Here is a 288,358-nt window from a genome sequence, read left to right as displayed (position 1 = left end):
CTTTCTTATTCCATCCAAGCAGCCCCAGTCCATCCCACATCTTTCCACCTGATCAGCCCCTTATCAAACAGTCTTTTCAATCAATGAAATTCCTTCTTACCTGGTAGGGTAGCCCTGGACAAGCCAAGTAAATCCTTCCTTCCAGGTCAATTCCATTTATCCCACTCTCATTCCATCAGGACTGTCCCACCCAAACATATTGTACCATACTTCATCAAGCCAATTATTATCTACCATTTGGCCATTTAAGGACAGAATGTGGATTAACCAACCGTGGCTGCATTCAGGGAGTGGAAGCATACCATATCAGAGGCAGTTCCTGGAGTTGTTCTTCCTGGGGAAACAGAAACAGGTAGGAGTTTCTCCAAGAGTACCGGAGGACTGATGATTCCTACACCTTTATAAAGAATCAGTGTACTATCCGCCTCTGCATCCCCCTCCCCAATCCCATTGCAGTCACCAAAACCAGTCCCAGTTCTGGATCTTTAGCCAAATACCAATAGAGTCGTGGTCACACTATACGCTACCCCTTCAGAGTTTCCACTGCTACTGGAAAGTACTATGTTCAATTCTTTCCTTGTGCCAAGCTTTACAACCTTTAATGGATGTGCATAGCTATTCTGCTGACTCACCCGGCAGTCAGACCAGGTAAGTCCTTTTATATCCAACTCAGGGATGTAAGTCTGAGTGGCTCTCTAAGGTGGAAGGAGCTAAGAAGGAAGTCCCAACAACTTGCCAATCAGCCATTGTAGGGGTTTGTTACTTCATTTATAAATAAAGGCAAACTCCAGGAAAGGGATTAGTGTTTGGATAACACCTGTGGCAAGTATGGAGGAGACAGCATGAAAATGCCACCTGCTTACAAGACCTAAGTTGCAGGTAGGTTGGTCAAGCCTTCCCATTCCCCCCTTCTCTCCTGCGCCAACAGCTCCTTCCCTCACATGAGCCCCCAGAATATGGTCCTTAACATACAACCTATATTTTTTCATGTAGTTTAATGACATTTGTGCTGAGAGCAACAAAATATTTCAATAAAGCACAGTAAAATTATATAACTTCAGATGAAGCCCCCTTTATTTATGGTAATATCTGCACCAATTTAACACACACAGTGCTAAGGCAAAATAAATGGCTTGACTATTCATTGCTTTAGGAAAGCAGTTTTGGCCTCTGAGTAACCACATTATGGTGAGGAGGGAATAGAAGGCCCTGTGTCAAAGACATTGAAGGTATTCCTAAGTACCTCATAAATATTCCATTCTGAATAAATGTTGCCAGTCTGGCATAAGATATCTGACTACTCCAATTTCAATATATCATTCTTATTTACTAAGAACTCACAGCTCATAACTGGAAATTCCAATCTTTGTAGCCTCTCTCCATTTCTCTCTAAATAATCACTGCATATCCATTTGTATGCAACTATTCCATCTATATAATTGTCATACATGGTTCATAATCTGCAATGGTTCTTTTGAATGCTGTTCATTTTCTACAGTCCCTAGCATATAATCATAGCAGCAAAACAGCTTGATTAAGAAATCGTTAATTAGAGCTGGCTGAGAAATTTTTGTTGAAATAGTTATCCTTTGAGAAACATTATTTCATAAAAGCAGAATTTTTACAAAATCATATCAATTGACAAAATTTCTCCCCAAATCAAATAATTTTCTAAATGAGAAAATTTTCATTTTGGAACAAGTCAGTCAAGTAAAATTTTAAAATTTCATTTCTAAATGAGAGTTATGTTATTTTACTTTTTTTTTTTTCATTTTGTTATCACTGGTGTAACATTTACATTGTTTCATGAAGTGTAAATATTAGTGTGCATAATATGACATCATATGCCAAGTTATATCATATTCATGACGATTATTCACATCATGAAACAATGTAAACATAACAAAAGTAATCTCAAAATGAAAGAGCCATAAAATAAATTTCAAAACAAAAAATTAGTTTTGAAATGAAATTCCAAATTTCTGAAACAAAGTTCTCTGAATGAAATTTTTTCAGAATTTCCAATTTGAAGAAAATGTGAAAAAATAATTGCAAAAACAGCTGTAGGCTCTCTCACCAATGAGTTTGTCACCGGGGGCATTTTAGGTACCATTGGCTTTAGTATACAATATCAGAAGGCTGGTTTGTCCAGTCCAGTATTATGCATACCATGGCTCATATTACATGCTTCAGAGAGAGATGAGTCTCCCATATGATCTATTTGAAGTGATTAGGATTTTCACAGCCCTGACAACACCTAGCTAATATTCTGCAATGCTGAAAATAGGGGTGTTCAGGAAATTCCTTCATGACCGTTTCAGTAATTGTCTCATACCCTGAAACATGAGACTAGTTTTCCCCTTAACATATGTCAAAACCAATTTATATTCATGACTGTATAAAATTCACACCACCACACTTACACATTACAGCATTCATAACAGTGAACAAACTCGACGGTGATGATGACGATGAGTTGAATTACATAGCATTACATTCTTTACGCTGCTCTGTCAACGCATGGAATGACCTATTCTAGAGATACAAGAAAAGTTCAGTCTGTAAGGTCCATTTACCTTGACCACTCTCTGGCACTACAAACTAGAGAGTCAGGTACAGTGGAGCTCCTTATGATGCAGACAGCTGTCTTCGTCAAACTAGAAGCTGCTTGATAACATTCAACCACAAACCCTGCTTAGAGTCTAACTGGCAACCTAGAGATGAAATGCCCCCTTCACTTATTACTAACCATTTAAATCATCCAACCCCTTGAAAAGATTTTTTTTTGCGGGGCATTTTAAGGACATTTCAGACAATTGCTAGATTTGCTGACTGGAGGAACAGGACCTTTTGCTATTGCCAATGACTGAGTTGCGTTCGTTGGTAGATCTTATATTCCCTGAATTGTAAGTTCTGTAAAGAGAAGAATTAATTATAGCTCATGTAATAATGATCTTGAAGAAAGCCTGTTTAGGGGATGACTGCTAACCTTAGATCATGGAAATGTAATGAGGACTCGGACTCAAAGACTAAATTGTTTGGCAAGAGAAATATTATTATGAAATGAAATTTCTTCGCCCTCAAATCCAAGTTGTAATTAAATAATAACAAAGCCAAAGCAACGTACAGGAAGTTGCAGAAAACTGGTACAGTAGTTTCAGCGCAATTAAGTGGAACATTTAACTCTTACTAAAGACAGATAATGCTTAGGCCAGATCTAAAATTAGAGGGCGTGTGAACAAAAGAAACTTTAATTATATTAAAAGTGCATCGTTGATGTGATGTTAAACCTCAGAATTTAGGTTTTTTTGCAGGAATTAATGGTTTTAATGTGAAAATAAATTGCTCTGTCCCTGTTCTTTTTGTGTATCTATCTAATGCTTGCAGTAGTAATTGAGCTAGCTAATTGCATCCCTTTGTTAGATGAAAATGTGGCCAGACTGTTAGCTCCCCCATTATCCAACAGCTTGACAGAGTAAAACTCACTTAACTTTCCTTTGTAGTATTTTTTTTTTTAAGTTTGAAGAATTTACTGGGGATTGTTCTCTATCTAGCTTGTTGTGGTGACTCCTTTTCAAAGAAATATCCTTTCAATCGATGAGACTTGTTTTAAAAATGGAATCTCTAGATATTTCTTGAAATGTGATAATCAAAGGTCTTGTACAGAGAACATTTAATGTGTCAGTGGAATTGATCAATTGTGCTGGGCCTCTGTCCCACCATGTGGCTGACTTGGTAATGATCACCATAAGAAAAAGACAGTAGAGTAATGTGTTCCTCTTCACTAATTTCTTATACAGTAAAGGACTCTAGATGTCATGAAACATTTCTTACTGTTAAGGCACTCTGAAGATGAAAACAGGTATATATGGTAAATGCTACAGGTTAGTCAGCCATCTTTATGTGGCAACATTGGTCAATAAACCCTTTTCTACTGGTTGATGAGGTTGTAAGTGGAATAGGAATAGGTTGGCCCTGAGCACATAGGACAATGCAGACATCCAAAGGAAGTCTGTCAGAACTACCAGATGTCCAGGAGTATCCTCAGGAAGGTAGCAGCACTGAGCAGACTGGTGTGGCTGCTTTCATTAGGAGCATATATACCTGCCCGGGGAACAATTGGTTAGACCCTTACTTGTGGATTTGCTGGACCCTTAGGACTCAAAGGGAATTACCTCAGATGACTCATCAGGCTCAGAACCCTCATCATGCTGGCCGTGTATTGCAAAGACTATCCCTGAAGCCCATATGAGCCACTAAATGCGCCATTCTTTTCTGCCACCTTAAAAAAAAAAGACTGCAGCAATTCTTATTTTCCTGCCAATGCTAACCCTTTAGCAGACCAACAGATGACAAAGGCAAATATATAAACAATCTTTGCCATCTCCACACACACACAAAATGCGTTGTATAAGAACCAATATATACACAGGAGATGTCATCCCTGAGTTAGATGACGTGCAGCTGTCTTTAGTAGCTACAAGTCACGGTAAGTGACATTATTCAGCCAGCACTGAGAGATTCACGCTCTGTGTTCTTATGGGAGTCTGAAGACAAAAGGAACATTTCTAAACACCTCATTCTTTCCCTAATATACCATAATCCTTCAATTTGGGGGAGAGTCAAACACCATCACAAATAATTTTCCTTTTAAACTCCTAGGAAAGAGGGTGGGGGAAGACAGCAGAAAGTTATGTTAATGACCATTGACTTCCTTTAGAAACACAGGAATAAAGCCAACCTAAGAACAATATACAGAGATTTAAAGCTGAATGAACACACACTTTGCTATTGATTTTAATTTGCATATTAAATAAAGCTGGTTCCCTCTGGAAAGATAGCAAAAAACACATTCCCATTTCTAAATGTAATTTTCATTAGTTACCTGAATGTGACACTAAATATTTTTACCAATATACTAAATAATTTGACCCATGGTGCATCTATTTGAATTATCTCTACCCAGAGCATGACTGATAGTCACATCCTGATTCCTACAGTAGCATGTTGTCATGAAGGTAGTGAAATGCACTCGTGCTTTTAAGTGTTTAGCCTTAATATTAGATGTCATCTAGCTAGGTCACCCGGCTGTGAAAAAATATTAGGACACAAAGTTAAACCCAGCAAAGTTACCTTCATATTAGGTTAGCAAAATGGCAAAAGTTTTATAATTCTTTGACATTATTATAGATATACATTCATAGGAAGGGAAGAATGAATTTAGGAACATAGGAATTACCATATTAGATCAAACCAGTGACCACTCTAACCCAGGCTCCTTCATTCAGTAATGGACAGAATAAGATGGTTCTGAAGAAGCAATAAAACCTCCAAATGGATTCCATAACTACTTAGGGGACGGTTCTTCCTAACCTCAGGCAGTTAATGATTGTCTCATACCATAAAAACTCCCAATTTAACTAATCACTTAAATATGTGCTTGACTTTAAGCAAGAATGAAGTCCTATTCAGGTCAATGGGACTACTCAAATCCTTAATGTTAGGCATATGCTTAAGTGCTTGGCTGAATCAGAGCCTAAAGCCTGAGGATGTGTATTCCTTATAATTTTTTATCCTATTTTGTGTAACTGAGAATGTTCTTATCCATTTAAGCCTTCAGCACTCTTTTTAATCCTACTAAACTCTGGGCCATAACAACATCTGGCACCAATGAGTTCCCAGAGTTAAGTGTTGTGTAACTAAAGTATTTCCTTTAATGGGTTTTGCCTTTGAATTTCATTGACTGTCCCCTTGTTCTTGTATTTTGAAAAAGGACAAATAGAAACACCTATTTTGCCCTCTCTAGACCATTCATGAGTTTATACACATCTATCATTATCCTTATTTATTCATCTGCTTTCCAAAGCAATCCTAACCTTTCTAATCTCTCCACATGCAAAGTCTCTGCATGACTTGAAGCATTAATTGAAACTGCAGGAAATGAAATAATTATTCAAATTGGAATTTGGCTAAGACACTGGAGATAACACCCGGTCGCCTGTGAAAAATGCATGGGATCTTGAACGAACAAAACAATATAAAATGAGGTCTTGTCTAATCATAAAGACAGCAGTTCCAGAAGCACCTAACATGCCAGGCTACGGAATCAGTAATGACTCAGAGAAGTGTAGACTTGCCAACATCATCCAGAGTGAAAAAAAAACCTGATTTAACCCAAAGAAATTCTGTCTCTGAACAGGGAAACTGAATTTTTTACAGGGAAACACCAGTGGGTAACTTCAGCTTGCTGTGTCACCTGGTTTTAATTAAAGATAGGCAAACTTCACAGGGTTCATTTCTAAAAGGGGTTCACTGGTGATGGAAGTGAACCAGTCCCTGCATGTTCAATGAATATCAATGAACCTATAATATGGGGTTAAAAAAATGCCCCCTGACCACCTTCAATGAAGCCTCCCTCCCACCCTTCCACCAGAAAAAGACCACTGACCATACCCTTCTCTAGAGAAAGATACTGCTGTCACTGGGGAAAAGCAGTCCGATCCCTTCCCTCTTCCACCGTGCCAGCACACATGGACCTCTTGGACTTGAGTAGGTGCAGGGTCGAGACCATGGAGAGCAATGCTAATGCAGTAGGTCTATGGTGGGTATGAATGTATTTGTCCTCACATTAGCCACGCACTACAGCGATGAAAGTTACAATGGCTTGAATGTTCACATGTGGCTAGTAGGCACCCAACTCTTAGTGACTTGCAGTTCACCTGCCCATGACCCCCATTGCTATGGTCTCCAAGTGCCTCCGAGGATTTACCGTATTTATCTCCACCACACCCCCATGAGGCAGGGCAGTGCGATTATTTCCATGTCACATCTGGGGAAGTGAGGCTCAGAGGGTATGTCTACACGGCTGCTGGAAGCGAGTCTCACACCCCGACTGGACATTCCGGCTCAGGCTCTCCCTAGGCTTCAGAGCCCAAGCTGGAACATCAAAGCAACCTCTACACAGCTATTTTTAGAGCACTAGCCTGAGCACAGCAAACCCATTGGACCCGGCTCCAACTCTCTCCCAGCAGCTGGGTAGACTTACACAGAGAGAAGTAAGGACTTGTCCATGGGCCCAGAGAAATCTGTGGGGAAGCAGCGATTTGAACCTGTCTCCCCGAATTCTAGGCTAGTGCCCTAACCACTACACTGTCCTTTCTTTGCCTAATATCTTGAGGCACTTACATAAATCCTCTCCAACTACCCCCCTCCCCAAGTTTGCTCTTTCACCTAATACATAGCTGTCTGTTCAGTTCAGCCCATGTCAGTGTTTCATCCTTAACGCTTGGTAGATCTTGAGAACAGAAATTAAAAAAGATAAGGGGTTAGAGTGGAACCGTGGTGTCGCCTGTCCAGAAAACTAATCCTGCAAGATGCTGAATGCTTCCTGTGAGCTACTCAGCCTCTATAGGGATTGAGCCTCGTGCACATTGGCTTTCCTTCATACATTGTTTTTTTAGGTGCCTTGCTGTCTGTTTGCTGCTGCAGCAGGATGATGCCCCTCGCCCCAAAACCAAATGTCTCTCCCACACTGCCAGGAAAAGAAACATGGTTTTAATCCCTAACTTACCTCTCAGCTGTTTTGTTTTGGGGGTTTTTTGCTGGAATTTAGCTCACTGCTAATAATGTTTCCAATGTCTTTGTAACTTAAAAAATAATAATAATAATGCAGAGAAAAGATACTTGTGCCTACCTCTAATCACTGTACATTTCTTATACACTATTGACAATAAATTTAACTGACTAGTTTTCAGTTGCATCGAAACACTAAATTACAAATCTAATGACTTTTCCATTGATTTTCAAGGCAATTTTTTCCCCCGAGGAAAGATATCTTGCTTTCAATAAACCATAATAAACAGTGCACTGCAGTATTGTATCTACATATCTTCTATCTTTCTCTTGCTAATCTGTAACTAGTAGATCTATGGTTGAGCTGTAACCATTTGGATGGATGATTATGTAATAAATACTATAAAAAACACAATATTTTATATGCAGGTAGCACTTATCCTGAATGATCTCAAGGTGCTTGACTAACTATGGGTGAAATCCTCTAGTTCCTTATTTGGTTGTACAAGGCCCAATGATGCAGTAGATCCACCATGGAAACAGGTGCTGTGAAGGGGAAGACCATAGGTGAGATAGTACAGAAGGGGGTTGTCAGCAGACAGGCAGAGCTGTGATGGTTTGAGTATTGCTTGAGCTTCAACCGTGCTTATTCACAACCCACTTAACCCCCACTCAGTGTGAGGGTCACATAAGACCAGCTGTGTAGATACTATCAGCACTGCCTCTGGCTTGGGCTGAAGGGAGCACTATAGATAGACAGAATACACACAAACCCTGCACAATCTCTTATCCATTTATATATCTGGTAAAAGGACAGTATTTTAACACCTAATATGTTTCATGTTAGTGGGAGCTCCTTAAATCAAAGCACTGAGGTGCCATAGAGAGGTACATGGCTATTACTTTTGTTGATCATGGGCCAATGTAGTTAGGAACCTAAAGACGCACATAAGTGAATAGTGGGATTTACAAAACCACCTAAACACATTAAGTGCCTAATTCCCAATGAAAATCAATGAGAATTCAGCACCTAATTCACTGAGGTGCGTTTGTAAATCACATTATTTGCCTATCTGCTTCTGTAGGTGCCTATGTACCTGTGAAATCTGGCCCCCTGAACCAGGGCCGCCCAGAGGGGGGGACAAGTGGGGCAATTTGCCCCAGGCCCTGGGCCCCGCAGGGGTCCCGTGAGCCCTGGCCCGGCAGCAGTCTGGGTCTTCGGCAGCATTTCGGCGGCAGGTGGCCCTTCAATCGCTCCAGGTCTTCAGCAGCGGGTCCTTCAGTGCTGCCAAAGACGTGGAGCGACTAAAGGGCCCCCTGCTGCCGAAATGCCGCCGAAGACCCGGACCGCCGCTGCGTGAGTACAAGCGCCGCAGCTCCCCCGCTTTGCCCCAGGCCCCCTGAATCCTCTGGGCGGCCCTGCCCTGAACATTCACACAACACTAACTAGATAGCCCAATGCATACTAAGAAATGATTTTGGGTTAATGCAAAATCTGGGAAGGCTTCTCGGGAGAAAGCTACCTCTTTGATTTTTTTCCAAAGTCCTAATGTAGAAACTGAAGGGGATTTCTCCAGATCTTTTTCAAATAAATGCATTAAAATTACTCCTTTAAATTAAGTCACTAAATTAAGCTGATGTTTGTACTACAAGTTCTTCCCAATGTATTTTTTGCTTTTTCCCATGCCATCACATTAAAATCAGTAACGTACATACAATTTATTTTTTTTAAAAACAGAAAAAACTGAAGTGCAATACAGAAATGCAATTGGCACTCTGCATAACTTTTGACAAAGTCAGGTTTCTACTAAGTTCAATGAAGAGTTATGGAAATCCAGGATTTCAGAAATTAATAAATCCTCCCAAAATAGATTTTAGCAGATAAAGCCAGACAATGTCTCCCCAAAGCCCAGTCATTTTCAGTGATGTCAGTCTCAGAGAGGATTTGGAACTATAATCAGCTGCCTCACTTGATAGACAGAATGAATGTTAAATATCTAAAACCAAAATGTGTAAGGGGAAAATATTTTCTCAAGGATTTAGCTCACGGCTGGTTAAATGCCATGACACGCTAAAGAGCTGCCATGTTGGTCTAGCTATTCACACAAAACTACAATTCAGTGGTTAGTATCACTAATCCGGTCTCTATGTAGAATTGTCTGCTATGGATTTAACCATTCAAGACCCAAAGCAAAACTATTGATCGCCATTTAGGTTACTCACAGTGACAGTTTAAACAATTTTCATTGGGCCTGCATGTGAAGCAGATGAATGAAAAGCTAAATGTTCTTGAAATATGAGGCGCTGAAGGAAATGAGTTCAGGCTCCAATTGTGGGGAAGAAGAAAATTGGAGGAACTGGCATAATGGTCAAAGCTGATACCCTGGAGTAGCTCCATCACCAAGATGTCTGCAATACAAAAGTCTTTTGCCAGCAAATGAATCTCCTTCCCAGCTAGTAGCTGCAACATATTATATGGTATGGCATGGACCAGAGAGTTGAGAAACCTACGGTGCAATGGATCCTAATAGGGGATGGGGGCAAAGTAGTTCCCCTGAGTACTGTCACTTCTCCCATTGTTTCACAATGCAAGTTTGGACAAATTGAGCTGGTTGGAAAATGGGTTTCTTTTCCTGCGGAAAATTTTGGGTTTCTGGTGAAAAATCAAAAACTGAAATATTTTATTGTAAAATGCTGCTGCAATGCCTCATGGGAGTTGTAGTTCAAGTGCCTTGTGTTCCCAATCTCTTTGATAGCCTGGGCTCCCTGGTTGGACTATATCTCTCATAATGCAGCAAGGTATTCCCTCTCTAGTGAGGGAAGGTGGTGTCTCATAGCAGTTACGTGGCCATGGTGCATTATGGGAGAGGAAGTCTAGGCTGCATTGTGGTTTTCAGGAATTCCACTTTTTGACAAACAAATTGATGATTTCCAGAGAAAGCAGAGCATTTCACAAAAAAATCTGTTTTGTTGAAAATCCAATTTTAACTGCAATTTTTGACAGAATGTTTTTGACCAGCCCTCCTTATGGAGCCAACCAGTGTCGCTTAAAAAATCAATTTTAATGTTTTTAATCAGACTTATTTATTTAAATTAAATATATTTTCTTTTTAAAAACAAACTTAAGTAAAATTAAATTTGAAATTATGATAACCTAAGTTAAGGACTAAACTTACTATAATCTATTACAATAATTTAAATAAAATATTATATTCAAGTATTAAGTGTTTGCTGGTAAAGTTTTAAAGAAAGTCAAATGACTGATTTGGTAGAAGTCACCAGCTAAGCACCTGGAACTAGAGTTTGCTGATTATGCTAAATCAAAATTTGACAGCAGTAGCTTCCACTGCAGGCACAGAGAGAATATTTGCTTAATTTCAGTTTATTTAATAGTTCATTCAAAGTTGAGAAACTGTTGGGAGTTGAACAGACAGGAAAGCTTGTTTTCCTCTGCCAAACTATAAATAAAAAATGACATGAGAGGATGAGATTTACTAGTTTTAAAATCTTGAATGACATGGTGACCAGAAACAATCAATTCAATTGATGAATTACAGCTGATACTTCCTTTCTTTAATAAATCAGTAAGTTTTAAATATAAAACCTGTTTTGATAAACTTATTTTCCCTTATGTATATAGCACATTTAATGTAGTTTTATTTAAATAGTAAATAAATTTAAAATGTTGCTTTTGTGCAATTTTAATTGCAGTCCTTCTTCCATCCAAATGCTGCTTAACACAAATCTTTAGTAAAACGATCATCATCTACTAAATAAGAAACCTTCACTATTTTCTAACAGAATAAAAATATAAAAATTAAGGATCTGATAGAATGTATGTTAAGCTATATAACTTCTCAAATAAATGTGTGTAAATGTAGTGTATCCTCCTAGTTAGCAAAAAGTAGTACCAAATTATACCAGCCAATGAGAATAAATTTTAAAATTTAAATTTAAATCAACCCACAATGCAACCAATACTGCTGCATAATTCCTTTGCCAAAAATAAGCATTTCACCTTTCTAATTAAATCTGGTTTACTGATTAACCATACGATACATAAAAAGAAGCAGGGCCACACTATGAGGGCCAAATTCAGGTCTTAGTTACACTGGTGTAAATCTGAAGAACTCCTGAATTCAGGGATTAGTATTAGGCCATGTATCATTTATAAATTAGAAAATATGGGCAAAACTCAGACCTTGTATAAAAAGGTGCATCTCCACTGACATCAGTAGATTTGCACCCTCTTGCATTAGGTCTGAATTTATCCCCATATAGATGGTTAACACAAGCTGAATCTTGTATTTTATCTTTCCTTTTAAAACTACCTTGCAGGTCTTCCACAGCATTTTAAGGAAGACTACCATAACAAAAGCTGGAATGATTTGGTTAATTGCATTTCAAGGCTCACACACTAACTGCAGCAACCCTTCAAGGTTTCTTCTCTTTCTAATTTGCATAAGTAATTAATAGTTTCCCAACAGCAGGTTTGGGCAAATTGATTCAGCTTAATTAATAACCAACCCAAACTGTCATCCAGAACCCAAACTTCAGCCCAAATATTCAAAGAAATTCATAATAATTAGGAACCAGGGTAGAAAAGTGTTCTTTGTTACTACAATGCAAATAAATATTAACAGCAGCAATTAGTGATTCTTTACTAATCCCATTATTTTTCCATTTTCATGTACTTCTTGCACGTTCTGGCTCTGGAAGTGGAAATGCCAAAAATACTGTGAGAGATTTCAAGGCCAATTTTGTAGACCCCATCAAATTCAGATAAGGACGTAGACTTTATGGTTATTATCTGAACTGAGCCATCAGCCTTCCTGAAGTTCACTCCTCACTGTTATTATTAAGTAATATTAATGTATTCCTCCCAACTTCACATGGCACTTGGCAGAGACTGATAAAAACACAATGCCATGTCCTTCCAAACCTGGCCACTAAGTAAGATGGGTACACAAAAAGAGAGTCAAGAGAAATCAAATGGCAATTATGTGAGTCCTAGTACAGAGCATGTAAACCAGTGGTTCTCAAACTTTTGTAGTGGTGCCCTTTTCACACAGCAAGCCTCTGAGTGCGACCCCCCTTATAAATTAAAAACACTTTTTAAATATTTAAAAATTTAAAAACTGTTATAAATGCTGGTGGTGAAGCGGGCTTTGGGGTGGAGGCTGACAGCTTGCAACCCCCCAGGTCATAACCTCGCAACCCCCTGAGGGGTCCCAACCCCCAGTTTGAGAACCCCGAAGCCCTGATATTTTGAAGGAGAGGCTGAGGTAGGGTAAATGGGCCAGGAGATAGCATGAGAGGAGGCATTTGAAGGACAATGAGGATGGTCCTGATCAAAAAAAGGAATGTCATTCCAGGTATGCGGAGTAGCATGAGACAGAGCATTGAGGTGGGGTGGAAGGAGCAGAAAGGCATCAGGCAAAGGTGGGAAGTGATGGGAGATGAAAGATGGGACAGAGCTGAGCCGAGAGACTTAGAAGTGAAATGGATGAGTCCAGGGGTGAAAGTAACTTAAAGGACTTACCGGCATGCCAGAGTGCTAAGTGGGGGCATGGCCTCAACTGGAAGAGGTGTGGCCTCAGGGGCACCGACTGTGGCTGGGAGCCCCAGGGCCTTTAAATCACTCCGGAGCTGCCAGCGGCAGAGGCAGCTGGGAGCCCCGGGGCTCAGGGGCGAATTAAAGGGCCTGGGGCTCCGGCCACTGCGGAGCTCCGGGTCCTTTAAATCCCGCCCCAGCCCGGCTGCCAGAGCTGCAGCGGCGCTTTAAAGGGCCCGGGGCTCCTTGCAGCGGCTGGAGCCCTGGGCCCTTTAAATCACCACCGCAGAAGTCGGTTCATTCCGGCATGGCGTATTGGCTCTTGCCGGTACGCCGGACCGGACCGGACTGGCTTACTTTCACATCTGGATGAGTCTGAACTTTATGTGGAAAGAGGGCACCCGTGAAAGATCTTGAGGTGCAATGATAAGGTCAGAGTAGCTGAATGTCAGAGGCTATGGGCGCTCAGGTGAGATAATGCCATTTGATGAAGCAGGTTCTGATTATGGACAATCACGTGCCAAAACTCATGCATAACACACGAGGCACATATCAAGTAGGGGCTTGATCCTGAGGTTTGAAGGTGGTGGGAGGACTATATTTCTTCTCCGGATCAGACCCCGATTAAAAACAAACCAACAAAAAAGGTTCCAAACTCCACCCCTCAATAAGTAATAAAACAAAACCCAAACAAACCCATTACTGTTCACTCGCATGGGGCCCAGATCAAACCCCCAACTTCAGCCACCTTTGAACTTCGTAGCACTGTGGCTTGGGCTCAACTCTACTGTACACAGGTGTATAAAATCAGCCTGAATGTGATTAGATGGCTATGGGGAGTGACCTAGAATTCTAATGCAGGTTATGCATTTCAAGAGTTCTGGGATGCGAAATAGCTTCTTCCAGAAAGCTGAGCTCTGAGACCTCAGAAGCATTACAGCCCTCTGTCCAACTGATATGATCCATCTTTACTTGCCTTCCTGCTCTGGACACAGGTTTTCTTACTGCACATCAGATTGCTGACATAAAGTGAGAACTTGACATGCTTTCTGGCTCTGTACTCTCTTGGCATACCGAAACAAGCAGTCAAAGGGGTAGGCAATCCAGACCAGTGAGAGGTTATGTCACCACTTGCCCTGCAATCCTGGGTACCTCACAAAGCTTTGCTGCTGTAGCGCCCTACCTAGGAGGCGCACAACCAGCCTAACAGCCTGCACTGAGTGTCTGTGTGCTAGACAGCCTCGCTCAGCAGCTCTGACCCCAGCAGCCTGCCCACAGCCCCTCAGCCTCACTCTGGCTTCCACCAGCCTTGGTTACAACCAGCAAGGTGACCCCAACACACTCCCAATCCCAAATTTTCCCCAAACGATGTGCTCTGCACTGTCCTGCCCTCTCCGGGACAGTTCAAAGAAACAATATCGTTCATTTGTCCCTCTAAAGCAGGGGTGGGCAAACTTTGTGGCCCGACGGCCACGTTGGGGTTGCAAAACTGTATGGAGGGCTGGGTAGGGAAGGTTGTGCCCCGCAAACAGCCTGGCCCCGTCCCCTATCCGCCCCCTTCCACTTCCTGCCCCCTGACTGCCCCCCTCAGACCCACTGACTCATCCAATCCCCCCTTCTCCTTGTCCCCTAACCTCTCCCTCCTGGGACACCCCCCCCCGAAAAATCCCCCGGGACCCCACCCTCTATTCAACCCCCATGCTGGCAGTCCCCTGACTGCCCTGACCCCTATTCACACCACCCCCTGACAGGCCCCCCCAGGACTCCCACGCTTATCTACACTCCCCCCCCCCCGTTCCCCATCCCCTGACTGCCCCCCACCCCGGAACCTCTGCCCCATCCAACCGCCCCCTGCTCCCTGACTGCCCCCTCGGGACCTCCTTCCCCTTATCCAATGCCCCGGCCCCCTTACCATGCCGCTCAGAGCAGCATGTCTGACAGCCGTGCCGCCGGGCTGGAGCTACACACGCTGCTGCTCTGCTCAGCAGGAGCCTGCAGCTCTGCCGCCCAGAGTGCGGCCCACGCTGCTGCATGACTGCAGGGGAGGGGGGACAGCAGGGGAGGGATCGGGGGCTAGCCTCCCTGGCCGGGAGCTCAAGGGCCGGGCAGGACGGTCCCGCGGGCTGGATGTGGCCCGCAGGCCGTAGTTTGCCCACCTCTGCTCTAAAGACACAAAAACACATCACAATTTGTTAGCTGGGGTCCATTTAAACAGCACTGAGTTGGTTTATAAAAATAAAACAAACTTATTCACAACAGGACATAGGTTAAGTGATACCAAATAAAAGGAATAAAGGTAGAAATGGTTACAAGTAAAACAAAAATGAAACCAGGCATCTAAAAGTCTAAAGCTTAATTTGGCAAAGTACGATCTTTTCCTAAGCAGGTTTCTTACCTATATTCAGTTCACAGAAACTCCAATCCCCCCTTGGTTGAAGGAATCATCTTTCTCAGCTTGCAAGAGCTCTGTTCCCTTGTGTCTGACTAGTGACGGATGTAAAAGATGGCTTCTGTCTTTGCTTATATCTTCCAAAGTTCAATGACTTTCTTTCAAGGAGCAAAATGACCTCATGCTGTTCTTCCCCTCCTGTGGGCTTCCCACGCACCTGTATATAAATGGAGTTTCCATTGTTTTGAATCCACCATGGTTAATTTACATAGGAGACAGGTCAATTTTATGGTCATAGGATTTTAAAAATCATAAATTTCATGATTTCAGCTATTTAAATCTGAAATTTCACAGTGTTTTAATTATAGGGGTCCTGATCCAAAAAGGAGTTATGGGGGGGGGTCACAAGGTTAGCCCCACAACCCGAGTGCCATGAACCTACATCGCAAGGTTATTGTAGGGGGGATTGCGGTACAGCTACCCTTACTTCTGTGCTTCCTCTGGCAGATTTTCATCTGTCACTTTATGGCTCGCAAAGAAAAATCTTGGCAGAATTAGCTCAGTCCCCTTTAGCACCCAAATGATTTATAGCCTTCTGAACACAAGACCTTACAGCTGAAAAGGTATGTGTATTCCCCGAGATCCCAGACAACAGGAGAACAGCTAAGGGTCTGTGTTCGGAATATATATTTGATCCACTGTCATATGATATTAGGAAATGTGTGTGTCAGTTGCAGCTTTGTTTTCTAAATAGACCATGTCAACCACATCCAACAGCATATGGATGGGTGAATATATCCTTGTGCATTGGATCAAGATGGCCAGTCCTACACAAGGCACAAGCTTGACTGAAAAACGTTCCAAAACTTTGGGGGTGGGGAGGCTTGCTATGTTAGCACCCTTACCTAGGACCCCCAACACCTGCTGGCTCACCAGGACCCTTCCCAATCCACCTTGAATATATATAAACCTGGCTACTAATCCACCATAGCTACCTGATCCAGTTCTTTCTCCAGCTGCCAAACTCTGCCTGTTGCACACGTGTAGATTTCACACAGGGCCAGCCTCTGCACAGGCCACCCTGAGGATGAAGTACCTAAAGATTCCAGAAGACTGGAAAAGGGCAAATATAGTCCCCATCTATAAAAAGGGAAATAAAAATAACCCAGGAAACTACAGACCAGTTAGTTTAACTTCTGTGCCAGGGAAGATAATGGAGCAAGTAATTAAGGAAATCATCTGCAAACACTTGGAAGGTGGTAAGGTGTTAGGGAACAGCCAGCATGGATTTGTGAAGAACAAATCATGTCAAACCATTCTGATAGCTTTCTTCGATAGGATAACGAGTCTTGTGGATAAGGGAGAAGCGGTGGATGTGGTATACCTAGATTTTAGTAAGGCATTTGATACGGTCTCGCATGATATTCTTATCGATAAACTAGGCAAATACAATTTAGATGGGGCTACTATAAGGTGGGTGCATAACTGGCTGGATAACTGTACTCAGAAAGTTGTTATTAATGGTTCCCAATCCTGCTGGAAAGGCATAACGAGTGGGGTTCCGCAGGGGTCTGTTTTGGGACTGGCTCTGTTCAATATCTTCATTAACGACTTAGATATTGGCATAGAAAGTACACTTATTAAGTTTGCAGATGATACCAAACTGGGAGGGATTGCAACTGCTTTGGAGGACAGGGTCATAATTCAAAATGATCTGGACAAATTGGAGAAATGGTCTGAGTTAAACAGGATGACGTTTAACAAAGACAAATGCAAAGTGCTCCACTTAGGAAGAAAAAAATCAGTTTCACACATACAGAATGGGAAGAGACTGTCTAGGAAGGAGTACGGCAGAAAGGGATCTAGGGGTTTTAGTGGACCACAAGCTAAATATGAGTCAACAGTGTGATGCTGTCGCAAAAAAAGCAAACATGATTCTGGGATGTATTAACAGGTGTGTTGTGAGCAAGACACGAGAAGTCATTCTTCCGCTCTACTCTGCTCTGGTTAGGCCTCAGCTGGAGTATTGTGTCCAGTTCTGGGCACCGCATTTCAAGAAAGATGTGAAGAAATTGGAAAGGGTCCAGAGAAGAGCAACAAGAATGATTAAAGATCTTGAGAACATGACCTATGAAGGAAGGCTGAAAAAATTGGATTTGTTTAGTTTGGAAAAGAGAAGACTGAGAGGGGACATGATAGCAGTTTTCAGGTATCTAAAAGGGTGTCATAAGGAGGAGGGAGAAAACTTGTTCACCTTAGCCTCTAAGGATAGAACAAGAAGCAATGGGCTTAAACTGCAGCAAGAGAGGTCTAGGTTGGACACGGAAAAAGTTCCTAACTGTCAGGGTGGTTAAACACTGGAATAAATTGCCTAGGGAGGTTGTGGAATCTCCATCTCTGGAGATATTTAAGAGTAGGTTAGATAAATGTCTATCAGGGATGGTCTAGACAGTATTTGGTCCTGCCATGCGGGCAGGGGACTGGACTCGATGACCTCTCGAGGTCCCTTCCAGTCCTAGAATCCTAGAAACCTAAAGCACATGGCCAGCTGTGAGGATAGTTTCCTGGTCTCCTGCAATTCAGAGCAAACAGTGCAAGGAACAAATTGTTCCTTGATTTTTGGCATGGAAGGGGATTAAGGCCATGAAATATTTTAGAGTTCAGTTTGCAAAGCTGAGCCCTGTCTCATTCTTTACTTGCACTTCCCCATTTGTCTGTTTCCATCTGTTGTTTCTTAACTCATACTTCGATTTTAATTTCCTTGAGGTACGGACTGTTTTTTTGTTCTGTGTACAGTGCCTATTACAGGGAAGTCCTGGTCTATAATTAGGACTCCTAGGTGCTGCGGTAATACAATTATTTAATTAATAATTATTTATATTCCAGGGTTCCAGGGCAACAACAGGGCAACCACTGGGAAAGGGGTAAGTGGTATTCATTATGTGTCGTGTGAACACCATCAGACCACATTACCTGAACTTTCATGAACATGTACTTATGTTTAGTGACTAGATAGCACTTCAAACCCAAGACTTAGCTTAAGGGAGTTTGAGACTTGATCTATGTGACTAATTCACATAATTGTATCCCTGTTGAATTGCCTGGAAAAGAGTAAAATTTGTGAGCACTTTGGGGAAGAGTCTCTGGAATGACCCTCAACTGACTGCAATTGGAAGTACAAGATAGGAGTAAATCACTTCCAATGGGCCATGGTGTGTCACTCACCACGGAGGGATTTGAAACATGGTAACCCTTAGAGATCTAGAACTCATATTGCTCAAGCTGTGAGGCTTCTAGCCGAGATCATTTCTAATCACAGAGCAGAAGCTGTCACACTGTCTGGAGTGGCTCACGACCAGGAGAGCCAACCTCAGGGCAGACTGTCAAGAAGCAGGGCAAAAACCACAAACTGGTTGTATGTTCTATAGTTAGATGTCACCAACCCAGAAACAAGTGTGAACTCCTAAAGCACTATAACATCTTACCATGGAGCCTCAGACAGTACCCTTGGGTATTCCCGTCTATCTTGCCACCCAGGCAAACTGGACTATGTGATAGATGGTGACTTACACCAAAAATCACAATATTCAGGTTACTCCCAGTCCCAAAGGACCAGTCACTTACCCCAGGTCAATTGTATCTCAAATCTCAAACCAAAGACAACATCTTTGTAGCCAGTCCTGTAATAATCTAACTAAAGATTTATTAACTAAGGGCTTGGCTACACCTGCGAGTTACAGCGCAATAAAAGAGCCCCGGGTGCACTAGCTCACTACCCATCCACACTGGCAAGGCACGTAGAGTGCTCTGACTCCGCGGCTACAGCGCTGCTGGTACTCCACCTCGGCGAGAGGAATAATGTTTGCTTCACCTTGGCTACAACGCCCGGGCGTCAGTGTGAATGGGGTGTTGCATTACTGTGCTCTGATTGGCTTCCGGAAACGTCCCATAATACCCGTAAGTCAAGTGGCCACTCTTGTCATTGTTTTGAACTCCTGTAGGAATGCGGAAATGTCCTTTCAAAGCTCCGTTTCTGACAGCCGGCATGCTTATCTGCTCCGAGACAAAGCAAACCATTAGTGTGGAATGTTGTGTGTGTGAGAGAGAGGCATGGGGGAGGGGGAGGTCTGCTGCTGTCTGAACTTACAAGACAGCATGCTGACATGCTCTCAGCCCCCCAAAATCCCACTCTCTCTCCCCCCACATACACACAACACACTCCCTGTCACACTCTACCCCACTCCTCCCATTTTAAAAGCACGTTGCAGTCACTTGCATGTTGGGATAGCTGCCCATAATGTACCACTCCCAATACCGCTGCAAGTGCCGCAAATGTGGCCACACCAGTGCGCTTGCAGCTGTTAGTTTGGACAGATTGCAGCGCTTTCCCTACCGCGCTCTACAAAGGCTGGTTTAACTCAAAGCGCTCTACATCTGCAAGTGTAGCCATGCCTTAAGAAAAAGAAATAAGAGAGTTACTTACAAGGTTAAATGAGTTTCAGTCTTGAGTTTCAAAAGATAATAGAAACTTCTATCACAAGCAGACTCAATATGTCCTTTGGGGCTAGCACAGGCAAAACAGCTGGGAGTCTTTTGCTTATGCTTAGAGATTCTTAACCCTTTAGAGTCCAAGCAGCAGAAACAACCAAGTTTCTCCTTGTCAGGGATTTTTATCCCTTGCACTCCAGAGTCCAAGCTGATGGGATGAGCTCATGTGCAGGTCTCCCCTTTCTGGAGGTGGTGAAGAATGCAATCAACAAAGTTGATGCTTCACAATGGCTCATTTGTTTTCAGTGGGCCTTCTTTTGTGCAGGGTAAGCACATTTCTTTAATTAGTGCTTTTTTCCTATTTGGTGAGTTACACAATTATAGAGGTTTACAATGCAACATTGGCTATTGCTCTATAACATGGGGCTAGTGAGACTAATACATGCAGCATCCTACAAGCCACGCATAAGGTCTAAACAATAAACATGTTCTTATCAACTTAACGTCCGTTTTCACAATACTAACATACAGGTGACCGAGACTGGTTTCTAGCTATACAATTGCCAGTGTTCTGGGAGGCCTGAGGCCTTCACATGACTGGCACGAGTCTGCCAGAGTCACAGAAGTATCACCCACACACTGGTTCGCAGCTGTATAGCTTTTTGCCTTGTGAATCCTGCGAATGCAGTCTCAGGTCTGGAGAAGCGTTGCCATGACATTGCCTGCTGGTGCCTCAGAGCTATCTCCTCCTCACCCTGGGAGACAGAAATGTCATTGTGGAGAGAAGCTTGCCATCGTGCGGATGCTGTCGCTTCTTTTGGGTCCCCATTTGGGGCCTTATCCTAAAAGGTCCTGAGCACCTGAGATACCCTGGCTGTGTGGCTGAGTGATTTCTATGTGCATAGTAGTGATGGGTCGTTTTGTTCATACCAAATAAGTTGCTTCCCCTAATTCCACTTTACCAGTTTGAAGGAGAATGGCATTTGGATGCCGAGGGATGGGAATTTGTTATGGGGCCTCATTTATTCTGGCTCTTTCCTTTTATTCCGGCAGTTTCCTTCCCTTCTCCCAACCTCCTTCGGGTTTTAGGTGTTAGTTTTTGGCTAGTTCATTGCCTTTTCACTTTTAGAACCCAGTTTCTAGATCAGGGGTGGGCAAACTATGGTCCAGGGGAAACATCTAGCCCTTCAGATGTTTTAATCCCACCCTCGAGCTCCCTCTAGGGAGCAGGGTCGGGGGCTTGCCCCGCTCCACGCGGCTCCTGGAAGCAGCGGCATGTCCCCACTCTGCACACTGCCCCCGCCCCAAGTGCCGCCCCCGCAGCCCCGGAACTGTGGCCAATGGGAGCTGCAGGGGTGGCGCCTGTGGACAAGGCCGGCTCCAGGGTTTTGGCTGCCCCAAGCAGCCACACAAAACAAAAAAAAAGCCGTGATTGCGATCTGCGGCGGCAATTCGGAGGAAGGTCCTTCGCTTCTAGCGGGAGTGAGGGACCGTCCGCCGAATTGCCACCGAATAGCTGGACCTGCCGCCCCTATCCGGAGTGGCTGCCCCAAGCACCAGCTTGCCAAGCTGGTGCCTGGAGCCGGCCCTGCCTGTGGATGGGGCAGTGCGCAGAGCCATCTGGCCACGCCTTTGCATAGGAGACGGGGGCGGGGGGACATGCCGCTGCTTCCAGAAGCTGCTTGAGGTAAGCACCCCTGACCTTCTCCTGTGCCCCAACTCCTTGCCCTAGCCCTGATCCCCCTTCTGCCCTCTGAGCCCCTCGGTCCCAGCCCAGAGCACCCTCCTGCACCCCCAACCCCTCATCCCCATCTCCACCCCAGAGCCCACACCCCCAGCTGGAGCCCTCACCACCCCAACCCCCTGCCCCACTCCGGAGCCCACTCCCACACCCTGAACTCCTCTTTTCTAGCCCCACCCCAGAGTCCTCATCCCCTCCCGCACCCCAACCCCGAATTTCATGAGCATTTATGGCTCGCCATACAATTTCCATATCCAGATGTGGCCCTTGGGCCAAAAAGTTTGCCCACCCTTGTTCTATATGTTTAATTGTGGCAACATAATTTTGAGCTCAGAGCAGTTGTTGCATTAATCTTTGCCAGCTATAAAGTTTATCAGGGAACAACAATACAAGTATTGTTGGGAGCCAGTGTAACCTAGTGAACAGAGCACTGGCCTGGGACTAAGAAGACTTGAGTTCTGTTCCAAGCTCTGCTACCAGCCTGCTTGGTGACTATGGAAAGTCATGTCACCTTTGTGCCTCAGTTTCCACTGCTGTAAAATGGAGGTAATGACATCTACTCATGAGAAGTGCTAGGTATTATTATTGCCACCTAAGTTCTGGAAGTTTAGTATTATTCGTACGTACAAGCAGCATTGAATAGCATGGAGCTTATCTCCATGAACAGGGAGCAAATGGCACTTTAGTACTCATTTTAGGGGAATGTTGCCATTTTCTGGTCCTATTCAGTGTTTATTTTGTAAAGAGAGATTATTAAAAATTGAGGATCGCTGCAGCTTTCAGTTTAAATTGAAAGCCATCTCTATTTATGATAAAATTATTATATTGCTTTGTGCATAGAGCTTCATGTACCTTTTGTGCTGCGTTAAACTATCCCCAACTGTGCGTTTTAGATAAAAATTGGCTTAATTTCCTGCCTCACAATCTATTGTCCTAGGCATCTTCATTAAAGATTGAATTTAGCTTTTCTGCAAAAAATACAATGAATTTGTTTTCTGTGTCTGCTCTTTACTCTTTAATTAGTGTCTCCTTCTCGGATGTTTTTTGTACCTCTGCCCACAGCCTTGCTTCTGGAGTAACATCCTTACATCTGAGCCCTATCAACTCCAGCTTTGGAACCAGCCACTGCTCTGTGCTGCCACAGTGGTTCAGAGTCTGATTTCAATTCTTTTTTTTTTTTTTTTTTTTTTTTTTTTTTTGTGTGCTAGAGACTTACCAATAGCAACAGCTGCTGTTCAGAACTTGGGCCCAGAATGCCCAAGACAGATTCGCAATAGCGATTCATTGGACTTGGCTTGACTCTGCTTTCCAGCACCTGCATTGCTGCTGCTCCAGATTTAAGAGGAACTTTAAGACTTATTCACCCCTTGCAAAACTCTACTGACTTCGGGGTCACTTGTGATGATGTGTATGGATGCCATGCACCCTCAAGGAAAGGAAGGGGTACACAGAGAGGGAGAGGTGGGCTAGATAGACTCCATTACATTATAATTAGACCGGGATTTCAGAGCACATGAGGGAAAAAGAGAGGAAGCTCTTCCCAAGAGCCCTGAGCAAAGGAGAAAAACACAAACCAGTGGAGCCTGAAAGTGGCTGGACCAGAGATAAGAGCTACTTGGAGTGGGTAAAACCTAGCTACAGACAGAGCTGGCTGGAGCAAGCCACCCCCTTATCCTTTCCTTTTGGAGAGGACTACAGAAAGCTCTGAAGGACCTTTTGTGCACCTGAGACTTGTGGGATCGAAGAGAACGTTAACTGGAGTGAGCCACTAAAGAATTGCAAGGAAAGACGAATCTTCTCCTATGAACCTCAAATCAAAGGCTCAGTGGTATGTCTTAAAGAGAGAGAACTGTCAAGGGAGGTGCCTGCCGAAGGGAATCTTCTGCAGCTGAATGGGTCTTTTGACCCTAGCTCTCCCTAACCTTGAAGCCATATCCCTGTGCTAGGTGCATGACTTTAAATATAAGCACCCACTCTCTGAGAGATGAGCTTTCTGTTTTCAGACTACTGAGATTGGAGTTGAATGATAAGCCCCGCTGTAACCCATCTAGTCTACCACAGCTTTGGGCAAACGTCTCAAGATTAAACCATGTCCATTTGGGTACCTGGTGCCCTGTGGGCGGGATGAGGTTTGCCTCCCTTCCCTCCTGAGACAGGGAGGGGATTTCTCATCACACCAGACAATGAGACAGGGGAGTGCTGCTTGCCCAAGTGGGGAGAAGGATAGTGGGGAACCTCTCTTCTTTGGGCTGAAAAGAGCGAGATGCATTTCTCCCTCTGCCCCCGGCTTAAATAGGTAGGAGAGGGGTGGCTCTGGACTGAGGGTTGGGAGCACAGTCCTGGGGCTGGATTTGGGAAAGGCTGGAAGACAAGAACACAGGCTTCATTGAACTGAACCACATTGGAGACTGGCTTCAAACATGAGCTGTGTCCACACGGGATCACAGTGTGTTCCGCACAGAGTCAAGTATCAGGGGGTAGCCGTGTTAGTCTGTATCTACAAAAACAACAAGGAGTTATAATGTTATAATGCCTGCATCTGTAACTTTCACTCTATGCATCCGAAGAAGTGAGGTTTTTACTCACGAAAGCTTATGCCCAAATAAATCTGTTAGTCTTTAAGGTGCCACCAGACTCCTTGTTGTTTTTGTTCCGCACAGATTGATTCACTCTTCCCTTCCCAAATTCACATTAGGACAACTCTGGAGAAGCAGCCCCTTTTGCTAGCTTTGCGATTTGCTTTGCAGTAGCCCCTCATGGCCTCAGCCCCATTGCACTGGATACCCACAAACATATGAACACCCGTAGATGGCCCCTGCCCCAAAGAGCTTACAGTTCAAGTAACCTGCTCTCTCACACCAGACTCTCACTGTTATCTCTTTATCCTAAGAATCTCTCTCGGTTTGTCTCTCTGGGAACATTGATCTCACCAGACTTGCTTCCTCCTGCCCCTTTTGTTTCCTCCAGTGCTGTTTTTATACTCTTCTGTTACTTGACACAAAAGTTACACTGTTTGAGGAATCCTTGGCTGCTCTTAAACCACTGTCACAAGCTTTTCTTATTTAACCCTCTGTTAAGGCTTTTCTTTTAACTTTTGAAAAAAACTTCCCCCCCTTTGTGGACACAGCATGAAAAATAATCACTATCTCGGCCTGTAACTCCTGATGCTCCAACTTCACCTTGTTCCCTAAGCCCTCTTTTAAAGTGAAACAATTTTTCCCTAAGATTCACACATCCACGTGCATCCTAGAACCCAGATGCATCCTCATCAATTAGACCAAGGCACAGAGGAGTGAAGACCTCTTTGAATAGTTAATGGAGCAACAAACCAAACCCCTTTTTAAAAAAAATTCTCTTCTGCTTTAAAACAACATTCTTTATAGACTCCTTACAAGGGAGAGGCAATCATCTAGTAACAGAGGGCCTGCTTTGTCTAAAGTCCTTCATTAATTAATCCTTAGCACCCCTGCAATATAGGTAAGTCTAGTTGTACCCATTTTACAGATGAGTAAACTGACCCACGGAGAATTTAAGGACAGGATTTTCAAATAGCCTGAGACACTTAAATGCCAGTAAAAAATCAGTGGGAGTTAGACATGTAACTTCTTTCAACTGCTTGGAAACACTAGGCAGAACTAGGGCAAGAACCCAAGAGTCCTGACTTTCAATTCACCCCCTTCAAAGGGCAATGGGTGAAACAGGCTGGGGAAGGTCACATAAGTTCATATTATTCAAGATGTCCTTAGCTGAATTAGTTTCCCTCAGCTGGTTTGTTTAGTGTTCCTGGATGACACAAAATACATTTGGTATAAACCTTATCTGGGGCGGTTGTAATACATAATATACAAGTCTCTCCTCACTTGGGACACATGCTGCATGATCAAACACATCCCTAATGCAACAGAAAACAATCAGGCAAAAATATCTACTCTGGAAGCAGATAGCAGAGGTAATGTGGGCAGCACAGCTCATGAAAAAGTATATTATGGTTAATTTAATATGAAACAGTTTCCTCATAAATTAAAATTAGAGCTAATCTCTTAGCAAAATTGAGCAACTTTTATCTAATTAATTAAAGGACAAAACAGGAAATCAGAGGTGGTCTAATTCCATTCATTAGTTGGGGGTGGGGTGTTAAATATATTTTAACAATCTTTCCCCTCTACTAGAATGAGAAATTCTATTAAAAGACTATTGGCACCCATTTAAATAGCTAATTATATCTAACACCAGTCAAAATATCTAATAACTGGTTTATTCACTCTGAGTGGTATATAACAGGACAAGAAATTATTCAGAAGAAATTAGATCAAGGGATAACATAAAAGTATTTTATAATATCATAGACAGAAGATGAACTGAGGAAAAAAAGAAGAGTGAGACAGGACAGCTACATTTCTAGAAGCATTTAGCATCTGTTCCCTTTAGCCCTCAGCCTCTTTTATCTCTATATATTCATGTGTGTTATATTTCTTGGAGAACCATGGCAGACTAATACAGTCAAAGTATTTAATAGGCTTTCATAATGCACCAAAAGATGGATGCTATTATTCTTATTGCTTCTAGAAGAGCAAAATATAAAACCCCAAGCAAAAGGCAGCAGAAGAATCATAGGGAGCTTCATTAAAACCAAACCAATGCCATTGTTTTCACAGGGCTGTATATTATTCCTGTAATAAAAATCTACTACATAAATGTGTGTGCAACAGAAGGGTAATAAGTGTTTATCTCATTATCTTGCAGCAAAATGTTGTTGTATTTAAATTCATGCCTATAAAAGTAAAAATGAAACAACTAGCATTGCTATAAACTTCTACTGATTCTTAATTTGTCTTGGAACTAATGTAAGGCCAAGCTTGGAATGGTGCTTAGAATTTAGACTGATGATGTCTCGAGGCATCTATTCTAAGTTGAATGGGACCCACAGATGAAAGGAGGAGGATGCAAACAGGATACAGAAAGCTATACCATCTATCTTTTTTTTTTTTTTTTTCATTTTCTTATTTGCAATCAGTGAGCACTAGCAAGATCAAGGCAAGTTTCTCTTTTTACCTGTATTGGTGGTATACAAAAGCATCCTGGCAGCTACAAAGTTAGCTGTTCCATAGTTATTACTTTCCTGCCCTGTGTCTCATCTACTTTAGGCCTCAAGTAGAGCGGGTCAAAACGTTTTCAACGGAAGTTTCCCATTAGAAAATACAATTTCATCAACATTGAAACATTTAGCAGGAACCAGTCCATTTTGACATTTTTGACCGAAAAATGTCAAAAAGAATTGTTTCGACAGGGTAAAGCCATTTTGCTTTGACTTTATCATTTTGGTTAATGAAATTAATTATATTTCATGTTATAATGTTTAGACGTTATTGAAACAATGAGCATTGAACATAAAGATTGAAAAGTTCATTCAGAACCATTGTTTCAGAATTTCTGTTCCAGGAAAGATTTCAACTTTTTATTCTGGTTCAGAATGAAAAGAAATTTAGAAATATCAGAATTTCCCATGGGGTAGAAATCCCATTTTCCTACCAGCTCTAGCAGCAAGATCTCTGAGTCAGGATGCATGTCATGCTCCATTCATAGAACCCCATATCCATTCATAGTGCCACCTTAAACCACAAGAGCCATACAGCTGCAGTAATAAAAGTCATAACTGCTACATATCTTAACACCAGGGTTTCTCAAAATTGTTCACAGTGGTCACGAGCAGGCAGCTTTCCCAAACACAGTCCATAAACGATGTGAAGTCCAAACTCACTCCTTTGACAGGGGTTGACTATAAAACACAGATGAGTTAAATTCTCTCCCCAAGCCTGCCAGCTCTTCTTAGGCTTCCTCCCTCAGGACTGCTCAGCCCACATCCTAGATCTTCTCTCCTTAGAAAGCCGCTCCCACCTCCATGAAGCCAGGTGGATTAAAGAGTCACCTGCCTCAGTGCATCAGCATAATCCACTTATCCCTTTCCTAGCAGTATCAACACCTGCTAACCGAGTGGGAGTGTTTCAGACAAACACTACAAGATTGTTATTGTGGAACACATCATCGAGAGATATTGTTTCATGGATCACCTCCCATCTAATAAGGCATCAACTAACATCCCCAGGGCAATACCTCATATGGAAAATATTAGGAAAGGAATGTATATTTGCCCTTGATTTAACAAGGGGGAGACGTTTCACTGTGCATTCAGCCAGACCTCCATAGACCACAGTTCAGGAACATCCTGCTTAACCCATCACTGTCACAGTGTGTGCAACATTCCCTTCCATCCCCTCTGTGTCTTCTTTCAGATGAATCAGTGTAAACATTTTGTTTCAGTGACTGGTAGGAAAGAAACAACCACATGCCCTTCATGCACCAGAGTTTCAAATTAATTAGAGGCAGATCATTCCCCTTAGAATATAAAGCTAATTAAGAGCAATATTTTTCCTATGGACTCTGTAATTATTCTGACATATGCTAACCAAGCATTCTATGCCTGGCCAGTAGCACGTTCCATTTCAGAGTTAAAGTCAATGGAGCTCCATGAATACTGACACTAGCCTGAACTGTGAATCTCATAGTTGAAACTTCCTGTTTATTGTTGACTCTCTCCAGTCTCCTCCTACCTCTCGCCAGTGTTCTCCCGTGAGACAAGGAGCCTGTCTGGAACACAATCACCCTATGGTAAGATGATGGGAAAGGCCACTTAATGAATGACTAAGACTTCAGTTGCCCACTGGAAGATGGAAGAGAGAAATGATGCTGCTTGCTCTGTGGTTATTTATCTGGGTACTTAGGTGATCCTCCTCATCACAGTATCTGAGTGCCTTACAATATCTATCCCCTGTGAGATAGGAAAAATTATCTCTGTTTTATAGATGGGGAGCTAAAGCACAGTAGATAAAGAAGTTTGTTCAAGACTTTGTCCAAGCCAGGAATTTAACTGAGGTCTTATGCAGCCCACTACAGTTCCCTACCCACTAGGCCCTCCTTCCTATTGTCACTAGCCTAATGCAAGGGTCTTGAAATGAAGCTAATATCAGCTTGACAAACAATGTGGCCTTTTTTTAGCACTCTTCTTTCCAAGCTACAGTATATCTCAACATCTGTTTTCTCCTGCAAGGATGGTACATTTTTAGGAGAGCACAGAGGAAGGGAGAGGAGGAGGAGGAAATAGACAGGTGAGGAGAAGGCGATGTATGTTTTTCAGTCCACCCTATTCTTGCCAGAGATAACAGAGAATCCAATTAGAAACCTCAACAAAATGTTCCCTAGGCTTTTTGCTGCTCCTCCCCCTATTTGTCACTTTTGCATGAATGAGGATTTATACCGCCCTCCTTTAAATCATTCTCATCCTGTGATGCTCCCTGGTCTACATGCCACTCCACTGACTTTGAGTAACAATCTTCATTCTGCTTATTCTGTCTGAGCATAATGTGGTCAGCAGGAAAACACACACACACACACACACACACACACACACACACGTTGTTGTCATAACCCTGCAGAACATTCTCATTTCAGTCAAAACCTTTCACATTCCGAGGGCCCCTTTTCCTAGATGTAGCCTCAACCCTCTTAGGCAAGGTAGGGCTACTTCCTTATTCTCTTGTATCTAAAATGTAAAGCTGCACACGCAACGAATGACTGCTGCTGACCTAAATATATGCCACTGTGCCAGACACCACTCTTCTGCCATGTCATCACGTGTGGCATTATCACCAAACCCGCACTGTACATATACAGATGTGTCTGAGCCATGTGTGGGAAAGCCTACAACTGGAGACACCAAAAGATGCCCAAGTTTTAGCCTTACTGACTTTTAATTCCTGCTCTATACATATGTTTCTTATAGATGCGCAGAGAGATGCCACGCCATCTCCCTGGTAACAAAACAAAGCTGTTTTGATTAGTTTAAGAAGACAGTGGGACATTTTATAAATGCATTGTTACCTGGTGTGTCAGCAGGAGCCTATGGAAATTAGGTGTCTATCATCCATTGAATTCCAATGGAAGTTGGGAATTTAACTACCTTTGAAAGTCTCAGCCTTCATTCTTAATTAAATCACTTAATTGTAGCAAGGCACATTTTCCCATCACTTACACCCAAGCGCCTGGTGGCCGGTATCAAGTGCTGCTTTGAAAGGATGCAAGGAAGACAAGAATCTGCCTTATAGTGTTTTGGACAGATTGTCTGTGCATCAGTTGGGACCTGTTTGTCTTTGTTAAAGGAATCATTTTAAATACAGAATTGTTTTAAAACCTTGGAGTCGCTTTGAGCCCTTTTTCTCCATCAGATATTATGCAGAGTACAAGCAATCCCTGTTCTTTGTCTACATAATCTATTTCAAGGGGATGAGTCCTTGCCCTCGGAAAGCACAATAGCAGCAACAGATCTGAGTAATGCCTTTGTCATCCCACACATTAATTAGTGGCCTTCCATTTCTTGGTCTCCCTAAACTAAAAACTCTTCAGAGGACACTATTAACCCAAAATGTGATGGCATGCAGAACAGTTAAAGAAAAAAATCCCTTAAGAAAAGGATAGATTATAAGACAGAAAATATTATATTGCCTCTAGATAAATCCATGGTATACCCACATCTTCAATCCTGCGTGCAGATGTGGTCTTCCCATCTCAAAAAAGATATACGGGAATTGGAAAAGGTTCAGAAAAGGGCAAAAAAATGATTAGGGGTATGGAACGGCTTCTATATGAGGAGAGATTAATAAGACTGGCACTTTTCAGCTTGGAAAAGAGACAACTAAGGGGGGGGGGGGTCTAGCAGGGCGGTTACCCCACTCCTGGGATAGAAGGAGTGAGAGCCGCTGAGGGAGGCTGGCTGGGGAGCTGGCCACAGGTCTGGCCAGCTCAATCACGGCACAGCTGGCCCTGATTAGAGGGCTGTGAGTAAGGAGCCATGAGAGTCTCACATCAGCCCTGGAGTGAGAAGGACCTAGCCGCCTGGGAGAGACAGGGTACCTTCGACAGAGCAGTGCTGGGGAAGGGGCAGGCTGAGCTGGGGATCTCAGGCCAGGCTACCTCCCAGGCTGAGGCCTGGCAGGAAAGCCTAAGGAGGTACTGGGGTTGCAGGGAGACAGCTGGGGGCTAGAAAGGCAGCAGGTCCAACTCCTTTGCCAATGACGAGTGGCCATTACAGACTGCAGTTTGCCCCAGAGAAAGGGGGCTAGATGATGACTGGCAGTAGCCACTGAGGCAAGATGGGCATAGGGGGAGGAGATTCCCCGGGGAGGGGAGACCCAGAGTGTGGGGGAACAGCTGTGAGGTAGCACCCCAAAGTAAGGGGCACCGAGGTCTGGGAGGGACACGGGGCCAGAAGTGGTGGAGACGAGGAAGCAGGTACCAGTACAGAGAAACTGGCCAGCAGGAGGCGCTCCGAGGCTGGAAAGAGCTAATTCCCAGACTGATCAGCAGGAGGTGCTGCGCTGGTGAGTCGGCGGTCTGCTACAGGGGGATCTGATTGAGGTCTATAAAATCATGACTGGTGTGGAGAAAGTAAATAAGGAAGTGTTATTTACTCCTCCTCATAATACAAGAACTAGGGGTCACCAAATGAAATTAATGGGCAGCAGGTTTAAAACAAACAAAAGGAAGCATTTCTTCACACAATGCCCAGTCAACCTGTGGAACTCCTTGCCAGAAGATGTTGTGAAGCCCAAGATTATAACAGGGTTCAAAAAAGAACTAGATACATTCATGGCAGATAGGTCCATCAATGGCTATTAGCCAGGATGGGCAGGGATGGTGTCCCTAGCCTCTGTTTGCCAGAAGCTGGGAATGGGTGACAGGGGATGGATCACTTGATAATTACCTGTTCTGTTCATTCCCTCTGAAGCATCTGGCATTGGCCACTGTCAGAAGACAGGATATGGGGCAAGATGGACCTTTGGTCTGACCCAGTATGGCTGTTCTTACATAAAAATCGACATCGCTCTCATTTGGATTCAGCTCCATCGATTATTCACAGTTTCAATGGAGAGAGTGCATCTGATTCTCCATTGCCTTGCACTCTGTGTAGAAATTTACACCTGGGAAAGTAGATGCCAATCACTGGAAGCATGTTTTATGTCCACTTCGTATTCATTGTACACATCAACAGATGATGTAAGGCAACAGACAACTTGGTACACACATAGCTGTGAGATCATTTAGACTATAAGTTCTTCAGAGCAGCAGCTGTCTCTTATTACATATTTGTGCAGTGCCTAGCACAATGGGTCCCCAATCTTGATTGGAGTCTCTAGGCATTACAAATACAAATAATACAAATAATAATTCATTGTGATCATTAATAATGTGGGATAAAACTCTTGGGATGTCTTCCTGATACTGATTCACTGGGTGACTTTAGACAAGTCACTTAACCTCTCCCTTCTGTTCCTTATGTCAGGGATATATTCATAAAATCACAGCAGTCATAAAAATGTAGGGCTGGATGGGACCTTGAGACGTCATCAAGTCCAGCCCCATGAGCTGTGCCAATGTAGAACTGATGAATGAAATTGTTTTTAATTGTTCACTTTATTAATGTAACTTCATAAGTAAAGTTTTATGAATGAAACAATATTCATTCATAAAACCGGTTGCCCCAATAACTGGCTAATTAACAGTTAAAATGCTTGTTAAGAGCCATAGCTGTTCAGTCAGCTGCCTTTGTAAGTTTCACTATCAATCCAATTCCTGCTTAAATCACTGAGACTTGCACTGTTTCAGTATTGTAACTTCTGTTCACCATTTATTACACTTGCCTACAGTGTAACTTCTGTTCACTGTTTGCCATCCATTATACTTGTCTATATTGTAACTTCTGTTCACTGTTTGCCATATTGTAATTCAAACCCCATTTTAAAACGCTGACTCCATTTTGTAAGGGCTTGCTGCAACCTTTATTTTTGCAAACCCTGCTGTAATCTTATTAGTTTAGTTTAGACGTGTAAATGAGGTATGTATGAATGATGGAATCAACCTCCTGCCCCAGCCTGTCCTGATTAAATAAAGTTCAAACACCAACGGCTGAAGAAGCAAACAAGAGCCCTAACAAAGTAAGAAGAATCCACCCTAAAAAGAAAAGGTACAATAAAAGGAAGATCAAAGCCCGGTCTGTGTCTGAAAGTCATGTCTGCAACTGACGGGTGATCAATCACCAAACCTGAAGGCAGCATAACACAGCAAGACCTGTAGACTCTGGATTCAAACAAAAGCCTACAAAAAGGATGGGTAAAATGGAAAACTTTGGAGGAGGGTAACATTCTGCTGCCAACATGGAAGGGCATCGGTGCATGCCCAACCGAGACCCAGCTCGTCCTTGTGCCCGGCTTTCCTGGCCAGTTAGCCGCCACAAGCTACGCACCCAAGCTGCAAACTCAAGCAGGACTGGTAACTATATGCAGCAGCTGCAGAACATCTGATGTGTGTGTGTGTGTGTGTGTGTGTGTGTGTGTGTGTGTAGGTATTAGGTATAATGTGTGTGTATAAGGATTAAGATATTAGTTATTGGTCATAAATCAAATTGTTATCATAATAAATGTGGCATCTTTATCTTGTCCCCTTTAATAAGATCCTGCTAGTTTTTATTGGTATAACACCATGACCAAGTAAACCTACACTATCCCTGACAGGTGTTTGTCCATCTTGTTTTTAAATGCTTCCAATGATGGGTACTTCATGACCTCCCTTGGAAGCTTATTCCAGAGCTTAACTACCCTTGTAATTAGAAAGTTTTTTCCTAATATCTAACTGAAATCTCTCCTGCTGCAGATTCAGCCCTTTACTTCTTGTCCTACCTTCAGTGGACATGGAGAACAATTGATCACCATTCTCTTTATAACAGCCCTTAACATATTGGAAGACTGTTATCAGGTCGCCCCTCAGTCGTCTTTTCAAAAGACTAATATTCATGGTACTTCATAGGAACATTGCAAGAATTAACTTTTGCAAAGCATATTAAAAGCTTCAGATGTAGTGCTAAGCATCAGACCACTGTGAATTCTCTGCCTGACAGCATTTCTTCCTAGATTACTACTTTTTTAAAGTCTGTTCTTATTACAAACACATTGTTATTCACCTCAATTATTACCTTCTATCGCTTATTCTGCTGACTGCTTCTCATTACTCAGCTTCTGTTGGGGAACATGATTGCCTGTCATAGCTCCTTGCTAGTGGAATCAGTCACCCTCCCCTTTAATTCATTCTCTGGAGACAGTCAGTTCTGAAGTCTTCTCTTAAATGGCACCTTCTTCTCTGACATGCTGTCCTTGTTGCTTCATGGCAACGTGTAATACATTACTCTATAAAGCATGCTTTCATTTGCAAATGAAGGGACAGCAATCATCATCCCCATTATGTTACAGTGCAGCTAACTAATTCACACCCACTTTTAAGAGCCTGAATGCTGGGCAGATGTCTAGCCTAATTTCATCACAGTGTTCAGCACCAAACCACAACTAGACAGCACACAGTGTTAAAAGACATGAAAACAACACATGCTCCACATCGTACCCATGTGTACAAACAGCGCGGTCCTTCTGCCCCCATGTTCTCACATAAGACAATTGTCTAATCTTAATTAATTGATATTATATAGCTCTGGAAAGCGTCATCTCCACGGTACCAGAAAGATAAATGCATCAGTCAAAACATGTCACCAGGGTGTCTGCATCTATCAAAGATAATATGCATTCTAGCAGGTTTCTGCAATATAACTCTTTTTTCCCCAAAGCACTACTTCTGAGCAGCAAAGGAGGAAGAGCATCAGACATATGGCTACACTCAGAAGAGTTAGCGCATAAGTGAAAACATAACTATTTTACCCACACCCAAACATGCTGAGAAACCAACAATTTTCTAATCCTATTTGGGCCCTCTGCTAATTGAAGCACAAGTCGTCAAGTGCTTGAGTGACTTGTGGAACAACAGAAATCTGTTCATGATTACTTTAATTTGTAAAAGACGGGCAACGTGGTTAATGGCCTAACCTTTGTTCACAGAGATCAGATAGACATAGGCTCTCCATTTGAGTATTGATGGTGCATTTTTAACTAGCTGCTGTTTCTTATCAGGTCTCTGCACCTTTTCCTCAAACAAATAGTTTGAAAACAAAGAAGCTGCTCCTCCAGTAATGCTAGCAGGAGGCACAACTCCCAGAGTGGCTGCAGACACCAAGACTTAATGAATCCTTGGCTTAACAACATTGCCTCATCTGTGTTTCAAGCACAGGATGGAAGTCATATTTTCAAGGGGTGCAGGTGTTGATCAACATCAGAACGGTTTTACAAGCTAACAGTCGTTTCAACCCTTGTAGTACCCCTCTTCTTTTTATCTTCCCCTGCTATGTCTTTTCTCCCCTCTCTCTATTTAGAAGTTGAACCTTTCTAACAAAAAGACAGAAGGGCATACGTGATTTTCGGTGCCGAACTTGAGAAACCTTACAAGTGCCTGTAACAGGATGGCTTGCCCTGTAAGGACTGGAGGGCCTAGGGCTAACCAACTCTGATAACTAAATGAGGCGTACCTGAAAGTAAGGTTACCATATCTAACAAATAAAAAAAGAGGACCCTCCACGGGCCCTGGCCCCGCCCATTTCCCCCCACACCCAGCCCCGCCCCAACTCCGCCCCTTCCCCGCCCTAGCTCCGCCCCCTCCTCCCTCCCACTCCCAGCCACGGGGAAAGGGCTGCCCGAGCGCTACCGGCTTCACGGTTTGCGGGCAGCCCCCAGAACCTGCGCCCCTGGCCGGCGCTTCCCCAGCGCAGCTGGAGCCCGGGAGGGGAAGTGCCCGGCCGGCGGCGCAGGGTCCAGAGGCATGGGGGCTGCCCAAAGCCCATAGCGCTCGGCTCTTAAACAGAGCCGAAGAGTCGGGGAGGAGCAGAGCCACCGCGGCCAGAGGCTCTGCTCCTCCCCTGACTCTTTGGCTCTGTTTAAGAGCCGAGCTGCCCCAGCGCTACCGGCTTCGGGCAGCCCCCTATGCTTCCGGACCCTGCGCCGCCGGAGCCCGGGAGGGGAAGTGCCTGGCCGGCGGCTGGGGTCCGGAGGCAAGGGGGCTGCCTGAAGCCCATAGCGCTCGTGCAGCTCAGCTCTTAAACAGAACCAAAGAGTCAGGGGAGGAGCAGAGCCGCCGCGGGAGAGGAAGTGCCCGGCCGGCATTTTCCCGGACATGTTCGGCTTTTTGGCAATTCCCCCCGGACGGGGGTTTGAGTGCCGAATAGCCGGACATGTCCGGGAAAAAGAGGACATATGGTAACCCTACCTGAAAGGGGTCAGGTGATTCCCCTATAAAGGCCAGCTAAACCCTGCAGTGAGGGAGGATCCTCAGGGAGAGCAAAGATTGCTAGGAGTGAGCAGGCTCCCGCAGAGTCCTGGGCTTTGGGAAGACTCCAGCTAGGAAGGGCTGGGAGTAGCCTACTAACGCAGACGAGACCCTGAGTAAGCAGGCTGACGAGCTGCCAAACTCTCCAGTCAGCAAAGCCTGGAAGTAGGATGAGGAAACGTTTGCTTGTTGGACTTTAATTTGGGACTCTGCGTGGGTTTTTGAGTTTATTTTCTGTCAATAAACCCAGACCCCAAGGAGGGGTATTTTGACCCCAGGAAAAGTGTGTGGAGTCTGCATCAGGGGCCCTGAAGAGAGGGAAACAGAAGCAAGGCAACACAGTGTGACAGCTGGCCACAAGAGGGTGCTCAGAAAGCCGCCAACCCTGTTACAGGGCCCAATTTTAAGATGGCAGATGCTTAGCACTTTCTAAAAATCCATCCCCTTTCAGGTGTCTCAAGCTGGGTCCCTAGAAACCGGTCACCACCCATCACTAGCCAGTGTTGAAAATCTTGTTTGAAGAGCCTGATTTTCCTCTGTCCTGTGATTGTCACCATTTACTCCTCCATAGAGTGACTTTTCTCAGGCTTTTGCAGGATATGATGCTAAAATATCCATGGTCCTGAAGATTCATGTAAAAGCAGCATCTCAGGACCATGGATCTCCCAACTCAGAATGAAGAAAACTGGGAGTAAAATTATGAAGGGTGTGGGGAAGGGAGAAAAGGAAGGCCTGACTTTAGCACAGCTGTAATAAAGATCAGCCTAGTGAAAGGACCTCTGTATGTTAACAAATTTATTGGTCAAGCCATTTGAAAGGAGAGAAGACAGCAGTTGTGCCTATCTTTTTTCTTTTTTTGTGGGAGGGGAGTCTGCCAGAGCTTTCTACCACCTAGTACTATTCCCTCCCAAGTGTAAGTGGCAGTGGGGTTAAATGATGAGCCTTGCTCAGTTCGGGAAATAAAGATGGAAAACCATCACAGGTTCTAGCCGCTTTCCATTTTGTTATGACTAGTTATTCAGAGGTGAAGCAGAATGAGGAAATGTGGTAAATACTAAAAGGGCAGAATATCAAAATCTGTGTTTTTATTCTATAACAGCAACAATTGATGCTTAGGGAAATGATTGTGAGGTCATTTTCTGAGCACACACAATTAAGGATTAAAAGGATTGTGTCTCATTGGCCATTAAACTGCTATTCCTCAGTGTTCAAAACAGGTGGTCACTGACCTAGAAAATCAAAATAGCAGCACCATAATTGACAAACTCAGAATATATTTTGCACGGTTGCTTGTGTATTGTGTAAGTGCAGTTATTTTCAAAATATGAGAGCAGCCATGCGATGTACAGCAACTATACAACTTGACATACAATGTGAGGACTGAAAGTGAAGAACACTACAAAAGTAGTGAGTATTGTTTTTATGCTGCAAAGGGAGGGACGGGGGGAATCACTTCAGGTGGGGAAGATCTTGCCCAAGAGCATGTTCTGAGTAAGGTGTGTTGCCACACAGCAGAATCCACAAAATTCAGATAAAAAAAAAACTGATGAGGCTTATTCAGCCTCAGGGGACCTAAACTCAGGTGGGACAGTAGACATGTAGACACTCCAGATACACTGAGGAATCCTAGTGAATGCGTTTGCATAGTAACATGCATTTGTCAGCGTTATTTAGGAGAATGTCACCAGAACAACAAGTTGAGCTATTCATCCCTGAAATCCTTGATCTGTGTCGTTTCAGAAAATCTGTTCAGTGCATCTTGCTGTTCTTCAGTTATTTTTGTTTTGTCATATCAATGCGGTGCAGGACCAATTCCAGCTATGAAATGCAAATGAGCTGCACAATGCTTCTATCACCAGCATGCAGGTTAGAAAGAAATGTATAAGAACGGCAATGTTCCTGACCCTTTCACGAAAGGTCTTTGCATGATTATTCCGGCAATATGTTGATCTCAGTGCTGCTGCAGAGATTGGTATGTATTTCAGAGGTGGCCTAAATGAATTTCTTTTTTCCCACCCATTAAACATTTGGATTTACAGTGTTCCACCTGATGCAGGCAAGGTGATATGAGGAGTTTCTAGCCAGAGCACTCTCCCTGCTGCTAATATGATCCAAAAGTGTCTATTTAATCTGGCAATGGAAGGAGCCACACCCTGGAAGAAGACTGAAAAATGCAGTCACAGAGCTGAGATTAGCTTCAGGGACAAGGAGAAGTCATAAAATTGAATTCAGAAGAAGAGATGGAAAGTACTAACAGACATCATATAACTATCACAGCGGTTCTCAACCAGGGGTCTGTGGCCACCTGGGGGCAGAAGCCACGAGCTCATGGGTGGAGTTGGAGGTGGCACGGCGGGGGGGAGGGGGGGTTGTCACCTCGCCAATTGCAGTGTCTTAACCAAAGTGGGGCAGTCCTGGGGGCAGCTACACACAGACCACCTCCTCCCCACACACACACACACCCTCTTCTTCCTCCCCCTGCCTCCTGGCCAGCTTGGAGGCAAGAAGCCCTTGGGGAGCAGCGACCGCATGGTACCCCTCCCAGCACACAGACCCCAGCTACCCCCTTGCCTGTACCGAGCTACCCCCTGCCTGCACAGAGCCCCTAGCTATCTCTTCCCTGTACCCTGAGCTACCCTCTGCCCATACACAGCCCCTAGCTACTCTCCTCCCTGCACCCTGAGCTACACCCCTTCTCACATACAGTCCCTAGCTACCCCCTCCCTGCAGTCAGCCCCTAGCTACACCCCCTTTTTGCCCTGAGCTACCCCCTGCCTGCATACAGCTCCTAGCTACCCCCTGCCTGCACCCTGAGTGGTTTTCAAACTTTGTGAGCTGAGTCCCATCCCCTTTGAGTTATAATTTTTGGTTGCGCCCCCAACCCAACTCAGGCAGCCTGGGTGGCCTGCTGAGGTGAACTGGGGTGGAGGTGGCGTTCCTTCTCTTGACTTCACCATGTGGAGCTGGCCCAAGCCCCGCCGGGCCCTGCCCCCACAAAATAGAAGTCAAACTACACCTATGGGGCCTGGCGGCCAGAGCCCTGGCACCCCGCAGGACTAAATCCTGAGGGCCCCCCGAGCCAGCAGTTGAAGCCCAGAGCCCTGACGCCTCCTCCCCACTGGGCCCTGGAGTTTTTATAGCATTTTGGGGGGAGGGGGAGGGGGAGGGACCTCAGAAAGAAAAGGTTGAGAACCCCTGAACTATCATGTCTGTCCCTCTCCACTCCTCCCACAATGTGCATGTATACTTTAGGTATAGAGAGGAACCTCACAGAAGGACAAACAGGAATTGTGCAAGAAGTCACACAAATCCTAGACCAAGAAAGGAATATATTAAACATATTAGAAGACAGTTATGAAAGTTGCAAAGTCAAGCACTCCAAGAGTTAGGAAATGCAGGAATTCAGGTTGCCAGGGTACTATTAATTTGGCCCCCTTGGGCATATGCATTATGAGACAGTCTAATTACATGATTTTATACCATTTTTTCTACAGGACCCCCACCTCATTCAGTGCACAAGGATAGACAATGCCCACTTAATAAGAAACTATTAAGTGTTTTGTTTTATCCTCATTGGTCAGTTTACTACCTTATTTACTAAACTCTATTTAAATCCTTGAAGACAGAATTATTAGGTTCCTCTTGGGCTTCTCTGTGGCGCTCATCACTATCTCTGAGTGCTTCACGAACATTAACAAACCCCTACTCAGAACACCCCTGTGAGGTGACAGGGTGGTCTTATCCACATTTTACAGATGGTGAGCCGAAGTACAGAGAAATTAAGGTAAAAAGCATCCACTAATCTTGCGCTTAATTTGAGACACCTAGGACCTGATTTTTCAGAGTATTTAGCATTATACAGGACTTTATATATTCAAGCACCACTCCCACTGACTTCAACTGCAGCTGGGAGTGCTCACCATGCCTGAAGATCAGACCCCGGGGTCTCTAGTTGACAGCCAGATAATGAGGCACATACCTGTAAAGAGTTTGGTTTAAGCAGCTTGGCCCGCATCACCTCAGGAGCTCTGTGGCAGAGGCAGGGATAGAATCCAGTTCTCCAAGACAGCATTCAGCTTCCTTAACCATGAGACCCACCTTTTCTTTCCTTCCTGTAATCCCCTGCCTCATTCACTACACACCTTCCAACTTCCACAACAAATGAGGCAGGGCTCCTATACAGGGCCGTCCTTAGGATTTATGAGGCCCTACGCAAGTTACCTGAGGGGGGAAATTGAGGGATGGGGGAGAGGGAGGGGAAGGCAGGGTGCTCCACTGAAGGCGGTCCCCAGCCGGCTCTGCTGACCCCCGTGTGTCGAGGGGGCACAGCCACCATCCCCACCCCCAGAACCCTGCCCCACCTGGTGCCACCCTTCCCTCCGTCGCCTTGGGGCTTCCCTCTGCTGCCCCCGCCCCCCACGCGTCTTCTTCCGGGGCACCCAGGCGAGCTTGGGGCTTCTTCCACCCCGCAGCTCGGGCTGTCTGCTTGGGTGCCCATTTTTCTGGGAGTTCCATATTGGCCGGGGGGGGGGGGTGTGGAGGCTCTGGGCACGTGCCCTGTTGGCCTGTGTGTTAATCTGCATGGGGTAATGATGGAAGCTCTGGCCAGGGGCCCCCCAAGCACCCAGTTTTGAGAGGAGATTCCGCTCTCCAGAACGCACGGCTCCCTCCTGGCACCCACAGCCCCACACCAGCTTCTACCTTGTTGGTCTCCCATGGGGTGGAGAGATGCCCTCTGGCCAGCGGGCAGGCTGAAGGGAGTGAGCAGTGGGCGACGGGCCAGGGGCCTTCTTCCACTTCCCCCCTTTTTTTTAAATTTCCCACCCGCGCTGCATTGGTTGTCCTGATTCACTCTGCACTCTTCACTCAGCAGCGAGGAAGTCGCCGGGGGCAAACTGCACACAGCCCTGGCCAGCCTGCCTATGGGTAGGGACAGCGGAGTTAGAGCGCAGCACAAGCGGAATGGGCCAGGGGCCCGCAGCCTGGTGGTGCCCCAAATTTTCAGGTTCCCTACACACCCACATATACTGCGTATGCCTAAGGAAGGCCCCACTCCTATAGACAACAGACTCCTTTACTACACAGCCCTGATTTGTCCCCAGAGCAAGTCCATTCTGTACATCATAGGAGGCAGTCCGAGTCTCCACTCTCAGGCTTCTTAGCCCAGTCTCCTTCCCCACCCATTCCTAGACTTCAACCCTGTGTTCACCATCTGAGCCCCCTCCACTCCCTCCCCAAACCCAATCCCAGTCTCTTTACCCATCTAGTCCCAATCTCCCCCTCTCAGCTCCTCATCTGATCTGTCTCTTCCCAGCCCCAGTCTCCTACCCCAGGATCCTCATCTAATCTCAGTCCTGGCTCCCAGGCCCAGTGTCCTTGTCCAACTATATGAGCTGAGAGAGGCTAGAACATACTCAGTGAGGACAGAATCTTCAGAGACTTTGCTTGTTAAGCTCTAGCAAGTCTCTACTAAACATATGTGAACTATGATTTTTCAAAGGCTATTCTGACACAAAAAAAAGCCACTCCTGCCAAATTTCAGCTAGCTAGCACAGTGACAGTGTGGGCTTTAGTGCAGGCTACAACATGACTACATACCCACGGGAGCTGGACAGGCTCGTGCAGCCCACACCACTGCACCTTCACTGCTATGTTTAGTGGTGCTAGTGTGGGTAAGCCTACCTGAGCTGCAAGCACACCTCCAATTGCAGCGTAGACAGCCAGAGAATCCCAAAGCGTTTTCCTGCGGGCAGTCTTTCTATCCCCAGACTACAAGCGAGACAGCTGAGACATAGGCCTTGTCTACACTGGCAGTGGCTCGTACAGTACGCGTAGCTACACACTGCAGTGAAAGGCAGGCGGTTGTCACTACACATGGCAGTGAAAGGCTCTGGCAGGGGGAAGGCAGTGGGGAAAGGCTCCAGCAGTGGGGAGGCAGAGGGACATTATACTGCTAAACATAGTGTAGACATGGGAGTCACTGCTTGCTGAGAGCCATGTAGGGTTATATACCCTAAAGTTCTGGCATGTCTTTACTCACCTATGCAGCACCTTACCATCTAAACTGCTATTTATACCTGTGCTAGGAAGGCATGTTGTGTACGTACTCTACACACTGCCCTAAGCCACAGAGATGTTATGCCACTTGTCCAAGAATACAGCGAACCATATGCAGAAGTGGAAACAGATGCCCGGCCTCCTGATTTCCTGTCCCCTGCTTAAGCCATTGGACCATACTTCCTCTCAAAGGGTACCAAGGAAACAGTTGGGGGGGAAAGGATGCAGGGAAAAAAGTTAAGCATAGCAAAGTTTCCAAATAAACAGGACACAGCTCCATCTCTCATCAGCTGGAAGCTTGTAATGTTCCAGTCTACCTATAATTGCTACAGAGTACAAAAGAAATCATTGCTAACAACATGGTTTATACTTCACAGCGGGTTTAGGATAAAGGTCTAAGGTATGAAAAGGGTACTTTACACCTGTCAAACAATTATAATAGGAGGAAATGGGGACAAAAGAAAAGAGAATAGGATAAAAAACATCTCTTAAAGACTGTAATAAAGTTATGGTTCTCTCCACTGCTCATTTGAGCTAATTCCTTAGCAATTTTGCTCTTTGCAGGTAATCTACCGAGCTCCAGCATACACTGCAGCGGGATTTTTTATGTGAATTTTCAGAGTGATATTCACCAGTTAATATGAGTTATGTGCTGTATACTCACCTTGCAAACTGCTCAATTAAAAGACACAACAGGACTCTTGTAGACTACACACGTATAAACCAAACAAACTCAAGAAGTATCATTTTCATCAGCCTAGAAATGTTTCTGAGGCATGCTGGGTGCACATTCAAAAAGAAGATAGCTGTGAGCACAGCGAATCTGGCTGCTTTATCACAGAAGGGCCTTCTTGGATATGGGCACCACAAGGGCTTTGAGAAGTGACAATTAAGGAAAAATAGCATCCAAAAAGGATGAATAGCTGAGACATGCCAACAACAGACTGGCCCTCCGTCACCTCTATAGGCAGCTCCACGACTTCCGCAGCAACCATACAGCCTGCAGAGAGGCCAAGGAGAAGGCAGCCAGAAAATCAATCACATGCAGATTGCCACTACCAGAAAACTGCACTCATTTCAATTCACAGCAACCCTGCCTGAACTGTAAATGAAAAAGAACCAGGACTAGTCTGGCTCATAGCCACAGTAGTTCTGGGGGAATGAAGCCCAGAGGGCCTGAACCCACCCTCGTCAAAGCCAATGTGCTATTGATTTAACTGGGGCTCAAAGAAAAAGGGATTGGCCACATGAGTAGGTAAGAAAAAGTTCAACAAATCTTCGTTTACAACAAAAGCGAAACTATTTTTCAAGGGTGCTGTTTGCTTTCTAACAATTTCTGGTGTGCAGTTCGGCCAAATGCTTACCAGCCTGTGAATTCACCCAGGTGGTCTAGCAAGGGAAGGGTCTGTGTCAGATAAATCTACTGTGAAACATGGCCCTTTCCTCCGCAGAATAGAAAGCATTCAGAACAGGAGACAGAACGTTCTTTGAACAGAAGAGTGGATTTTCCAGCCAGGCTGTTTATCTGTCAGGACAGTTCTCCAAATACAGAAACACCAATAGTCCAGAGGTCACAGCTGCGTGCTCTAGCAGAATCTGGTTGACTCCCCTGTGGTCCAGCATTTGGAAGCCAAACAAAATAAAATACTCCATAATAAAGAACAGGACTACAAAGAACAGAAGCCTACCCTATACTCCACTTCTTGCTAGCTGGGTTTTCCAATTGCCAAGTTGCTCTTGCTGAATGCCACAGTAGCTGGCTTTATTTCCAAAGCAAACTAGGAAAGAAGCTAACTGGGATTCAGCTCCACACAGCAGTCTAAAGGAAGGCACAAGCGTGCATTGCAATAGTCAGCATACTGTGTAATAAATGTATCTTGCAACTGGGTAGATATATGGAACAACAGTGCACACAGCAAGATGAAACAAAGGGAAGCAGTCAAGTGTGGATTTGATTCTGAATACTGCCAATACTCAGGGGTGATCAGATTCTGTATTCCAATTTGACCCTTGTAGACACAGGCATGACACATGCAGTTTCGATCCGGGTCTGGGGTCCAGGTTTCAGGCCAAGTGTATGATGCGTAGCTATTACTAACTTCACCCTATGTCATCACAATCCCATTTTAAAGTCTGGATCTTCTCTAAAAGGTTACTCTGTTATAACAGCAGCATGGAATTCTGAGCAAATTTTTTTGTACAAGTGGTTATTTGCTGAAAAATGCTGTTTCGTTTGACACAAATTTGCCAAATAGTTGCAGCCTTTTTTTCTTTCAGGAAAGTGACATTCAAAAAACAGCCAGAGGGGGCAGTGGTTGTCCTTCCTCCCTTTAGCCCATTGGTTAGGGCACTCGCCTGGGAAGTGGGAGGCCAATGTTCAATTCTCCCCTCTGCGTCACTTGATGCTTCCACATTACAGCATACTGCCTTAACCACTGGGCACTATTGGGGGAAAGGGCTCTCTTAGTCTCTCCTGTTGAAGTTGTTCTACTTTGTATAAGTGATCGTCAGAGCAAGGACTTGAACCAGAGTTGCTCACATCCCACGTGAGTGCCCAAACCACAGGGCTAGAGAGTCAGGGCTTGTCTATGTTATCCATTGGATTGATGGGCAGCGATCGATCCAGCGGGGGTCAATTTATCGCTTCTAGTCTAGATGCGATAAATTGACTGCCGAGCGCTCTCCTGTCTAGGGTTACCATACGTCCAGATTTTCCCGGACATGTCCAGCTTTTTGGGCCTCAAATCCCCGTCCGGGAGGAAATCCCCAAAAGCCGGACATATCCGGGAAAATAGGGAGGGAGGGCCCGGCGGTGCTCGACCAGGGGCCAGCGCTGCTGGGGCCAGCGGTGCTCAGCCAGGGCCACTGGGGCCAGGGCCGGCGGTGTGGGGCCAGCGGTGCTCGGCCGGGGGCTGGGGCCGGCAGTGCGGGGCCAGCGGTGCTCGGCCGGGGGTTGGGCGGGGGGCCAGCGGTGCTCGGCCGGGAGCCGGGGGCTGGGCCGGGGCCGGCGGTGCTTGGCTGGAGGCCGGCCAGGCCAGGGCCGGCGGTGCTCAGTCGGGGGCCAGGGGCTGGCCCGGGGCTGGCGGTGCTCTGCTGGGGGCCAGGGGCTGGCCCGGGGCCGGCGGTGCTCGGCCGGGGGCTGGGGGCCGGCGCCCCAGGGCCCAAGCCGAGCCGGGCGGGAGACGCCGAGGCCAGAGCCTCTTGGCCTGGGCCGGCCAGCCGGCCGGCTGCCAGAGGGAGCCGCTCGGCTGGACTGGGCCGCGCCACACCCCGCCCCAGCCCCAGGGCAGGGGGCAGAGTTGGGGCGGGGACTTTGGGGAAGGGGCGGGGCAGGGAAGGGGCGGAGTTGGGGCGGGGCCGGCGCCCCGTGGAGTGTCCTCCTTTTTTAAAATTAAAATATGGTAACCCTACTCCTGTTGTCTCAGGTACTCCAGGGCGAGAGGCACGGGCGGAGTCGATGGGAGAGCGTCAGCTGTTGACTTACCGCAGTGAAGACACCACGGTAAATAGACTTAAGTTCGTTGACTTCAGCTATGTTATTCACATAGCTGAAGTTGCATAACTTAGATCGATCCCCACCCCAGGACTCATTCTCACTTGCTTTCCCTAGCCTAATGATGCTCATTGTCACTCTGAATGAAAGTGAACAATTTTCAACCTGAAACAGATTTTTTTCAATTTGCCAAAATTTTGCAATTTTCAGATTTGGTTCAGCTCGAACTGAATTTTTCCCCAATTTTTCAGAACTATCAATGAATAACGCCCTCCGTGCCCTCACCCCCCCACACACAAACACACACAAAAATAATCAGTTATTCACCCAGATTTAGTTCCACATTTATCAGGGTTTGCCAATTTTATTTCAAATGTATCTAGAAAAACACCTTGCAACTTGCAAACCAACTGCCAGCCCTGAAAAGTGAAACTAGGATCTGAGATTCAAGCTGAGATCTTTCCTTACTACTGATGGTGATGCATTAGGGAAAGATCTAGCAGGTGAAAACATGTCCTCACTTGACACCTGTTCAAGACTATTAGCTGTCAATGGGGATGTACAGGTGGGACTAAGGGAAGAATTTGGCCTGCAGAATCTTTATTTCTATGGTCAGAATGCATAAGTAGCCAGACACAACTTTAGAACCCCTTGCAGCCTTGATTCAGGAAAGCACTAAAGCATGTGCTTAAGTCCCACTGAAGTCAGTAGGAGTAGAGAATATGTTTAAGTGCAGTCCCAAAAACAGATGCTTTAATAAATCAAGGCCTACATCATTTTTACAGGGTCACTTTTCAGAATGGACCCATACATTATAACCCTAGATTTACCACTGTTTTTGTATTCAAACCCAAAGTTGCACTGAGAAGATAGATGGATGGAATGTACTTGTTGCAAGTAGAGGGCTAGTAAAGAAACCAGTTTTTCTAGCAAAAACCTTATCTATAGTAAGTACCTATTCTAATCCATCTCCTAACAATTCTGATCTGACATAGTAGCATTTCAAAGCGTATAACTCTAGAGCATAGTCTAATGTTCTATTGTATTACTTCTCAACCCACCAGCTGAGATAAACATCTGAAAGAGAGAGTGTGTGTGTTTAATTATTTTGGATTAAACTAGCTATCAATTTGCATTATAAAAGTATTAAACAAAAACAGATGCCCTGGACGTGCTTGATTCATGCATCAAATACACCCTAATAAAAATTGAATTTAACTGGTCATCCAATTATGTGAAGAGTTGATCTTTTCAATTGGATTTTGCTATGTTTTTCAAATAGCTAACAACTTTCCCTTTCGCTCTGCTTCCCCTCCACATCACCCATCTCATTAGGAGATTGAGATTTCAGCTGACCCCTTGAGGAATTCAGTGCACTAAACCAAATGAGGCTACAGCATAATCATCTTAGAAAAACCACACACACGTTTATGTATATGAACCACGGAACCGTGGAAGCTGCTGGAGGGTGAAGATTTACTCGTTTGCATTGTGTGGTAGGCAAGGTGGGGCTTCGCCACGGGTCTCAAAGAGAGCTGCTGGTTGCTGAGCACTTTTGAAAAATATAGCCCCAAATGTGGGTGTTGAGCACTTCGAAAATCCAGCCCACAATCTTGCTCTGGCTCCATTTCTCTCCTCTTTACAATGGGGACGGTGATGCTTAGCTGCCTTGTAAAGTGCTTTGTGAGCTGTGGTTGAAAAGTGCTGTATTGCATAAGTGCACATTGTTAATAAACTAAACAAATAAGCTTTGCTGCGTGAATGAGGTGGTGTGCCCACCCTTGTATCGCACATTCAACATCCCTCCGCTGCTCGCTCTCTGTAGCTATGTTCTTTCTGAAGTGTCTATCGTTGGTATCTATGTGCTGTGGATATTCACTGCATTAACATTGGACTAATCCTTATTTGATCACTCTCCATAATTCTGGGATTTGTAATTCCTCTCTCCTCCTATTTTTCCTTCTCTCTGGATCACTCTCACGCTCCTGTGCAGGCAATAGGAAGACTTCAGTGAATGCATGAGTCTTGTAGTTTTTAATATTTATTTGTGTTGCGGTGGAACCCAGAGGCCTCAACTAAGATCAGACACTATTGTGCTGGGGGCGGTAGACGAAGTCCCTGCCCCCAAAGTGCTTACAATCGAAATATACAAGGAAAGGGTAGGACAGGAAACAGAAAAGTGAATATGACCAAGGTGTTCGAGCAGGTGTAAAGATGTAATTTCCAGCTCAAGTAGATTTACCCATGCTAGCTTCGATTGAGTTAATATATTAAAAATGTCAATGTAGCTGCATGGGTAGAGGCTAGCTGTGCTGTGTACAATACCATCTGAAACTCTAGACATATGTACTTGGGTGGCTAGCTTGTGCCACCCCCTGCAGATACATGCTATTTTTAGCACACTAGATTGATCAGCGCTAACATGGGTACATCTACCTGATCTGGAAGTTACCCAATGGCAGAGCTGGAATGGAAGCCACATCTTTTGACTACTAGTCTAGTGCTCTATTCTCATAACCACATTGCTGCCTCAATCTACATGTCTAGTCTCCTTTGCTAAAAAGTTTTGCAGCTGGGGATCCACTTTGAGAACATCTACCCCAGTGCCTGAGAATCTATACCTGGGTGTCTTTAACTGCATAATTCCTATGCAGAACAACTGTCTTGATTTTGTCAGTCTTAAGCTTTATAGGACTGTCAATTCAGTGTCATGCCATAATTCATTGTTAGTTTCTCAGGTCAAATATGCAAACTTGAAAGAACCCAGAGATCTCCAGGTGGCTTGGGCTCACTGGTCACTATTTTCTATACATTTCTCTCATTGCTATTCTACACCAGTGCTCGTTACAGTAGGAACATGGCTCTGGCTAATTAAAATGGACTTTAGCAATTAAATTAAACAATGCCTTAAATGGCTCTGCTTCGTGTAATCTTCAATAATGGTTCTACCTGGAGGGGACATTTTATCATGTGTGTATGTTTTTCTAAGATAATTATGCCATAGTTTCATTTGTTTTAGTGCACTGAATTCCTCAAGGGGTCAGCTGAAACTTCAGTCTCCTAATGAGATGGATGATGTGGAGGGGAAGCAGAGTGAAAGGGAAAGGTATTAGTTACTTGAAAGATATAGCATTATCCAATTGAAAAGATCACCTCTTCAGATAATTGGATGACCAGTTAAATTCAATTTTTATTAGGACGCATTTGATGCATGAATCGAGCACATCCAGAGCATCTGTTTTTTAGTTTAATACTTTTATAATGCAAATTGATAGCTAGTGTAATCTAAAGTAATTAAACAGACACGCTATCTCTCTGAGATGTTTATCTCAGCTGGTGAGTTCAGAAGTAATACAATAGAACATTAGACAATGCTGCAGGGTTTTACATTTCAAAATGTTCCAGTAGCTACTATTCTGGTTCAGAATTCTTCCGTCAACCTAGCCCCCGCCTCTCAGGGAGGTGGATTAACTACAGCAACAGGAGAACCCCTCCCATCGCTGTAGAGACAGTGTCTACACTGAAGAGGTGCTGCAGCTGTCCTGCTGTAGCATTTCAAGTGTAGACAAGCCCGAAGCCCTAACACTGTGAAACCATAACTATCTATGCTCTGTGCCTTACCCTAATTGCAAAGAGTTTATATGTGGAGCACATGCAAGCATCTACTTATCCATAATAAAAAAAAAAGTATCTTCAGAGCAGAGTAAAGCCAGGCATTAAATCACTAGTGAAAGAGAAGGAGGAAGCCGGAGGGAGGATTATGTCAAAATAACCTTTGACATGATGGCTTGTTAACTGCCAGCTAATGGATTCAATGGGAGGCGGGAGGAAGAGGAACAATCACATCTACATTGGTTCAACTACCAGGGCCTCCTTCAGTGATTCATCTTGTTTTCTTCAATAGCATGTGCTCTGCATCAGTTGGCTTTATTACTGTGCCTGACTGGGGTGGGAGGTGGAGGGAGGATTAACTTGATTGGGTTTTTTACTTCAATTTTTGCATAAAATCCTGTTCTTTATTGACATAGAAGCACATAATGGATGGATGCCCTGCACCTACCTCATGTAAAAAGTTGCTCTGAAGCAGGACTTGCAGCAAAGGTGGGGTAGGGTCAGGAAAAGGGTAACATTCTGCTTCGTAGCTCTTGACATGTGTCTTTTAACATAAGCGTAGCACTAAAATAAATTCAATGAGATGTTCTTGGCATAACCAGCTATATAGGTGTTTCCAAAGCATATAATAATAATATCTACTCAGCCCCTTTGATAACATGAAGCACCAGGTAAATTATCATCATTGTATTTGAGTTTTAACACAAACAAGGAAATGGCTTTAAGAACAAAGGATGGATGATGATAATTTAAAAGATACTTGCATTGAAATCTCAGTTTCATTGCATGGTGACTCAAATCCTGAAGTCCTTAATCAGGCAAACCATCCACTGAAGTTGGAAAATGTTTTCTCTGAGAGAGGACACAGTAGAAGTCACATTAGTGACCTAGCTCTAAAACAGAAACACTAGACCAGGACACAAAGAAAACTCCCAGTGCTTCACTAGAGCTGTTGCAAACTTGGTTCTAGGTCGATTGTACCAGGTCAGAAGAGGGCACAGAGCCAATGTCAATGCTTCAGTCGATAAATGAATCATTAAAGAAATGTAACCAAATATTTGTTCAGACCACCACTAACTGTGTGATGATGTACAATCTGTGGAGACACTGTGGAGCATAACTGAGATTTATTGGTATACAGTTTCCTAGGAGAGGGCTTGGTACATGTAACTCAGGGTGTGAAAAAGGGAATCACCACAATAATCTGATTTCACTCCAAACTCATACCAACCTCTTCCTTTCCCCGTTTCCATCATGTTCATCCTCACCCAAACTCCTGAGCGGGACAGGATGCAATACTGGCTAGGTACTATGAGACAGCTGAACTGTACAGTTTTCTAAGCATCAAGAGGTTCAGGTAGTTTAAAAATACATTGATATACTGGGAGCCAGATCCCCTAGATCCAGTTGAACTGTTCTCCCCTGATCTTTGGCCCCAGAGTAACTTAGCTAGACTGAATGCAACAGCTCCCTAGGGACCACTTTGCCAGCTAGGACTGTCTGAAGTATATTGCACTTCAGCTCTGCCCCCATCCTGCCCAGGAATGCCCCCCACCCTATGCTGTGCAAGTGTGCCTGCAAGAAGCAGGTGGCATAGAGGCAGCTACAGTGGCTTTTACACAATGCGGTAATTCTCCTGGAGTCAAGGGCTTCCCCTGGCAGGGCAGCTGTATTTCTCCTTTGTGTGTCAGGAGCATCTGTGGAGCTCTCCCTCACACACAATAACTGAAGGAAAACTTTCGAGTTACCTGCATCAGTATACACAAAAAATATCAACATTCTTTCATGGAACAAGCCAATGTTGTTTGCGCCCTTCCTCCAGAACTGGTGACTCTCCTTGGAAAAGTTGACATTTCTCCGATGGAGAAAGCCGCACTTGCTAATCAGGAGAGACATCTGCTTCTGATATCACATAAATATCAGTTCTTGTCTCTCTTCCAGCTGACAGCTTTCTGCACATCAAGACAAAAACAAACCCCCTCTCTGCTATGCGTTAATAGTAACAGGGAAAGTCAGGTCTGTGCAATCTGTTCCAGCCCCATGTGTCCAGAATCCAACGGTTCTAAGCAGTTACAACGCAGATGCTGGTTCATGTCAGTTTTCTGTTGGAGTGGTGATGCTAAAGATGCTTCACACTTTACTCTGTATATATTAGGCAGAGTCAAAGAAAACAAAATCTGTCTGAATATTTCAGAGGCAAAACTTTGCTTTGAAGGTGGGTAAGAAACATTGCCCGAGGCAACTAATGGGCCTGCTTCACCTACAGTGCATCATGTTCTTTCCCATGAGACATGAAACTGAGGACTGGATCTGCTGTGCTCAATACAGCCTCAGCATGCACTTTTTAAATCAAAGCAGGGATGTGAGCCCAAGTGCCCTAGCCAACCTTCAGTGGGGTTAATTACGTTTTGCCTATTTAAATCCATGCTATGGTTTCAATTAGAGATGTTTTCCTCACCTAAACTCTGTTTCACGTGTCTGGTGTAGAGTGGCTGCTGCGCTCCACTCCAGAAGGGGATGTTTTTAGTAGTGCTCTGGGGGTACAGGGCTTGTACTGGGGAATGGGGTGAAGCTTAGGCAGGGCTGTTGAGCTGCCCTCCCTCTCTCCCTTAGAGATGGCGATACAGACCAGGCTGAAATCTCCCATTCAGATCAACAGCCCAAAATCTAAGCGCTGCTAAATACCTGCAGTTCCCCCACTGAAGTCCCCTTAGCGTCTCGCCCCAAAGGAGTCTGCACCAGTAAAGATTTGGCCCTATACCCTGTACTGAAATGACATTAATCAAATCAATGTAAAGTAAAGGGAACTTGCTCTTTAGGTAATATAAAACTAGCATTGCCACCATCCCATTTACCTATAGTGCACTAAATAACACAACTGAATGAAAGCTGCAACACTCAGCAGGGAGACTTTGCTGAAATAATTAGTACCAGCAGCCTATGATATTGATTTATATATTCAGCATTCCAGGCAGCATTGCACATTGTAGGTTATTAAGCTCAGAAGTCAATGTATTCAACTCCTATGCAAAAACAAAGGAAAAAAGGTCAAAGGAACTAATTTGTAACATTTACAGTAGAGAAAGGGAGAGATACGGAAGAAGAGAGTGTGGGGGGGGGGGGGAGCATGAGGGAAAAAATATTGAAAAAATTAATTGGAACAGAAAGAACAGCAGACGTGAAGGACTGCACAGCTTGCAACAGAAAATGTAAACTATATTCACCGTTTTAATATATTATGATCTGGAAAGTACTCTCTTATTTTCCTTTTCTGATATTATTCTAAATGCAAAGGTAGAATTTCAAATATATATATTATAAAACGCTAGTATACGAGGAATTAGCATTGGGCCTCAGAGGAACTAAAAGTACCAAGACTTCCATGTGCCTGTAAGGTTATTTTATTGTAGTAACAATATTGTTGGTTAAGGATAAAATAACAATTTGCATTATTATGCACTGTAATGCAAATCGTTGTTTTTAACTAGCAAATATATGGCTTGCTTTTGCCTCGGTGTCAGGATGAATGTTAAATCAGAGCTGATGAATAATTCATATGGTCTGATTTAATGCAACTGCTCATTCTGGGATTCATGTTTGAAGAAAAGCTTCTCTTGGGCAGATGCTGTTTAGATTCTGGGCCAGTGAATACTCCTGAATGACCTGTGTGCAGCGAGATAATCATCTGCTGGTGAACCAGTTGGGTTATGATTAAAATTTTACTGAATTTTCATAACAAACATATCAAATATATGGGCAGCAATTCCAACCACTAGGTAAAGTGATCTCATCTTAACATCTGTACAAAGCGCACACTCTCTAGGGGCCAGATTATGCCTGCATGCTATGTAGCAGCATTGCCTAGTGGATAGATCAGTGGATTGGGTGTCAGAATCCTGCATTTATTCCCAGAGCTGTTGCTGATCTGAAGCAAGTAAGTTCCCCTCTGTGTGCCACCGTTTCCCTTCCCACCCTTTGGCTTGTTTATTTAGATTATATACTCTCTGGGACAGGGACTGTATCCCAGTATGTGTTTGTGTGGTGATTTTGGTTGTAATATCCTGTCGTCATAAAGTCCAGTTTGTCTGAGTGGTAAAAGGGGCTGGAGATGTTATGGGAGATTGTCTGTGTCTCCATGGTCAGGCAAATATAGTAATCCAGGAGTACATTTTTGTTACTGGCTTGGGTAAATCTAATTATATATTATACCACCAGTTTGGATGAGTCTACCATGAGATTGGCACTTTCAGCGGTGACCCATTCTGGGCACCATGACACATCCCTTGAATGAAAAAAAATGTCATAACACAATCACCCTGTGGAACTCATTGCTACAATATATTGAGGCCCAGAGCTTAACAGAATTCTAAAATGATCAGACATTTATATAAGTCACCAGGACATCCAGAGCTACAACAAGAAGGATTTAGAAATAAACAACTAAAACAAAACAACACAAGAGTTTTGGAAGGGACATGAATACACATGCTTCAGACAATGAGCATAACTAGTATGGGTTAAGAAGTAAACTTTTTTTCTGTGGGCAGGTTATTCCATTATTGCCTATTGCAAGGTTTCTTGCACCATCCTCTGTAGCAATTGATGCTGGCCATTGTTGAAGAGAAGATACTGAATGTGCAACAGGTCTGATCCAGTCTAGCAACTCCTAAGTTCTTCTATTACAACACAGAAAAATGAGGAAACCATCCCAGAGGAAATCATCCCAGATCCCAGCTACTCTCCACAAAACTGCAGGGAAAGTTTGGGAAGCTGGGTTACCCTTAATCAAGTCACGTTCTAACGCTGAGCGTGAGATTTTTTTCACCTGCATAATAACCCATTTCCAAACTCAGTAACCTGCTGCGTAGTTTTAAGAGTGTAACATTCAAATAACTGGATTCAACAAGCATTTTTCAGCAAGAAAAATTATTCTTAACATAAAAGGATATAATCTCTCTCGCCTTGCCATTGACCACCAGAAAGCAACTCCTGGGAGTTCCTAAAATTCTTATAGGAGAGAATTAAAAAAATACATGTATACAGCAGGGAACTAATTTATGCACACCTCATGCCTTGGGTAGCTGATTTATGACAGTCACTGAGCTTAATAAATTCAGTCTCTGTGGGCTTGTTTGAGTCTCAGCTCTCTAAAGAACCCTATAAAAGTCAATATGTCACAAGCGAGATTAACTCCTTGCTGCAGTGTCAGTCAAACATCTAATGTAAAATAAAGAGGGGCAGGATCATTTTGCCCAATTTAGAATCCACCCCAAAAATCACTGATTTTAGATGTAGTACAGAACTCACCACTTCTGAAGTCCAAATTCATTCTGGCTCTTACAAACAATGAGTTTTTCAGCTAATCCAAATTGTCTTCATTTGATTTCCATGGCCATCACCCTAGGAGCAGACCAGGAATTACTTTCAAAAGTAATGTTAAATGGAAACATGCAAAATCGAACAATAAACTGGAAGAACGTGTCTTTTAAATGATAGTTTTCCCTTGCAGAACAGTGGGTTACATTAAAAAGACCGTATATTTTGTGACAGTTATGAAATCCCAAACTTTTCTGGAAAAAGTGCTCTAGTGGTTTTGGTGAAATCCAAGAGATCCATCCATTTTTACCAACAACAACATGTGAAACTAAACTGACATTCCTGGCTAGTGGCATAAAAGGAAAGGGGAGCTAGCAGTCCACAATGTTCCCACTATATTAAAACAAGCAACAGCTCCACCTGAATGGGCAGAGAAAGGTTAGCACTTGTCAGCACAGATTCACCCTGATAATAGCCATTACCCCTGACATTGGTGTAGCTGTCCCATTGAAAACTCGAGTGTAGACAGGTTTAATGACTATAAACCCGATTGGCACCAATGCAGCTTTCTCCAGGCTCAAGCAGGGATTAGTGGTGCTGGTGCAAGTGGCAACTTTGGGCTACACTGGGGGCGGGGTCGATGTAAGATATGCAACTTCAGCTACGGGAATAGCGTAGCTGAAGTGGATGTATCTTATTTCGACTTACCTCGGGTCCACACGGCGCGGGATCGACGGCCGCGGCTCCCCCATCGACTCTGCTACCGCCGCTCGCCCTGGAGTTCCGGAGTCGATGGGAGTGCGTTCGGGGATCGATATATCACGTCTAGACAAGACGCAATATATCGATCCCCGATAGTTCAATTACTACCCGCCGATTCGTCTGTCTACGCTAGGAGGTTTTACTGGTGCTGGTTACTTACAGCTGTAAGTGAGGCAAATTCTCAATACAGACAAGGCCTTAGATACTTTGGGCTTGATGATCGGTAAATAGGGACAGTATGTAGCTGCACCATCCCAGGAGCCAGCCAGAGAACGAAATGTGACTCAGTCACAATTCCTCTCCAATGCCTTCTTTGCTCTGTGGAGAGAGTAAGTTACTTCATTTTTCATGGAGCAGCTTACCCCCCACCTCCATGAGTCCAGCCAGCTGCTTTTAAATGGTGGAGAGGGGCAGAGCAAAGATTTCTCCCACTCCTAGCCCACATTCTGATGGGAGAACAGAATGTCACTTCATTAGCCTTTGTTCTCTTCACCTCAAAAGCAGAGCACTTGGAGCAGGGTTGAGCAGAAGATTACAGTCAGGGTTGTCTCAGCCCTTAACAGGGACATGGTATGTCTAGTTTGGCTCTTCAATGAAATGCCATTTGATGGGAGCGCCTTAGCTATTCAGCGAGCACCTTCAAGCATCCTCGCTTCTTACGTGATTATGATTCGCTCATGGCATCTTTACTATCAGTACAAGCTGCCACTTAGGAATAAAGAGGGCGGGAGGGTAAATCAACTACCCAGACTTACAAAAACACCAAAAATGCATAACTAATGCTGTGTCACTGCAGGTCTCCCAATTACACAATCAGCTGTGACATACACTGTAGAGTAGTTTGTATTAACAGGCTGGGGGAGGGGGTGTTTTATATGGTTGGTGGTACGTCATCTCAAGATTTGAGTAGGAGCTAGATGTCACGTAATATGCCCTCCACCTGTGGTAAAGCAGCTAGTCTGCTGTTGTGGCTCTGACGACAGGGGAGGGAAGGGAAGATTACAGATGGATACATTTACAAGATGAAGAGCGTATTGTTTGGGTTCAGCTGTAGTGAAGTACAGACGGCTTTTGTCATTTTTCTCCAACCATCTTTTCAATTCAGACCAATGCGCTGACAAAATGATAATTGCTTTTGTCACAGATGTGCCCATTAAAAAAAAAAGTGCTATATATAACTCCTAGTCACAAAAGGCCAAGGAGGGGGGGAAATCCCCTATCAAAGCAAAGTACACCTCTACCCCGATATAACGCTGTCCTCAGGAGCCAAAAAATCTTACTGCATTATAGGTGAAACCGCGTTATATCGAACTTGCTTTGATCCACCAGAGCGCGCAGCCCCGCCACCCGGAGCGCTTCTTTACCGTGTTATATCCGAATTTGTGTTATATCAGGCCACGTTATATCGGGGTAGAGGTGTATCTAATTTGTCTAAACCATGCAGTCTACCATTCTGTGCTATGAATCTTTCATTCCGCCCAAGTTAAGTAGTGTTTTTGTAGACCCCTGCCTATCTTGCCCCTGGGTCCTGATCTGACAGACATGCTCAGAGGACATTAATTCCTCACAAAAGAGCCTAGGAGGATGGCATAGGCAGGAGGTGGCAGCATCCCTTGTAACTTTTATCCCAGGGGTTAGTGCACACACCCAGGATGGGGGAGACCCCAGTACAAGTCCCCTCTCTGCCTGTTGAAAAGGGATTTGAACTTGGGTTTCCCCATCTCGTAGGTAAGTGCCCTAACCACTAGGCTCTGGGCTAGTCCAAGATGGGTTGATCTCTCCTGTTGATGCCATTCCACTTTGTATAACTAATTAAATAGACACTCTCCCTCTTGGGCTCAATGTATTTAGTTAAACTAGTGCAAGCTGCATGTAGATAAGGCCTTAGATAACGCTTACTAAGTATTCTGAAGACGTAACTGATAAGTATCATTACTCCTGTTTTAGTGGTGCAGAAATCCTGCCTTTCATCGTGGCATTAAAATAAGGAAGCGTATATACTACTTTCTGTAGAAAATCCATGTTTTTAAATGCACATTAAAACCTTTCAGAAGCCCTTTAACCCTAACACAGAGCACAAGGGCTGGATCGAACCACTGCATCTTCAGTCAGTGTAGATATATCATGCCATTAGCAAGGAGCTACTCCAAAACAAAATTCATTAATCATTCCTGCAAATAAAGAACCCATTTACTAATGCTTTTGTTCAAACTCAAACAAAGCATTTGTAAAATGGGTCCCTTGTTTGCACACCATATTAAAAGGTCATATTAAAATTCTTTGCTGTAGTTTGCCAGGCTACAGATATTTGATGTGCACCTGTGGGGACCACTGGAGTCCCAATTCAACTAGTTTTACTATGAGGCAGTTGTCTTGTATGCTGGATTATGCATGTGACAGTCACTTCATTGATTTTCTTATTTGCTCCTCCTTTTTTTAACGGTAGCTTCTATGGTTACTGTTTGCATCTTCCTCTGAAAGTAACCAAACATTGCTGAGTTATGGCAAAGCATCACAAAGCATCCCAAAAGCAAGTTTGCCAACCTGTATCTCAAACAGTAGATTAACATCAGTGGTTCATTGGAATACTACTACACTCAACAAATACTGACAGTGAGATGGGAGACAGAGGCACTACCTGAGCATCAGTATCAGCTCAATTCACTCCTCCACACGTGTGCATAGAAGAACCATCAAACTGGCTTTTTGGAGATGTCTGGGCTCCGCACCTAGGGCATATAATTTGGTTCTCTTTCTTAATAAAAATATTATCCTTAGAAGAAAAGATCTTGCTGACTGCATCTGCACTTTTTCTGACGAGTCATTCAAATGTTATTTCATGGGATGTTGTTCATTTAAGTCCCAAATTTCCCTACGCTGCACACAAATCTGATGCCCCCACATTATCTACATAAAGAACCATGAAACTGAAGTTTAGAGAGACAGAAAGATTTACACTGAATGACGAAATCTCACATCACTTAAAAGTTTCCTGTGTACGTTTTTTCCATGCCTCTCAATTTGGATCTTCATTATGCCGGGCATCCCACAGTTGGGCCTCGACAGGGGAAGAGATCTGTTAACTCATCTTGCAGCTGCAAGCTGGAAAAAGCTGCTCTTGGGCAAAAGGTATTCATCCTGCCAGTGACCATCCCGTGCCTGAAGCTGGCGCAGCTACTTAATGACATTGGCTGTTTTAAAGATGAATTTGCCCACTCTTGTAAAGGTGAAATTCTGGACTTCTTCACATTCACATGATTAGTCTGTAAAACTCTTTGTGCCAATTCAATAATTCTCCTCCCAGCAGCTACTAATCTGGTTGGTGAGAATCCGTTCTGGCTAAATCAAGTCAGTATAAAACTGGGAAATTAATAGCTTTAAAATTCAATTTCTTTCTGTCCATATTTTAAGATTGTGCTGCCAAGTTTTAACACACTTGTTTCCTGAATGCTGACAAGCAGAACAACTTGTACTGATTTGTGGTATTCATCCACTATACAAAATCTCTGACAGCTTCATTACATGGGATGCTAATTTTTTTTCCATGTGGCCACCCATAATGAGATTAAATACGTTGTATTTTCAAGTATCTTACTTGGGAGGAATTGTGAATACATTTGTGTCATCATATGGAGTTTATTTAACATTATATGGGGCAAAAATGGAAAGAAATTACATATATTCAAGTTGTATCTGAACCTATAAAACAATGTTTTATTTGCAATTTTGCAGATATTAGAATGATCTCTGGGCTATTCTGCATATTTCTAGAAGAAACACTTAGGCCAAATCATCATCCCATTGGAAACAAAATCCTGGTCCCACTGAAGTCAATAGAAAATTTGCCATGGACTTAAAGGACATCAGGATTTGGCCCTTACTGTATATAGTTGTGATCATTCATGCCGGTGAATTACAAGGATACCACTGTTGGAGGTGACTAATGCAATCAATGTACTGGAGGTGCAAAAGGAAGCTATCTAAAGAGGGATTAAAAACTGTTCAGAGAGCTGATAGGACTCCCTGCACCATATAAGCACTATATCATCCACATTATGATCTTAATCCATGTGAGTGGCCTAGTTAATCCGTCTTCGCTAACTAAAGTACTTTGGTGGTGCCTTTTGATATGTGACCTGTGGGCACAGAATAACATTTTGGAGGAGATAAATGTGCTGCTGCAATTAGTGCATCACCAGGCAATTCATGTACCAGACCCATAAAAAAACCCTGTTATTGTATGTATAGCAGCACAGTGATACAATAAAGACATAAGAGAGTTACATTATCCTGAAGGGTTTTCTCTATGACAACATAAAATTCTTTTGTTCAGCTGATGCTTTAATTGCAACCCAAAGTTCCCAGTTCTGCTGAACAAAACCAAACCACCACCACCACAACAAAACAAACAAAAAAACCCCAACTGTGTTCATTTCCCCATATGTGGTTTTTGTGTGCGTGTTTGAGGGTTTTTTTGCGACACCCACAACTAGGGAGTTGAACTTTGGGAACTGTACATGGTAGTAATATGAAGGGGTGGGGTGGGGTGAAGGGAGCACAAATAATAGATTGCACTAAATATAAGGGGGGGGGAACATGGTTAATAAGTGATACAATTTTCTTCAGTAGCTAGTTAGTCTCAAAGGACTCCATGTTGGCCTGCAGATATGAACTCAGGCTGTTGCTGGGGGGAAGGGTTGATGCAGGATGGAATGAATTTTCTTGGTTAATTTTGTTCCAAACTCAGACCTTCTGATCATTAGTAATATGCTCCCAAGTCTCCCACAACCTACTCTCCAATAACAATGCTACACTATGATGGGCATGGAAAAGATTAAACTTAAGTACTAACCAAATAACAAGCATTTTTCATATGCACCTCACAAACATAACAGAGACACAATCGATTTTGTTGACCTGACCAAAAAAGCAGACCTCTCCAGTCAGGAATGCTATTTCCCCGAGAAATTCTCAAAGATACTGGTTTCTACAATGATCTTTCCTTGAGTTTTACTTCACTCTGCTTGTATGTCGGCATTCGCTTTCCAGGAGAATGGTACTCTCAACCGGCATGAAGTCAGCAGAGCTGCCTCCTCTGCCAACCTCTCCATTCAAACTGGCAGAGGGGACATGTTGGGGAGGTAAAGGCATGTGCCTGCATTAGGGATCACAGCCAGCGGTGGTAGGGAGCTCTAACTTACTAGGAATCAGGGACCCATAATCAGCTCCCTCAGGGCCTCTTCTGTCTCTGGGGGGCCAAGCAGATCTTGGCACAGGTAAGAAATTGACTCACTAGCTCTGTCTAGTACAAGCAGCACTAAAAACAGACACACTGTGGATTTCTTGACTGGTAACTTCTTGTTTTAAACTAGCTGAACATTTTTTGATGGGTAACCACCCAGTTATCCCAGAATGCCATTCCAGACAGATGTGCAGTGGCTTACAAGTCAGTCACATACTCCATACAGGAGAGATGGTATAAACAAACTTGTAGGACTGATCAGATACTGACCAAGCCTTTAGCTTCTCTGAGAGATATAATTCTGAATAGACTACAAGGATTGCAACACATGTACTTCAGGCAACAGGCTTCTATAGAAGTTGTGATGGCCAGTGATCCTCAGTTTGCTGTGAATGGAGACAACTGCTTCTTTCCTTTCACAATCATTGAAATGTACAGAGAATATACTAATGACTTTTCACCTTCTCTCCAAATACCCAACCCCCTTCTAATTCTCTTTGTCAGCTATCTGAATGATTTAGAGCCTCCCCCTGCCAAAAACAACCAAGTGGCATTTCTTTCAGACTTCCACTTCAATTACAAAACCTAGTTGTGGTGACAGTCCCAAAAGGTAGAGGGGGAAACAAAAAGTAACAGACAGTGACAAGAAAAAGGTTTAGCACAGTCTATCAGAAACATAGCAATTTTCATGCATGCATCATAAATGTATCTGTGTAAAGTAAAATGAATAAGTAACATACTGCTGTCACTGGAACAGAGGCATTCTTAAAACTTTTCCTTGATGTAGTTTGCACAGGTAACTGCATCAATAATTTTACCTAACCTAACCTAACGTAATCCAACCTAACCTAACCAACTAACTAACGTTGTCTGATTATTTCCCTGTGCTCCAGTCAGTCGATTTGTGTCCAACTGTTGACTTACCTTATACTTAAATTGTAAACTCTGGGGCAGAGATCACCTTTTTGTTCTGTGTTTACACAATACTTGGCACAATGATGGCCCCTTATTGCTACCAGAATACAAATAAAGCAATTGATAATGTAAACCATTTCAATAAAAGTAAAAAAAAAGTTTCACTGCAAATTTAGACATTTAAAATTCAATATAAACTCGAGACATTTCAAAATGAAAAGTCATTTTGAAATGAACAAATTAAGACATTCCATTCCCAAAGTGGCAAGGCAGACAGTTTCGACTTTATTGAGAGACAGGTTTCTGAAATTTTTCAAGTTTGTCAAAGCTGATGCATTTCTGTGGGAAGTTTCAGTTTCCACAAAACAGCATTTTCTGATGGAAAAAATGTTCTGCCAGAAAACTTCTGACCCACTCTTCTGAACTTGCTTTCAAACCTTCCATGTCAGGGTTGGTTTTTTTCTCTCTTTTTTGTTACTGAGTGAATCCACTCCAAGGCAGGAAATTCAAGATCAAGGCTAATGAGATGCCAACCTTCATTTTCTGTGGGAGTTAAGGGGTTTGAATTTACATAAGTACAACCCATAATGCCAAGTTCTTACTAAGCCACACATGCTAAAAAATCCAAGGCAGATAGCAGATGAATGATGTCCCCATTCTGGCACACTGGACAAGTTCACAGAGACTGCCCTGTGACAAGAGTCTCAGTGGTGTTACAGGACCTGGCCTAGAAATCAGGTGTGCATGCTCCCAAAGTTTAGGCACTATACTCTGACCTGCAATGACTGCCAGGCATTGCTCCTGTGTAGACGGCACCAGAAATTACATGCAATAGGTAGCTATGTATGGGATCCAGTGATTGCTGCATCTGCAGAATATACGGTCAGTGGCTTGGGAATGAATCAAAGGCTGCTTCCATGCACCAGCCAAAATTTTTACCCACAGTGCTGCATATAGTTTCTTGTAGCTAATTATCTGATTTGAAATTGTTTGTTTTATGCTGCTATGCTCTTTTGTTCAAGCGAAGCACTGCACCGATATCCATTTCGCTTCTTAACATCCCTAGGAAATGGGTTAAGTATTATCTGCACTTTAGAGATAATCTATGTGTGTGTAGTTGGAACACGGAGAGGTGACGTGATGTGCCCAAGGTCACGTACGCCAAGTCAGTGACAGAGCCAGGAGAAGCCAGTTCTCTCAACCCTGTGATTTAATCACTAGATTATGTAAGTATCTGTATAGCATTTTAGAAGTGACAAGTATTACGTCTACGAAAAAAAGGCATCAGGTAGGATTTATTCTGCAACCTGAGCATGCTAGCCCCAGTCCAGCAGAACATTTAATTCAGTATGTGCTTAATCTTAAAATAATTAGTAGTCGCATTGAAGTCAAGTAGTCACAATGAAGTCAAGCAACACACTTTGCTTAAGCATAAGGATCAGGACTTATTTTTGTAAAGTGTGCAATACATCACTGTTCTTACTAGGGGTACGACTCTGCTGCTGGGAGGAGAAGAGCAAAAATGGGATCAGCTTGTTGATTTATCATGCTGGGGGCAACCCAAAGCAGCATAATTTAAAGAGGAAGCACGTTCTCACTAGGTTTGCAAGCTTGACACCCTATGTTATTAGAAGGAGAGTTAGCTAGCTCAGCAGAGAGGTCCTCCCCAAGATCAAGCACATCTCCTTTTCCCATTTGTTTTTGGCAGCCCCCGTCTTCCACTGCCGCATTAAAAACATAAAACTCGGAAATAAAAGCTTTTCATTTCTCTCCCTAATTACTAAGCACAGCAGCTGCTCGGAGGAAGAATAATGAGACTCCTTGATGAACATTTGAGATGATGAAAATCCTATACTTCTTTGCAGAGCCGTCCCTTGGGTACAGCGAATCGGGGCAACCGCCCAGGGCCCCACACTTTGGGGGCCCCCTGCACTTAAATAAAATCATCAGGGGGTGCGTGAGGAGGTGAGGGGGGGAGGGCAAGTGGGTGAGGAGGTGAATGGGGAGGCAAGTGGCAGGCGGGCGGAGGGGGGCCGAGGAGGAGCCCCCCTACCAGAACCTCCCCTCCCACCAGTGCCTCCGGCCCACTAGCGGGCCCCATTGATCAGCGCCTCCCCCTCCCTCTCAGCGCCTACCGCCTGCTGTGGATCAGATGTTTCATGGCGTCAGGAGGGTGCTGGGGTGGGGAGGGGAGAGGAGCAAGGGCGCAGTGCACTGGGGGAGAAGGCAGAACTGGGCAGGGAAGAACTGGGGAGGGAAGAGATGGGGTGGAGCGGGAAGAGGTGGGATGGGGGCAGAGCGGGGGTGGGAAGAAGCAGGGCAGGGGTGAAGCCTTGGGGGAAGGGGTGGAGTGGGGCCCGAGTGGAGCCATGGGGAGCCCCTCCAGGCAGATTAGAAACTTGGCGCCTATGTCCTGTGCCCCGCACTCCCCTACTTTAGTGATTTTTAAAGGTGTTATTACATAACATTGAGAGCTGTTTTTCCTGTTATTGCTTTTGCTAAAGTTATTAAGAAGATATGTTAGACGCTGCCGCAAAGAGCTTAGTGTCTTTTTGTTCGCTGTTTGTAAAGCACCTAGCTCGATGCGGTCCTGGTCCCTGACTGGGGCGCCTAGGGGCTACTGCCATACAAATCAATTAGTACTTCCTAGACAGACAGGTTTGCATACCTCTATCTGTAACATTTTTAAAGAAATCTATCCATGGAAGGCTCCTTCCACTCTTCCAGGACACCTCACATCACTGTTTGCACAACACTCTGTGAGGCAGAGAAGCATTAACCCCCATTTTACAGCAAGGAAACTGAGGCACTGAGAGATTAAGTGATTTGCCCAAGGCTACCCACAGAGTCTGCCCAGAGCTGGGAACTGAACCCAGGCTTTCTGAAGCCTGCACCCGTGCTTTAACGCCAAGACTGCCCTTCTTCACATGAAGTGTAGCTGGAAAGCAAAACTCCTGTCTTGCCTTTATCCATCTAAGGGATCAGGCCTAAACAGCCTCAAACTTTTGGGGATGTTCAGCTCTTGATCCAAACTTTGCTGCTTAGCCCCATCTCTGAGTTACATTAATATTTCCTGTGAGCTTCAGAGGACTGCTTACCGACAGCTTCTTCTTGAAACTTTTGCCAGCTGTCTATCAGAAATATTTCTCTCTCAGCTCAACAGGGAAGGAAATGTGATGTGTTGTGACCTGCTGATCCCAATTCAGAGCGACCGGCACATATTACTGGGTTAAAATTTCAAAAGAAAGATGTTATCAAGCAGTTTCCACCCTCTGTGGGTAACATATCAATCCAGAGCCCTCACTGGGGGATGCCCAAATTAAATCCAAATTTGCTAGAACAAATTCACCGCTGGGACTAAGCAGGAGCAGCTCCATTGGCTTCAAGGAAGTTGCAATCCGTAACTTGTGCCAAGAATTAATCTGCCCCTTATTTAAAATCTCTTTAAAACTTTTGAAGTCTTTGCAGTATAGTCAGCAGATTCATCAGTAGGAAGTTAACACCCCGCACCCTGAGCAATATTCAGGAAGGATGGTCTTGTGGATAAAGCACTGAACTGGGACTTGGCAAGTCTGGCTTTGATGCCCAGCTCTACCACAGGCATCCGGCAAGTCATAATCTTTCTATGCCTCAGTTTCCTCAGTATAATGGGGTTAAAGTTTCCTCTCCTCTAGTTCAGCTTTGTCCTGTATCGTTAGATAGCAAACTTTTTTCAGTCAGGACTGTCTCATGCTATGGGTATATCTACACTGCAATCCAAGTGTAGACATTGGGTAGACATGCCCACGCTAGCACCGCTAAAAACAACAGCCTCAATGTAGCAACACAGGCGTCAGCAACACAAGTCAGTACCCAGGGTATGGGATGAGCATGTACACTGTATTGCTGAAGCCAGTGCCAGCTTATCTACACTGCTTTAGCAGCGGTGCTAGCATAGGCAAGTCTAGCCAGGTTGCAATCACACTTTGAATTGCAATGTGCATGGACAGCACCTAGAAGAATGGGGCACCAGTCTCGTTTGGCGCCTGTAGGTCAGTGGTTCTCAAACTTTTGTTCTGGTGACCCCTTTCACCTCTGAGCGCAACACTTTTTAATATATTTAACACCATTATAAATGCTAGAGGGAAGGCGGGGTTTGGGGTGGAGGTTGACAGCTCGTGACCCCCCCTTGTAATAACCTTGCGACCCCCTGAGGGGTCCTGACCCCCAGTTTGAGAACCCCTGCTGTAATACAATTGAACAGGAAGCAATTATCATTCGATAAGAAAGCATGTTTGTGTATTTAAAATGCATATCACGCCTCTCTGTAGAAATACCAGTAAATTTCTCACTGGGGCTTAATCTCCATTGCAGGGGCATAATTAATTTCTTCTGTTAAATCATGCAGAGTCCTAGTTTGCCTACACACACACACACACACACACACACACACACGTGACACTGACCCAGGAGCAATAAACACTATTCCTCAACTATTGAGAAACGATCCTTGTATAGTGGCGTGTAGCCTCTACCTAGCACTAGTTCATACCCTATATTTCAATCTTCTTATATAAAGGGACAAAACAACATACAAGCTAAGCCAAATTTGGCTGACAGGAGTAAGACTGATACTATTTATCATTTAAATAGATGGGGAAAGTTGCCGGTTAGTTCAGACAGCTACAGCTCTGAGAAACAATATTTCTCTTAACAAAGAGCTATCTACCCACTGCTGATACAGTAAATGTGCTATTCTTTCCTGGTGCTCTCAGAACTGAAGGCAATAATAAATAGCCTGAAGCATAAGGACAATTTTTGTCAAAACTCTGGGAGTTGGCACCTCATCTCATCTGCCAAAGAAATAGATTCACACACTGAGAATTAGGGTACATTTTTGACGTGCTACATTGGAAAAATACCCAGAGATCTTTGATTGCATTTTGTGCCGTGGTCATGGAGGTGGTTTTCTGTGCACCACTTGGAGAATTAAGACCAATAATTATCTTTATTTGTTAATTTACACTGTTTGAAGACAAACCTGAACCCTGAATTAATAAGATTATGCCTTACACTAAGGATATATCTATAAATACTTTTGAGGGTTAACAGATGACTAATAGATATAATAATAAGTCAAAGACATGAGTAATATGTGTTATAGATGTTATAAGCACATCTATAGAAGCTGCTATAGATTGTTATAAACCAACAGGTCAAAACTCTGTAAGAGTTGGCTACTGACTTTTAAAACATCTTATTACTCATTTATTAACCCTTTAAGCTATTTCTAAGTGGACAACTTAATATAAAATGTGACCAAAAACATTGTTAAATAGTAAGCTATGGTTCTTTCTTGATGTTAGCAATGAGAAAGCAGCATCCTATTATGGGGGCAGGGTCAGTTTGGATAATACAGCCAAAAATAAAGATGCAGGGGGTTCCCACTCCGGCCTCCCAAGGAGAGCTTGAAATACTAGCCTGAGGTTTATACTCCTGGGTCAGTGTCAATGGTGTGGAGCAGAAGCTGCTTAGAACTGAGGAATGTCTTTGAGGAAAATGGGGAAGCAAGACATCCCTCTCTTTATCACAGTCCCACCTGGGCACATTACAAGTTCTCATTCCACTTCCTTGCCCTCTTTGGTCTCATTTTTGCCCTTGTCTGCTGCACAAACATACAATTTTGGGACAAACTGTCCCTTATCCCCTCAAATGACATGGGGGACTGGTCACAGGAAGGTGAGGCAGTCACTTAGCATAGCTTGAGGCAGTCACATTTAATCTTAGGCCTCATTAAAATATACGCCCCCTTTTAGGAGACTTGGCTTCTAGTTGCATAATTGCTTTTGTATGACACAGGTGTTGCTCATATCATGACAGAGAACCTTTGGGGCATTTGGTGCTATTCTCAGTGGTATCTGCATATCGAACACTGCAATTCTGGACTCAACCGAGGCACCCCTCACTCAAGTAAATAGTCCCTTGGATGCAGGACTAGGTCCCTATTCGTACTATAGCTTCATGTTACTATCAATTCACCCGCCTTGCAGTAGAAAAACACTGAAATAAAGAGGTTTTTCCCGGAAGGGCTCCAAGATTGGGCAAACAAAAGCTGTAACCGGCCAACATTTTCACAGACTCAAAGTTTAAGGCCAGAAGGGACCATTAGATCATCTAGTCTGTCTTCCTCTGTATCACAGGCCATTAAATGTCACCCAGTTAGCCCAGAATTAAGCCCAATAATTTGCACGTGGCTCAGGTATGTCTTCCAGAAAGGCATCCATGCTTGATCTGAAGGCACCAAGAGATAGAGAATCCACCACTTCCCTTGGTAGTTTGGTTCAGTGGGTAATCCTCCTCATGCTTAAAAATTTGTGCGTAAATTCTAATTTGAATTTGTCTGATTTCAGCTTCCAGCCACTGGTTCTTATTCTCTCTGTTAGATTAGAGAGTCCTTTAGTTGTCCATATTTTCCCCCCCCGGGAAGGTATTTATACACTATAATTAAGTCACCTCTGAATCTTTTTTTTTTTATAAGCTGAGCAAACTGAACTCTAACAGCTCCAGTTACATTTGGAACCATAGCTATATAATTCCAAAATTGGGAAAGGGGGGGGGGGAATATACTAGAGTTTGGGGAATTTAAAAAAAAAAGTGATTTCATCCAACTAGTAAGTGTGCAGGGCAACCCTCCAACACAGCTTCTTTCATTATTGGAAATGAAAAGGTACCAACTGGGGAGAGAGTGATGGAAAAGATCCTGCCTAAAGCTGGTAGTTTTCTTTCACAGACCGTGAATCTGAGACTTTAATTAACCATCCTTCCAAGAAAGCAACACTGGGATGGTGCCATTTACCAGCAATCAGCTGCACATGCAACCAGTAGCAGCAATTTCAGTGAGACCCTTAGTTCTGTAGGCAGGTGAACAGCCATCCAGACACATAGAGTGGGTCTCCAAATAGTGCACCGTTTCGCATTGTTAAATCCCAGTGTTTGGATAAGTACCATTACGCACAAAGTAACTTTGAAGGGAACTACATTGTGCACTGAAGGCAATGGCGGATTGGACACCTTCTCCATGTTAAATAATCACAGGGATTAGATATAGGAACGGTATGAGCTCAGCTATTGTATTATTAATGGTGGGGAGAGATTCCCCCATGTTCAGGGGGCCAGCACAAGGCCACTTATCTCTCTCAAACTCTATTTCTAGGGCTTGTGCCAGGTCTCTGCAAAAGCATGAATCACACATTTGGATGAATGAACTGAGATATGACCTTCTGTTGGCACACTTACTAGCTGATTGAAAGCACAATGTTTTTATTTTTTTTTAGTTCCCCAAGCACTTTTCTATATTTTTCCCTCCAAAAGTTTGGAATTCTATAGCTATGGTTACAAATGTAGCTGGAGCTGTTAAAGGGTTTAATTTGTTTAGTTTATCAACAAGATGAGAGGTGACTTAATTACAGCAGGTAAAGTTGGCCACCATTTGCCTAGCTTGTTGATACTCGACACTTTAGTCCATGTTTCAAAATCTATCTTTCACATACGTTGCATGCAAAAGGCAAGTTTTCCTTAGCAATGAGTCTCTTTCACTTTGAGTTATCAAAAAGAGAAGCTCTCAGCAACGCAAGAGCCTTAAGGGGAAAAAATGTAAGTGTGAAATAGATTTAATTTTTAAAATTAGTTGCACTAACGAATCTAGGCCAAAAGGCCTATTAACTTCATTTGGGAATGGGACCAGGCCCTAAAATTAGCTAAACTCCCTTTTTTATTTTTTTTATTTTTTTTTTGTTCTTTGGACAGAAGGTAGGAATTTTAAATAATTAATTCAAGAGTAAACTTTTGGCTTAAAATAAGTTTGAAAGCCATCACTGAGTGTAACAGAAAATGAGCTACAGGATTTGCATAGTAAATATTTTATGGTGGTGGTTTAATACACAATCATAAGCTGGTTGAACTTTTATATTCACTCCAGTCCTTAAATTTGTGCTACTTTGAAAGCAATGGATCACAAAGTGTGACATTATTAATTGCAGAATAAATATGGAGGTGGCAAGTTGGGAGGTCAAGCAATAACAAAAGACAGAATATAAATCCAAAACTTTGTAAAAAATTAAGGAAATGATTTTTCCTGATGAAAGCATAAACTATACTTTTCACAAAAGAAAAAAAAGTGTTAAGTTTTGTTTATAACAATCAGTGAAATTTCATCTATTGGTTTAAAAAGCACACACTGCAATACAGACAAAACTTCAGCAACGTTTTAAATATTCTAAATAGACGCTATTTTTTTAATCTCTGAACTGCCCCCGTTTTTTTAGACTAACTCAAATTTCATGAGCTTCAGAGTCCCCAAAATAGAGGATCCCTGCATTTTTACAGAGGCACAAAACTCTGTAAATAGTCCTTTGTTTATGTGATTAAGTTGTTGATACGATGAGTTGACAGCCATAGTTCCCTGTATATACATGAATACTAACATATTGGTTAGAAGTAGATGAACATGCACCTTAAAGCCTCAAAACTTTGCATTACATCAGAATCAATCAATGTACAGAGAAAAAAATTCCTCAACTACTAAAAGTTGTTCTTTCCTGCACTTAGCTCTTGAGTTTTTGTTTTAAATTGCATCATTCTGCTTATGAACTTTGTTATGCCTTTAAAAATATTTTGAAGAGTCCATTATAATACAAAGCAGATTACCTGGAATATGCATGCTATTTAAACACCAGGAGAACAGGGAAGTTGGTTAGATTTAAAGCATTTCACATCCCCATCAATGTTAATGGTGTGGTAGACAAGCAAGCAAGGAAATCTAATTCACCCACATAATTTAGTCAGTTTCTGAGTGAGGAAAGCTGCGGTCCTGAAATAGGGAGCAGACAGACTGTTTTTCAAAGCAATTTTAATTTTAAATGTTGAATGTGGGGGAAAACAAATAGACTGCACGACCAGAAATAAAAAACCGTGGAGAGCTGTTAAATGCATAACCTTGTGACACAGAAAAAGCATTTCTTGAATGGTTTTATTCCTTTTGCGGTTTTGATTGCATTCTGGCTCTAGTAAGGGGAAAAGCTTTATTCTTTTAAAAAGTTAAACAACCTTGATCCCTTAATGCAGAGAAAACATATTGGACTAATAGTATTTTCTCCACAGTGCAGACTACAATGACATGTCATCCTTTGGTGCACAGAAACTGGATTTTTAAAAATCTGTAGTTTAAAGATAATATGTTTCACATAAAGAAGAAAAAGAAAAGGGTAATCCATTGTTTTATCTCGATCTTCTGCCTTTCTCCCGCCTTCAATAAAGCCACAATCTTTGATAGCTTCTTTCAACTACCTGAAAGGGGGTTCTAGACTGTTCTCAGTGGTACCAGATGACGGAACAAGGAATAATGGTCTCAAGTTGCAGTGGGGGAGGTTTAGGTTGGATATTAGGAAAAACTTTTTCACTAGGAAGGTGGTGAAGCACTGGAATGGGTTACCTAAGGAGGTGGTGGAATCTCCTTCCTTAGAGGTTTTTAAGGTCAGGCTTGACAAAGCCCTGACTGGGATGATTTAGTTGGGGACTGGTCCTGCTTTGAGCAGGTGGTTGGACTAAATGACCTCCTGAGGTCCCTTCCAACCCTGATATTCTATTATTCAGATATTTTCTAAGGTGCTGGATTTTTGTAGATGGTGTAACAATGCTGATCCATACAGTCATTAAAATAAACCTCCCTGCCTCCGTATAGGAGGCTGGTAAATACTTCCTTGCCCTACCCTTGTAATGAAGGTGTTCTGTGACTGGGGCTTGGGAAGGATGTTATCAAAAAAGGACAAGGGGTTGAATGTTTATGTTAAATGTTAGTTTTTAACTAAAATGTTTTTTCCAGTGGGAAGCTCACAGCAAACAGTGTCTTTTGAACCTCTTCTGATTCAGGCTAAGATGAGGAAATCCAGTCTTTTTTTGTACCTTCTAGAAAGTGCCATTAAATTGCATCAGTGTTTCTCATAGCAATGCTCTTGCAAACCCTGATGTTACTAGTTATTAACTATTTTATTTGGCATCACATTTTTCTGGAAATCCAGCCAAGTTTTTTATGTAACCAATTAAAATATTTTACTATAAAGGATTTGTTATTGAATATGTATGTGAATAACTGGGAAAAAGAAATGGTCTAGGTAATTCTAGACTAAACAAAGCTCTGTCCTATAAAAAGTGAGCATCTTGTTTCCAATGATATACAGACTATGCATAATGAATGTGGGGCTCAGTTTGCTAAATTGGATCTTTTGCTAATAGTGCAAACAATAAAGTTTCCCAATGAACTTCAGAAGGAACAAAACATGAGTTTTGAACTTTAGGATGTTACTCCAAGTCTAATTTGCGAATCCGAAGGGCAGCAAAATGGCACTTGCTGGTCTACCAGAGTAGAAAAAAAAAACTGTGTTGCAAAGTCTTCATTCATTTTGTGCTTTATCTAGCAAACTAATTACCAAACAATATTAACTGCTGTGCCATTGTACACCACAGTAGCAGCACACACGTAGCCTCATGAATGTACATTTATTGCTTATCTGTTCACTGGAAGACACATAACATCCTGGGTTTTTAGTATCCAAAAAGAAGCATCATAGAAGGAACTAAACCAGCATGGAGATTTCTGAGTTCTTGAGTACTTGGGCAATATCGCCCTGCAGAAGTGAGCCTTCTGCTACTGATGAAACTGAGCTTCATTAGTCTTTAGTAGATTTATACCTTTGCAAAGAACATTAAGGTATCAGAAGTACAGATCTTTTTATCACCCTGCTTTTCTAGCACCTGAATTGCATCCGTCTTCAAAGGACTGATCTACACAGCCTACAGCAGGAAGTCTCAGAGGCTGGGTCGACAGACTTAGGGCTTGCAGGACTCACACTAAGGCATTAAAAAACCAGCTGTGTAGATGTTGCAGCTAGGGGGAGAGGTGGGCTTCAGAGCTCAAGCCCAAATGTTTATGCAACTATTTTTAGCACTGGAGCACAAGCCCAAGTCTGTCGACCTGGACTGTACGCTTCACTGCAGCAGGCTGACTCTCGCTGTGTAGACATACCCGAAGGGCCCTGTAACAGATTTGCATGTGCATCATATTCCATTTATTTGATTTCATTGAGCTGTTCCATCCCTGTATTGACATCACTAAGCCCAATTGCCCTTTTCCTGATATCAGTTGAAAGGAATTTAAAAGTTTTTTCCCCCGCTGGCAAGGAACTCTGTGGGGTTGGAGCATGCTCAGTGCAGACGGAATATTCAGATTGTTTTGCTGACAGCTTTCAGTGAACCTCTGAGTATGTGCAAACAGCACTTTTCAGAGTCTTTAATGATGCCCAATTTCATGGGCACAACAAAAGGCACCTCCCTGACTCCAGCCTGACGCCCTTGCCAAATTTCAAGTCCTAATTCCAAAGCATAGAGGCATTGTAGCGTCTCAGTGAAACAGTTGTGTTTTTTAAACATTGACAGAACATTTTTCTCTCTGCCCCTTCTCGAAAGTGTCTGAAGAATTTTTGCTGAAGCTTAAAAAAAAAAAAAAATCAGCCTCAATAGTTAGTTTGGCAAAGTTATAAGCAACTGACAACATTTTTAATATGGAAAGTGTTAGGCGATAGGCATTACAGACCCATCTGCCTATGATGAAGAGAAGTTTTAGGAATTTGGGCCATATTTAGAAGTCCCTACTCAAATTTTATTCAGCCTTCTCTGAAGCAAAACTCACTGAAATCAAAGAGTAAAGGAGTACGTAAAACCTGAGTAAGAACTTCAGGATTTAAGCCCATAAGAGGATAGGATTTTTTCCCCCCATAGAACAATTTCACTCTAACAAAAATCACAACTGAAATTGATTGATCTGATTTGGGACTTTCATGCTAGTTCACTATCAATGGATTTTAATTATACTGCATCTGAGTTTACTCTAAGTGGACTCCACTGCATTTGACTAATGGAGTAATTTGGTGAATACTCACTGGTATAAGACACTGTATTCCACAGCATATAAAAGCACATTTTTCTGTTGTGTAAGTGATTTGGTCTCTGCATACATAGCATATGCAAGAAAAATATGGCAACTAATGAGGAAAAATGGGGAAAAAATCTGCAATGCATTAAGGACAAGAAACAAAAGGATCTTCTTATACAAGACTATTGAAAATGCAAATTGGAGTTGATGGCTGAGGGGATGAAATGCTACTGATTTTCTGTGTCTAACAGAACACCAGGAAAGAATAAACTGATCAGACCTCAAACAGTAATGGGAATTACCATATGAGTGGAAAGTACAGTGTGGAGTCATTAGATTTTTGGAGCCTGAATTTTAAGACTCATAACTGAGAGGATCTTCCTTTTTGGAGAACAACATACATTTCCCAAAGTTTTATGCTCACTGAAAGACACTGATGGAATTGGCAGTAAAAATAATGAAGAGAAGGGATCTTGGGGGAAAGCTGCACGAAGAACAAGAGACTTTGTAGGTGGAGGTTAGCAGAGCAATTCTTCACATGTGAGCCAAGACAGCAAGAAATCTTTCATGAGGATGACAACTTTAATGTAGCTACTCACATAAGGAATGTATGTATTTGAGAAATGGTTTTCAGGGACAGGTCCTAGCTAATGGGAACTCAAAATTCCTTGCTTTTCCAGATAAAACTATTTGTCAATACAGCTGTCTATATAAAGAGAACCTGACAACCTATGCTTGTTGCATTAGAGAAAAAACATATTATGCTTACCTTTCTATAAACCGAATTGTTCTGAAGTGTAATAACTATATAGCAGCCCAGAAGACTATTGAACATGGAGCTGAGAAATAAAGAGCTCAGGACTCTACAATAGTCTTTTGATGTGGCCTCAGAGTTTTGGACTGCTTAGGAACAAATACAATTAAGAAGGCGCTATTAGGCTTCTCCTAGCCAGAGCTCAGTTATCATAATTATCCAGACATTAACTCCCAAGCTGTAGCGCTTCAGTGTAGACACAACCTACACTGATGGGAGGGGTTCTCCTGTTGGCATAGGTAATCTATGGCCATGTCTATATGTAAAGCACTGTAGCTGCACCAATACAGCTGCACTGGTGCACTGCGTCTGGGGAAGACATTCTATGCCGACAGGTGAGAGCTCTCCCATGGGCATAATAAAACCACCTCCGAGATCAGCAGAAGCTATATCGATGGGAGACGCTCCCCCGCGGACATAGTGCTGTGCACATGAGCTGATGCCAGTGTAATTTATGTTGCTCGGGGTGTGTTTTTTCACACCCCCTGAGTGATATAAGTTGTGCCACATAGTCTATATCTACACTAAAGCCTACCTCGCTGAGAGGCGGTAGCTAAGGCAACAGAAGAATTCTTCCATTGACCTAGCATTATCTACATTGTGGATTAGGTCGGCTAAATTACATCACTCAAAGCTATTGATTTTTCACTCCTGAGCAATGTAGTTAAGCCAACCTCATTTTCTAGTTTAGACCAGGCCTAAGGGTACATTGGTACTCAGGATTAGTTTTCCAGGACTTGGAACATCTTGTCTAATTCAGCAGCCTACAGATTGGACATTTAGTCAAATATGTAAAGTAACAGATATTTATGAATCCTGCTACAGGGGAGATTTTTGAACAAGAGAGGCACAAAAAGCATTTTGGATACTAAACTTTGATCTTTGCTAATAAGATGTTGCTAACTAATTTGAACTTAAAGGTGGGGAAATAAATGAATTTGTGAAAGTGTTGGATTGAGAGACCTAAAGAGCAAAGTTCTCTCTTTATCCAGAAAACGGGTAGAACCGCTGTCAATGGAAGTGCAAGCTTCTCCAAACTAATGTGCCCCAACGCTGATCTTGAGTGACCAGGCCCCCAAACCTTTGCCTCTTTGCTCAGACTACCAGCAAACAGTCTAGTCCAGAGGGAACTAGACTGAGCCCATCGAACTTATTTCACACAGACGCCCTAGAGCCATCAGATTGGTAACCTTTTTCGTTACTGACCTAGGTTGGATTTGAATATGTAACCTAGATATTAAAGATTTAATGTCCCATTACCAATCCCTTAAGCCATCCAGTAAAACATTGTGAATTTTATCAGTTTGGGGCCATGAGAGATTTGCCATCCTGACATCAAAGTTTCAGCATCCTCACAAACAGTGTAACACTTTCAGGTCCAGCTGGAGCTAAAAAGTGAAACTATGCAAATCCCACACCATGTGAGCCTAGGGGCTGAGAAATTTCAGAGTCCCTTATGTGGTAACTTTGGAAAACATTCTGAGGAGTCCCTAGACATCTCAGGCCCTTCTTAATTATCCAGAGATAGGAACAGGAACCTTTTGCTGCAGCAACTTAAAGAATCAATTTTCTGCATCCAAAAACTTTACTGGAGAGAAGGCAAACCAGATGTTCTCTGAAGGGGGAAGGTGGAAAGATCTCTGGGAAAGTATCTGAGGGAATGAGAGTGCTGCAGAGCTAGTCAACCCTCAACTTGTTGTCTTCTTATGGTAAGTGTGGCAGGGAGGCTGGAGATCCTGAACAGGGCAGCTACAAAGAGCACTGGGAAAATTTGAGCACTTTTCAGTGAACATTAGCCAAGTTCTGGCTTTATGTCAAAGCCAGGCAAGTTTCACCTGCTTTCGTGGGTCACTGAACATTTCATACAGCCCTACCTACCCAGATCCCTTTAAATGCCACTTGTAATGAGAGGGCAGAAATAGCCTGTACTTCAACAACTCCAGCACACCATATTCCACAAAGAACAAGAATAACCCGAGGACATGTCCTCCAGTAGAATTATAGCTTCATATGCATAGCAGTTAACTAGCTTTCATAAAAGGAGGGCAACTAGTGTTTTGAGACATAAGCATCAGATCTGTGAAAGAGGGGCTGAAATCATTATACTATAGAAACCAACCAAAGCAGCCTTCTAATGAGCTCTGGCTGGAAGTCAATGCAACTGTTGTGAAAACCAAGTAATGTGACCTGGAGGTAACTTCCAACAGAGAACTTGAGCAACAGAATCCAAATTGCTTGGAAATCTGCAATAAGTTAGTTTGGAAGACAACAGGAACCATAATAATCCAGCAGTAAATCAGATGCATAAATCAATGTTAAAAGTCCCAGAAATAACTAACTTTTCTTGAGATTGTGAAATCTTCACTTTATGGGTAAGTGAAATAATACACCTCTACCCCAATATAACGCATCCCAATATAACATGAATTCAGATATAACGCGGTAAAGCAGTGCTCTGGGGGGAGGGAGGGGGCAAGGCTGCGCACTCTGGCGGATCAAAGCAAGTTCGATATAACGCGGTTTCACCTATAACGCGGTAAGATATTTGGCTCCCAAGGGCAGCGTTCTATCGGGGTAGAGGTGTAATTTGGATTGTATATCGCAGCTTTCATCTCAGGATCTCAAAACATGTGGCAAAGATGGCTCATTGTTTCCATTTTATAGATGAGGGACTGAGGCATAGAGAGGCTAAGGGCTTATTATTCTAGACTGTCCACATGAAAGGTTTTCAGCAGTGGTGAACATCCATAATTGCGATTGAGACTACTGGAGCCAGGCATTTGTACTCAGTTTCTCTGAAAGTCAATCACTAGGGGTCTCAAACTGGGGACCCAGAAACTAAAGAAACACAAAATTAAATAGGCAATCTTGATAGATTTAGCTCTTCACCTCTCTCTGCCTCCACCTATAAAATGGGAATAATAATTGGAGTAAACAAATATCAGGTACTTTTCCAATTAAAGTCAACACCCAGTCCCCCTTTATCATAGGCTTTGAGATCCTCTGACGGCATTAGAGGAAACTTTTGAACATTTAGGCCTTTGACACCTCCCCGAGGTCACACTGAATCAGTGGCCGAGTCAGAAAGAGAACACTGCTCAAACTTGTGGATCATACTCCATGGTTTTAAAGAGCAAGACAAAAATCTGATAAAAGAGTGAAACACTCTACAAGTAGGGATGATAAAAAATAGTCAGCCAGATTATTAAAAGTAGGGGAAATACTTAAGAGATACCAAGTGCCAGACAAAACTGTTGTTTTTTGTTCTTTACTCAAACACATGTAATAAGAAACACGTGGGTACAGTGGGGTCCAAATCACTTGTGTTTATTAACTATGGAGAACATGCTATGCCTAGCTACACATATTCACTGCTGCACTGGCAGGGTTCTGGTGACTTCTGAAATACAGAAGACAATGAAGGCCACTAGAGTGCTCCCAAACAATTTAAAGGAATAAATCCAATTCCTGTGCATTACTAAAGGTAATTGGGTCTTCCTGATATGCAAAAATTAATGACCACATGAAAGTAAAGATATACTCAGAAGATTGCTGGCCTCAATCTTAAAATAAACCTGAATATAATGATGGGCACAAAAATGGAGAGAGATCCAGACCACCAAATGACAGAACAAAGCAGAGGTATCTATAAACAAAGGTAGACTGGCATCAAAACAGAAGCCCTTGCTGATATATTAAACAACTGTAAGAACCAAACAGGAACCAACATAGCTAACAAGCTAATAACAAACCAATATAATGAGATACTCCTAATTCCAACACAGAGGGAATTGATCCAGTTCCTATTGAAGTCACTGGCAAGACTCCTATTGACTACAGGAGGAGGACTGAGCTCAGGATGTAAGCCAGAGCAACATAATCCCATGATCCTGAGAATTAACAGATGCTAAAATGAACAAGGCAGATGCAGCTTTAACAGTGTACACAGGCAGATTGTTAACACTGCAGCTTGACACGACTTTATTGCTGCAGTCCTTTCCAAACCCACATTGGCAATTTTCAGATAAAGTTCTTAGACAATTAAACCATTAATTGATTCAGAATGGCATACTCCAAAACCTGGGCTCGTAAAGACGACAAATTGCCTGGAGTTAGCTGTCGGACAAGTCAGAGCGCAGCAAAAGTTCCACCACAACCCAGCACTAAAATCCATTCACTTCCTGCCCAGCAGCAACTTCTAACTGTAATGGAACAAGGACCATAACTTTAAACATAAAATGAGACCCCAATTACTAAAATTCTCCAAAGTGAGGGGCCTCTTCCGCAGTCAGTGGAGTTCAGGGTGCTCAGTATGTCACCAGATTGGCTCTATATTCTAAAGCAAAATATTTGGTGGGATAAAACACATGACTGGAATACTGGTATAGAAGGGTAAAGCTTCCTCAGGAAGGACAGGCAGGGAAAAATGGGAGGAGGTGTTGCCTTATATATATATCAAAAATGTATACACTTGGACTGAGGTTGAGATGGAAATAGGAGACAGACTTGTTGAATGTCTCTGGGTAAAGATAAAAGGGGTAAAAAACAAAGGTGATGTCATGGTCGGGGTCTACTACAGATCACCTAACCAGGAAGAGGAGGTAGATGAGGCTTTATATAAACTAAACTGCTAACAGATTATCCAAGTTCTTGGAATGTATTAGAGAAAATTTTTTATTTCAGAAGATGGAGAAAGCTACTAGGGGAGAGCCTGTTCTAGATTTGATTTTAACAAATAGGGAGGAACTGGTTGAGAATTTGAAAGTGGAAGGCAGCATGGGTGAAAAAGATCATGAAATGATGAGTTCATGAATCTAAGGAATGGTAGGAGGGAAAACAGCACAATAAAGAAAATGGATTTCAAGAAGGCAGTTTTTTGCAAACTCAGGGAGTTGGTAGGTAAAATCCCTTGGGAAGCAAGTCTAAGGCCTGGTCTACACTACGAGTTTAGGTCGAATTTAGCAGCATTAAATCGAATTAAGCCTGGACACGTCCACACGACGAAGCCCTTTTTTTCGACTTAAAGGGCCCTTTAAACTGGTTTCTTTACTCCACCTCCGACGAGGGGATTAGCGCTAAAATCGGCCTTTGCGGGTCAGATTTGGGGTAGTGTGGATGGAATTCGACGGTATTGGCCTCCGGGAGCTATCCCACAGTGCTTCATTGTGACCGCTCTGGACAGCACTCTCAACTCAGATGCACTGACCAGGTAGACAGGAAAAGCCCCGCGAACTTTTGAATTTCCTGTTTGCCCAGCGTGGAGAGCACAGGTGACCACGCAGAGCTCATCAGCACAGGTAACCATGATGGAGTCCCAGGATCGCAAAAAAGCTCCAGCATGGACAGAACGGGAGGTACGGGATCTGCTCGCCATATGGGGAGGTGAATCAGTGCTAGCTGAACTCCGTAGCAGTAAACGAAATGGCAAAATATTAAAAAAAGTCTCAAAGGCTATGAAGGACAGAAGCCATAACAGGGACGCTCAGCAGTGCCGCGTGAAAATTAAGGAGCTAAGGCAAGCCTACCACAAAGCCAGAGAGGCAAACGGAAGGTCCGGGGCAGAGCCGCAAACATGCCGCTTCTACGCGGAGCTGCATGCCATGCTAGGGGGTGCAGCCACCACTACCCCAACCGTGTGCTTTGACTCCATCAATGGAGAATCACGCAACAGGGAAGCGGGTTCGGGGTACGAGGAAGATGATGATGAAGACAATGAAGATAGCTCACAGCAAGGTAGCGGAGAAACCGGTTTCCCCAACAGCCAGGATATGTTTATCACCCTGGACCTGGAACCAGAAACCCCCGAACTCACCCAAGGCGTGCTCCCAGACCCTGAGGGCACACAAGGGACCTCTGGTGAGTGTACCTTTGTAAATATTACACATGGTTTAAAAGCAAGTGTGTTTAATGATTAATGATTAATTTGCCCTGGCAATCGGGGCCAGTACAGCTACTGGAAAAGTCTGTTAACATGTATGGGGATGGAGCAGAAATCGTCCAGGGACACTTTACCATGCCAGGCCAGTAGCACGTAGTCTGGAATCATTGCATAACAAAGCCATGTGTTCATAGTGCTCATAATTGCCGCGGTGATCTGAGCTGGCTCCATGATCCCAGTGCATCTGGGCTGCAAAAAGGCACAAAACTATTGTCTGACAGAGGGAGGGAGGGGTGAGTGACGACAAGGCTTACAGGTACAGGGAATTAAAATCAACAAAGGTGGCTGTGCATCAGGGAGAAACACAAACAACTGTCACACAGAATGGCCCCCCCAAACATTGAACTCAAAACCCTGGATTTAGCAGGCCGTTTATTTCATGGAGGGAGGGGGAAGCAAATGAATACAGAACAAATCTGGTCCATCTATTTTTTACATCTTAAGCTGGCAGCAGACGGTGCAGCATGACTGATAGTCATCGGCATCTTCTGGGTGCTTGGCAGAAGACGCTGTACTATGACTGCTAGCCATCATCGTCAAGACGGTTCAATAGGACTGCCGGCAGGACTGAGTCTCCAGGAGACAAAACATGTCTGCCCAGGTGCTTCTGATAGAACTCACTGAGGAATACGACGATGACGGATACCAGTCGTAATACACCATCTACTGCCAAAAGGCAAAGAGCTGCTGCTGTATAGTAATGCAGCCCCACGTCTGCCAGCACCCAGATCGCCGATGACAGCTGCCAGTCATACTGCACCATCTACTGCCAAAAGGCAATTAGCTGCTGCTGTGTAGCAATGCAGTACCACGTCTGCCGGCACCCAGATGACATATGGTGACGGTGAGCTGAGCGGGCTCCATGCTTGCCGTGGTATGTTGTCTGCCCAGGTAACCCAGGTAAAAAGGCGCAAATCGATTGTCTGCCGTTGCTCTGACGGAGGGGGAGGGGCCTGACGACATGTACCCAGAACCCCCCACAACACTGTTTTTGCATCATCAGGCATTGGGATCTCAACCCAGAATTCCAATGGGCGGCGGAGACTGCGGGAACTGTGGGATAGCTACCCACAGTGCAACGCTCCGCAAGTCGAAGCTAGCCTCGTTACTGTGGACGCGGTCCGCCGACTTAATGCACTTACAGCATTTTATGTGGGGACACACACAATCGAATGCGTAAAACCGATTTCTATAAAATCGGCTTCTATAAATTCGACCTAATTTCGTAATGTAGACATACCCTCTGGGGAAAACAGTTCAAGAGAGCTGGCAGTTTTTCAAAGAGACATTATTAAGGGCACAAGAGCAAACTATCCACTGCATAGGAAAGATAGGAAATATGGAAAGAGACCAGCCTGGCTTAGCCAAGAGATCTTCAATGATCTAAAAATCAAAAAAGAGCCCTAAAAAAACTAGAAACTAGGTCAAATTGCAAAGGATGAATATAAACAAATAACATAAGTATGTAAAGACAAAATTAGAAAGACCAAGGCACAAAATGAGATTAAACTAGTTAGAGACAAAGGGTAACAAGAAAACATTTTACAAATACATTAGAAGCAAGAGAAAGACTTAGGACAAGACAGGCCCGTTACTCAATGAGGGGGAAAAAACAATAACCGAAAATGTGAAAATGACAGAAGTGCTAAATGATCTTTTTGTTTTAGTTTTCACCAAAAACGTTAGTAGTAATTGGACATCTAACTTAATGAATGCCTGTGAAAATGAGGTAGGATCAGAGTCTAAAATAGAGAAAAAAACAAGTTAAAAATTATGTAGACAAATTAGATGTCTTCAAGTCACCAGGGCCTGATGAAATACATCCTAGAATACTCAAGGAGCTGACTGAGGAGGTATCTGAGACATTAGCGATTATCTTCAAAAAGTCATGGAAGATGGGAGAGATTCCAGAGGACTGGAAAAGAGCAAATACAGTGCCCATCTATAAAACGGGAAATCAGGACCACCCAGGGAATTACAACCCAGTCAGCTTAACTTCAATACCTGGAAAGATAAAGGAGCAAATAATTAATCAATCAATTTGCAAACACCTAGAGGATAATAAGGTGATAAGTAACAGTCAGCTTGGAGTTGTCAAAAACAAATCATGACAAACCAACCTAACAGCTTTCTTTGACAGGGTAACAAGCCTTATGGATGAGGAGGGAGGGGAGGAGCAGCAGAAGTGGTATATCTTGTCTTTAGTAAGGCTTTTGAAACTGTCTCACATGACCTTCTCATAAACAAGCTAGGGAAATACAATCTAGATCGAGCTACTATAAGGTGGGTGCATAACTGTTTGGAAACCGTTCCCAGAGAGTAGTTATCAGTGGTTCACAGTCAAGCTGGAAGAACATATCGAGTGGAGTCCCACAGGAATCAGTTCTGGGTCCGGTTCTGTTCAATATCTTCATCAATGATTTAGATAATGGCATACTTATAAAGTTATAAAGTTTGCGGAGAATACCAAGTTGGGAGGAGTTGGAAGTGCTTTGGAGGATAGGATTAATATTCAAAATGATTCTGGTTAAACTGAAGAAATGGTCTAAAGAAAATAGGATGAAATTTGATAAGGACAAAAGCAAAGTATTCCACTTAGGAAGGAATAATCTGCTGCACACATACAAAATGGAAAATGACTGCCTAGGAGGGACTACTGCAGAAAGGGATCTGGGGGTCATAGTAGATTACAAGCTAAGTAGGAGTCAACAGTGTAACACTGTTGCAAAAAAGCGAACATCATTCTGGGATGTACTAGCAGGAGTGCTGTAAGCAAGACACAGGAAGCAATTCTTCTGCTCTACTCTGTTCTGATTAGGCCTCAACTGGAGTATTGTGTCCAGTTTTGGGTACCATATTTCAGGAAAGATGTGGACAAATTGGAGAAAGTCCAGAAAAGAGCAACAAAAATGATTAAAGGTCTAGAAAATATGACCTATGAGGAAAGATTTAATAAATTAGGTTTTTTAGTCTGGAGAAGAGAAGACTGAAAGGGGACATAATAACAAGTACATAAAAGCTTGTTACAAAGAGGACGGAGAAAAATTGTTCTCTTTAACCTCTGAGGATAGGACAAGAAGCAATGGGCTTAAATGGCAGCAATGGTAGTTTAGGTTGGATATTAGGAAAAACTTCCTAGCTGTCAGGGTAGTTAAGCACTGGAATAAATTGCCTAGAGAGGCTGCAGAATCTCTGGCATTGGAGATTTTTAAGAACAGGTTAGACAAACACCTGTGAGGTATGGTCTAGATAATACTTAGGCTACGTCTTCACTACAGGGGGGGTGTCGATGTAAGATATGCTATTTGCGTAGCTGAATTCGACGTATCCGAGCCGACTTACCCCGCTGTGAGGACGGTGGCAAATCGACCTCCACGGCTCCCCCCTCGACGGCGCTTACTCCTACCTGTGCTGGTGGAGTACAAGCGTCGATTCGGGAATCGATTGTCGCGTCCCCACGAGACGCGATAATTCGATCCCCGAGAGATCGATTTCTACCCGCCGATTTAGGCGGGTAGTGAAGACGTAGCCTTAGTCCTGCCATGAGTGCAGGGGACTGGACTAGACCTCTCGAGGTCCCTTCCAGACCTACCATTCTATGATTTCTGACCAGTTGATTATTTAGAGAAACACAAAGTTCAGATTTAAAAGGACAAACTACTCTCAGTATGGAGTTGTCAGACCCAAATACAGTCAATCACCAAGACTGCCTCTGATGCTCACTTGACTTCAAAGCTCAAACGTTACTTGCTTTACCCATTTCCCCAGTCCATATTCTCAGTTTGAAGCTCACTGAATGACTCCAAGCCCTCCAACATAGACTGTAATACAACACAGCCCAGTGCCACTCAGAGAGACGGTATCATCTCTATACATTTCCCTCGAACGCTCCATGTTGAGACCATTCAAGACATCTCTTTCATCACAAGTGCATTTCAGAACAAAAACAGGGCCAGAAATTCCAAGGAATTGCTCTTTATTCTCTGCCTGTTAGGAACACACACAGTTTGAAATTAAAAGCTTCCCAACAATCCAAAACCCACACAGTTGTAGTTAACACAGCTCCATATTGCCTAACTTGCTAAATTAACACTCTTCTTCAAGGACTAGCCTCTCATTCTTGTCTGCTGGCAGTTGCAGATCTCCCAGCAACTGCATCAGAGGAAGAGCAACAAATTATATTTAGAAGCGATAGAAATGGGACCCTCCAGCACTGGCAGTGTCTTACCTCAATCCATGTTTGAGGCATAAGAGGCGCTGGCAAAAACAAACAACAACAACAAAGGAGTAGAATTAGTAAGAGTTGTCAGTGTTCTAATGGAATAGCTACTGGAGGAAATTCAAGACACATTGGTTTCACCACTAGACATCTTGAGCCTGTATCATCACTTATCTCATTTTGCATAGCCCTTAATGACATTGCTGAATGACCAACACTTCTACACCCCCAGCTCAAAGTTATTGAACAATAGTTCAACCATTTGTGAAGTGTGGAATTCCCTCCAAGACACAAGTGCATTTCCTGGACTGGAGATGCCATCTCTCAATTTTGAAGTAATATAATGACAGCACATTTCTTCTTCTCTGTCACCTATTAGTAAGAGTCAGCTTTATAGGCTGACATTCTTTGCTGCTGTGGTGTTTTGTTTGTATATGAACTTACTTAGAGTAACAGTCAACTGATCTGCCCAGATAAGAGGTTCTGTCCCTTGCCCTCTTTGGAACAATTTAAAGCCCATTTTCATTTATGTCAATTTTAGTTTTTCTAGCCATCTCTCCTAAACTTCACCAGCAATTCATCACCAATATAGGCCATTACACACACATGTATTACAATGAAAATACTTGGAGATCTGGTCCAGGTTGCCAAGTGTTACTGTTTATCCCATAAATCAAGCATCATCTCACAGAAACTAATGAAACTCCCCCAAATGTACAAAACACCAGTAGTGTATGATGGGAGTGTTTCATTTTCCTCTGGAGCACGGACCAGCTGTCAGATCCAATATGCCAAACTCTATGTTCTTAACCAAATGACGCTAAGGTATTAAATGTAGATTACTTCTGCTAGAAGGAACTTAAGGAGTGAATGACTGTCTGCCGAAGAGCATTCATTTTGTTTTTGTGTTAATAGCATTTGGATGTTCTCTGCTTCAGTATGACAACTATTTACCCCCCAGTAAAATTCACAGTACTTCCATATGAACAAGATTGTACAGAACAGAACAAAGGCAACATATGAAGTTTATATTGAGGGCATGTCTACACGGCCTTGGAGTTTGGGCTACAGGGGATGTGAATAGTAGTACACATGAAAGTCCCATGCTGTAACTCCCCCCTTGCGGATACTGCAGGTGCGAACTAAAAGGTTTCTAGTTAATGCAGAACCTTGGTGCGCACAGCTGTTCACACCCCTGTAGTCTGAACTGCGGGGCAATGTAGACATGCTCCAAGTCACTGTGCCTGTCTAAGGTTATGTCTACACTGCACGCTAAGCGTAGTCTGTGGGACCTGGGCTTGTGGACTCTGTTTCCAAGCCTGTGCTTGAGTGTTTACACTATATTGTAAAGCTAGATTTACAATTGCTGGACCCAGGTCTCAAAGCTGTGCTAATGAATCCACACTGCACTATGCAGGCCTTCCAATTCGGGTCTGCAGCTTGAACTATGTCCACACTGTGACAGGGCTTGGACCAGAGCTTCAGTAGGAATCAGGCTCTGACTTGCCACCCAGCAAAGTCCTAGGACCCGGTCCTGAGTGCTACCTGACCCGAGTCAGACTGATCTGTGTGTGGACAGAAGCAGGGCTTGGACTCAAGCCTGCGTTAGAGCCTGGGCTTCCTGGGCAATGTAGGTATACCCTGAGTGAACAACTTCCTTCATCAGCCTTCCATTGTAAGCCTCTTGAAAGAGGAAGTGTCTGTCTTAAACATATGGAATGTCCCGAGCACATATTTGTTCATGTTATTGCCCACTAATAGCCATCATCAGAGAATCACATACAAATTACATGTACCTTACATGAATGAACATACCTTATTTAGCTTGGTATTTCCCTGGGCAGCCACAGCTTTCTTTTTTTAAATGAAGTTATACCTCAAGCTTTGTGCACAATGGATAAGCCAAAAATAAAGCTAATTCACTTACATTTCCTCTTATCACCCCAATGCAGATTTTCTCATTAGGTCAGCATTTAAAAGTGTTTCCTTCCCCGCCACCGCATTCTAGAGTATGGTGCTAATTGGAATACTTTTAGGAACAGACACTTCCAAATTGGTAAAGAACAAAAATATTGCATCAAACAAAGATTGTCTTTGTGAACCCTCAAGATACCCTACAGCACTTTGCTTCTGTCAATACCTGGCAGCTGAAAATTTTATTTTCGTGACCAGAACAATGATACTCTGGGCCTCCCCTATAGACTTCTATGTCATATTAGGAAAAGGGGGTGTCCAGGGTGGGGCGCGAAGACTTTGGAGGAATAAGATCATGCCCCAAAAATGAAAGCTCAACTAGATGTGACTACTCAAACTAGCAGTCTCAACACAGATGCCCTTGAGACATTTTAGTATCTCTGTGAATCACATGCCATTCCAGGAAATCTTACCCCTTCCCTGCACTATTGACATGATTTCAGAGTTACGAGCCCTGAAGCAGCAACCAAAATGAAACAGAGCGTTGTCAAATACTGTTTTGCACTCTATCAGTTGTTGAGCATGTCCACCAGCGACTGCTTTCAAAAACTCATGAAGTGATTACTTAGCTATTGAAGTTAATGGGTCAATTGATGTCTGGTGCTGCCCAGCTTGTAGAATTTGTGCTGTGTGTTTGATAGAGGTGCTTTTTATAAAGTGGTACTATGACTCAAAATAGCAGAATGTTTTTTCAAGACGAACAGCTGGGAATGTGATGAACTTTTTTGTTGTTGAAAAATGCCAACTCATTGAAACAAACTTTTTGTGGTAAAGGCACCATTTTGACATATTTCCTGACTCAAAAATTGTAGTACCGAACCAACCAATCAAACCCTTGAGTGATTTCCTTCTTTGTTGATTTGTGTTTTTTTGTTATTGAATGTCTTTAAAAACATCTTTCTGTTCAATTGTCACATCAGACTACTCACCTGTTACTTCCTATCATCCAACAGTAAGTTGTACAGCTGAACAACAAAGAAAAAATGAAAAGGGAGTTAAGTCCAGACTTATTCATTAACCAGCATCTCAACTTTTTCTCTCTCTCACCCCTCCTCCCCCAAATTCAGAGAGAGTCAGTGAACCAAGAAGCAGCAAAAGGATTTCACAAAGAGACTTCTCCCCAACACAAACCAAAAAAGGCTAGCTAAAGCTTATTCCCCCCCACCCCACACCCCTACCTGAGCCAGGTTCTGTGCTGCATCTTTCAGGCTTTGAGCCACCTTTGTCCCTGTCTTCTTCAGCTTACTCCAGCAGCCAGCCTCCAGCACTAAGGAGAGTAGTCCTACGTGCTGCACTAATTCATAACAGCCTTGGGCTGCCCCACAACTCAGACTAGCCAGAGAGTTCTGTACTTTGGCCACTCCCACCCCTCAGTCTCCCTCTGATTCCAGCAGGAGTTATGATTTGGGTAGTGTAACGCTGTTGTGCAAACGCTACCCTGCTCCTGCCCTGGAGGGAATTCCCCAAGGGTGCCATAGCAGGGGCCATAGCCTGACCCAATAACTTCAATGAGAGCTGCACCTAGAACTCCGAGGAGATAGTTTGGCCTTTTGAGCTGGGACAGGAAGCGGCCTTGACTGGATAATTCAAATAAACTTAACACTCCACATAACTGCAGCTGACTCTGAACAACAATTAAAGCAAATCTATTCCATGCTACAAACCGACAGTACCCTGAATGAACACAGTTAGACAAATATATAGATGCTTAAGCTACAGAATTGGTCTGATATATCTCAGTATTATAAATCCACTTAATTCTGGAACTGGCAATAATAACTTCATTTGCCACTATAGTATCTATCGAGACCCTTGGGAAAAAGAGCACATTTTTATTGCGACCTAATTTAATTAGCACAGCCCGAACCAAAACTCAGCAGTGAATGGCAAGCCATTTGCCAAACGATCACTTTCTTTGATGCTGTTAAGGATTTCCTGAAGGCAGTTAGAGAAACATTTCATACACATGAAACTTTGATACTGATATCCATGAGAAAAGCAATTATACTTCAGTCAATGCTCAGGGACACACACATCTCACTGCTTGGTAATGAAGCACCCATTGTAAAACTTTACCCCCACAATATGGTATAGCGGGTTTGGGGTTTTATTGGGAAGAGTAGACATTTTAAAGGGCAAAAGCCTGCCCTTCTTTGTCCTTGTTCAACCTGGGGATTTGTCTCAAGTATAGCTATAAAGTAGCCAGCCACCAGTATGGCTGCACTCATGCAAGTCCTTAGAGTAGGCAGGCAGCTGAACCAATGCAGCTGATCCCTGCTGGAAACAGGTAAGCCCCACCAGTGCAAATAATTGTTTTTCCTGTTTGCTCCCTCCGTGGCGCTATGCTAACGGCCTCACCCTCTGTGTAGACAGGGCCCTACACAGGATATAAGAAAATACCTGTTTTTAAGATCCCATGAACATGGCATTTATAAATTTAAAATTTTAAAACATGCATATAACTGAGTTCTTCTACAAGCGCTAGATAAAATTTAGGTGATTAACAGCTGCCTTACCTTTACTAAAATAAATGTCATTTGATATTTGTTATGCAAACTAAAGATTATTTGCTATTCTGTAGTCTGGAAAACTAAGGTGATAAAGAGGCAGGTTATGTATTTGATCAGTAGCTAAATAGCCTTTAATTAATTAGCCAAATAGCTGCTCATCACCCAGCTCTATAGAGATCCATACTGGCTCGATACTGACAGAATTATGTATATAGACTACACACTATCTGTCTTTCATGAGTGACTAATTAGAATTAGTTCAAATTGTCAGAGGCTGGTATTTTTTATTTAACTGGGAAATGCAACCAAGATATGTAGTTTAAATATGAGAAGGCTGCCATTTACTAGAAATACAAGATAGGATGAAATTAATGCTGTACTTTGCTGACTATTCTCAGACAAAATTAGGAGATTTGAGGTCTGCAAAGCCCAGTGTTCACACTGGTTCTTGAAAAAGGGAAGAAGAGAGCTTCAGCTGCCTGGACACAGTTATTCAACTGCACAATATTTGGAAATCACGGGCTGTGTACTGCCATCTATCTGTGGCGGAACTCCCACTGATCAAGGGCATCTGTGTAATAAAAGGCAATCTATAATCTTTAATATATCAGTCTAACTGTATGCACTTATTTAGTATATAAATGTAGGCACAAAAAAGGCATTGCAATTAATTTCATCATGGATTTCTATATCAGAGAAAGAACCATTTTATATAAATACCGATAAGGGTTGTTTACAACATAGAGTAAGATGCTTTAGTGCACTTATTTTAAAAAAGATTTATTCCCCCACAGGTTTTGACTTACATATTTTTAAACTATTCATTAAACGCCTAGGTAACCATCCAACCAAACAGAGCAAACAATAGTGATGTTCTAGGCCCCAATCTGCGTGGGCAGAACTTTGGCCTACTAGCAGCAAGGATTGCTTTCTATTTGCAGAAAGCCGAACACCCTTGCCCCGCCCCTTCTCCGAGGCTACGTCCCCGCTCACTCCATCCCCCCTCCCTCCATCGCTCGCTCTCCCCCACCCTCGCTCACTCACTCATTTTCACCGGACTGGGACCGTGGGTTGGGGTGCGAGAAGGAGTGAGGGTTCCGGCTGTGGGCTCTGGGGTGGGGCCAGAGATGAGGAGTTTGGGGTACAGTAGGGGGTTCAGGACTGAGGCAGGGGCATGGGAGGGGGTGCAGGCTCTGGGCGGCACTTACCTCAGGTGGCCCCTGGGAAGCAGTGACAGCTCCCTTTGGCTCCTAGACGGAGGCGCGACCATGGGGCTCTGCATGCTGCCTGTGCCTGCAGGCACCACCCCCTCAGCTCCCATTGGCCGTGGTTCCTGGCCAATTAGAGCTGTTGAGCTGGCTCTGGGGGCGGGAGCAGCACGCAGAACCCCTGTGGCTATCCCTCCGCGTAGGACCCAGAGGGAGATGCCAGCAGCTTCCCAGGAGTCACGCGGAGCCAGGGAGGGAGCCTGCCTGTGCCGTCAACTGGACTTTTAACGGCCCGGTCAGCGGTGCTGCCTGGAGCCACAAGGGTCCCTTCCTGACCGGGCGTTCCAGTTGAAAACTGGACACCTGGCAACCCTATTGACACCCCACTGTAGTAAACTGCTCCATGCAAGTTGATGGGTTCTCCTGCACAAAATAGTTCTACACAACTGGGGCCCAAACACGGGACAAATTGCTAATTGTGAATATTCACAGCTAAATGTTTGCAAGCCATGTGCAGATCTGGAGAAGTTATGAATTTGAATATATTGGACAGTATTGTTTATTGTGATCTGTTCGCTGACCATGCGCAAACACAATGAAAAGGCAAAAAAAGGTTTTTTTATTTGTAGTGATTTATTTGCTCAGTTACAAATAAATTATTTGTCCACCTGTCCTTTACAGAGTAGTCTTTTCAATCTTCTGAGTACTGAATCTCCAGCAAGGATTGTCTATCTTCCTTGGACAGTTTGAGAATTCTTTGTGGGCAAGCTTGATTTTCTTATGGGTTGGGCTGAGCTGCCATCCACATGTGTGTCCCGTACATCTGTCCATTCCCTTAGACCTGCTAGATCTTAGAGGTATCTTCTAAATTTGCCATATTGAGGACCTGATATCAATTTGAAACTTCTAGTGACATGGAATTCCTCCTGGTCTTCTTTTGGATGGCTACAACCTGCCCATCTGCATCTGTCTCCACCCATCTAGAACACTGCCGTCACCTCCTGCCTCTGGTGATTACAGACCACCAGGCCTCCTCTGACTTCCTTTCTCTCAGATTCCTGGTGGCCTGCTCCATTCTTCCTTGAACCTGGGGTATTGGTGTTTCCTGAACATGGTTGCCTAGGAATTCCTGAGCTTTTCAGTAGCATCTTAACCTGCCCCTGCAATCCAACAATCTTTTCCTCCAGCACAGCCACCAACTTGCACTTCATGCACATGAAATCCCGTCGGTTTTCAGGCAAACCACTATTCCATCACTGGCCATCTTTATATCTCATGTAGTGCTACACCTGGAAGGGAAGCCTCTCCCATACTCCCTCCAAAACTCCTATTTTCACTGGCTCTTGAGTTTGCCTACCAGGTGGCTTTTTATACCAGTCTTCCCCGCTTAGCTCAGCTCCGCCCCTCACCACCAGGGAGCAATTACAGAAAGCGCGTGTGAAATATGTCCTTATGCTCAGCCTCCCCTTCTGTAACGTGTTTCAAGATGTAATCAGTAAGTTCACTGTTGTTATCGTGCATTACTACAGCTGCTAAACAGAACTGCAGCACTCAGTATTATAGTTGGTTAAGGAGTGGCTTGGCGGGGGCTTGTTTAGAGAGCCAATAGGATTTGTCATTGTTGAAAAACCTGGCCCTTAAAGGCAGGCCACTCTGTTACAGTTGTAAAGCGCTACATAAATGCCAAGTATCTGTGTGTATGAAGAGTGACTTTCTTGACAATAGATCTCATCCTACTTCGTTAGTTCAGTAATGTCATATCACTAGCTCAATGATACTCACTAATAGTCACCAACTAGCATGTACAGCAGGCAAGCCTTGCTTAAGGTAAAAAGTTTGTTTTCTGAATGTACAAAACCTGCTGAGCTATGACCTTCTCTTGCAAACCTTCTCTTAATGTTTATGAAGACACAAATACTATTAGCCAGATTGTAACACAAGGCTGGCTGTTCTGTTGCACATAGAATTTAATGTAAAATTTCCTTGAGGCAAGACAGCTGGGTTACCAACTTTGAAAGTGTGCCCTTAAACATATTGCTGTGTTATCTACCAAGAGGCAGTTAATTCTGATTACCGACTGTGTATGTGCAAGACAAAACATTACTTAAAAAAGTCAGAATGTAAGCAGCAATCCATTGATAACACACTTTAAAAAAAAAAACAAAAAAACATTCATTATGGAGATTTTGCCAAAATGTAAATGCCATGCGTTTCTATAGTAACAACATAAAATCAGATCCAGAAGATGAAGGCTGAATATAAAGTATTTGTTTAATTATAAACTGAATACATTATAAAACTCTTTATTTCCAGTGCTATGTGCAATGTAACAGAAAATTCTCTAATCATAGTATATATTGTCCAGTAAAGAAGCATGTTTGGAAAAAACAACTAAACAAGTAAACTGGTGTTATAAGCAACTCAGAAACAAATCCAAACGTCAACTCCCAGGGGTATGTGTAAACTAGATCCACTGTTTTCAAACATGCATCCATAGAATGATGTCCTACATTTCAGCAGTGAAGATATTAATTGTAGTTAAAAACAAAAACCATACACTGGTTTTCAACAGCTTGTGGCCACTGCTCTCGTCCAGTCACAGACTTATGATGAGGCTTTGTAGCTCCTGTCTATTCCAGAGTTTGGAAAGAACAGCCCAGGCATTCAGATTCAGAGTAGGGGTCTGGACATTAGAAAGGTTCTCAGCTGTGGCCTTGAAATGGGAAACAGCAGCAGGGTGGGAGAGGACGGGCTGGAAGAGCAGGCCTGGAGACATGATTTTGGAATGAAGGCAGAAAAGGAAGGGTGGGTGGGTAGATGGGAAAAGGGAACAATATCATTTATCCTGATTGGGGGTCTCTGGGTGCTACTCTAATACAAATATTTTATAATGCTAATAGCACCATGTCATGGGGTGCACACACCACTGGGGCACCTCCTTCTGGCCACATTTGGGGATTAGCTCCACTCTGGTCCAAAACCCCTTTCTGCTGCTTGCTGCAGGCCCTGTCGCTGCGCTCTCTCTCACTGAGACTCAGGGTGCTGTGTCTTTATGCTTGGCCCTCTGGCTCGGTCACTGTGTTTTCTCCCTTCCGAGTGTATCAAAGTCTCTTCCTCCAACATGGCTGTCTTTCCTTCACTTCCCCAATGGTGCCACTTCTCCAGTGACTGGTAGGGGAAGCCAAGCCCACCCTCTACTTCAGGTTCCATCTTACAGATCCTCTAATCAGTAGCCACAGTCTGCACTCCCTTAAGCCTTCCTGCCTTTTCTCTGAGCCTTTCTCTCCACCCCCTCCACCTAGTTTCCCTTCTTTCCCTCTCTATGATCTAGAGAGCGGCTACAGGCTCCCACACTGGAGCCCCATTCTACTGCCAACTTCCTTGCTTTATCTTAACCCTGCCTGTTCCTTTCCAACTGGACTTCATCTTCAGTCAGGCTTTCAATCCCTGGCTCTTCCCCAGGTACAGCCCATCAGGTTAATTATCCTAATTTAACCTGCTCTGCCGCCTTGTGTGGAGGTAGACACCACATCACACACCATCCCAAGTTCTCTCTGAAAAATCCCCCTACCCCAGGGGTTCTCAAACTTCACTGCACCGCAACTCCCTTCGGACAACAAAAATTAATACAGGACCTCAGGAGGGGGGACCGAAGCCTGAGCTCGCCCAAGCCCTGCCACCCTGTGGTGGGGGCAGGGGGGAGGTAGCCAAAGCCGCACTGCCAAAGCCGAAGCCCAAGGGCTTCAGCCCCAGGCAGGGGGCCTGTAACCTTAGTCCCACTGCCCAGGGCTGAAGCTCTCAGGCTTGGGCTTTGGCCCTGGGCCCCAGCAAGTCTAAGCCAGCCCTGGTGACCCATTAAAATTGGGTTGCGACCCACTTTGGGGCCCTGACCAGAGTTTGAGAACCGCTGTCCTACCCAATGAGAAGGCAACATAAGAAAGTTGATAAGGTGTAGCAAAAATGTACAGATATTTTTATATCTGTGGCAAAGTAACACGAGATGTATCTATTTCACACAATTATATTTGTATCCAGAGTTTTTGGAACTCATTATTCCCTTTAGACACATCAATAAATGAAATCTTGACCTCATCCATGGGGACTCATGATGCACATAAAAGGGAAACAACTCATGGAAACAAAGAGGTAGAGCAGCTAAACTAATGAATCAGTGCACATTCATAACAGTGACTTGGAAAAGATCCTAAACACTGAGAAGCACGCATTGCTGTAGGTAAAATATCCATAATTTATCTACCCATGGTGCTCCTGTTACTACCACGCACTTTATGCAGTGATACTGCATTGAAAAAGTGATCTCATTCCGATATGTTTTTGGATGTGCTATGTTGTGGATCCTACTGCACTGGCAAAAGTGGCTATAATGTCTATTTAGAAAGTCAGACTTATTTAGAGAACTTTTCTTTTTTGATAATAGAATTATGAGAGGTTTAGCAGCCTTGTAAACGAGGGATTTTAATTAGGCAGCCTCTGGGCAAGTTTCCTTAACAAATCTACAACTCCCTTGCTATTCTTGCCCAGGGCTATTTTTTAACACTGCCTGTTAATGATGCTTACTTGTGCCAAATTGTGAAGTGAACAAATGGGAACCAAGAATGGAGACAAATGCTTTTCCTCATGTATCCTGAACCAGGTTTAAACAAAGGTCTTCAAAGGAGAAAGGCAAGTGCATGAGCCCATTACACCAGCAAGCACCTCCTCCCCCAACTTGCTGTTAGTTGTGTTGACGCTAGAAGGAGATAAAGAGAAAGGAAATCTTTCTCTTCAGCTAAACCGACCCCCTTAGAAAACAAAGAAGAGTATGGGCTAGTGTAGATTATACATTCCTGGTGTTGTCTATAACACATATCAACACTTTCTCTAGGAAGTGATTGTTTATTCCGATTTCTCTTGCTTTCAAAAAAACAATATAAACATTTTCAAATAGCTGATCATTATCAAAGTTATTCTAAGCTGGAATGTCTTTTGTAGTGTAAATATCTATAGTATTTTTAAATTAATTCTATAATATTACTGTAGAGTATTACACCATCTCAACATTCTCATCCAAAAAACATTGTCCATGCTTTGGTCATCTCCCATTTTGACCAAGGCAGCCTCCTCTCTTGTACGGTCTTCCCATATATCAGGGGTGGCCAAACTTACTGGCCCTCCGAGCCACATATGACAGTCTTCAGAAGTTCGAGAGCCAGGGCACACCTGCCAGGAGCACGAGTTGGGGCTTCAGCCCTGCTCTTGCTGAATCCCCAAGCTCTGGCTGAAGCCCCAAGACCCCCCTTCCCGCTGGGCAGAAGCCCCTACCGCACCAACCCGCTGCAAGGCAGAAGTCCTGAGCTTCACCCCACCCCCACCCCAGTCTGGTAGGTGGAGAATCGGAGGGCGTGTGGGGCTCTGTGTGGGGCTCTCTTTTAATGATAAAAGAGCCAGATGTGGCTCACGAGCCACAGTTTGGCCACCTCTGCCATATAGCACAGATTCCTCCAACCTTCTGCACTAAGATGAAACTTCATGTGCTCACTTGCACAACTTTTCCTTTCCCTAGTAGTCAGGTATTTCCTCCTATTCCTGTCTAACAGTTTACATTCCCCCCATCACTCCGTCACTCTCCTAAATGTTCTTTTCGTAGTTTTCCCCGGTTTTCACATTTGCACCTTTTCTCATGACACTGCCTATGCTGGAACCCCCCCTATTTGTGTGCACCAAACAACTGCCCTCTCTTCATTCAAATCTTCCCACATAACACATCTTTTCTACCAAACCTTTCCATGATAACCTACCAGAGAAATGTTTAAAAGAGAAATCTTCATCAATCTGAAATGGACCCTCCTATAATCATCCACTGTATTGTGTGTTTGAATTGCATTATCAGTCTAATTTGGGGGACACGACTTTGGAACAGAATGTCTTCCTCTGCTTTGTACACCACTGTATGGTGCTTGGATTATTAATAAACAGCCAGCATTAAAGTACTATTTACACAAAGCAAAACACACAAATAACCGTTTTTTACTTGTCTGGCGGGAAAATAGTTCTGCATAACAAGAAATGCAGTTTCTCCTTAGTTTTCCTTTTTGGGGGATCCCTGATACGAGAGCCTATGAAGGTACAGGATGAGAACGTCACTCCTTCCCTGTTCCTAAAGCCTGGCATTATCTTTTATTTAATTACTTCTCTACACCAGGATGGAATTCCTTCTTATGGAGTGTGTGAGTGCATATGATATGGATAGGGTACAAACAATAGTTAATTATCAACACAGCATGCTTTCTTTTGAAACCTCCTTGCAAGCACACCTTTGTTCCTCTGAGTTAAGGGCAAACTGAACAGGGCCATGTCCACCTCTGCTAAACTAGGGAGAAGAGACAGGTGTCAGCCTCAGAAAGGGAAACTTTATTAACTTTTTATTGCTTCTCCCCTGCCAAGTAAATGAAAGTAGGATATCTTACCTAAGACAAGCTGGAGAAAATAATAAATATTCTTATCCCAACTTCATCCAGCAAGAGAGAAACTAATTCTGTCAGCTACTGCCTGATAATTGGCTTCTTTGAGGTCCAACAAGGCCAGTTGGGGCTAATTTAAGGTATAACTCTGCTGTGATAATCATCAGGAACTGAGGCAGCATGGGCATTTTACCATAGAAACACTTTGTGGCAGATGCCTCAGAGTATCTTCTCCCATTGGTATTGCGTTACAGTCTGCTGAAGTTAAACAGTTTGGCTGCGTTCTGGATTTCATAGACACTGTATCTTGTGGTTTGTTTAGCTCTTCTCCTTAATAAATGTGGTTCATTGGTCTACTCTGATATCTGTTCTGCATCACTGTTTTCCAAGACTGCAGTAATTTGGCCAGTGACATCAATTCTATTCCCTGGAGTGTTTTTAACATCAGTGCTGATGCTGGTGCACACAAAGAAGAAAATAAAAGTAGACAAATAACTTTAAACTTCATTACAAACGCTGAAGGAAAAATAATGATTGTTGCCCAATGGAAACGTGTCAAGAGCACTGGTTCATTAAGAGCCCTGAAAGTCTGCCTAACGGTTACAGTGCTAGCACAGGAATTGGGAGACCCAGGATCCATTCCCAGCTTCACGATATTCTTCCTATGTGACCTTAGGCAAGACGCTTGCTCAAGCTGTGCCTATGTTTCTTTCAGTGTAGTTTTCTCCAGGAACCTAAATTTTCTGCCAAGGGGAATGTGCAAAGCCACCTCAGTCCTGATACCACCAAGCCGACTGGCACTTAATTCATGCTTATGCCCCAATGGGATGCTAAAACTATAGGCATTTCCCTGCCTATCTCACTGGCTGGGATCTGTTCAGTGGGCATGCCTGGAGCATGCCTAACACACACCAGACAGCAGGGGGCAACCTGGTTGGGAATTTTTGTGACTTGCTGTGTGCATTGCAGAATATCACATAGCTTGGTGTTAGAGCACGTCTTTCATCTCCCAGCTGCATGCCCTACCACCAGGCTACAGGGTATTCCAAAGTGGGATGCTCTCTAGCTCTCCCGATGAAGCTGTTTCACTTTGTATAAATTAAATATTCATTAGAGAAGGCACTTGGCCTGACTCTCCCATAGCCTAGGGGAGGACCCTGCCCATCAGGCTATAGAGACACTCTCTCTCTTTCTCACCCAATGAATATTTAATTAGTATACAGAGTGGAACAACTGGAGCAGGAGAGACTGAAGAAGACCCACCCCAGAATACCTGGTAGTCTGGTGGTTTAGGCACTCACCTGGGAGAAGTGGATTCAAGTCTCTGCTCCAAAGCAGGCAGAGTGGGGATTGGAAAACAGGTCTTCCACCTCCCCTGGGAGTGCTCTAACCATTGGACTATTGGCTAAAATGGGGTGGGTATGTCTCTCTCTTGTTTTGCATGAGGAAGGGCTGACCTGGCTTATCTGCCTCACTCCAGGAGAGGGTTCCTGGCTGTGAATTCTGAGCAGAGATAGCAGGTTCCCAAGTACTTTCCCTGATCAGGGACCTAAGCCCTGCCCCTTTCCTCTGCACAATAGTTCTGGCTAGCTTAGCTGGCTTCCAACTCAGATTTCTGTGACCCTTTCTCAGGTCCCTGATGATCTCTGTGAATTGTATGGGGAGCCCGGGTGCCTAACTCAGGACTGTGAATTCCACTGGATGGCAGGTCACCTAGGAGCTAGGCATTGACACATGTAAGTCCCCTTTCCGAACCAAGCCCTTAGTCTCTCTGTGCCTCGATCCCCCATTTGTAAAATGGGGGTAACAGTACTTTCCTAACTCATAACAGTGTTGTAAGGAGAAATATCTTAACGATTGTGAGGTTCTCAGACACTAAGTTAACACCCTCTTCCGGATCAGAATGAAATGGGATGGCGTTACAGAGGCCACTGATCCCTCTTTCTGCAGAGCAAGGGTCAGATGGATGGATCCCACATATTGGCCCTCAGAAAATTGCCTTAGTTGTTCATTATTTCCTGGTTCTGCCATACACTTACTATGAGGCTAAAATGTTTAACCAATGCTTTAAGTTTGCAGGGTAAACTAGTCATGAATGGTGTAGATGTCAACAAATAGCTTCTGCTAGCTATGTTCCATCATAGCACATGGCAACCACCATGGGGAGCTGCCAGAGCCTTTCCTCTCTGTCTTCCCATGCCAGAGACTTCTCCCACTGCTGGAGTCTTTCCCTGCAATGGGGAAAGGCTTCAGTAGCAGGACACACAACACTTCTAAAAATAGCAGTGTAGCTAGGAGATGCACTGCTTGGGCATGTAGAGAAGCATGTAGGGTACATACCCACAGGGTTCAGGCATGACTTCATTCTACTCATCTAAACTTACCATCTGCACTGCTATATAAACCCATGCTAGGTAGAGCAGTGGGCGCAAAGAGTGGACAGTGTAGATGTACCCTAGAAGATGCCTTTCCAGTGCCCTACTATCTGGCCAGAGGAGCACCCCAGGGATCTGGATAACCACTAGTGTGAATCATGTAAAGAAAATGATTTTGAGAAAAGCATCCAAAATCCTCACGTGTCTGAGAACTTCTCTAAGAGGCTGGCAGAGGTGGGAATCAACCTGACTGGTGTCCAGTGCAGAGAGCACATCGAACACCTAAAGACCCTCGACTGCAAGGCTAAGGATGGCGACAGCAATTCTAGTAAATCCTTGTCTACCTGCTCCTGTTAGGAGGAATTTGACTGACTGCTCACTTGACCATGTGACTGCTTTTCAGTGGTGGGTGAAATTATATGTGTATATAAAATTATATGTGCGTCTTACTTAACTAAATTGAGGATTGTGAAGCTTAATTAGGTTTTGTAGTGCACTTTGAAAGGCACTATAGAAACACAATATATTATTATTCAATTTCACGGCTACAGAAGCAGATGAAGTGCCCAAGGGATTTTCTAGATTTCTCCTTAAGTAAATTCACATTTTGGCAGGCTTTCTTCATGCTCAGAGATGCAGCCCTACTCCACTCTGTGTCAATATTTGTGCACCACATAATCTTTAAACAATGTATTAAATCCTTTAGCTACAGTAAGTACAAGGAAGCCAATGAGTTGTCCTTATGGCAGAACTGGTAGCACTGTCTATAATTAAGTTTGCCTGACACTTCCCATTATAGGACATAACTTTACCAAAATTTAATCATTGGGAGTGAAATTTTCCATTTTGAGTATCTACTTCAGGTGATTTTTTTGAAAGTTTCAACAAAAATAGTTCAATTGTTTCCACAAATGAGATTAAGGAAAAACACATTGTTTTCTCCATGCTAAAATAATTCTTATAACTGTTTCATTGAGAAGCTCTAGTGCCTACATGCTTTGGTGCAAGGACTTGAAATTTGGCAGGCTGGATTGCTCTGGTGTCAGGGTTAGGGCTGCCAACTTTCTAATTGCAGAAAACTGAACACCCTTGCCCTGCCCCCCCCCCCCGCCCAGAGGCCCTGCCCCCACTCACTTCATCCCCTCCCCTTCCGTTGGTCTTCCCCACCCTTGCTTACTCGCTCCTTTTCACCGGGCTGGGGTAGGGGGTTAGGAGGCGTGAGGGTTCTGGGGTAGGGACAGGGATGAAGGATTTGTGGTGCAGGAGAAGGCTCCGGGCTGGGGCAGGGGTTGGGGTGTGGGAGAGGGGGAGGGCTCCAGATGATGGTGCAGGCCAGGGATGAGGGGTTTGGGGTGTAGGAGAGGGTTCCGGGCTGGGGCCGAGGGGTTTGGTGTGCAGGAGGGGGGCTCAGGGCTGGGGCCAGGGGTTGAGGTGTAGGAGGGGGTGTGGGCTCTGGGCTGGGGCCAAAAATGAGGGGTTCAAGGTGTGGAAGCGGGCTCAGGGGATTGGGGGACAGGAAGTGGTGAGAAGTGCAGGCTCTGGGCGGCGCTGACTTCAGGCGGCTGCCGGGAAGTGGTGACATGCCCCTCTGGCTTCTAGGCGGAGGAGCAGCCAAGGGCTCTGCCCGCAGGCCAAGGTTCCCAGCCAATGGGAACTGCGGAGCTGGCCCTCAGGGCAGTGCCTGCAGGCAGGGGCAGCACATGAAGCCTCCCTGTCCGCCCTGCCAGCTAGGAGCCTGATATGCTGTCCGCATTCCCGGGGCCGTGCACGGAGCCTGCCTACCTGCCCTGCTGTGCCACCAACTGGCCTTTTAACAGCCCGGTCAGCAATGCTGACTGGAACCACCAGAGTCCCTTTTTGACCAGGTGATCCGGTCGCAAATCAGACACCTGGCAACCCTAGTCAGGATGCCTTGTGGTGTATCCAAGAAAATGCACCCAAATTTGGGCAAGTTACAAACCTTTGAAAAATATCTCAGTTAAAACATGCTCAATAGAAACGTATTAGAATTTGGCATCTACATTTTCTGAAGTCTCCATCTACACTAACCATGACCCTGCTCAGGGATACAAGACTGAGCAATACTTTTGCTGAAGTTGGTATTCCCTGCTATGCACAGTAATTGAGACCACAGAAACTCTCTGTCCTGGGATTTCAATGTGTTCCCATGGACTCAGCCCAGGCAGCATGGAGGAGGAAGATTGGGACAAGGAGCCTGAGATCAGACAGAGAATGGGACAATGATGAGGACATGGGTGGGAAGAGACAGGACTGTGCTGTGACAGGGACAAACTGGTGTAAGGGGGGCAGACGGAAGAGACAGGTATCAGGGCTGGGGCAGGAACAAGGACAAACAGGCTTCACAGGCAACCCCTGGCATTTCCTAACTATTGAGTGCTGGACTTTGCAATTTCCCCAGCAGCTTGATCATGGAGTCTCTAGGCATCATACATGCTCCAGAAACAGTGGAACCCGGGCCCTGCTCTGCGACAGGGAAATAGCTTCCTCCCAACCGCCACTGCACCCTCGCCTGTCTGTGTCCAGGGATCCAGCACTCAATGTGCCCCATCCCCTCTATCACGATGGCCCCGGCTGCCCCCACACTGTCACTGGTCCTCCCACTGCTCCCTCTGATGCCCCCACAGAGCCCTCACTTGTCTCTCTCATTGCCACTGCCTCCCTCAGCTCTCTCTGAAGCCCCCCATAGCCACCAATGCCACTGTCCCCACCCCCCACAGCTACCTCTGATGCCCCGCCACGGCCCCTACCTGCCCCCCCACTGCCAGAGCCCCTCACCACTCCCTCTGATGCTCTCCCCAGAGTCCTCACCTGTCTCCCTCATTGCCACTGCCCTCCCCAGCTCCCTCTGATGGTGCTCTCCATAACCCTTTTGCCCCTGACCCCTCCCACCATTCCCTCTGGTGCCCCTCCCCATAGCTCCCACCTGCCCCCCACCCCCTTTCTGATGCCCCTCCCCATAGCCTCCACCTGCCCCCCACTGCTCCCTCTGATGCCTCTTCCTCCATGGCCCTGTCTGCCCCCACCCATCGCTCCCTCTAATGTCCCTGCATAGCCCCGTCTGCTCCCCTCCCCACCGACCCCTCTCTCCAACTCCCCTCCCTTCGCTCTACTCTCCCGCGGCCCAGCCCCGCAGTTCCCGTGGACAGTTTCGCCACTCTCATGTCATAGCTACCCTGCCTTGCTCCATTTGTTCCCGGGCCAGCTGCCTGGCAGCATCTCCCCACACTCGGCCCCAGGGCACGCAGCAAGATTAATCCATCGCTTGTTGAGTTATGACGAATCTGCTGTTTACCGGAAGCCAGACGTTTGTTTACCCCGCCTGTGACCGGAAGCGGAACGGCCACCATTTTGTCTCGGGCGATGGCGACCGCAGCGTTATGGAGGTGGGGGGTTTAGTGGCCGGGGTGACTCGCTTCGTTCGCTGTTAGCGCGCTCCCTGCCTTCCCCTCGCACCCTCCCGTGATGTACGGAGGCGCTGGCGGGCCTCGCCGGACTGTGGAGGAGGCAGGGCCGCCGCCGCTGATGTTGTTGTCCGGCGGGGGCGCGGCCCAGGGGCCCCCCGGAGGAGGCGGTGGGGGCAGCCGCGTGGAGCTGCTGGTGTTCGGCTATGCCTGCAAGCTGTTCCGGGACGACGAGAAGGCCCAATACCAGGAGCAGGGCCGGCATCTCATTCCCTGGATGGGAGACCCCAAGATCATGATCGATAGGTCGGTGCAACCCAACCCCCTGCCTCTGCTGCGAGATCTCCTGTGATAGCCTCTTTCTGCCCTTCCCCCAGTGCTGCGGGGGGCGTGGGGGCCTCCCTCTGGCAGGAGGAGTGGGGGAGTGCTTCGTCTCTGGCAGCGTTAAGGGGAGGCCCTTCTCCCTGGCAGTGGGTTGGGTGTCCCCGTGGCGATGCTGGGGAACCCATTCCTCTGGCGGGGAGTATGGGAGTCCCCTTCTCTGGCAGGATTAGGAGTCTCTCCCCTTCCTCTGGCAGATGGTATTTATTGGGGCCCCCTCCCCCTGGCAGGGTGGGTGTATGTGGGGAGGGGTGGGGATAATCTGCTCCTTTTCAAATCAAACCCCAAGCAGCTTTTCACCTCAAAACAAGGGGGACTCTTGCTATAAGGGAATGCTAAATTAGAAACTTAAATAGTGGGGTTCATAAGCAAGAAGTGGGAGAGGTTATTTGCACAGAGAGGGAAATTAGGCTGAGTTGAATTTTTCCATTTAATTTAGACCCTAAAGTGCTGATGGGATTCCCTGGCCTGATTGCTCCCTTGTCATGCCATGAGTTGTGGCAGTTAGGCCAATTAGCTTTCCTTCCCAGGAATTTCAGATTTCTAATCTCAACTAAAAAAAGTTGCGTTTTTGGTTGTTTATGTGATTGTTAGCAGCTCATAGTCTGAGGGATTAACAGGATCTGGTTATTTGATTCTCCCCCACCCCCCTTCCAGATTCAGCAACTCAGTATCAGATGGAGGAATGAATTAGTTCAAAACCTGCTTTTCAGTGGTTCTTGAGAGGGGGGATGCAGAATCAGGTCAGGAGTATTTTGTGGGGGCTTGAAAAGCACAGTGCTTTAAGCAGTTGTGGTTGTACCTGAAGACTCAAGTGGGAAAACCTGAAGGGCTTTGGTTTGAAAAGGATCACATCACATACTGTAGGCATTTGCTCCCTCAATCCCACTTCATTAGGCCTCTTTCAGTGGTTACATGTGATTTCCAGGTCCTAGGTTCACAACCACATTTACTTGATTGGAATAAATATTCACTGAAGGGAAGTGGTTGGAACCCCATTATGTGAGACTGGACTGGGCAGAAAAGATTCATGATGCCTTGTTTGGAGTAGTTAACCTAACAGGTCTTTCCCATTTATGATTTCACTGATTGAAGTCAAACATCTAAATTGGAAAACAGAACAGAAATTAATCAGTGTGTATTCTTATAGTTGTATGTTATTGTTAATATGGAAGTTTAAGCTTAGTGATGGGGCCTCTCATCTAATGGTACAGTAGTTTATTTTTGTGATGAGAAATTTCATTAGCCAGTTCCATGGTGTGAATTAAGGCTGTTGTGGTTTCATATAGCAATGGCCTGAGATAGAACAGCTGCAGAAATTGTTGGGAGCAAACTCTAAGTATGTGCATGTGTATATATACATAACATTTAAAACCAATAACAATCTACATTTGTAAGTTAAGGAGGTTTGCATTTATGAACAAAAGATGAAACATTATGCACTAACCTTATCAGCTCCTTTGGAAATTCAGATTTTTATCCCCAACAGCATGAAATCTTTTCCCCCAGTTGAAGAAAGCCTATTACTGTGGGAAGACTGGGGCAGAAATTTGCCTGTGGATAAACACCTTGGTTAACAAGACCAACATATCTCAATAACGTTTTCTATTAGTTATATGTACTTCCTTTGTTTTTGATTTAGCAAGATGGCTCAGTCAAGAATTGTGTGTGTGAAGACTAACCAGCGGAGTGAAGTTTACGATCTCTTTATTATCTATTGGTTTCTAATATTGCTACGTAAAGGAGAAATATGTCAAACGTTATCTTAATGCGGCACTTTTTCTGCACACATTTCTGCTTAGGAGATGAAATCACATTGTTGGTTATTGGTGCCATTTTTATGGTGAACCTCCTTAAATTGCATGTATATGTTACTGTTCCTATGTATGTTTGTCTCTCTATCACATAACCCAGAACTTATTTCCTCAGCCAAATGGCTAGGGGCCGAGCCTAGCCATGATTTTACCTCCAATGGACGCAAGTTTCTTTGGTGAAGATCTCTCCTGAGAGTTCGGGACTAGCAGAAAGAAGCGAGAAAATTTCGACCGTTTGGTTCTTACGGATAGGTATTTATGTATTCGGGTTTGTGTGAATGTAAGCTATTTGACTTTCCAGAAAAAGTATTTTGCAAGTGACATTGAATGGTTGGTTGAACCATAAACGGTAAGAACTATTAAGGAAATGAATCCCATTTAAACTATTAAAGGATACTTTTGCCTTTAATTGTACTCTTTTTATTATTCTGTTAAAGAGGAATTTAGACTATTAAAATATTTCATTTTGATAGTTGGTGTGAAATGAGTAGCAAAATTAAATGTAACTTCTAAAATGAGTCACGTTTTAACATTAGTATTTTTTCATTTTAATGGGTAAGTATTTTTAAGTAGTCACACAAACCCAAACCCTAAGTTTTCTGCATTGACCAGCTTTTTCATCTTGCAGGTATGATGGACGTGGTCACCTCCATGACCTCTCTGAATATGACGCTGAATATTCCACATGGAACAGAGATTATCAATTGTCTGAAGAGGAGGCTAGAATAGATGCCCTCTGTGATGAAGAGAGGTATTTAGCCTTGCATACGGACTTGCTTGAGGAGGAGGCGAGGCAAGGTATTGCTCAAGGAAACTTTCCTGAGTTAGAACACATTTAATTAAATTTAAATAATTAAAACATTAAATTTACTCCCACTCATTTTATACTCATTCTTTCTGATATTATCTTGACAGTACCCAGTGGATTCGAAAAACAGGAGTCTTTGCCTGTCTGAGAGGACCTCAGGATAGTTTATATATAGATCCACACAGAAATTGCCCAGATTTTGAGGGCAGGCTGGGATTTGAAAAAACAAAACACCCCCCACCATCCTTTTAACTGTTCTTCTTTAACAGTATTGTATAACTGAACGTTCTTGCATTTTCCTTAATTATCTTAGACTGTATAACCACAAAAATCTTTATCTCAGCAGGAGGAAATGATCAACAAAAGGCACATGCATTCTGCTATCTTTGGTTTTCACAAACTTGCTGGCAAAAATTACTATGCCTAAAGTGTGAAGAACACAATTTTTATCTAAAAGTTAGGTTGAAAACATTGGTATAGTGGTTTTTTTTTGTTTTTTTTTAGAAATAGTGTAGATTAATTATATTTCATAGTCGTAATTAGAATTTTCATTTTTCTTCAAGAGGAAGAATATAAGAGACTGAGTGAAGCTTTAGCGGAAGATGGTACCTATAATGCCGTGGGATTCAGTTATGGCAGTGATTATTATGATCCTTCACAACCCACGGAGGAGGAGGAGCAGCAGGCCTCCAGAGAAAGAGGTGAGGAATCAAAATAAACATTGGGGATTGGTAGGGAAAGGTAAAAGCACCTTCACCTACCCTTACTACACATCTACTCTGATATAACGTGACCCGATATAATACGAATTCGGATATAACACCGTAAAGTAGCGCTCCGGCGGATCAAAGCAAGTTCAATATAATGCGGTTTCACCTATAACGGGGACAGCATTATATCGGGGTAGAGGTGTACTTTTACAGTTGCAAGTTGTGAATCTGTACTTCACTAAAATGTACATGTCATAATTTGAGGGCTTTTTAAAAAAGTTGGTAACATCTCAGCAAAGCTCTTATAGGAGATGCTTCAGTGAGTTCTTAATTTAAAAAGATTAGATTATATTTTCAAAATATTACTTTTCCCAAGTTACTGCAAAATATTATAATTAAAGCCATAATTGTCAAGATAAGGAAACAATAAACTTGGTGATGCGTTATCTTTGTTTTTTTAATTGTTCTTATTCACAAAATTCAGTAATACACAATGGGTCTCCCAATTCATTCTGTGCAAATTACTGTAATAATATGGTCTATAGTTGTCATCGTTTGGCATTAATTTTCTCATGACGGTAGTTTAGGGAAGATGGTTGTGTCTTATGTTGGCAATGTCATCAAGCCCTCATTGACCCCCTTAGCTGGCAAAGGTTTTATATGAAAGCTGGAAGAATATATGTTTCACTGTTTTAAAAACACACCAACTGAAATAAATGCAAAATAGTTACGTAAAGTAAACTTAAAATTGGTTTGAAGGGTTACATTCAGTTTGAAAATCATATTTATCTGAATAGTTACATCTAAGAGCTAAAATTATTGTTACAGCTAAGAACTAAAATTCAAGAAATTAGAAAAAAAAATCTTATTTTAGTTTTGTATGCCTTTTGTTTATAATCAGTAGGAGGAAACTGACTAACTGAAAAGACCCGTAGAAACATAAATAGGGCAGCTGAAAAATCCTCCTACAGTTGTATTAGAAGAATATTGAAAAATTAGGATGTATAATTTGTAGTCTATTAATACATTGTTTTTAAAATTCATCATCCTAAATTTTTTGAAGTTGTTTTTCTTTAAAGTGCCATTACAGGAGTCTGTAACCGGCAGATACAACTCTGAATTTCATGGTATTCCTTTATTTCATTTTCAATAAACATACTTTGCATTTATAACAAAATTCACTGTGTGCTTTAAAAATATTGCTGTATTGAGTGTCTCAACACTCCTGATTTTTACCATCATCAGTTGGGGCATCTATGAATGTAACTACATTACTTAGCAATTTGAAAATTGCTTACTGCAGTGTGTGAGAGAGCCTGGTGTTCTGAGACCCAGGCAATAAAAAGGGATGATAGAATTAATCAGGGCTGAAGAAAGAGCTCTTGATCTGTAAATTTCCTGGCATTTGTCTGTTTATACTTTGGTCTGTAATGTTTTTAAAAGTTTCCCCTATTAAATCCTTTTTGCAGATCCCTGTAGAAGCTTGTGTACATTCTTACACTTTACTGGGACTGAACTCTCAATCCATGGCAGTGTCACTGAAGGGGGCCTGCCTGCCCCTTATTTTCTAATATAAGTTTTTCTTCTGTTTTTCAAGGCAGAGGCTGCAAGAACTTTCTCTCACTCTTCTGCCTATTTAGCACTAGTTTTTAATAACTATGAGACAAGTGGCTATCAGCCATCCGAGGAAATAGCATCAAATTTGTATATATGTAAAAACTAGCTTCAAGTAAGGCTCTTTTCCAAAGGAAGTTTTACTTTTTCTCAGTGTGAGCATTTTGTAGTGATGCTGTGACTTAATGAAAACATGTATGCCTAAATCTCTTGAAAAATCCAAGGAGGTCAAGAGCAAGTTTGAGGTTCATCTGCATTTTCTACCTCACATGGGGGAATTGTGCACAACCTAGTGAAGTGAACAGCAACTACTTAAGGTCATTATCTGAGAATCTATGGCAGGGGTCGGCAACCTTTGGCACGCGGCTCACCAAGTAGGCCCTGTGGCGGGCCGGGCCGGTTTGTTTACCTGCCGCGTCTGCAGGTTCGGCCAATTGCGGCTTCCACTGGCTAATGGGGGTGGCGGGAAGTGGCGGCCAGCACATCCTTTGGCCCGCACCGCTTCCTGCCGCCCCCATTGGCCTGGAGCGGCACACCATGGCCAGTGGGAGCCACGATCGGTCGAACCTGCAGACACGGCAGGTAAACAAACTGGCCTGGCCCGCCGGGGTGCTTACCCTGGCGGGACGCGTGCCAAAGGTTGCTGACCCCCGATCTATGGAGACCTCTTACACATGCTCAAATAAAGGGTGGGATTCTAAGGGTAAAAGAGGTATCTGTGGAAATGATCCTGTTGCAACCCGAAAAATAAGATTATGCTAAGCAAACGCTGCTTTGAGCTACTTCAATTAATGATCCCAAAAAGAAACTCTAAATAAAAGGCAAAGCATATATTACCCAACCAATCTGAGACAAGAATATTTGATTTGCTGTCATTTCTATATTGGAAAACTTATTAGGGCTGCAGGGAGGGTAGTGAACCCATCAGCAGGCAGAGCAGGAAGTGTTTATAGTCCCTAAAGGCAAACTTTCCAGCTACCTAAACTGGATACAGCTATTGCTTCTCTGTCTGAAGGTATTGTAAGCCTCTCAAACTTGTATTTCTTTTTGAAAGAACAGGCTGAAGGAAGTCTCAGTACTTAGAAACATCATCTGCAGATGCCAGTGATGTTAAGTTGCCATACACTTGAAGTAGACTTCATGTCCTGATGTGATAGAGCAACTCAGACACAAAGATAAGACTAAGTAAAGTCACATAAGATGTAGACTAAGTAAAATTTTTCTGCAAAGGCTTATGACATCAGTCACAGGATGCACACATGGAATGCAAATATCCTCAAAATTGCTCATGGTGTCAGCTAAGTTTAAGGTGAGAGCCATTACCAAGCATATGGAGAAACAGATGTTCAGAAAATGCAGAATCTTAGCACGTCACCAAGATAGACAACTGTGGAGGCGCAGAAGAAAGTCATATTTTGTAAGTTTTCTCAATCCAGTCAACAACCAGGCAGCCACAAGTTGGGTGAAACAGAGCCAGAAAGATGCACAGCTTGGTCGATTGTGCACTGAGGCTAGGATTTAGGCCTTAAATCAGAGATTTTTATAGATTCAGAATGTTTCAGTGCTGCAATTTACAACTTATTCATGTTTGAAAGTTTTTGTTCACAACTATTAGGATCCTTTCCATTTGCTAGGGAAGGTTTCTTACCCATGGTGATACAATCCTACTTACTCTATTATATTATTTGTATCAATATGGGTAAGTAAATCAGTCTCACCTAGCTGGGAGATTCATGGAGTGGAAGAGCCTTTCTTTCATTAGAGAATACAAAGACTGAAGAAAGCTATTACCAATGCCGGTCCTCCAGTTTTTCAATCAGGGTTCAATCAAAGGAAAGCGGTGATAATGATTCTGCATGCCAGGATTCACTTGTTCTAAAGGACTAATCCCACGTCTGAATTTCAGGAAGGATGCTGTGTTACCAGAGCAGGTCGCCCATTGAATAGCGGGGTGGTTATGATATTTACTTTACACAGAATCAAGTAAAGATCATGTTCATAATCAACGCGTCTCCAGTCAGATGAGCATGCTACTGATGCAGAGTGATTCATCTTGGAATGAAGATGCTATCCATCCTCAAATCTTCAGCTGATAAATCCATTAGCCTATTCACAGAGCAATACAGGTCTCTGTGAACAGATTGCCCCATAGCACTATTATCTGAACTGATACTACATTAAACATAAAAGTCCATGTCAGTATCTCTGGCCTCATATTAAAAGGCCTCCAAGGGATTGGCCCAGGCTGCTTGGGAAATTGGCCCTCCCTCCATGATGATGATGACTTCCTGTGATAGTTATGTTCCACTAAAACAATGAAACTGTCAGTGAAAACTCATAAATGTGGGGAGAAAGAACTTTCACAGGAACTGGACCTAAACTTCTGAGTTCACTTATACTAGAGTTAAGAATGACTATGGACTTTCAGAATTATTGTAAAACACATCTGAGGGAAGTCTAACATGCCAACTGAGCAGGTTCACCAAGATGCAAGGGAAATGGAGCGTCAATTATATTTAGCCAGACAGTGGTTCTGTGGGAAAACCCCCTGGTAGAATTGTATCAGAAGAGAGTTCAGAAATGAAGAAGTTCGTTGGAAGGAAAAGACATGAAAACCAAAATTAGCCAAATGGAAATTCCAGCTTTGTGTACCTACTCATTCTGTGTACCCTGGAGAGAAACCATGATGAAGCAACTGAGGTGATACCACTGGTACCTCACTGGCCAAGAAAACTCAAGACTTTTCTATATATTCAAACTCTTAGTGGCAAAGATTGTTCAGTGCAAGATCCAATACTTTATTAGAACTCAGTCTTTCTCAAGTAGGCTGCGTAGTTTGAGAGAGTTGAACAAAGTATAAGGTCATTTCAGTCACTGAAAAAGATGTTTTCTTGACTATGTAATGGAAGCATCAACAAGGATTTGGAATATTTTTTTATATATATATATATATATATATATATATATATATATATAGGCAGAAATATAGATGCCAACAAAGCCACATTACCAGTTATTTTGAAGTTCTTACACACAGATTCACCGTTGTACTCGGTGTAAGTTCTGTCAATCACTGCAGGTTATCTGTTGCAGGTTTCTTTTACTCGGCAGGACCACAAAGTTAAGCAAGTGTCCCCTTGTGAATCAAGTAGAACCTTTTGAGGTAAAAATAAGGTATGCTTCTTTGAAGCATAACTTGCTTTTCAGTACTCTGATATCACATCAGTTTGAGACCATCATTTCCATTCATTTTCCATGTTGTTGCCTTTCTAATCAATGTAACTTGGCACAGAGAATAGCTGAGCTATTGTAGCTGTATTGAATGTAAGTGCTGCACAGAGACAATTTTGAAGGTGTGTGCAGAGCAGAGTTTCACAGAAGGTGGATAAGGAATTAATTTCCTCTCAGGAAATGCTATTCCTTTTTTCCAGTGTTCAGAAAAATGAAAATTCCTGGCTTAGCCTGCGCATTCCTTCCTGATGTTCAGTATATTTGAAATCCTCAGTTGTCTTCCCTCTCCCCCCCCTCCCGCCCCCTTCTGTGTAGATGCATGGGGAAACACTTCCTATTCTGTTAAGTAGATCTGAGTGCCTCTAGGAAAACAAGGCAAAAGATTTATAACCTCCTTGGGAATTAGGATATATTCTTCAAGATTAGTGGTCATTTTATCGTCTGAAAGGCCTCAGCAATTTGATGAAATGTGTAAAGCAGCCACATGATTATCAGTTCACTTCAGAAGACATAGCCAGAGCATTATGAGATCGGTCTCTGGCTATGTCTTCACTGCAGAGTTAACTCAGCTCAAGTGAGAACAGCTACATTACAAAATAACCTAGGCTGCACAGAGTGGTTGTTAGCAGCTGTCAAGTTTTACTAACTTGACTTGTAGCCTGCACCCTATGACAAACCAGCCAACTTGTCATAAAACCACTACCAGTGCAAATTAATTTGGCTGCTTTCTGCAGGACATTGTTAGTCTTCAATTACATGTTCACATACTGTCTTTTCCCCTGTTTCATTCAGTGCATAGTGTGGACCTGCTCTGGGGATGTATCTACATAGGTCATCAGCAGGTCTAGAACCTAATTTCAAGTCCCTTATCAAAAGTGTGGGAGGGTGCCAGAACATTCAAAAGAAAAGGTTGCCAGAAGATTTTAACAGGAGTAAAACAATATGTTTTTCCCTAGCCTTATTCCCAGAAATGGCTGAACCATTTTGGCTGAAATTAAAAAAAAAAAACAAAAACGAACAGTCTGAGGCTGCATAGAAAATTTCAGCCCGAATGGTGTGCAAAGTTATAAATAACTGAAAACAAGGTCTTATAATGGGAAATGTCAGGCAATCTCAATAGGTCTGGTGCCAGCTCAGCCTGTAATATTAAATTCAGAATATTTATCAGTTCACTAGCCAGTTTCTTTCTATGCCTCTCTGTTGCTAGCTGCATTGCTAGCTACAATATTTTCATTTAGTTGTTATTGGCAAATGGGCTTAAGCCCAAGAAAGTAAAAGTTCTTACCTGTTACTACTTTTTCCTCACATAAGGACTATTTGCTGCTCTCACCCATTCTATGATATTTTTTGAGGTGAAATAGATCTGCATTAACATTCACGTTCCTGCAAATTCAATTTTAACACATTTATGTTGGAATTAGACTTCACTCTGGAATGTTCTTTTATTAAGTAATCATTGGAGTTTTGGAATTAGCCATCTGTTGGGAAGATGAAGGGGGTGTGTCTGCTGACATTGCCCTGATTGATAGCTCTGCTTCAGTTGCCTCTGTAGCATGAAGAATACTAATGAATTCTAGGGTTGCAAGTGCCTCAAAATAGAGGTTTTGAATGGAAATGCTATCTCAATCATAGCTGTAGCATTGCTTTTGTTGGACTAGAATGAAAACTGTTGGTTTTTACTCAAGGGGTGCAATATCCATAGGAATTGCCATACTGGTTCAGATATGAGGTCCAGTATTCCGTCTCTGACGTTGGCCAGTGTCATATGCTTTAAAGCAGCAGTTCTCAAACTTTATTGTTTCACATATCATCTTAAAAAAGTGAATGGATGGAACTTGAAGTTCATGTACCATAGTACATGTACTGCAGTTAGGGAGTCCTTGCTTGAGGGAGGTGCAAGAACCCTGCAGTCGGCAGGTGGGACATAATCACACCACATTAGATCTCATCCTGATATATAATAGAGATTTGCCGAAGCCCCATAGTGGTTTAATATACTTTCCCATATTATCTTAAACTGTTATGGATAACAAGAATGTCTAGAGTCATAAAATATCCAGTGCTTTTTTAAATCTTACTAAGTTCTTGCGGTGACAATCAATTCCACAGTCCCATTGTTTGGAGAAAGTGTTTCCTTTTAGCAGTTTTGAATTTGCTACCTTTTTAATTTTATTGAATGTCCCCTTGTTTTGTATTATGAGACAGGCTGAACACAGAAGCGCCTCATCTGCTTTCTCTATTCAGTTCATTATTGTGTATATGTCTATCCTGCCTCCTTTTTTTTTTCCTATGGGATTTATTTACCTATCTTTTCATTGATTCAGTGATCATATGACGTAACATTCTTGTAGCCCTTCTTCCGAACCCCAACCCTTTACTTTTAAAGCCGCACATCCAAATACAACCTCAGTGCACCTTGTGAATAACTCTAGCATTTTAATATCATGCCACTTTTAATTTTATTTTACTTTCAGTTACTATAGATAGTTTTCAAGCATCTCAAGGGAGCCCAGCTTTAACCAAGGAACTGTGGTTTAGCATTGTTACAGCAGAATTAGCATTGATCATGTTGAATCAGTGTCATTGGAGAATGTTTTACTTCACTATTTTAAAAAAAACACTCAAGCTCCACTCCAGCTTTCCTAAATGTTATTTCTAGCATGCTTGATTTTCCTTTCCTCTCCATAATATCAGTAAATTGATGTTTAATATAGATAACGAAAGACTTAAAATGCACTTTTTCCTCATGGTGCACACTTTTGTCTTTGTAGTTGAGTGTAAACAAATTACTCTAATTTCATTTATTATATTGTTGAGCTAGTTCAGAACTGAACTCTTTTTCAGAATACTTTCAGTTCATCACGACAACAGTTTATTAGGAAGTTTTAGTGTAAGGAACAAACAAATCTCAATCTTGCTTGGTAGAAAAGCCGTGCCTGGTTAAAGCTGTTGATCTGACTTACTCTTAGTGGTATTTCTTCTAATGGAAAAAACATCAGAGAGCTCTTACATTCTCTTACTCAGCGTTCAAGTTTTTTTTTTTTTTTTAAAACATCTTTAAAAAAGCCCTCCTTGAATACTGGTATGATTTCTGTCAAAAAGAAAACGTAACACCTCCCTCTCTCCCCCTCACCGAATTCTTCTTTGATTAAGTTGAAATATCTTTAAAATTTTATAATGCTAGAGTACATTGCATCAGATCTTGCACTGCACTTTCAGAGTCAGTACCACTGAAGGGAAACCAGTGTTCTTAAGGCAGTTCATTAAAATGGAATCCTGACAGTGAACTCACTTGTTTAAATGTACCTTGAGCAAAATGCTTTTGTAGAAACAAACGGAGGTAGCAAAGTAGATTTTCTTGGAAAAGGGCAGACAGTTGTTATAGCAGATGAAAAGATCTATCTTCTGTAATTTGCTGTATTTTTACTATGCTATGAATTTTCAACAGAATGGTGCAATTAAGATTTCCCTTAATGTTGACTTGTGAAATTGTAAACATGCCATATTTACAAGTCAGCATGGAGAAGAAATTAGTTATTGGAATTGGACTATATACAGCAGTGTAACCTGTTAATGTGAACTTGAGCAATCACTTTAAAGAAAGCGATTTTAATCTAGTTCTGTTTTGGAAAAGTACATAACAAGCTTATTACTTTAAAAAGCCAGTTAATCACAATTACAAATTTACAACTCTTTGCTAGTGTCAAGATGTAGCCTAAACTTCCTTAGAATAACTTTGCTTCCACTTTCAGGATCTTGTTTTTCTTATCTGGAACGTTTGACCTAAAATCCCCTATACTTTTCCACTAATTAAAAAAAAAAAAAAGTCTATAATTTATTTTGGAGTTTTTTGTAATTGCCCGTTCTGAACTATGGATGCCAAATAAAGCAAATAATTTGTAGGTCACGAACCTGTAACAGACTTAGACCCCGATCCTGCTGACTTTCCACACAAATAATAAAGTAGTCAGCAAAGCCATCATATCTGCATCCCATCAAACATGTCTTCCCTAGAGGCCTGAACAAAGTAGACTTTCAGTGCCTCCCCTGAAGGGTCCTTATTTTCACAGAAGTTTTATACTTTCCTATTCTGCCCCTTCTTTCTTTGTTATTTCTACCATAAAGTAATCTATTTTTATTTGGATTAAAGTTTGTATCAGAGAGTTATTGTGTTCAGAATGAAATACTTCAATTAACCGTTTATTTTTCTGGATTTTTTGGATGTACATCTAGTACAGTAAATGACAGATTGCCGTTTGCTGCAGGATATTATGGAGGAACAACACTCGCTTCAATTCTAAAGATTACTAAATAGAATAGCATTTTAATGTTGCAGTCATGCTCTTCTTTGTACTTTATTTTTTAATACTTTCATATCTTAAAGTAAGTTAATTTTCAAAAATGGTATTATACATACATTCAAATGGACAAAACATATTTTTTCTAAGATTTATTAAATATACAGTACAAATAAATGTCCTGTTTTGTTTCCTTTTTTATATTTGTGCAAAATAAAGTTTGTATAATGTAAATCTATTAAATATCTACAGTTTTATTCCAAAACTCAATATGAAATGAAAGGAGCGGAGGGGAAGGAGACAATTACAATTCAGAGAGGGATGAGAATTGTAAGAGATTAAATATCTTTTCTTGAATCTTCCACTTAAAGTATATTCAGCTAGAGGGAAATGTTACCAGTGTGGCCTACAACTGTTTGAAATCAGACCAGCATGTCTCCATGCATCTTTCTCTAATGTGTGAAACTGTGTAGCATTAACATATCCTAGTAGAGGAGAACTGTTGCTTTTTTATATATATATCTGCTTTGTTTATCTCTTCATATTAGCTGTATTGCACATTATTTTTCATAGGTCACTGAAGCTAAACACCAATAATAAAATATTGAACCTCACTCTGTTGGTTGAACTGCTTGGAAGTACAAAAATAAAATGTTGTGTATGTTGTCCCTTTTCTCATTCAGTCTTTCTCACTGTTTGCATTCTCTAGTTTGTCAAGGTGAGAGTGGATTCAGTCATGTCTTGAAGATATTTAAGTCTAAACTAGTAAAGTGTGGAGCCTACTAAAACAACTACTAGTTAAAATACACATTTTCTGTGCAAATAGTAACTACATTTTAGTAAAGTAGATATTTAGTGGAGGGCAAACGTTTTTAGTCACACATACTTTTATTATTGCAGATAATGGAAAGCAATAGAAACTCACCTTTGTGTTTTTAAAAAAACAAAACAAAAAATCCTTCCCCCCCCCCCCCCCCCCCCCACATTCATGCTTGTCCTGATCCTGCAATGCATTGCATATGGGTGGACATCTGTGCCCACACAGAGCCTTATTGAAGTTAATGAGATTACTCATGTGAGTAATTTGCATATGGGCATAAATGTTAGTGGCATTGGGAACATAGGAGCTCTACAACTTGCCTAGTTGCAGAAAGGAAACATCTCTGTTCACTGCGTTGAAAAATTGTCCCTTAATTTTGGAAGAGAAAAACTTATTTAAAAAAATAGACATAGCAAAGTGTTTCAAGATCTAATGAAAGTTGCCTGCAATATCAGACTTGTTTATGTTCAGTACTTGATCAGGAGTTGATGATTTGTCAGATATTGGACCTTTAATATGCCATTGGTACAATATCCTATAAATCAAGCCCTGGTCCAGTGCTTAATATAAGCAAGTTCCATGTTGCAGAAAAAAGTACGATAGTAATTAGCATAACTTGATTCAGTGCCTTTGGAATCACTTCCTGGTGAGTAGTGCAAATACTTTCAGCACTTGTCCTGGCCCAGCAGTTAGAGAATTCTGATTCTTTGAACCACAGATCCTATCAGTATTCCTTATTTATAATTTTAATACATATTTTGTATGTCTAATTTTTGACTAGTTTTGTACTGTAGCATTTCACTTTGTCATTTACTGTAGAAGCAGCTCAGGCAGAAAATGTCGAAGAAAATGAAGAACCTTTCATTGCTCCCTTGGGACTGAGTGTACCTTCTGATGTAGAACTGGTATGTGTGTATATTTAATACTGCCTTTATAGCAATAAAGTTTTATGGCCGTTCATAAGGTTTTAACTGCATTTTTCCATTGACTTTGAGTTAAAATCTACCCAGCTATTTTAAAATTAGTGGGTTAATTTAAACTGACCACGGTCATACGGAATTAGAACTGTCATATTTTACTTGCTCCATTGAAAAGAGTGTAATTTTTGTTGTAATGTGCTTTTACCATCACTTACAATATTGATTAAGTACTCTGGAAGAAAACGTAATTGTTTTTGTAGTATTTATTTTTAAAATTGCAAAATGCATCAGCCAACAAACAAGGTTATCTGCTTATAAAATGGCAAACTTTTGCAAATTCTTTGAAATAAAAGCATAAAGAACCACATTAATATAATTTTTATCTATCTTTTCATTTGGAACAAAGATAAAACCTTGAGCAAAAGTATATTTAAGTTCAATTTATTTTACAAAAAAAGAGTAAAAAATTAAAAATAGGGCTTGCACTAAGTAAGCGAAGATCAACTATAGCCATTTTAAAGAGCACTTCTATGAAGGAGTGATGAAAAATTAATACATTCTAAGAAATATATCCCTTTATTTTGGGAACATCAGAACCACAGAAGTTTTTTTTTTCATTCAGTGTTGTCACCACAATCCATGCAATGTAATTTTTGAACTTGATACAATTTACTTATTTTCTATAAAACGTAGGCTGAATCAACTCTTCCTTCTTTACGGAAGTTTGATTTCACTGAAGTGAGGTACCATTGATGCTTGACTACATTTGTAAATGTTTGGAATTCAATATGTTTCATGTGTTATATATCAGAGATTTTTATGATAAAAACAATCCCTGTGTATTATAGAACATTTTGAAAATGTTTCTGTGGAGTTGCCTCAGCTCAGAGGCAACAGATTACTTAGCAATTTGCTGATGAGCTCTTAATTGGCAAAAATTACTAGAATTCTGAGTAAACACTGTATTACTAGTACAATAAATACTGGAACACACAGTATACCATAGCTTTGTCTTCATTAGGTATTCATTGAAGGATTTCATCCTGTTTAATGTTGGTATCATGTGGTACATATCAGAGCTATTCATTTAACAGATCTTATATCCTTGTTTTACAATTTGAATTTTTTGTTTGATTTCCAAAGGTTTCTTTGAAATGTTTATGTAATGAAACTACGGTAGCCGTATAATAATGTGCCATAAGTATATTCCTTCAATGCAGTTGTCTTTGCAGTAGGGTTTCTTTTGTTATAAATGTTGGAGGTTGAGTTGCTGTCAGTGGTGGAACCCTATTAAATTGAATTTTCCTATTGGTACATTAAGAATAAATCCAGATGAACTACTCTGATCACAGTGGAATCTCTTCATTCTGGGCTCTCCATTTCTCTCCCCTTCAATATCTTTTTTCTCACCTGGTAGACTGCAGTTGTGATACTGCTCTTTGCTTTTATGAGGGCATACAGATGGCTGATGATGGTGTGCCTCCGAGGACCCTCTAGAGGTTGCTAGGGTCCTCTGTTAAGTTTGTGACATGTGCCAAGTGTCATGAGTCCATTTATCAAAAAATCCAAAGTTACTATCCAAAATGCAAGCTTTCTATTTTTTTCAGAGTTATTGTCAATCCCAAACCCCATTTTTAAAAATACATTTTATTTTACAGGCCAGTAGTACTAATAATCTCAGTAATAACTTTCCCTGTGAGCACAGCAGTAATTAATCATAGCGCATATTTTTCAGTAGCTTTTTATGAAAGGGATACCATTAATTTATCTAGTGTATTTGAAGAAAGAGTTAAAAATAAGTTTGATACATCCCCTGTGTTTTGAGTTCTCCTGCTGATATTTATGGTTTCGATAATATTTTCCTGTTCTGTTTCTCTCGCCTGTTGCTGCTCAGAAGGGCCACCAGAGATCAACTGATTAAATGATTTCATTGTGAAACTGGCTGTGCACATAGTTCTGTCAGATACACAAGTAAAGAAACTGATACTGTAGAGAGAACTTCTTTGCTAACTTTTAACTATAATAATCTCAGGTGTTGTAACAGTTGGGGAAAACATTAGACAAAAGTGTGATTATTTTTCAAGTTAATATTTTAATAAAGACTTTAGTAGAAATAAACTTGCCCAAATAAAGGTCCTTTGTGTTTACCTCACCTTGAAACAAAAATATTTTTCCACGTTTAAACAAATGGCACCAATCTTAATAATATGGTTTGCTTTAGCTGTTTTGAAATGGAATCTTGCTATGCTCTACTCAGATTTCTGTATCTGTCTGTTGGTGCAAAAAATCTAAAAACATAGAGTGAACCATTAATGTGGTATCTAGTTCTTAGGTATCAATAATTATTTTAATTGTAGAAATTATGTGCAGTTAAGAAAAAATAGACTTAGCCAAGTAGCGAATTAAATAAAGACAGTGAGCAGTACTGTTTATGAAGCATTTCAATTCTTAAATTACGTTCTTGTTCTCCAGACAGTTTGATTTTATTTGAAAAGGTGGGGGGCAGCTTTCATTAGTCCTCAGTAGTGGGTGAAAATGATGTAGTGCTGTTTAGCTTTATTCCTTGAAAAAAGCATTCAAACTTTGATATGTTTGACTATGGTTGATTGTGGCAGCACAGAAGAATTGCAGTTCAGAGGACACTGCTCAGATACAGTTTCCTGGAGGAAGTCTTGCTACTTGATATCTATCTCTCTACCAGTCTAGGACACTATTTGCATACTTTGAGAGTATTGTTAATTGCCTTTAGCAGAAATAATGGTAACTGTGTTGAGGGAGACAGAGTTGAGAGTGGGAGAAGTTTACAGGAAGGAAACATGGTGAATCTTCAGGGTTTCTTCAGATATGGAAGCCGAGGAAACTTCTTCCAGATATGGAAGCTCTTCTTTTGTTTTAACTCTAGCCAGGCGTCTCACTAATTTACTTAATTGTTCATGGATTGATTAGTAAAATGTGTTCATAAGTATTTTTATTTTGTTCCCATAGCCACCAACTGCAAAAATGCATGCAATTATAGAGCGTACTGCAAATTTTGTGTGCAAGCAGGGAGTTCAGTTTGAGATTATGCTGAAAGCCAAGCAAGCCCGCAATTCTCAGTTTGACTTCTTGCGATTCGATCACTACCTCAACCCCTATTACAAACTCATTCAGAAGGCTATGAAGGAGGGACGATATGCTGCTCCTTCTGAAAACAAAATGGAAGAAAAAAAGAGTAAGTTATTGTTTGATATAAAATACGTCTTGATCATGTGTGGGTTTATAAATGTTCTCTGCTTTATTTTGCAAAAATGAGGCAATTATCTGAACTGGAATAAGACAGGGCCACATGGGAGTTACTACATTCTGTCTATGTAAATTACTCCAGCAGTTTCATTTGGGTAAGGTGGTGATCACTTCCTATCCTCAACTGTTGTGCATTGCTGCTATGTACTTTAGCAGTGGCTGCTTATTACCTGAGAAGTGGCTGAATATCATGGGTACATGAAGTGATCACAGTATATAGCCTGCTTTTGGATGAAAGTTGCACATATTTGTAAAAATGCTATAGTTTGCCTTTCTTTCTGCACCTTTCTGGTAGCATTTGCTTTTTATAGAATTAATTGCACGATACTGTGTTTTCTAAATCTTGTGCAAATGTAAAAGAACTGAAGTCTTCATTGAATGAATTATTTATTGATCTTCCTTTCCTGAAAGGGGAATACATTGGTTAGAGGGGGAGCAGGGCAATCAGTGAGAAAGCATTCAGCTAATTAGTACACAGGAAATAATGGTTTACTTAATGTTGACAACTTCAAGTTATATGTAGCACCATTATGTGTGAGCTGCAATATTCGCAAGTAAAATTTTAGGAATATGTAAGTAGTACTGTCAAAATAAAGTAATTAAAAATTTGCCATGCACTCACGCACCCTCACTTTAATATGGAATGTTCACTCTACAAAGAAGAAAAGAAATAATAAACAGCCACATTTTTTTTTTTTTGGAGTGTTGGCATGTTAGTAGGACAATACTCTAGCGTCCTATAATTGAGATTGATAAGGTGCCTCAGGACAAAGGAAGTCTACTTTTACAGCAAAATAATTTAAAAAAATCTCTAAAGGGAGAACATTTTATATTATTCAGATCTAAGAGCTGCTGTGGTCTTGGAGCACCTATAATAAATTCTATTCGCTTATAAATTCTATTAGTATATTGGAAAATTACCCCATGCAACTAAATATTAGTCTTAATTTGATAGCTAACCGTGCTTGTTTGTGTCTCTCGTTTTTAGTAGTCTGCCTGTAAGACAGTAAATGGTTTTAAGACTTCAGTTTGTCCAATAGATTAATAATTTATGACAGGCAGAAATGCTACTGTGCCTCTTCTGTTTTAACCCTTTTTTCAGGGTTTAATTATCTGTAGCCATGGGCTTGGCCTACACTATTGAAACAACTTAAAACATAAAGCCTTCAACCATGTATATAAGTGAGAGTGGAAATGTACTTTGCACATAAATTTCATTTGAACTTGAACTGCTATAAATTATGCCTGTTCAAATATGTACATATCTGTCTGGCATTATGTAAATAATGCCAACTTTTAAATGGTCACAAGAGAACATTTTAATTGTATTGTAGTTTGTCAAGATTCATTAGGCTTTTCATTTTTGTTCTGTAACTGTTACTGAAAATAAAAGGGGATACAAAATACCAGATTTAAAGAAGTCAAAGTTCATTCACACATTAGAATTTCTATAGGTTATTCCTTGAATGACTGAGTTTCTTAAAGCCATAGTTTCTAACGGTGTTCAAAATTAACTTTATTCCTGCTCCCTTTCTCCCTACCTGACACCTCTTAAAATGGCAAAAGAGAGAAATGAAACTAAAATCCCCCCCCTCTAAACATTGGCTTTTATGTAGATTCAAAAGTTAATTCTGATGAAGAGGAGGATGACGACGATGAAGATGGCAACTACCTGCATCCGAGTCTCTTTGCCTCAAAAAAGTGCAATAGACTTGAAGAGCTTATGAAGGTAAGCCCTCTGGAGAATGGACTATCTCTTGTTCGCTTTGTAGAGTACCTATCATAGTGGGGTCCTGGTACATGACTTGGGTTGCAAGGTGCTACTGTAATACCTTTTATTAGTAGTAGTAGTAGTAGTAATTTGTATTTGACCATATTAAAACTACTGTTCTAGGTTGTAATGCTTCAAGTTGCAAGTTCTGATTTGTATACAGTACAGTCTTTGTAATGCCGTACTTCCCTTGCTTTGTTGACACAACCGGAAAAAATAGAGCCTACATATTGGTAAAAATTTTGGAATATATAACTTGTGTGCTTCAGGTTTCCTGCCTCATGCTTTTTTAATTTCCTGGACATCCTTGCTAATCGCCAAGATTGGTAGTTTGAATAGTTCTATTCCCTCACAGCCAGCCTTCTCTATTTTATTTTATAGTGAAGTAGTTGTGCTGAAATTGTGACATACTTTTAATGACAAAAATCTTATGTCCTAAGCACAAGGTCGAGCAGCTTAAGAAGCTGGGTTGTGAAGGAGAAACTTCTCAATCGCAGATCTGCTACAGTATCACAGTTGATTTAGAAAATTATTGGGGAAAAATTTGCTTTTTATTTTCAAGTTAGGTTTGCCCTCTTAGGAAAATAGTTTAACATTTATTTCCTGATCACTTGAATAAAAAATCCTACATGAACCCTGACATGTAAATCATATTATTTTTAGCAGTCTACTTTTATCTTTGAGGTGTTCTGGCTTTGAATACACCTTTTTCTGTTGCATAACAATAAAGGATGGTTTCCATATTAACTATATATCAGCGATAAACAGTTCTTTAAGAGATCCTGTCCCTTCATACATTGTCTCAACTTAATGTTTTCTTTTTACACTTTAATAGAATCCCAGTATCTAATGATGGTTTAATTGAATGACTTTTTAACAATTAAGTTATCCATTTATTGTCTTATTTTTACAAGATTGTTAAGCATTTTTGTTTCCTTTATTTATTCAAGATACCTTGCTAATGGTAATGGCATAAACAGCTAAAAGAACATAATGGAGACTAATCTTTCACTTATATTTTTGAGGATGTTCAAGGGGAATGGTAAAAAAGCTAACTGGCCAATAATAAAAAACCCTATCTGGGATGATTTAGTTGGGGATTGGTCCTGCTTTGAGCAGGGGATTGGACTAGATGACCTCCTGAGGTCTCTTCCAACCCTAATCTTTCTATAAAAATACCTCATATTTTCACAAGACCCACCATTGATATTTAATACTAGCTTTGATGGAATGTTACTTTTAAGGCAGCTACAGAATTCCTCATCTTACAGATTTATTTAAAAATATACAAATACAGTAACTCCTAACTTAAAGTCGTCGCAGTTAATGTTCTTTCATTGTTACGTTGCTGATCAGTTAGGGAACATGCTCGTTTAAACTAACGTCGTTTGGCAGCTGCCTGCTTTGTCCACTGCTTGCAGCTAGGTGGTGGGGGCTTGGAACCAGGGTGGACCGGCAGCCCGCCTATCAGCTCCCCCTATCAGCTTCCCGCTCCCTTAAGTTACCTGTGCTGCAGCCGCCCAGCAGGCTATCAATTGCCAGCAGTTCAGCTGTCCCTCCCCCCCACTGCCATGTGCTGCTCCTGCCTTCTGCCCTGGAGTTGCTACCAGAGACTCCTGCTTGCTGTGCAGGGGGGGAAGAGGATGTGGGCTAATGTCAAGGTGTTCCCCTCCCCCCTGCTCCTGCACCCCATTTACCCCTTCTCCATATAGAGCAGGGAGGGACACGGCCGGAGAGAGACATAGAGAGCTTGGGGCAGCAGCTGCTGTCTCAACTTCACAATGCACTTGAGAGTGGGTCAGCTTACTTAAAGGGGCAGTGTACATCTCTCTCTTTCTCCCACACACTAGGTGTGTGTCTGTCTCTGTCTGCTATGCTGTCTCCCCTACCTCGTGTTTGTGCTGCCTTGTGTGAGAGACTACATTAACAACGTGTTAACCATTGAGTGCTAAGCTAAGTGCTAGTTCATCATTTAGCAGCAAGGCATTCTTTGGGAAATATCCCTTTCACCCTCTAACTTCACCACCTCAACCAAGCTTCACAATCATCATAGCTATGAACAGTATTAAATTTTGTTTAAAACATATAGTGTGTGTATATCTATATAATATATAGTTTTTTTGTCTGGTGGAAAAAAATTTCCCTGGAACCTAACCTACCATTCCCCCCCTCCCCCCATTTACATTAATTCTTATGGGGAAATTGGATTCGCTTAACATCGTTTTGCTTAAAGTTGCATTTTTCAGGAACTTAAGTACAACATTAAGCAAGGAGTTACTGTATGCTGTTTTATCGTTCTTACTGCTCACTTTCAGGTATGCTTTTGTGATAAATGTAAGACTTTTCAGCAGGTTGATAGCCAGGGTGACGTAAAAGGTATAAGACTTGTGTTCCGAACAGTGTGTCAGTATTTCTCTAAAGCATAACAATGAGACATTCTGAAGTTATTGGGGAAAGGGAGTGTTAAATTGCTGTTCTTCGTCCTCAAATTCAGAAGTTCTAAATACTTATACTTAAAATTGTTGATCAAGTGTTAAATTGATGTCATTACAATTTTTGCAGCCTTTAAAAGTGGTGGATCCTGATCATCCACTTGCAGCACTTGTCCGCAAAGCTCAGTCTGACAATAACTCATCTACCCCACAATCAGCAGATAGTGCAGCCATACAGACATCACAGGCGGACTATCCTGCAGATTGTAAGTACATTGTGATACAAAGATTATAGTAAATGTGGGAATTGTCCTCTTTATAGATGAAAGTAATGAGAGGTGATAGTATTGATCTATTTTTCCAGATGGATAGTCCTTTTATCTAAGGGGTGGTAACTTTCCAGTGTAAGTTTTACACCAAGAACATTATTTTTCTGGTATCTTAATTAAGCCTTGAAGAGGTTCTGTTTGTTTTTATTTTGAGAGAAAATGAAATTTCTTTTATACCATATAATTCCAGCAGTCACAAATCCAGTACCTGTACCTGATTTCCTAGGGAGTGTGGGCATATGGGATCTCAAGATCAAGCCCCATGCTTTCTTGCACTGCCGTATAGTTGGTAGTAATTTATCTCGTGGGATCGCTTAATAAAGAACGGAAATTACTTGAATTTATACTAGGTCCGTAGTAGCAGATGGGTGTCTAATAGGAATGAAACAAATCTTTCTTTAATGTGTTCAGTATGAAGTACACTAGCAATATTGCACATATACATTAGTTATACCATCAGTGTTTTAAACTTCCCACTCTTGGGTGCTCACATAGTAACAATAGAAAGAAATGCCTCTTCCCACCTCTGGACACTTCCATTCCATGGTTTCATCACCCCCTAATTGAGGTCAGTCCGGTCCACTGTGTAGGATTGACTAATGCATTTGAAACTACAGCTTATTTAGCATCCACCAAATTGCTTTCTGGACAAGAAAGACCAACATGAACATCTCACACCAGGCCTCCTGTGAGCTTCTCAAACTCAGTGTCCAATTCCAGATTCAGATAAGGCCTACTTATTTTAGAGACAGATGAATGTATTAATAGAGAGAGAGAGAGAGAGACTGAATGCTCTGTTAATTGCTGATGATTGAATCAGAAATGGTCAATCTTCATGCTGTCTCAGTTGCTGACATGGGCCAGTTCCGTTTCCTTGTCGGTCACTCTTACCAGAGGACAAATTTCAAGGAGATTGAGAGGACAGTTACTGTTATAAGATCAGTCATGGTACTAAATTTAATGTTACGCAAAACTCTTGGAGTTCATAACCTGTGCATGTTACTATTTTTTCCAGACTCAAAATGAGAATCACAGTAGCTGTTGCAAACAATGTACTTGTCCCACCAACAAGATACCCATTCCCTGCCGGCTTCATGATGTTCTGGTGGACAGTCTCCGAGAACACCTGATAGGTGTACTATTTTCTCATCCTCCTGCTAGTGTTGTCACAAATGCATCTGCAACTGCTATTTTTTGATTGGCTAAATTGATCAGTTTGCTCAGAACATCCTGAAATGCAGTGACTGGCTATCCGCATGACCCAACTTGTTCAGTGCCTCCCAGCATAAATTTCAAGCGATTACCCTGGAAAGTATAAGAAGTACAATTTTTTAAAAAATCTGTGTTTGAATAAGAGAGGCTTTATAAATTTGAAATAAGATCTCTTTTGAGCCTGGGAAATAGAAAACTTTGAGAGAGAAAGTTATTTATTTTGAACGTACCTATGAACAGGGAATTAGAACCTGTGAAGTGTTTTCTGAATTACCTGTCTCTCTTGATCACCTTTTGTCCATGAGTGGGACAAGATTAATCAGCTGAGAACCAGAGAATTGGCACTGTGTAAAGTTTTACCTCTCCAGTTTTCTGCTCATTTGCCACCATAAAAACAACCAACCCTTGCTTGTCTCCCTGTAGAAACATTCTAGTTTGGAAAGGACAAATACTATCGTTCACGGCCTTCCTTATGGAACTCACTTTTTATCAGAATAGTGCAGATGTTTGTGAATGTGGCACAGCTTGTTAACTACCGTCAACTACTATGATTTATTTATAAGCCTGTGGTCATTTAGGATCTGCCAAGTTTGCAAGGTGGGAGACTTTTTTGAAAAGTTGTTCAATGTATTAGAGTGAAACTACAAAATAGTTATACATGCTGCATGCTCAAAGGTAGACTATCTTACACATAAACGCTGTTTGTTATTGTGTACCATGTTATTTGTGCTATGCTTTTGAACGGTTTTGAAGAGGTTTGAGTATTGACTTTGCTAAAGGAATCAGAATGTGAAACACTGCATAAGGTTCTTTGTGTTTTGGTTTTATTTGATTATGGGTTTGTTTGTTTGTTTTTTATTCTTCCCACCCCCAACTTCCAAAAATACGGCTTTGGAGAAGAATTAGTTAATTTGCTTTCAATTCGATCTGCTTTTAGTGTAGCTCCACAAGAAATACTTACTGTAAATGCACTCTGGCAGCACTTTAATGCCAGCAAGCCTCATTAAATACTCAGCTCATTATGCTTGGTTTCCCTCTTTGATTTATTGTATACATTTAAAGAAAGCAGCTCTAACCATGGGTTGTATATGAGCATTGACTCCATCTTCCTATGATCAGTCTACTTTTCAATAGACCAAATGCACAGAGTTGCGGCCTAAATGGCTTCAAGCTTTTATCAAACAAAGTAAAGCAGTTACCCAGGTTTAAATAATGTTTGAAGTGTTTTTAGTGATCATAATGTAACTTGGTCTTTCTTGGTAGTAAAAATTATCTGGTAAATTGTTCAAAAAGGGCATAAAGCTTACATTTGCATAGTATTATAAGGCTTTTTTATTGCAGCTATTGATAATTAATTTAAATTAAAATTATTTGTATTTATAAATCCCCATCCAACTTGGAAGAAATAAAACCACCAATTAAAAAAGAAAATAGCAAGGTCTTAATAGTAATTTTGGATGATTGCACTTCATATTAACTTTTTCTTACAAAATGGCCTTTTCTCTTTATCTCAAAATAGATAGCATAGAAATAAAATAAAATAAAAAAATCCCGCGAAAGGTGATTCTCTCCTAGTAGAGACTTTAAAAGTGAAGTCAAGTTAGAATGCAGAGCAGTAGGAGGAGATAAAATAGAATGGTGGTATAAACTATATAACTAAAGAGGAAGCGTTCTTCATTTCTGTGATAAATAGAAGACTAAGAAGGGATATGGTGAAACTAAAGCATCAAAATTAAAATGTGTAAAATAGAATAATAGTTTGATGCAATATAAAATTAACTTGTGGAACTTGGTGTTGCAAGATATTGTTGAGGGGGATAGTTTTAATCTGAAAACAGGATTACATATAGGAATAGGCATAGCATAAATTGTTGCAAGAGCTAGAATTAAATTACAAAGGGCTCTTCATCTTCATATTTCTGACCATAAAATGATCTCTTGGGTGTCTCTTCATGTCATGGTATTGCTCAGTTATGTGTGTTAGTTTTTCTTAACTGTCATTAACCACTGTTTTTGGCAGTATCCTAGTAGTGCATTCTGGTGATTGCCCTGTTAACTCAGATTACTTGGGTTACTGATGTTAAAGCCTGTTAAGACATGACTATTGTTTTCTTGGTTAAGATTTTATAACTAAAGCTGTAGACATGACTATTGTTTTCTTGGTTAAGATTTTATAACTAAAGCTGTAGTGATGCATTTTTTCAAGGGGTTTATAGTGCACTCTTGGTGGTTATTCTTTCAGGCCCTGATCTTGCTGTTCAACATTCAACAGCCCTGCGCTCATGCAAAGCATTAACTTAAGTCAGTTAAGGATTCATGTTTAAGAGTTTTGCTTTAAAATGTTGCAAGCATTTTGTAACCATCTAGGGCAAACAGTGTACTTCTATCTTATTGCTTAAAGTTTGTGAGTTGTATTTTGTCTGCTTTTGGAAGCTGACAGCCTTCAGATTGTTGATGCCATCACTTAGTAAAGAACCTTTGGGATAAATGTCTTCGCAAACTGAGCCAGTCCTATGCAAGCTGCATTTAAACTGCAAATTTGTAGGCCGTTAATAACGTTATATTTCTTTTTTTTTGGGCATTAGCTACTAATTAGTTACATTCTAAGACCTTGCCGCATTTAGTAGTTGGAAAATTTTAGATTCCTACAATACCTATATTAAAATCATCCACAGTTCTTACACAGTATTCATTGATATAGTCATTGGACCAAATTAAACTTCTGCATAAGAGGATACAGGTTTCATTGAAGTGAAAGGGAGAGGTGCCCCTTCATGTGTACAGGATCCATTGTAGAGTTGTGCTAATCTTCATTTAAAATGTTTGCTTGTAATAAGTAGATAGGGCAAAGTAAAGGGTTACCTAAGGAGGTGGTGGAATATTCATCCTTTAGAGGTTTTAAAGGCCTGGCTTGACAAAGCTCTGGCTGGGATGATTTAGTTGGTGTTGGTCCTGCTTTGAGCAGGGGATTGGATTAGATGACCTTCTGAGTCTCTTCCAACCGTAATCTTCTATGATTCTATGAAAGGCTAGAAATTTGAGGGAAAATTGTCTGCTTCCACAACTCAGTGATAAGAAATTGAACATCTGTCTTTCTACTTTATGATGCATAAAAAGCTACTGCAAATTTTTCTTTTTGGGGGATGGGCGGGGAGGAATATGCGGGGGAGGGAGGGGTTACATTAGAAATTCAGATGGAGTTCAATTTGAATATTCTTTGCAGGGCCGGCACCAGCTTGTCAAGCAGGTGCTTAGGGCGGCCGCTCCGGAGAGGGGCAGCACGTCCAGGTATTCGGCAGCAATTCGGCGGACGGTCCCTCACTCCGCCTCAGAGCGAAGGACCTCCCGCCGAATTGCCGCTGCAGATCGCAATTGTGGCTTTTTTTTTTTTTTTTTTTTTGGCTGTTTGGGGCGGCCAAAACCCTGGAGCTGGCCCTGATTCTTTGACTGTGGTTATTTGTGATAATTCAATCTATGGACGTCTTCTGCAATCCGTTAAATAAATCTGAATACATCATGAAGGATGACATGATTGTTTCATGCTATCTGCACAGTAACATCATGATAGTTTAGGATGGGTCATATCTGTGACTAGTGGTTGATGTTTCTAGAGAGGACTGAATCAGCATCCAAAACAGTTGAATCCAAATCTGGAAATTCATTTTGATGGCAGCATTCAGGCTCAAGTCTTTAATACAAGCCTAGATAGGTGTCTGGTAAATTCATTGCCTTGAGCTGATTCCTTGTGGCCTACGTTCTCAAGAGTGGGTAGTGATTTGGGGAGACTTAACTTTGAGACATCTTAAAGGGTCCTAATTTTCAGAAGGCAAGTGCTTAGCATTTCTTAAATATAAGGTCCCTTTCAGCTGTTTTGGGTTTAAGCAAATGGAAACTGAGGCACTCAAAATGCCAGTTAGGCTTACATTTGTCATTTTCTATAGTTCATTTTCTTCAGCTCTCTAAGCAGGCATATTTAAAATGGCTGGGCAGTTGAGGTGAGTTAGCCACGCAAATAGTTCTGTCAAATACATCTTTTTAAGGGAGGAGCGTTCGAAGATCTGTTTCACAGTAAAGCAGCTCTTTTGCTCATTAATGAGTTGAATTTTGTACAGGTTGGAAGTTTATTTTGCAATTTTCAGATCCCCCAAAAGCAAAGTGCAGTGTACATGATGAAACGAGATGGTCTAGAGCCCTTAAATGAGCCTTTGTCGAGATTAAATAAGGAAGTAGGCAAGTAATAGAACTTGTTCTGCATTTACTGCAGGAATATTCTAGATTTGCTAATTGTTAGAAAAGAAAAAAAAATTCTATGATTGGTTTTTGGTACTTATACTTTCAGGATCCAGCTGTCATAATTGCTACTTAACAAAATCAGAACATAGCAGTGGCTTTTCCGTAAATGGGGGGGGAAAAAAGGAACATTTTTGTTTTTATAATTTTTTCCCATCTAAATTACATCTTTATTATGGTGTGGAGAATATATTATATATGCTTGTGCTTAAAAGTTATATGTTAAAAAGGTTGTGATAGGACTAATTGGGGAATTTTGTTACAATTATGTCCTTCCGTGTATAAGCATTGAATCTGTTTGGCTATATCTGTACAGAATGGGTTTCTAGCTTGTCTATCAGTAATTTAGCTTAGTAAATTGCAGTGCAGTACAATTTGTTTTTCTTCAAGACATATTCATGAATTTGATAAATTTTAGAATCGCATCCCTCAGAAGCAAAGCAGTAACAGTTATACATTTTCCTGTAGATTGTTGTCTCAAAATCTTCTAAACCTGATGGCCAGGTAGTCAACCTTTTGCTCATCTATAGAAGCGAAGTTCCTCAGTGGTGATTTAGTACCAATAAATTCAGTGCATTTAAGATGCTGAATGTGAATCTTTTCTCTCTTGCTATTTTTTACTGTAAGGGAATATCTGGAGATGTGATAGGCTCTCTGCTAAATCAGACATTCCCTTAAGCAGGGAAGGGAGAAGTCAGATAATTAGACAATCAAGAAATGCACCAATCTTTCCATATACAGAGTATTGGATGTTAAACGTTGGTCATAATTTTCAAATCTGTATCCAGTTCTAAAAATTTACACACAATCCTATTTGTATTTTGCAAAGTTTTTACTAAGTCGCGTCTGAAATTAGTGCATGGATGTTTTTTCTGTTCCATTGTTTAAATTTTACAAATATCGCTGCATAGTAATTGATAGAATGCATGTTTAAAGTCAGATAAAGATTAAACTAAAATTTTGAACTTTGGGAATGTGAAATCATTGCACTGAATTTCCTTGGTTTCTAAATCTGTTAAGCAATATAACCAGCCATTGATAAATCACTAGCTAAAAGGTGTATCATTCTTACTACAGTACTTTGCGCGTATCATGAGTAAAGTTTGGGGTAAACAAGAGGGGAAGGATTGTAGAATTCCAAAAACTAGACATTGCAATTTTCAGTGGTAAAATAAAGAACCTCACGGAATGACAGGAACCTCTGAATTAAAACCCTATTGAGCTAGATGGAGGTAGTTCATTTTTCCCTGCATTTGTGGAATACCACCTTATAGAAGAACCAGAGCAGTTTTCCTGTACAGGCATGGGGCAGTGTATGAGAAGCCTGATACGCTCTCTGCATTGAAGTGAAATCAACTTTGTGGGGGTTTCATATTGTCAAAGATGGGAATTGGGGGCAGACCTGCTGAATTGAAGATTCCTCATGCTTATACCATGTGCATTTACCTGTAGGCATCTCTCTCAACTTGAAGCCCTGGTTCTCTTTTCTGTACTTCAAAGATAACCTCTTTGATCTGAGATACAAGTCTAGCTCAGCTATTACCATTCCTATGCTACTTCATTATGGAGATTGCATCTTGAGTTGCCATGTTTACCCCCCCAAGTTCTCTTTGGAGAATATTTGGCTTCCACTGGATGCCATTTCTTTCGCAATACCCGTTTGTTTATTCCTTGGTGCAAGACAGAATGCAAGGGACAACTGTGGTAATTCCGCTGTTAGATTTTAAATATGGGTGAAATACAGGGCTCATGAAAATGAAGGTTTTAAAAACCTGGCTTTACAAGTATGTGCCATTCAAACTTCCTACACAGGTCTATCGATGCATCTCAAGCTTAGTGTACAGTATCACTACTTTTCTAGTCCTGAGCCTTTCTAGACCTGCCGTTCACCCAAGCCATCATACATTTTGCTTTAAATAGAGACTTGAGATAAGCTTAAACCCTCTCTCCGGGTCTAAACATCTCTGAACTTTGGAGTTTGTCCTCTCTACTGTAGAGAAAAATCCACTGGCAATGGGATGAGACCAACCAACTTATTTTCACAATTGAAAATTATGCTGTTCATAACTAAACACCAGTGGCACATTCAACTGGTGTTTCATAAAAGAGGGATGCATACATCTATAATTAATAGAATAACACATTAACAGCTGTGAATTTTGTATTTTTTGTCTCTTGAGGATGAAATTATAATTTTGTTGTGCCACTAGCGCATATGAATTATGCAGGCTTTTGCAGCCCATGACAGTGAGGCTATAAGCTACTGCTGAAGTATTCTAAGTAGACATTCCTCTGTAAGGCATATTCCAGCTACAACCAAAAACCCTTGCAAACTTTAATATTTCAGGTTTTATGCATGCATATATAGTTTTTAAGCTAATTAATTGTGCAAATTGTTTCTTATTCTACATGACTGGATACAAATTAAATTGTAACTTTAAGTCCAAAAGTTTGTAATGCAACTATATCTTTAATATTAAAAAGGGGGAAATTGCTTAACCAGGCAACCTGGATTTTTGGCAGTTTATGTAAACTAACATTTTACTTGTCCTGGGTAACCTGGAAAGATTCATTAATCTTTTTTCTAAAAGTATTTAGAATTAATTAAACCTTTACTAGAACTTTTCTGTATTAAAATTAATTTTATTCTAATAGTACCTCTCTGATTAATGTTCTAATTTTCTTTCCTCAAATTAAAGAAGCTGATTTTGAGTATAAAATACAAATTATTTTTCCTAATATTTACAGTGCACACATGGTTTTAATTTAGCTAAAACTTAGAAAGTATTAACTTTCATGAAGAAAAATTGCATGTTAGCATGCTTTTCATGTGCCTTTAGTGGTTCACTTCACTGCTCGTGCCTATTTGGTTTCCAGTTGGCCTTGGATGTGCTCTGATACCACCTTCAATATGTCTGTCTCATTTAACCTAAATGTGTTGATGTGAACCATATTCCTTTTCTTATACCAGAAAAATAGATAAAACATTACTTGATTTGAAATATGAATCAGTGACATTCTAGTTATGGTAGCAGGGCAGAAAATCTATTTTTTTTATCATGTGCTTTTTCTTCAAACTTCCTGAACTGTTGATCTTAAAACAAATGGGTTTTTTTTTTATTTCTTTATAGCAACAATGGCAGCCATGTATTACAGTTACTATATGCTACCCGATGGAACCTATTGCCTGGCACCTCCACCCCCAGGAATAGATGTTGCCACCTATTACAGTGCACTGCCTGCAGGGATCACTGTATCAAGCACTACAGGAGTAACATCAGTAACCTCAGTACCTCCACCTCCTGGTACTACACCTCCACCTCCCCCAGATACAACTGATTCCAATAGTGGGTTGAAATCTACTACACCTGCTCCAAGGTACCATACTTTCATGTTATATGTATATTTCCTATATTCAGCTTGAAAAAATATTGTTTTTTAAGCAATGAAGGTTTAATTTTAGTTTCACTAATGTAATGGAATGGCTCTTATTGACAGTATGCAGGGGCGATGGTTAGTTCATAGTTTGGACTCAAATGTGGTCAGGAACACTACAAATACATTATACATTCCTAGAAACATAATTATTACCACACATAAAATCCATTTAAAATATTAAATGTGTTCTTTTCCTGCATGAAATTGATCCATATCTGAGGCATATTTAATTTAGCTGTGTGACATTAAAAACATAACAAGTTAGATTGCTTGTGATTAGTTTAGACACTTGTAACAACTGTTTTTGTTTAAAGCAGCTTGGATTATGTGCACCACTACTGTATAAACCAATGTAAAATATTTTGAAACAATGTTATTAATGTGCTGTATTTGTGATTGTTTCCAGAGATTCCTCAGATAACATTGGTGCAGAATATCTCATTTTTGTGAGACTAGGTGAACCAGATGATCGATTGCTTGTATGGTTTATCATAATTTATGGCTTATCATAATGAATTTTTTGCTTGAAAGCAAATATTTAATCTCTAGAAGTACATGGCAGCCCAAAGAGTGAACTTCTGTATAAAATTTTTGGTAAAGCAATAATCAAATTGAAATGTGTTCATATCTCCTATTTATAAATAATGGACTTCTGATGTTTGCAGCACAATTGCTCCAGTGGTTGCCATTATCCCACCACCTCCAGATATCCAACCTGTTATTGACAAGCTGGCTGAATATGTTGCTAGGAATGGAATTAAGTTTGAAACCAGTGTTCGTGCCAAGAATGATCTGAGGTGAGAAAGTCTTCTCTTAACTTTCATTTTCTATTCTTTAAAAAAAAAATCAGTTGGACTGTTTATTTTATTGGCAATGCATGCATTTCTGAAGAAAAGTGTTTTAAGGAAGGTATTTTGAATTTTAACATAAAAAATTACCAGGGACCACTTAAAGGTAACGCTAAAACATGAATGCTAAAACTCAGAATCCAGAAGTTGTGCTTCTGAATGCATATATCCCCTGGGAATCTAGGCATAAGCTATTATATTTCAGAACACCAAATAGTGTTCCTATGCCTGAGGTAGTGAGATGGTAAATGATTGTTGGCATTTGCTTTGTTCATGTGTATATTTCACAAATTATTTGTCCTTCTCTCTTAATAGGTTTGAGTTCCTGCAACCATGGCACCAATATAATCCCTACTATGAATTTAAGAAACAATTCTTCCTTCAAAAAGAGAGCAGTGACAGCTCTCAGGTATGTTTATGATGGGACAGGTGGTTGGGAAGGCAGATCATTTTTTTCTCATTTGTATTCTACATTCAGAGAGTAATATGTAAAACTGATTCCTGTAGAGAGCGTTTGTGTTGGGGGAGGGACTTGGATGCCTTTTATTTCATGTAACGTAAATCCATCAAATTTGTAGCTTTACTCTAGTATAGCATAAGCAAACAATGTTTGTGACGACAATGTGAAAAGTGAAACATCCTGAGAACCTTTAGAGCAAATTACGCAGCTGCTATGTGGAGATCCAAAACCCAGAGTGGCACTCTGTTCCCATGAACCTTAGGAGCACAGCAGTAGCGGTTACCTCTTCTTGCATGCCTCAGCCTGCTGTCTCTAAGGCAGCTCTTAGTTTTTCTGGTCCACTACCTCTCAGACAAACTTCAACCGAGAAGGTCAGTGTAATCTGGCAGCTGTCCTGATTGTTCTTAATTGAGAAGACCTGCTTCTTTCTGCGTCCCACTGAATTTCTGCTTTTGGAGAAAATACAGAACACACATGATTGAAGATAGAGAAGCAAAGTGGAAGAAGGCAAGAAAATTACAGTTTTTGTGGATTTATGAAGCTTTTTGACTAAGTAGTAAATTGCCACATGAGCTGGTTCAGTATTCTCACAGGCTGTGGATATAATAGGACAGAGCAGCATGTTGAAAGTGATTCTAAAAAGGACATTTAAATTGCTCTTACCAAACTACCCAGTCAAGAACAACTTTGCCTGTCAGGCTCCTAGTAAGCTGTCTGTAGAGCAAAGGCAGCAGCGGGAGGACCCTTCCTAGAAGCAGTGATGACATCCATACAAATGAATTACTGTGCAGTAATTAAACCCAAACCCTTTCTTTAGAGCATATGGCCAAGCAGTTTGGTCTCATGACTCTCAGCAGATGCCTGTTTTTTCCTCTCTCATTAGCCGTCTACGACTGCTATAGAATCTTTCAGAACTTTGTCTTCAGATATCCTCTAACCAGAAGCTTCTTTTAAAGTGACAGTAACTTTGTACATAACTCGGTGAAGCACGTGTAAGGATTAAATATCTGCATTTCTATTTTAAACTATTTTAGAGAGTTTACAGTGCAAATTCAAGGGTATGTGAGCTTGGGTTATAGAATGGCAGTATTGCAGCTAAGGAATATTCTTACTAACAAATTTTCCATTACATAGTGTAGGCTGCTCTTAAATTAGTAGACTTCGTAGGAATGAATGTGCTGCACAGTAGTTTTGTTTTAAACAATTAACTTTGGCATATAATTAGTTCATTAGTACATAAAACCATTCACAATTTGAAGATCTGCAGCTAATGGTGAGTAATGGGCAGTGTCTCTTTACTAACAGTTTCCTCCTTTTCATGGATATATATCAAATTCTTAATGTAGTTCTAACATAGTCCTATTTAATTTATTAGCTAGTGTATGCTAGTATTTATAAGGCATATTTTCTGTACTCCAGAAAATTTGTGAAATTGAAGCAATTTTCTAGGAAATTGTATCAGTTATTCTACTTGGTAAAATTTTATCTTGTGTAGTATGTTAACTTGTACTGGATTTCAGTAATGAATGAAGTGCTTTTGAAAACAATTTATTTGGAAATTATTCATAGACTATTAAAACTACAAGATTTTAATAGAAACTAATAATTTTTAGGCAAAAGTTTCTTTTCTTTAATATCCAGCTGTTCTTCATGAAGTATACTAGCAAAAGCAGTGGGCTTACATTCTATATTAGTTGCCTAGATTAATAAGAATTTATTTTAAAAAATTGTGAGGAAATGATGCATCAAAGAAAAGTGATATTAAGTATTGCCATTTAAAGTTGAAGTATTGTAACTTTCAGACCTGGTGATGAGTATAGCTAAGAAGCCAACGGAGCATGATTAAATAAGTTCCTTGAGATTTTGTGTAACTATACGAACTTTCCCCTGTGTAGTTGTGCAGATAATTCCCTTACTTTTCTAAAAGATGAAAGCTATTTGTGCTTTTAATATTATGGCTAATGGTATTTTCTTTGCATACTTTATTCATATAACCAAATATAATGCCTGCTTCTGCATCATTTTAAATCAGCTTTTACCATTGACTTCAGCAGGTACAGGATAGTCCTCAATGCTATTTTATAAGTCTAAACTGTTTTATAGATTAGTTCATGCTTGGCCAGTGAATGGCTGCAGAGGGGAGGGATGGATGAAAACCTCTGATGGCTGAAATATAAAATATGGAATGGGTCCCTCCTTAACATTTAAAATCTGTAAACAATAAGTATATTGAGAAGCAGCCAAACAATCTATTAGGGAAGGGTTATTGAAATAAAAAAGTTTTCTTTTTTGTTCATATAATTCTCAGACCCTTAAGTCTTTCAGCTCTTTTTTTTATGGAGAACACGCCAAATAGCCTTCATTTAATGTATATATATTTTTACCTTGGCATTTTCCCATACCAGAATAGTTGAATCTTATGACAATAAAGCCACTTGTACTTCTAATAGTATCACCCCTGTTGAGGATTTCAAAGCATCTAGGGAGTTGCGTTCTAACAGTTTAGTTCACAAATACCAATGGCAGCTCAAAGTATCCATAGTAAGAAAGAGGCTTCCTGTTTCTCTCTCCTTATTGAAATCTGTTGCTAATTATTTCACATGCATCGTTAGCTTAAAGTGTTGCACACAGCCAAAACAATTGTGCTCTAATGTGGAAAGCTCTTAAATAATTAAGCCCCAATCTGTGTTTTTAATTTCCATTTATAAGTTACTTTTTTCACTGAAATGGTTTCTTAATGACCCCATCTTCACGTTCTGATTGAAGGGAAGGGCTGGGTGATCTTTGAGACTCAGACAGGAGGCTGTCAGACGGGTGGCCTGACAACAAGCCAAGCCAAGCTTCTGTGCTGTGACCCTACACAGATGTCTCCTCCCAGAATCAAGCAAGGAGCCACTCAGGTGGTTCCCCTTATCTCCCCTCTTACCCGCCTTCCCTCTTTTTTTGCATCCCAGTAACTTTTGTGGGAGTTATGGCAAAAACTAGTGAACAAAGGAGGTTTCAAGCCGGTAGTGGAAGGAGGAAGAGGTGCTTCTGCTGCTGCCATTGCTATTATGGAAGAGGATCCAGGTGTGCATGAAAACCAGCCCTCCTCTTGAGAGATGGTTTTGTGAATACTTCCGATCTGCCCTGAATTATTGCTAAAAGCAAGGAGCTCACTTCTTAACCCATTGCTGGTTAGTAACAACCTCACCTGATACCATCTCCCTTCAGGGGGCTTCAGAGCAAGAAGTGGTAATGATGTAGTGGTGCTGTTGATAGAGAAATAAATTGTTTTCCCTACAGCAGCAACTTGGAGTAGTTTAAAGTCACTGACTCGCTCCCCCATGATCTTTGTCAAAGAATGTATAAATACCAATTAAGAATTATTAAACAGGATATTGTATGTTAGAAGTGGCATGACCTGTCATTCTGATCATTGTAAATGGTCTTCATTGATTCTGCTGAAGGCCCCCCAAGGAGCTTGAGACCAAGAATAATTCAAATTTGAGGGAGGGTAGCTTTGGGCATTAATTTTGAAACTGCAAATCCTTAAAAAAATAGCTGAAGTAACGCTACTGGCAAAACAAAGAAATTAATGGAAAACCATTATTCTTTTAAATCATCCCATATTATTTAGGCATTGCAGGCAATTTGTATGTGTAATTTGTGGCTTTATATGTGTAATTTAATATGATATATTCAGAATTAACCAGGAACAGCAGAATGCCTCTATATTCACTCATATTTTTTCACTGTTTAAACCTTTCATACATTTTTAATGCATTGTTTGTGGTTATTAAGTTGTTTAGATTTACTTTAAGTTCAAAAAAATCCAAAGAAACATTAGGTCTGTTTATTACCAGCAGGGTTACTGATGTATATTGCAGCTAATCAGGCTACTCTTTTGAAATGGCTGGAAGATTTCCAGCGCCATCATATTACAGCCATTTTGTCCAGAGCTAATATTATAAAATTCAATCTGTTGGACAGCATGAAGTGAGAATTATATGTATAACAAATAAGTTATATGTTGGGTATCATCTAAGCAAAATTGTTGGTAAATTGACTTTTATAGTGGTTCTAATTTACATACTTATTGGAGAGGAGTGAGGGAATGGGTTTTAGATAATATCTTACAATTAAGACACGCAAATCTAGTTTCTGTTCTGTTAAATTAGTGAAGAGCATATATTTTGTAGTAATTGTACTTGATGAAATGTTACAAAAAAATAGATAAAATATTTGACTGCAATTTCTCTAGTTGAGGGGAAAATCTTATGCAACATGCATCCGTTCTTTCAAAGAAAAAGTGGAAAAAATGTGTTTTCTCTAAGTATAATTGATTTTGTATTGAAAAGTTCAGCTCTCTCAAAAATGTTTGTTTCCTTTTCATAGATTCATAGACTCTAGGACTGGAAGGGACCTCGAGAGGTCATCGAGTCCAGTCCCTTGCCCTCATGGCAGGACCAAATACTATCTAGACCATCCCTGATAGACATTTATCTAACCTATTCTTAAATATCTCCAGAGATGGAGATTCCACAACCTCCCTAGGCAATTTATTCCAGTGTTTAACCACCCTGACAGGAACTTTTTCCTAATGTCCAGCCTAAACCTCCCTTGCTGCAGTTTAAGCCCATTATTTCTTGTTCTATCCTTAGAGGCTATGATGAACAAATTTTCTCCCACCTCCTTATGACACCCTTTTAGATTCCTGAAGACTGCTATCACGTCCCCTCTCAGTCTTCTCTTTTCCAAACTAAACGAACCCAATTCTTTCAGCCTTCCTTCATAGGTGATGTTCTCTAGACCTTTAATCATTCTTGTTGCTCTTTTCTGGACCCTCTCCAATTTCTCCACATCTTTCTTGAACTGCGGTGCCCAGAACTGGACACAATACTCCAGTTGAGGCCTAACCAGCACAGAGTAGAGCGGAAGAATGACTTCTCGTGTCTTGCTCACAACACACCTGTTAATGCATTCCAGAATCATGTTTGCTTTTTTTGCAACAGCATCACACTGTTGACTCATATTTAGCTTGTGGTCCACTATAACCCCTAGATCCCTTTCTGCCGTACTCCTTCCTAGACAGTCTCTTCCCATTCTGTAGGTGTGAAACTGATTTTTCCTTCCTAAGTGGAGCATTTTGCATTTGTCTTTATTAAACTTCATCCTGTTTACCTCAGACCATTTCTCCAATTTGTCCAGATCATTTTGAATTTTGACCCTATCCTTCAAAGCAGTTGCAATCCCTCCCAGTTTGGTATAATCTGCAAACTTAATAAGCGTACTTTCTATGCCAATATCTAAGTCGTTGATGAAGATATTGAACAGAGCCGGTCCCAAAACAGACCCCTGTGGAACCCCACTCGTTATACCTTTCCAGCAGGATTGGGAACCATTAATAACTACCCTCTGAGTACGGTTATCCAGCCAGTTATACACCCACCTTATAGTAGCCCCATCTAAGTTATATTTGCCTAGTTTATCGATAAGAATATCATGCGAGACCGTATCAAATGCCTTACTATAGTCTAGGTATACCACATCCACCGCTTCTCCCTTATCCACAAGACTCGTCATCCTATCAAAGAAAGCTATCAGATTGGTTTAACGCGATTTGTTCTTTACAAATCCATGCTGGTTGTTCCCTATCACCTTACCACCTTCCAAGTGTTTGCAGATGATTTCCTTAATTACTTGCTCCATTATCTTCCCTGGCACAGAAGTTAAACTAACTGGTCTGTAGTTTCCTGGTTTATTTATTTTTATTTCCCTTTTTATAGATGGGCACTATGTTTGCCCTTTTCCAGTCTTCTGGAATCCCTCCTGTCTCCCATGATTTTCCAAAGATAATAGCTAGAGGCTCAGATACCTCCTCTGTTAGCTCCTTGAGTATTCTAGGATGCATTTCATCAGGCCTTGGTGACTTGCAGGCATCTAACCTTTCAGAAAGGTTAGGTGGATTTTCATATATATAATATATGAAATTTATTTAATTTGTCCTGCATCCTTCTATTATATAGTAAAGAACACTGAATAAATGAAAGGGTCAAGAAAGAGGCAATGTACATGAACAAAATAAGTCTGCTTCAACAACAGTCTTAGTATGAAACATTTTTGACCACCTTGCATAGGCAGCAGTTAATGAAAGTCGCATTAATTTGCTATTCTTTAACATCTATATTCAGAGGAAACAGGTTATAAAGCCCTTGCCTGTCCTTCTGAGAAACTGAATACATGTGTTGACAAAGTAGAGAGAGACATTTGGGGTTATGTGTATTTGGATATTTTTTCTTCCATTTCTCTAGTGTTCCTGGGTAGCTCCTCTGGAAGTGGTGAAGAAAAATATGTTGACTTGATTCCTAACTCTAGTTATTGCAGTGGGACAAGAGAATGCTAAACACTTGCTATTCATTTCATTCAAGGTGTAGGCAAAAGTAATTACTGTAAATTACAAAGTTTACATTTATGTTGCTATTCAAACTGATACATTTTGGAGACTAGACCTGCCTGTTTAGCATTGTGAGGCTTAACAATTTTTTTAAGTAGTTTAGATATCACTGGATGTACAACAGACATTATTCTCCTCAAAACTCCCCTCTGCATCCCAATCGAGAAAGGTGTAAAGCAAGGAGATACGATTTCACCAAAATTTTTCACCGCCTGTCTCAAAATGGTTCTGACAAGATCAATTGGAGTGGTGTTCACATAAACTGAGAACGATTATCTCATCTCAGATTTGCGGACGACATTGTACTAATTGCCAAAAGCACCAACCAACTGCAGAGCATGCTATGAAGACTCAACAAGAAAAGCAGTCAGGTGGGCCTGAAAACGAATCGCTGCAAAACGAAATACATGCAGTCAGATGTCTTACGAAAATCCCGAATAACGAACAGGAGAAGAAATCGAAGAAGTGGAACAGTACATATATATTTTGGCCAAGAAGTTAATATGCACCAAGACCTGAACGGAGAACTCTTGCAAAGGATTCGGGCAGGATGATGTACGTTTAATTCCATCAAGGACAATCGACAAGACCACACGTACAAATATCTTCAATTCAACAGTGCTGCCAGCCATGCTGTATGGCAGTGAAACGTGGGACTGATGAAGAGAGAAGAGCATCGGCTGTTGGCAGCTGAAAGGGCAATTGAACGAGCTATGTTGGGAATTTCCCTTCTGGATCACATCCCAGATGACATGATCAGAGAGCGCAGCGGTGTGAAAGATACCATCGTGGAAAGCAGATATAACAAGATGCGATGGGCGGGCCACACAGCACGGCTCACAGACAATAGGTGGACCGCAATCATTGCTGAGTGGTACCCGCAAGAACAGAAAAGACTACCCGGTCAGCCTCCAAGAAGATGGGAAGATGACATTGTTAAACGTTTCGGAGGAACGTGGAGAAGAAAGGCAAGAGTGCGAGAAGAATGGCGGACGTGTTGTGATCGGCGCAGTCTTAACAACAGCTGAAGACCGACCGATCCGGGTGAAGATATCATTTGAGAAATATATTTTTACTTATAAGTCAGAATATCAATAGTCATGACAGAACACTCAGTATGATGAGAGGAGCCAAGACTTGGAAACTTTCCCCAGTGCCTGTTAGCATTAACATTTCAAATGACCTTTGCTCTCAGGTTTCCTAAAGACCATGTATATTTAAATTCCTTGAGACCTCTTCATTCACCAATCAGTTCTATCTCAAATTAGTTGTCTTCCCTGAATAATTAATTCTGCCCTTCTCCACTTCATGGGAAGGCATTCTTAACAAATAATCTAAGGTCTATCTCTGGCTGTGTTTTTCTTTTCTCTTGCAATAGATATAAAGTTATTTATACCTGTTTTAGCTCATGGAGCTGCATGCCATAAACCAACTTAAATTCTAATGATGTCACTAACTGTATCAGATAAAAGAGAAACTGAATTTGCAAATCTTTCATTTCTGAAATGTCGATATAAAATCAAAGGATTTTTATCCTTCAGCTCTTTTTATATTTAGAAAATATAAAAAATTATATTTTATGTCATCATAAAAATGTTAACACTGCTGTTTTATGGCACTGTCAAGTGTTTACCTTCAGCTTTTATTTTATAATGTTGTTGTAAACGTTAACTTGAATGAAATATTTCCATAATTTTCTGGAAAACTCACTCTTTTACTTGGAGAGAGAATCTGATAACTCATAAAGATAAACAAACTGAAACTGCACGAAAAATAGGTGGAATAGAACAGGCATCAACCTATTTATTAAGTTTTTGTACACATGAGAAACAGGGTCTGTTACTGCATATCTATTGACAAATTGCTATAATTTGTTTACATTTAGGAAAGCTGGTGAGAATATTTTCAGTTAAGTTCAATTTTGTTGAAATGTGCAGTTTCATCAAAGCTGAGATGTATTAGCTTTCATTGGGAAGCTTTTTTGGTTCATGGCTCTCTGGTGACTTCTAGAGAGAGAGACTCAAATCAAAAAGCTCATGTTCTTCTGAATATTGTCCTTATGTGTGCTCCACTTCAGGAGTGCGTGCATCCCCTGCATTTTTGATCGGAGTCTTTTGGTAGTAGTGTCCATTTTCCCCCTGTGCAAGTGACCCATACTATGGATATATAGAATTGCACAGGCAAACCACCCTTGGTTTCTTCTCAACTGCCTTCAGCCTGATACGGAGGGTGGAGCATGACCGCTTCATGTTTACTTAGCGTAGTTTACATAGTGGTATGTAGTTTAGTTTGGGGTTGTCGTTTCCCCTCTGTTCGTGTTTCACCATTTGAGGGGTTATTTTGGACTTTTTGTCTCTGGGATATGCCAAGTTCCCCAGGCTTTAAAAGTTGTCTTTCCTATGGGGAAGCTATCCCAGTTAGAGGTGTACATTTTTTGGGTCTTCATTGTTTGGGAGATCCCATATACCGGCAAAATATAAGATCTGCTCCTCATTCAAAAGTAGATCTTGTGAGAACAAGGAAATAAAATTCGAGCTCTTGATGACGAATCAAGCTCTAAGACCAGCTTCTGACCCTGGATCCAAGAGCTATCTTGTACACCAGCTTCTGAGCACACTTTGTGCCCCGTCTACCTCTGGGTCCCAGTCACTGAGCGCTGGGGGAGGTAGCTGGAGGTGGGTCTGATTTCCCCTTGAGAGTGGCCATGCATGGGAAGAGTAAGTCCTGTCCCTTCCTAGCCCAACCATGAGTAGCAGCTAGGAGCTCCTGGCTGGGGCGCTCCTTGCAGCATGTAGGAGATCAGACCCACCTCCACCTACGACTGCAGAAGTGCCGCAGATGCTGCCTTCAGAGTCCAGCTCTAAAGGCAGCGCAGAAGTGGGTCGGCAATCACGCAACCCCCCTACAACAGCTTCGTGACCCACCATGACCCCTTTTTAGGTGGGGGACCCCCATGATTACAACACTGAAATTTCAGATGTAAACATCTGAAAATGTGAAATTGACTAATTTTAATACCCTCTGGCCCTGAAATTGACCCTGAATTTGGTAGGGCCCTACCCATCATCTGAGACTGCAGTGCCCCCACTACCTTCCTTGGTAGTTGACTTCAGGCAGTTACAGGAGCTGATGAAACGCCTTTAATAGCGGTCCAGGATTCCTTTTGTAAACTGGATGTTTTACATACTTCTGTACATATGGCCCGCCGTGTCAATAAAACTATGCGATAGCCTACCAATACCATCTAGCAGACTCCACCTACATCACCTCCTACTTGTAGACTTGCTGACAAAAAACAGTGTGTCAGCTCCGGTTTCAGAGTTTTATTTTCACATCCAACATCGAATTCCCAGGTAGTGGATGCAGTTTAATGAACATGGTAGACAACACAATACCACTAAGTCTACCTCTTATCACAGAAACCGGCTTGACTTCTTTGGTCGCAAAAGTTATTCCTCTGAAACGTTACAGTTCAGATCAGTGAATCATCAAGCACTTACGTCAAAATATGACTATCTGAATTACAATGAGTTTAACGGCTTTATTGAACTTTTACCGGAGAATCCACGTGAACAATTGAAGACCATGAAGTGCAACTCTTAGCAAAAACACTATTGCAGAGCTCCTTAGATGTAGCCTGTACTGCAGCCTGGACCGTTGCCACTGTGATCATGATGCGACAAGCATCTTGACTCCAGTTGTCCTTCACTAGGGAGTTACAGAGTACTGCAGAGGACCTTCCCTTTGATGGTCACTATGCACAGGTGGCTCACTTGACATCTTGAAGGATTTGAGGGCCATGCACAAGTCCCTCAGATTTTTTTACGCCTGTAGATAAGAGAATGTAGCAGGTCTCAAATAGCACAGAGATCTCACCCAGTTCACTTTTCTAATTTCCGTAGACCACCTGAACCACCAGCTAAGAGACAAGGTATTCAAAAAAGTCAGCTGCTGCTGCTACCAATTCATTTCCGCCACCCATGTTGTCTAAACGTTTGGCATTTGATGGTTTGGTCAAGAATCTGAACCTTCTGCTTGATACCATTCTTCGTCCCCTCCCCCTGGACACTTTCCTGTTTTCATTCTTCATGGGGAAGAACAACATCTGATGTATGGATGCTGGAGGTCATAACATCTGGTTATTCTGTCTTTCACCTCCATTCCTTTCTCATATTCCCTCTTCCCTGTCCCTTTTCAGGGACCTATCTCACAATGAGTTGCTGAGACAGGAAGTCACCTCCCTTCTATGCTCTCTTCCACTAATCAGAGCCAAATCTGTCAAGATCGTGACACTGTGGCCTGTATGTTTTTCATCAATTGTCAGAGTGGGATGTGCTCAGTCTCTCTCTCTCCCTGGAATTGATACATAGCTAACCAGATAGTCATTTCAGCTTCTTATGTTCTGCATATATAGAACACCATGACTGATGACCTCAGCAGATGCTTCTTCTAGAGTTGTGAATGGGAGGTGGAGTCACAATTCCTCAAAATATTTCTAACCTGGGGGTTTCCAAAAGTGGACCTTTTTACCATCACAGCCAGTGCAGTGTGCAAGAAGTTCTGCTTGAGAGGTGGACTTTGTCCTCAATCACTAGGAGATGCCGTCCTCATTTCATGGCTGAAGCTTATCCACCAACACTCTTGCTCTTGACAGTTCTCAACGAGATCAAGCAAGACACGGTCTTTTTGATTGCACTGACTAGGTTTGGTATCCTTACCTAGTTTGATTCACTTCTCGTCCACCACTGAGACTTCCAAACAGTCGCCACCTGTTGTCTCAGGAGAACACTCAGGCCCTTCATTCCAGTTTGGATGCTATGTGATTCTAAGTGTGGCTTCTAGATGGTTCTCGGTGACAGGGATTGCCCATTCAACAGAGGTACAGTAGGTATTGTTTAATAGCAGAAAGATTGCTACAAGAAATACCTTCAGAAATGGAAGAGATTTGACCATTGGTGTACCCGTCATCAAGTCTCTCCTGTTCGCTTTTCCCTTGCCACTATCCTGGATTACCTGGTAGAATTAAAAACATCAGGTCTCACTGTGAGTTCCATTGAAGTTCGCTTGGTGATCATAACAGCTTTTCACTCTGTGCAAGGTTTTCAATCTCTGCTAACCCCACAATGTCAAGATTCCTTAGAGGACTGATGAATCTTTTTCCACAGATTAGACAGCCTATTCCAGTATGGAACTTGAACCTTATCCTTAGTTGCCTCAACCAATCCAGTGCTGTGTTTGAATCGAAGTAAATATTAACTCTAGTTAAAGCAGAAAGCTGCTATGCTTTTGTCTCTTTAAAGAAGCAGTGTACCTCATTACTTCTCTGAATGTTCCAGGTAAGGACTGGACATTTCAGGGAAGACGGTTTTGGGGAAATTTGGGTGGTGGGTGTGCTGGTCTCTAGCCAAGTGAGCCCAGAGTGTGACTGTAGTGTAACAAGCAGGTTGCTGGAGTCAAAGTTGCTGAATCTGACCTGCTGCACGCACGCGCGCACACACACACACACACACACACCCTGCATGTTTTCTGTTGGCGTCTGAGCTGTGAGCCACAGCAGCAGAGCATCTAAGGTTCCAGGTAGTATGTGATACAACCTCTCAGTGGTCTGCAGTGCACCCCGAATTGGAACATTGGCATAGTTATTATTGGGGCATTTAGTGAACTGTATGAAGTACATTGCAAGTTGTGTATGTGGGTGAAATGATAGTCCCTACACTCTCGAATGAACTCACACAGAAAAATAAGACAAAAACACCATATCACCCATGGGTGAACACTTTTCTCATAACCATGGCTCTGTATCTGTCCTTGGTCCTCATTCTCCAAGGAAACCTTCAAAAGACTAGCCTGGGAGCTTAAATTGATAACTTTACAAGATACTAAAAATTGTGGACTTAATAAAGACACTGGATTTATGGCTTATTACCACAATCTGTAACCCACTGACCCTCCTTTTTTCTGTGACTGCAGAGGTGTTAACTGGCCACTTCACCTTGTGTTAATTTGTCTCTTACAACTTACAGAAAACAATTCAACCTTGTATTTCACTTTGGCACTCCGTGGCCTGTTCTACACTATGAATTTACTTAGGTATGGCTTGTCTCTCAGAGGGTGAAAAATTCCTGTGAAACATAGCTATACCAACTTAACCCCTGGTGTAGGCAGTGCCAGATTGGCAGAAGAATTCTTCCGTCAACCTAGCTACGACCTCTTGAGGAGGTGAATTATCTACTCCAATGGGAGGAATTCTCCCATCAATGTAGGTACTGTCTATACTGATGTGCTACAGTGGCACAGCTGTGCTGCTGTAACATTTTATGTGTGGACATATCCTGAGTACCTTTCTCAGACCTGAAGAAGAATTCTGAGTAAACTCGAAAGCATGTCTTGTTCACCAACAGAAGTTGATTCAGTAAAAGATAATTACCTCACCCACCTTGTCTTTCTGAGTTTCAGACCTTTCATCTCCTGATTTTGATTTTTTTTTTTCCTGAAACCACATCAGACTAGGCAGGAAGCTTGGATGTCAGGAGGGCACTAGACTTCTATTTGGACAGAACCAAACCATTCAGAAAATTTTCCACAGTCTCCACCCACAGACTTTCAGGTTGGATTCGGGGCATATTGCCATGTTATGAGTCTGTCAGCATTCAGTCTCCATCTGAAGTGCCAGCCCATTCTATGAGGTCTCAATTTATCTGTATGACAACTTAGATTTCAGTACATACATTCTCCAAACACTATGCTTTTGTTCATGCCTCTAGATTAGATGCTGCAGTGGGCAATGCAGTTCTGTCTTCAGTATTAGACTCCGCTCCGAAGCGTCCTCCTTCCTGTTGGGATACTGCTTGGCAGTCTCCAGAAGTGGAGTACCTTTAGGGACACTACTCAAAGAAAGAGAGGTTACTCACCATGTGCAGTGACTGGGATTTGAGATGTGTACACCTTCGGGTGTTCCACTACCCACTCACTCCTGCCTCATTTCCTCTGTAGGACTTTGTGGTAGAGCAGGTACAGAAGGGTGGTTAGCCCACGCAGCCCTATACATTCTCAGTATGAGGCACGAGGCTGTATGGCCTTCATGTGCAGGCTGAATGGGCATTTCTACTGAAAACCTCCGATTGAAGGCACGGATTGAAGGCACGGGAGGCTCATGCACAACTTAAGTGGAGTACCCTCAGGGGGACACACTTTGAAGAACATCAATTCCTGCACAAGATGAGTAACCTCTCCTTTTTGATTAAAAATTTTTTTTGACAGAATTCCATGTCACCAAAGCTTCAAAAGGTATTGTTTTTGTTATAATGCAGAACAACAACAAATTGCTGCAAAATGGAATTTTCATCCTCTGCAGAGTTCTAACATTTAATTCGGACTAGTATACTAACTTAAAGAACAGTGGAGTGGTATCATGTATGGGATAGTTGATTTGTTCAGAGATTGGAAAAGAAGAATGCATGTATTGCACTGCAGTGTGAAAGACATAGGTTTGGAAACTATTGGAGTTACCTTAGTTTCAGTCAATGGAGGCCAGTATATTTCACGGAGCTGACATAGAAGAAACAACTTGCATATACTCTTTAACGAAGTGAACTGTGACATTTCAGTGGTGTTAATTGACTCACCCCTAGAAACCAAATGAACGATTAAGTTGTTTGTTCTGACTTATAGACTCCTAAATTCCAAGAGTCCTTAATACTGCTTCTTTCCTTAGGTGAGACTGACATTTGTGATCAGCTATGGTGCTTGACCTAAGTATCTCCCCAGTTTGATGGTGGAGACAACTTGTGGTAGAGCATTTTCAGTGATGGATGTGCTAGAACTTGCACTCCTCTGCCTCTTTAAACAGTGCTCAGGTTTGTTGGTCTTCGGAGCACTTGATTTCTTAAGCTTTTCCTGTGTGGGTTAGTTAATAGGGTGGGAGTGGCTTGAGGAAGAAGACTAAGATAAAATAGTTAATTTTAATAGATCTTTCAAAGAAGGAAATAAAGCAATGATAATAAAAGTAGTTGCATGTGTCCTTACCCATAGGAAAGATGCTGGAGTCATGAAAGCTGTACATAAGGACAAACAAAGGAATATATTCTGTTCCTCTTACCACTTTCTTGTCATTTTCTAGAAAACACTGAACTTGTCTTTAAAATGTTGTATAAGAGGGCGAAGCCATTTGGATAGTCAACTTTACGCTGTATATTGTGAATGGATTGCATGTCAGACATTATTATTTTCAACAATTAGCTGTGGTCATTAACATTTTGAATTTCTCTTTGAAAAGGGTGTATCTTTATCAGAAGATGTTCCAGCAGATACTGCTTCTGACACACAGGGTGAAACTCAGTTTCTGGATGATCACACTTCTGAAGATGCATCTGAGATGGGTGCTCCAGGAATTAAGAAGGATTCACCTGTCAGTAAAACTATCAGCGATGGTAAATTGGTGAAAGGTATGTTGAGACAGTTGGAAGATGAAGTCTTTGTAGGCATACATTTAAAACAGATCTATAATTAGCAAGGAAAGGACTTCAGTGTAAAGGCATCAGAAAGCACCGAACTGAATAATTTGATTACTTTCATACTTCAGTGTGTCAAACTTTGAGTTTGAAACCCAAGAGGATAGTAACTTGAATGTCAGAAAGTTTGAAGAAAGCAGAATTGTATACGGTTGAAAACTAATATGTAAAAGGAACTGATATTTATAGACCAGTTACTTAAAATTTTGTGGATATTAATAATTTTACATATCTGTACTACACTTGCATAATTTCTAAATGTTAACAGATGGTATGTTCTGGCTCACTCTTAAGTTTAGAAACCATGGTATAAATTTTCAGATGGGCAAAGTCCTAGCCTCCATATTTGTGGGCCTTCTTTGTTTTCAAAACTAATGCTAGGTTTAAGGCCATGTCTACACTACAAAGTTAAGTCGACTTCATGTAAGTTGACATCAAGCCTCCGATTTAAGCAAGTCAATCTTGCGTGTCCACACTACGATCATTGTGTCGGCAGAGTGCGTCCTCACTAGTAGGGCTTGCATTGATGCACGAAGCACTGCACTGTGGGTAGCTATCCCACAGTGCATGTAGCCGAGTGGAATTTTGGGTTGGGCTTGCAATGCTTTCTGGGACCAAAACATTGTTGCAGATGGTGTTAGTCTCCCATGATGCACTTACCTTCCTCCCTCCCTGAAATCAACAGCAAACAACCCAAGTCTTTTTCGCGCCTTTTTTCATAAGCCTGGGTTACACGTGTGGACACCATAGCACAATAAGCATGGACCCCGCTCAACTGTACACTTTCTGTGAGCATTACAAACACCTCGCGCCTTATCCTGCACTATTTACACAGCTGACACAGGAGCTGCTGCGCACAACCATGTGATGCCACACAAGCAGCCCTGCTGGAAGACATAGTGGAGCAATTCGCAGTTGCTGGCAACAGTCACACGTCATCTTGAAACAGTGAAACAAACACTGACTGGTGGGACAGCATTATTATGCAGCTATGGGATGATGAGCAGTGGCTGTAGAACTTTTGAATGTGTAAGGCCACTTTCCAGGAACTGTGCAGTGTGGAGAGCTTTCCCCAGCTCTGAAGTGCAGCAATACTAAAATGAGTGCTGCTCTGACAGTGGAGAAGTGAGTGGCAATATCTCTGTGGAAGCTTGCAACGCCAGACTGCTACTGGTCAGTGGCGTGGGTGAGGGGGTATCTATTTGGAGTGGGTAAACCTACCGTGGGATTTGTTCTGATCCAAGTTTGCAGGGCCATCAACAGACTTCTGCTAAGAAGGGTAATGACTCTGGGCAATGTGCAGGACATAGTGAATGTTTTGCCGTGATGTGGTTCCCTAACTGTAGTGGGGCGCTAGACCGAACGCATATCCCTATCTTGGGATCAGATCACCTTGCCAAAGAGTACATAAACCGAAAGGGGTACTTCTCAATAGTGTTGCAAGTGCTGGTGGATCACGGGCTGTTTCACTGACATCAACGTTGGATGGTGGGGAAGGTACAGGACGGGACGTGTGCTTCTTTAGGAACACAGGTCTATTCAGAAAACTGCAAGCAGGGACTTTCTTTCCAAACTGCAAAATTGCCATTGGTGATGTTGAAATGCCAATCATGACCCTGGGAGACCCAGCCTACTCCTTGCTTCCATGGTTCATGAAGCTGTACACAGCCTGGACTGCAGTAAGGACCCGTTCAACCATAGGCCGAGCAAGTGCAGAATGGTGGTTGAATGTGCCTTTGGACATTTAAAAGGTCTCTGGAGTTGTTTGATTACTAGGTTAGACCTCAGTGAAAGCAATATTCCCATTGTTGTTGCTGCTGGCTGTGTGCTCCATAATATCTGTGAAACAAAGGGAGTAAAGTTTCTGCCAGGTGGGGGGGTTGAGGCAGATCGCCTGGCAGATGACGTTGAGCAGCCAGAAATCAGGGCATTAAGAAGAGCACATAGAGGGGCTCTGCGTCTCTGTGAGGCTTTGAAACCCAGTTTCAGCAATGAGCCAGAGTAATGTGACACTTATCTGTGTTGTTCCTTACCAAACTATTCCCTCCAGTGCATTTTCTCCCTTGTAAACTCCACCCCCACCAACCACCATGTGTTGAATGAATAAAGAACCTTTTCTCTTCAATCCGTTAAGTTTTTTTATGCACACAAACACACAGAGATAGCAAAGAATAGTAAGTTAACCTGGGGCAAAAGGGCTGATAATATTGTAGTGGGGAGGGGGTCAGACACAAGGAAAGCCTCATAGAACGTTTGGAGGAGGAGAATGTAGAACTGCGCAATGATGGCAGCAGAGGGAATCTAGCATCCAGCTGCCTTTTTTGAACCTCAACCAGACGAATCAACATGGCTGATTGCTCCTTCATAATCCACAGCATCTCTTCCTGCATGGCATGCTCTTGTTCCCTGCATGCTCTCCTGTCCTCCCTGTCCATGTCCAGGTTCTCAGTGTAATCCTCCATGCTCTGAGCTACGTCTTGTCACTCTCAGAGGCACGCAGTGACTCATTAAACATGTCCTCCTGAGTCGTCTTTTTCTGCCTTCTAAACTGGGGAAGTCTCTGTCCCTTTGTGGAGGATGTGCTGATGGACAAGGTTTCAGCTGCAAGGTATGCAAAGCACAAGGGTAGCATTGACAGTTCATACATTGTTTCTGGCACAAGGTCAATTTTTTTTTTATTAAAAATACACCCCTCAATGTACTTCACTTCAAACCACAACGTAATCACAACTGCTGGCTATTGTAAGAGTCGGTTTGCTGCTCCAGCCATGGTGAGTAAGGCCGTGGAAGCATGGGCGAGAGGTCTTGCACTGCTGCTTTTGTGAAGACATGGTTGGGATCACAGGTTGGAACTTGAGAAAAGCCCACTTCCCCGAGCAACCAGGATGGTGCTTGAGGACAGGCACCAGTGTAATGCCCCCCTAAATAGTTTGTTTTTTATAAAAGCGGCACTGGGTTGAGGGGGAATGGAGACAAACAGGAAGACACCACCCCCATCCCTTTTTTTCAATGCTGTTTGCAATATACGGTCAGCCTTTCCAACCACAACCAGGGCACATGTGGGAAAGTGTGATTGTGTGGCCCAGATTTAATCAAATAGGGCAGATTACATGCTTGAATTGTTTGTGGTTTAAGGGCTATCATTGAAAATTTCCCCCATATCCCATGGGTAACCTTATGCAAAATCACTCTCCTGGGGGTAACAGAGGCAGCAAGGGAGCAGATGCTGCAAGCGTCTGGGTACAGACCTGGTCCTTATGCTGCAATGATGCCAGCAGAGTTAATACTGGAGTGGCGCGGGAAAGTGTCCTAACATGGTGGACAAAATAAGGCAGCCCTTCCCAGAAACCTTCTGCAAAGGATTGCAGAGTACCTTCATGAAAGCTTCCTAGAGATCTCCATGGAGGATTCCCAGGCCATCCCTGTGCACATAAGCAGTGTTTTTCAGAGAGCACCTTCTGTGTAGCTGGAGTGGCCACCGATACCCACCTCACCTACTTTTTTATTCAGATTAAACATAAATAATAGCATGTAACCTCTACAGTTTGATTGGAAATGTGTACTCACCAGAGGTACCTTCCCCAGCATGACACTCCGCCACCAACTGGTCCTGTGAGGGGATATGCTCCAGGGTTAAAAACAGTTCTTGGCTGTTGGGAGAATGGATCCTCTGCTTGCCTGCCTCACATTCTTATAGTCATCATCATTAACAGTGTCCTCCTCGTTGTTGCTTGAGGTCGCCGGGGCTCCTGGGAGGTATCTGTGGAGTGTTTTGGGGTAGTGGTGGGGTTGCTGCCAAGATTAATATGCAGCTCCTCATAAAAGGGGCATGTCTGTGGGACAGAATCGGAAAGGCTGTTTGTCTCCCTTGTTTTCTGGTACGCTTGCTGGAGCTCCTTTATTTTCACACGGCACTGCTGCGTGTCCCTGGTGTAGCCCTTCTCTCCCATGCGAGCTTGGCATAGATGTCTGCATTTTTTCTGCTGGATCGGAGTTCTACATGCACAGATTCTTCTCCCCACACAGCAATAAGATCCACCACCTCCTGTGTACTCCATGCTGGAATGCTTTTGCAGCCTTGAGTCTCCGTGATCAGCTGTGCTGGTGAGCTCGCCACACTGGTCAAACAGGAAATGAAAATTCTCCAGAGCGGTCACAGTGGAGCACTGTGGGACACCTCCTAGAGGCCAGTTGATTCGAATTATACAACGCAGTCATGTCAACTCGTGGATGTCGAATCAAGTGCTACACCTCTCGCAGAGGTGGAGTACAGAAGTCGACTTTACAGGCCACTTAGGTCGGCAGAAGGGACTCGGTAGCGTAGACACATACGTTATTAGATTGACTTAATGTGGCTTATGTCAACCTAAGTTTGTAGTGTAGACCAGGCCTGAATCTGAGTTCACATTCCTCTTAACCTGATTTGTGCCTGCAATAATAACTCAAATTTGTGGATGGTTTGTGCGTTGGCAAAAGGAAGACTACCCTTATGAAATGTTCTCTCCCCCCATTGGTATCTATTATATATTACCAACTTTTTCTGTACAAGAAACTGTACTGAATTGTTTTATGCAGAATAAGAAAATGCAACTAGCCTCAACAATTCTAATGATTGAAACAGTTTGTATCTCTCAGGATTAGTCTATTTCAGATGTCTACTGTTTGACAATAAATAGCATAGAATTTTTAATGAATTGAGTTATTCAGCACTAGACCATATTTTTATATGGTGAGTGTTTGAACTTAGTGGAACCTTATTTTTGCCATTGCTAAGCAATTTAAAAATATAAGGACATAAAATCTGTTTTGTTTAATAATTGAAAGCACTGGGCAAAATAGAGTTGGATAAAACAGAATCTTTAAGACTTCTGCCTGATTATTTCATCTGGAAAATGCTGTAGTCTAGTTGAAGCTGCAAATATTGGAAGTATATTGAGGTCACTTTCCACAATTACTTATCTCTTCATTTGCTGCAAGAAAAAGCCTTGCTGAAGGAGAAGTCTATTTAATGCTAGATGAATTTTCTGCATGTGAGATTTTTAGCAGTTTGAGGACAATTGGGAAGATATGTTTATGACCAACCTTGCAAAGTCAGCTAATGGAGTTGAAGTGCACCAACTCTGTGTGGTAGATGTATTTCCATTCAAGGGCCTGTTTCCTGGGCAGTTGGCATCCATTTACTTGATTTATTGGGAAAGGAAGCAAAAAATTATTTCCCCCCTCTTTTTACAGTTTACTGCAAAGATAAAAGCACATTAGATCATAATTGTCTCTTGTTTTGTTGACATGACTCTTAAATTGTTTAACATGAATTATTTCTAATGTACAATTTAGTAATCTTGTTTAGACAAGATTTCTGAGCCTCCACATGATTTATGCTAAGCAAATGGGCAAATAGAACAACTAAACTTCTGTCATTGACTTCTAGTGTCCTTAAAGGAAAAATCTTAATCCAAGAGTAGAGCAGATCATGAACCACAGAGGTCTTCAGAAATCTGAAGTCCTTGGGGTAATTAAAGACATTACACAATCGTCTTAGTAAGAACTGGGCTTTTGAAAATTTCTCTTCCAGTAGATGCCAAAGGGTAGATATCAAATCCAACCTTAGAACCTTGGGGGCTAGAGGGAAGAGAAACAATGTATGGCGGAGAACACCTTCCATCTCCATACCAAAGTCCTTTAACAGGTAGCAAGTCTCGGACCTATGCAGACAACCCCCTTTCTTCCAGAGGCTCCAGGTAATTATTCCTATTGACTTTTCCCTTCCCTCTTTTAGCACTGCTTCCCTTCCAGAGCTTTCTGAGCTCCCATTGGGAACCTAGATCCCTTGGTCTTTTCAGGGCGCCACAGTCACCTCCACTCCAGGTCTGTCCCAGAACTAATTTATTCAGATCTGCGTCTTTTACCCCAGACCAAGTATGGATGAGTTCCTGTCCAACTACCCAGAGAGCACCTCTGCCACTGTCTGCCTCCCTAAGCAGATCCACTTAAAATCCAAAGTGGCTTCAGGAAAAAGCCGTAAAGATGTCCATGTGGTCCAAAGACCATCATGTGGCCCCAGTCCCTCCAGTGAGGAATGACTAGCCCCTCCTTCCCCACTGACAGGACCAACCCACCCCGTTCATCTAGGTCCTGTCCTTTCTAACATCTGCTGTTTCCCTTTTCCATTCAGAGCCAAGTCTAACAGATTTTTCGAAACTGGACATTCTCAAACTGTTCTATAGCATAGATCAGAAACTAATAGAGAAGTGGTTCTCAAACTTCAGCTATGGTCTGCAGACTTATTTGTCATTGTTAAAGCCTCTGCCATTCTGTGAGAGATGGCACTTTCTGCCAGTTATAGCCTAGTCCAGAACTTTCTTTAGGAGTATGTATACAGACCAGCTGGGAGTGTGCTGCCCAGCATAGGTAGACAGACACAGGTTAGCTCTGCCTGAGCTACTGTGCTAAAACTAGCAGCGTAGCCACAACAGCACAGGTAGTAGCTCGGGCCGACTATCTGGGTATGTACCTGGATGAGTAGCCCAATCCGCCACCTGTTGTGCTGTGGCCACACAGCTATTTTTAATGCACTAGCTTGAGCACAGCTAACCTGTGTCTATCTACCCATGCTGGGAAGCATGCTCCCAATTGCAGTATAGACATATTCCAAGAGAGTTCTGGACTGGATTACATAGCCCCTTAAGAAAACTAAGGATTTTTTTTTTAAACTAAGGCCATGTCTACACTTATAGTTCTACAGTGGCACAGCTATACCAATACATTCTGCCATTTGGTCACACTAAATGTAACCTAAGTATAGAATCCCTAGAATTGTAGATATAGTCAGTAGAATTATAGATACAAAATACTTTGGTTCATGCACAAAATATCAAGCTCGTCTGATCCAAAAGACCCACAGAATGACCTGCACAGAACTCTACTTACATTTCTTGGAAGGGTAAGAGAAGTTCAGATCGTGGTAAGGTCAGCTCATATTTCTGAAGAATCTGGGTCTTCCAGATCTGATTTGAGACCGACTCTATATGGCAGATATTTCTTTCCCATTATCGATACCATTTTAAACTTCAGCATTCTGTTCTATAAAATGTCCTGTTTTGCCCAAATGACAAGTAGAAATTGCATGCTATTTCCACTTTTCAGTATTTTGAGTATACTAAAGGTGTATATTCAGTATTATTCTATTTGTAGAGTGCTATACTGTTATGGAAAAAACTATTCCATGTGAACTTTTTCATTTGCCTTGGAATTTTATCTTTACTTTTTTAGCATATCAGTTAGATTCTTGTTAAAACAAATCTAAGCATCTGAAAATGTTTGCCTCTTAGCAAAAAGAGTTTTCTGTCTATAACTTACTTGTTTATTTCTCAGTAATTTTCATTGGGAAATTCCAACAAAGGGTTAATGAAAGTTTGTGTGCTCCATTGGCCTCTTGTCCATGTGTTTTTATAATATTTTTTCAACCTGTGACTTGTAACTTTTTATACAATTGATCCAATGGATGACTGAGGGCTTGTCTACACTGCAAATAACAGCGCTGCAACTTTCTCGCTCGGGGTGTGTGAAAAAACACCCCCCTGAGCGCAGCAAGTTGCAGCGCTGTAAAGTGCCAGTGTAAACAGTACCCAAGCACTGGGAGCCATGTTTCCAGCGCTGGGAGTGACCCCCCTCATTGAGGTGGGTTTTTTTAAGAGTTCTGAGAGAGCTCTCTCCAAGCGCTGTGCAGCGACTACACAAGGCACTTAGTGTTGCCAGTGTAGACTAGCCCTGAGTGTTTTCCTTCTGTCAAACCTGGCAGCAGGTCAGAAAAGGCAGCTCAACAAGTAGCAGATAAATACTAAACTGATGTCTTTTCATTGAAGTTTGAGCTAAATGAACATAAGAAAGGTCATGCTGGGTCAGACCAGTGGTTCATCTAGCCCAGTATCCTGTCTTCTGACAGTCGTCAATGCCAGCCAGGTGCTTCAGAGGGAATGAACAGAACAGGTAATCATTGAGTGATCCTCTGTCGTCAACTCCCAGCTTCTGGCAATTAGAGGCTAGGGACACCCAAAGTTTGGGGTTGCATTCCTGACCATCTTTGCCAATAGCCACTGATGGACCTATTCTCCAAGAACTTATCTAATTCTTTTTTGAACCCCATTACAGTTTTGGCCTTCACATCTTCCCCTGGCAATGAGTTCCATAACTTGACTGTGCACTGTGTGAAGGATTACCTCCTTATGTTTGTTTTAAACATGCTTCCTATTTATTTCACTGGGTAACCTCTGGTTCTTGTGTGAAGGAGTAAATAACACTTATCAGTACTCATTTTCTCTACATCATTCATAATTGTACGGACCTCTTAGGTGTCGCTTTTCCAAGCTGAAAAGTCTGTCTTTTTAATCTGTCCTCATAATGATTTAACAATAGTGTAGTGTAGTTATTGCCTTCTACAGGCCATTTTTATACTGAGATTGAAATTTAGTAACTACTTGTTTGCTTCAGTTTTAAGGTGTCAAGTTGTATGAAATGCAGAGGAGGAATGTATTTTTACCCCCATGCAGCAAGGGTTGTAAGATGTAAAGTAAGAAAGCACAGCCTATAATACAGGGGTCGGCAATCTTTCAGAAGTGGTGTGCCGAGTCTTCATTTATTCACTCTAATTTAAGGTTTCGCATGCCAGTAATACATTTTAACGTTTTAGAAGGTCTCTTTCTATAAGTCTATAATATATAACTAAACTATTGTATGTAAAGTAAATAAGGTTTTTAAAATGTTTAAGAAGCTTCATTTAAAATTAAATTAAAATGCAGAGCCCCTCCCGGACCGGTGGCCAGGACCCAGGCAGTGTGAGTGCCACTGAAAATCAGCTCACGTGACGAAGGCGGCACGTGCGCCATAGGTTGCCTACCCCTGGCCTAATACTACAGATCTAGATGTCACAAGCATTTCCAAGCTTCATGAATGTATTTTTAAAGTTCTCTTTATTTCAACTGTAGCACACAATGTATAAATCATGCCTAACCTTAAACAATAGAATTATTTAAGAGTGTAGAAAACATCAGCATGTGCTGGTCTTAAGCACTCAAAAGCTGAATACTAGTTTTTGCAAGGAAGAGATTATATAAACAATGATTATTATTTTTTTGACCAGATATAAAAATTAACTTTAGTTTTATTTAACTTTTTTTGTGATGAATACTGAAAACAGCATGTAAATGCATCTCTAATGAGAAGGCTGAGCAATTTATAGAAGCAGCTAGAAAACATTGGCAGGGGGGGAAATGATCAGCCATTTTCCCTTTCCCCAGAGTAGTGTGTACTGCTAACAGCACACTGTGTTTTGGGCAAGAGGATTATAAAAATGGGGCAGTCATGTTTCATCTTTCAGAGTTTAATCTGCAGAGGTGGTAATTAATTAAGCAGAAGAATTTAACCTGCTTTCCCCAGTAGTGCTAGTGATACGTAAAAGTGTTACTCTTTTTTATCCAACAGCATCATTTGCTCCAATAAGCTTTGCAATCAAGGCCAAAGAAAATGACCTCCTTCCCTTGGAGAAAAACCGTGTTAAGCTAGATGATGACAGTGATGAGGAGGAGGAAGAGGGCAAGGAAGGCCAAGAGAATACTAGCAGCTCTTCAAATATTAATCCAACACTCGCCGCTCCCTGTACTGCTGCCGAAGAGAAAAAACCTCAGCTTACCCAAGAGGAGTTGGAAGCCAAACAAGGTATGCTGAATAATACTGAAAATGATAAATTGTCTAAAGTAGTCTGAATTTTTCAGACCTCAAAAGCATTGTAAATAAGACTTGGTTTTAGTTATTTTGGATCTTAACTATGTTTTCTGTTTTTGAAAACATTTTGAATCACTGTTCTCTCTACTTCCCCTGCTAATCTCACTTAAATACAGGTTTCAGAGTAGCAGCCGTGTTAGTCTGTATCCGCAAAAAGAACAGGAGTACTTGTGGCACCTTAGAGACTAACAGATTTATTAGAGCATAAGCTTTCGTGGACTACAGCCCACTTCTTCGGATGCATATAGAATGGAACATATATTGTATGTATATACATGTGTATATATATCTCCTCAATATATGTTCCATTCTCTATGCATCCGAAGAAGTGGGCTGTAGTCCACGAAAGCTTATGCTCTAATAAATTTGTTAGTCTCTAAGGTGCCACAAGTACTCCTGTTCTTCACTTAAATAGACTTCCAATACATTGCTGTTGTCAGTTTAGATGGTAAGGAATCAAGCTGGCATCCCTACCAGCAACAAATTAATACACTGGAGCAGAGTGACTTTATTAGTCCATATTATATTTCTTTGTTTTGATTACAGCTCCTGAGTGAAATGTTAAACTTTTAGTTTTAAGGCTGTATTAACATGTATGGACGTAGCTTTCTCTGTAGAACCCTTAATGCTGCCAGCTTTCTTCCAGTCATGTATCATACTCATACTCTCTAAAGACATGTTGCTCTCTTGTCACTGGTGTAATGCATTGCTATAAGCTTCTGCCTGTTGCTCTGTTATTTTGTGTGTTAGGGGGCAGAGAAGAGTTGAATGAAGTGATCATTTAAGGGGATCAGACACCCTCAAGCCATTTCACATTAGATGTTAATTTTATAAATGTGAAGATACTAGCAATGTGTATGAACAAAACATTGATGTAGCTTGTTTTTAAAACCTTGCTTTTATATACATGTCAGTATTCATGGTCACTTATATCTTTTTATCCTGCAAACAAATATTGCTGCTTCAGAAAATGTATCATGGAATCATTTAATAGCATATCCTTTTTGCATTATGCATTCTACTCTACGGCAATGATGCATATCTGTCACAGATACAAGGTTTTTGATATAGTAACTAATAAATATGAACATGGAATACAATTGTTTAACAACAAAAATTGTGTACCACATAGAAAATGTTAGCCATTAAAAGAAAATACATACCAAAAACTTGACACGGAAAAAATATCCATCCAGCATCTGTGTAGAATGCAGGAAATCATAGTGGAAACTGAAAATGACTATACAAAGTGCTATGAGATTCACACAATACTTTAAAACTTTTTTTCTCTAATCATTAGTGAATGTTGCTTATACCAGTTGTATGTTTAAAAAAAAAAAGCGGGGGGGGGAGGGGCAAGCTGCAGAGTTTATGTAAAATTTGAGGAGCATTGGGTATAAAGAGGGTTCAGGGTCAGTGCTACACTGTGGATGTGGTTTGTTTTTGTTTTTTGCTTGGATTATTACTTTTAGCTGAGAATAGACAACTGGATTTCTAGTGGCATGTTTCATTTTTCATGGCTGGCAAAGGTACTTAGAGAATATGATAGGTGATCTTTTATTCTGTATTTTTAACTGCAAAAATATCATTAAAATAGTATTTTGGAACGATGCATCTTTCCCCAGCACAGACTCCACGAGATACGGTGCAACCTGGAAGAGAAAAGATTCTTATGGCAGGAGGTCTAACTGCTGTGGCTTCTAGTACAAACCCACAGCATGTAAATATTTATGCCATATGTTACAGGTCATGATATTTAAAATATATATTTTAAATCCTAATTTGTTATTATACATACAAAGTTTGTCTCTATTTTATCAACCTATTTCAATGCATCTTCTATTGTTGAATCTGTAGTAGTCTAATCCTTATCTTTGAGTGTATTTTATTTTAATTGAAAAAAGTCAGTGATCACCTTTAATGTGCATGAGAAAAAGTGTATTTACTTTTTGTGGATATGAAGACTATTTTCACATATAGGAATGAATTATATTCATCTAGCTTTTTTCTTTATACAAAGTCTAATTTGGTTTTGATCTAAAGAAAATGTCTCAGTAGAAGCAAAGCACTGTAAAGTCTCTCAAGAAATGGGTTTCGCCCCTTATAAAAAGTGATTAAGCAACTACATTTCTACACTAAAAATCACTTTTATTTTGTAATCTCATAATTAACAAATGCAGTTAAATTACCATTTCATTTGTAGAATATCCTTGAATGTATAATAGTAATGAAGATGATAGCTCAGACTTGCATTTGGCTACTTTAAAAGGTTGTCAGTACATATTTATATAAAGCTTTTCCAATTAAACATTTCAAGTGTACAGGATATTCCCAGACACCATTTGGTGGTCCCGTATATGCATTATGTGATGATTTTCCAACTGCTTATCAATCAATGAAAATAAAACTTTCATCCAGACCAACTTTGGTTGAAGTATATAACAGGGGTGACCAAACTTACTGGCCCTCCGAGCCACATATGACAATCTTCAGAAGTTCAAGAGCCAGAGCGTGCCCCCCTTCCTGCAGGGCAGAAGTCCTGAGACACCCCTCCCCACTGGGTAGAAGCCCCTACCCCACCACCCCGCTGCAAGCCTGAGTCCCGAGCTCCCCACCTTCTAGTAAATGGAGAATGGGGAGGAGGTGTAGGGGCCGTACTTTAACAGTAAAAGAGCCGCATGTGGCTCACGAGCTACAGTTTGACCACCCCGATTATATAATCTGTTTTTTCAAATTACAGCTATAATATGCACTTTGGTCCCACATGTTTTGTAGACAATATTCCTGATCTAAATGAACATTAAATAAAAATTATAATAAATTATTCCCTATGAAGAATAATTTGAAAAGTGTAATTACATTAAGGATTTGCACAGTGACTAAAAAATTAGTGCATCATTCAAGTCATGTATTTTCTTGATGTTTTAAAACTTTTCTCTATGTATACCTCAAGATGATTTTGCATGGTGCTTTACAGAAATTCTTTGCGATTTATGGTACAAACCACAAAGAATTTATAATATAAATGAGAAAAACACAGGAAATAAAAAAGGAGCAGGATAAAGATTCCAACAATAAAGGTGTGCATGTGAAGTTTGCAAGTTTTTTTGGTAAGACTAGAAAGGTAAAGCCATATTTCGCTAGTGGAGGTCACTGGCTGTACAAGAGGGTGAGTTTTGAGGATATATTACAAGGAGAGTGGGGATGCATGCTGAGAAGAGGGAGGCTGTTACAAGCAGAGCGGCCTCTGGGGAAAGCGTGGGCAGCCGAAGAAAGACAAAGGGAACAAGAAGCCTAGAAGAGTCAGCAGAGCACAAGACGGACTAGGAAGAAACAAGGAAAGAATTGTAAGCAGATGCAGTCTTGAGAAGGCCTTTAAAAGTGAAGGTGAAGGGTTGGAACTCTATGTATACAGAAAGCCAGTGAACAGAACAATAGGGATGTGACATGGTCAGGGTCATGAAATTAACATTATTTTAGATGGTTGAAAGGAGTTGGGCAGGGTTGGAAAGGAGGATGTTAGTAAACTTCTGACTACCATATACATGAAAACGATGTGTGTGTGTGTGTGTATATATATATATATATGTGTGTGTGTGTGTGTATATATAAATACATGTTAACAGTTGAATAAAATTAAAATTTACATATTTCCACAATACAGTGAAATATGGAATTATAATTTGTCAAAGACTGTATCTTAAATTCATAACACTAGAAACTATAGAATATGTATGTTGCCTTTCCCTTTGCCTGACTGTGCTTTGTTACTATGGCAGAAAGATGCAAAGGCTCAACCTAAGTATTTTTTGAAAAAAACTTTTTTTTAGTGGAATTATTTATCAGAAGATTTATATGAAATCTTCCCAGTTAAATTCCAGGTGAGTATTTTTGGTTTGGCAGGTTAATGAAACTAGTAGAGGCTGAACTATGTAGTAATTGTAGGTGAGGGAAAGTTGCTAGATGTTATCGTATTCCAGAGGAGTTCTTCTTTGCTTGTCTTTTGGCCAGATAAAATATATTTTTAATATACACCTCTACCCCAATATAACATGAATTTGGATATAACACGGTAAAGCAGCACTCCGGCAGATCAAACCAAGTTAAATATAACACTGTTTCACCTATAACGCAGTAAGATTTTTTTTTTTTGGCTCCCGAGAACAGCGTTATATCGGGGTAGAGGTGTATTTACTAATATTGATAAACATGTAAGTTTTTGGAAAGAGTAACCTTTCATTTAAAGGAGCAGCAGTCTGAATTTAAGAAAATATGGTCATCTTTCATGGGACCCTCTAGCATTTTTTAATTGAGACAAGAATTTTAAAAGGAGAATTATTCTATAACTAATAGGTATTGATACTTTGTTAGAAGCAGTCAGTATGCTCAAACTCTGCTGGTTACATGTTATATCAGGGCCGGCTTTAGGCCCCGCGCCTTAGGCACCTTTTTAATTTTTTTTACTCACCCAGCAGCAGTCCGCTCCAGGGTCTTTGGCGGCATTTCGGCGGCGGGGAGTTGTTCAGTGCCGCGGAAGACGCAGAGCGGACTCCACCCGCCCTCCGCTGAAGTGCCGCCGAAGACTTGGACCGCCGCCGGGTATTCAGATCGAGTCCTAAAGCCGGCCCTGTCTTACATTATAAAGAGGGTTTTCTGTAAGATTTCTAAATCTGTGTGAGAGTTACTGGTTTAAATACCTAAATATGTTTTTCTGCTAATAAAAACTAATTGTTCTGAATCCTGTAGAATTAATTTTGCCAGAGTTCAAAGGTCTGTGACTTTCCTATTTTGAGACAGTGAAATATACAGTTGATATATCTGTTTATAAAATGTGAAATGGAGAAATGTATCACTCCAACTCAATAAAGAGGCAATGGCAATATAAATTACATTGCAGGTCTTAATTAGTAGTCATTTGCAATTTGTCTATTATCCTGTTTAAAAGTATGTATTTAATGATTTTAAGGTTACTTGAACAGAATAAGTGGTTTAATCAGGATACTTTTGTAATCATAGCACATTATCATAGTGTGTTTTGCTTAATTTCCTTTGAAGGAATAATAATAAAAATCTATAATTCCTAATAGTCAGAAGTACTTTGTGTTCCTGCAGGTAGTAAACAAGAGTTCTTTGAAGAATAGTTGCTCAATAATACCTAAGAATTCTTAGTGAAAGTATAATTCTGTAGTTAACATTGTAACTTAATTTTCGTTAAACCTTTTTTGTGATGTCTCTTTCCCCCCTCCGCTCTCCAATTTAATTTTCGCATGGGCATATTGACCTGAAATTTCTCAGATTGTCTCTAGCCAGAAGAGTTTTATGGCAAACTGATGCTATTTTGAAAAGGTATTTTGGAGATGTGGGATTTTATTTTTATTTTTTTAAAAGTTACGCTTTTCCCATTTGAAACCTCTTTTTTTCAAAGTAGTATTTAAAAAGATAATCTAAAAACAAAATAATTATTTAAAATATTTTTCTCACCAAGCATCAGTAGGAACTCGCGCATATTGAGAACAGCTATAAAGGTAGGCAGAAACATCTAGCATTAGTAGCTAGAACTTTCTAGAAGCTCCATCATGTCTTGGCTGATATTTATAACTTGATTGGTCAAGTCAATAGCGCTTGAAAAGGCCAAATGCCATGTAGCTCTGGTTCAAGGGATTTGGAAGAGCTTCTGACTCTCCTGGTGGAGCTTGTAAAGTCATCACTGTATCTGCTTGAAAGAACTCTCATGTTTTCCTGATTAATTGAGGAATTACATCATCAAATATGCATCCGAAGAAGTGGGCTGTAGTCCACGAAAGCTTATGCTCTAATAAATTTGTTAGTCTCTAAGGTGCCACAAGTCCTCCTGTTCTTCTATCATCAAATAGCTGCTTATTCATCATTTCTGGACAGAACTTTTTATGCAAGAATAAACCCGCAGAGAATTGTTCAGAAAACACGTATGCACTGCAGTATGAACTACCTTGCATCACTAATTATAATATGAAATAGAAACACATTCAGGTTGCTTATTGACAAAATATTTGATATATTGCCTTCATAATAATGTATCCACTAAAAGTCTTCCCCAGCAGAGATCTTTAAACTGGAGTTCTCTTTCAAGATAGATGTATTATAAACAAAAAGATCCTCAGAGCATTTTAGTTGAACAAAAGCACTTAACTCTAAATCATCTGAGTTCCAAATATTTAAGATTCAACTCTGACCTGATTAACCTACATATCTACTTTACTCCATATACATTTCCCTGTCTCTTTGCTTGCTGTGAGCAATCACCAACTTTCACATACTGGCTACAGACCCAATTCCTTTTGGACTGCCAGCCCATCAAGAGCCAGAGATATTAATTTCTTCTCACATCTTTGTCTCCACACAGAGATTAGAGGTAAAGTCTTCCCATTGCTCATCTTAATGCTGTGATGTAAAGATCATGGTGCCCTCTTGTACCTCAACCTTTAGATAAGGACCTGAGGAGAAAAAACACCCCTTTTACCTTTCTATAAATTGGATAACTTACTTTCCCTCATCTTCCTTCTTTATACAGACTACAAATCTCTCATGCACCTAATACGATTCGGAGATTTTTCTCTCCATATACATGCCAGATATACACATCGTTACCCCATTCACTCTTCATCTACTTGGTGCAAATGTGAGAACACTACATCTGTTGGAACAGGCTTGGGACCTTGGTTCTTCCTCATGGATGCCAGCATGTGTGTAGAATATGTTAGATTTTCATTTCTTTCAAACGTTTCTGAAAGTTGTAGCTATGCACACATATATCCCAGTTAGGTTGACAAAGAGCAGGAATGCAAGTTGAATTAATATTGTTCTGGAACGATAGTTTGAAATTAACTGTCATATAGTATTTTCTGAATTAATATTTAGTGTTCTCTGTTCTAGTAAGGTTTGTTTTGTTTAACATATATACATTTCCAGCTTTAAGTCTCAAAGGTATATTTTCTCTGGGAATTCCCTATGGTCTTCAGGTATAAAGAGATCTTATTTAAATGTTCAGTTATTGTGAAATTAGCTCCTTTGTGTTTTTTATCTCTTCAGAATCTTGATGAAACTTGTACAGAGTTGAAATAATCCAGTTAATTTATAGGCCAACATTTGAAAATATCTTGATGTAGAGGATAGTTTTTATACAATAAACAATCTACTGTAGATGAAAAATTGCTGTTCAGATTTTCCTTTTATCAAAAAAAAAATTGAAAGAATATATATCTTGCCCTTCTCTCCTAGAATATTAAAGATGATACATCTGCACTTGAAAGTAAATTGATGGTATATTTGCAGTTAAATGGGGGGGACATGTTTATATTTTGCTAGGTGTGAAACATACATCATATTTAGTGGGGTTATATATAGAGTGTGTAACTTGTTGATTGTCAAAGGGAGCCACTTTCATAATGCTACAGAAAAATAATTCTCTAGGGTCATGTCCTAAACTCCACAGTTACAACGGTTGTACTTCTGAGAAGGGCTGTTGGGGATCTTGCAGGACAGGAAGTGATGTAAATGAGAATGAAGTTGAACTCTTGGGAATATCCTCTGAGTAGATAAGAGAAACACTTCTTTAAAAAAAAAAATAATAATAAAAATCTAATCTAAACTTCATGCTTAAGAAGAAAAATTCCCTCCTTCCCACTCTCCCTTCCACAAGGTGGCTGTGCTGGGCTGTGAGCATCAGCTCCCCTTCTGTCTCCAGCTTGAGACGTTTTAGGGAAGAAGGGAATGGATAGGCTTTCACTCCCTAGGACGACTCTTCAAATCTTGCATTTAGAAGTGGGGGAAGGGTTTTTATCTGAGCTTAACCATTTAGTATAAAAAGCAGTCTACATTTAAAATGGTAGCAGCAACACAAAGCCTTGTGCTGCCACTGAATATGTATGTAAATGGGGTGAGGAATGGCAGGAAAAGGATTAGTATCCCTACGCAGGTTAGGTGGTTTTGGGCCCACCTCTCTTCTTGTTGAGAAGACCCTAATAATCCACAAAAGAGGAGCAGAAAAACTCTTATCACTCTCCTCCTCCCCACCAAAGAAATTAAAAATAACAATTGGGACATACTATTGAAAGGGTTACTGGCTATTTAATCAGAAATTTTATTCTTTAAAAAATTAGTCCATTTAATGGCATCTGTTCAATATTTGCCTAAACCTCAAACATCAATGTAGACAGTGTCTACACCTGAGTATAGTGAGTTGTTATAAAAGCAGTAACTACAACTCAGAAAAGAGTTGAAAACCCTGACATGCTAGCTTACTACCTTTTTGTAAAAACAACGAGGAGTCCGGTGGCACCTTAAAGACGATCAGTTAGTCTTTAATGTGCCTCTGGACTCCTTGTTGTTTTTATGGATACAGATTAACACGGAGACCCCTCTGTTACTTGATACCTTTTTGTAATAAAGAATATTTGAAGAAAAACAGCCATTCTTTTTATAGACTAATAGTTTTATATTGTGACTACAGACTAATGTGGCTTCATATTGTGTACCTATACATCCTTTCTGAAGGAAATGTGAAGATACTTGAGTTAGACACGGTATTTTTTGTAAACTCAGTGCATCTTTGTATGTTCCCCCCCATAGCAAAGCAAAAACTAGAGGACAGACTGGCAGCTGCCGCAAGAGAGAAGCTAGCACAGGCCTCCAAGGAATCAAAAGAAAAGCAGCTTCAAGCAGAACGCAAACGGAAAGCTGCACTGTTCTTGCAGACCCTGAAGAATCCCTTGGCAGAAGCAGAAGTTGAGAAAATTGAGGAGAATTCCTTTAATATGGAGGTAAATTAAGAGTAAATTCCATGTACCGTAGTGGTTAATAGAGAGAACCTATGCATAGAAATTCTCTGACTACGTTATTTTTTAATTAAGCTGACCTAGAAGTTACAAGCTCTTCCTGGATAACAGAAACCTCAGTTTAGAAATCTGTCTTTTCAGATGCCTTGTATATTTTTTGGATCAACAGAAATGTATCTATCACAATTGGTAGATAAATTTGAGAAATATTATTACTGTGTCAGTTTGTATGTTCTATACAATCAAATGAAAAAAAGCATGGTCAGATTTAAATCTAACGCTGCATTGAAAATCAGTGGATCAGTATCCACCCACCCGAGATTAAAGTACATCTGATAGCATTTTTCATTTTCAGTTCCTCTGTTGCTTGTAAATCTATAAATTGGGTTTTAGAAGAGGCATTTTGAGGTTTCAATACAGTTCAGCTGTGGTTTGCATACATGTGGTTTATCTAGAGAACTGAAAATTGAGTTAAACTTAGTGTAAAAATGTGCTGCTGGAAATGCTAATACAAGACCCAAACAAGGTGTGTGCACAATAAGCCCCAGACAATTGGACACTGAATTATATTGAAAGACTGGTGGTGAGAGAATCCAGGGGCCTAATCAACCTGTCAGTTGCATATCAGTTGACTTCAGTGGAAGTTGCACATGCACAACTAATGGGATCACATGGTCCCTTATGTTTTATTTTTGCTGTTGCTCTTTTCCAATGAGCCTTTATATAGTGTAAGGAACCAGGGTTTTTGGTACTGGAGGAATTTGCAAGTCGGTTTGGAGTATCACGTTGCACATTTCTTATAAAGCTCAATCTTTGATCAGTGGGGATGATTACCTCTTAATGCCTGTCAAGAATGCCAGCAAGGAAATTATGGTTGGTCTAAACTGAAAAGTTAGATCAGACTAGCTACAACTCTTGGATGTGTAAAAGAGACATAGTTAAGCCAGTCTAACCCCTGGGTTAGACACTTGGTCAACAGAAGAATTCTTCGTTCAAGCTTGCTACTGCCTCTCAAGGAGGTGGATTACCTACAGCAATGGGCGAGGGATAGCTCAGTGGTTTGAGAATTAGCCTGCTAAACCCAGGATTGTGAGTTCAATCCTTGAGCGGGCCATTTAAGGATCTGGGGCAAATATCTGTCTGGGGATTAGTCCTGCTTTGAGCAGGGGGTAGGACTAGATGACCTCCTGAGGTCCCTTCCAATCCTGACGTTCTATGGTTCTACACTGAAGTGCTACAACAGGGTAGCTGTAGACATTCTGTAGCAGTGTTTTGAATGTAGACATAGCCTTAGACATATGGCCTGTGAGAGGCTGCTTTACTGCCCCTCTCTCCTACCACTAAAATACTTGTCTGTGGATATGGTTGTCAACCTCACTAGATCTAATACAAGGCAAGAATCAGCTGGGGAGTTTTCAAAATCTTTGTTTGAGTGAGTCAGTACAGTGTTGTTCTCTCATACAGGCAAAGGCTGAAAGCTGCTTGAATGTTGATAATGACTTAAGATCTGGTTCTGGGGAATAATAGAACTAACAGTAGTGTCCCCTCACTGCCCTAAATGCCTCTCTGGATCATTGTCATCAAAGAAATTAGGGGCAATTGTCTTGTCGGTGTGAGCCGGTTACTGGAATTTACCGTATCTGGATTAAAGATGATTACTGACTCCGTTAACCAGTTTTTTTCAGCAGACAGTAGAACGGCCAAATAATTTATCACTAGTATAAAACTATTACACGTTAGTCTACTGATAACAGTTGAGCATAACAGTATCTTGCTGGCTTCTTAAAGCCCTGTATCTTTAAGAATTACATTGATCCTTTTTATAAGATTTGCATTTTAACTAGCCAAGCTTTTAAAGAGGCATCATGGATCAAAAAAAGTTAAATGTTAACACATGTTCTAAAAGTATATTTGTTTTTAATTATCAGGAGACTATCCTATTGATTTTTAAGGTAAAATAAGATAATCTTGCATTTTTATTACAGCCATATAACTATCTTTTGAGTGAAAATGTATTTGCTCTGTCACTGCATGGAATAATTATCACAGACAACAGTAGGCATCAATCTTTGGTTCGTAATGAAATCATGAAATACTGATCACAATGTATGTCCCATCTTATAACATAAATGAGAGCTAAAATTTTACCAGGCTAACTGTAGCTTTCTTTTTTACTCTAGGAGTATCTTTAATTTAATTTTTAATTGATTTTCATTTCTACACAATATAGAGGCTCAAACTATATGTATAGTCCAAATAAAAAAAAAAAGAGTAAGAGAACTGAAAAAATGCCCCGATGACTAAACAGAGTAAAAAAAGATTTTTCAAAAAATAATTAGGTTCATCGATGACAGGTCCACCAATGGCTGTTAGCCAGCATGGTCGGGGACATAACTCCATGCTCTGGGAGTACCTGAACCTCTGACTGACAGAGCTGGGAGTGGACAACAGGGATGGATCACTTGGATAAATTGTCTGTTTATTCCCTCTGAAGCATCTGGCACTAGCCACTGTTGGAAGACAGGATACTGGGCTAAATGAACCATAGGTCTGACCCAGTATGGCCATTCTTATGTACTTCTCCAGCTTTGCACCTAAGGCTTGCACGTTCAATTACAGTTCATCAACAAGGTAGGTCTATGTCTAGACACTAGAGGGTTGTTGCCCGTGTCAGTAACTAAAGCAGAGCCCACATTCTTCATAAAGGGAGAATAATAGCATTCTGAGGAGGAGGATTGATTAAATAAATGCATTCATGGACTGAGGAGCAATGCGATTCTGAAATAATATTAAAGTTCAGCTTGGACTCGGTTGCTGAAGGGCCTTTTTGTTGAAGTATTGGAAGGCCTGGGAACATTAATAAAAAGTAATCAGGAAATCCAGTAATTCCTTGTTTATATTATGTCATTTAATGTGTAGTATTTAGTATCTGGTTGTATAATGTGTAGAATGATGGGAACCCAACCTGGCTGAGGCCTCTAGGAACTCTTGACTTTTCATTTTAACTACAAGACTTCTTAGAGGACTGGAGAATGACCAGTGGGATTGTGCAGTGTTGTAGCCGGGTCGGTCCCAGGATATTAGAGCAACAAGGTGGGTGAGGTAATATCTTTTTTCGGACCAACTTCTGTTGGTGAGAGAGACAAGCTGATTAGTGGAGAGAGAAGGAAATAGTTCCAGTTAGACTGTCTCAAACTTCATATTCTTGGTTGAGTTAAACAAATTAGAACTAAAAACACCTTCCTGCCAAACAGTTAAATTAAAAATGTCAGTGAAGTGCTCTAGTCCCTTTCTACATCAGTTGAAGTCTGAGAGAACTCTACTTCTGTTTTCCATTGCTTCAAGTGGGTGGAGAGGAAGCAGCACTCTAACATAACTCAGATGATCAGCATGTGCTTCGTAATCTTAACTATATGTGCAGAGTAAACCAAAAGACAAAGAATGAGAGCTGTATTAAAAAAACAGGATATCTCTCTGTTAAGGAGCATTGGAAACAAGAAAGAACTAGAAGACATTAAGTGAAGGAGTTCAATATCTAGTGTGCATAATGGAAACTTGGTGGGATAATTCACTAACTAGTATAAAATCCATCTAAAAAATTGGAGTAGTCATCCTGAGATGTTATCTTTGTATTGAGAGGTGAAAGAGTTAGCATTTTCTATCGATGACATGTACTTTTGCACACCATGTTGACATCAACCTACTAATGCCTGAAATTTGACAACTAGGTGTGGCAGTGATTTTTGTGCTGAAGTTATGCTTGTCACAATTGTGTAGATACATGCAAAAAATGAGCAAACCTGTTCTACCTCTATCAAACGGGTTTTGAAGTAATGCTAGTGCTGCGTTTTATTTTATACCTTCAAAAAATTGATTCCTCTGGTACCACATGTGTAGGATGTTTGATGCTATTGAGACCAACTGACATTTTAAAGCCTTTTTGCATTAAACTGTACCTTGAAAATAGTCAAATTGGTTTCTGCTGTAGTTGCATTTTTACTACTTTTGTGTAGTTCTCTTGTAGCATTTTATCTTGACTTATTACTACAATATACATGCACATCTCTTGAGGCAGTTAGCACCAGAAACAATTTAGGACTTGGTGAGTAGAGACCCAGTACCAAAAGTTACCGAGAGCTCTGAGTGACACTGGTAGCCAGGGTTCTCTTCACCTTTTCAAGGTCAGACTTGAAAGAGAACTATTTCTTCAATATTTTGTTTTCTGCATGTGTATTTATTTTTAAAAAATGCACTTACACTATAACAAGAAAACTCTACCCATCAACTCCTCTCCTTAGGAGAAGTTTGAGGAAATAGGAGGTGCAACTTGTCCTGAAAGTTAGCAAAGAAGTTAGCAAATTGACCTAAGGTGGGAAGCCCTGAGGAGGACTTTGGAGTATCACTTTGAGCATCCCTGGTTAAGACAGTGATGCCCTTTCTGTTTTCAAAAAATACCACCTGTATGATAGCACTGAAAAGTCAGTGTGTTTAGTTTGCTGTTTTATGAACAGCCAGTGTATGCAATTTAAATGGAAAATTCTGATTATAAAAGGTTTACCAGTCACTTCCTTACAAAGAGTTTCTCAGCCTGCACTACTAAACATACTCTAAACATTTTTTAAAAGCATATCAGTATGCTTTTAAATTGATGAAGATGAGACTTATGAATAGAATGGAAACATTTTTGGAAAATGTATGTACCTACCATGAGCGGAGTCCAGGGTTTTGTGTTCTCATGATACCTATTTTAAGAACCGCAGCTTCATTCTTTTTTGTTTGTTTGCATCAGGGAATAGAATAAATTCACTTCATTCAATTAAATACCTAATTCTGGCTATTTGTATTGGTTGAACTCTAAATATGTGTATCAGTATTGATAGCCTCTACTGACCAAGAATGGTGTAGAGCAGGGGTAGGCAACCTACGGCACGGGTGCCGAAGGCGGCACGCGAGCTGATTTTCAATGGCACTCACACTGCCTGGGTCCTGGCCACCGATCCAGGGGGCTCTGCATTTTAATTTAATTTTAAATGAAGCTTCTTAAACATTTTAGAAACCTTATTTACTTTACATACAACAATAGTTTAGTTATATATTATAGACTTATAGAAAGAGACCTTCTAAAAACGTTAAAATGTATTACTGGCACGCAAAACCTTAAATCAGAGTGAATAAATGAAGACTCGGCACACCACTTCTGAAAGGTTGCCGACCCCTGGTGTAGAGGCTTACTAGACACATTCATCTGCCCTTATTGCAGTCCCGATCAAGTTTCACAACTGGTACACTAACTGAAATCTCTTTGGGACGGCAAGGAGCAATCAGTAAAATTGCCATAGGCATATTTGGGGAAGAGGAAAGCAGTGGGGAGGAAAGGAGGGATTGTGAAGATGCATTGGCAGCATGGAGGAGGCTCCTTGAGCTAGATCAGGTAGTGGAGAAAACCAGTGTCTGGGCAGGCTGCAGTTTACTTCAGAATGGCAGCAGCCTGCTGGCAACAGGCAGTTTTGCATTAGTGGTTCAGTTTAGGTTTCTGTGAACAAGTCATGATTTACCAGATATTCATATAGCTAGTAAGGATTCCCTTACCTGTCTTCCTGGTATTATAAAATGTCAAAAATTTGGGTGATAAAGTAGCATGAACCACGGAAGAGGGGCTATTAGAATTACCCAAATTGTAAACAGTAGCACTTTCTAAATACCTAAAAGAAACAGGGAGAGAAACACAATCATAAAGTTGTGACACGTAGTCAAACATCTAACTTGAAAGTAATCTTCAATAGATTGTCCCAAATGTTGTCTGTTTCTGCCTCTGAATATGACAGTTCTATAGCATGAAGCAGTCTCTTTTGGCCTTTCATTGTTTTAGGCTTGAAGATCTGTTCTTTGTTCTTTTCTTTTAGATGTTTGTCCTTATTTTTGTGCTGTGTATGACAGTATTCTTAACTCTATGGAGGGTAAAATATTAACAATTGAAATGAAAATTCATAATGCAGAGTCTAAAAGTAGGAAGCTATTCAAAATTTGCCAAGTCTAAACGGGATATCTAAATCAATGTCATGCACACATTTTTCATATTTACTAATATAGTCAGGAGTATGACAATTAAGTAATATACAGTTCGGGGTTGCATGGATTTTTGTATGCTTCTATTTATTTCAGCTTTTTATTAAATGGAGAATTTTAAAAACATAAATTAGTATGTTGTCACCTGCTTTGATTGTGGAATGGACTTTCATTTCTTAATGGATATTATGAGATCAATGTCGTTAGGTAAAAGTGAGTCTTTTCAGGGTCTTCCGTTTCACCTTGTAACTAATGCATTTTTCAAAATATTCTTATTTAAGCCCTGATTCTGCACTGTGGAAATCAATTAAAGTTTTGCCATACAAGCAGTATGAGGGCCTTAATCCCCGGCCATTCTTTTTTTTTTTTAAAGAACAAATAAAAAGCATAAAATATATTTACTTACTAAGTGACCGGTTTCATTGGGGAAAAAATCTAAATAAAATCTACTAATTAACATTTTGAGTCGTGTGGTCTTTTGGCCCTAGTAATAGTTCAAAAACTTCACAATGTACCCAGATGTTAAGTTTTTTGGTAGCCTTCTCTTCAGTTCCAAATCCTTTCTCTGTTCCTTCTGCAATGACATGTCTCCTCTGTGATTCCATCATCTATAAGGCTGTCAGAAAGTCTCACACTGAAGTTTTGTTGTGGTAACCACATGACTATGGGGCGGCCGGGCCAAATTTGAGTGAGTAGCATTCTGACCTGGCACATGAGGTGAGATGCTATTTCAAGCCAGCTGGTTCTCCTTACGGGGGGGGCAGAGGCACACAGAGCCAACTGTGGAGACTATGGTCCCTGCCACTGGCAGTAGCATCCAAGGGATGACTGTGCTGAAATGAGCCGCCATTAGGGAGCAGAGGCGCAGGGGAGGCACGGTGGAGGGAGAACCTGATGCCCGGTCCATGTGCCGCTGCCTGTTTTGGACTGTGATAGCAACTCCTTTTTGGGGACCCTCGTGGTGGGGAGTAGAGCTGGATGTGGGGCAGAGTTGTGGTTTTGATGTGACCGTATCAAAGCCACAGCTTTCTTACAGCCTTGTTTATCTGCACTTTGGGAGAACATTTGACTGTTTTTACTGAGGGCTCGCATCTCGTCTGCTAGATGAGGCTCCCATGGGGACTCATTGATTTGATCCTAGCCGTTCTTGGAATTTAGCTGTAAAACATCAGAAACTACTGTTCAAAATGAGGGTCAATCTTTCTGTTCCTCTCATAACTCCTGTAACTTGACTGCTTTCTTTCTGGTTCCTATTTTTGGCACCTTCTGCCCTTTGTGGTTTCCAATATGTCATTCCAATTGTAGTCATATACTTATGACCAGTATTTTGTCCCTTCATTTCAAAGTTAATTTGTCTCAGTCTGTCCTTGTGAGAAGATCCCACATGTTTATTCTCACTGTAGGAAATGGCTGTAATTTGAGGCCCTATGGCAAATTGCTTGACAGTTTTGCTGAACTGTCAGTATTGAAGTCAAGTGCATGCTCTTTCTCAGGCTGCTGTTTTCTGGTTTTTTATTTGTTTTGGATTTTTTTTGTGCTAGAATGTCTTTCGGATTTTGTTTTCATGGATTTCAGATTTTTTTCCCCATGTTTGGCTATTAATTGACTATTGGCTTGTATTTATACAACAATTCAGTGGCAAGAAGACATGAAATTAGGTAAATGATGCTTTAAAAAACAGAAGCACAGAATCATAGAATGATAGAATATCAGGGTTGGAAGGGACCTCAGGAGGTCTAGTCCAACCCCCTGCTCAGAGCAGGACCAATCCCCAACTAAATCAGTAAAGCACACATTCATCAGTAATATTTTTTGTCTTTACATATAGTTAAAACAGCACTTCAGTGAAATCTCACTAATGTTGCTAGAGGATGTTAAAATACAAACACGTACAATTACATGTACAAAATACACAGAACTTTGCCTTGATAAAGTTTCCCCCCAAAAACCCACCATGATAGTTTTCTTCAGCTGTTTTACTTTTGTTTATTGGATGGAGATGAAACCAGATAATGCCATATTATGGAATTTATTGACAACAAAAGATTCTCATTTTTTAAAAAAACCTATAAAATACACTTGCTACAAGATAGCTCTGTTGATCCTGAAGATACTCATCTCCACCCCAAAAAGATCTAAATTTAGACAGTGCATAGTGTACTGTGCGGTGAAACCTGTTGTAAGGCTCTAATAAAACCAGTAAAAGTTGTTAGTTGCATAGTGATGATCATATCATATAATCATTGAATTTAGGAATACTTTAAAGTGGTCTCTAAAAATATTTACTGGAGGGGAAATTTACTACAACTACCACTATAGATCTTTAATGAAATAAACAGGACGGTTAAACTCAGTTGATGCATCTTTATGTACAAGACATACAATTTATAATTCCAAACTTTTTATTGTTAATGGCCTGGATCAGGATATCGTAACCATGGAATGTGCCAATATAATGTTATGAAAAGTGGCTATCTCCATTTTAGTAACCTCAACCCACAACCACATTTGAATCTCTATATAGCAATTTGGTGTATTTTCTGGATTATTTTGAATTGTAGCAATTTCATTTACACTTCCAATGAAAGGTTAAGACTTCAGATCATTAATCCTGCATATGACGTACTGTGCAGACCTAAGGTGTGCAATAAGCAATACATTCATTTTCCTACTTGCATCTAACAGCTAAAATCTTGATTGCTACATAGATTTTTAGTAATAATAATAACTAATAAATTTGTTAGTCTCTAAGGTGCCACAAGTCCTCCTGTTCTTCTTTTTGCGGATACAGACTAACACGGCTGCTACTCTGATAGATTTTTAGAGCAGTGTTGTGTTTACACCTCTGAATTGTGGTAGCTGCATGAAAAAATTAGGTGATCCAAAGAGATGTAAGAGTTGCACTAATGGAAAACATATGATGCTTACGACAGCATTCCTTCATGAGTTGGATGTTTAGATACTGTAGTTAAGTGTATTGTTTGATTTTTCTGTTCCAGCTGTGGTGCTTGTTTGTTTCAAAATTTGTGTATCATTTAAGGCAAAGGCATGTCAAGTTGCCTAGTTCTATAATCCTACTCCTCTACTGTGTAGAATATCACCTACAGGGTAGTGAGAGGCCAGCTAATTGGTCCTATTTTCTCTGGAATTTTTTTTTTTTAAATATCCAAATTATGATCTGTATTGCCTTGAAATGTAGCAAGTGTTAAGCCTTTCTCTACAACAGCAAAATAAGAACAAAATTGATAAATTGTGGGTTTATTGTTGATGAACAAAAATTGGTTGCTTGAGTTAATCTATTATGGCGAAAGACAAATCGAGTATATATCATGGTTGTGTGCATTAATTTGTGGTGAATGAGAATCGATATGTAAATTAGATACATCCCTCAATCTCTACCAGAGTACCAGGGCTGCGCTAGGTGTTAAGTTCGGGTATCACAGTTGCAACTTGTTTTATGTTAAATATTTTCTGCAAATGTAAATTTAATTTCAAAGTTATCTCTATTTAAGAATAACAGGCTGTTCGTTACATTGTTGAATGGTGTGTTATGGTATTATGTAGAACTTACTTTTTGCTTTTTAGGTTCATATATATTAGATTTGGGATTTCTGTGTATAACTTCAGCTGTGGTGGTTCTTTAAAATTCTCTAATTTTTCAGGGTTGCTTAAATAATACATTTGAAAACATAATTTGGCATAAATGTTTCTGACCAGCCATCATACACCAGCAAGCTTTCTACTGAGCGCGCGCGTATTAAATGAAATAATATCCTAGCTTTAATTATATAGGGCCTGAATTTCCTTTCTTCTACACGAGTATTATGCTTGTGTAACTGATGTATAAACAGCGATAGCTGTTCTGGAGATTCAGGTCTATAGTGTGCATAAGCATATATATATATATGAAAGGCATTAAAGGCTGCTGTTCTCTCTGTTATGCCTTCTGAAAAAGAAATTAGCCTTAAAAATTCAGCAGTTCTTGTCTATAAGGGAACTGCATTAAATAGCATAATCATACTCCTCTTGATACAGTAAAAGCTAAGTTTAAGTTCTGGTGGCAAACTTCATTAGCAGCTGTTTCTCCCAACTATACTTCAAACAGTGGTTGAGTTGTGAATGCTTTTAACTTCCGACAGGATTTCCCCACTGTCGCAAATGTATAAAACTCACAGGGACTGTCAAACTTAAATCTGTAGAATTTCAGCAAAGGGAGTGCTACATTAATGTTTGAAAACTAATTCACTCACCTGAAAAGTACTTTTAAGGGTTTACCTGATGCATGTCATTTGCTTCATTTTTTATATATATATATTTTTTTAACATGAGGAGCCACTTAACATGATTTGGCTTGTCTGGTTTATAATGTTTGTTTGTATGTACATTTTGTTCCCAGAATACATTGCCTTTTTCAACAGATAAATTTAAACTGTCTCAGGATTCTTTGCTCTGGGTAGTGTTTGGTTCACAGCTTTTTTGCCCTCATGTCACTACTTTGATAAGCCATCGGACAGCTACTCTATTTTAATTCTGTGAAATGAATTGTTGGTGTTAATTGATTGCTTAGTCTGTGGATATCTACCTCATGCATACCACCAGAACATGGCACCCAGACCTGAGGCAGCCATGGTCATCATAAGTAAGTGGTGTTCCTAGTCACATGAGGGGAACAATTGCCCTCCTGGATTGTCAGCCAAAAACTTGGAATTCTTTATTTCAGAAATGCCAAGAGGGGAAGTGTCATCAACCAGGGAAAAGAGTCAGAAGGCTTTGCCATGAGTACTGTAGCAAGGTAAATTAATTTAAGCCATACTAGTGATAGGGCCATTTGGAATAATGACATAGTACTTAATACTAATACCTTCATTCACATCCTGTTTAATTACAGTTACAATCTTGGTTGCTTCATCCTTTTGGCATCTGCTTTCTCACTCAGATCCTATTTAAAATTATGATACAACATTCTGAATATGCCTTTGTGAAGTATATTAAAATATTGGAAATTATAATGTATTCTAAAAACATCAAGGAGAGCGAGGAGCAGCCCATTATTCTCAGACTGGGGGAGCTTTCGCATGAACACAAAAATGACTCTTGCATGAAGCTAGTAAAAAATTGCATAACGATGTTATGTGCCTGATAGCATCAAGATGAAGCAGATAGCTTAAGTGTTTAAATGTTTAACTGAGCTGTGTATATATTTTTAGTTTACATGAACCTTTTTTGGTAATTGGGAGTTGTACAGTTGTATTGTACCCATTATTAAGGGAATATTTAGCTATTTTCAGCGGTTGCTCTTTTTATCAGATTTTCTTCACTTTTTTCAGCTTCTGTTAGTTTCCCAAAGTTTTTCTCATCCCTCCTTTTGGAAAGGCATTTTGTACCTTATGTTTTTAACCCCTCTTTGCTGCGCTGTTTTTTTTTTTGGGGGGGGGGGGGGGGTTAAGTCTGGGATTAAAACCACCTCCCTAAAGGCAGCTTTCACCTGCTACCTTGGCAGAGTCAGCTGGTTTTGTTTAATACACAGCAATTTTCATGCATTCCCACAGCTTATAGAGCACCGTTTCTTATTGATTTGGTGCTTTGGAGAGCTTAGACATAAGCCTTGGGAAGCTGAAATGAAGAAAGGTGACACAGTAGGAGGGAGAGAAGCCAGGAGAGTCTCTTATATAATGGTTTATGTTCAAAAAGAAAACTGGGGAACTGCACTTGTTGATGTATGAAACATTTCCAGAGAACAGGCCCATAGTAGTCTGTTTGGAAACCTTAAAGATCAGAGATGATAAAGCTGTCTGAAGTAGCACGTAAATTGTAAGGTTAGCTTTATTTGAGATGGGTTTCCAGTAAACTAATCATCCTGAAATAAGAGGGGCAGTCTCATTTAATTCAAATGTTGATGCTGTTGTCTTTATGGTCTTTGAGGCATACTACCATAGTACAGCTTTATTGCCATGTTTTTTTGTAAATATCATTGTAAAATAGCTACTGTCAATTAAAGCTCATAGAAGAAACATGACTTTGACATAATATTTGACATGAAACAGAGTTTCCAATTATCCAAATGTATTGAAGTGTTGACTTGACACAATCACAATAGAGAAAGGGGGAGAGCAAAAAAGATTACCAATTTCTGATTTGCTTATTCTAAGTTTTAATATATTAGTTGCTGTTCAAGTCACAGCAAGTATCCCAGTATCAAGTGGTGGAAGTGTCAGACCGAGCAGAGTGGAAATTATGGCGGGATAATCTTTCTCCAGGTGCCTTGAAAAACAGCAGTTTAAGGAGTGACAGAATTTGAAATAAGGAGCAAACCTACAGTGTCTAACTTGATTTGTTCTCAGCAAGCCATTTCAGCAGGGTTCTCTGAGGCAAAAAATAATAAATTGAAGTTATCTTGGTGTGCAGTGTTTAATTGACTGCAGTCTAAATTATTCATTTAGCATGAATTCAGCAATGACCCTTTTGATCCATAGGGTAAAGGTAGTTTTATGGGCTTACAACCCTTTTTATACAAAATGTTTACTTTACAAACTAGAGAAGTGATTTGTAACAGTATTTTTTCTTCATTTTGCTACTTTTGTGAACATAGTAGTGTTGGATGAAAGGTTGCCTTGTTAGATTAAAACAATATTGAATGTGTACAGGTATTACTGTTTTAGAGTAAATGTGTCCAGTTTATCCTTTTAAATTGAGGGCATAAACTGAGGAGAACCTGTCTATCTGATAGTACCAGATTCTTCAGAACCATTATTAATCTTTTAAAACCAAGGCTGTAATCTTCAAAATTGTGCCCAGATTAGGCACGCACAAATCTGTTTGCATGCGAGTCTGCAGGAGCGGCGCCAGGGTTTTCAGGCGCCCTAGGCAGGGGTCCTTCCGCGCTCCTGGTCGTTGTCGGCAATTCTGCGGCGGGGGGGTCCTTCCGCGCTCCCGGGTGCTTCAGGGCACTTCGGCGGCGGGTCCTGGAGCAAGTGAAGGACCCGCCGCCAAAAACCCAGAGCACGGAAGGACCCTCTGCCGCCGAATTGCCGCCGCGCCCTCCCCCCCCCCCCCCAAATCCTGGTGCCCTAGGCAACCGCCTAAGTCGCCTAAATGAAAGCGCCGGCCCTGTGAGTATGGGGGGCAATGTCGACCTATGTTAAGCTCTGGCAGAAGCATGCATACATTTTAAAAGATTTCAGCCTTACCTCTCCAGACTGTATTTTATTTAAAAATGTAAAGTGTTGACAGGGGGTTATATTTTGGTAGCTCTTGTGGAGTTAGCTAATTATTTTGTTCTAATTTGTATTGGGGTACCTAGGGCTTTTGATAAATGCCTCAGTTTATATTTTCATAACTTAAAAGAAATATTTAGTAAAATGAGTGCTAATTTTTAATATGACTGCTGATAGACTCCTCCAGTATTCCTTCCCTCAAAGGTCAGTAAAGTACATATAGTAAAGCCATTACACAGAGATGCTAAGTGACTTTATCAAGGCTACACTGCAAGTAAGTGGCAGTCCCAGAATTAGATCTGAATATCTGGCTCCTAGCTCTTTGCTCAGTGTACTAGGCCAGTCTGTTTCTAACATGCATATGTGTGAGATCTGATAGATTTTCCTCACATTGAAAATCTACATAATCTTTGCTGAAAACTGAAAGCCATGTTAATAGTTGATTTATTTCTTATTTCAGGCTGTCAGTAACATACCATATCCTTTGTTGACTGGAGTCAGAACTTTACCCACCGTAGAAGTTAAATCATCAGAAAGGCCTTCAAGCCAAAGCAAAGATCCTCCCAGAGATGAAGAAAAGGAAAAGAAAAAAAAGAAACACAAGAAAAGATCTCGGACAAGATCTCGGTCACCTTCCAAATATCATTCATCATCTAAGTCCAGGTCTAGATCACATTCAAAAGCAAAGCATGCACTTCCCACTGCCTATAGAACTGTCAGGCACTCAAGGTGGGTTTGGAAGTGGAAAGTATGCTTTACTATTCTATTTGGGCTAGTATTTAATTTGCCTCTGCACCTTTTTCTATACACATCAGAAAGAAAATCAACGTGTATAATGTAGATAAGAGAACTGGAAAACTTTCAGTAAATACATAATCTTTATATTTGATAATGTTCTGAAAGATTTCATTTAAGTATTTGCAAGATAGTTTCTAATCACAACTTTATAGAGTGAATCTACTAAATGATTCTCTAACTGGTCCACGAAACGCTTGCTGATGGTCTGTGCTTGTGTTAAGTCATAGGGCGCTGACTCCCTCTGTTTCCAGCTACTTCCACAGGTAGTTTTATTCATTTCAAAGAGGAGCCTGGACACCTGTAAAATAGCTGCGAACAAAGGTGGGGAGCATATTGGGAGGGGGGTCTGTAGTTACATCGGCAGAGGAAGAAGTATGAGCTGTCCTCCGTGACTAGGGCCACCAGCAGGATAAACTGCAAGTAAGAGTGTCAGGAGCTACAATGGCTCTGCAGCTGGTACTGGGATAGAGAAGTAGAGCAGAAGGGAATAAGGAAACAAGGTGTCATGTCTGGGTAAGCAATGAAAAAGAGAGGAGCAGGTGGTAGAGCAGCACACGCAGGAGAGTAGAGAACGAAACTAAGGAGTTGGGCAGTGTGTGCCAAGATGATATGAAGGGCCAGCAGGGCATCCGAGAGAGAGAAACAGAATAGACTGGAAAGGGAGACAAGAAAACAGTGCAACTAACTTTGTTAAAAAAGCCCATTAAAGTCAGTTAAAAATACAGAAATACATTCCTGTTATATTACTACATAAGCAAATACTTCAGTCAACACAGGAAAGTTGCGTGATTGCAAATGGGAGAGGCAGTGTCCATGAGACACTTGAGATGTGGTCCACATTTTGAAAAAGTCCCCAAACCCTTTTAGTAACTTAGAGTTTTGGGTGATTTTTCACATAGATTCCACTCTTCGTGCTCATGCATCCCATGCACTTCATCGGATTCTTTTGACTAGCTGTGTCCCCAACTCACTCATCTGAGGGCATAAAGGGAAGAGCAGGCCCAACAACCTCTCAGGCTCTTCTTTACTGCCAGTGGCTGTGAGGTGGAACTCCTGGCGTCATTGCTCCCTCTGCAGTTCACCTTAGATTTAGGATAGTGTTAGTGTAGTTAAGTTTCCTTTGCTTGTTGACATGTATATAAAACCCTGATTTTGATCCTCTTTCAGTCATTTACATTTCATTTTGTTGAGGACAGCCCCCCGCACCCCATACGGAGGTGCTATGACCATGGCAGAGGCTAAATCACTAGGGTATTAAACATGTCCGTTAGACATGTCCCCCCATCTAACTCTGCTGGGCCAGTCAGTAACAGACATTCTTGGTGCCTAATATGCCTTGGGGAAGGACACATTCTGGAACATTGTTCCATGTATCATTTCTTCTCCAGGTGTATCCAGAGAGTGAGGGAGGTGAGAATAAAACTTCTCCTTGTGGAGAAGTCAATGCAGATCTTCTCAGACTCTGAGAAATCTTGGGAGAAGCCTTAATCTGTGGATTGGTCAGCGTCCTGGTGACTCCATTCTGAACTCCCAGGCTACTTCCTGTCTCAGCCCTTATTCATCCCCCACTACATCAGCAATGACATCTGGTAGAGGCAAGTGATGAGGCAAGGTACAGGTTGCCTTTCTCAGCACCTAACAGGAGGCACATGAGTCATCATGACTTGGCCCCAGGCTCAGTCAAGAGTCATAAGTAAGAGAATACCTTTGCCAATAGGTCAGTACTGACATCTATGGCAGCTCACGTGATACTGTTTAAATCTAAGGACTTCTCTGCGTCCAGTACTGGCCCCTCAGCACAGGCTTCGGTACCCAGCATGTCCTCGTTGACTACCACATTCTTGCTGATGACTGTACCCATTCCATCACTACAGACTATCTCTTTGGGACCTGAGACATTAGTATTAACTTATTTGGCACTGTAGCAATATAAATTGCCAAGTGATGTGTTGGTCGGCTCAGTTTTGGAGTTTCAGAGAGATCTGGGGAGGTTATTATAAACTTGCCTACTGTAGAGCTTCCACACCTGGCCAGGGAAGTATTCTGTATTCTGATCCCCTGGTTCATAGGCAGGGGACTCCTGACAGGACTTCCCCTTCCTTAGAGGAGATATGCTCCTCCCCCTACCATGAACATAGCAAGGAAGTATCCCTTACCTATCCTTCATCTCCTCCCGAATAGCTGAATGGGAATCAGGGAGAGAATCCAGAAAACAATCAGTAAGGGGAGCTAGGAAGAGCACTCCACCTTGCATCCCTCACTGTGCCACTATCCCCCTGCTTTCTGGGGCTTTCAACCCTACTATAGAAAACTAGTGTCCTCCACTGTATTTAGAGATAGGTCGTCTCACTGAAGAAGCAAATTTAACCTCCATAGGCAACTCCATCCATGGCTGCTGCAGAGTCAAGAGGAGAGTGGCAAAGAAGAGCAATCTCCTGAGCAGAATCATCAAATTCTGGTTCCAATGTCTTCCTTCACAGATGAAGCAGGGAACCCACTTTCATTGCTCTTGACAAATGAATTCAGAGATATCTAGGACTTCATAAAAAGTACGGCTGACACTTTTGATATCTCTTTGGAGATTATACAAGAGAGAGAGCATAAATTCTTTGATGTTCTCTGGTGTGCAACTCCAGAGAGATTGGCCATGCCATTCAATCTGTTGGAACCCAGCGAATCATTTTGGCCCACAGCAGAGATGGAAGCGGCTACCTCTGAAAAAGCAGAAAGAAGATGTTGGATTCCTGCTAAGGGGTTTGAATACTTTTACCAAATATCCTATATCTGGCTCTCTGGAGGTAGAAGCTTACAGGAGAGGATAAAAGAACGAGTCTACAGCTCATGAGACAGACCCCAAAAAGCTAGGATTTTTTGGTCAAAAGGTGTATTTGTCTGCGAATCTACAAAGGAGGCTAGCAGATTGCCACGTGATACCCTCAAAATATATATTTTTTGAATTGGTACAAACTATCCAATGTGGTGGATAAATTACCCAATGAGCACTAACTGAAATCTGTTACGACTGAGGGCCACCTAACTGCCAGAACATCTCTGCAGACTGTGCTGGATGTGTCTGTCACTCATCTGAACAAAGGCCACTGCAGCTGCTGTGAAGAGATTGTCAGGGCTCAAGTCATCTGGGACCTTCCAGGGGGTCTAGGCAACAGTCAAGGACCTCCTCATTTGAGGGCAACAATCACTTTAACAGTGGCACTGATGAGGTGCTCCATACCCTGTAAGATTTCAGGGCAGCTTTGTGCTCCTTGGGATTCTGTCTCAGCTCCAAAAAGAAAGCAGCCAAGACAAGCCATACTTCAGGCAGTGTTCTTTGACACGATTATCATTAGGATCCTTACAGCCTCCAAGGAAGAGGCAGAAAGTGGAGGCAACCCTCTGCTGGCTCCTCAGCTGTTCCATAGTCTGGGGCTTCAAATAGGCAGAAGAATCAATGCTATTGTCGGGAGCCTGCTTGGACCATCACGGGATCTCTTCTTTTTTTAACCCCACTCTCCCAGCTTAATATTGTAAATAAAGGGCATCCCATCCAGTTTCAATCCCTTCCAATACACACACTCCCAGGGACCCTCTCACAAGAAACTCCCCTTGCCTTTCCCGCCCGCCCCCACAAGAAGCAAGATGTAAACTGCCTCTTACAACTGTGAGCAATGTAGGAGGATGCCCTTGGAGTTCAATATGTTAGGGTTCAATTTAGATTATTGATGAAATGTCCGATAATCCAGGCCCAATCACTGTATTACTCAAAGATTATTAGTCAAAGGTTAATCAGCATGATAAAGAAAAGCAAATACATTACTGATCCAGGGAAGCAGTGCTGCTGCCTGGTCTATTCCAACTACTACTAAGAAATTTACCCTTGTTATATACCATCCATGTCTACGAAAGAGACAAAATTGCATTCTCATGCCCTATTGAGCCATGGAGTTCCCTTCATGGCCTCTTAATTTACATAATAGATAAGCTAAAGACATTGATCACAGAGGGATCTGTAACAAGTATTCCCTTTTTTAATTTTCTGGATACAATTTTCTGAGTGTCAACAGGTCAGAGCAATGAGACAAAACACACCAAGCTTTAGATGCAAAGCGTTACAGGACTCTGGTTCATCTATAAAGGCCTCTGGGAGTCTGATTCATCTGCTAACGAGGGGCAATGGCTTTTATTCCCACTACCTCTTACTCTCAAAGAAGAACAAGGCTTGTGATGGCTCATCCTCAAATCTTCGACATCTCAACATCTTCATCTGCAATTTTCAAATTTAGAATGGTGACTTACTTCTGACTTTTATAAATTCCTTCATTAGATCCTGTGGACTGATTCCCACAGCTTTTGACCACCAAGGTGCCTACCTTCCAATCACCATGTATCTAGCTCACAGGAAGTAACAGATTCCTTCTAGGAACATCCTACTGCCAATAGAGTTCAGCCCTTCATCCCCTTTACCTTGCCAAGTTTTTATCACATGCCGTTTGGTAGTGGCAAGTCATCCAAGGAGACAGGGAATCCAGCAATAATCTTACCTAGATGACTGTCTAATTCAGGAAAGATCACTACAGGTAATTGGTTCAGTACAGACCGTCCTGAAAATTTTCACCTTGTTAGGTCTCAGTATAAACACAGAGCAATTCTTTCTGACACCATAGCACTAACAGAAGCATTGTTAGACTCCAGATCAGTGAGGTCCTACCTTCAAAGTGCTGGTAGACAGCTCTGCAGCAATGCACTGTATCAACAGGCAAGGGGCAACATGATCATCCCTACCGTGTCAAGATGCTGTATGCCTTTTGGAGTGGTGCATTCTGCACCAGATCTTGCCAGTAGCTCTGCACCTTCTGGGTCTTCAAAATACTCTAGCAGACCGGTTTAGCAGGGGACTTTTCCAAGAACTACAAATGGTCTATCAAATACTCAGTTCTGCACTGTGTCTTTTGCAAGTATAGATCTGTTTGCAACAAACCACAACAAGTGTCAGAATTTCTGCTTCAGAGGAGGCACAAGTCCCAAGTTCCCTGTCAGATCGCTTCTTCATTTCTGGATCTCTGAGATTAATATGCCTTTCACCAAACCCCATGATACCAAGTTCCGCGAAGAAATTGAGGCAGAACGCAAGATGCATAATCATAGTAGCCTCAGCATGGGCCAGACAATTCTTCATATTCCGATTTGGTGACTGTCAGCACAACCATCTTACCTGTTCTATTCACGTTTCCCAGAACAATGGTCAGATCCTGCACCTGCACCCAGCATCCTGGCACGAGACAGCCTGGATGCTGGTTGAATAAATCCCATAAATAGGACCCTACCATATTCTTGGCCGTGAAAAATGTGTCATGGACCGTGAAATCTGGTCTTTTTTGTGTACTTTTACCCTATACGATGGCAAAAAAAGTATACAAAAGTACACAGTGTTTCTCAAACTGGGGGTCCCGATCCAAAAAGGGGGTCAGAAGACTATTGTAGAGGGGGGTCACGGTATTGCCACCCATACTTCTGTGCTGCTGCTGGCAGCAGCGCTGCCTTTAGAGCTGGACACCTGTCCAGCTGCTGCTGCTCTCCGTCCGTCCAGCTCTGAAGGTAGTGCAGAAGTAAGGCTAGCCTTGCAACTCCTTTTTGGGGTTGATATTTTACCGTTTTTAAATACACACGCATGTTTTGTTACAACACTGTGATATTTAAGATTTAAATATCTGAAACTGTAATTCAAGATTTTTAAAATGCTGTGACCATGAAATTAACGAAAATTAACAGGGAATTTGGTAGGGCCCTACCTATAAATCAAAGCTATTTTGCTGCAGTTCAGAACATTGTGCCCCAGAGCAGGAAACCTTCAACTAGACTTATTTGCAGAGCTAAATGGAGAAGGTTTTCTATTTGGGCATCTCAGCACCAGCTTTCTGCCCTCACAACACCACTGTCAGTTTTGGACTATCGCCCTGAAGCAGTCTGGACTCCATCCGTTAATAAGAAACCATCTGGCAGCAGTATCATCGCTCTATTCAGGGCCACACTGTATCTTCCCACATTACAGTGACAAAATTTCTGAAGCGGCTCATGCATGTCTTTCCCTCAGTTCAAGAGCCCCTCATCCTTGGAACCCAAGGCCAATGGATTGTGCACGCCCTCCCTACCCTCTCAATTGTAGCCAGGGTAGGGAAGTCAAGCTAGGAGGATAAGGAAGAGTCAGGCTCTTATGCCAGGTCCTCCATATATATTTCATAAAAAGAGGGTTACTCCAAGACCTTACCCTAAGTTTCTGCCCAAGGTGGTCTTGGAATTCCACGTAAATGAGTTCTTTCATGTTCTGGTATTCTTTCCTGAGTCTCTCCCTACCTTGTGTGAAGCTTGATATAGTGACAGCATTATCTTTTTATTCAGATAGTATTAAGAAATTTAGGAACACCCTTAAACTTTGTGTTGCATTTGCTGATAGGCCGAGGGCAACTTATATCCTCAGTGGTTATCCTAGTGCATCTCAAACTGTATAAGAACTTACTACAAGTTAACCAGGAAAGAGCCCGCAGCCATATTTGAGCTCATTCCACAAGGGCTCAGCCTTAGGTGCCTGTTTGGGTAACATACCCATACCTGAGTTGTATAGAGCAGAAGAATGGAACTTGATCCAGACATTTACTATTCTTTCCCTAGTACAGGCCTCCAAACTGGTTGCCAATTTCAGTAGATCTGTCCTGCATTGGCCTTTAGGCTGGACTCCACATACCCACTGCCAAGTAAATAGACAACTACTTGTTAGTCATCAGCAGTGGAATCTGTGTAGACAATCACTTGAAGAAAAAAGAACAGTTACTTATCCTACAGTAACTGATTCTTCGAGATGTGTTGCCCACACGGGTCCCCTGGCTCACCCTCCTTCCCTGCTAATGCGGAGACTTACTCCTATAGGAATTAGTATTGGCAAAGGAACTGTGGCAGTTGGCCCCACTTCATCTTTTATACCTTTGGGACTGAGGGTGCAGATGCAGCCCCAGCGAACATAGAAGAATCTGATCTCAAGTGAATGGGTCTCAAAACAGTGTTTTGCTGTCTCATGTATTTTGTAATGTTGATAGTAGGGTTTACATGTTTGCTATGTACCTATGTAAACACACATATGAATGTACATAACTTCAGCTTTCCTCGTGCAACTCTGAACAGGCCTTGGCTTGCTTTCCTTGTCACTTTCAGGCTAATGTAAGCATCAATTTTTTTTTCCAGGCTTGCTCACTTACAAAGAGGAATTCATTTACCTTTGCAGAGTATTTAGTAGGATATTCTTTTAAAAAAAAAAATCTTCTGGATACAGTGTCTTCTCTTTCTTTGCCAAGTTCTAGACAGGAAAGGATTCATTGAAAGACAATCCTTTAAGTAGGCAATGCTGCTTTGTTTTCATTTTTTAAGTTTAGAACCAACTGGCATTAAAATTTTATAAATCTTGTTGAATATGCTTAGTACTTGTCACCTTCATAAAATCTTTTTTGTAAAAATAGCTCCCATAACAATATCTTGATAGGCTTTGCATGCATGACACTGCAGTGTTGAAACAAAAGTATAAGCATAATTGTGTGTGTTTATAGATGCTGTGATCCCAATATGTTGGGAAGACAATGATTTAGATATACAACAAAAAGAGGGAAGTGCTTATTTTGGGTCTTTGTACCCTTGACGTAACTGTAAAAGAACACTGACAAAAATAACAGCTCCCCAGAACAGAAAACTTCAAATAGCCAGTCAGAAATGGCAATCCAATCCAAACCTGTCAAATTGCCCTGAAGTTCATCACTCCCCAGAAATCTGGGTAAAAACCAAGGGTTTTGTGTCATGTTGGAATGCCTGTGGCTACAATTTGACAGTATCAGAACAATGTCAAATCATTATCAATGCAAGCCTGTGAAGATAATGATGACATGACCACACTGGTAAAACAGTTTAGCTGAAAGTTACAATATTACAATGGACAATATTACAAAATGATTTCAGCATAAGTTTATGGAGACGTTCCAGTGTCAAAATGTTAAAGATGAGCTTCGATACCAATGTGAAATGAAAAAATTCTAAATTGAAGTAACTCACGTTCTGTGACCTAATACTAAAGCAAGTTTAACACCTCTGCAATTGAATTGGTAGGTAAGTCGGAATCTTTTCAATAGTGCTGTTAAAGCATTGCATTGTCATGTCGCGTACAAAATGTGGCTCTTCACACGTCTTTCTTGTTTTGTATGCCTAGAGTCAGACATTGCAATAAGCATGTTGCTCAGTCTTTAGATTCCCACAAGACCCAGTGTTACGACTTCCTACCATACCATACCTTATTTAGATGTAGAGACTAATTAGAAGTATATTGTTTCCCACTTGTATTACATTACTCTAAACTATTTGTAAAGATTGATCTATGATGAATAGCCCCACTCAGTGACCTGGGATAAAGGGCTATCCTATAATACCTGGACACTGTTATTAAATTACATAAATTCTAACAGCTTTAGGCTTTGTCTACACTAGCACTTTTGTCAGCAAAACTTTTGTTGGTCAGAGGTGTGAAAAACACACACCCCGACCGACATAAGTTTCACTCACAAAAGCGCTGGTGTGGACAGTGCTATGTCAGGGGGGATGATCTCCCACCAACTTACCTACTGCCGCTCATTGGGGGTGGTTTAATTATGCTGGTGGGAGAGCTCTCTCCCACCAGCATAGATCTGCCACACGGGAGACCTTACAGTGGTGCAGCTGCAGCAGTACAGTTGTGCCGCCGTAAGGTCCATAGTGTAGACATACCCTCAGTTGCTTTATTTGTCTATGTCAACCTTAAAACTATTTTAAACAGGTGTGTTATGCTTTTGTAACCTTATTTTGTGCTGTGCAGGCAGCCGATCCTAACCTTCGAACCTTAACAGAGAGGTTGTCAGTGATTACTTGGCACTTGGAGCAGATTAGAATGATAGTAACTATGGAGAGAGAGAGACTTCCTATTGAACTTTTTATTTTTTTTTAAGTTTGACTAATGATCCTGTTCAACAAAGCATTCCAGAATAAGGATATCTTTTCAGAATTACCAAAATTTCATAGCTTTCTGACAGACCAGCACATTAAACGATGTATCTACACAGGAGTGATTTGTGTCTTGGTCCTGAAGCTGTTTAAATTAGTAGTCATTTAAATTAATTGTGACAGCTAAAAGAGAAGCTGTACTTTTTCCGAAATTTCTGATTAGGGTATGTTTTAATTGAACATTAATGAACTCTAAGTTGTGAAATGTAAAAACAAATAATGACCTATTGACACACATTTCGCTTCATTTGGAAAACTGTTTTGGTTTAGATCTTTTCAAATGTTAAAGAATTTGTGTATAGGTGTTAATTTGACTTTCCATTTACCTTGATATGTGAATTACTGGCTCCTGGTTGCTATTGCTTATGTAGTTGTAAAAATACATTGGGCATATCATTCTCAAGGGATAATTTGGTAAAGCATAAGAATTGTAGTTAATTTGTTGGGGCAAGTTAATAGGGGATGAGCTGAGGGAAGTGAAGCTAAAATATAAGTTTATTTAACTTTTCAGAGCATATTTAATTTTTGTTTTGCCTTTTTTTTTTTTGTATGAGCGATAAGCCAAACCTGTCTCACAAGCAAGTGATTTTAGAGGCTTTTACATAACTTTTAAAAAATCCTTGTGTGTAATATTTTATTTTTAGAAGTGTAGCAAATTGCTATTTGGTATAAATGAGATTAAGAGTGCGATATATTTTTATTTGTTCTTACACTGTTAACATACTAGAGTCACAGCTTAGTAAATACGCATGATGCACCATTGATGTTAATATAGCTTAATTTTTAAATAGTTTACTTAATTTAATCTTGTACCTTACAGTAGAAGTTGCAGAATTCACTTCCTGTTCAAATAACATCACTGATTCAGGGTGATATAAGATATTTAATTATGTAGTGCTTAAATGTGTGATCAAAGCAATTCTCCTAGACAAGGTAAAAACTGTAGATATGCGAGGAACCCAGCTGTATCAATTTTGCAGTCCTTGTCATGTTAACAATGACTCCTTTCCATACATACGTATTCCTTCCATTACTGTTCCCAAATGTGTATCCCGAAGCTCTTGGGATAAAAGAGCTCTTGATATACCAAGGATTTGATTGCAGACCAAGAAGATGCATCTAGAGTTTTAGAAAGCAGTAAAGCATGCACAATAGCCCCATAGTGTGTTGCAGCACTGCTTCCTGTGAACACTTTAGCTCAATAAAGATATTGCCTCAAGTTCACAAATTAGTAACTAAAGTCTAATGCAAAAAGATGTGGGTGAATTTGTTAGAACTGTTTTGGAAAACAAGCAAGTTTTGGGACCCTCTTGTTTAGCTATAGTCAACACTCCATCAGTGCCCCTTTTTCCTAATAAACTTCAAAGCACCATAACAAATTTGACGTAAATTGTATCTGATAGTGGTGCTCTGTTCTAGTAGCATAGAATGTCAATCATTGAAGTTTTACGCATGATGTTCTAGCTGAGAAGTTTCAAATTTCACAGTTGATGACCAGTAAATATAAATAATGACCATATTAATGAGAGTATGAATCTTCCTATTTTGTATGAAATAGATCATCATAGCACAAAATCTAGGATAATGCATGGGGCATGAGTTGGAAGAAGGGAGGAGAAAAGGGACTGCAAAGCAACTCATTACACAGTGAATGATTTAATGATTTTGCAGATAAAATGTAAGTCTGCATTTTGAACTTGTGAGTAGGGCTGGAAGCTCTAAACTTCCATTTGATGTTAATCACTTTCCTGGTATATTTTAGTAATAGCTTACTGCTAAGCCACCTACTCCATTTATCCAGTTAATGAACCATGGGTAGTAATTAGGAGCAGGATGCATCATTAAAGGGTTTGTAAACCAAGCTGGATGGAATAGGTAAATGTGTGCTATGTTTTTCATTGGCCCAGTTTCAAAAATTCAACTAAAATTTACCTTAAAATAGCAGTCCCTCACCTGTTTTGTAAAATGGGTGTTTCCTGTTGCTCCAAAATCCATCCATTCATCTTGGAGGCAATATCTATTCAAATACTTCCACTTTCTTCAGATGTAATGTGACCTGATAACTTTATAGAATAATGAATTTCTAAGAGAGCCTATTAAACAATATTACTGGTATTAACTTACTTTATTTAAAGGAGTACAATGCCTTATGAATTTCTCATGAAGTCTAGTTTAAAATAATAATTCCATGTATTCCAGTGAAAAAGTTAAGCCATTTTTTAATCATTTAAAGGCTAGTGGCTAAATCTCTTCAGGTTGAAGTGATTGGAAAAATGTTATAGAACCAAAACAATCATACCCAATTCATAAATATTTTAAGCTAATGCATTTTTCTCTGACTGTTTGGACTTTTGTAGGCTGGTCCATGTAAGCATGCTTTCACTAAGGTTCAGCTTTGGTTAAGGGATTAAGTCTTTTCAAGATTCTAGTTAATACCAAAACTAGAACATTTATTCTCAATGTGAAGTGTGTGCCTCCATATCACAGACTCACAGCATCCACAGGGACACTGAGCATGGAGCCGAGTCTGAGCAACTCATCAATGGCAGCAGCAACAGAGCGAGAAAATTATCAGGCAGCTTCGACAACGAAAAGATTTGACTGCTGGAGCTCTTTAGAGGGAAATCCTGGTAAAACGTCAAGGTGTCTGACTGACCTCAAACTTTATAATCTGTTTTTTCCTTTAATCCTTCTGAAAGGCCTGGTAAAGGTCAGATTTCTAAGTTGAAAAGCAGTTAAATAGCAATATGGTACTTAACTGCTGTTGTGATTTTCCTTTCAGTAGGTCTGTTTGACTGTAATAGGATCTATGATTTACAAATGGCTTGTCTATTAGTCATTGCAAAATTTGGTTTTCTGAAGAAAATGAATGCTTGAGGTGCATGGGGTAAAGTATCTTGTATAAAGGAGAGTGGAGTAAAAATTCAAAATCCCTAAGCAAAATGATTAGATCTACATATCTTATTGGGAACAGAGCTAACTACTACTAAGGTATTTTTCAAGTAAAGGAAAGATTTTTGCTTTTTTCCTATTGTATGTATTCTCTATTGGAAAATGCTCAGGTTTTACTTTTACAAACACTTAGTGTTAAATCTTTGAGATAAGCATGCGCTCTTACATTGATCTCTAATCTTAACTGGGCGCGCTCTGTTTCTCTCTGTAGGCCAGACATTTCAAGTTGAAATGCTAATGCTAAACAGTATTGGTCAGGAGTTGTTAGTCAGTTGCATAGGTTGAAAGTATTGAGTAATCAGGATTTCCTGCAGAATAAGGAACAGAATTTCTTTGACTTGTCAATATTCAGTGGAAACTTACAAATTTCAAAACAAAATGATCTTTTAAACTCAGTCTCTTCACTGTTTTCAATTTACCTGCATGATGCAGCAACACCTAGATACTGCTAATTTGGAAAGACAAAGTCAAGTCTAACTTTAAGATTCTAGGCTTTAAACCAAAATGGACTTAAGCAGAACAGTTAGCAAACTCTGTCTTCCATGAGAGGTAACTGACTAACTGCACTGTGACATTCCAGTGCTAATATGAGTTGAGAGTGGTTCACATGGCACCTCTTCCCTGTTGAGAGTGAAGAGCAAGTCATGCATTCTCATACATATTAATATAAATAAATAAAATATTTTGATGGTGAGAAACCCTTGTGACACTAGCAAGCCTTAGAGACTAGGAATATCCCATGTTGATATGAAATCAAATAAGCATTTGAAAGGCACCATAGTTGGGTTCGATGACAGCATAATCCACTGAAATAAAAATAATACAACAAATTACGGCATTAACAACAACAAAAAATAAAACTTTCCCCTCCCGTTCAGGTCGCGATCGAGATCTCCTCGGAGAAGGGTCCACTCACCTGAAAGGCGAAGAGAGGAAAGGGCTGTCCCAACGGCTTATCGCATTAGTAACAGTCCTGGAATGAGTAGGAAACGCACACGTTCCAGGTATGTGCACCAGTCATGACAAATGCCCCATGTGGGGTTTTAAATATTGTGTGTTGCTTTGTATGTACTGTTTATGTAAAGCTTGTTTTTTCTGTGAGCTGAGGCTTTGTTTCAGCCATGATTTATATAATGATTAACAAGCCAACCTGCGAAAAAACAGTTTGCAAGTAGAAACACTGGTCCCTCCTGTATAGAATGTGTGTACAGGTCTACAGCATAAAATGATGAGCATGTACATGCTTTGGATGTATCTAGTACAGTGACAGGTTATTTTACAGTTCATGTTTGCTGCTTGATGCACTGTAATTGGAGTATTCTAACCCCTTCGCGGTCTGAAACATCTTTGCTGTGCTTTCCTTCCTGCAAATACTGGAAACCGTTCAGATTTGTACTTGGAATTCCCAGGGTCTGGCTACACTCCTTACCCCTTGGTAAGATTCTCTGGCTGTAGTTGCACAAACAGTGTGCCGAAATGCCATGCAATATTGGCATTTTAGTTGAGTGAAAATTGCATAGTCATGATTGGATCTAAAGCTAACTAATGGGGAGGGGGGACAATACACTTTAGCACACATTACGTTTTAGAATAAAATATATTTTGAATGTACAAGTGGAACTCAGCCTGTAAAATGGTCAGTGTTTTTTTCCTGTAGGAGTTGTGGTTTCTTTCTACCATGTACACTGCAGCCAGGGCCGGCTCTAGGTTTTTTGCTGCCCCAAGCAAAAAAATTTTTGGCTGCCCCCCACCCTCCCCCCAACTGCACCCTCCTGCTGCCCCAGCCCTGGTCACTGGTAACTCGCTCCCAGGGCAGGTCATTCAGCAGGAATTTTGGATGTGCACAGAACACAGACAGGATTGGTTCCCATATGGTTACAGAACTGCAGTAAAGTGGAACAATTTTCAGCTTGTGTGACTGGAGGATATCTGGGTGCATATTATAAGACTGTCCTATATAAATGAGGAAAAGCTGAGGTGCCTTTATTATTCTTTTGTTCCATTCTTTGTTTCTATGGGGAATGCACTATCATGGTCTTCCTTTTAAACAAACAAAACTAAAACTTAAAAAAAAACAAAAAAACCGCAATGGCTGTTGATAATAGCAATTCCAGTCCTAACAACCACTGGGAAGCATTTCTTGCTCAATTTATTCTACTTTTTCTACAGCAAGTTACAGTGGATCAGTATATTTGATTTGGGAGAAATGAAGTAACAGCTCCCCAAATTGAGCTTGAGCACTCCTGAATTTTGAGCGTGTTCAAATCTGGAAGGCAGGTGCTAGATTCCCTTTCTGAATATTAGCTATATCTGGAGAAGAGAAGTCAATTTCTGCTTCCATGGCTCAGAAGTGGAAATCCTCCTAACCTGGTTCTGTATCTAAAGCTGCCCAGGTCCAGAGCCTCCCCTCCCTTACTTTTCATTTTAAATTCTAGTGGGATCCACATACCTCCCTTGGTAGGCTTCAAATAAAGAGGTGCACCGTCCATTTAGTCCCCCCAATTCCTTCTTTGGGGGAGAGCCCAGGGCTGGGGCGGCAGGGGATGTGGGTGCGGGCCAGAGATGGGGCAGTAGGGGTGCGGGGGGTGGAGGGGAAGAGCCCAGGGCTGGGACGGCAGGAGTTGCGGGTGGGGGGAGAGCCCAGGGCTGGGGCAGCAAGGAAGTGCGGGTAGGGGGAGAGCCCAGGGCTGGAGCAGCGGGGGAGTGCAGGTGGGGGCCAGAGCTGGGGCAGCAGAGGGTGTGGGCGGGGGGCGGCAAAAAACCTAGAGCTGGCTCTGTTCCTACCATTCACAGCAAGCTGCAGATTTCAGTTCCATATTCCTTTCCCACACCCTTTCCTGTTGCTAGTGGCCAACGGAATGCTGGGAAATGTAGTTCTTTCCCTGCTCCAGGGCTGGCTCTATAGGCAGGGAGCTAACCAAGGAACTACAGCTCCCAGGGCCCCATGTTGGTTCTCAGCTCCCATGCTGGATTCTTGCGCCCCTTGCAAATCTGCCGCCCCAAGCAACTGCTTGCTTTGCTGGTGCCTAGAGCCGGCCCTGACTGCAGCCGCCTATGTACTGGAAATGTGGAATTTCGGTTTTCATGATAAGAAAAATAAATGCTCTGTTACCTACTTTTGTCAGAGATGCTTTGTGCAGTCTGTGCTCTGAAGAGGAGAAACCGCAGTTTGTGTTACTTTAGGGACATTAGACCAAAAAAATTTCCAAAACCAAAAAAAATTGTTTACCTGGGGCTTTTTTTACTGTTTCACTTTTTGTACAGTTGACTTCTCTAGTCATGTGCTGCTCTTATGGTGAATATTTATTAATAAAAGTATTTTTCAATATCTTTCTACAATTTAAAGTAATTGCATACCTACCATTGTCCTAAATTTTTAAACAGGCATATTCTGAAAGCATTGTGTGATAAACATTACATTTAAAACACCTGTTGTAAAATTTGATTTCTTCTGGATCTTCATTTTTGTGCTAAAATGCATATTTACTAAGCATAAATATATTTTGATTACATTACTATGGTTATTCAATCAATATAAAGTCTAAGCATACTGAAAAAATGATCACTTACTTTAGCAGCCCAAAACACGGTAAAAATTTAATAAAATTAATTACTAATGTGTTCTATCATAAGCCATGAATCACTTTTTCCATTGCCTTTACATGCTCAACACAGATACGGTCTTTCTGAAATGAAAAAGCTTTTTGTCTTGTTTTAGTCTGTAATGAGAAGATTACATAAGTAAAACATCATTTCAGGTCAGTGAGCTCCGTAGAACAGTACACGTTTGCAAAGTTTTTAAGGGTTGATGGGCATGCACTCTTGCACCCTCAATTTAGGTGTGCAAATATTTGTGCAATGTGTGCACTCATCAGTTTGGGAGCACACACGTGCATATGCACTCACAAAGCTAAATTAGATGCACTCTTTGGGGTAACTGCATCTAAAGTGTGCATGTCACAATTTCATATGCCTGTCTCGGAATCCTACTCAGTCCCAAATTTAGGTTGCTTATCTTTTGGGTGGTGGAAAAGCAGCAAATTATTTTCATTGTTGTCCATGTTTGGTTAAAAAAGTACTTGGTCTCCACTTGTCTTTTTTTTTAAATGAGAATAATCCCTATTATGTATCCCATTGCATAGCAGCAGTGCATCCAAGTTGAGGAATTATATGTCCTTTTACTCTCTTTCCTGACAGCAAAAGTTAAAAACATGGTAGAATCCAAGTTGCAAACTCCTGTAACTTATTAATAGAGGGGGTGATCGCACAGTTTAAAGCTGCGGTTCTCAACCGGGGGTCCACGGGCCCCTATGGATCCATGAGGAGAAGCCCTGAGCCCATGGGTTAAGTTGGACAGGGCACCGGGGGCATTGCCCTACAAACTGCAGTGCCTTAACCAAAGTGGGGCAGTCCCGGGGGCACAGACACACACCCCACCTCCTCCTCTCCCCTGCCTCCTGGCCAGCTTGGAAGGAGGAAGTTGGAGCTGGGCAATGCAAGGCGGCAGCTGCTGCTCTTGCTGGTACCATTGGGCGGACAGCTGCAGCACACCCCCATCCCAGAGCCCCAGCTGCTCCTCAGTTCCCAGCTCCCTTTGACTGCTCATGCAGCCAGTAGGAGCCACCCAGGTGGGGGGGACCTGGCTCGGGGGTTAGCAGAGCCCCTGGGAGCAGGAACCACACAGCCTCTAGGTTCCCCCCCCCCCCCCCCTTCTGCACCCTGAGCTACCCCCCTGCCTGCATACAGTTCCTAGCTGCACCCTGCCTGCACCCTTGAACAGTTTTCAAACTTTTTGAGCTGAGCACACCCTCCCCTTTAAGTTATAATTTTTGGCTGCACCCCAGACCAACTCAGACAGCCTGGGTGGCCTTCTGAGGTGACTCAGGCTGGAGGTGGCTCTCTCTCCCCTGGCTCTGCCGTGCAGAGCTGGCCCAAGCCCCACCGGGCCCGGCCCCAGCAAAATAAAAGTCAAACTACGCCTATGGGGCCTGGCCGAAGCTCCAGCACCCCGCAGAGCTAAAGTCCCAAGGCGCCCTCAACACCCCCTCTCCTCTGTGTCCTGGAGTAGTTATAGCATGTTGGGGAGGGGCTCAAAAAGAAAACATTGGAGAACCCCTGGTTTAAAGGAAACCTCACCAGTTTATTTCATCTGGTTAATTAGTTTTTCATATTTATTGCCTCATAGTAACAAAAGACCCTGTTGCATACTCCTGGTGGTTTGGGTCAAGTAGATCAGAAGACTCAACATTCATAAGTCTTAAGATTCTCCCTTCCCTGAAAAACCAGAATGTCAGGGAAAATGAATCCTTTCCCCCAAGTCATGCACTAGGTGTGCATACACTTAAGTTCAGTATTTAGTGGCATGAGTTGCTGACAATTCAGTCGTTTAGATGAATAGAGGATTCTTACAGTTGCTACACTACTAGGGGTGCTGAATTGTGACTGCTTGCTTTGAAGACCTCCATGATTCAAGAAGGAAATCTGTTTTTACCCTTTTTAAAATTATTTTAAATAGCATTATCCTCTTAATATGGATAGAAACCATATATAGCCGATCTCCAGCACAAAGCTGAAACTAAGATCTTGTGGGTATGGTTCACTGAACGATACATAATAAAAACTGGCAGTAAATGCCAAAAATTCAAACAACTGGGGAAACAGTATTAGACAAACATACATGCAGCTTGCTAGTCATATTACTAGGGTTCAGTGAAATTTCTAAGCAAAAAAATCATGAGTGAAGCTGGCTTGTTGGATTTTTATGAATGGAAAACATACTACCTGCAAGGACCCGGAAGCCACCTTTCCTTGTGTCAACTTCAATGAATTAGCGACCTCTTGTTCATTAAGTATAGTGAGACATATTTCTAGAGTACATCTGATTTGCCTTTTCCAATGTGGGTCCTCTTCCTGTATTTCTAAATTGCCTATAATAATCCACCTAACCATGAGATCAGTGAAAAAAGTAGAGTATGTTCAAATCAAAAAGTGACAAGAAATGGCCGTAGTTTAAGAATGTGTATGGTACTTCCACTCCAGATAGATAGATATATATTTGGGACACTGTTTATAAGTACATCCTGTTTATGGTATGGGCTGTTGAGAAATAAGCCATGGAAAATTGAGATGTGACTAATATAATACTGTTTGATATTTTACTACTAGAATGTCATTACATGTTGTTAGAATAAAAACTTAAAAAATAAAAAAGCTTACAGTGAAACATTTTTACTTTTAAAAAAGGACTATTAAAAACTTAATGAATACTTGTGCTCTATGAAATATGTTCACAGCACAAAAATATGGTTTGCTGCTTAAGAAACTCAGCAATTAAAATACAGAGCTTACCAGTCAAGGGATAGCTGAGTCCCATGGCTTTTCTCCTTATGGTAATGGGGAGCTTAAATAGGTCAGTGAACCTGTCTGATGTTCAGTATCACTTGGTAAGTATAAGTAATTAATGTATTTGTTTTTGTCACGAATAGTGTTTTCTATTTTAAATACAAGTAAAAGTGTAACCGTTTTGTAATTATAAGATTGTGTTTTTTTAAGTTCCAAATGTTAACTGATATTTCAAAAGTGAAGTCTCTTCCTGGATTAAGTCTTAAGCATCAAAGATGTACAGTACTTGTTTGCCATTGTTCATGTTATATTGTTACAACAAAATTGATATTTTATTCCCTAAGCAAGTTTTTGTTTAATGTTATCAATTATTCATTTTCTAGAATGCATTAATTACCTTTGGACTGTGCATAGTATTTATCTAAAACGTAATAATTATTCCACTGACTGCCCGGAAAATTACCTTTGGTTGCTAATGTTAGCTCACTGGAAATGTTACCCAAAAGAATAAGATGTAGAGAATGATATGGGGTATATATAGTGCTTTAAAGAGTGTACTTTTGCAACTTTACCTCCATTCATCCATAAAACTACTAAGTACAGAAATGTAAGACACTTTTCTCATCTTCCAGAGCTGTGCTAGGCTTTTTTATGAAATCATAAATTTTCCAGAACTTCATTCCATACATTATTATAACTTTCTTATTAAAGATACTCTCTTAGGCTAGTAAATACACTAAAAAGTACATTAATTGGGCTATTCAGGGGCAAAAAATTCCATGGAAATTGGAGTGAGCTAATAATTGACATTTAGAATGTGGCTTGAAATGTTAAGGCACAGTAGAAGCATCAAGCAACTTGTAATCTACTTCCAATGAGTAGATTGTAAAAGTTATAGCAGAACTTTTTGGATTCCTCAGTGGACATTAATAGTTTGTTTTTTGTTAAGCTTTTAAAAATAGAGAGAGAGTAAAGTAGTAGAATAGGGAGACAGAAACACAATGAATTGTTGCATGGAGGTTGATTCAGTAATCTTAATTACACAACTGGGATGTTAGTCTGTAAATTCATAGCAAGCTATAAACGTCTAGATTACTCAGTCTCCAGTGTTACCTTTAGAATTAAACACTAGAGTTCAGTGCTGGATATAGTTTTAAAATATTTGTGTTGTCCCCTTGTTTTGTCAACAATAAAAATAATTTTATGTACCCATAAATCTACTTTATTTCTATTTTTTTTAGTAATAATTGTCAGTTATAGCTAACGGTCATGTCTACTCAAAGCAATCCCAAGCATATTGCTTTGGGTAGGACTATTTGAGAAATACAGTAGCTCAGTTGTAATTTTGTTTCAGACTGAAGTTTGTCATGCAGTAGGTTTGGTCATCGAAACCTATTTGTTGGTTTAGAGGGAAAATATATGGTATCAGTTTGCCTTTTAGATGAGACGGTCCATAGTTCTATTAGAATGGATTAAAAAAATAAAGACTGTGAACACTCATGTTCCAGGTCATTAGGGAGTTAGGATCAAACTTTCCCTATAGCCAGGTTATTTTATAATTGTCCATTACAGGATTTTCTTGCACCTTGCTCTGAAACATCTGATTCCTGATTAGTATGTTAATGTCTGTGTTTCTGTGGAGGTCAAGTAAGGGCTGAGGAGCAAGTACTCTTAATGCTCAGGTACTGGGTTGAAGTCTGGGAATCATAATATATAGGTTAACTATGAGGACTCCTGGGAGTTTTTCCTTCCTACTATCATAGGAATATAACCACCCATGGTATGATGGTTACAGTGTGTACTCAATGCACAAGGAGCACCACATCCAGGAGGGCTAGAAGATCTGTTAGAAATGACTAATACGATTTCTGCTTAAACTGGTTAACAGCATATAATTTTAAATCTCCTCTAATAAAATGCTTCCTTTTTCAGAAGCCCCCATGAAAAGAAGAAGAAACGACGGTCTAGATCATGTACCAAGTCCAAAGCTAGGTCTCATTCACCATCCATGTCACCTGGCAAACAGTCCACACATAAGAACTCTGTACGTTCAACTAGTGTATCTCCTGTGGAGAGTAGGGAATCCAGCCAAGAACGCTCCAGGTAACACTTTCACAACGGCATATGGGGATACTGACAGCTTTTGACCCTTTGATTGGATTTGTGCAGGGAGAATTGTAATACAAGTTATGTAGAGCTACAAGAAGTTAGGGCTGTGTGCCACTGTGGTTTTGGGGTGGGGGGTACTAGAACTGTGCTGGGTACCTGAGATTGTGAGGAACCCTATGAGACTCTCAGGGCCAAATTTTAAAAAGGGTGAATTTTCTAATAAACATTTCAGGCGGGAGGAAATGATAGAGAACTCAATTGCCTGAAGAGCATGTGTAAAATGTGAGAGATGAAATAGTCATTTAAGGGAGGCACAACAGGAATAGTGCAACTTTTCCATAAACACATCTCAGTGCAACTTGAACCAAAGTGATACTATTGAGACCTCCATAATCTAAATCCTACAGTTAAAATGTGGTTAATGTTACTAAAAATCATAATACTTCATTGGGATGGATTTCTTTAAGTTTCTCCTTTTGATTGTAATTGTTATTGAGGATTCATAAGTGAATTACCCCATTGAGTAGAGTCTGTTCACAGTTCCTACACTGATACTCAGAGCTCTCTATAGCAGTAGTTCTCAAACTTTTGTACTGGTGACCCCTTTCACATAGCAAGCCTCTGAGTGCAACCCCCCCGCCCCCCTTCTAAATTAAAAACACTTTTTATATATTTAACACCATTATAAATGCTGGAGGCAAAGCGGGGTTTGTAGGCTGACAGCTCACGACCCTCCGTGTAATAACCTTGTGACCCCCTGACGGGTCCCGACCCCCAGTTTGAGAACCCCTGCTCGATAGCATTGGCCACAGGTATGTGAGAGAGAACCTCTGTGACAGTGACCTGTATTGACTATAGTCCAGTGAAAACTATTGAGCAATCTGAGGGAGGCTCATGCACATACAAGACAGAATTGTTGCATGAGATATAGCTAGAAGATGTATACATTTCTAATTCTTAACTTTTAATTTTTAGGGGCGTTTCTCAGGAAACAGATGGCCAGATCTCTTCAGCAATCGTGTCTTCAGTGCAAAGTAAAATAACTCAGGTATGAATTAAGACACTCTCTATTGTTTACTGAAGTGTATTACCATTGTTGTAGCATGCTCCTTTAGATATTTTGTACAATTGTATGATGTAGAACAGGGATTGGCAGCCTTTGGTATGCGGCTCGTCAGGTTAAGCCCCCTGGCGGGCCGGGATGGTTTGTTTACCTACCGTGTCCGCAGGTTCAGCCAATCGTGGCTCCCACTGGACGCGGTTCGCCGTTCCAGGCCAATGGGGGTGGCGGGAAGCGACCGGCCAGCACATCCCTCGGCCCATGCCGCTTCCCACAACCCCCATTGGCCTCGGAATGAGACCGGTGCAAATTCAGTCATAAGTGGCAAAAATTACTGAGAGCCTAATCTTCCATGCAATGTCTTTTGTTGAAGAACCCATCTTGACACCAGGTTTGCAAAGCTCGCGTGGGGGGAAAATCATATTTCTTGTAAACTGTCGATATTTAATATTTATGTCACTGAGACAAACATGGATGCCATTTTTACTGAGACACTTTTCAGAGCAGAACTGCTTCTGTTATATTAAACTTTTACTCTTTACTTTTGCTTAAACAGTTGTCATTGGTGGGAAAGCTTAACTCAGACATAGGGGTGATAAAATAGAAGTAGAAAAGACTATTTATAGAAATTGTTCAGTCATTGGCAATATTGTTCTGCATAAAAATATCTGCCGGCTACAGCTAGAAAATTTCAGGTAAGTCTTGGACACTGACCTAGAATCATACTGTACTATCCAGATGAGTGAATTTCAACAGTGATAAGATCACCCTGTTTTTGGAAAATCATAATTGGAATGCTTAGGCATAACGGGAGAGTTAAAAAGAGGTGAAATGACTTCCAGTTGAAGTGCAATCTGTATGGTATTTCACAAGAAATATAGATGGAATGTAGAGGTGTAAGAGATGTGAGTGTTGTGCTTGGAAATAGGAAACGTTTCATTCCGAGCTCTGGGGAGGAGTTTTGACTGGCCATGCTTCCCTCTCCCCATTTACCCCATGGTTTGCTGTGGGGTTTTGTTTTGTGCTGCAGACTTTATCCTCCATGTGTGTGAGATGTGTACAGAGAGTGGTATGTAAAACCAGAAGTCCTAGTAGGTAATGGGCCCTTCATATCTGCAAGGGCATGCTTATCTCTCTGCATCTGTAATTTTTATAGATTGGGGTGTTTTTTTACTACTGTGTCTGTGGATGCTACACGTCCTACTAAAATTTTGGCTGAAAATAGACAAAAATAATACATTCTAAAGTTTTTCTTCTGGTGCTGAATTATAAATCTAAAAATAGGTTATTTCCAACAGGAAGTACCCTTAAATATAATAGTGCCGCAAGAACCACTTTTTTAAAAACAGATGTAGTAAGACTTATTTGCCAGTTCGGCATAATATAGCTGTACATTACTTTGCTGTGGATCACTACATGACGTCAACATCATGAAAAGCAGTCGATAAGAGCTAGATATTATCTTTTAGCCTATGTATAGCAAGTCATCTTTTGACATGCATTATGGAAGATGGATATTACTCTTTTGAAGTAAACACATTTTTAGTAATTTTGCATTTGGTATTCAGAAGTTTTTTTCATATATTTTGTAGTCATAAAGCTTTATGGAAGCCATCAGATTCAACTTACCTAAAATGACAGTTCTTTTGTGAGGCACGGTCTCTACTGGATATTGGCAGGACAGAATTAAGTGCTATGACTCTCTGGACAGCAGCTCTCTTATATTTCATTCTGACTTCGTAGAAGTACTTGTTGTTTGTTCAAAATACTATTCCCTAGTGTTCTAAAGGTGAATTTTAATTGCTGCAGCAAGAGTCTTCTCCAAATTCTCTTTTTTGGGGGGCGTGGTACCATTGGAATCAGAGTATCATGAAAATGAAAGTTTATGCTGCAGTGTATGCCCTTCATCTCGTGTGTATTGTGTATGGCCACTGCCTCGGTTCCATTCTTTCCACCTACTCACCTCACACACTTTCTACCCTATCGTTTGTTGTTTCATTTCTCTTTCGTATTTTTATTTTTTTACAGTGAGATTTAATTCTTAGCTATTTAAAAAGTTTGCTAGCTAGTTTATAATTATCGTATATGATTTTGTGAAATCAAGAGGGCAGTGCTCTGGGAAACTTACCAGTAGGACTGCTGACTTCAGTGCAGAGAGTTATACATTTCAAACTCTTGATTAAAAACTAAGGGAATTCTGACTATTTTTCCTCTATTCTCCCTACAGGATCTTATGGCCAAAGTGAGAGCGATGCTTGCAGCTTCCAAAAACATACAAACTAGTGCCTCCTGAGACTTGTTGAAGTGACCATCAAGAAAACGGTGTGAAGAGGAACACTTTAAAAAACTGCCTCATCTCAAATGTACAGCCGGCAAATTTTGCTCATTTTGGTTCAGTTCTCTTTTGTCTAAAGTTATCAAAACCTGAAGAACTGAAAACCTTATCTGTACAGAACTGTCCCGTTGGAACTTCAATGACTTTTTGCACCCAGAATCTCTCTTGACAGCTTTTGGTTTTTGTAAATTGATTTTTTTGACTAATTCTTCAGTAAGATTTTATGATCAGCAGTCTGTCTGTATATATGTAAATATCATGTTTCTGTGATAAAGTATTACTCAATAAAAGAGGAGAGAAACATCTTTTATTAGCTACACACTTGTTGGAAGTTGCTTAAGTGTGAGTGTTTTTTTCTTTACTTTCTTTTAAAGCAGTTCTTCAGGCAATGCTGTTGCTAAGTTGAACTGAAAAACACCTTTCAGCTTCTTTAGTTCATCAAATGATCTAAGCACATACATTGCTCAGCATGTTACACCAGAGTTGGTTTTCATACGGACTACAGAATTTTTTTATCCTTTATTAAACTCCAGTGTGCAGAGCACATTGGAAATCTCTGTTGTTTTCAGTAACAGCCCCCTTCCTTCTTCAAGATGAGCCTCTGCATTTTCACACTTAAGGGATCACTGTTCCTGCCTTGTGAGCATCTGGAGCCTTCTGGAACCTGGGCCAGTGGGGCCACTTGCCCCTCTCTCCAGGGCCGGCTCTAGGCACCAGCAAAGCAAGCAATTGCTTGGGGCGGCAGATTTGCAAGGGACGCAAGAATCCAGCATGGGAGCTGAGAACCAACATGGGGCCCTGGGAGCTGTAGTTCCTTGGTTAGCTCCCTGCCCATAGAGCCAGCCCCGGAGCAGGGAAAGAACTACATTTCCCAGTATTCCCTTGGCCACTAGCAACAGGAAAGGGTGTGGGAAAGGAGTATGGAACTGAAATCTGCAGCTTGCTGTGAATGGTAGGAACAGAGCCAGCTCTAGGTTTTTTGCCGCCCACACCCCCTGCTGCCCCAGCCCTGGCCCCCACCTGCACTCCCCTGCTGCCCCAGCCCTGGGCTCTTCCTCTCCCCCCGCACCCCCTACTGCCCCATCTCTGGCCCCCACCCACACCCCCTGCCGCCCCAGCCCTGGGCTCTTCCCCCCCACCCGCACCTCCTGCCGCCACAGCCCTGGGCTCTCCCCCAAAGAAGGAATTGGGGGGACTAAATGGACGGTGCACCTCTTTATCTGAAGCCTACCAAGGGAGGTATGTGGATCCCACTAGAATTTAAAATGAAAAGTAAGGGAGGGGAGGCTCTGGACCTGGGCAGCTTTAGATACAGTACCAGGTCAGGAGGATTTCCACTTCTGAGCCATGGAAGCAGAAATTGACTTCTCTTCTCCAGATATAGCTAATATTCAGAAAGGGAATCTAGCACCTGCCTTCCAGATTTGAACACGCTCAAAATTCAGGAGTGCTCAAGCTCAATTTGGGCAGCTGTTACTTCATTTCCCCCAAATCAAATATACTGATCCACTGTAACTTGCTGTAGAAAAAGTAGAATAAATTGAGCAAGAAATGCTTCCCAGTGGTTAAGACTGGAATTGCTATTTTCAACAGCCATTGCGTTTTTTTTGTTTTTTTTTAAGTTTTAGTTTTATTTGTTTAAAAGGAAGACGGTGATAGTGCATTCCCCATAGAAACAAAGAGTGGAACAAAAGAATAATAAAGGCACCTCAGCTTTTCCTCATTTATATAGGACAGTCTTATAATATGCACCCAGATATCCTCCAGTCACACAAGCTGAAAATTGTTCCACTTTACTGCAGTTCTGTAACCATATGGGAACCAATCCTGTCTGTGTTCTGTGCACATCCAAAATTCCTGCTGAATGACCTGCCCTGGGAGCGAGTTACCAGTGACCCAGGGCTGGGGCAGCAGGAGGGTGCAGTTGGGGGGGGGGGGGTGAGCCCAGGCCTGGGGTGGGGGGGCAGCCAAAAATTTTTTTGCTTGGGGCAGCAAAACACCTAGAGCCGGCCCTGCCTCTCTCCACCTCCCATCGCGGTGGGTTCCCAGGTAGTAAAAGGAAGCGTGACCACTCCTCAGTTACTTCTAACAATCATGGGTGCAGTGAGCTCGGATTACACACACACACACACACAAGGTGTCCTTGATGTTTTCTTTGTTGATTTATTTTTTAAAATCTTTCTGGCTTTTTAGGGAACATTTTGTTTCCACTTAGTCCAGCTGGCTTTTCTTTTTAAAGAAAAAAAAATATTCCCCTCTGGCACAAGCTTTGTTGGGTCCCTGAGTTTATCCATGTGGACTTTGAGACCTAGCTATATACCTAAAGTGATTCTTTGGCTGTTAGATCTGTTGTCCAAAGGAGTTAGATCTGCAGAGAGTGGATCCTGCAACCCAGCACAGATCCAGGGATGCAAAACCCAGATATGGATCCAGAGCAACAACAAAAAAAACGTGGAGTATGGATATCTGGCTGACAAGTATGGATCTGCATCCAGAGCCAGAAAGCAATCCTGCATTTGGATCTAGCAGGTGAACATGAATCCAGGGTCATAGGTTGAGTTCAGATTCAACAGCCAAACTTGAAGGACTGCCAAGAATAGATCAGATTGCCCAGGATCCAGACGTCATGAAGATCTGATATCTCTGTGAGCAATTTGTCTAGTGGTTCTGTACCACTGAGACCCCCCTGAATCTACCCAGGTTGGTGCAGTCCGATGCTGCAAGTTCCAACACCAGAATCTTCGCAGAATTGTTTGCCTTTCTGGTTCTATGCCCAACATAGTAGCTTTAGGAAGCAGATCTTCTGTGGCAGTCCTCACAACACTGATAAGGGAAAGTGCGTTAAAAGCTTCTGATCAGACCTGGAATGCTAGATTGTGTTACAGTGTAGAGTTTTAATGTTGTGCTTCCTCTGTGGCCATTGTCAGATGCCCTGCTTGTCTGGGAGAGGGATTTTCCCCTTCTGATGCCCCATCTGTCTGGCCCTTGCCTTTTAGGCAAAAGGAAAGGTCCAGATCCCTTCTTAGACTCTTGTAAGTCCAGTTTCAAACAGTACTATGTTAATGCTCCTAGGGAACTTTTACTGCACGCCTGCAGGGTCCAAGCAGGCTAATTGGCATGGATTAAAATTTACACCCCTCTGATGCAGACTAAAGTACCATGCCCCTACTGTCTGACGTCTTAAGACACCAATTTACTTGGTTCTGAAACTGTCAGTTCCCTTAGTTCTGGGTAGGACATATTGTGGTTCTCTTGGGTTTCCAGCCAATCCATGATTGGTAAGTCTAGTAGAAATTCAGCTGCCCCGGACCAGGATTACGAGAATACAGCTGCTGAGAACTGGTGCTTGGATCAGAGTCTCCCTCAGGATGTGAGGGTCATATACCCACCACAGTTCTATCAATTCTGAGATCTCCTGGACCCAAAGATTTCTCGGCTATGCAGCCTCCTAGGAAAAACAGGTTACCATAGAACAGGTGTCATAGAATCAGTCTGCTTCAGAAAGTCCTGCCTATTGACTTCAGAGCCTCCTCTTTGCTTTTGCATTCAAGGGCTGCTGTTCCTTTTTCTTTGGGGAATTAAAGGCACATTGCTAAGGTTCTTCAGAAAAGATAGTGCTGAAGGTCCTATTTATATTTAGAACTGTTTATGTGGGACTGAGAACCATTCTGATATCCAGCATCAAAAATACACTGACAGATCCAGGTGACTCCTCTCATAGGAATTAATTTTATTGAAACACTCTTGATCTCTGGGCTAGCTGTCTCTAACAATAACTAGCTCCAAACTTTTCAGTCCCAGGTCTAGGTCCACTATGTAGTATGCAGTGTTTAGGTTTGGGTAGTGGCTTGGGTAGCATCCCTGTATGAGTAGTAAAAACACAGAAGGGGTGCCCATGCTTACCGTACAAAGGATTTCCTTGGATCTTTCATTAGATCCTAAATCTCTTTTGCTGCAATTTAAGGGAGATTTAGGTTAGCCATTAGGAATAACTCCTAACTGTAAGAGTAGTTAAGCACTGTAAAAAATTACCTGGGAAGGTTGTGGGATCTCTTGTCATGGAAGTTTTTAAGAACAGGTTAGACAGGGATGTCTAGATAATATTTACTCCAGTCTCACTTTGCGGGCCTGGATTAGGTAACCTCTTGAGGTCCCTTCCTGTTCTCATTTTTATAATTGTTTCACTTTCAGAAATTTGTCCTCTGGCAGAACAGCTCTCTCCTCTACTGAGTCCTATATGTCGCCTATAAAAGGAATCCTTTGTGTAGGACAGAGGATTGACTTTGTGTAAGCCAAAGGATTTCTCTTATGTCTATTAAAAAAATCAGTTTCCCCACCTAGAGGGTAAGGTTCTTCCTGGGCCTCATGGGGTTTATGGCAGCCACAACTTGCATGACTTTGGTTGCCTATCTGAGAATGAGACCTATGCAGCGCTGCTGTCCCAAGTCACAGTCCAGGTTCAGACAGTCTCCAGTTATTGATCACCATGCCTCAGAACATTACAGTCTCTCTAGATTGGTGGTCAGGCAGGGCTAACATGCTCATGGGTGTGCAGTTCAGTCCTCCAAATCCATCACAGACAGTGACGTCGGATGCATCAATCACTGCTTGGGCGGCACACTTGAATCACTTAGTTCAAGGCCACTGGTGTTCTCAGGCAAGAACATTCCACATCATACCGGAACGCAGAGCTGTTCATCTGGCTCTCAGATCGTCCCTCCCACATTTGCAAGGGAAGGTTGAGCAGTTGGTAACAAATAATACATTGGCAGCGTATTATATCAATAAGTAGGGAGGTGCTCAGTGCACTACTTGATTGCAGAGGCAATAAATCTTGATTGGTTTGTTTGCAACAACATTTATCCTGTGGTGCTACACTTGGCAGGGGAGAACAAATCACCTCAGCAGAGTGGTTCTTGAAGGGATTTGTTGGTTCAGACCATATTTTCCAGATAGGATCGACCAGTTGTGAACATGTCTGCAATGATGTTTGACAAAGTGTCATTGTTTCTGTTCCAGAGCAGCCAAGGACAGTCTGTCTTTATCAGGTGCTTTCCTGCTGCACTGGGGATGGGATCTGATGTACGCTTGATCTTCCTTTCCCTTCATACATGAGGACAGGACTTTTATTACATCAGCCAGGAGAGTGAGTGAAAGGTTATCTATGTAAAATGCACTACAGTATATGTTTTACAACTATGACCCAACCGGGTCAGCTGTCTGGAAATATCAGTCCTTGTTGAGGTTCTGTGGCATCCCCTTGTGCTATCTTCATTGCATTGTTACGATAGTTATATGGTTTTAGCAAAAATTCTTCCTTGTTAAAATGTGATTTGGGGAGAATGAGACTTTTAGTTGCCTTTGTTCAGTCATGACCTGGCATCCAGAGCCAATGCTTCTTTTCAGAGCTCTGTCCTTATTTACCTAGAACTCAGTCTATCTCTTTGGGAGTTGTACTACTCCTTAAACTCCCACAAGTAGGAATATGCAAAGACCACTCAAAGGAAAAAATTAAAATATATCTGTAAACAGAGTTCTTTGAGATGAACCTCTGCATGTTTACACTCCCTGTCCACCTTCCCCACTTCAGAGTCTCAGGTTAGGAATTCCTCAGTTAGTGGAAGGAACTGAGGGGTGGTAGGGGCCACTCCCTCTTTTATATCCTTGGAGTTGTTGTAATAATTGGAGCTACACATTTACCATAATTGTGAGCTCAACCATAAAAAGTAACTTCACAAGATGTCACAATAACCTATAACAAACATTGATGGGAAAAGGGAGACTGAATTAGTCCAAAGAAAAAGGCCTACTGATATAACTCAAGGACTGTGTTTAAAACCATGCCTGATAAACCAAAGGAGTTGAGGACTAATAAACCAGAATTGACATTTCAGATATTAGGCCTAATTGGTGGACAAAATAATGAGGGGATGGGCTATTCCACCCATCACTTTTATTACATCAGCCAGGAGAGCTGCTTTTTGGAGTCTTTTTAAAGAAAGATTTCAGGGAGAAACATTGGCTGTGGGAGAAAGCATCATGGTCTTGGCTGCCACCCCCATCATCTCCTGAGACCCTGGATCTTTGTCCTAATTCTGAAAGATGTCCTGACCAGACCGGGCCAAAGAGAAGGACCCAGATAATACTTCCACTTCTACCAGCACTAGCTGAATCTCAAACATCACCTGTCATGTGAGATGTCTCTCTCCCTCCTCCCACCCCTCCATCCACCCACCATGTGCCCTTTTCCTTCCCCAGATTATTTCTTCTTTTCTTTCCCTCTCCTTTTTCCATCTATGTAATTAGAGAAGACTACATATTTTGCAACACTGTTGTAAGCATGTGACCAGAAAAAGGCAGCTGAATGCAGTGCCCTAAGCAGCCTGATGCTGGTACAAGTTTGCCAGGTCTCAGAGTGGGTGATAAAATCCTGTGCTATGCCTTTGTTTCTCAAGCAGTGGGGTTGCAAGTGAGAGTCAACGCCAGAGACAGAAGCTTCATTTTCCATCTTTGCTGTTTTTTTCTTTCCCTAGGTGTGTGTTGGTCTTGTTTTGTGTTCTAGAAAATGGGATTGGACTTTAACAGCAGCAATGTTGACAGCTCCAACCCATCTCAGCTAACTTCTTTTTTCCCCCTAAAAGGAGAGTTATTGCCATCTTTAATGCCGTGTTAGAGACTGTCAAACAAAGGGTTTTTTCCCCTTCTTAAAAACTCCAGGGAAAGGGGAGCAAGGGATGTTGTTAAAATGAAAACATTACTTGATACTTTACATTTCAAATGCTTTACCTGTTTTTCCTTTTCTGTATGTTTAATAAAAGGTTAAAAAGGTATTTAATGGTGTGTTGGCCATGTTATTAAGCAGGTTAAGGTTTCTTTATACCTGACCCTTGTTTAAAACTGTTTAATGTTGGACAGTGACACAGTCATGTTAACATCTTTTACTCTCTGGGCACATATACGCCATCTAAATTAATACAACAGAACCCTGCAGGATGGGAAGGGGATGGAGGGTGAGTGGGCACAATGGACGCCACTTTCCAGAAGGTTCCAGAAGCTTGTGGCGTAGGCGCCTTGATCCCACAAATGTCAATATGCGGAGGCTCATCTCGAAAAACCTCATTACAGGGAAGCAACCTACATTTCCTTAACATGCAGTGTTCTCTAGTAAGTGTTTAAAGATATCCAACAGATCCAGGGCTCTTGCCGAATATAAAAGTTTTCATGCTGTTAAGAAAAATAATTTTGAAAGTTAGGGAAGATGCTATCTTGCCTTTATAAACGGCTAATAACAAATGCCAATTATGCTTTTTTGAAGGCTTATGAAATTGATATAATTACAAGTTCATTTATAATCCATTCTATGAAGTTCAATGAGATTGTTTAAATTATTTTTAAATAGAGTTAAAATGGTCCAAAAGCTAGGTTGAAAGTGACTACAAAAACGCAATAATTGAAAAGTAGATAATTAAGATAGTTGTCTTTTTCCAAGGCTGAGCTATATAATTCTACAGTTGCTGAGTTATATAAACCTCTAAAATGGGTTGCTGTAAGCTCTGAATTAAGTGTAGAGGAGGTAGACACGTCTTTGGACTAAAAATGATATTTAGAGCAAGCATAGTCCTGGTAGGCAGAAGATGAAGTATTTTTCCTGCAATAAGTATGCTGAAGATAATATTTTAATGAAGCTTTTTGGACATTGGCTTTTTATCTGCACTATTTCATTTTATTTAGTCAGAGCTGATTAGGGTGACCAGATGTCCCGATTTTTATAGGGACAGTCACGATATTTGAGGCATTTTCTTATATAGAAGCCTATTACCCCACACCCCCATCCCAATTTTTCACACTTGCTGTCTGGTCACCCTAGAGCTGATGTTGGAGAAGGGGTAAGGCAAATCTGTGATGGGCTGCCATTTTTTAAAAAAGGAAATATTTAAAGATATAGATGTGTGTGTTAGAAGAAATAGGTCAGCCAAGATTTTTGAGAAACTAGTGTTTTGGGTGCCTCAATGTTTAGGTGTTCAGTGAGAGGCATCTTTAACAGGACCTGACTGAAAGGGATGGAGGACTGAATGCTTTCTGGAAATGATTTAGTTACAGTAGTGGTGGTTCTAGTCTGCTAACAATGGCAGGATATTTTTGAGCATTTATTAGAGAAGGATGTATGAGAGTACACTGTGAAACCCAGTTCATTCAAACAATCAGGCTGCGGGTGATTTTGATTTCCATAATGTAAGGACACTGTGATGATTAGCACCATACAAGTGCATTATACATACGCTAAATAAGGAATTCCACAACTGGACACCCTCTTCTGAAAACAATCAACTCCTGAAAGTTTTATTCCATCAACTGCAACATCCCATTGAGTTCAGCTACCTTGGAGAGTATGTGTAATGGGAAAGGTAGTCTCCAAAATAGCTCTAAGAATTTCAAAGATTAGAACCAGGGCCTTCAACTGGATCTAAAAACAAGTGAAACATGTTGCTAGCATGTTGGCCAAAGGTCTAATAATGTTGGAGTTTGGATGCTACCACCCACCTTGATAATTTTGTTCAGGAAAGCTGGAATGATGGCAGATGTGACAATAGTTGCCAAGGCTATTGGCACTAAATGTCCATTTCTTGAGAACTGGCTGCACTACCAAACATTTTGGTTGTCAGGTTGGTTTATAGCAGTCATGAGGAACAAGGATTTTATTCACATGCAGCAACCCATATGTTGCTCCGAAATCGACATAAGAGGAGTTAGAGTTCAGCAAGGAAGGTGGAAAGATTGTCCTTTGTTTCGTTTTCTTGCTTCTAAGGAGATTTTCTAATTTAGCCAGTCCTTTCAGTGAAGTGGGACAAGAGTTCTTCTCAATGAGTAGTACCTGGATATGCGGTTGGAGATAGCTCATTCTCTGTTTGGCCAGCATGTCTTTTTATGTTGCATCACTTATGCGGTGACCTGTCTAGTTGAATCTCATGTCAAAAAAATGAATGCAGAAAGAAAATCTGTCCCTCAAGTTTAAAATGCCTCGCTGCCTTTTTTTTAATGGTGCTGAGTCAAGGCTTAATTCTTACTAAATTTCAGGCAAGTCCTTGTACCTTTGCCATTACTTTGGCTTCTTTGGTCCTTGCAGAGTATTATCTTTTAAAATAAAAATAAGTAGATGATCAAGTAAAATATCACCCACAACTTCTGTCTTAGGCATAAACCCTTCCCAGTGAATGTGTCTTGATGGCACATCATGCCTGACTCTTTGCATAATGCAGATTCATCTGATTTCCATAAATTTCCTTTCTGCATGAAACATGCTTGCTATTCCATGTTGAGCCTGCGTCTCTCTTGACCTATGATCGTGTGAGGTTTTAAAATAGTGTTTATTCTAAAGTTGGCCTAATAGGAAATGGTCTGATCCATTAAGAAATAGGGTTTGAATGCCTACTGAGGGACTGCTGTCTGGCTGGTATCCAGAAGGCTGGTACTTGTAATGTATGGCCTTCAAATTAGGAAGTATAGAACTGTGGGAGGAAAGGGAGGAAGAGAATGGGTTCTCAGGGCTTTGTTAGAGTAACTCACATGGCAAAATTCTTCAAGTGGAGCTGTGTTGACGACAAAGAACCACATGGGTTGGTAGTTCCAACAAAAAATGGACAGATAAAATCCCATATGTGGTAACTTGGTGATCAAGATGGCTTCAGCTGCCTTCCTGCTTGCGGTAATTTTTACTTGAAGTGAAAGAAAACAGTAGTGTTTCTCCTTTGTAGGTTAGACTTTTCACAACCAATAGTAGCTCAGGTATGTTTCTATTTAACTTATATTTAGCCAATGATAATTGGCAGAGCTAGGGGTTCTCTGAGCAATATACAGCACAGTACCTGGGGCACCGAGATCTTTTATTGGTTACCTAAAGTACAATGAAACTGAGTCATCAAATAAGTAACATACATCAATTGCTTCCATCCTTTTACTCTATCTAGTTCTCATAAAATTTAATGGTTTGTTCTGGCACAAAAAAGGGAGTTCAGACAGTATATAGAATAAAAGGTTTTGATTTTATTTTTTTGTTTGTTTACATGTCTCAATATGTAAAGGAAAATAAATATATGTATAAAAATTTAAAATAATATATATAAAAAGAATGAGGATGCAGCATAGATTTTACTCACTTGCTGTAGACTGCTGTGCAGTGTAAAAATTTATGGGAATTTATATTTCTCCTCCCAAATGGAGTCAAAACCCTTACTAGAATTTTATGATAAAGTAAGTGGCAGGTTGAATGCCAATTTTGTCATAAATAAAAAAAGCCCAACTCTGCAATAAAATAGGTTGGCCTGTTTTTGTGGCTGCTTTACAAATTTATTCTCTTTAAAAATGTTGTTGCTTAATGTCTTCTTAAAATATTTTCTTTCCCTGTAACAAAATCTTATTTGTCTCCCCTCAGTATGTCCTAGGTGAATGAGATGGACTGTTAGCTCCAGGAAAATGTAATGTTAAACTGCATTTTCAGTGTTTACTGTGGCTTGTTCACATTATGTGTGACCAGGGTGGGGGCAGTGGGCATTTACATGTGTGCACTATCTGTATAGGTGACTAACCCACCACACATGTTGACACTGTGTTCGAGAGTAACTCAGGATTTTTGGTGTTGTCCTTCAGAGTTAAGGTCCATTGACAGAGGTCTCATTGCCCACAATGTACCTGAAGCCAGTCTTTTTTGTCTCACTGTTTCATGAGTATTAGATTACAAATATTCTGAGGATAAAAACAAAGTCTCTAAAAAATAGATACGTACATGTTGCAGTGAACTTCAGTTATAAAGAAGGCTTGTTTCTGGCATCTTTACTTATCCCTCATTCAATAAGTGCCCCAGTATGTAAGGGTCTCAGACCCAATAGTCATTATTTCTACCACTGGCAAAGGGTCAAACCTTGCTTCTATTGAAGTCTAACAAAACTCATATTGACTTCAATGGGAGAAGGACTGGATCCTAAACCTACATTAAAGGATGGTGGGAGATGAGGGCTTTTTCATCCAGTGACCAGTTCTGTCCCAAGTCTTGCTTGTCAGGTAATAGTCATTTGTTTCCTATTGCTCAGAGCAGAACATGAGGCTTTCATCCACCTCCATTCTGTTCTCTACCTAATTCAAGTTCTTCGTGCAGTTGGTTATGAATTCAGTGTCTGTGCTTCTTCACCTAGGATTGTTATATCCTTCTGTTGTTTTTCACATAGCTTTTAATTTTGCTGTCTGCAGTCTCACATCATTATATCTGTTGCAGCTTCAGATCTGTCCTTTTATGCTGTGTGATGAGTCAAATCCCTCAGTTTTGATTAATATGAAGTGAAGGGTCACTTAAATCCATCTCCTAGCTCAGTGTGAACTGCCACATCTTATGCAGACTCACTTATTTTTAGGCATTGCAGATTTTCTGTTTTCTCAGAATTATAAAAACAGTATTCAACGTTACCATAATAAAAGAAGCAAAGGGAGCTTCTAAAAGCTGTCTGCATTCTTGGCTTGCCCATCTTGCCTTTATCATGTGGAAGAAATATTGTCCTAGTTTAGCAGCAGGTAGTTGTGAGTGTCACCCTATTGACCCCAACAATGAATGTCCTTCAGAAACCTTTGAGTCACAGCAATTCTGAAGAAAGGACTGAACTTCCACTTCTCTGCTGAACATACTCAGTAGCTGCATTAGTACAGCCTAGAATGTGGACCCACAATAACTTGTGTATGTCCTAGAGGTCCTTTTCCTTTCATCGTGTTAAATATCTTAATGATCTCTTCAGCCATCTGATGTACAGCCTGTGAAAAAGGCAAAATCTATTGGGGGAGCAGGTCTTCCTGGTATCTAGAGATACCATTTTGTTGCCTCTGCTGAACAGTTTCAGGATGTCCTAACTTCCTCTTTTAGGTCAGCCTCTGTCAAATTAATACTGAATTCATACTGATATTGAATAAAACTATTGCTCTGTCAAGGCTGTCAGCAATTGAGGTCTATTTGCATTCTGTTGACATTGATCATAATTTCCCATCAGTTGTCATGCTCAAATTCTTTGTAACATAACTTATTTTGTTAGATGCCAATTATTCTTGAGATTATAAATCCTAGTTCCCATTGCTGCTACTGTATGTACCCAGAGAGTATTGAGCACTGTTCTCTGTTTGTCAATAAGGCAACACAAATTATTACAGTTCAGCATTCATTATGCATTTGGGATGCAGGGAGGGGAGAAAGGACACTGCTGATCCTCTTCTGCTTTCTGAATCCCTAACGCTGGATATTTTATTGAATTGAGAACATCCCTATTACCACCTGTGAAGAAATTGTGTAGCAAAGTCTAACTCGCTATTGAACTGACTCAGAAGGACACAACCCAGTCAAGGTGAGTTTGTCTTGCATGTTCCTTCTCCTATCCCACCTCACACAGCAATTACAGACAGAGTAGGATTCCATCTACTAAGAAGCAAGGGAGTGAAAGATAAGTCAATCAGATTTATTATATAAGGGCAAATTGACCCACTTCCGTTCTAGTTTTCTTTGCCTCCTGACCTGGAAGCATGGACTGTGGAGGTACACCACTCAAATATCAGTTATTTTCCGCTCAGAAGCTAATTTGGCTATAATCTTTTAAGACGCTGTTTGAAATCCTCCCAAAATACAGCCCTAAGATGTGAACACTCAGGTTTTTTGATTGAATTATTTTTCTAGTGTGACTTAACTGCTAACACTTTCTGCATATTTTGTTTTGCCTCCAGCCAGCTCCTTTCATCACCAAAACTGCAGCTGGGTGCAATGTTTGGAACAGTTGGTTGAAAGTGAATACATGCTTGCCCACTAATTAAATTGTCTAGAAGGCACTCCCTCTTCCCTGCAACCAGCTTTCATGGCATTGTGCCTGCACTATTCTATCCGTAAATACAACCATGAAAGAATACCTGGTAAGGCATATAATACAAAACAACTTATACCTTTGATCTCACCTTAATTTTCCTTACCACGGATAAGCACTGGAGATCAAATTTAGGTGAAAAAGTGCTTTGCTGGATTTTGTATATTCTTGAAGCAAGCTTCAATTTAGTCCTGCCTGTTATAACAAGTCTTCATTTACCCTCCAATGATCTTGTAAAGTCCTAAGTACTTCATTTCATGCTTTTGCATGAAAAAGAATGCCTGTTGACACGAGTGAGTCCTTCACATGTGCAGAGTGACAGGTGCTACACAACTCAGCTCTGCCAATCCACTTTAACACTGACCTACTACTCTGGTAATCCTGGGCCTCCGGCACAGTTTGCTCAGGAAACATACGGTGGAGAAATGTCATCGGAGAGCTACGCTGATGCTGTCAAATCCATTTTTCTCTTTAGACCTAAGCCACATTTAAACCACTGTTCTCTGGAGAGGAAAGTCAGTCATTTCATGATAATACTTGACATTTATATAGTGTTACAAACAGTAATCAATCTGCACAGCAACCCAGTGAGGTCACTAAAATCCCAGTTATTGTGACGGGGCAATAGGCAGCCGGCGTTGACTTACCTAAACCACATACTGAGTGGCAGACCTGTGATACCTGGCCTTTGCATTCCTAAAGCCAGGCCTGATCCAGTAGTCTTTACAGTCTCTCTTCTTGTAACCTAATGCCTCAGAACATATTCCTAGGGGAACAAATCCTGCATTTGATTTTGTTTCATCACATGGTAACAGGCCAGATTTTGGATTTCACTTTTTTTTTTTTAAATCCAAGTTTGTTGTTCACAGCCAGGGCCGGCTCTGGCTTTTTGGCAGCCCCAAGCAAAAAAAACGGGGCGGCCAGAACGGCAAAGCAAAAAAAAATAAAAACCTGCGGCGCAGCCGGAGCGCGGGTGCAGGGGGACCAGCTGTGGGCGGGGGGGGGGGAGGAGCGGGCTGGAGAGAGAGAGAAGGGGGCGGCCAGGGCTACAGCAGGGGCGCTGCCACGCGGCCCCTCCCGCTGCGCCGCCTCCTGCCGCGGGGGCTCTGCTCCGGTCGGCGGGGAGGGAAGGAAGAGGACTGCCCTGCAGGGCACTCTGGTTCTCCACGCTGCCGCCCCCTACAGTGCGGCCGGAGCGGGGGGTGGGGAAAAAGCGGCCGTGCCGCCCTAGGATTGGGCGGAATGCCGCCTCCAACAATCTGCTGCCCCAAGCACCAGCTTGCTCAGCTGGTGCCTGGAGCCGGCCCTGTTCACAGCACTGCTTACATTTTCTGCATCTTCGGTGCATGCTGTTATTTTCAACGATTGCATTGCTGTCCATTAGAGAGAGAACCCAGACCCCTTTAATTTTGCTAATACCAACTGCCCTGGCTAAAAGTTAGGTGCCAGACATGGAAGTGGAGCCAAGCATAGGAACCGCCTTAAGAAATAAGTGATTGGCATGATGTCCCACTACAAGAAAAGTGTCTGATGAAATTGGCCATCCCCATTGGCTGCTGATTTGTGATAAAGGCTTAACAAGGTAACATTTTCCCCCCTTCAGGGTGTAGTGTGACTGAGGTCGAAAAAAGATGGGGCCTTTCTGCTTTGAGCAGAGCAGATGAAGTAATTTATGATTTCAGCCAAAAAGCTGTAGTAACGATAATGCTTTTGTAATCAAGTGCTCATTGCCCACAGATCTTTGAGTGCCTGACCATAAGCATAACAAAACCCAGTAATTATCAAACAGCATTATGACCCCAGTAAATCTTATGATATATATAAAGTACATGCGCACACACTCACTCCAGTGCTGTAGCCCCCCTCCAGTAAATACCTCCCCCCTCATTTAACTTCACCTGGAAACCAATTTCACATGAGCTCTGATAGAGTCGGAGGATAAGTACTCCAGAGCTGCAAGCCCTCGGTGGAGGAGGCTCCTGTCCCCTCAGATTCATAGAATGGGATGCTCAGCAGTGACAATGCCGTCTGGTAGTGCAGTGGTGGGAGTTTAGAGGTTCCTCAGGTGCACCACGCCTGCATGACTTACAACATTATGTACACAAAGTAAAACCGGCCGGCATACTTGCTAAACTAGAGGCAGCCAGTTCAGTTGATTGTAGCAGGAGTGTCAGACATACACCCATGAGAACCAGATTTCCAACTCTTCTGTGGTGAGGATGACATCATTATCAGAGTGGGCTCTCTTCTCTCCACTTGCAATTGCACACACCACTTCCCCATCTGTTGGGATGGCACAACATCCCGGTAATAATTGCAGCAGTAACTCAAATGGAAAATAAATGTTAGGAAAGTCTTTTAAAATGCTTCAGCAGCTTAAAACAAAGAGGCCAGCCCCATAGGACCAGGCAGCCTTCTGAGTCCCATGGTTTAGGACCCTCAGATTTAAAACGTTGAGAAGTCCTGACTAGCTGCAGCCTGCAAGTGGTTTTAAAAAGTAGTCCTATGTACCCACCAGGAGGGATTTTCAAAAACACTTAAGGGAATTAGGAATTAGAGCATCTTCTATAAAGGCATCTACTCTTGATTTAAAGACTTCAAGTAGAGTCTCTTTAAAGGCTACTGTAGATTTCACATACACCATAAAGGCTTCTTTGGGACTTCCATGTTCATTTTATGAGCAAATCTGACTCCCAGGTTCAAAATTTTACTTTTCTATTTCCAGGTATTTTTCTCCAACCCACAAAGAAGGAATATGGCCATCTTATCCAGGCTGAATCTCTACCCCATTACCTTCCCATCCACTCTGCAAACTCTGTCAGCAGGAAAAGAATTGGAATTGTCCTATGCTATCCTGGTAAGGTTCTGGGACCTTTGCCTGATTTTCTGGTATAGGAAAGGTATTTTTCTACTTGGGAACCTAGTTAATTGCAAAGATGAATGTCACGTGAGTCATCCCCCACAACATGTGACACATATTGCCTGAACCAATGTTGCTGAAAGAGGCTGATGATGTAACATTTCCAGAGCTAACGTCTCCAGATACATTTAGGAGTAGGATATTACAGCATGTAGTCCGGGAGGTATCTGTAGTTAGGCATGAGTGATGTCTGAAATGTTTGTGATGCTCTTAAAATGCTCCCCATTCTTTCACATTGCATCACCAGTAGGCTCATGCACTGTAGTCTCTTTATATGTACCTGAATATGCCTGTGCTTAGCTGCATCTCCCACTTTCACTATCTGCATGGACATAAACTGGATGACTTTTTAAAATGATAGAAATTGACAGCTACAACCTCACATGGTGCAAAGAAAATAACATTGGACACACATCTGTTAATCACATTACGTTCCCACTGTTTGCAATCTCCCATCAGAACCAGCACTGGCTAATAATGACTGACAGCATCACAACTAGCAAAAATTAAAACCATTATTCACAGAGATGCGACTTCCTTCCTTTTTCAAAGCTTTCTATATTAAGGTAGCACAGATAACGTGACAAGGTGGACGTCAAATGATCTATTACCTGCTGGATCCCAGAATACTGTAAAAATGAGAGCAGTGCTGGTAAACCGGATGACATTTGTCCAACTTTACTTAACTGAGTAGCATTCACTTAGCTCTGACAGCCTATTGATAACCATTGCCCAATGAGAGCATTGGTAGAGTAATTTGAGTTGAGCAGCTAATGCATTCTCACTAATAGGCACTGAATGAAAATTTGTTCATGCTCATAAGGTCATTACGAACTTGCAGGTTAAATAGACCACAACCTGTGACGGTCAGGAGGACCTGTGGGACTAACTTCAGGGTTTTCTTCCCTAGATAATGGCAAGTCTGCACTAATTCTTGGGTGGGGCATGACTGCACCACCTGCTTTAGAGAGGTGATAAAGCTGGATCCCTGCCTTATTAATAAAGAGAGGGGGCTTCATGAGGGCTCTGATGCTTCATCCTCCTTGGTCCAAGCATGATGCAGAAGACCTCTGCTCAATAGGGTTTTTGGAGATGGTTAAGTGTGTGCTTCCCAGAATGATGAAAGAGTGGAAAGGAGCTTTTTTGTAGAGGGCAGGCTGCTAGAGTTCTTTTTGGAATAATTATTTTTATGTTGATGGGGTTTTGTGGTACTATTAATGGCAGGGCACCTAGAGCTTTGTGTTGAAGTCTTATTATTTAAATAAAAATAAATAGGTCTTATTTGCTTTGCCTTTCTATCTGTAGATGAGTTACCCATGCCACAATAAAGGGCTAAGTGGGAGAGAGATTAAAACAAAATGATCAAGGATGGGATAGGTGAAATGACCCCATTCCGTGGATTGGTAGGTAGTGACGAGGGAGTACATGCTTAGTCCCCGCAACTGTTTGGTTTTAAAGAGAACCATCCATCTTGTTCAGTGCAGCATGCTGAAATTCACACACTCAGAGCACTGTGGGCTGTGTAGGAACTCTGAAATGTAGTTGAAAAATAAATTTGTATCTTATTCATTACTCTGTGTATTTTCTGCAGACAATGCAGAGGAGTGTGAATGCAGCAGTCCTATTCAAGCCTCATACAATGGCAGGGGTAGCCCTCTTTCACACAAACACATTCCAGATTCTAAGTATTCTAAAGGAAACCGTTTTCTTTGCCTTTTTGCTGTAAGAATATGGTGATGCAGTAAATGCTACCATTCAGCCTTTAACAATGGCCCTGTTGTGGCCAATTTCCCTGTCTGAGTGAGGAAAGGGAGGATAGAATGTTCTCAGCAAATGGAGCAAAGCATTGAGTCTGAGGAAAGCTAGATACGAATGAGTTCAGTAAACTGCATGTGGCAGTTTGTTCAGGTTCAGCCGAACAGCTTAACATCCTGCAATTGGCCACCCTCTAGGAGGCCAGAGAATGGACTTGGGGAATAATTCCTCCCATCATGTACCACAGCAAAAGGTCAGAGATTCTTCCACTCTATGCAACAAAGAAACAACAGTAACCCCCATGTCAATATCTAAAGCTGCAAAATGGAATCTGAAACCTAGTTCTCGCTGGCTGTTTGGCCCAGTCATGAGAGCATTCTGGGTAAGTCAAGGGGAAGAACACTTTTTTAGGGCTCCCAGTTTGGATGAATTTTCAGTAAACTATACAACATCAACACGTTTCTGATTGGAAAGATCTAGACAGCTGCAATCCCGTCGCTTAGCACAGCAAATCAGTGATTGCAAAGTAACTGCACATGAGATTTTTAAGTTTATATCAGTGTGTCTTGAACTCAGTCCAAACTGAACATCACCAGACTCCGGGGACAGTTTAAAATACAAACCCAAACTTTCCAGATTTCTCCTCATATAAATGTTGGGGTTTTTCAGATCGATATGCAGTGCTGGTCTTTTATTAATAAACTATACAAGCCTTACGTTACAATAGATGCTCCAGTGAAGTTAGATTTAACTGCTACTTCCTTCACAGTCACAGCAGAGTCAGTGATACAATTCAGACATCATCACTGGTACAAAGCACCTTCTCAGCTGTCTTCCTGTCAGTGAACTGTTACCTTAATGAATAGCTTTCCAGCACTTTTTTCTATCCATATCATATATCCTGAGTTCAACTGAAATTTCAGCCTTTTCATTGTAAAAAGCTTTCACTTCCATCTCCCTTTGCCTAGACAGAAATTAGGGGCACAAGTGGTTTGCAGAATCTTTTATGCAGTTTGTGATATCTTTAGTAGAATGGATTGCTTGTAAAATTCTCTCTCAGTCCCTAGGATGTGACTGAGAACTGCATTTCTGTTGTGTGTTCGTACAGTGTCTAGCACTATGGGTTCTGGATGACTCCAACTCCTAGGTGGTCCTGCAATACAAATAAAAATGCTAACTAAATCCATGTATATTTTCCCCCATCCTCTTAATTCTAAGAGTTTCTACTTTTCTTTATTGCATTATGTAACAATTTCATAGACTTAACTGGTACGACAGAGGGCGGGCAGAGTTTAGCATGTTGCTATAAATGTACAACTACATACATAGAGAAGTATAAGGTATCTACATTCTGAGTCAAAGTTTGTACAATTGCTGTATGGTTAATTATACAGATATGAACGCCGATGGCTGTTTGGTAGCATGCAGCTGTAAATAGCTCTTGTGTCTAGTTACATATGTGGGCTGCCCACTTGTTAAGCAGTGTTTTGTGCAGAGAATAGGGATGCTACTCACTGCTTAATGTTTGCCAAGCAAAATAAGTTCTATAGAAGTTCTAAGTGGTGGCCAGGCCATTCAGAGCGTTGCAAAGGGGTTAAGAAAGAGACGTCTCCTGTATAATTGCCCCCTCCGGCTGGGCATATTGCAAGATGTTATCACCTTTGGCTAGCTGGGTACCTGTAAATGACAAAGTCTGGGTATCCGATTAGATGGGCTTGTTTTATGGTCAGATCAGGGATGGTAAATCCTATGTGTCCCTCCGGCATTAAGCTTTCAGACCCCTAATATAATAAAGTAATTATATGACCCTTTTCAGAGAATGACTCCGACAACCAAAAGGTTTGATTATTCTGAAAACAGCCAGGAAGCTTTTTTTAAAAAGAAAGAAAAGAGTGGGACTGTTTGCGGGGGGGGGGGGAAGGGGTCAACTTTAAAACACACAAGAACCTGATTCAAATGCATAACTGCCTCAACAGCCATCTGAACAACTGTTTTATAAATAAAATGAAATGTTTCATTGCAGTGTAAAAATGCTTCTTTCAAAAGAGGCAGTGGACTGTAAATGGAGAACAAGTCAGTCTCTATGAATAACAAATCAAATTAATTTTTTATTCTGCCAACTGCTGTCATGAAATAACCAGGAAAAAAGCTGTAAACAGTGGGTTTGTGATGAAACACTGTAAATCACTGAATCTAACGTTTAAAAATTGAAATGTCTGGAGGAAGAGCTGTTGCGGTGTCTTGAAATGCCCATGAAAATTCAAAAGGGAGAAAAGGAATATATTAAAGTGTCTAATTTGTAACGTAACACCAGCCTGCCCTTTCCACTTTCTGTATCAACAGAAATGTTAACAGAATAATTCTTCGCCGTAAAATGTTTTTGTGTGACTAGATCTACTGGAGTGCTGTGGAGACTCTAAAACAGAGACACGGGTTGGCTCTAGCAAAAAATAATCATTCCCTTGTGACAACACCAGAGTGAACACTTTTTTGGGAGACTGACAGTAAACAAGCAAGGGTAAAATCATCTTAGTAGCATTGTCATCATCATCGCAAACAATCCCAAAGGGACGTAGCTTCCTCGTAGATCAAGCACCACCCGGATTGATCTGCAGTGAGGTGTCCTTAAAGTGGTGAAGCTGGATATTCAATTTATGTCCATCACGGGTGACCTTCGTGTGCCACCAAAGCTTTTGCAACCCACGTGATCGCCGGACTTGTAGCGGCATTCCTTGGTAAACATGCTCCATAATTCGTTGGCCTTCCATCCGAATAATAGGTCTGTACCAAGAAAGCTGCCTCAACTGCACCTGATGGAGGCAGTTAGTGGGTTCAGTTATTAATATCCTCATTACTGAACTTGTCCTGCCACTTCATGTGGAGCAGCTAATGGAGATGACAAGAATCGAAATGTCAATCCTCTGCTCTTCAGCCTTCCTTGGTATACACATTTCTCTTCCGTACCATGAAGATGGTGTAACTGTGGTTCCACAGATTTTGTAGTAAGCTTGATGTCCCAACACCTCCACAGAGCCACTGAAGATCCCGTAACACGGCGGAGGCTGCTGCTCTTTGAGCATCCACATCTTTGGAGCACCCTCCAGTCCTGCCTGTGATGTTCCCAAGTATTTGACAGTTGCCAGTGCGCCATCTCCTGTCTGGACAAAGAGATACTGAGGCAGTTGTAATTTAAAGTTTGGAGGCCGCTTGATGGTAATGGCCAGCAACTTAATTTTGTCTGGGTTAGTAACCAAACCAATGCACTCCGCTTCTTGCCAGGCCAGATCAGACATGCACTGCAGCGATTCACAAATTGAGCCAACAAGACGACGTCATCGGCATATTCAAAGTCCTGAAACAAAATGCTGTTCAGTTTGACACCATTGACAGCTGCCCCTTCAAGTCTATCCATCAACCAATCCCTTTTATTATAGAGAGCTGTGAAATAGGGTGACCAGACAGCAAGTGTGAAAAATCGGGACGGGGTGGAGGGTAATAAGAGCCTATATAAGAAAAAGACCCAAAAATCAGGACTGTCCCTATAAAATCAGGTCATCTGGTCACCCTAATGTGAAAGCTAGAGATATCTGTAGTCTTGATTGAATATAGTAAAGGATATGGCACAAACAATGACTAAAATACCATGTGAAATAGGAGCTCCAAAGCCTAGAGCCTTTCCATTGATTTCAATGGGATTTGGACCATGACCACAGTAAATATACAAGAACATTACAACACAAATCCATTGACTGCCTTTGACATGGTTTTTGACATGGTGTTGATGTGCCCGTGGACTGTAGAAGGGGTAAATAGTCACTCATGAGTAGTGGCCCTCCTTCCATATTGCAGTTCTCCCAAGTGTGCTCTGGGGAGTTGTTGACTGTGGTTATGGGTGTTGATGAGCTAGAGTTCGTTTTGAGTTCCTAGAGGGGACTTTTTGTTTTTGTTTTGACTGTTGATTTGTTTTAAATGTTATGCCCCTGCAGATCTCATTACAAGATTGAGCGTTTAGACTGCTACTGGGATGTGCAATATCTAAATCTAAATAAAGAAAATGCACTGAGAAACAGAAAGGTTTCAGAGTAGCAGCCGTGTTAGTCTGTATCCGCAAAAAGAAGAACAGGAGGACTTGTGGCACCTTAGAGACTAACAAATTTATTAGAGCATAAGCTTTCGTGGACTACAAAGAAGTGGGCTGTAGTCCACGAAAGCTTATGCTCTAATAAATTTGTTAGTCTCTAAGGTGCCACAAGTCCTCCTGTTCTTTTTTTTGAGAAACAGAGGGAGATTCCGGAGACATTTTGGTGCTTCCATGTCATTGCCTGTAACATCCATTATATTTTTCAATATATGGGATTTTTTAAAAGAGAAGACTCCTGCACTGTTACCAGATATTGCTGTTCAAAAAGATAGAGTAAAAATGTGTTTATAAGGCTGTGTTGTTATATCTTCAGTTTTAATTTACATTCAATGCACTTTTTAATCTATATGCAGTTTAGTGCAATGCTGTAAATTATGTTAACTGCTAAATTTAATTGTCATGATTCATCCAACCATATTCTGTCATCTGACTGATTAAGCAAATGTGCAACATCAGGGCCCAGATTTCTTTGCCAGTTGCTCTGACATTTCTACCTGTTAATTTCCTTGAGTGAACGTTACTGTGGAGCTTTGATAATTAATGGCAATGCATTAATTATGTTAATCTCCTGTTAAAGTGCTCTTAGGTTGCACACTTCTGCAGTTATAGGTTGAAGCATTATCCACCATAAGCACATATCAAGATGTGATACCAGCAGTACAGTCCACTCTTTAAAAATATTTTAACTAACTAATAAAGCGAAGAAGGAGGTTTTCTGGTTAAGGCACTAGATTAGGACCCAGTGTGATCTTTTATAGAACACTGGCACTCTGAAGGATATTCAGTTGCCCATTAGTAAAAGGGAGATAACACTTCTCCCACCCTTTTCTGTCTAGACTGTAAGCTCGTTGGAGCCGAGATCATCTTTCTAGGTATCTGTAGTGTGCCAAGCACATTGGGGTCCCAATATTCTAGTGCTGCAGGCAGCACTGTAATATAAATACTAATATTTTTATACCACACCTGTCACCATGCTATATGAGCACAAGGTAACGTACCTGGCATTGTATTAATGTCTGAGAATTTACAGACATTCATGTAGAAACAGGATTCTAATACAATATAGAATGCTGGAGCGGGATCCAGTTTCATGCTAAAGCTCTTTTGTAGCTCTTGTATCTTTAAAGTTGCCTCTCTTTTTCAAGCCTGGAAGTTATTTCCTTTTCAGTTACACAAATGCATTAAAGTCACTTTTGCACAGGGTCGAGTTCTCATCTATTAAAAGTAAAAATATATTATCTGGCACTACCACATACTTTTCATCTCGCATCTCAATGTCTTCGTAGGGCTGAGGCAGTAATTTCCCCTTGTTTGAGGAGAAACTGTCAGTAACAGTATATTTAGAGAGAGTCTCTTGCAAGTTCCTTATTCATTGTGGATTTGCTTTCTTTCTAGCATCTTGAGGACTGAAGTTATCTGACTGATGGGTTGATTCAGTGTATCTTGGAGGTAGCTAGATAGGATGATTCATACAGTTTAAGGGAAGATGGTGAGCCTAGAAGATTTAATACATGGCCTAAAATGAAACGTCAGTGTTTGAGACCTGTATCCATTTCTAAGACACATTCATTTTGGGGGTTTTAAGTTTTCTTTTCAAATAGGAAGAATTACAGCTGAACATCTGCAATAATTCCTTAGTTTAATAACCTCTTCTTATTGATGAATAGTTTTGAAAGGGGATGATTTTGTAATCCCAGCTATTCATCTTCTGAATAATTACGTTTGTATTTATTACAAAGAGATAATGAGAACGTCTGTGTATGAATTTTCTTTCATTACTTTACTTTAAAATACATGCATTGTTTTGAGTACCTGCTTGGGGAAAATTGTTATGATAAAATAAGGAACTTAATGATCATTTATAAGTTACAGGAATCATTATCATACCATATAGGGATAAGCACACTCACTGTTTCATTCACTGGAATTCTGTGCTAAAAACTGGAATAGTAGTTTTTGTAAATGAATCTGGTATAAACAGGAAAATCTTCCTGCTCGTGCCCAGGGGTAAAAGTGCTGCTAGTATAAAAATATCATTTGGCACTTGTGAAGAACATTTAAAATAAGCTGTTACTTTGTACATAGTCTTGCTCTTTTTTCTACTGTTTGCTCAGAAACACGCAAGTGGGAGCAACTTCGGTTGATTCGGTGGTACTGTGCTTTTCTTCAGCCAGCAGCGAATTTCGCACTGGATGTGTTTGGTTCTTAACGCATCATTTTTTGAGCGTGGCATGAGCCTGCTCATTAACAATAACTACACAGGGCAGCATTGTTGCTAGTGCTGTCTCCAGAGACCCAAGATGGTAGCAGGAGCAGAACGATTGTATGGCAAGGTAGAGATCTTTTTGGCAGGGAAACGTGAGGAGCCCCAAAGATGATGTCAAGATTGAAATGTAATGGCAGACCTAACTGAGGATCTGGCACTGTGCTGAGCCTGCCCTGTACCTACAGCAAGTTAAGTCATGTGCTAATATTGGTAAAGAGTTTCTGTTAGATTCTTCTAAACACAAAGTTCTCAGGGGGGTTCTTTTGTGGTCTTTTCGGTGACATCAGTCTGCTAATGCAATAAAACCCTGTTCCTGCAAACTCTTGGGTATAGTAACCGCTCATTGACACCAATGGAACGGCTCATGGAAATTAGCACTGTGCTTGGGAGTGTTTGCAAGGTCAGGATCTGTTAGTGACAAGTTCCCATTGCAGCACACAGGCCATGCTGGATGAGTGTGTGTGTGTGTGTGTGTGTGCACGTGTGCACAAAAGTGCAAGGTACAGACATGAGGAAAAATACACTTCATTTGCATCAAAAGGCCAGATGTGTGTAAACTAACGTGCAGCTCAAAGGGCTGGGAGAGCAGTCATCTCCCTCCATTCCTGAAAAAGAGGGTAAGAAAGCACCTCCTTCCTGGACCTTCCAACTAAACTGGGTGTTCTCTTTGGGCTGTGATGCCAGCCTAGTCCCGCAGGGCCTTGCCACATGTGCAAGATGTGGAGCATTGACTGGAATTATGCCGAGGTCTGACTACTGTGGTGGTTAAGGGCACTTAGCAGCTTACAGGATCCAGGCCCATGGTGAGCAATAAGCTCTTATGGTCCAGCTCTGTTCCAAGTAACTGTTGGTTTTTTTTTTCGCCCACCCCCCACAAACAGCATGCCAGTCTGATAATCATCCTGTAGGAACCACTGTGGCTCATGGGCCAACCTGGGGCACTGGGATAGCTGAAGTGAAATAGCGAACGGTTGGGGAGACTAGGGTCTCAGCAAACTGGGAAGCCAAGAGAAACTCTGAGTAATGGGGAAGAAAGAGATAAGGGAGCTATGGGGAACTAAAACAAAGAAAGGGAAAAAATTGAGGCCCAAGGGGAGAAGCAAGAGGCAGGGAGAAGACCATATAAACTAAGGGTGTTAATGGCTGAGAGTGCCGACAAGATTTATGCAAGCAAATATTTGTGGGTCTTCGACTATTTTCACAATCCATTACACCACTATCACAATCTATAAAACTATAACACCTTATGCTCCTTAGCATCTGAAAGTTCCTGCTGTTTTTAAAAAGCCCTGTTGCTGTAAAGACTGTGGATAGTGTAATTTATGTCACTAATGGAGCTTGTGTGTGTTGTCCTTTCAGAACTTCCTGGAAACATCCAGGAAGTATTTCAGGTCCACAGGAAAGCTTTGTTTTTCTGTAGGATCCACACCCCTCAAAACAAAATGCCCTGTAAGCATTTGCCTTTATTGGGGGTATTGCCTATTGACCTTTTAAAGAACCCTACCACGTGGAAGGTTTCCGGACGGCTCTAAAATGAGTGATGCAAAGCTGTTGCCTCCATTTCTACCTGTGTGTAATATTAGTAACTATCTAGTTGACCCTTAAATTCATTCATCTAAATGTGCCCTGGCATAAATTGAAGCTGCCCACATAATTCTCCATTCAAAATTACAAATGGACCTCTTGGAGAGATTCCCCTATTCATCTGTACAGATATTTTAATGCAATATCTTGCAAAGCGACTTCCAGCGTATGAGCCCAATCCTGCAACCGTAGTCAAGCCAGCACGGCTCTTGAGGACGGTGGGATTGCTCACGTGAAGGAGAGTGGCTCAGATGAGAAGTGTCTTTGCAGGCTCAGAACCTATATTCTTGTTAGGCCCCGGTGCAGATACATGTTCATTAACTGCACTAGGGTAACCAGATGTCCCGATTGTATAGGGACAGTCCCGATTTTTGGGTCTTTTTCTTATATAGGCTCCTATTTCTCCCCCACCCCCGTCCCGATTTTTCACACTTGCTGTCTGGTCACCCTAAACTGCACGGTGTCATTGACTACACTGTGCACTCCCCACAGAACTTGGAGAATCCCTTCGTTGGGGTGTTAAATAGAATCATTGTCATTAATGAGTGGTGGTGGCTTTGGTACCACACAATTCAGTCTGATACTGCTCAGGGACAGGCCTGGCTCTAAATCAGCTGGAGTGCATTCATAGATTCATAGATTCTAGGACTGGAAGGGACCTCGAGAGGTCATCGAGTCCAGTCCCCTGCCCGCATGGCAGGACCAAATACTGTCTAGACCATCCCTGATAGACATTTATCTAACCTACTCTTAAATATCTCCAGAGATGGAGATTCCACAGCCTCCCTAAGCAATTTATTCCATTGGTGGAGCTCTGCTCAGGAGGCTGTGAGTGGAGGGTGAAGCAACTCAGGCCCCTGCGGTAAATGGCTTTAGAAGCCTCCATCAGTTTCTTCCTTGCAGATGAACTAGATAATATGTACTACACACACTTCCTCTTACAACCAGTATTCCGCTTTCTCCTCCCACGGCCGTAGAAATGGTGAAACATCCCCAGGAATATTTTTAATCATGCTTATTTGTAATTTTTCTCTGTATTTTTGCTAGGTCCCATACAAAAAAGAACTGAGGATTTTCCTTTAAAAGATAATCTCCCACCCCCCAAATAAGTCTGTCATGTTTTTTCTAAGAATTTTATTTTACATTATCAGTAGCAACTTTATCAGTATCAGGGGCTTGCCCTGTTAGTCTGTATCCAATAAACAATAAACAAACAAATAAATCTGTTAGTCTTTAAGGTGCCACCGGACTCCTTGTTAACTTTATCAGTATTTCTAAGCCACCTATTGGCGAAGCATCTAAAAATACCACCATGTGATAGTGCATCTGAGCAATTCTGAGATGACTATTAGACCAAATTTTCAGCTGGTATAAATATATGCAGCTCTGCTGACTTTGATGCAGTTCCACCCATTTACATATTAGCAAAAAATGTATCCCATCTTCTGTAGCTCAGAAGGAATGGTCTTGTGGTCAGGCATTGGATGGGACTTGGATCTGGGTTCAAATTCCAGGTCTGGCACAGATTTCATGTGACCTCCAGCACAGCAATCTCTGTGTCTCAGACCTGATCTGCAAACTGGGAGATATCTCCATTCTCCTTTGTCTTGTCTATCTAGATTGTAAGCTATTTGTTGCAAGGGCTGTCTAACACTGTACAGCACATAGCATACTGGGGGGGGGTCTGATCTCTGTTGCAACTACTAGCATTATCATATTAACAATGTAACTGTAATTACCTAAACCTACTTTTTTCCCAAAAACATTCAAAGAATGGGATGTCTTTTATTCTTTCACTTCACACACACACACACACACACACAGATCAAAGCAGCATCTGATATATGCACACACGCTGGTCAGTTATCCATTATTTAAATCCTTTCAATCAAGAGTAATTACCAACTGGGCATGACTCAGAGAGCATTCTCTTGTTTGCCGGCTGTTGAATAATCTGTCCTACTTCCACTTCAAAATCCCACATAATTGGCTAAAAATACCCAAGGCAGCCCTAAGTTCCACAAGTCTCTCTGAATAATTATTACATTTATTTTTTTAATTGATTACTGGCCTAGTCAACCCCTAGGGAAACAGCAGGTGTTCTACCATTTGTAAAGGATGAGGGCTTTAGAGACTACCAAAACATAGTATTTATGTGGCGGTGGCCTGCCTTTTTGCAGTTGTACATTCAGCGTGTGTATGATTTTTTTGAGAGGTGGGAAGGGAATTAATATTTTCACTCATCTTCACTTTTTATTTCTAGAAATGCTGCAGTGCCTGTAAAAGCATTGAGCTACTGCTAAAAATAAATACCTTCCTAACACCCAATTATTTCAGAGTAGAAGAACCGGCTGCGATTTAAGTTTTAAGGCAGCATTCAAACAGGCCTCCAAAAATGTGTCCAATTTGCAAGTGATTGTAGGCATAGGGAGAGTGCTGCTGACACCTGCTCATCTAAGGGAAGGAATGCATGGGATAATAAAGAAAGAGGAGGTAGCAGAGGAGAGATAAAAAGGAAGGATGGGACAGGGGGAGAAAACCTTGTGAAGAAGATGAGAAGCAGAACATAGTGGTTCAATGAACGTGTTTCACTGAATGATCCAAGGCTCTTTATTGGTAATGTGATGGGATCAGCAGACCCTGCTCTGGCATGACAAGTCACTGAAGTTGCCTTCAGCCAGAAAACAAGTGCGTTTTGTGAAAAAAATTGAGGTTTTGAAATATTTCATTCCGATGTGGAACCAAAAAGGGGGAAAAAATTATCTCGCCCACATACACACCCCACCTCCTCCCCCAGTGCTTAGGGTACTTACCTGGGATGTGAGAGACCCAGGTTCAAGCCCCTGCTCTGCCTGGTTCAGACATGCCCTAACCAGCTGGCTATAAAGACAGTCTCTCTCTCTGTCTCAATCACATGTTGGAGCTTTTCTGCTTTGTATAAATAATGAAATATTCCTTGGGACAGAGAGAGAGAAAGAGACTGATTCTATAACCCAGTGGTTAGGGTGTTTGCCTGGGATGTGGGAAACCTGTTCTGAATCAGGCAAAACAGGGAGTTGTATCCCACGGGAGTGAGAGACTGAGTGTCTCATGTTCCATCTACATTTATTCTATCCGTGTACATGGCTTTGAATGGGGGGTGGGGGGTGTCAGTGGGCAAGAAGATGCCCTTAGTGCCTGTCATAAACATACAGCTAAGGGTAGCATAAAATCCCTCCTTACCTGTAAAGGATTAAGAAGCTCAGATAACCTGGTTGGCACCTGACCAAAAGGACCAATAAGGGGAGAAGATACTTTCAAATCTGTGTGGGGAGGTTTTTGTTTTTGGATTCCTTTGTTCTCTCAGAGTCAGCAAGGAACCAGGGCAGGGAAAATACATCTCCCTAAGCCATATCTGACCTAAGCATCTAATATTGCAGAAATAGTAAGTAATAGCTAGAAATGCATTAGATTCTTTGTTTTAGCTTGTGAATTTTCCCTGTGCTAAGAGGGAGATTTATCCCTGTTTTTGTAACTTTAAAGTTTTGCCTAGAGGGGAAATCCTCTGTGTTTGGAATCTTTTTGTTACCCCGTAAAGTTATCTTCCATCTGATTTTACAGAGGTGATTCTTTTATCTTTTTTTAAATAAACTCCTTTTAAGAACCTGATGGTTTTTCAGTGTCCTAAAGACCCAGGGGGTTTGATCTGTGCTCACTTTGTAACCAATTGGTTAGGATATGATTCTCAAGCCTCCCCAGGAAACAGTGTGTAGGGGCTTGGGGGGAGGTAGGGCTCCAAGTGGCCCTCCCTGAATGTTTGTTTAAATCGCTTAGTGGTGGCAGTGATACTAAGGGCAAGGAAGGAATTTGTGCCTTGGGGAAGTTTTTAACCTAAGCTGGTAGAAATAAGCTTAGGGGGTCTTTCATGCGGGTCCCCACATCTGTACCCTAGAGTTTAGAGTGGGGAGGGAACCCTGACAGTGCCCTTCTGGATGCACTTGGGAGTCAGGGACTGAACCATCCATTAGATCCCAACTTATTTCAGGAGCTAAAAGCCCCAGCGAGAGAGTGTCATAAAAAGACACACACTGTTTTGGTAGAAAATAACATCAGACCCTTCTCTTGACAACAGGAAAAAGGGCCATAAGAACTGGAGGGATCCATTCAGATTGCCAAGATGCCTTAAAGAGGCACTAAACTATTCCAGTGTAGGAATCCATCCATGTGGGTAGCTGCAAGTAGTCATCACAACATGATAAGATCCAACATGACACATACATCAAGCCATAAGTCTGTAGTGGGGACGATAACTCTTAGGCATCTCTCCCTACTGACTTTCTTTTATTGTATTGTTTTTTGTTTCTCTAAGTAAGAGCATCTTAATTTTCCTGTTACATGTTTTATCAAACTATGATAAGATGGAGGGAGTCCTTCCATGCTCCAAAAGGAATACTGACGTTTCCGAAGGACATTTCTGTTTTCACCAACAATCTGAGTTGAATTAAGGGACGGGGGGGGGGGGAGAAGAGGGCGAATCAACACAATCAAAACCAATATGTCAAAGAAGAAGAAGAAGGACCTTTCACAATGGCTAATGGACTGTCCTTTAGAAATGGAATGTTTGCCTCTGGGGACAAAGTTCTAAGTCAGCCAAGCCTGAAGTGCCTGAAGATCACGCTGTCAATAAGACTGGATAATTTCACGTTGCCTTCAAGTCAAAGAAAGTTTTCAGAGGTTCATTGCTTATTTATTGCCATGTTTCCTTTTGCTTTGAAAAAAGAAACAGGAAATTCCTGCAAGATAAAAGACATGCTCCCTCTCACCCGGAAGAAAGAGCCTGAGGATTTCTATGAATTCATCATTACAAATTGCTGGCAACGTTCATTGAAGTGCTGGATGGGGCCGAGGAATATTTTTTGCCTTAGATATATTCTTTGCCTAAGTGCACTCTCTGGTTTAATGATATTTAATGTATCCGTGTTCAGAATAAAAACGGATTGCTTCTGGGAAGTAAAAATACCATCCGAATTGCTTAAAATCTATGCATTATTTGATGGTGGTTTGAGAATTATAGTGCTTTACAGGTGCAAAAGAGAGAGAAACTTCCCACTTTATTTTCAGGAGCAGCCCTTCATGCAAACAGCTGAGTTATCTGTTTCTCTGTCTGTACCTTACTTGGCCATGTGTTGGAAGAAGAGGCCCTGCTACATCTTTTTGCGTGCCTTTTATCAAACAGTACCTCCAGTCCCCTATGCTGAGCCAGCGCCAGTAGGTCATGCTGCCTTTTCAGAGCTTCTGTTGCTTGTTCATATCTGGATCATCTCTTCACAAGTGTATGGTAAATGTATTAAACCTATCCTGTGGGACACTTTTTTTCTGTGGCCTGGCTCTTGCAGCAGTGAAAGAAGCAATGATCCATGTTAAGAACAAACAGGAGGTAAAAGCCTTCAACATGCTTTACTGCATAGCCATTACAATAGCGTGGCAGGTATCATTCATTTGGGGCATGTGGGCTGAGTCGATGGAAATAAGCTGCTCAAGTGAAATCCACTCCATCATTTTTAATACAAGCAGCTGAGAGCATCAATAAAAACAGGCCAAGAACTTCAACAACCTCTGATTTGACGGCTGTGTAGCTTCTTGTTTTAGTCACAAGAGACCTGAATGTCCAGTAGCGTTACTTACAAGGTATGGTGGTAGGGCTGAGAGTACACCCCCATCCATCAGTAGGAGAAGAATTAAAGAACAAGAAGAAAGATGGGGGTTATTGTTAAAGCAGTGGGCCAGGACTATGGAAACCTGGGTTCAATTCCTGGCTCTGCTAAAGACTTCCTGTGTAACCTTGAACAAGTCATTTAATCTTTCCGTAGCAGTTCACTAGTGGTAAAAAAAAAAAAATTCTCTCATCCTGTGCCTGTTTAGATTGCAAGCTCTTTAGGGTAAGGATACACTCTTACTATGTGTGTGTCCAGTGCCTACCACAATGGGCTCTGATGTCTGCTGGATCTCTTGGCATTACTTTAATACAAATAAGTGGGATCAGATACATTGGATTGGGGTTGTGATGATTATATCCATTGGAGCATTTGTGAATGAAGACCAAAGTTTCATCATTTAGTAAAGAAAATATATAAAGATAAGTGCTTTTATCAATTGTAAATAGAATGAATTTAAAGAGCAAACCCTTGATTAGGTTGGGTTTTAATATTGCCTTAAGTCTCAATGTGTACATTTAAAAAAAAAAAAATTCTGAACACCCATTTTCATTGTCCAGAAAGAAAGCGTTATGGGCATGTATATGTATAGGTGCCATCTTCAACGTCTTCTGCCATCAACTTCACAGCCCTGGCTGACAACTCACTCGCATGAATCCGTAGTTCAAACGATCTATGCCAATTAGTCCAGCTCCGTGGAAGACTCCACCGTTCACTTCATCAGCAATGAAAGCGTGACAACTCCCACATGGGTCACTGAGTTCAGCGTCCTGATGGAAAAGAGGAGGAGAGAGAGATTTTGAACGTGGAAAGTGACAGGGCTGAAGGGCCAGGCAGAGAGGGAAATGTGCCAAATGCACAGGTCACAGAGACCAGCAGCAGCAGTTAGAATTCTCTTCTGCTGTCTCGCACACGCAAGAGCCAGCACTCAGAGATGGGAGCTGAATTGTGACCAATTACTTGCCCAGTGAAGTTAATTGTGTCAGTGATTTTTGGCTGAACATCGCTGGAGTGCAGCAGCCAGCAGGGTGCTGCTGAAGAGGAAGAAATGCAGTTTATTTCTGCCACCTTGGGGTGAGGATTACAGACATTCGTTCAGGCCACATCACTAAATGAGCCAGTGGGCACAAGCAGTTTTCCCATGTGGTATCACGGTGCAACTCATGTGGAATTCGCACAGCACTTTGGTACCAGTTTCTGAAAGTGAACACGGGTTCATGACGTCTTGGATTGCAAACAGCCTTGCAGCAGGAGGAGGAGAGGAAACAGCTCCACCAAGGAGTGCAGCTGAAGCTTCTTCACTCGCCACTGTCTCTTCACGGAAGGGGAAACTGTTGTCACACTATCTGATTACAAAGCTGGAATTCAAGTCACATTCAGGTTCACTGGGCCGGTAAGCAGGGGCCTCGCTAGACAGGGCAGTGCTGATATAAATGGTCCCCAGAGACCATTAGCTAGAGACCCGGCATGTGGATTGAAAAAAGAAAACCTAGCAGTATAGAGGAGAGATACTTAGTGGCCTACTCCTCAGGATAGTGCAGGTAAGACTTAATAGGAGAAGAGAGAAGCCCTGTCATGGAAGCAGAGCAATGGAGTGCAGGCCTGAATAAAACAAAGGAAGATGATGATAACTGGCTGGACTTACTGTAGGGTAAACCAGAGCCACAAATGTTCTTTGAAGTGAGAGGGAGATTGATGAAAAGACACCGTCTGAAGACTTGTCTTTGGGTATGTCTACCCTGGCAGAGTTTTTGCACTGTCAGTTTCACCGGTGAAAGTAAAGTGCTGGTTTGTGTACTCACTTAATTCCTCAGGCATCAGAGGGTGTTTACATTAGCACAGGGGTCGGCAACCTTTCAGAAGTGGTGTGCCGAATCTTCATTTATTCACTCCAATTTAAGGTTTCGCATGCCAGTCGTACATTTTAACGTTTTTAGAAGGTCTCTTTCTAAAGTCTATAATATATAACTAAACTATTGTTGTATGTAAAGTAAATGAGGTTTTTAAAATGTTTAAGAAGCTTAATTTAAAATTAAATTAAAATGCGGAGCCCCCCAGACCAGTGGCCAGGACGCGGGCAGTGTGAGTGGCACTGAAAATCAGCTTGCGTGCCATAGGTTGCCTACCCCTTCATTAGCGGCACTTCCATCGCGGATGAGAGCAGTGAACTGCGGGCAGCTATCCCACAGGGCAGCTCTCTCCAGTTTGACGATGGGTCTTGTGGGAAGGGAGTGTGTGTATGTGTTGGGGGGGGGGGGTGATCGCAGGGCATCCTGGGTCTCTGCACAGCCTCCTCTCCCCAAACACTGATCAGTTCCAGTAGCTCCGCATTGCTCCAAGCAGGGGATCGTTTGCTCCGTGGAGCCGGCATTGTCACGTAGCCAGATAAGTGAGCACTTGCCAAGAAAACAGGAAGGGGAGTTTCAAAGTTCCCCGGGCTTTACGGGGGAGGGGTGGACGTCTGTTACCTGGCCTCAGAGCAGCAGAGCTGCTGACCAGAGTGGTCACCTAGACCCTGTGGGATTCCTCAGGAGGCTAAAAGCTGTGTAAACAGGAAAAACGTGTCTTCATTTGCACATCACCACAAAAGCATCACCGGTAAGAGCCGTATGCCTCTCGTGGAGGTGGTTTTCTCTTTGCGGTGACACTTCCGAGTTTCACTGCAAAAAGTCATTGGCAACTGTAAACGCGCCCATGATTTTTGTGCAAAAAAGGGACTTTCTCCGCTTTAAATGGCAAGTGTAGACGTGGCCTGAGTTACTAAACAATCCTGTAGCTCAGCGTCATGGTGGAGCCTCAAGACAGCTGGTGCAATGCTGGCGATGATCCTGTAATCAGTGTAAACCAGGGCAAATCATGTTCACCATCACATCAGTTAGTCATGATTAAACCAGGGTCCCTGCTCCAGAGATTAATTATACGTAATGTTAGAAGAAAAAAAAGACCTAAACCCCACAATATTTCCTTTATTCTAGATAAAAATTGCTGCCTTTCTACTTCAGGTCATGTCCCCAGTTCTTGTATTATGAGAAATAGTGAGACCGGGCCATGCTGTTATCTTCTCTATACCATTCATTAGTTTATACATGTCTATGATGGTCCCTATTTTTCATCTCTTCTCTGAAGAAAATAGTCCTACTCTCCGTGCGAGTTTTTTCCATGCCCCTAATGGTTGTCATCGCCAGTCTCTGAACCCTCCTCTAGTTCCGCTGTATCACTTTTGAAATAGGGTGGCCAGAACTGAATTTGGTATTTGGCTGAGGATGCACCATAATTTTTATAATGGCACTTTCAGTATTGTTTTCTATCCCATGCACATTGAGCAGAGGTTCTCATCTTCTCTATATTTGATTAAGTTGCAAGGAAGCAAGAAGTGTATTGCAGAAGAGCTCCGTAATCCCAGATTCTGTAGCATCAGATGAAAGCCTCATGAATCTTTAGATTAAGTTTAAGAGGGAACAAGACATTTGCAGCTGCCTTATTGATTTTTGTATCTCCTCTCATCTCTGCATCCTGTCGCACTGCTCAGAATTAAATGCGTTAGAAGCCATCTGATGAAGACTGCAATCTCAAGATTGTAACCTACTTTTGTCATCGTCTTCTTTTTTTTTTGCATCCTAAAATCATGTTGTTAAAATCTTTTCTTCTTGTCCAAGGCATTGATTGTAATTACCTTGCGTAGATGGTGAAAAGCATGAGTAGCTGTTACTTTGACTTAGGGGTAGTCCCCAGGTCGGTTGGAAGTAGTTTTTTCATGCAAGTGGCTCAGTTCATAAGCTCTACAGCAAATATCACCAGTCAGACAAATTACAGAGCCGTGAAGAGGTTAAAATAGCAGAGTTGACTGCTATGTTTTGTCAAATGTGTAATTTATAAGCCTAACTCCTGTAATAAATTGGCACATAAAACATTCCAAGAGTAATCCGTTTTTGTGACAATTGAGGCAGGACAGGAAAATTATAGAAATGAAACCCCTTTTTTAAGATGTCTTCAGATTGCAATCTTCTGACCTTCCTTAAACATTCATAAATTATAGTCTGAAGCTTCTGAGCTATCCCCAGTCCTAGCCAAGAACCGTCAAGATAAGGGAGGCTAGTGATTGAATTTGTGACAGCAGCAAAACTAATATTTGGTGGTAAAGTCAGCCTGTTTAAAGTGTATAATCTAGGGCCTTGAAATTTCCATGTCCTATTATTTTCACCCCAAGCTCCTAAAGGGAACAAACACGCCATTCTGTTTTGGAGAGTAGCACTGAAAGGAAGAGCAATTTAATTTAGAAATTGGAGCTAGTGGTGCCAGTTTTCTCTCATTAGCCAGCAGGTTCTCAGTGACTTGTTATGACAGTCAGGGCACTAATAGAGGCTTTCAGTTGTCGATGATCCTGATTAGCATAAATCAAGGGAACAGTCACATAAATTAGAGGCAAGCCCACTTAGTCATGGTCAGATAACTACTCATTTCCTATGTACCAATAAACTCACCCTGCCTGTAATGCGGTGGACTAGATAGGGCTCTAGTGTGGAAGTCAGAAGACCTGTGCAAGCTACCCTGACCCATGTGTGCTTTAAACTCTTCTGGGTGGTCCACCTCTAGGTGACTGGTTTATTCCTATGTCTGTGTTAATTTCTTAGCCTCTCTCTGGAGACTGCCAGCAAAGATGTCAGTTATGGTGGTTATATCCACTTATCCCAGTGTCATGTTCTGAGATGCAATCCAGACCAGTGAGGGCTTGTGTCATTGCCTGCCCTGTAACCCTGGGAGCCTTGAATGCTCTACTGGTGTGGCTCACAGCCTGGATGCTGACAGCCAGCAGATAGGCATACACTGAGGGTACGTCTTCACTACCCGCCGGATAGCAATCGATCTATCGGTGATCGATTTATCGCGTCTCGTCTAGATGCGATAAATCGATCCCCGAACGTGCTCCCTGTTGACTCTGGAACTCCACCAGGGCGAGAGGCGGAAGGGGAGTCGACAGGGGAGCAGCAGCCATCGATCCCGCGCCGTGAGAATGGGAGGTAAGTTGATCTAAGATATGTCGACTTCAGCTATGCTATTCTTGTAGCTGAAGTTGCATATCTTAGATTGATCCCTCCCCTAGTGTAGACCAGCTCTAAGTGTCTGCATGATGAGCAGCTCTGAACCAGTAATTCTGATTCCAGCCACCTGCTTGTTTGTTTCATCCCAGCCAAATCAGGTTACACCTGGCCAGGTGACCCCAACACCATCCAGTCCTAAATTTTCCCAAAGCCACATGCTCTGCAATGTCCAATCTTCTCCTGGCCCATTCAGAGGAATAATAAGGTATGTTTGCTCCTCAAAAGAGACAAAATGCACAGATTATCACTTTAACTCAAACCCAGCAATGGCTTGGTTTAGATTAAAAGTAAAACAAGTTTATTAACAAAAGGAGATAGCATTTTAAGTGAGTTCAAGTATAAAGGATAGAGTTAGAAATGGTTATGAGCACATAAAAGTGAAAAACTTCTTAGAAACTAAAACTTAACAAAACTACAGTCTTGGTTCAACTTGATTCTTATCTCACTATCTTCCAGCAAGATGGCAGACCACCCCTGGGTCAGGATCTTCCACAAAGTCTAAAGGGCTCAGCTCCTCTGTTGTCTTAGGTGAAAGATGACTTGGAGTTCTTTGCCCTTCCTTTTTATAGTCTAGTGAACCTTCGCAATGGATTCTTCTGAAAGTTACCTCCCAAAGCAAAGATCACTCAAGCTGTGAGGAAAGCAACATGGAGTCTCCTGGTGAAGGAAGTTTTATGCTGTTTTTTTCCCCAGCTGATGTTTGCAGGAAACAGATCAATTTGTATTTTAGCAGTCTCCTTCCTTGGCTATGATAAGTGGTTTTCTCCTCCCCTTGTTGGCTTGATGGCTCTGTTTACCTTTTATGTAAATTGCATTCCTGTTGTCTCTTACTGTACCTTCAAGGTGGCAGAACCACATTCCTTTGTTTAGGGTGGGGTAACTTCAGTCCTGCCTGGCAGACACACTTCAAGAACATAATTCCCAATGTGTTTGTAATTTTGCATTTGACCTCCATTCATACACCGTGCAATAATAGTAATGATCAGCATGTTCTGAACTTTCTATTAGTATCTTACATGGCAGCTTTTGGGTACAGGTTATGACACTAGTGAGCTGGGGTACACTGAACTGGTCAGGCCATTTGAAATTCTCTACAAGATACCAGTGAGCCCTTTGCCCTCTTGTGTTGGGATGCTGTTAGGTCACACCCAATAAGAACAAGACTGAGACCACCAACTCATTTTGTATAGAAGGGAAGGAAATGATTCAGAGAGCGTTGGGCTCTGCATTGCTGTCTGGTGTCCTGGCTGCAGTAATAATACTTAACACTTGTGATCCACCGAGCACTTCCCAAAGCCGATTAACCGTTATTACCCCCGCTTTATAGATGGGGGAAACAAAGGTACAGAGTCATGAAGTGACTTGTCCAAGGTGAGCTGCAAATTAACAGTAGAGCCAGGAATGGAAACCAGATCCTCCGACTCCCCGTTGCAGGGGCCACGCATTGGACCATACTGTCTATCTGTCTCAAACTCTGTCTTTCCAGCTGACCAGAAATGGGCACCACTCAGCCACCATGCAAGCAGGATCCTGTCACATGACTCTTGCAGCAGCACATCTGGCTGATTGAAGTTGATTGACTCCTTAGGGAGAATCACTTCCAACCCTCAGCTAGAAGAACTGGTGACTACAAAGGCCTTCAGGAAAGGGTGTGAAATCCCCAGAGCTCTGGAGGAGATGTGAAGGTGGGGAAAGCTGAGGCCTTCAAAAGGTTTGGTACATTTTATAGTGATCCACTGAGTCCCTGGAGTTTTAGACTGTTGTTCTCTGCGCTGTATTTTATCACTGTTTTCTTTTATATGGATACACAAGAATTTTAATGTTTCCCTCACTCTCCACCCCACACCCATCCATACCTGCTCTACAGAGAAGAGAAAAGATTTCCACCCCACACCCATCCATACCTGCTCTACAGAGAAGAGAAAAGATTCTTAAGGTATAGTTGGATATTTGTTTCCAATTGCTCTCCTTGTTTTAAAATAGAAATCTTAGGTCCAGTGCACAGGCTGTGTTCATTTCCAGTGTCCGTCCAGATGAACCCCACTTGGTTTTACATTGAAGTAGGGTCTAAAGATCGCAACTGAGATCAGAGCTGCTGTGCTTAGTACTGTATAGACACATAGTATGGGACAGTCCCTGCCCTGCAGAACATACGATCTAAATAGACGAGAGAGAAATGAAGTTTCATTCTTCCTATTTTAAAGACAGAGAACGGAGGCAGAGGAGGAGGAAGGGCCTGCCTCGTAGAGATGCTGAGTACCTGTCACTGCTATTAAATTCAGCTGGAATGGCAAGAGTGCAGCACCCTGGATACTTAGACAGACCCCAGGGAATTTTTGCCCAAAGTCACAAGAGAAGTATGTGGTTGAGCCAGGAACTAAACTCTGATCAGTTTGAGAAAATGTGGGTACATCTTTCCATTTGGCCTTGCAAGTAGAATATGGATTTCGGAAAATAGAAAGTGGAGTCTCAGATGTTGATTTTATTGCTAATGAAAATCTCTTGGGGTTCTTTTTTTAAGATCATTTAAAATAGCAGCAAACCTGATGTTTTAATGTTAATATATCCTACAAATCTATTTTAATTGTGTTTAATTTAAAGTTACACCCTAAGTGAATGGACCTTGTCCGCTCTAACAGTAACTTCCATTGCTGTGATTTGGAGACACCTAAAAAGAAATACTTTTTTTTTTCAGATGTATTTGGCATTGCTTCTGTTATTCCCAACTGGAGACTTTTGCTTAGTGTGGGAATTTGCAAACTCATTCTGGCTGTTATAATGATGTTTGTAGGAAAAAGAATATTTTTCTTATTAACCAAATTGCGTCCATTGTCATTAAAATAGCCATGTCACAGTTGGATAGAACATTTTTATAAAGTCACCTTTTTTCTTAATGAGAATTTGCTGCTGGCCAGTTACATGTATTTTTAACAAGAGAGAAGCTAGTAATACGGCCCTGATCTACTCAATATGGCCAAAATTGGGTCTTGGTTCATCACCTCCAAAAATTTTAGGCCACTTCCAATTTCCAAGTAGGAAAATGTTGGCTGAATAGCACTGGTTCTACTGCCTGAAACAAAATCTTCCTGCGTTCTGCATTGATTATTTCGTACAAGAAAAGCTACATCTATGATGTTCTAAACTTTGATGCCTTCTTGAGATTTTAATATTTGCTTCCTAATGACGCTGTAGTGCAGATGGACTGCCCAGGAGTCATACTCAAACATGCCTTGGCTAACCTTCATATTCATTGTAACAGGTAGCATTTGGGCCAAAGTGTTTGATGGCAAATATAGTTATCAAACCCTAATTAAAGTTCACCTCCAATATCCTGAGCAGCCAATTAAACCTCCAAGTTTTGCAATACGATTCCATTTGGCTTTTAATTAAATGCTAACCTCTGATAAATAGTTAAGCCCTTGGGCAGCCATTTAAATCAGGTTTCAGTGTATGTATGGTTTACATTCCCCCTCCTAAACTTAGTGGGTCAAACTCAGCTCGGATATATTTTCACCTCTTTCAATAGTTACCCCAGGGATAAGTTTTACCCTCAGGGTGTCCTTCAAATAAACATTGTTGAGAGGGCTTCTACAGGGGATTTTTCTTCTATGCCTAAAAATTCGAACGTGTATGTCTGTGGTATCAGCAAAGCCATTTCTTTCCATAGCACAATGTCATTCTATGCAGAAATTCACTCTGCACACAAATGCAGTTTGCTCATTGATGCACTGAAGCATTGTGGGACTTTCTTTCAATTTCACTACAAGGAGGATTCCCTGTATTTGAATTCACTAGGGGTGAAAAAATCATTCCAGCACATAGTCCTATGCACCATTTGGTACCCATCCCACTTAATCCCTGGCAGGAGGGCACTTAAGTGCTGCATAGGCCTTCTGCTGGCCCTCGATACTGGGGTGAATTTTACCCTATAATCATGTTCCATAATCAAAGCACACTATGGGAGAAAAGGGCATTCCGTTCCCAACAGCCAAATATTCACCACTTTATTTCCCTTCTGCCACATGTTTCTTTTGGAGACCAATATTCTTAGCTTCTCTTTACGTGAGTCGCAGGATAGGTTTCATTACTAAAGTAATGAGGAGCTCTCACCCACTGATTTTTGTTTTCCACTCATTTTTTGCATTGATCAGAGGAAAAGTTTTTGGATTGATCCAAACATCATTCAGATTAAGGTTCACTTTGTCAAATAAAAACAAACTTTTTTTAAAAAGAAGAAAAACCCTTCTCCTTCCTTTGTCTATTAACTCTCCAAAATCCTCAATAAAAACATTCAGTATGAAGTGACAAGCTGCAAAAACCTGCACACTTCATTTATAAGTAACAGTTACTCTGCTAGGAGAGAGACTCTCATGTCATTACCTAAAGCACATTTTGCCCCATTCTGTCAAAAGTTAATCAGCGCTTTTAGGCAGGGTTTAATGCGCTCAAAGAATGACCTGACATGTTCAAAGGGATGTCTAAAGTTCAGCTAGATAGATAGCACCGATAGATTGATGTTGTCTTGGTGACATGAGGATCCCAAACTTTTCTATGCCACCTCTACCATAAAATAAGGCACCCGGTGTCTGTTAGAATTAACTTGTGAGGTGGTTGTTTATTGCTTGTATGTCACCCCTCCTTTGCTAAATCACTTCTCAAGGAACAAGAAAATTGGCCTCTTTCCTTGGAAGAAGGAAGGCTGGTAATGTTGTTTGGATCATTCCTATTAGCTTCAGAAATTGGGTTTGTTGCAAACATCTGTTCCAAATGAGTTTGTTTTGTCAGCGATGTAACATTACAGATCTATGGACTCTTGCACCCACTTTAAATCTGCTGAACGATGGTATAATTCTCCTCTTCAGGGTCATGTGGAATGTCTTCCACTGTGGTTTGACTTTCTTATGCCTTCTCCTTGATTGCTGGATCTTGAAGATGAATTCATCTTATCAGTGAATTATCATTTGAGTAACATGTTACTACCTATTAGAAATACATTGTGTTCTCCAGACCTTTAACTCAGGTACTATCTTCTTGCGAAAGGGAAAGGATGGCACAATAAAAAAGAGGAGACCTGGTACCCTGTTGCTCTGCACCTTGCGTTGTCATTTACACCAGAGCGAAGTCTGAGCTGGTAGCAATTTACATCCTCTTCACACCCATTTTGCCCTGTTGTAAAAAAATACACAAGGTCAGGGCAAAGGTGAACTGCACCCAATGTGCTTTCACGGGTTCTTGACTCTGGATCTTACCAGATATAATAGAGCTGAAAGTATAGTCCTGTTTCTAACTAAGCACAGCGGTGCCAGGTGGTCATAAGGCTAGTTACACTGAAGTTAACTCAGTGAGACCATTCGTACTCCCATGTATTTTCAATGGGGAGGGAGCCTCTCTGATCTGTCCATGTCCATTTCCCTTAAGATGCAAACAGAGTGCCAGCCTCAAAGGCATTCGCCTTCCTTCCCTTCAGCAGAACACAAGAAAACAGCTTTTAATACCTGCCTCTTTCTTCAACAAGGCTTTTATCCACCTGCTCCCCTTTGCTCCCAGCATGTTAGAGTTAACCATCTTCCAAGCCTTGTCCCTTTCGGATTTAACATGCTCAGATTACCAATGAACATGTTCAGTGAGTAGGAAAGAAAACACACTCCACTTGACTTCGCTAGTGCTGCTTGGGTCAATGAGAAGCATTTCTTCCAATGATAAAGGCAAAGGGCATTTAAAAATAAAACCGTGGTAGTCAGTGCTATTAGCCCATGAAACAAAAGGGTAAGTTAATTTCCGGAGTCCAAATCCAAACTTTTTCCACCCACAATGTTGGTTTCTAAGCACAAAACTCCACTGGCATTGCAGGAGCGAGTCTGGTTGCAGTGCCTTCCGAAGAGCTTTTCGCTGCTGTGAAGACTAAGATGGATACAGTGAGAGGAAGGCAGGTGTTGTGAAGACGTAGGCTGAGCAAAATTTCATTGTTCTATTTTTATCATTTCAACAGATAATATGGATGTTTCTTTTTTTAAGTGTTTCCCCCCCTAATTTTTATTGATTTAAGTTTTCTCAGTTGTGCAAAATTATGGGGGGGGGGGTGTTACACATTTTTTTCTATTTAAATTTTCACCATAGTGGGAAATTATGGGGAAGTCAGATAATTATTTAATGATCTCAGATGTTGAGATTCAAAAAGTTGAAGCTTTATAACAGGGATCATCAACCTTTGGCCCACGGCCCGCCAGGGTAAGCGCCCTGGAGGGCCGGGCTGGTTTGTTTATCTACCACGTCTGCAGGTTCGGCCGAACGCAGCTCCCACTGGCTGTGGTTCGCTGCTCCAGGCCAATGGGGATGGCGGGAAGTGTCAGCCAGCACATCCCTCGGCCCACGCTGCTTCTCGCAGCCCCCATTGGCCTGGAGCGACGAACCGCGGCCAGTGGGAGCCGCGATCAGCCAAACCTGTGGACTCGGCAGGTAAACAAACCGGCCCGGCCCGCCAGGGCGCTTACCTTGGCGAGCCGCGTGCCAAAGGTTGCCAATCCCTGCTTTATAACCATTAAAACACAAATGGTCAACATCTCACATCAGAATATACAGAGCAAATATCTTTAAATCAAACCAAGAAGTTCTCCAGCAGCACTTTTCTTTCTTTGCCTATCTGTAAATTTTGATTATCAATGGAAAGATTTTTTTCATCGATTTCTGTGTGTCCGGAGAAGTAAACTTTTACTGATGTTGACAGGTAAAAATTGAATCTTTCCAAGCCTCTGGATAAAGTTCAGCGGCAGGACTCAGGAGGTCTGGATTCAATTCCTGGCTCTACCACAGACACCCTGTGGGAACTTGGAGAAGTCACAATCTCCGTGTCACAGTTCCCCGCTTCTATCATGGAGGAGATGATAATGCTTCCATTCTCCCAAACTTTGCCTTTTTAAATTGTAAGCTCTTCAGGGCAGAACACAAGAGAGGGGGTTGGGAACCCCCTAAATGTTAATCCTAGCCCTAGCTTCTCAACCTTTTGCAAGAATTTAGGGTTATCCACTTACTCAATGAGTAGTACCTTATCCAGCAGGTAGACTCAGTGAAGTGAATGAAGCCACATCTGGAATAAGGTGCTACCCAGAAAGAGTGTTGCAATCAGGCTGTATATCTGTGCCTCTGTTTCTCCGTCTGTAAATGAATTCCTGCTCCCAACACAGGGCTATTGCCAGAAGCATTTCCTTGAAAGCAAAACTCTGCTTTGACCATGCAACCTGCTCTGTTTGTGCTAAGAAGTATTATTTTCAGGTGATAATACCAAGCAGAAGCTAGATGTAGCATTTTGTAGACTCATCTTTGAAACAAAGCCAAAACAATAGCCTTTCCTGCACTCATTTAGTGCCCTTTAATTCCTTTGCAGACCTGCCTTATCTCCACAAGAATGGGAAGAAGTCGTCCCAATGACCCTGGACACTCCAAAGACCAGAGAAATCATGATATTACCCCTGCGCCATTGTCCCAGCTGGGAAATGCAGGAAATATATAGGTAGCGAGATGGTTAGAATCAAAGGAGCTATGATGGTTTAAAATACCTCAGGATGTAGCTTAATATGAATGCTATCCGCGATGCAAGAAAACTCTTTCCACAGAGTGACATTTACAGGATTCCCTTCTTTCTGCTTTACTTAATCAGGTAGGGGAACATTCACAGCCATTTCCTCCCCCCAAAATATAATTATTTAGATGTGACAGTGTAAAATGCCAAGGCTGGGCAGAGCTATGCAATAGAACAGGCATTCATTGTCTATAAAGGAATAAAAGTAATGATGTGATACTGATATGGCTGCCATCGGGATCCTGCAGCCATTTAAAAATAGGAGAGAATGTCTAACCTCAATATGTTTAGGAAGCAAGAGGACTAGCAGGGCATGAAATCTGCTAACAGGCACCCCCAGAGTGGAAGGATGGAGTCTGGCATTGGAGTTTGCAGCTAGGGACGCGTGATTGCAGGGTAGTGTTATTGCCCAAGGAGCGACTGGGTGCCGGAGGCTCAGCAGTGCCCATCAGATTGGTTACGATTCTACTGCTCAGCTCCAGGAGCTTAAGAAAACAACGGACAGAAAAGGCTCTGGTGTGACTCAACTCTCTGTTTCTTTGTAGACACAATTATTAAATGCAAATATTAGGAAATGGATTTCTCAGACTCAGGAGAGTTTGTTTGAGCAGCGGTTGAATACTTCTGTTCACTGTCATGCCAGGGGAGCTGGTCAACATGCTAACCCCATGAGGGAAGGAAGCGGCAGGGTGTTTGTGCAAGTTCCGGAGTGGGGGGGATGAGAGAGCTTCCATGATGCTCCGAGAACCTGTGAGAGGTGGGAGCTGCCCAGGAAAAATAAAATCTCTTCCTCTGCACAATTTGCGTGACTGGGCTGACCTGTCGTATGTCAGCCACTTCTGCTAACCTGGTTAAAGTACCAGCTTTGTAGGAAGGCATGACATTGTCCTTGGTGGCTGAGGGCAAAGAGGCTAAGAGACCCACTTCTGTTAGCAGTGAGAGGGGAAGGTGTTTCTCTTAGCACTAGCAGAGGCCTCTCTTCTGGGAGCTGAAGGCTCAGGGTTCTAATCCCACCTCCCTACTGTGTGTGATTGATTTAAATTAAATTGATCTTCCCTAAATTCGATTATTGACTTAAAGATGGCAAACAGTGAAGTTCCTCTACAATGGTCCCTACAGTGCTTCTCTAGACAGCATGTCAACTCCTGTAGTGTGATGGTCTGAAAACCCAGGAAGAGAGCAAAAGAAGTGCTAGAAATAGTGCCTAGAAATGGTTGACTTTTCAGAAATCAAAGGGGTATTTAAAAGAAAATGCAGTTCGGCTACTGTATCTACCCTTTAGAATAAGGGCCCAGTGACCATCTATCAAAGATGGTTAGAATAAATGAACTGACCTGAAACTTTAGCCAAAATACAATCCAAGCCTCTTTACCCATGTTGAAAATACTATGGATCACTTTCCCCAGCCCTGTTATTTCCCTTCCGCACAGCTGTTTACAGCTGTGGCTTGAACTGGGAGAGGAAATTCTGAAATATCAGAAATTAGTGCTGGGAGAATAACAGATTCTTCAGTTTGCTAGAAATTCTGAGAAATTAAAAAAATTCATTTGGGGTCAAACTAAAAATTAATTTTTCTACAAATTGAAAAGTAAAAAAAAAGAGGGAGAACTATTTCAATTCTGAGCATTTAGTGTTTTAATTTTTCAAATACAATTAAAGGAAATTTAGAAACAACTCCATTCTGAATAAAAAAAATCAAAATTTAAAAAGTCTAAACGTTTTATTTTTTTTCTGATTTTATATTTTTCCTCCTTGAAACAATTGGTGAAATCAACACAAATTCACAAAAACGTTTTGGTTTAGCCAAATGTGCATTTTACACTGAAAAAGTTTTGGACAGATTTTTTTTTTGCCGGGCTTTTTCAGAAATGGATCCTCCAGTATTTGTAGCTTTAACTGAGACCCCCGTTCAGCAAGGTACTTAAGAACAAGCCTCACTTTAAGTATGTGAATGATTCATAGATTCCAAGGCCAGAAGGGACCAATTTTATCATTGAGCCTGACCTCCTGTTTAACACAGGCCAGAGACCTTCTCCAAAATAATCCCTACAGCAGATCTTTTAGAAAAACATCCTGTCTTAATTTTAAAATTGTCAGTGATGGAGACTGCAAATTGTCCGAGTGGATAATTACTCTCACTGTTAAAAATGTATACCTTATTTCCAGTCTGAATTTGTCTAGCTTCAACTTCCAGCTATCATGTTATGCCTTTCTCTGCTAGATTGAAGAGCCCATTATTAAATATTTGTTCCCCATGTAGGTACTTATAGACTGGGTTCAAGTCACCTCTTAATCTTTTCTTTGAGCCCCTTCAGTTTTATTATAAATCATGCATTCTAATCCTTGAATCGGTCTCATGGCTCTTCTCTGAACCTTCTCCAATTTATCAACATCCTTCTTGAACTGTGGACACCAGAACTGGATGCAGGATTCCAGCCATGGTTGCACCAGTGCCAAATACAAAGGTAAAATAACTTCTCTATTCCTATTTGAGATTCCCTTTGTGTATCCAAGGATCGCATTAGTCCTTTTGGACACACATTGTACTGAGAGCTCATGCAGTGGTGTAGCCAGCTTCTAAGGGAAGGGGGAGCAAATATAAAAAAGGCGCCCCCCCCTTGGCTCCTCCTCCGGCCGCACCGCCCCTCCCCCCCCATGGCTCCTCTGGCCCTGCGTGCCACCCCCGTACCCCCTCCCCTCCGCTCCTCTGGCCGTGGCTGCTGGGCCATGCTGCAGGCCGCATGCCGCTCCCCCCACCCCCCCGCTTTCAGAAAGGTGGGGGAAGCGGCTACACCCGGCTGGCTACGCTATTGAGCTCATGTTCAGCTGGTTATCCACCCCCAAAACAGTTTCAGAGTCACTGCTTCCGAGGCTAGAGTCTTCTGCCCTGTATCTGTGGCCTATATTCTTTGTTCCTAAATGTATTGAGCTCATGGAATTTAACTTATGATTAAAGCTGGGCACATGCCTCAGTGAATGGGGGCCTGAACGCAGAAGTCTGAACGGTGGAAGTCTCCTCAGCCAGTTTTTCAAAAGATTTTTCAACCCAGGTTTTCAGCACTAAAGACTCTGAAGTCAACATCTAACTGTTTGGGTACTAAACTGATCTGTACGCTCTGGGTATGTCCACACCGCATTTTAAAACTCACAGCAGTGAGTCTCGGAACCCGGTTTTTTAGCACTAAAAACAGCAGTGTCGATGTTTGGGCTTGGGCTCTGAAGCCTAGAGAGGAGGGTGGGTTCCAGAGTCCAAACTCCAGCCCAAGCTGCAATGTCTACAGTGCTGTTTTTAGTGCCATAGCAGGAGCCCTGCAAGCCTGAGTCTGTAGACCCGGGGTCTGAGAGTTACCATCACAAGTTTTAAAACAGAGTGTACGAGGCCTGCTCACCAATGGATCACGTATCTCCTGTATTGACTTGTCTCTCCTTGCTTTATCATTGGATTCCAATTAGGTTCAACACTCTAATGATGTTATTCTTGTAACAGCTCTCAGATAAAAGAATCCTAACTCCCCGCTATCAATTGCATGGCCACGCACAGCTGCTTCAGGGAGAGGAATTTAAAACAATTTCAGAAGAAATGTACTTTGTGAGCCATCCTCATAATTCCATTAGCCTGCTGCCATTCAACTTACCGTGGAGAAAGGACCCATGTGCACACACATGGCGCCCCCAGCAGTTTCAATAGTGCCCAGAACTCCAATGTCAGCCTGTCACAGGAAATAGGTTGATCTGGAAAAACATCTCTGGTGACATGGGCAGGCAAAGAAGCATATGTTGCTTCAAAGGTTTCTCTAGCCAAAGGCACAATGCATAGGGCCCTGCTCGTGCATATGGGTGAAATGCTGTTGAAGTCAATGAAGCTGACACCATTTGCACCAACACAGAATTTACACAAAAGGGGCCGCATTTTCAGGAGTGCTCAACGCCCCTTGTTGGCCTGTGGTCACTTAGTTCTTCTGAGCATCAGGCTGATAGGTTTTAGAGCAGTGTTCTAGCCAGGTCAGCAAGCACAGATGTCTTACATCCTCCAGGAGACCATTAATACGGTATAGCCCAAATGCATATCTGTGTGTACATATGCAGACCTTCAGCCTGCAGGCAGAGGAGACATTGGAACATGAGATTTTCAGACCAGCATCTCATTTTCAACAATGACCAACACCCAATGCTTCCAAGGAAAAGAAGAATCCCATAAGGCCACCTACAAGAGCGTGAACTGCTGTATATGGCAGGTAATTTTCCTTCCTGGCCTTTATGTGACACACATTCTCTCCTGAAGCATGAGATCTGATTACTCTTTGTAAGATCGCAAAATCATTCGGCAGAAAAACAGCAGGCATGAAACCAAGTAAGTGACCATCAGCAGAAAAGGAAAACTAAAGCTCCCCATCTTAAAGCTCAGCTGGGTCCTGTGTCTCTGGGCGCGGAGACTGGCATTCCCCTTCCTTCCCTCCTATCTCCCCCTCTCAAGGAGCTGAGCTGGAGTTTATCCTGTGAAGCCCCAGATCCATGAAGTCCTCTTGTCTTCATCTCACCAACAGTTACTAGTCCTAACATTCTCTATGCAATGTTGTAGCTGTGTGGAGCCCAGGATATCAAAGAGATGAGGTGGGTGAGGTAATATCTTTTACTGGACCAAATTCTGTTGGGGAGAGAGACAAGCTTTCGAGCTGAAGAAGAGCTCTATGTAATCTCAAAAGCTTGTCTCCCTCCCCAGCAGAAGTTGGAGTAACAGAAGATATTACCTCACCCACCTTGTTTCCATAAAACTCTCTAGCCCTTTTACAACTCCAGCTCTGACCTCCCGCAGCAGCACATGCCTAAAGCTAACTCCACGCCATGTGTTTCTTTTGACCTACATCTAGCATTCATCAGGCACCACTTGATAATACATTGGGTAGAGAATTCCCTGAGCCCTCCTTGGGGGCTGGAGGCAGAGAACACCTGTTCAATGGAGGTCCGATGCTCTGCTGATGCTAGAATCCATCCTATATGTCAGCCTGACACCAGAATCACTGCACATGAGCATCATGGACATTAACCAGGCATTACCCCACCCCCACAGATGATGTGCAAACAGGTTAGGTGCCTGCCAGACTATGACAACCGGCAGTGCAGAGGAATGCTGAGTTCCTTTGACCCTCCCTGCTCTGTACGTAAGGCGTATAATGGTGTTTAATGACATCCTCATCTCAGCTCATCTATAAAATGAGTTCCAAGCTGAAGGTTACATTAAAAAGATCTCAATTTATTTTATACTCCATTTACACTATACACATTACCCACTGGAGGGCCAGTATGTTAGAGGCCACTGAAAGGGCTTTGTGCTACAGTCTGATTTCCCCTCCCCCCCGCCCATGAACAGTGGAATGGTGACTTCCTCATCCCCATAAAGCAAACCTGATTGCCATGGGTACTGCTCTCATTTTATTTGGCAGGCTGGCTGTCTCCTCCTGCCCTCACGTTCTCTCCAGCTATCAGGAATGTAACTTCAGTAGCTATCAAAAGGCGAGTGGCAAGTGCCCTTCACAACTCAGCTGGAGGGCAGGGGTTAGTCCCAACTTTTGAAAACTCAGCCACCTGCCTCTAGGAAATCAAAACTGATTCTCCTCCCCACTCCCATACACAGATTCTTTAACCAGGCCGTGTTAGCAGGGCAGCGTGGCCAAAGTTTTCAGTCATTCTTCCACACATCCCATGCCAGTCCACCCTGCTTCAGCAAAGAAGCTGTCCCTCACTGTCCACGTTTGTTTTTGCCGAGCTCTATCAGAAATGGATCCTCCAGTAATTCTAGCTTTAACTGAGACCCCAATTCAGCAAGGCACTTAAGCGGGACCGATGTTATCATCCAGTCTGAGCCCCTGTTTAACACAGCACTTTCTGCGGGAAAAACATTCCATCAGAAAATTTCCGACTGGCTCTACTTATCCCTGCTCTACTCTGCTGCTCTTGGGACAGAAGCAAAATGTTTGCTGTCATTTTGAATCATATATTTATATATTTAACCCAGATCAAGGGAACGTTATGGACCTCGGCCCCAATCCTGCAAACAATCATGCACGTGTGTGACTTTAATCATGGAAGTAGCTCCGCTGAAGTCAATGGGACTGCCAGTGTGCATGAAGTTGGGTGTGCGCCTGGGAATTTGAAGGATTTGGGCATTCGCCCTTTCGGCGTCAGTTTTCTCATCTCTTTTTTCAAATACACCAAGTTTAAGCAAAGCCACTCTGAGCATTCTCCTGGAACTCCATTGTTTGTCTGGAGACAAAGTCCCTTTTCAAGTCGTCCTGAGTGCCGGAGGGCCTGTGGCAATTCGTTGGCTGAGCAGATTTTTTCACCCAATTCATTTTCTTTCAGCTTGTTTTATGCATTTCAGCTTGAAACACAATATTTAACTAAATCAGAACTGCCAGGTCCACGCTGCACACAGAAGCTTTCTATCCAAGCCAGTCTCCCTGGAACAGAGCGTGGCTTGGAAAGCGGAAAAGGCAGCCAGGTTATTACCCGGCTCTAACCAGCTGTGAGCAATGTGCAGAAAATCTAGGGTGCACTGACGCTGAAGGTAATTGATATGTGCAAGTGGTGCTGGGTGCCAAGGGGAGGACATGGTAGATTAAATCGCCTTTGCCTTTATGGTAACTGACTTGTTTTCATAATTTCTCTTCCTGTTAAGGTGCTTGGCCTCTAACGAAAGGGACAATGTCAAGGCTGGTAGGCTCAGAAATTGGCCGACCTTTTTAACCTTTGCATAAAGTTCTTTGTACATGTTTCTTCCCTCTCCCTATTCTAAGACCTCTGTGAAATCTTTTAAGGAGAATTATTAAAGGTGGCTAGGCTCTACCCTGACTGTTAATTACCTAAAAAAAAACAATGAATATAGACACATCTGAATGTTCCACACATTCTGAGGAACACTTCATGTCTCCCTAGCTGCGATTGGTTCTGGTGTCACTCTCAGGGAGGGCTGTCATTCGACTGTGTCTGAGCCTGACCCTACCAGGCACAGGGCTTGTTCCTATCATGAGGATACCTGCTGGTCACACAGACCTAAATCTTCAATAATATCTAGGTGCCTAACTCCTATTGGTTTCAATGGGAGTTAGGCATCTAAATACCTTTGAGGAGCGGGGCCATAGTGCTTACTATCAGGAGTAGATCCTCTGAGAATTGTGATTACCAGGGCAAGTGGTTCAGGGCCGTGCTTACCACGGCACACAGTCCCACTGGACATAATGTTTACCACTACAAACAGTCCCAGTTTGGCCTAATGGATAGAGCATCGGCCTGGAATTTGGATTACTAAGGTTTTGTTCTCAGTTCTGCAACTGGCCTGCAGGGTGACCTTGAGAAAGTCATGTCATCATATTGTGCCTCAGTTTCACCATCTGTAAAATGGGGATGCTACTGACCTGCTTTGTAAAGTGCTTTGCGATCTAGTGATGAAAAGCTCTAGATAGAAGCTAGGTATTCTTATTATTTGCTGTAAGCCCCACAACTGGTAACCTTTGCAGGGTCAGCCCCTATACTAGCAGGTTAGACTTTCTACTGGAAAGTCCTAATCAGCAAAGAAATGCAGTAGAGAGGCTTTTGCTCTTTTTAAATAATTAAAGGGATCAATTCTGGTACAAAAACATTTTAGTGCAAAGCTTTTACGGGGTAGTTCTAGTAAAGTTAAAATGCTGACAGATGGCAGACTTATGCCCAGTTAGACCTAAATAAAGGCTTGCTTAATTAAAATAAAAGTGCCCATCACATCAGTATTCTGTGGCTGGGTACCTTTGTCTTGGGATTGGATTTTTCATCATGGAATCATTAAGGGAATTCTGGGTTTTTGTGTTCTGTGAGTCTCGGCTCCAGGTTTCAGGCTTGTAAGGTGGGTCTGATGAGCCCAATTGTTTAATATGAAAAAGCTGTAGCTTGGAGGTAGGGTGACCAGACAGCAAGTGTGAAAAATTGGGACAGGGAGTGTGGGGGGGTAATAGGAGCCTATATAAGAAAAAGACCCAAAAATCGGGACTGTCCATATAAAATCAGGACATCTGGTCACCCTACTTGGAGGCACCCTAGCAAGAGAGGATGAACTTCTCCAGCTCCTTAAAGTGGAAAAAGTAAAATCTTCTTGAAGAGCAGCGTCTGGGAATAAAGGGGTCAGATCAGTCAGTTGAACAGGTATCACATGGATGAGGTTGATTTGTGTAATCACTCTAACTCTTTGACTGGCTTGGGTGGGGGAATGTGTCCTTGATGGGGCCTAGTGCAATATAGTTAGTGAGGGGAGGAGCAGAGTTTCTCGCATGGACATGAAATAAAATGAATCCTAGAAATGCAGGGCTGCAAGGGACCTTGAGAGGTCATCAAGTCCAGCCCCCTGCGCTGAGGCAGGACCAAGTAAACCTAGACCAGGGGTGGGCAAACTTTTTGGGCCAAGGGCCACATCTGGGTGGGGAAATTGCATGCAGGGCCATGAATGTAGGGCTGGGAAAGGGGGAGAGGGTGCAGTGTGCGGGATGGGGCTCAGGGCAGGGGGTTGGGGTGCAGGAGGGAGTGCGGATTGCAGGAGGGAGCTCAGGGAAGGGATGCAGGGAGGAGTGCAGGATGGGGCTCAGGGCAGGGGGTTGGGTGCAGGAGGGGTGCGGGGTCTACAAGGGGTCTCAGGGCAGGGGGTTGGGGTGAGGCAGGAGGCTCAGAGTAGGGGGTTGGGGTGTGGGGTGCAGGAGGGGGTTGGGGTGTTGGCTCTGGCCCGGCACCGCTTACCTGGAGTGGCTCTGGGGTGGCAGTGGCACACAGCGGGGCTAAGATAGGCTCCCTGCCTGCCCTGGTCCCGCGCCGCTCCCAGAAGCAGCCGGCACCATGTCCTTGCGGCCCCTGGTGACGGGGGGACAGAGGGCTCCGCGTGCTGCCCTCCCCTGTGGGTACCTCCCCCGAAGCTCCCATTGGCCACGGTTCCCTGTTCCTGGCCAACGGGAGCTGCGGGGGGCGGTGCCTGGAGGCGAGGGCAGCACACGGAGCCCTCTGTCCCTCCTCCCCAGGGGCCGCAAGAACATTGTGCTAGCTGCTTCCAGCAGCGGCACGGGGCCTGCGGCACCACGGGGGTGGCAATCATGTGGGCCAGATCCAAAGCTCTGACAGGCCGGATCCGGCCCGCGGGCTGTACTTTGCCCACCCCTGACCTAGACCCTCCCTGATAGGTTTGTCCAACCTGTTCTTAAAAATTGCCAGTGAGGGGGATTCCACAACCTCCCTTGGAAGCCTATTTGAATGCTTAATTATCCTTACAGTTTGATGGGTTTTCCTAATATCTAACCTTAATCCCCCTTGCTGCAGATTTAGCCCATTATTTCTTGTTGTACCTTCGTGGACATGGAGAACAATTGAGGTTTGTTTTGTTTTTTTAAACCTTTTCTCATAGGTCAGGTTTTCTAAACCATTTATCATTTTTGTTGCTCTCCTCTGGACTCCAATTTATCCACATCTGTCCTAAAATGTGACACACAGAATTGGACACAGTACTCCAGCTGAGGCCTCACCAGTGCGAAGTAGAGCGTGACAATTACCTCCTGTGTCTCACATACAACACACCATATCCAGAGTGATATTTGCCTGTTTTGCAACTGCATCACATTTTTGACTCATTCAAGGTATGATCCACTCTATACCCCCAGATCCTTTTCAGCAGTACTACCACTTCACTATTTTGTAGCCGTGCGTTTGTTTTTTCCTTCCCAAATGTCATACTTTGCATGTGTCTTTATTGAATGACCGTAACCAAGACGTGCACGAGAGAAAGGTATTGACAAAGAGTTGTACTTTGAAGCTGCTTAACAGGACTGACGATACAGAGCGCTGGGCAGTAAATCTCTGAGCGAAAAGCTGGCTTTATAGAGCTCCCAAATCTCAGCGTGAGCGCGGCTGACCTCAAGCCCCTTTTAAAATTACTTAACAAAACTGCAACAGTGACCACATCAACTAGCTCAGTTAGCCGCCTATTTCTAGTCATGGAAAGCTCTGCTCTTAAATCTGATCTGGTCCCAACAAAGTCATTTCCAGCAGCCCTAGCTCAGACTGCAGCACTTAACACCCTATTAAACCGCACACACCTGCCGCCTTGCTTCCCGCTCGCCACTGCTGCCACTCGGCTTTGGTGAGCTGATCTTTGCTGTCATGCTCCAGGATGCGGCTAGTACTCGCGGTGGAATTATATGCCCTCTCAGTCACACACAAAATGTCACAAGGAGCGGATACACGGCCTTCTAGTCTAAAAAACAGATGGATAGGCAGTATAAACAGCAAACAACTCACGGCTCCGATGTCAGTAACTGCTTGATGTGTGCCTGGCCATGATGTTCCAGGGTGAATTATAAAGCTACTGTGTGCATGAAGGAGAAGAGAAGCCATTTAATTGGTGCCGTTATTGGTTATATTTTGGTCCCAGCTGAGAGTAGGGATCAGTTACGTGGTACACTACACAGACAGATAAGAGACGATCCCTGCCCTAAATAACTTACAAGATGGAGTTAGGGTATGAAACAAGAAAACTTATTAATGTTAGAGGATGACCTGAGACACAGAGAGATTAAGTGATTTGCCCAAGGTCACACGAGGCATTTGTAGCAGAGGGGGGAATTGAACCCAGATCCCCTGATAGCTGGTGCTATAATTCCTCAGGGGAATGGCCACGGCTCCAGCCTTAGAGCTTTTCAGTGGTGTCTACCTTGCTTCACACATTTACCTGTCATTTAGAAAGTGTAAATCAGAAATGTTCTGCACCTCCCAGTATATGGCGTGGAGGCATTTCCTGTGCTGAGTGACAAGCTGGTCACTGTAAGAGGAGAAAGGGCATTTACCCACTGTCCTGTTTATCTGGTACATTGACCACTTGTCAAAATCATGCCTATGTCCTTCCTTCCCACTCCCACAGAGTCCTTGAGGAATATGGGTGGTCTTTTGAAAAGTAACTAGTGAGCTAGGGTGCTTCAAATTTGGGGAGCCTCACCTTGTGCACCTTCAAGGGGGCTGATTTTCAGCAAGTGGTGGGCATCCAACCAAAAATGGATGCACCCCAAATCACTGGCCACTTTTGAAAATCTTGGGCAAACTGCCTGCATGCAAAATATATCTGTCCAATATACACAGCCTGGGTTTCATGCACTATTTGTATAGCCTGCAGGCTTAATAAGTAAATAACTGGACTCCAAATGCTGTACAAATTCAGATCTTTTTAGTTTGAAGTTTTTGTCTGTGTCTCAAAGGCAGTAACTGAGCCGTAAAATGTAAATTTCTAGCCAGCAGGATGTGACTGCTTTAATGGAAGTGTGGATGGGAGGGTGACAGAGAGAAAAGTAAATCAGACATAAAATATAAAGTCCATTAATGGTTTTACCCATGGGATGAATATATTTTCCCTTCGTTCTTTCAATGAGATCCTGTTTATCTTGATTGCCTGATGCAGATTTCTTACAAGGGTGGCTGCATCACTGGAGTGTCACTGTCATGGTAATGAAATGAAAGCAACAAGCCCAGGGGGAGTCAAGCAACTCAAGCAGCCTTCTTCAATGCGATCCATGATCACTTTTGTGCTCATTGATAGCCTTGAATGGTAGCTGGAGTAGGGACTGGGAAGAGATTTAAAATAAAGACAAGTTGTGGCAGGATTTACAGCCAGGGCCGGCTCTAGGCACCAGCAAAGCAAGCAGTTGCTTGGGGCGGCACATTTGCAGGGGCGCAAGAATCGAGCATGGGAGCTGAGCACCAACAGGGGGCCCTGGGAGCTGTAGTTCCTTGGTTAGCTCCCTGCCTATAGAGCCAGCCCTGGAGCAGGGAAAGAACTACATTTCCCAGCATTCCCTCAGCCACTAGCAACAGGAAAGGGAGGGGGAAGGAGTATGGAACTGAAACCTGCAGCTTGCTGTGAATGTTAGGGACAGAGCCAGCTCTAGGTTTTTTGCCGCCCTCCACCCCAGCCCTGGGCTTCCCCCGCGCCCCTGTATTGCCCCAGCCCTGAACTCTCCCCCGTCCACACCCCCTACTGCCCCAGCTCTGGCCCTACCTGGGCTCTCCCCCCACCCGCACCTCCTGCTCCCCCAGCCCCGGGCTCTTCCCCCTGCCCCCCGCACCCGCACTCCCTGCCGCCTCAGCCCTGGGCTCTCCCCCCCACCCACCCGCACCCCCTGCCACTCCAGCCCTGGGCTCTCCCCCAAAGAAAGAATTGGGTGGACTAAATGGACAGTGTACCTCTCTATCTGAAGCTTAGCAAGGGAGGTACGTGGATCCCACTAGAATTTAAAATGAAAATTAAGGGATGGGAGGCTCTGGACCTGGGCAGCTTTAGATACAGAACCAGGCACATAGGAGGATTTATACTTCTGAGCCATGGAAGCAGAAATTGACTTTTCTTTTCCAGATTTAGCTAATATTCAGAAGGGGAATCTAGCACCTGCCTTCCAGATTTGAACACCCTCAAAATTCAGGAGTGCTCAAGCTCAATTTGGGCAGCTGTTACTTCATTTCTCGCAAATCAAATATACTGATCCACTGTAGAAAAAGTAGAATAAATTGAGCAAGAAATGCTTCCCAGTGGTTATTAGGACTGGAATTGCTACTTTCAACAGCCATTGCTTTTTTTTTTTTTAGTTTTAGTTTTATTTGTTTAAAAGGAAGACAGTGATATTGCATTGGCAAATTCCCCATAGAAACAAAGAATGGAACAAAAGAATAATAAAGGCACCTCAACTTTTCCTCATTTATGTAGGACAGTCTTATAATATGCATCCAGATATCCTCCAATCACACAAGCTGAAAATTGTTCCACTTTACTGCAGTTCTGTAACCATATGGGAACCAATCCTGTCTGTGTTCTGTGCACATCCAAAATTCCTGCTGAATGACCCGCCCTGGGAGCGAGTTACCAGTGACCCAGGGCTGGGGCGGCGGGAGGGTGCAGTTGGTGGGGAGGGGGAGAGCCCAGGAGAGCTGGGGTGGGGGGCAGCCAAAATTTTGTTTGCTTGTGGCAGCAAAAAACCTAGAGCCGGCCCTGTTTGCTGCGTCATGTTCTGAAGTGCAGGAGGAATAATAATAGAGCCTTGGTCCTTTACAATTCTTTCTGCCTTGCAGGGTGAGTTCCTTTAAAGGAAAGACCATCCCTACCCACAGGACAGGAGGAGTTTTAATGTGCCATGATTCTACTTAACATGACAGAGTGCAGAGAGATCGCACAACATGACAAAATTCTCCACTTCAATCCCTGATGTGGCGCTCTATCGCACATGCCACAACTATCCTGCACAGAGAACGTCCGCTGCTATAAGGGAAAACGGTGTCTGAGAAATGGCCCCAAAGAGTCGTCAGACATCTGCAGTGAACAGTCCCACCTTGTGGCAGCGTAGTTATACCGATGTAAGTCAGTAGTGTAAATCAGGCTGTAGGGACACCTACAGCATGGGGGTTGCATTCCTGACTATCTTGGCTGTTAGCCATTGATGGCTCTATTATCCATGGACTTATCTAATTCATTTTTTAACGCAATTATACTTTTGGCCTTCACAACATCCCCTGGCAATGAGTTCCATGGGTTGACTATGTGTCATGTGAAGAGTGTAGCTTCCCTTTAAATGTTTAGCCGGTCTTTATTTAACAGAAATAAGGTTGGCAAAATTATGTCAAGTCCTTAGAAGCCTGTACACTCATAATCTGATACCTCTGACCCTACTGTAGTTACTAATGAATGACTTAGGAAGGACAAAGGAGAAATTACTGTAAATTGGAAAATAGGTTGGGCAAACTGCTGGGTTTTACATTATTACTCTGAGATCTCCACTTTCATACCAGGCATCTAAACAGGACAACACTCAAACTGGCTTTTAATTGCATAAGTGCCTGCCCTCCTCTATGCCAAAACCACACATAATATGGAGCTCTGATCATTTTGATAAGCACTGTTATTGTGCTGGTCCTGTATCATTCATCTTGTATAGATAGTACTTTATATGAAATGTTTCTCTAAAGCGTAATCAGATTTCCAGCAACCCTTCCGTTTATTATTTTGGTGAATAATTTAAATGGTCTCTCTTCTAAGTTGGCTGCAGTCAGTCACTTTGGTTTCTGGACTACTCAAGAATCTGAATATTTTTTGCAGATTTCCTATCTAGTCTGATTTTCAATCACAGCGGTAACAGTGCTTTCAGCAACTCTCCTTCCACTGCCCGGTTGCAATTGCTGTTGAGAAAATGTTTGTTCCTTCTGATCATTTGCCTAAACTGTTCCTTTAACAGTTTAAAATCGTCATGGCCACCCTCCCAGAAGCCAGCATGAAAGAAAGTGATGTATCGTTTAAGATTATTTAAAGGTAGCGGTAAAAATAAACTAACAAAGATTTTCCTCAGCCCCTTCGGTTCTCATGCACAGTGACTTAGCCAGTGGCCCCAGATAAAATGTTTTATCTTTCAAATTCCCCACTGGACACAATACTGAACACCGCCTCCTCTAAGGGATTACTGATCCTGCAGGCAGGCAACACGGGTGGTCTTTTCTACCTTTAAAGTCACCGGCAGCAGCTTCTGTGATGCTCTTGTCTTGAATCGAATATCAGAGCGAAACAGATGCACGCGACATGGCCAAGCTTGAAACTGCTTTCATATATTCTGAAGTATCTGTCCGATTAGAAGGCTTAAAAGTCATTTATCCTAAGGCCTGAATTTGGGGTAGGAGGTATGATAATGTGATGAATTTCAAATCAGACCTCCCCAGGGCTCTGTTATTTTCCAAACAGATTTTCATTTTAAGAAGGACCATGGGGAAAAAAAGTATAAAGTTTATATAGAAGATTTGACAGCAATGGTTATTATCTGCAGAGCAGACCCCAAGGGGCAGTGTGGCTAAATATCCAGAGGAGACAGGTTTAGCTCCCTTAGAATTGCAGCTGTCCTGCAGTACCTAGGTGGTTTGATCCTTCAAGGTGTGTATTTAAGGATCCGTGGAATAACACATGGCCTAGTGAGTCCTCACAGCCTGATTTCAGTTCTTGTCATGCATGGTTAAAACAGAGCAGCCCATACATTTTTAACTAGTCATGGGAAACCCTGCAGAAGCATCCAAAGGTTCAAAATCATCCAAATCTCTTGGATCTGGAAATCTCATGAGAACAAGCTCTCTCTTGAGATTTCTATCAATCTCTCATGAGATTTCAGTGGGAACCAGCAGAAGAGTCTCTCTCTTGGTACTTCAGTATTTCCTCCAGGAAACACAAAGCTACACTGTGGGCATGGGTTGGTTGGAGATAACCAGAAAAGAAAGAGTTAATGAAATGCTCTTGATCCTCAAGGAAAGTTTGGTTTAAGTCTGGGATGAAAGTTTGAGCGTTTCTCGTTTTATTTGTGCTGGTGCAGCCATCCCTTTTATTAACCATCTTCCCCCAAAATATGGACTAGACTTGAATGCTAGATACTGCTGGAGCTTTCTGACCCAGCCTGGCAAACACCCACCACAGCCAGGGTTCTTGCACCTCCCCGCTCCCAAAATGTGGTTGTGAGTCACATGTAACGCCCCCATTGCTGTCACTCCGCTGCTGGTCAGACACCAGCACAATGTGTGTTGCAGAGGTTGCTCTCAGTGAGGAGGTGGGGGTGCGGGGGGGGGTGTGTGTGCGCCAGGGACCATGTCTTCCCGCATGCACCTACTGCAGTGATAGAATTCTGCTGTTCTGAGCCGAGCCCCATCTTCCCACGCCTGATTGGAGCTTTGGGGATTCCCCAGTTATAAATGTGAAACAGCACCAGTCGCAGACACCTGCCCCATCCAGCCCTAGACCCTTTATTACTGGGTGTATTCAGCGCCCCATTGACCGAGGCTCTGCACAAACACAGAGTCAGAGAAAGCCTCTGCCGGGAAGCGCTTACAGGCCAAATCGATATGCCAGACAAAGGGCAGGAGGCGAAAGAAAGGCCCAGAGAGGGAAATGACTTGCTCAAGGTGACTCAACAGGCTAGTGGCACAGCTGGGAATAGAACCCAGGTGTGTTGAGACAATGCCCCAGCCAGTGGATTGTGCTCCTGGGAAAGGAATGTGGTAAAAGCCCTGGGTGGGCATGAGAGGGGCTGAGTGCAGAGCAGGACCAGTGATAAATTACCTCACTCCCCCACTGTGTTCTGAGCTTATTAGCCAAGTCTGTACCACCCAGGTCTGTTCTTCTCATTTGGATTTATAAATTCTGCTTCCTAATAGCACAGAGATGCTCTCCAGGCAGAGCACTTCAAGGTGATTATTGCTTGGCACTCAGGCGGCTAGAATCACTTGGTGTTTGATCTCTCTTCTTACCTGAGGCATGCTATAATCTCCTGAATCATGCCTGCTGCGTCTGATTGCCTCGGCACCTCAGATGTGACTGGACACTGAGCCCTCATCAAATTCTGCTGCTGTGTTTTGCTCCTTGCTCCATCTGCTGCCTTTGGCGATGCGTTCCCTAATTGCAGCCACCCTTTGTGCAAAGTACATGTGGCGAGAGGGCGACTTGCTCTGCACATTTCTTTTAAAGTTCAGCCTTTCCTCTGCGCAGGGTGAGCGAAGGAAACTTTTGTGTGTGGTGAGTAAGCCACTACGTTCTAGTGTGCATCCCAGTTAAACCATCTTCTCAGGCCGGCTCCTGGCAGCGCGTCAACCTCCTTCTCTTGCCCTGCTTGATTAGGGCGAGACAGAGCCAGATGGCCCCCCCCATTGTTGGAGAAGTTCTAAACAGCCACTAGTTGAAGGGGCAGAAGCCAGCATTCTCACACATTAAATTACCCGCCTGAATCGGCGGGTAGAAATCGACCTCTCGGGGATTGATTTATCGCGTCCCATCGGGACGCGACAATCAATCCCCGAATCGACGCTCTTACTCCACCAGGGGAGGTGGGAGTAAGCGCCGTCGATGGGGAGCCACGAAGGTCGATTTTGCCGCCGTCCTCACAGCGGGGTAAGTCGGCTCCGATATGTCGAATTCAGCTACGCTATTCACGTAGCTGAATTTGCGTATCTTAAATCGACTCCCCCCTGTAGTGTAGATGTAGCCAGAATAAGCTTAACTGCACCAGACAGCTTATCGCTTTCCTACCCGGAGCCAGCCAGATCACTATCGGCCAGGAGGATGGAGGGCAATGCAAATTTCCCTCTGATTTGAGTGCCAGGGTTCAGAATGGCAGCCTTCTGTCATCCGAGGGAGGTCCCCAGGCTGGCGTGCTCACTAAGCGTGCAGCTCTGAGTAAGGACTATGGGAGTGCATGATACTGCTCCCTCCGGTCTGTCCATACAGGGAAATGAGAACACGGGGAAGAGATGGAGCATAAGGCACCCCCTGGTGTGTGTTACCTGCATTGCAGATGGGTGGGAGAGAGGGGTGAGTGGAGCGTCGACCCCACCTCGCCCTGACACGTTGGCCAGTGCAGCTGAGCTAACAGTAATCTGCCACTGGTATAGACCAGAAGTAGATTACTGCTCCCCTGGAGTAAGTGAGCAGCCGAGAGGGAGCTGGGACTTGGAGGGTCTCAGGTCTATCTATCTAAGATACTTCTATGGCCTCTATCACTGTAGTATTTGAGTGCCTCACAATCCTTAATGTATTTATCCTCACCCAGACCTCTAAGGCACGCAGTGCTATTATTCCCTCTTTACAGATGGGGAACTGAGGCACAGAGAGAGTGAATGACTTGTCCAAAGACACCCAGGAGTGGCAGAGCAGGGAGTTGAACCCAGGCCTCCAGTTCGTCCCTTGACCATCCTTCCTTTCTGGCTCGCCCATCAGGCAGCACAGCTATGCTCTGTAAGTGGCCAAGCTAGCCATTAACAAGTGGAGATGGGACCGTCCAGGAGCCTCCTGTCCAACAGCACCTGTCCCCTGGATTTTGTTAGATTGGATGAGACGGACTCCAGATCTAAAATGCCCTTGGTTTAGATTTTATAAACCCCCAATCCAATTGCCTGAGGTTTGGCAAGAGCCAGGACCAGAGTCCTAGCTCGGGCTGCGATATCAAGCGGAATTAGTGGAAGAAAGTTGGAAGTTTAAAACAATGTTCCTCGAGTAAAGCTAACAATAAAAAAGTGTTCAGTTGTACTCTGATTATACACAGAGAGGTGTTATGTCTAAAACATCCCTTTAGACATCTTTCTGTCACCCTCAGAACAAAAGATTGGTTTATGTAACAGACCAGACACGAATGAAAAAAATATATGAATAGATTTTATTTCGGTAGCATGGCGACAAACCTGAGTCATTTCTTGATTGCCATGGGCTGTGATAGGGTGTCACTCCGAGGATACACAAGTAAACAGGGAACTTTTTCCATTAAGCAAGGAGAGTTTTCAGTCGATCTCTTAATGGAGCAATGTTATTTTGCTGTGTATACCTGGGCATCATTACGAATAGCAAGATTTACTAGTGGCTGAAAGCCAGGAGGTTCATGGGCAATTTATTTCCATAGTGCTATTGCATATGTGTGTTCTTGGAAAATGAAAAACATTCAGGATGCTTTTTTTGTATTCTGGCCTAATACCATTATGTCTCTGTTGCTGCTCCTACTTCTAACACAACACAGCATATTCTGTTAGCTGGTTAGCATCAAAGGAGATGGGAAGCATCATTAAAGTTGAATCCCAAGAAGTAATTAAGTATCCATAGTTGCACCACAAATTACGCCACAATTTATTTTTGGTACGTCTGACGTGCAATAGCATTGTCCTTTGGACTTCTATAAGTTTTTGTTCTCCCCTTTTAGTGAAGCAAGGCGAGTATGGACTAAGAGAAAAATTCTACTCTCAGGACTACACACTGGCTATTTCCAACACCAATATCGTCCTTTTCCAACAGAGGCAAGAGCTGTTTGACTTCAATGGGAGTTCTGAGTATGTAGGGAGAGCAGTTCACACTGTCAAAATCTGTGTGTCAATCTGAGAAAGGAATTTTGCTCTTCAACAATAGATTTCATAGTAAATACTTGCGTTATTAAATATCACTTTCTCTCACCACAGGTATCCAGTAGAAAGAATTGATCAAGTGGCTTGAACATACCTTGTTTTGTTAAAAATGTACAGAGAAGAATACAAAGAAGGAGACACTTCTAAATACAGGTTGCCTGTTTGTGATGCAGTGATTTTGCTTTTCTAGAGATAACTCTGATTCTAATGTTAAAGGACTAAAAGGGGGAAACTGACAATCTCATCAAGCTGTGCTCACTTTGTGGTGTCAATGGAATGCTGCAAAGGATAATGTTAGCATTAGTGCTAGTGCATTCTGAGAGAGAATAAAAAGAGAGATGGCCCTAACCACGACACCGGATCCAGTCTCCCCTTGTATCTTGTCGAGTTTCAGAACTGCTCCAAATTTACCTGCTGGCCTTTGGAACTGGACCAGGACAAAATCCTGGATACACGACTTTGGTAACATTGTGGCTCAAGCTTATCTCTTTATTTATGTATTAATGAGAGAAGGAAATAAATGTTGTGGCCTTCAGATCTAGCACACTCCAAGGCTTCTCCAGTGAGATGGTGCATTGTACATGAGGGTTGAGAAGCTCCCAAAAAGCACATGCAAGAATCAATAGCAGGGGCGGCTCTAGCTTTTTTGCCGCCCCAAGCACGGCAGGCAGGCTGCCTTCGGCGGCATGCCTGCGGGAGTTCCCTAGTCCCGCGGCTTCTGCGGCATGCCTGCGGGAGGTCCGCCGGTCCTGCAGCTTTGGCGTACCTGCCGCCGAATTGCTGCCGAATCTGCGGGAGCGGCAGACCTCCCGCAGGCAAGCTGCCGAAGGCTGCCTGACTGCCGCCCTCGCAGGGACCGGCAGGGCGCTCCCCACGGCTTGCCGCCCCAGGCACGCTCTTGGAGCGCTGGTGCCTGGAGCCGCCGCTGATCAATAGTTCATGGGTGAGCAGATGTACTGCCACACCAGTTGGACCTCATGAGGATCTTGACAAATGAAGAGGTCTAGGTGGAGTGAAGAAGCAACAGGAGCGTTGTCAGAGGAGGTCACAAAGGAGAAGACTGCCTGATGGAACTGGAAGGAGGGCTAGGAATGTCTGCTGTGGCCCAGGTCAGTGGTTGGGGGTTTGGGATGGGATGGGAAGGGAAGAGCAGGACATGTTAAGCTCTAGAAAAAGGGGTGGTCTAGGAAAGAGGGTTGGGTGGCATTGGGAGGGGAGAGGAAGAATGATCAAAGGCAAAAGATGGACAAACGTTTTTTATAAACTTCAAACAAGCTTTTCAGGGCTTAACCACACCAACCTGAAACCCTGAACCTTTTGAGATTCACCCATCACAAGCACCCTGGCTGTTCCATTGAGATATGTAATATTATTGTGGCATTGTGTGTTACAGACTGTCAAGCCATGGCTTCTCATAGCACAATAGATCTAAAATAGGCCAGGGATGGACTGTTCATTTATAATTTAGACAGTGAGTGCCCTTTTCGCAAATCAGAAAGGGGAATGCTGTGGACAAGAAAGCAAAGGCTTGAAATCTGAAGAATCCTTCCACTGTACTTCTTCGAACTGAAGGATCACCCACTGGATCCGCTCTCTGAATTGTGGTTGTGACTGCTGCAGTAGTGCATCAGGGTGAAGTCTGTTTGTTAGTCATCCTTGATTAATGGGATGCCTTTCATCGTGATATGTTTTACTGACCTCACAAAGTAGAATCCCAGAAGTGTTTGAGCCCTGTCTTTGGAGAACTTGCCAGTGAAGATGTCATATGTTGAAAGAAAGAACTGATACCTAATTTTTCTGGCAGACTGTGCTAAGATACCATCAGCAAATGGAACACACAAAGGATCATTACTACAAGTTAGAAATGTTTACCATGGGATAGGGAGCCTTTCACTTTGGAATCATCAGTTTGAGTCCACAGTGAGTGAACGAAAGGCCCTCCTGTGTGGAATGTGGTGGAAGGTCTCAGTCCAGTTCCTACATCACTGGTGTCCTCACCACAGACACCATCTATTTCTATTTTTTTAATGTCTTTTCTTTTTCCTTGACCCTGGTCATCCGTCTCTGCAGCAACCTAGGCTTGGCCGGGCAAGGGGGAATGAATGGTCCTCTTACCCAATGGTGTTCCTCTAGGCCCTGGATGAAGTCTACAATGTCACTACTTGTTCTGCGAAGAAGACTTAAGTCTTCAAGGCTTTCAATCCAATATCTTTCACAAGCATTAAAATACATGTACTGTAGTATTACAATTTTCAGATATTATAGTAATGCCTAGAAGCTCGATTTAGATTGGGATTCCATTGTGTCAGGAGATGGATATGTACTTAGTAAGAGACAGCTCCTGCCCCAAATTGCTCGCAGTCTAAACAAACAAGGTTGAATCATCATTTCACAGATGGAGAAGTGAGGAACAGGAAAAATTAAGTGACTAGCCAAAGGTCACCCAGGATGTCTGTGGCAGAGCTAGCTGCTGACTCCAACTTTCCCAAGTTCCAATTCAGTGCCTGGACCATAAGCGCCTTCTTCCTCTCAAAATGTGCCATGGAGCGGCTTAGATACTACAGTGATGGGGTGTGATGAAGTGGGAAGTTTCTGAATGTTGTGTATAAATACTGTGTGCGCGCCTCAGTTTCCCGTATGTGTTGCACAAGTATCTAGGTGGTGGGACAAGGGTGTGTAATCGTTGCAGAGACCCCTAGAGAGCAGGTGTGACTGCCGACTAGCTGCTGGGCCCAGACAATGGCCAGACACTCTGTATCCTGGAAACTGATAGCCAGGGCCCAGCAAGGAGCCAGCCAGCTGCGATAGACTGGAGAACAAAGAATGAGGTGGAAGCCAGGTGACCAGTTTGCCTAGGAGTGAGACAAAGGATGGAGGAGGGGCAACTGGAATGACTGAGGGTGGGCTGCTGGAAGTTGGTCAGTCTCCTGGTTTGGGACTCCAGGGGTGAGCCCTGAGCTCTGGGTCTCCCCAAGATGGACTTTTCTATAACTTCCTACTTTCCGTGCTAACAAGAACTATTCTATGCTGTGTTCCAGACGATGCTGGCTGGGAGTCACTGCTGACTGAGGAAGTTGGGGGTGCATGACCCCTTGGGGGGGTGGCACATAAGGCTTCCCTAGGTGTCCCATCCAGGTGGTCTTACCGCTGGGAGCTCACGGTGTGAACAGGGTTGCTGAATGCTCTGAGGTTAGACCCAGGAGGCGCTGAAGCCAAGGAGGGTGGCCCAAGTGAGAATATACCCTAAGGGGTGTCACGCTACCAGAGAGTCCTGTCTGAACTTCATTCAGAGCAGTTCCAGAGCCCCGAGTCTGTTCTGTGACATGAGGGGACATTACATAGGTGATGTCATCGAACCGTGCTCTTCAGTTCATTAGTGGGCTGTAGTCTGCCGATGGACACATGTTACTAAAATGATTATCAGCATCACAATGTGGCACAGCACAGTGCCAACAATTACTTTGGCTGCTGTCTTTCTATGCATGGCACATCATAAGAACATAAGAAGAGCCATACTGGGTCAGACCAAAGGTCCATCTAGCCCAATATCCTGTCTTCCGATAGTGGTCAATGCCAGGTGCCAACAGAACAGATAATCAAGTGATCCATCCGTTGCCCATTCCCAGTTTCTGACAAAACAGAGGCTAGGGACACCATCCCTGTCCATCCTGGCTAATAGCCATTGATGGACATATCCTCCATGAACTTATCTAGTTCTTTTTTGAACCCTGTTATAGTCTTGGCCTTCACAACATCCTCTGGCAAGGAGTTCCACAGGTTGACTGTTCGTTGTGTGAAAAAATACTTCCTTGTGTTTGATTTAAATCTGCTGCCTATTAATTTCATTTGGTGGACCCTAGTTCTTGTGTTATGAGAAGGAGTAAATAACACTTATTTACTTTCTCCACACCAATCATGATTTTATAAACCTCTATCATTCCCCCCTTAGTCCTCTCTTTTCCAAGGTGAGAAGTCCCAGTCTTATTAATCTCTCCTCATTTGTTGTCCTCTTGACTGATAGAAAAACAAACACTTATTAAAGTACTCCAATAGCAGGTCTAAGGTTTTGTGATATCCTCAAGCTAAGGAAGACCAAATTATACATAAATGGTGTTCAAATTAATTTCTTCCTTTCAGAAGAATCCACCAAATGTTAGGTTATTTTTCTTTAAGGTAAATGAGTATGTTCTACCTCTAGTTAATTAAACTCTGGGCTCCTTTTTGTTGCTTAAACAAGGTAGGCTTGCAGCTGGCAAATGAAGTGATGTTGATGCTGCATAAAGCAAAGGGATCAAGGAAGGAGGATCGTGATGCAGATGAGATGATTGTGCTATGGAAATATTTACTTTAATATGTCATTATGGTCAGTTCTTCTGCCCAGCTGCTGTTTCTGAGATGTTGATTGAGGCTATATGTGGTGTGCATGCAGCAGAGATAATCTTGAAAAAACACACCTCTTCTCTTCTGCTTTTCCTTGCCATTCTTTATACCCTGAGCCCCGTTTTAGTAGCAGTGAGTGACGTAGCAGGCAGGCAGAGACCTTTATTGAGCATGTGCAGAGGCCAGTGCTACATCCTGAGAGGGCTGGGTGTATCTGGCAGCAGCCTTTCCCAGCCTGCACTCCTCGGTCCCCGATGTTACCACAGACTAGACCACTTCTGGCACCCAAGCCTCTTTCTCCAGCCCTACCTCCCCGCTAGCTAGTTGGTTTTATTTTACTTGCTCTGTTGTCTCCTTGTCCATTAGTTGATGGGGGAGCTTTAAGGGGAGTAGGGGCAGAACACTGTGGTTTGCAACCGCGCCACTTTTAGTGATGCTCTTTGCTAGTCACTCTACAGCAGGAAATTGGAATTGCAATTTGACTGGACTGTATAGCAAGATACGGTTTTGCTCTTTGTTCATCTCCTGTTAATTCAATGCAGTGGGGCTTTTTGAGCATCCTTGAAGCTGAATGAAAAGATTAAGCAAATTCAGTATGTACATTGCTGAAAGATTGCATTGGGCTGCCTTTTTACCCATTGATAGCACTATACCCAAGCCAACCTATGGGAACTTCTCTCACTGCCAGTAAAGTTTTGATTTGCTTCTCCTTCCCAGACAGGTTCTAAACCTGTCATCATGTCACTGGTTCTGCATTATCACATGGCTGAGAAACATTTTCCTCAGTGGAAATGTGGAAAGAGTTAAGATCACAGATAACTGATGCTCATCTTCCTAGCCACACCAGAACTTACTTAAAAAGGCACCTGATCCATGCAGACGGCTGCCTGCCTCTCATCTTGGGTGCTTTGAATGCTGAATTGCTGTTTCTTTAGTGCGAATAGTTCTAGCTACTCTGAAGGCCAAGGTCGATCAATCTTAAAAGGTCAAATGACGAAAGTGGAACACCACAAATTAGGTCATGAAGTTCTGTATCTGCCACTGAAGCACTTGGCTTTGGCCCTCTTGGAGACAGGACACCAGATGGGACTGGACCATTGGTCTGTTCAGCATCACAATTTCTATGTTCCTGAGTGAGAATGTAGAAAACGAATACTTCTTGACCTGCCAGCATGCCAGAATTCTCAGGGATGTAAAAGGCAGAAGAAGTTGTAGAGCATCTACTGGCAAGAAATACTCTATTTTTAAAGCAAAAAGTATTTTCCACATAGCAGATTAATTAGGAAATTAAATTGTCTGAATGTTGTCGTACATGCTAAATATGCTGAATACACTGAGAGGGAAATCTGCATATGGCATATGTAGTTGGAAGATAATTAGAACATTTAAAATTGATATTCAGAAACTTGAGTGCACAAAGATGCAAATATTTTAAGTATATGTTTTTTGAATTTGAATCCACATATAAAGAAAACAAATATGTTGCCAGTTTCCAACTACTTACAGTGCCAACCGGTTCAGGCATGTGCTAACTTGTAAGTCAGTTTTATTAGTGCATGTTGCTTTGCATACAAGTTTTGGGCTAAATGAAATTCTATTGCACAGGCACCATAATGAAGAGCTATTTGCCGTACCTGTCATAACCACTATTTCATGCTTACAGTTGATTGTGGTTATCTTTATTTTGTTGTTATTCTGAAAAGCAAATGTTTCGGATAAATGTCTGAAAATGCTGTTTTAATTGAGCCATTCATTTGCAACAAATGAAGAATAAAGAATACATATTGCAAAATGCACTTAAAAAGCTGACATCTGTCTCGCTGAATGGAATTGTATAAAAAAGAAAAGGTATGAATGGCATGAAAATCTTTCCTAGCAGTGAACTGCTCATATAAGCAGAATATGAAGCCTAGATATTTTGTTTACTGAAAAGTAAATGTAGGAAGAAAACCCACAATTTTGCTGGTTCTGTGAACTTCGTGTTTTTCAGCACTACTTACTGCTGTTCTCTGAAAGTGACAGATCCATGCAATCTGCCTTGTCCTATTGTACATAGCTTCCAAACGGCTCTGGAATTGAGCGAGACCTCCATAACTTCTCACGATGTCTGTGGGGCTGCTCCTGTGTTGAGATGATTGAATCACCGATTTTTTTAGTTTGGGGGCAATCAAAAAAAAAAATTCTGTATTTTTCAAAGCTAAGCTGACTTTTTCCCCATTTTTTTCTCCCAAAACAAAAACCAATAAATACATAAAAATCATTTTGGATCAAAAAACACCTGAAATTAAATGAAACCAAACCAAACCAAACCAATTTTTCCACGGATTTCATTGTGGCGTGGGTTTTGATCCCAAATGATTGATTAGGTATTTATTTATTTATTTATTTATTTATTGGTTTTAATTTTTCAGGTGTTTCTCCTTTTAAAAATAAATAAATGAGACATAATTTTAAAACAAAAAGATTCCTTTTAAAATGGTTGAAATCATAGAATCATAGAATCATAGATTATAGGACTGGAAGGGACCTCGAGAGGTCATCGAGTCCAGTCCCCTGCCTGCATGGCAGGACCAAATACTGTCTAGACCGTCCCTGATAGACATTTATCTAACCTAATCTTAAATATCTCCAGAGACGGAGATTCCACAACCTCCCTAGGCAATTTGTTCCAGTGTTTAACCACCCTGACAATTAGGAACTTTTTCCTAATGTCCAACCTAGACCTTGTGGTCCACTATAACCCCTAGATCCCTTTCTGCCGTACTCCTTCCTAGACAGTCTTTTCCCATTCTGTATGTGTGAAATTGATTTTTCCTTCCTAAGTGGAGCACTTTGCATTTGTCTTTGTTAAACTTCATCCTGTTTAACTCAGACCATTTCTCCAATTTGTCCAGATCATTTTGAATTATGACCCTGTCCTCCAAAGTAGTTGCAATCCCTCCCAGTTTGGTGTCATCCGCAAACTTAATAAGTGTACTTTCTATGCCAATATCTAAGTCGTTGATGAAGATATTGAACAGAGCCGGTCCCAAAACAGACCCCTGCGGAACCCCACTCATTACGCCTTTCCAGCAGGATTGGGAACCATTAATAACAACTCTCTGAGTACGGTTATCCAGCCAGTTATGCACCCACCTTATAGTAGCCCCATCTAATTTGTATTTGCCTAGTTTATCGATAAGAATATCATGCGAGACCATATCAAATGCCTTACTAAAGTCTAGGTATACCACATCCACCGCTTCACCCTTATCCACAAGGCTCGTTATTCTATCAAAGAAAGCTATCAGATTGGTTTGACATGATTTGTTCTTCACAAATCCATGCTGGCTGTTCCCTATCACCTTACTACCTTCCAAGTGTTTGCAGATGATTTCCTTAATTACTTGCTCCATTATCTTCCCTGGCACAGAAGTTAAACTAACTGGTCTGTAGTTACCTGGGTTGTTTTTATTTCCCTTTTTATAGATGGGCACTATATTTGCCCTTTTCCAGTCTTCTGGAATCTCTCCCGTCTCCCATGACTTTCCAAAGATAATAGCTAGAGGCTCAGATACCTCCTCTATTAGCTCCTTGAGTATTCTAGGATGCATTTCATCAGGCCCAGGTGACTTGCAGGCATCTAACTTTTCTAAGTGATTTTTAACTTGTTCTTTTTTTATTTTATCCGCTAAACCTACCCCCTTCCCATTAGCATTCACTATGTTAGGCATTCCTTCAGACTTCTCGGTGAAGACCGAAACAAAGAAGTCATTAAGCATCTCTGCCATTTCCAAGTTTCCTGTTACTGTTCCTCCCTCTTCACTAAGCAGTGGGCCTACCCTGTCTTTGGTCTTCCTCTTGCTTCTAATGTATTGATAAAAAGTCTTCTTGTTTCCTTTTATTCCCGTAGCTAGTTTGAGCTCATTTTGTGCCTTTGCCTTTCTAATCTTGCCCCTGCATTCCTGTGTTGTTTGCCTATATTCATCCTTTGTAATCTGTCCTAGCTTCCATTTTTTATACGACTCCTTTTTATTTTTTAGACCGTGCAAGATCTCGTGGTTAAGCCAAGGTGGTCTTTTGCCACATTTTCTATCTTTCCTAACCAGCGGAATAGCTTGCTTTTGGGCCCTTAATAGTGTCCCTTTGAAAAACTGCCAACTCCCCTCAGTTGTTTTTCCCCTCAGTCTTGATTTCCATGGGACCTTACCTATCAGCTCTCTGAGCTTCTCAAAATCTGCCTTCCTGAAATCCATTGTCTCTATTTTGCTGTTCTCCCTTCTACCCTTCGTTAGAATTGCAAACTCTATGATTTCATGATCACTTTCACCCAGGCTGCCTTCTACTTTCACATTCTCAACGAGTTCCTCCCTATTTGTTAAAATCAAGTCTAGAACAGCTTCCCCCCTAGTAGCTTTTTCAACCTTCTGAAATAAAAAGTTGTCTCCAATGCAGTCCAAGAATTTGTTGGATAGTCTGTGCCCCGCTGTGTTATTTTCCCAACATATATCCGGATAGTTGAAGTCCCCCATCACCACCAAATCTTGGGCTTTGGATGATTTTGTTAGTTGCTTGAAAAAAGCCTCATCCACCTCTTCCACCTGGTTAGGTGGCCTGTAGTAGACTCCTAGCATGACATCTCCCTTGTTTTTTGCCCCTTTAAGCCTAACCCAGAGACTCTCAACACTTCCGTCTCCTATGTCCATCTCTACCTCAGTCCAAGTGTGTACATTTTTAATATATAAGGCAACACCTCCTCCCTTTTTCCCCTGTCTATCCTTCCTGAGCAAGCTGTACCCATCCACACCAACATTCCAATCATGTGTATTATCCCACCAAGTTTCAGTGATGCCAACAATGTCATAGTTGTATTTATTTATTAGCACTTCCAGTTCTTCCTGCTTATTCCCCATACTTCTCGCATTTGTATATAGGCATCTAAGATACTGGTTTGATCTTTCCTCCCAGTTTTGTCCTGACTCTCCTTTCTCTCTGCCAGTATAGCCCACACTCCCTCTTGTTTCTGACCCATCTCCCCGGTCTCCATGTTCCCCACTTACCTGTGGGCTTTGCTCACCTGTCCCCGTTGAACCTAGTTTAAAGCCCTCCTCACTAGGTTAGCCAGTCTGTGTCCGAATAGGGTCTTTCCTCTCCTCGAAAGGTGAACGCCATCTCTGCCTAGCAGTCCTTCCTCAAATAGCATCCCGTGGTCTAGGAAGCCAAAGCCCTCCTGGCGACACCATCTTCGCAGCCAGGCATTCACCTCCATGATGCATCTGTCTCTGCCCGGGCCCCTACCTTTGACAGGAAGAATTGAAGAGAATACCACCTGCGCTCCAAACTCCTTCACCCGTACTCCCAGAGCCCTGTAGTCACTCTTGATCCGCTCAGTGTCACACCGCGCAGTATCATTTGTGCCCACATGGATGAGTAGCATGGGGTAGTAGTCAGAGGGCTGGATAATCCTCGACAATGCCTCCGTAACGTCTCGGATACGGGCCCCCGGCAGGCAGCATACCTCCCGAGATGAAATGTCAGGGCGACAGATGGGCGCCTCCGTCCCCCTCAGCAGAGAGTCTCCGACCACCACTACCCTACGTTTCCTATTCGCAGTGGTGGCAGCAGACTCTCCAGCCTTAGGGGTACGAGGCTTCTCCTCCTTTACTGTAGGGAGTGATTCCTTCTTTCCTGTATCGAGAAGAGCATAACGGTTACCTATAACCACGGCAGGAGGGTTCGGAGCAAGGGTGGAGCACTGCCTGCTGCCAGAAGTAACCAGCTGCCAGTGTCCACCCTGAGCCATCTCCTCCTCCACCAGTGGTGTATCAGCAGTCCTGTGTACTGGGACAGCTACCTCAGCTGTCTCCACATGGACACTGTCGAGGAATTGCTCGTGGATACGGATGCTCCTCAACCTAGCCACCTCCTCCTGTAGCTCTCCCACCTGCTGCCTGAGAGATTCCACCAGCAGGCACCTCTCACATTGGATGGTCCCCCCAGCCTGGATATCAGTAAGTGGAAATTGCAAGTTACAGTCTTTGCAAAACCACACCAGGATCTGGGTAGAGGCATCCATGCTTAGGCACTCTGTCTGGCTACAGGCACAGGTGGAGGAGACAGCAGCAGTGCTGGCACAGGTGTTGCGGGTCTTCCTAACCATCGTAAGCCTCCCTCTGTCAAACTCCCGTCTGCAGCCCCCTGTCAGCTGAAAGGGTTGTTTAAGCAAAAAGTTATGGATGTAGTTGCTTTATAGGTATTAAGGGGAATCAAGAGAAAACAGGTGGAACTGGCAAGGGACCCTCGCCCCCTTCTTAACTCCCTTGTGAAACTCCCTGTTAGCAGCCCCTGGTCGCAAAGCTCCCTGGTCGCTTGTGCGCTGCTTTATAAAGCCCTGGCCTGTATGAATGCCCCGCCCACTGATGAAGGCTCAGCCACTTACCAGAGGCTTCTAGCTTTCAAACCTTCCAACTGCCAGCCACAGCACACGGTCCCCAAAAGGGTGCTGTATTGCTCCTCCTTCACCTGGAGAACTCCCTTGTGAAACTCCCTGTTAGCAGCCCCTGTTCGCTCAGTTTTATGCTCAGTTTTAACTTTTTTTGAGAGAAAAATCCAGTTTTTTGGCTGAAACTATTTGGCAAATTTGACCCGAATTTGCAAACAGTTTTCATGCCCCAAAAAATGCACTTGGGGGCAAATTTACTATTTGCCATGAAAATTTTGTGCAGCTCTATGTACATGCTCAAAGTTAAGCATGTGCTTTGTAAGTGTTCGCAGAATCGGGGATAGTTAGTTTCCCTCACAGTGGTTTCTGCTTTGCAAATCAAAGAGCATTGTACTCAGACTATGTCCAATATCACAGAAAAATTAACTGGTTCAGAAAATCCCTCCAAGCTTTTTGTCCATGCTGGTATCAGCCTTTTGATTAATTTTGCATAAAAAAATCTGCCACCCATTGGTAAATGTTCTCTCTTCTTTTCACTAAATGTGTTGAAAGCTTGGTTGGGATTTATTCTGAGCTGCTGAAGGGAGTGGACTATGTATCTACTTGTACAATGTAGCGCATTACTTAGATTGTAAATTCTTAATGTCCAGAGCCATCTTTGTGTTTTGTGTTTGTACAGCGCCTAGCGCAATGAGATCCTGGTCCAAGACTGGGGATCCTACATGCTATCGCAAACCAAATAATAAATTAATAATAATAATAAATAATTATGGGGGGGGGGGAAGGATAGCTCAGTGGTTTGAGCATTGGCCTGCTAAACCCAGGGTTGTGAGTTCAATCCTTGAGGGGGTCATTTAGGGAACTGGGGTAAAAATCTGTCTGGGGATTGGTCCTGCTTTGAGCAGGGGGTTGGACTAGATGACCTTCTGAGGTCCCTTCCAACCCTGATATTCTATGATTCTATGATTAATAATATCCGGGTAATGGCGAAGTGGAACAATCATCCAAGAATGCAAACATCATAGGTTGAGATTTTCAGTGACGTTTGGCCAACTCACTCCCTTAGGTTTCAGAATAGCAGCCGTGTTAGTCTGTATCCGCAAAAAGAAGAACAGGAGGACTTGTGGCACCTTAGAGACTAACAAATTTATTAGAGCATAAGCTTTCGTGGACTACAGCCCACTTCTTCGGATGGAAGTGGGCTGTAGTCCACGAAAGCTTATGCTCTAATAAATTTGTTAGTCTCTAAGGTGCCACAAGTCCTCCTGTTCTTCTTTTCACTCCCTTAGGAATTCCCAGGCGGAGGTCTTATGAGGATTGTGAATGGATTTGGCTTGGCTTCAACTCCCTTCGCAACAGAGCACACAGATCCTGATATAGGGCTTGATCCTAAACCAATGACGTTCAGGATTTCAGTGGCGCTGCACATGTGTTTAAAGTGCAGCATGTGTTTAAGTGCTTCACTGAATCAGATCCTAGTTTCCAAACTCAACCCCCAGTCCTGGGGTTTGTCTTTGCTGGTGACTCAAAAATAGAGCTGGTCAAAAATAGGGTGAAAATTTTTGCAAAAATAATTGTTCCCTTTTTTTTCCATCTCTCCTCCCCCAGAAAAATCAAGATTTGAAATTGTTCAAGCAACTTCATTCAAAGCCAACCTCAGCCTGACCTTCTTCCCAGGCATGGTTATTCATAGGATTTCCCCCAGGACTTCAAATGTCCAAATTCTCTCTGGACCCACGTGCCAATATGCCTCATCTGTAATCACCCCGAAAAACAGATACACAATTTTAGCACCTGAAGCTAGAGTGCCGCAGCAGATGAATCCAATAGGGTTCTTAGTGTCTGAATCCCTATGACAATGAGGTTTAAAGAGAAAAATAAACTTTGAGACCTACAGTTTCGGGTGAGTAAGGTTCAGGGCAGGGAGCAGATTATGACTCTAAGGGAATGTCTGCTCTGGAGCTGGAAAGTAAAATTTTCAGCTGTTAGACATACTCGCGCTAGCTCTGATCAACTAGCATGTGGCGCAAGTACGTCTCTCTTCTCGGGCTGGAATTTACACCTTCTTCTAGCTCTAGCATAGACCTATCCTTACAATCACAGTTTGGTTCCTGCTTCCCATTCTGTGCTGGCTTCGTCTGCCAAGGCTCCACCTACTCCCAATCCCTGCCTGCCAACTCTTATCGCAGAGGGGGAGTAGAAGCCCAGTAGCAGCTGTTCCCTTCTATGCAGACTCCAGTGCTGCAGGTTGTCTAGTGCTGAGGCATAAGGGATGTACTCCCCTGTACATGTGTAACCCACACACCTCCTTGGGTGTGGGGTTCTGTCCCATCTAGTGGCACTGAGACCACTTAAAGGGAGAGAGTTAAATGAGTCTGCTCTATAGCCTTAGCTAAGAGCCAGTTGGCTTTTAGCTCATGCAGTAAGCTCCAGAGATTTCCGGTTCAGTCCCACCCACCGATGACCAGGGTCTGTCAGCGTTACACATGCACCCGTTACAGACCGTGAAGATGAGGTTGGAGAATCATTTGAAATCTGCAAGGTCATTTATCGGCCTTCTTCTGCCTCCTATCCTGTTCATTAGCGATGCCTACACGGACTCGCAGGCTCTCAGATGTCAAGGGCGCCCCTCTGCATGGAGTGTGGATGAGACCAAAATCTAAGGGACAGATTGGGGGATGCTTGCTCACCGTGAGCAAGCACTTGCCCAGCTGACTTCAGTGGGCCTACTCAGGTGACTAACTCCCCATCTGAGAGTAAGGGCTTCACATTCTGGCCCTATTTAAACAAACTCATTTGAAATGAATCTGGCTAGTCCAAGCTTCTTGTCTCCAGCTGTGGCCAATAACTGATGCCTCAGAAGAAAGTTTGAAAACCTTTGTAATCGTCATTTTGGCAATGCTGCTCACAGGGGATTCCTCCAGGAAGGTAATCAGCTTGGGCCTGGAATCGTGAGGTCTGAGTCTCCTTATAACACTGCCTCAAAAATCATCCCTGGCTGAACTCACTTGACTTCAAGGGTGTTATCACCAGAGAGAAACTTGGACCATCACAGCTTCTGCTGTTCCAGAGGGCCAGCAAATGAGCCATTCCTTTTTAAAACATCCATTCTACAGGCCAAATGAATCTCTGGTGCAGCCTACTGCAGCCACGTTAAGCAATGTAAAGAAAGAGGTGTTTGGAAGTCCCTGGCTTAGAATCCAGTTGCCAGCATTCACTTGAAAGGAGGCTGTCTGCTTTTATTGATATGCAGCTGTGCTTCCATCTTCGCTGTATTGAAACTTTCCATATAAATATGAAACGATGCGATTATAGTATTTGTATAACACAAGCTGTGGGGATAGTATTCTAGTGCCATAGTCAAGTTTGTAACAAATCTAAAATATATTAAATTGGTACGTTACATATAATATCAGAAGGAAAAGCCTAAAGGAATTAGAATACATCTGAGGCAGGGACCCCACCGCCAACCCATTTACAGCACCACCAGCACTGGCCGAAGTTGTAAGGTTTAATCCCTGAGGGTGCTGCTAGGAGGCCTCGTGGAGGAGGACATGCTTGCAGTTAAAGCACAGAGCCTGGCACCATTGAAGTCCATTGCAAAACTTCCATAGTCTTCAATGGAGCCACTATTTCCTTCCTTGGGAAAAATAACGCATTCTGTGCTGTTGGACCCATCACTTTCCCCCTTTGTGCCTCAGTTTCCTCAGGGACAAAAGGAGGAAAACGACACCTATCCCATTAATGTTAATGAGCTCCTCACACGGGCGAAAGCGTTGGACAAATCAACATATCTAGCTGCTCCGTTGCACAGAGGGAGTGCTTATGCTGCCCCCATCACCACAGGGATGTATTAATACCCCCACTTTACAGGGGAAACTGAGATAGAGACCTAGGTCTCTGCACCTGCAGCTCCCCTGAACTTCAGCTGGAGCTCTGGGTACTCAGCACCTCTGAAAATCAGGCCCCTCGGATATGTCCATACTGATAAAAGACCCGCAGTTGGCCCACATCCGTTCACTGGGGCTTGGGCTGCAGGGCTACAAAAATGCGGTGCAGAGCTCAGGGTCAGGTTGGCGCCGGGGTTCTGAGACCCCCGCGAAGGGGGCGGGTCCCTGAGCCCAAATGTCTACACTTCAATTTTATAGCCAGGCAGCCTGAGCCGAGTCAGCTGACGTGGGCCAGCCACGGGTATTTAATGCAGTGCAGACATTCCCTGAGTGACTTCTCCAAGGTTACACGGGAAACCTGTGGCAGAGCTTGGAAATCACCCCAGCTCCCCTGAGTCATAGGCCAGCACCTTAGCCCCAGGACCATCCTTCTTCTGCAGCATCCAAACGCTACAGGCCAGATTTTGCAAGCCTTATTTATGTTAGCGAGCGCTTATGCTGCGAGTAGGCTTCCTGATGTCAATGGGACTGCTCATATCCTCAAGGTAAGGGGGACAGAATCTGACAGTATATTAACATCACTGGAAGCGCTAGCGTTGTGCATCATTACTGTACGCTGCTCCAGTGTTGTCTTTTATATTGACTTTGTGTCCCTTCAAAGGATAATTTGGATCTGCCCAGAGTCATGTCAACTGCCAAGTGAAGTGACTCCTAATAAGAAGAGATTCTGAAGCTACTTAGCAGGAAATTACTGTACATGAGGTTGCTAAGCAATGTCAGAGTGTCCGTGAACACCCAAGATAATGCTTCTGCAATCTGAGAACAGGGGAGGGGCTGGAAGGGGGTTGTTTGGTGGCTTTTAAATTTTGCATGGAGTTGTGACTTCGGGATCCAAGCAAACAATATGCTTTCTATAATCATGTCTAATGCAACAATTATTGGCTTTGGGAAACGTAGCTGTCCCCAGAGAGCAGCAGAGAGGAAGAGCTGAGTCAGGAGCCAGAAGGAAGGAAAGGAAATGGAGAAAAAGGACGGAGGATGAGGAGATACTGATTCCAAGAGAATAACATGAAGAAGAGAGAGAAAAATAAAAAGGCGCCGAAAGAGAGACAGTGGGGTAAAGAGAACCACAAAGTAGTAAAGAGGATTTAGGCAAGTTTCCAAATGTATAATTAGAGGGATGTGAAATGGAGACATTAGAATACAGAACAGGCTAGACCTAATGCACCATAGATTTGTCTTTATTTAGAAATCTATTGAAGCTAATAGCATTTTTGCCATTAGCTTTGAGGACTGAGGGTTGGGACTTTGTTTTAGCAAGAAAAGCCCTTGAACCTCCTAGACTCCTGGCAACCATGGGTCTGAATCCCAACACGGTCAACTGAGCCCTGCACCCTTCTGTGGGAGATATAGTGGGCTAGATCCTCAGCTGGTGTAAAATAGCATAGTTCCATTGACTTCACTGAGCAGGCCCAGTGCGTTCGGTGCAGTTCACTAGTGGGGAGGGATGCCAGCACTCCAGAGATCCAGTATATTGGCGTGGAAATTAAATACCCCATGGCATTTTTTTTTACCCCCTTGATTCCCTCTCTCCATCTCCACAGCACTGCGCTGGTCCCGGCTGCTAGCTACTGCCCTTCTCCCCCAGAAGTGGCTGCATTTCAGTGATCCCTCTATGCATTGAAGGTATCGTATTGATGTACACTATTGTTTTGTCCCAGCAGCATTCCATCCTGAACAGGCAGAATCTGGAGATCTCAGGGTGAACAGTGCCATCTATCCCTTTAAGAATAAGGCAGGCTCCCAGCTCCCAGGGAAAATGCATTGCAGAAGCTGTAAAATCCTGCCACTGTTTACTGGGACAATCCATTTGTCACAATGAAACCAAAGCCAATCTGAGATGGACTGCACGCACAGACTCTGCTACTCGCTGGGGGTGATGCAGAGTTTAGAGGCTGGACTGAGGTGTGGTGCATGTTGAAACAGCAGCAAAGTGCAGCACTCCCGTTCAGACCTAGTAACTTGTAGACTCTCTGTGTTCAGATCTAGTAAGTTGTCTCTGTGTCAGAAATTAAAAACTGACTTCATTGGTTTAGAGGGCTTGAAAGACTGGGAGCTTTGCTAGCATGATCCAGTCGGTGTATGTGATAATGCATCTTTCATGGTATTTGATTATTATTATTGACATAGTCTAAATATTCCCATAGGAATCTGCTTTCTGCTAAGGTAGAGAGCTGGAGTCTGTGGGCCTGACGCTGAACCTATTAACGTCCATGGAAAAGCTTTCAGTGACTTCAAGGAGAAGAGGAGCAGACACTTTGTTGGCCTATTATTTATTGCTCTTTCTTCGTCATGTCAGGTGAAATTTCACCCCCTGTGCAGAGTCTGCCCAATGCTTACAGAGACTTTAAGTAGGCGAGCAGGGGCATAGGCCTTGGCAGGCCCTCGGCATGGGAGTGAATTTCAACCCACAGTTGGCTTGAACAAACTGCAGCAGAGAGCACCAAATGGGCTAGGGTGACCAGATGTCCTGATTTTATAGAGACCGTCCCGATTTTGGGGTCTTTTTCTTATATAGGCTCCTATTATCCCCCACCCCCGTCCCGATTTGTCACATTTGCTGTCTGGTCACCCTAGGGCAGACAGTAGGTGGTGAGAGCCTTGGAGCCAGTGGCCTAGGAGGTAGAGAAGATGGGGGCTGTGACACTCACAAGCTCATCCCCTAACCAAGAACTGAAATGGCAACAGTGTTCCCATCAGCCAGAAATGAGGCCTGCAGCCCTGTAGAAATGCTATTGACAGGGAGAGGAGCCAAAGACTAAGGAGATGTTGCCTGCTTAAAAGTGCTTGGGCCCTGGCCCTGGTGGTGCCTCCCTGGCTCCACGGTCTACGTCCTTGGATGAGAAATGAAAATGGATGGAAAAGTACAGGGAGGCCGCTCCAGTAGGCAGGAAACTTTCTATTTACATCAGCGGGCTTTGGCTCAGGCCGTATATTTTGGGTGCCCGATGGTTTTGTAACTGTTCCTCTCGCTAAAGAAGGGCAGACCTGAACAGGGAGGGATGTGTGCAGCCGTTAGCAGCAGTGCAGCCGTTCAGAGCACTGTCTGTGAGTTGTCAGTGCTCAGGGCCCTGATACTGAAGAGTGGAAAAGAAAGCAGCTCCTAGGCCGAGAATGATGCTGAAAAGACCCTTTAAGAGTTTAGCCTGGAGCAAGTATCTCTTGCCCTGCAAGAATTTAAATTATTAAAATTAATTTGTACATGTGCATCAGAAACATGGCTGGTTCGTTTTGTCTAGAGAGAGAAAACAGAAGCTGTTAAATCTAAGTGAGAGGCCACCCCATGTTCTGATTTAAGTTACTCTCCCTCTGGGAGAGTCAAATCCTGTTTCTTCTTTCCTCACCTCTGCACCCCACACAGGCATACCCTCTGTAAACAGCTGGCTTTGGAAATGAACCACTGGGATGTTTGAAAGGTACTGCACAGAGCTTCCTTTTCTATCAGGCTCTTTCCTTTGTATATTAATCTTTTCAGCTGTAGATCCCAAAGGAAAGTCAGCAACATTCTCCTTCTTTTTACAGATGGGAAACTAAGGCACAGAGCAGGGAAGTGATTTGTCCATGGTCACCCACCAGGCCAGTAGCAGAGCCAGGGCTGGAATGCGGGGTGGCCTGACTGCCAGCTCGGTACCCTCACTGCTGGACTATTCCACCTCCCAAGAAATTATACGATTGCTTTTATCTGATAGGTAACAAGGCAACTCATTATTTACTAATAAGCACAGACTCCATGATCAGTGTAGGTGGCCTAAAAATAAGACCTTGCATACCCATCACTGAACGTTGTGCTATCGTGGTGTCTCTCTCTGATCAGATACAGGGATAGATATGGGTTTTATATGGTGCTTCTCTAATCCACCCCCCTTCCTCCAGGGAATCTTTGCACAATACCCAGTGGGACAAATGCCCCAAACAAACATTATTTTTGTCATTACTAGGACAGCACATAGATGCACCAACCCAGATTGGGGCCCCACTGCGCTAGGTGCTGCATAAACCCCCAGGAAGACACAGCTCCTGCCCCAAAGATCTCCCAGTCTGCAGAGACAAGACAGACCAAGGAAGAAACAGGTGCATGGAGGTATGAAGAGCCTGGGCCCCAGTCCTCTGAGGCCAAGGGCAAGACAATTGCAGTGGGTGTTGGATCCCATGACTTGCCCAAGGTCACACAGGAAGCCTGTATGGGCACCAGGACCTGAACTCAGCTCTCCTCAGCCCTTAACCGCCAGCCAAGTGCAGCCTGATCTCCCCCCCCAGTGCAGAGAAGTTGCTAGGGGGTGTTT

At 42.2% G+C, this 288,358-nt stretch overlaps 1 protein-coding gene across 8 annotated transcripts; it reads left to right on the top strand.

Annotated features, from left to right (window-relative positions):
- The first annotated feature begins 102,122 nt into the window (after positions 1-102,122).
- Positions 102,123-206,784, top strand: SFSWAP (splicing factor SWAP). Of its 8 annotated transcripts, XM_065568580.1 has the most exons (21): positions 102,242-102,640; positions 104,645-104,781; positions 105,158-105,327; positions 105,901-106,038; positions 116,830-116,915; positions 119,916-120,141; positions 121,829-121,941; positions 124,546-124,681; positions 133,378-133,624; positions 134,350-134,481; positions 134,848-134,941; positions 149,704-149,872; positions 159,416-159,649; positions 168,323-168,513; positions 179,315-179,386; positions 182,269-182,537; positions 194,157-194,312; positions 195,500-195,625; positions 202,896-203,066; positions 204,048-204,120; positions 206,360-206,784. In XM_065568580.1, exons 6-21 carry the CDS (start codon positions 119,931-119,933, stop codon positions 206,423-206,425), a joined length of 2,460 nt encoding a protein of 819 aa, XP_065424652.1. In that variant the 5' UTR covers positions 102,242-102,640; positions 104,645-104,781; positions 105,158-105,327; positions 105,901-106,038; positions 116,830-116,915; positions 119,916-119,930; the 3' UTR covers positions 206,426-206,784. The 8 variants fall into 8 exon arrangements, 7 of the variants coding, with proteins under 7 accessions (XP_005299595.1, XP_008161693.1, XP_008161694.1 ...); XR_010592892.1 differs by lacking the exon at positions 104,645-104,781 and having other exon boundaries at positions 102,123-102,640; positions 194,157-194,299; XM_005299538.5 differs by lacking the exon at positions 104,645-104,781 and having other exon boundaries at positions 102,123-102,640.
- The last annotated feature ends 81,574 nt before the right edge of the window (positions 206,785-288,358 follow it).

Source organism: Chrysemys picta, chromosome 15, assembly GCF_011386835.1.
Source record: "Chrysemys picta bellii isolate R12L10 chromosome 15, ASM1138683v2, whole genome shotgun sequence".
Classification (NCBI taxonomy): domain Eukaryota; kingdom Metazoa; phylum Chordata; order Testudines; family Emydidae; genus Chrysemys; species Chrysemys picta.
Note: the sequence above shows the minus strand (reverse complement) of the source record. Positions and strands in the feature narration are given on the sequence as shown.

Coding starts and splice junctions, on each gene's coding strand:
- SFSWAP (XM_005299538.5), top strand. CDS start 102,396: ATGTACGGAGGCGCTGGCGGGCCTCGCCGGACTGTGGAGGAGGCAGGG. Junction 102,641..105,157: donor CCCAAGATCATGATCGATAG/GTCGGTGCAACC, acceptor TTCATCTTGCAG/GTATGATGGACGTGGTCACC. Junction 124,682..133,377: donor GGCGGACTATCCTGCAGATT/GTAAGTACATTG, acceptor ATTTCTTTATAG/CAACAATGGCAGCCATGTAT.